Source organism: Gambusia affinis, linkage group LG19 (assembly GCF_019740435.1).
Source record: "Gambusia affinis linkage group LG19, SWU_Gaff_1.0, whole genome shotgun sequence".
Lineage (NCBI taxonomy): Eukaryota > Metazoa > Chordata > Actinopteri > Cyprinodontiformes > Poeciliidae > Gambusia > Gambusia affinis.
The window spans coordinates 3820985-4082451 of record NC_057886.1 but is presented as its reverse complement, the minus strand read 5'-3'; the positions used below and the strand labels follow the sequence as shown (position 1 = coordinate 4082451).

At 40.7% G+C, this 261467-nt stretch overlaps 8 protein-coding genes across 25 annotated transcripts; 3 read left to right on the top strand and 5 right to left on the bottom strand.

The window, feature by feature from the left end:
* Positions 1-4627: 4627 nt before the first annotated feature.
* LOC122822059 (glutaryl-CoA dehydrogenase, mitochondrial-like) lies at positions 4628-11821 on the bottom strand. The gene is made up of 12 exons (XM_044100422.1): positions 11543-11821; positions 11044-11159; positions 10578-10610; positions 10328-10468; positions 9877-9939; positions 9610-9780; positions 8944-9073; positions 6404-6620; positions 6224-6327; positions 5992-6117; positions 5730-5890; positions 4628-5363 (listed from the first exon to the last, which is right to left on the bottom strand). Exons 2-12 carry the CDS (start codon positions 11144-11146, stop codon positions 5290-5292), a joined length of 1323 nt encoding a protein of 440 aa, XP_043956357.1. The 5' UTR covers positions 11147-11159; positions 11543-11821; the 3' UTR covers positions 4628-5289.
* A 1337-nt stretch (positions 11822-13158) lies between these two features.
* LOC122821877 (choline transporter-like protein 2) lies at positions 13159-35878 on the top strand. Of its 4 annotated transcripts, none has more exons than XM_044100170.1 (23): positions 13159-13365; positions 20942-21187; positions 23916-23964; positions 24043-24116; positions 24223-24307; positions 24548-24632; positions 24727-24840; positions 24941-25001; positions 25630-25753; positions 25847-25930; positions 26649-26761; positions 27242-27373; positions 27448-27547; positions 27796-27888; positions 29161-29245; positions 29362-29624; positions 30492-30586; positions 30701-30804; positions 31717-31790; positions 31868-31938; positions 32072-32160; positions 32333-32417; positions 35188-35878. In XM_044100170.1, exons 2-23 carry the CDS (start codon positions 21154-21156, stop codon positions 35292-35294), a joined length of 2121 nt encoding a protein of 706 aa, XP_043956105.1. In that variant the 5' UTR covers positions 13159-13365; positions 20942-21153; the 3' UTR covers positions 35295-35878. The 4 variants fall into 4 exon arrangements, with proteins under 4 accessions (XP_043956105.1, XP_043956103.1, XP_043956104.1 ...); XM_044100168.1 differs by lacking the exon at positions 35188-35878 and adding an exon at positions 32825-33241; XM_044100169.1 differs by lacking the exons at positions 20942-21187; positions 35188-35878 and adding an exon at positions 32825-33240.
* Positions 35879-40445: 4567 nt separating this feature from the next.
* LOC122821432 (ral guanine nucleotide dissociation stimulator-like 1) lies at positions 40446-55611 on the top strand. Its single transcript, XM_044099357.1, has 18 exons — positions 40446-40688; positions 40790-40882; positions 43656-43948; positions 45125-45169; positions 45308-45510; positions 45644-45792; positions 45886-46128; positions 46493-46596; positions 46965-47049; positions 48589-48660; positions 49140-49226; positions 50434-50466; positions 50756-50877; positions 51129-51218; positions 52096-52225; positions 52544-52861; positions 53772-53886; positions 53973-55611. Exons 2-18 carry the CDS (start codon positions 40859-40861, stop codon positions 54110-54112), a joined length of 2253 nt encoding a protein of 750 aa, XP_043955292.1. The 5' UTR covers positions 40446-40688; positions 40790-40858; the 3' UTR covers positions 54113-55611.
* A 41030-nt stretch (positions 55612-96641) lies between these two features.
* On the bottom strand, positions 96642-111448 carry LOC122821427. Of its 5 annotated transcripts, none has more exons than XM_044099338.1 (2): positions 111067-111448; positions 96642-101824 (listed from the first exon to the last, which is right to left on the bottom strand). In XM_044099338.1, exon 2 carries the CDS (start codon positions 101424-101426, stop codon positions 99648-99650), a length of 1779 nt encoding a protein of 592 aa, XP_043955273.1. In that variant the 5' UTR covers positions 101427-101824; positions 111067-111448; the 3' UTR covers positions 96642-99647. The 5 variants fall into 5 exon arrangements, with proteins under 5 accessions (XP_043955273.1, XP_043955276.1, XP_043955274.1 ...); XM_044099341.1 differs by having other exon boundaries at positions 111189-111448; XM_044099339.1 differs by having other exon boundaries at positions 111193-111448.
* A 5150-nt stretch (positions 111449-116598) lies between these two features.
* On the bottom strand, positions 116599-120944 carry nfil3-6 (nuclear factor, interleukin 3 regulated, member 6). Its single transcript, XM_044099343.1, has 2 exons — positions 120244-120944; positions 116599-119458 (listed from the first exon to the last, which is right to left on the bottom strand). The coding sequence occupies exon 2, from the start codon at positions 119358-119360 to the stop codon at positions 118176-118178; it is 1185 nt and encodes a 394-aa protein (XP_043955278.1). The 5' UTR covers positions 119361-119458; positions 120244-120944; the 3' UTR covers positions 116599-118175.
* A 10197-nt stretch (positions 120945-131141) lies between these two features.
* Positions 131142-241043, top strand: plppr2a (phospholipid phosphatase related 2a). 10 transcript variants are annotated; one of them, XM_044099352.1, is made up of 9 exons: positions 172619-172737; positions 173082-173317; positions 183119-183227; positions 195458-195646; positions 210217-210337; positions 211671-211921; positions 212134-212310; positions 213078-213221; positions 240903-241043. In XM_044099352.1, exons 2-9 carry the CDS (start codon positions 173301-173303, stop codon positions 240921-240923), a joined length of 1029 nt encoding a protein of 342 aa, XP_043955287.1. In that variant the 5' UTR covers positions 172619-172737; positions 173082-173300; the 3' UTR covers positions 240924-241043. The 10 variants fall into 10 exon arrangements, with proteins under 10 accessions (XP_043955283.1, XP_043955287.1, XP_043955280.1 ...); XM_044099345.1 differs by lacking the exon at positions 240903-241043 and adding an exon at positions 238906-240083; XM_044099349.1 differs by lacking the exon at positions 240903-241043 and adding an exon at positions 224467-224799.
* On the bottom strand, positions 142322-154223 carry LOC122821426. Its single transcript, XM_044099335.1, has 4 exons — positions 153400-154223; positions 148228-150588; positions 145823-145908; positions 142322-145579 (listed from the first exon to the last, which is right to left on the bottom strand). The coding sequence occupies exons 2-4, from the start codon at positions 150449-150451 to the stop codon at positions 145478-145480; spliced, it is 2412 nt and encodes an 803-aa protein (XP_043955270.1). The 5' UTR covers positions 150452-150588; positions 153400-154223; the 3' UTR covers positions 142322-145477.
* Positions 154312-164712, bottom strand: LOC122821431 (paralemmin-2-like). Of its 2 annotated transcripts, XM_044099356.1 has the most exons (4): positions 164449-164712; positions 162598-162742; positions 157329-157412; positions 154312-156616 (listed from the first exon to the last, which is right to left on the bottom strand). In XM_044099356.1, the coding sequence occupies exons 3-4, from the start codon at positions 157375-157377 to the stop codon at positions 155793-155795; spliced, it is 873 nt and encodes a 290-aa protein (XP_043955291.1). In that variant the 5' UTR covers positions 157378-157412; positions 162598-162742; positions 164449-164712; the 3' UTR covers positions 154312-155792. The 2 variants fall into 2 exon arrangements, with proteins under 2 accessions (XP_043955291.1, XP_043955290.1); XM_044099355.1 differs by lacking the exon at positions 162598-162742.
* Positions 241044-261467: the final 20424 nt, after the last annotated feature.

Sequence of the window (261467 nt, the reverse complement as noted above, 5' to 3'; positions counted from 1 at the left end):
TGACCGAACCCCATGGCGTTCTGCTGGTTCCCGTCCGCGTTCTTCTCCTCGTCCCCGGCCGGCCCCAGCAAACAATCTGACCGAGACAGGCAGCGACGGTTAAACTGATGATGACGATGCAGAAATATAAAACAAATAAAATAAATGGATGCTGTTATGAAACGGGATTAATCTTTCAGACTGAATGTCCAGGCATTATGACGGCTGTTATACACCCTGATGGACCGGAGCACCAACCGAATCCCGTCGACGACGTTTCGCTCTTTAGCTCCCGGCGCCTGAACTCGTCACATCGGATATTGGATTTAATGATGCATCTGAACGGCCCTACTGCTGTTAATACACTTTAAAAACAAATATTGTTGATTTTTCCTATCAGGGTATTTTCAGGGTCAGAAAATACAGCATTTCGATGAAGAGGGTAAAACTCAATTTCGTTTTCAGCCATATCAAGATGATAAATGGATTCATCATCGTCAGATTTACATATTTCCATGTACATACTTATTATTTTTTATTTTGTACATTTAGGTCATATTAGAATCACACTTTTAAAAAATTTGTATTTGCAATTTTAAGTGGAATGGAGTAGCTTGTCAGGAAATTAGCTATTTTTCCTTTGGGAACAATAAAGTAGCACAGAGTTTGTGCTAATTTAGAAATATTTGCAATATTTGCACTTATGTATGGCATCAGCTGTAACTTTTTGCTACTGGCCGTGTAGATCATATTTGCACTATACCTTGACATCACATAAGACAGAGGCAACAGTGTCATAATAGAGAACTGTCACCTATAAGTTTGAGTTAACAGTCACTTAAACTTTGTGTTTTTGACCTTTCTTTCACAAATATTGAACAAAAAAAAAAATGCAATTAACTCAGTTTTAAATTAGGGCAAAAATCTCCCAAACTGTGGGGATGTGTTGATTTTTGTGGATTATTTTTCAATGGTGAAAATCTGGACGGATTGATTGATGTAATTCCGGGTCTGGAGGCCCACATACAAGGCCATGGAGGGCCAGATTTGGCCCTCGGCCCACGTGTTTGACACATGTTTTACAGCACGAGTCCATATATTTAAACAGTTTTGAAGTCAACACTGTTCCAGAAGCTTAATTTTTAGTCTGATTTATCCGTTTCAAAGCGTGTTTTGAAGTCCGCTCAGAAACTGAAAGCAGGTTCTGATCATCTGACCCAAACGATCACATCTGATCGGAGGGTATGCATCCTGTTAAAAAACCAAATGTTTGTCAAGTCTTAAAAAACAAGTCAAGATAAATCATTTGAAAATCTTCTCCACATCTAATGTAAAATGTATCCTGTACAATTCAATCAAAAACTATAAATATGTGAGAAGAAAAATGTATAAAAGGTGCAATAACTTAGTTGCTAATTCTTTTCTTGGAGCATCTTACAGGGAACTTTATTAGTGTATCTACACAACGTACCACCAAACATGTTTCACTGTGTTTATGGGATTTTTGTGCTAAACTTGTGTCCCAAAGCTAAGAATTTCGTTTCCAGGTGACTATATTTATTGTTCTATGGTGCATAAATAATACTGCTTAACTTTATGAACCTTTCTCCTTTGTACAAACTACAGCCTTAGTTAATGCAAATGTGGAAAAGTTACCTAAAAATCAACTAGCATGGTGAAACTTTATGCCAACGTAAAGAAGTTACTGGACCCAAATGTATAATATATATATATGTGTGTGTGTGTGTGTGTGTGTGTGTGTGTATTCTGCATGCATTCTGATATGTGATTCCAAATAAAACAGTCAAGAACTATAAGGTTGTGCTGATTTGAGATTTGGTTTTGTTACAAAAAACATAGATTATCTGTCATAGTCTCCTGTCTCATTTTTAACGGGGTGTGTAAACTTTAAAACCCTTTGGATTAAAAAAAAAACCCAACATAATAATTTACAACCGGTGCTCAAAATTTGGGTAAAAAAAAAAGAAAAAAGAAGAAGAAATGTATTGAATTATTAAATCAATCTTCCCTGAAAAAACCCTCAGACTAAATTACCTAAAAACCAAAATCACTAGCACGTTTTAGTCAATAATGAGTTTGAGTTCATGTAAACTTCTGAAAGTAGCAATGTGATTAAAATGGCATCTTGGAAAGACTCAGTACCTGCTATGTCAATGGCCAGGTCCTTGATGAGATGGCCGACGATGGCATAAGCGACCCCAACGACCACCAGGGCCGCCATGATCAGGTACAGCACTCCCTTCGGCAGCGGGATGAGCTCCTTCACGGGGGGTTTGTACTGCTTGTACAGGGGGTCGTCTAAAGTCCCCGAGAACGGGTGGGCTTGGGGGTCATAGGTGGAGTTCAAGATGGTAAAATTATAAGCATTCATATTAAAGATGTCTGAGGAAGTCTCCTTTAAAAGTAAAGCATTTTCCAAATATTTAAAAATCCAGTCCGAGCGAAGATGGATAAATTCAATATTTCTGCAACAAAATTTTATAAAAACAGTCTAAAACACGGCTGGTAGTAGAAGCCTGTTATATTTTCCATCTCTCCACTGAGTTTTAAATGTATCCAAACCATCGGCGTGAGGAAAACGGAACCTCAAAGCAGAACTCACGGCGGTGATTTGTTGCTCTCTAGCGAGTTGTCCGCGCGGGGCTGATGTGAAGCGCCGCTCGCGCTCTGACAAGTAACCTGTTAGCTCCGCCCACTTCTAGCATCCTTCAAGTAGCTGCTTCTCGTCACTCATGTCTGCCTCCGGCTTTTCAGAGCATGTTACCCAGGCGTCAGCCATGGCTAGAGGGTTTCTCCAAGCTGTTTTCGATGGTTTCATTTTAAACAGGGGGAAGCAAGGGCAATTATGAAAAAAATATATTTTTTTTATTTTAGCAATGATTTCTATATGATTATATTAAGAGAAACAAGCAATTTCATTACACAATTGTGCGTTTTTATTGACAATAATATGTAATATATCAGGACCAAAACTGACATAAGAAATAAAAGCATAAATATATTTTTAGTTTGTTGTCATCAAGAAATGTATATGTTATGTTTTTTCTTTCCTTTAGTAGATATGCTGTCATCAAAAAATATATATTAATTTTAATTTTCCTTACACTTGTGTTTTTGTCAAGAAATGTATGTGTTTTCTTTTTCATTTCCCCTAAACATGTGTTCTCGCAAAAAGGAGCTTATCCTTCAGGGTAGAGACAAGAAATATTAAGAAGTTGGAGAAAAATGTCAAGATAAAGGTATGTTTGCATGTCGCTTGGAAAAGTAATGTTTATCAAAAAGATATGTGGAGATGCTAACAGGAAATTAGCTTGATATCGACCATGTCCAGTTAAACACCCAAACATTTATGCTAGCGTGTTTACATTATTTTTGTGAAACTGGGTCTTAGCTAGAGGAGTTGTTTCTCGTGGTTTATCCTATATATTTAATTTTTCTGGCTTCAAAATGGCATTTTGCTAACATTTGATAATAATCAAAACTTCACAATGTTTGACATTTGCTAGCAATATGTTTTTACATCAGTTACATACATAACTGCAGTGTGTAGCTTTTATAACGAAATTTTTAAAAAATTTTTTTTGCATATTTGTTGAAACTGCAGCTACAGTATGGTGTGAGACAATCTGTGTAAAAATTAAGTTCTTCCAGCTTCTCCCAGTGCTAACTAGAAACAACTAATAAAAGCCAGGAGGCGGGTCTTAGTGCTGTCAATCAGCGTACAAATTATAACTTTGCATCCACCACAATTTGAATTGAAATCTCCAAAAAACGGTGCTATAGCCTGGCACACGCTTTTTACTCTAATGCCACTCACAAATCCTAATGGCGAGTTCTAATCCCTTATTTTGGTTTAAACAGAACATTAGCATATTTGATCCCTATATAAATGGATTTTAAGACTTGCATTTTAGCCCTGTCATATGGAGATCTCATTTTGACAAATGATTCTGAATCACAGAATCATCTGTGATTCTAATCCAGATGAGATTACTTGAGATTATAAACGTAATTATCCTCACATGGCTGCTGTTTGCTGTTAGACTTTTTCCACATCGCTTCCCGCTCGACTGAAATAACACAGAGGACAGAAGTCCGGTTGGGGGTGACATTTCGTCACATCGATGCATTCCCAAAAAGATTTAAAGCTTTTAGTGGAGACAAAAAGAAAAAGGGAAAGTAATTTTCTTACATAAGAAGCGTGTGCTGACAGGGATTTGCTGCTCTTCAGTTCCCCTCAGTGTACACACAAGTCTGCTCTGCACTCAGGACTATGACAGCAATATTTTGGTTTATTTAGCCTGTCAGAGAGATAAAAATGATGGGGGTTCATTTTTCAAACTCATTTTGTCACCATGTTGTTTATACATTTATAGATGTAGTTCTGTATTTAATTCACTAGTTTACAAACAATATATTTAGCTTTCAAATTAAATGTTTAGTTAGGAAGCTAAATGTTTAGTTAGAAAATTATAAAATGCGTCTGGTTAATTAGGTGGAATTTAATTACAAAATTTCTTTGACATTTAAATTTTATAAATTCTCCCTATAGTAAAATCCAAGCCCTTTGGAGAAAAAACAAATCACCATTATAACATCAAAGTAAACTGAAATATAACATGAGCCATTCGTGATAATACATATTTAATACATAATACAGAGCAACACGTCATTAAAAACCCAAAACGTATGGCATTTGTCACTTTGCCGGATTCATTTCAACAGTAAAAGTTTGTTACCTGTATAGCTCTTTATCAAGTCCAGAGGACTCCAAAGCGCTTCACTCGACATCCAGTCAATTCAACTGAACACACACCTGCTATGAAATTGATTTTATTTATGCCTCAGTTATATACAGACATTCTCCACACGTCTAACAGATGCTTGTAAAGTTTATTCATTCATATCATCGCAGGCCGACATTTTAGTGTTACAGTGTTTAAAGTGCATGAAGTCATAATTGCTGTAACGATTTCTGCTCCATTACTGAAACATAAGGAATCACAAACACACGATGGGTATTCACGCTTTGTTGCTTTTATAACTGCAGGACCAAAAGAGCAACAAATCTAAAACTTTTTCAACTCGTTCTCTCACTGCTAAAGACCGAGATCAGTTCTTTAGAAGACGATTTATTCGTTTAAAACACACGAAGAAACTCGTTCTGGTTTTCTACAAATGAGAAGTGAGAGAGAAGTTTATGCTGAATTTTCTTCATTTTTTTTTTTTTTTAAGAAAGATTTGTAATTAGAATTTCATTTCCGTCCACAGAGTTGATTGAGAGCTGGATCAGTTGCCAACAGTGAAGGACTGCAAGCCGGTGATGGCTCTGCCCAGGATCAGGGCGTGGATGTCGTGAGTACCTGATGGGAAAAGGCAGATTTATAAATCTACTAAACAATGGCAGCAACTAAACAGATCTATAATAATATCTAAATTATCGATGACAATGTATTGCATGTTGAAAAAGGGCTGAAACAATCTTAGACTGATTTAATAATCGATTACTGGTTAACGAGAGGACACAGGACTCGAAAAGGAAATACTCCTATTGAACACCTTTTTTCTATCCAATTATTAATCGATTAATGAAACCAGAACAACTAGACTGTATTGATGTGAAGTCAAGCAGAACGGGCTGAACTTTTTAGGTGTTGATGTTAGAACATGTAAATGATCAAGCACATATTAAAGGAATACGACACTTATGAATATTTTAGCATTCTGACCTTCGTACGTGTTGACGGCCTCCAGGTTCATGACGTGGCGGATGACGTGGTATTCGTCAGCGATGCCGTTGCCGCCCAACATGTCTCTGGCCTGCCTGGCGACGTCCAGAGCTTTACCGCAGCTGTTCCTCTTCAGCATGGAGATCATCTCTGGCGCCGCTCTGTCGTTAAAACACCAGCAGGTTTTTAATTCTGCCTAACCTCTCATCGGCATAGTCTTCACGTTAAAGATCACCGACTTAAGTCTCTTCGATGTTCTTACTTTTTTTCATCGATAAGCCTGCCCAGCTGCAGGCAGGACTGCAGACCGATGGTGATCTCCGTCAACATGTCCGCCATTTTCTTCTGCATCAGCTGATTCCGGGCCAGAGGCACACCAAACTGGATTCTGGTGAGGAGAAAAAAATGCAAAAATCATAAAACGATACGAGTTAAATTGATAAAACGCAAAAAAATGTCCGGGTTTCAGTTCCCCGCAGCAGACTCTTTCCGACCTGTCCAGGGTATACTGACGAGCCGCGTGGAAGCAGAACTCTGCCGCTCCCAGAGAACCCCATGCGATACCATAGCGGGCGTTGTTCAGGCAACCGAACGGACCCTGCAGAGGCACGATTACAAACTGAACAGTTCTAAAGATCTGACTTTGAAGGCATTCGTTTTAGCCCTTTACTCACGCCTAGGCCGACGGCTTTGGGAAGCAGGTTCTCCTCAGGAACCTCAACTTCATCCATGAGGATCATCCCAGTGGCCGATGCTCTCAGGGAGAACTTCCCTTCGATCTTTGGGGTGGAGAAGCCCTTCATGCCGCGCTCCAGGATGAAGCCGCGGACCTTCCCGTCGTCGCATTTAGCCCAGACCACGGCCACGTCTGCCACCGGAGAGTTGGTGATCCTAAAAAGGTCGAGAGGCACGTAAATCAGACGCACAACGCGCCGGGAAGAGTCATTCCCAGTGTGCTGATGAGTGTCACAGGAAATATACAATTCAGTGAATTCAACCAGGGTTTCCACAAGTCATCAACTCCAATTTAAGACTTTTTAAGATCATTATTAATGGAATTTAAGACTGCATCACAAAAGAATGGACGAACTTCGTCCATCAAATTGCCGATAAATTTGCACTTCTGCAAAAAAGTCGGGTTGCAAGTGTGAGTGAACAGTAGCCTCAACCATCTTGAGTCACAGAACACAATGAAGATGTCTGCGCCACAAACGTTTGCATGTTTTTTTTTCATTTGATTTAACATTACTTATATGTGGTTGTTGCAACATTTTCATCAGAAAACCAAATAATATATACTGAGTAAAAAAAACAAAACCATCACGCAAGAGGATTTGAACTTTGTCTATGCGTATTATCACTTCCATGACATGATGCCGGCTCCGCCCCCTGCACACGGAGACCAATCTTCCACCAATCATTCCAGGGCATTTGTCAGCAACTGACCAATCGACTGTCGCAATTTGCCAGAAAGTGAACGTCACTTATCTAGATGAACTGACTGTCAACACAATATTGAGAGTGATTATCATAGCAAACTGCCTTATGTTAGTCAGCACAAAGTTAACCCTAACCCAAGGGTCAAAACCAAGCTTGTCGTTTTATTTTAACGAGGAAAGATGCGGCGATGGATAGCAGTCGTCAATCATGACTGGCAGCTGTTGGTGTGACCACGGATTTACAGCGAACACTTTATACAAGGTAAGGAGATTAAGATCATATACTTTATAAGTAAGTATGAACAGAAAGATATCAAATATCGCATTATGGAGAAGATGGCGTCTAACCATCAGTAACCATGGAAACAATGCCACGCTGTCATGTAGTCTAGCATGTATGGAAAAAAAATAATTAGCGTCTCGTCTTCTGTGTGTTTTTAAGGGGAAACACTGTTTATGACACAGTGACATAAATCATGTGGCTTGAATTCAGGCAAAGTCGGTAATTTGATCAACACGGCAGGGGGGAGGAGAGATGGATCGGTTTCTAAGCTAGCTGTTTCAGGCTTCTGTAAATACCGGCGTCTATGAGCCCCAACCAGGTGTGCTACGTTCACAGACAAATTAGCTCAACTTGAACAGCTAACTCTTGAATAAACACAAAAACAACTTGGAAAACAACTTCAGCCGCTCTGTTCAAAACTCCAGATTCTCACTTCCAATGTACATCATGGTGCTTCAAATGATTAAGTGACGTAGTTGGAAAGGGTCAATAATAGGGTATCCCCTTCGTCATAAATGCTGATTTGGCCTAAACAATGTAATATATTATCTGGAAGTCATCTGGCTAATGACTCAAAGCTTCGTGCTGACGTCTAAGAGTCAAATAAACGCAAATCAGTCTGATTAAAATAGCAATACTAATGCTATTGTGTTGATAACTAGGGATAAAAAGATCTGTCATAGCACCCTCAGTAAAATGCTTAGCTCCCCATTTGCACCTGCAGGAAAGAAATTCTGGAGCCGCCACTGGGCTGACAGAAAAGACCCATGAGAAAAAAACATTTGAATATACAAGACCAAATAGTCCTGTCAAAACTAAATTTAAGACCTGGGTTAACATATTAAAGGGCAACTTAATGTTTTACATGAATTTAAGGCATTTTAATACCCATATGAAAGAAATTTAAGACTTATATCTCCACAGAAATTAGCTGCATCTGTAAATACAAAAACAGGCTTCTTATTTGTGAAGAAAAAAATAGAGAAAATGTTAATAATCCCACTGTGTGCCTCCCCTTAATCTTACAGTTTTAATCCAATTAGAAAATTTAGCACACATTAAAATACATAAATGTATCAATGTGTTAAAATACACATGTAAATATTTCAGCATGTCACATAGAGCTTCTGTGGTGAAGAGCGCCGCCGTGTGGACAACTATGATCAGACATCCTTACAGCAGAAACTGGGTTATACTGAATAAACAATTACATAAACAAGGTCAAATCCCTCTAATATTCACACATTCACAGATTACCTTCCAAAATTAGATTACATCTCTTATAACTAGTTATTTTTTCATCAACATTAAGGAATTATTGACTTGAAACAAGCTCTGATTTCTGGCTGAAAAGTTATTTGTAAGTTAGTTTAGTCTTATCTTAAGAGTATTACGATATTTCCACTAGAAACTGGACCAGAACCACTTGGTAAAATGTTCTGTTTTTGCAGTGTGTGTGGCGTCATGGTGCTGCGGGTCAGACTCAACCCACCAGGTCTTGGAGCCGTTCAGGGTGTAGGTGCGGCTGGACGGGTTATATTTAGCTCTGGTCTCCATGCCGCTGGGGTCGCTGCCATGATTGGGCTCCGTCAGGCCGAAGCAGCCCAGGATCTCTCCACGAGCTGCAACACACCAACGTATCACTCACTAAAACATATTATCATCCTAAACTGATTAAAAAAAACATCAGATGTAGAAAATAATTGTTTAGGTTCCACTTAGGACCCCTTAACAGTCTCTTTAGCATAAACCTAAATAAAGTTTGTTTACAGAGACATCATAGTCTATTTTATTTATGCTTTCAGTTGTGTGTGTTTTATATTTCCGTTTTATTTTTTGGAAATGTAAAATGTTCTTCACAAAGTTAAAGTTTATCTGTCTTTGAGGAGGCAAAATTGCATCTTTATGTCGTTATCAATATATTACTTAAATGGTCTCCAAACAACAAGATTATCGTTTATCGTAATAATTACTGGGGCGATGTATCGTCCAGCGATGTGTTATCGTGACAGGTTTAGTTGTACAGATCAGCATAAGTGTAAGGCTGCTGACACATTTTAAACCTCGGCAAGCAGAACAGAAACCTCTAGACGTTTGCTGCTGATCAGTGGGGATGAACACCAGAAACCTGCTGATGGACGAACTCTTTAGTTCTTACCCAGCTTTGGGAGGTACTTCTGTTTCTGCTCCTCTGTGCCGTAAGCATTAATAGGGTGCATGACCAGCGATGACTGCACGCTCATGACAGAGCGATAGCCGCTGTCCACTCTCTCCACTTCCCTGGCGATCAAACCGTACGCCACGTAGCTCGTCCCGGCACAGCCGTACCCTGAGCGGCAAACACAAAACCAGATGTGTCCTTATAAGGTTTCGAAAAGCAAGAAATTTGTGCAAATTTGACCATCCCATAATGTTTTAGACTGACCTTTAATCGTAGCGCCGAGGACTCCCATCTCTCCCATTTCAGACACAATCTCTCTGTGGAACACTGGAAGCAAAACGTAACACAACCCATCAGCTGAAGCTGGAAAATTGGTTTTAAAATATATAATATAAAGCAAACTGTGAACCAAATAAATTATTTTTGATTTGAAATAACTAACAAACAGACAGCAACAATATAAAACTGATTAACTTTGAATTTCTACGTTTTTTTTCTCGCAACTTTTCAAACTCAACTTTTTCTAGAAAATTCCTGGGATCAATCTCAGAATTTCTGAGTTTTTTCATATAAAATGCGTCCTGCGTGTCAACATAATTTTCTACACAAAATCGGCAAATGGTGACGGGACAAGCCCATCCAAAATGTATTTTTGAAATGTGGGAACCAATTTATTCAATGTACACGTAGGAAATCTCGAGGAAAAACATCTGACCTTCGTTTCTGTTTGCCAGCAGGATTCGAGGCATGAGCTTCTCCTGGCAGTACGTCCTGAAGGAATCCCTGATCAGGATCTCCTCCTCCGTCAGCTGGCCCTCCAGGTCCAGGGCGTCCCTCCAGTCAAACTGGACTTTAGCTGCCGGACCCACAAATAGGAAATTATTGTTTTTATTAGTTACGCTAACCTTTAAAGATGTGTTCAGTTTGGAAAGAAAAATATCTGCATAGCGTTTCTCGATATTTACGTTGTTTAGCCCTCTGATCGGACTTTTCTGCATCTGGAACAAAAAATACAAGCAGAAAGGGTTAACATAAGGGTTAACATTATGCGCAACATAACAGGAAACGACAAGAAAGACGAAGATCCTAACTAGCCCCCCTGTAAATAAATAAATAAATAAAGAGTAAAACAAATATGACTAAAAATCCTTCCAGCTGCACATCATTCAAAACCAGAAAACCTGAAGGAATAAGTGTTCAAACATGCTGCAAACAGACCTCAACCAAAGAAAATATGAACAAAAGTCACACAAATTAGAACTATTCCAGAGAATCCACATACACAGTTTCTGGTAGTAATATGGCAAACTGTGATAAGACTCAGTGGCTATGTACACTTTTGCAGCACTCTTTATCTAGTCACCCTTTCTGGTCCAGTTTAAACACCAAAGTAAGACAAGTGCACGACAAGAATAAAGACAAGTTACAAACCAGGTCTGGTAGCTGCAGCGGTCCCCTGGGCTCTGGAGGCTGAGAAGAAGGCGCACCTGTGGGGGCTCACCAACAGGCGACACACGGTGCTCCTCAACGCCATGATAGAAACCAGTCTGTGGATAGTATATGAAACCCAACTCGTTGCATTTATTGACACATTTATTAGAACATTTCTGCCATATTTTATCCAGAGGAGAATTAAAACTGGTAGAAAAACGCGTCATTAATGTCTACTGACGCCACTTTATCGTGATGGCAAACAAATGAATCCGGACACCGCAGGAACCCGGCCAAGTTAGGCTAACTGAGCTAACCTGTGCGGTTGAGTAACTGAGCTAACCTGTAGCTGCTAACAAGCTACACGCGCATGCTCACTGTAGCTTTGTGCTAATTTTGAGCTTTTAAGTTGAAATTATACAAGAGTCATAGGAGAAATGTGAACGTCGCGTTACAAAATAAGCTGCAACACCTCTCGGACGGCTGTACAAGTATTTACCTGTGTAACGTTGGAAAATAGCTCCTCTAGCTTCACCGGTCGGTCTTGAGTTACAGTGCGTTGACACTTTACCGTCAAAACATACGCATACGTCATCACGTAAGGCAAACCTATTCGTTGTAGCGTCACTAAAACGTGTCTATTTTGATGCCATTTTTGTAAAATTAAAAATAATATGTTTGAATTTTGAGTAGAGTGTGGAAAAATTAGCTTTATCCGTGTTTATTACAAAGTATTAAAAATCCGCTTGCATTTTTAAAGAAGAGGGCCAATCTGATTGGTCACTTTTTGGGGGAGTGTCACTTCCTTATATAAAAAAAAAAAAAAAAAGTCTATTATGAACTTTACTATTAGATAAGCCAGATACAAGATACCCCGTTAAGTGACACGTGGAATGTTGTATAGTGACATTTTTTCTCTAGCGTTGTTGTTTTATTGTGGAACCAATAGAAACACATTGGACAGTGCTCGAGCGTCAGAAGAAAAAACATTTCTCAGATTTTTTATGCATTCACTGCACTTTATTTCAGACATTTTGTCAGATGGTTTGTTAATATAAACAGATAATTGGATAATTATACAGGAAGCTGAAGCTACAATTCACACAGACCCACCAACATCAGACAATAACATGATCAAGACTAGATAAATGTTGCACCGATCATTTGCTGGGGTCAGAATTTGGCCAAATAACACAAAACCAAAGATTCATCTTTAACTATTCAAATTGGTGAGGCAAGTGTGAAAGTATAATGGATATTTTTTTTCATACAAAAATCTAATTTTGCTTTTTTCAGGGCTGCATTGTCTCAGCTAAATCTGCATGCTACTCTGGTTTAATCAGTTCTGGTGAAGGTTACTCTAAGTCTCTCTTTTCTCTGTCCAGCAGAATTACAAAATAATCCAGATTCATCCCCTCCCATATGCACTCTGCTGACTTGCGACTCTTTCAGACCTTTTTTTTTACTTTCAAACTCTCTGATATCCACTAACATCATAACTCTGTAGGAGGCACAGGAAACATCTGACCTATGGAATTGTAAACGAAGGCCTCTGTATCAAATACTAAGTTGTTTTTAAAAAAATATTGTATCAAATACGGTTTTCGTTATTTTTTTAAATAAATTCTAAACTATGGTAAAAATTGACAAAGGGGCAACCTTTAGATAAGAACTATAGAGGTGTAATAAAATGTATTCTATGGATTTGTCAAAATATTACGAATCTATTTGTTTTACCGTAAAGCAAAGTGATGATCAAGTGTTTTAATGAATCATTATTATTTATATTCTGCTGAAGTAATAGTTCCTCCCGGTCGCCTTCTTACTGTTGTATCATGAGTCAGAACATAAGTCTTTTACGATAAATTATGAATGAAGAAATTCTGTACATTTCTTATTGTTCTGAAATATTTTCCAGTCTCACAAGTTTTAAAGTAAATCAGTATTTATGTCCAAACCAATCCTGCATTCTTGAAATAAACTAGAGTTGATTATAATAGAATTGTTTTTAATTGAGTAACTTAGTCATTTAACGGTACTAAACATTAACCCTGCCTCAGTCGGTGATTGGTTGGCCGCCGTGTCAATCATAGCGTCCTGCGCTGTCATTGGTCAGCACACTGCAGCTAGGAAAGCCCTCTGAAATGTTTATGGGTCTGGGAAGATTTCTGAGCGGACTTCAACAAAGTAACCAAACGGGGGAAAGCGCTACAAGAACCTGGAGTCCGAGCTGGAAAATATGCGCTAGTCTTCGCCTGTGAGCAGCTGGACTACAGAAGAAGCACCCCGTCATCATGGAGCTGGAGGAGAAGAAGAAATACGGTAAGTGTTTAAAGCTCCGGGCCACGCTACGCTTTATTTGTCCGGTTACCTTATCATTAGTTACATGTTAACCAGTTGTTGGTTGGCTCCACACGACACAGTTTCTCACGGTGACGGAGTGAAACAGTTTTAGAAGCGCTAGCGCTCAGTCTCCTGTTTTCTCCTTTAAAAATTAAAACAAATAATTGTCCTTTGGTAGCTCGTATAAAGACTGCTTTACCTCTCGTGCTTTGTACGTAAATAAATGAACGAGCATAAGGCTTGGAAGATGTTGCGCGTGATGCTTTCGCGTTAAGTTGGGGCAGCACTTCATGCATTGTTAGGATGAAAGGCGTCCAGTCTACGTTGTGCTCGTCCAGTTGCTGCCACATTCCTCAGACTGGTATGAAAGGCAGGCAGGGTCAAACTATCTATAGAGCTAATAAGTCAGCTGCCAGTCTTTCTGTTTTGTTTCATAGTAAAGTGAGCTTCTGGTAATAATGATATGTGTGCTGTTAAAAATAGCGCCCTGGTCTGGGTCAAGTATTCATTCCCCTTAAACGTGTTCACTTTCTGTAAGATTAATAAAACATGACTGACCGAAATAAATCAGATTAAAGGCGTGCATTTTATTTTTAATACTCCTCGCAAATATTTTCTAGAGACAGAAACAGCTGTAAATTCTTCTTTGCAAAAATAACACAGTCTCCGTCAGATTGGATAGAAAGTATCTGTCTTGCTCCTGATTACGAACTGGACTTAGGTCTGAGCTGTGACTTGGCCAATCTGGCACGTGGATGTGCTTTGTTCTGAACCATTTTGTAAGTTTAGTTTCACTGTTTTGTTGGAAGGTAAACATTTTCTGCAGCTGCTAATAAGTTTTCTTTCATTACCTTTCCATCTACCATTCCATCATGTCTGATCAGCTTCCTTCATCTCTAGCTGCGTTTCCATTAAAAATTAATGTCGAAAAAAAACACAATTTCACAATTGCGGTGTTTCAGTTAAATAAATAACAATGCAGCTAAAATCACTTGCGAATAAATTTGTTCATGCGTTATTAAAAAAAACATGTCATCATCCTCCTACCACTTTCTGTTCGTCTTCTGGTAACATCATGTGACTCGTGTGATATGGAATAAAAGTGCTTCCATTGCAGTTTATATATATATCTATTTTGATATGGCCAAAAAAATCGTATCGCAAAAAGTCTTTGTTGAAAACTATGCGCTTTTTTTTTTTTTTTTTTTTATCTAAATTGCCCCATTATTCTTGTAATCCCAATTTGTGGAAATTTAAGGTCAATGGAAACTCGGCTATTGATTGAAAATATCCAACACAGTATGATATGTTTCACAAACTAGTTTTAGTGTTTTTTTGCAAACAACTCAAGTTTGGTCTCTGAGGGTTATTGAAGTAAAGTAAGTGGAATAAAAAAATGCCACTTTATTACTTTTTATTGGTCTAAGAAGTCCAAATAACAACACAGAGCAAAGTGTTACTGAGACGAGTTTGTTTACGCGCAGCTTGGCAAGTCTTTAGCTGATCTTGAGGTATTTATACAGCATAACGTTTTTCTACAGCTCCCCTGCAGAATGTTGACTAGCAGAAATGAGAAACACAACCCTTCCATTTACTGGCATCCATTCTGTTTTCCTCCATTGTGTGCCTGCACACACCCATTTCCACTCCGCCTGCCACATGATGGCTAATTGATTCACTTAGCCTCCAAGAAAGTTTGCTTTCTCTCTTTCCTCTTCCTCTCTCTTTCCCTCTCTCAGTGCTTGCTTGCAGAAACAAGCCAAGTTTCAGTCTAGTATCATAACACAGAGCAAGGAATATGCGTTTGCAGGTTGGCGTGAGGGAAGTAATTGGGGGTGGCTTCTCTCCACAGCTCACTTTTGTAGTAACGGCGGTTTCCCTGAGGAAGCGTACTCGCAACAACAAACAAACAAGCTAACATTTCAAAATGCATTGTCATACCTAAAACTGACTCGGAGAGAAGGAAACGGCAAACAACCTAAAGCTCTCCGGAGCACAGTGGAAGATTTTCAGAGTTATTTCAGGGTCTGGTTTGTGAAGAAACCTCAATGACAGGAACTGAGAGCAGTTATGCAGACATGCCCTGCTGAAGATTAGGGGTAATTATGTGCCATGTGTAGAGAAGTGGCTTTGAAACCTGATCCGTTGAAGTGGTTTCGGCCTACATCTGCAGGTTTCTGTGAGCTCGTTTCTTCTGATATTTCTTGAGGTAACATCTAGCAATCAGTGAAAAGCTGCTCTGCTACTGCAGCCACACGCTTCCACTTTGATGTTCTCGATAGGCCACCCGCAGATTAAAAAGCGTGTGACCAAACTTGTGCAAACCCTAAACCCATCACCAGCATGTTCAGAGCTGGCTGGAGACAGCTTCCATCTTTAAAGAATAATTGTGCACCAAATCGGGGATCTCCAAACCGTAGGCCTCGAGATCTACCGTGTTGTTACCAGGCCTTTGCCAGACTCGATGGCATGCTGAAGACGTAGAGGGATCATTCGATTCAGCTGTGTGGAACAGGAAAAGAGCTGGAGAGACGTGAATCTTGTATTGTGTAGTGATTCGATTTTGACTTTTAGGGCTACGATTCGATTCGGAAACCAGTTTTCCCATTCAAAAGGTCAAGAGATTCTGTTTAAATTATGTGACTGACGAGATGAAAAGATAGTGTAAACAACTAGAACAACTATTTATTTAAAACAAATCCTTGAGGTTCCAGACTGTGTCAGATTGTGTCAGTGTATCAAATCAGCTTATACTGAAACTAGAATAGGTTTGTGCATAAAATTCTGTAACTTAAATGACCAGCATAAGGTTGACTTAGCTACATGGGCTATATAGTAAATAAAAAAATATCAAAGAGTTATTCAAAATGTACACGGGGGCCGAGTGCACGCATAATCCATGATGCGGTATTTTAGCAAAATTGATAATTGAGCATTTTAAATTTATTCAGAATTCCCACGACTACGAATTGAGACTTTTATTTTATTTTTTAAACAGAATAAATTAGTTTTCTGCACCTTTATTGGAGACTACGGCGCAGAATGCCCAGGTGGTCTGCTTCCTGCTTTTGGTTTTTACGTGATAGAAGACAGACTTTGTAAAGGTCTTTACACGTCTCATTATCATGACGGCACACAACAGATGCATTTCTGTGTGTGACGAACGGAGGTGTCAAATCCTGTCGCTAACATGAACACTGTTGTGTCTTTACTCCAACATAGTATATTTAAATAAAGATTCAACTTGGTGGTAAGGAAAAACGAACGTTACTTTGTTTATTCTTATCTCCTAGGTTACACATCAAAGCACTGGCGGATAACTTCTTGGTAACTCTGGAGCTAGGGAGTAGTTCCGCTGAAGTAAATAGATCCACTTTATATACTACAAACACCAAAGCTATAAATGTTGAGAGTTCCTCTATTAAACTGACTGAAGGTGAATACAGAAACGAAAAGCTGGAGTACAGACATTTTTAGTATTTGTGAGCCTCTCTCTTTATTATTAAATTGAATATAACTTCAGATTCTCGTATAACTTTTCTTCAGGTTAACTTGGAAAGTGAACTACTATTGTTGCAGGTTAATTTTCTAAACTTCAGAAAAGTAAATGTTAGGGAAACTCAAATGTGAAAAATTGGACTGATGTTGATATGCGATAGTAACACTGCTGATATGTTAGATTTACCAAAGTTTTTTAAAAATCTTTCTTTTATCAGATTAATCGTAAGAATAACCGATAGATTACTAAAATATTCATTTACAACAGCCGTAGTGAGGAGCAGCTGGGGTGCTGTGGTGGCACAGGGGTTAATCACAGCCCACATATGGAGGCCTTAGTCCTCAACGCAGCTGTCGCAGGTTTGATTCCTGGCCTGGTGACCTTTGCCGCACGTCCTCCCCCTTCTCTCATTACCCACTTTCAAGTCAGTTCAGTGTCAAATAAAGAGCCAATAAAACCTAAAAACAAAAGTAAAAAACTAATTGTGAGTAGCAGCACAGTTCTTGTTCAGAGCTAAAAACAGATATTATTTGTTGCTCTGTAGGTTCCTGGCAGCGGAGAGCGAGCGTCTGTATTAGTTTGTCCTTATCTACCCAGCCGACCCAAAATGCCACCACTACCCCAACAGATATAAACACAGAATTTATCACTTCTGTTCACACAGCAGGCCGAACAGACGAACTGGTCCAATATGCTCTTTTCACCCACCAGAACATCCAATTTGTGCCACTTCCATATGTGATGGTACCAAATTGGAAACTCCTCCAATTGTTTTCAAAGTGTCTGCGGTTTCACTTCGCATTTTATCCAACATTTACGTAAATGCGTCATAATTCTGCACCAGAAGAAGCCAGACGGGATAAATCTGGATGTCAACAATGGCTGAAAGAAGCGGTGCCGACACTTTGGTCAGCCGTGTCACTCTGGAGAAAACAGAGTGCTTTCCTAATTCCCTAGCGAATAGCTGCATAAATAGATCTGAACTTGGACTGAAAAGCGAGGATCGCATCCAGAGGTCCACGCCCTCTGACCCTAATGAAAGACTAACACTGAGGGATGCGACCGTAACCCGGAGTTAAATGTTTCCCAACTGAGCCATCTTGTTAACAAATCCTAGCATATTGTTACTGCAGTAATAGCCAGCACACTTCCCAGGAAAAAGATACACACATCACAGAGCTTTCATGAGACAGAATGGACCAGTCAAAGTCCAGACCTGGATCCATTGGAGAATCCATCCAGTCTGACTGAGCTGTTTTGCAAAGAGGAATGTGCAACAATCTTTAGTCTGAACTTTAGGTTGAATGCAAATAAGCACCATGCATTTTATTATTATTATTATTATTATTATTATTATTATTATTATTATTATTATTATTATTATTATTATTATTATTATTATTATTATTATTATTATTTTCACTTCAGCATTGTGTTTTACTGTGTTCACTGAATCCCCAGTACGTTGAAGTTTGTGGTTGTAAAATGAGAAAAATGTGAACAAGTCCTGGGGTTGCGGATACTTTTGCGAGACGCAGTTGCTGTCGACTGGGAGATGACTCACCACAAGAGACTTGAACATTTCCGTCATTACAGAATATGGAGGGAGGAATCAAGACAATGAGGGGAGGGAAGTCACGGAATGTTGGGAGTCATCAGCTTCAGTGTCTAAAGATAACATCAACTCCTTAGGTTCAGGTTATTCTAATCAAATGTCGTTTTCTTTAGAATCTGGGCAAAAAGTAGATGGGTTTTTTTTTGTTATTTCTTCCCATTTCAGCAATTGTCTTTCTTTCTTTCTTTTTTTTTTTTTAAGGATATTTCATTGGCGATAGCAGCCTAACACCATGGAGAAAGAGTAAAGCTTCTCATTGCTGGCACCAATCATAAAAGTTGCGGTTCTACCTTCGAAGCTCTCTAATTAGACTTCATCCCACATGTCTGACGAAAGGAGCATTTTGAAATCAGAGTGTGGGATCAGTTCCACCACAGGGTTGCTCTGCAGTTTCCCAGAGACGGCCTCGTCCTCTGGTGTGTGTGATGCTGGAACTCAGTCCAGACCCGGAATATCAGCGTCTCAAACGCCGACGGCTCTGCATCTGTGGGGCTGGAATGAGATCACATTCCAGTGGTTGATGACTTTGTTTGTTTGCGGAATTAGATATTTGTTGTAAATATCCGTGACTGCCAATTGAGGCTATCAGGTCTGTTTCATTTAGACGGTTTGAAGAGTCCTTGTCAGGCCAAGTTAAAGGTGTTGGTGGACGATGCAGAAAGGATAACAAAGTGACGAGTAGAAATGGAGAGCAATGTGTTTGTTAGCAGTAGCTGGTCAGATAAGGCGTGTCCAAGATGTTTGAGTTTATTACGTCGACAAGCACAGTGTGCATGAGGATCAAAGCATATTGCCAAATATTCCTCTGATTGCATTCGCTGTTCAAGACATTTTTACCACAACATAATCTCAAGAGTACGTTCAGTTCATCCTAACCCTCTTCTTCTTTTAATATGTGACAAGTAAACACAGGCCTGTCGCAACAGATCAGCTAACCACATAATGAATTAAAACAGACTCAATAATTTCCATTTGCATGATTCGTTGTTTTTCTCTGTTTTTTCTCTCTTTCTACCAAAAACTGCATGATAAAAGTCTTCAGTCTGGTTCTTCTCAACTAACCCTGTTTCTGAAGGACATTTTTGTGTAGAGACAAAATAATTCATTTTATTTGCCATTTCTTTTGTTTTTATTTTGGATACTTCATATAATACTCTTGCATTATTATGCCACTACCATCATGTTACTTGAAAATGGTCTTGAAACAACATTATTACTGTTTGTCGCAGTAACTTCTGGGACAATTTGTCGTCCAACACAATTTGTTCCCATGATGGGCTCAAATAGACGTACTTTCGTACCAAAAATGTACAATGAAACAAATTGCCTTGTTTTTTATTTTTTATTTATTTTTGTCACACTTTGGACAAACTTGTTACAATATTTCAATTGTCCATATCAGACAATCACAACCTGATTAAATACAAAAAGATGCTTTGGAAGGATTATCCAATTTCTAAAACATAATGAAAAAAACCAGCAATTTTTGGAAACATGGCAATGTTCGCTAACAAAGCTGTGTCTGTCACAAAAGAAAATCAGTTTTCAAATGTAACATATTGAAATAAATTTTGATTCACCTTACTGTACATGTAGCAAAACGCATTTGAACAGCAAAGTATCGTTGGAAAGCAAAGTTATCTGTACTGTATATTTGAAATCTTTTGTGGCTGTAGTTGTACTTTTTAACAGCACAAATGCCTAAGTTGTGACCCAGAGGCGTACCGTCCCAAGTGTTTTGCACCCTCTTTACCTGCGCATTTTGATTTCATCTTATGTGTGTTAACCTCCAATTGAATCATTTACATTTAGATGTGATGAGTGGAGTGGAGAAAAACAACCTCTTTAATTTTATTGCAGGGCTTAGTAGAAGTTTAGATTTTGCCTGTCAGCAGAAACACTGGAGGCGCTGCTGTGAGAGCTGCCATACTGGCCATGAAACAGGAGCAGGCCAGATGGAAACTTTCTGCCATCTAATTTTTCCTCTCCTCCTTTTCTTCTCTCCCTTAACATCTGAGGAAAACATTTGCAACACTTTGGTCCGTCTGAGCTTTCGTTGTTTGAGTAACAGATTGATCTAACACGGTGTGAATGCAGAACAGAGGGAGCAGATCAAAACATCCGGTCGCCATTAACGACTTCAAAGATAATAAATAGAGCCTCTGGATTTTTTTCCTCATTGAGTTCCAATGCAGTGTCTGAAGGTCTCCACTAGGGGGAGACCACGCAGCACGTCCTGCTAACCAGCAGGTGATTCCCTCAAAACCTCACACCTAAGACTAGTCAGTTCTAAACACACAGCGCCGGAGTTTTCCATTCTTCCTGAACACATCCCACACATTTTCTCCACTCCCCTCATCCCTATCTGTTCAAAATACTTTTATGGGTGTGTTTTAGTTGTGCTTCTTTTTTTTCTTCTTTTATATATTTTCCCAGCGCAGCATGAGGTCTGTGGGAAAAAGGGTGGAGACTGGTAACATGCAGGCAGGTGGAAGCAGTTGCTTTCACAAGCAACAGAAGAGGAGGAGCGTCACAGGTTATTCAGACAGGTCGGACTGGTTTCGCACTCCGTTTGTGCTTCTCTCATTTATTCACTGGCAGGAGCAGAAGTTGCCTTTTTCTGTACATCTCGGCCCTGAAAGCGAGCTTCAACATGCCTGAGGAGGAAGATAGCTATGGAAAACACGGTAACGACTTCTCAATGTTCATCAGAGTTATGTCTGTTTGTGTTTGTGGGCAGCCAGCTACTCTTGGCAGCTTTTTCCAATGCTCAGGTGTGTTGGAGCAGCAAGCTGGACTTTCAGTCTGTTTCCAACGGAAACCCGACTTCTTCTATTTCTTCAGTTTGTCGTTCTGGAAATGCTCCGATGGGATTTCAAACATTCATCTCATAGCTTGACTTGACGGCATGTCAGACGTGACAATCTCGAATGGCAGCACACATGAGTTATGAGACTGTTGCCCTTTCTGATAGGAAGTGGATGGAGGCTTGCTGTAGCATTTGCCCCAAATAAACACATGCAGACCTATAGGGAGGTACATTAGAAAGTCATGCATTTATCTTCACGGTTTAAACTAGTGATCTATTGCAAGAAATGGCAATAATGTCAATAATCGTCATTTTCATTTTTTTGCCTTTTTTAATCATCTTTCTTTAGATTTTTTCTGAAGAAGGGTCTTTGAATTCTACATTTACTTCTGAAACACAAATGTCTTCATTGTCAGACGGACATCCGCTCAACACAAAGCATGGCTTGTATTATGTAGCCGCGGTTCAAATAAAAGTAGGGCTGCACTGACTGGTTTTCCCTCTGATTACCGATCTCTAAGAGCACCACTTGCCAATTCCAATTTTGGCCGATACCAATGTATTTATTTATTTATTTATCTATACATATGTATATTTTTTTGTCTGAAATGTTGCTAAATATTGCAAGAAAGTTGCTGAGTTGGCACCAGTGGGGTGACTATTGTTAACTGCAAACATGCCGACATGACCTGGTGGGTCCATCAGTCAACCTGCTCTCACAGTGGAGCAGAAGAGGACAGTAGCTGATTTTTTTTAGACCTTTGACAATTCAGAGAAGATGAGCTTCACATTTAAGTATTTTTTTTGTTTTTTTTTAGCTTTAAACTAGATGGGAGAGGGACATGACTTGACTGTTGCTGCTCTTACAGACACTGTTGTAGTGATTCTTCTGAGTACATATCTGTAATGATGTGCCACTTCCTTCCTCTGGGTCACTTCCTCTTTAATTTGGTCCTTTGAGCCTACAGCTTTCCCACTGTAGGCTAACTGTAACTGTTTACTTGCGAGCGAACCGTTCAAGACTCCCGTTTTCTCCCGTTTGGTTTGCACCAGAGTGCAGATGAGCGTTCAAGCCCTAATGAAGCGAAACATTTAACGAAAGAGAGCGTGCTCTGGTTGTAGATCTGTTATATCTGTTGTAGATTTCACAGGAGTATTAGCCGGACCACGAAAGCACTGGTTCAATTTGTTGAAATGATGCCGTTAGACAGACAAAAATATTAAATTCTGCCATTTTAAAGACTGAAATACCTGGTTAATACATTCTTCTCCAAATCCAACATTTTCATAACATGATGTAACCAATCCACACCTGATAGACAAGTTACAGAGGTGCAAAGTGTTTACAGTAAGAACTTCTATCGGGTTTCTGTAGCTTCACTTGACCTCCAAATACCACAGCAGGCTCAGAAGAAGGAAAAATAAAACTAGAGCAAGAAAGCTTGTGTACAAACAATAAGTCTCACTTTCACATAAACTGCAGGTGTGTATCTGTGTGTGGTGCATTGTAGGTTAAAACCATTTAGTGAAGTAAGTCGATGCTTAAAAATGTAGCTTTACTCAAGTATAAATTAAAAGTATAATGCAGTAAAACGACTCGTAGAATAAAATTTTTTCTCCCAAATTATTCAAGTAAATGTAACCAGTTTCTCCATATGCTTGATTCTGGGACATAGTTTGGTGTACATGTCCCCACTGTTTGATGGAAAACAAGTTCTGGCTCAGTACTCCTCATAAACATGACCGGTTTAGTCAAAGTAAAGCACGGGGGCAGATTTCTCATGGTTTTGCTCCGGCTTAGTCACTGGGGAGGAATTCAGGAGGTTGCCGGGCGGGTTGCGCTTGGAGGGAAACATCAGCTGACAGAAGAAAGGCAGGAGGAGAGGAACTGACTGTTCCTCTCCACAGTGACCTGAAATCGGACTGATTCCAGGTCACTGTGTTGACCTGGAATCAGTCCGATCTATACGGAGTTCCACAGGGTGGGAAATGCAAACAGGTTTGTACAGGAATCTGTTTGTTGGCTTAAAGCCCCATGAAAGCAGAAATTGGTCCAATTCTTAGCTCTTCTTAATCTAGAACCACCAAACTACTGGAAAACCCCTGAATAAATGCTGGAGAAGCACTAAACTAATTATTCAGGCGTTTGCTAAAATAAGCTGGTTAACGTTGGTTAGTGAAAGTACGTATATAGGGATTATATCATGTATGCAAGTCTGTCACTATTAATAAATTAATTGCATAAGTTAAAATGAGCTTGATAATTTTGATCCTTTCTTTTGGATGAGACTTGATAATCTATTTTATTTATGGTTTTGGTTGTGTCTGCCTTTATTTTTGTCTTTTTTTGTTTTTGATCTTGAATATCTAAAATATCTTTCACTTCAAGTGTCAATTATTTGCAAAATTGAAATTTTTTGCGGTTTTGTCTGAGATTAATCTCACCATCACAGTAGACCTGGATGCCAGTAACTGTTTTGTTTATTCTTTTTTTTTTTCCCCCCCTTCCATAAATCTGGTGGGATGTTATCTTTCTCACGTTCATGCTTCCAGTTCTAACTGCAGTAAAATACCCTGACGTTCTGGATGGTCTTTGTTTCCTGTAGGCGAGCCCTTCAAGCACGACCCCTCCTTCAAGGGACCCATCCAGAACAGGTGAGTCCAGGACTGCAGGGTTGGATTTCTCATTGTGTCGCTGATGAAAGCTTTCATTCATCGTTTCCTCCTCTCCAGATCCTGCACCGACATCGTCTGCTGCATCCTCTTTGTTGTCGCTATAGTGGGCTACATTGCAGTGGGAGTACTTGGTAAGGAAGGATCCGCAGTCTGGTTTGCCAATAAAAAAACCCCAAAAAAAAACAAACCATCCAATTATAAGTTGTAAATATTTACATTGAATCTTTGTGCTTCCAGCCTGGTCTCAAGGCGATCCAAGGAAGGCGATCTACCCAACAGATAGTAGAGGCGACTTCTGCGGACAGGTCGGGACTCCACTCGAGTGAGTTACTTCTTAAGCAACTCTAGATATAAAACTATGTGTAGAGTATAAAAAAATAATATTTAAAATAAACTAATTATGCTTAGCCTGGAGGTAAGTAAAGTCTAGCCTGTTTAGGCTTGGTAGAATGGCTTTAGAAAAAGAAACCCTTCAAACCAACTTTCAGCCTTGGAAGCTTTTTAAAAAAAAAAAAGTTGCACAAACTATTGTGGACCAGAAAAATGTTCTGTTTTCCCACAGGTCTAAGAGGAAGTTGTTCTACTTCAACATCATGAAGTGTGCCAGCCCCATGGTGCTGCTTTCATTCCAGTGTCCAACCACACAGGTGTGAACTCCGCCATCTTCCGCCTCCTGTGGTTTTAGTGACCTTTTTTTTTGCTATCTGTGCTTGACAAAACTTTTCTAATGTTGATCCTTAGCTGTGTGTGGAGAAGTGTCCAGACAAGTTCATGACCTTAGGCAAAGCCCATTCCAACGACAAAGATTTTGATTACTACAAAAACTTCTGCAAGGAGACTGTGACACGTTCAATGGTGAGATCCCCTCCCTGTAACATTTTTTTAGTTCCTAGATTACTACAGATGAATCTAATCACAGTTTCTTCCTTTGTCTGTTTTTGGTCCTGTATTTCAGAGTATACCAGAGATTCTTCGTGAACGTCTCTGTCCCCCTATGCTGATCCCCAGCAAGTCATGTTAGTGGATTTTATCTTCCTGAAGCTGTCGCATTAAATGCATACAATTGTATGCGTTCAGTTTGCAGTATTAAAAATTATATTAAAAAACTGGTTCTAGAACAGATGGTCAGTCTGAAGCCTATTGCCTGATAACCTCAGGCCCAAAATCAGACTGCTAATCCCAAATTAGCTCCCTTACAGTCCTTGACTGCTTTTATAAAAGATCACTGCAGAAAGGGAATCTAACCACCAGAGTGCTTGCAAAGCAGAAAATTTCTCATTTATTTACAGGAATTTGCAGCATATATATCCATCCATTCATTTTCTATACACCCTTTGTCCGTAATGGGGTCAGGAGGGTTACTGATGTCTGTCTTCCGGGCGAGAGGCGGGGTCACCTGGACAGGTCGCCAGTCTGTCGCAGGGCAACACAGAGACATACAAGACACACAACCATTCACACACACACTCACACCTAGGGAGAATTTAGAGAGACCAATTAAACTGACAGTCATGTTTTTGGACTGTGGGAGGAAGCCGGAGAACCCGGAGAGAACCCAGCATGCACAGGGAGAACATGCAGACTCTGTAGAAATATAAACATATAAATGCATGCCTCAGTGTGGTTCTTTCTTTCTTTCTTTAGTCACCCGTAGGTGCTTTCCGGATTTGGGCCTTAAAGGAGGTGTAGTAACTGTCGGAAACAGCACCACGTTTGATGATGGATCTGGATACATGAGGGATGCTAAAGATCTCGTGGATGGAGTAAAGTGAGTACACAACAGATCCGAAACGCCACAAAAGCGGTTATTAAAATGTGCTGGCAATCAGGTTTCATGGTTGGGAAATCGATCTCTTCTTAGGAATGCCACTGTGGTGATGGAGGCTCGTCAGGTGGTTATGAAAATCTTTGAGGATTACACTCAGTCCTGGTACTGGATCCTTATGTCAGTAACTATTTCTCCTTCTTGTCTCTTTATGTATTTGTTTTCTACTTTTTCTTATTTAAGGGGGAAGTATTATGTCAAATCACAGTTTTTGAGCTTTACATTGTGTTATGTTGTTCCTTCATCAAAAACATAGCTGGAGTTTTGCCTTGATTCTTTCATGCATATTTGAGAAATCCTTTAATCTGCCTTGGCAACCGTTCAGCTGTGCAGAACATCTGAGTGGGCCTAGCTCCGCCTTTGAGGATGAACTTCCTCAGCGGTGCTGTTTACGAGCTTCTGCCTCACAGATCAGCCCTCCCCCGAGATTCTTCCACTCAGCTCCTTCAGACTAGCCGGCAGCAATTAGCAAAGACCTGGTGGAACCTCACATCTACTGAGCTCAGAGGAGCATCTTCTCAGAGCATCGCTGGTAAAAACGTTGCTAAAGGTTTAATTGAGGAGCGATGTTGTGATGACTTCCTGAAGGAGAAGTTTTAGAAAGAGCAGGAGCTTTTAAAGAGACAGAGACCCAATTTCAAGAAGTTAAATCACAAAGTGAAATTTCTTGAAGTCATTTTTGTTCTAAAATGCTATATACATCAACTGAAGCTAACATACTTGATTGGGTTATAAAATGATACTATGTGCCTGGAAAACAAACAATACTTCCCCTTTAACTGTCAGCTGAATTCACTGTGTGTGTTTCTGTGCCTAATGTTTGATTCTTCCTCTGCAGAGGGCTGGTGATCGCCATGCTCCTCAGTCTGCTGTTCATCGTCCTCATGCGCTTCCTGGCCGGCATCATGATCTGGATCATCATCATTGCAGTGATAGCTGTAATAGGATACGGTAAGGACCAAAAGCGCACAGTGGTTTTACTTTCCTCCGTTTTATTCAGATTTTCTGTAGTTCTGCTTTGACATATATTTTTAAAAAGTTGAGCAAAGTGGATTCAGGAACACAGATTGTACAGGAGGCTACCGTACAATCTGTCGGAGAAATTGGCATTGCAGAACCAAGAAAGGAGCGGTGTGGAGTTCCACAGGGCGGATTTTCAGAGCGTTGCTCAGAACATGAATAACATCCCTAACAGTTAAGCTCTTTGGGGGCATGTGATATATTTTCAGTTTTATTCTAATTAACCTAAGTAACACTGATGAAACTTCCTCTGGCTGTAAGATGATATTCTGTCCTGGTAATTTGTACGACGTGGTCTGCTGATGAAATCAGTAAACGATTGAGAGGTTTTTACTTCCCATAGTTATCCCAGTTGGGGAAGCTTCTGCTGTTCCCACTGTCCTACTTGTTTCCATTAATATGCTACTTTAGGAATCTTTCACTGCTACATGGAGTATGCCGACCTGAAGAACGAGCCGGGCGCTAACGTGACTCTGCAGGAACTGGGCCTCCAGACAGACTTCACCGTCTACCTGCACATCAGACAAACATGGCTGGCCTTCAGTGAGTGACTAGAAACCTCCACCTGTTCTCTGTTGTTTAGTTTCAATGAGCTCACACTCTTTGACTTGTTTTAGTGATTATCCTGGCCATCATGGAGGTCATCATCATCCTGCTACTCATCTTCTTGCGGAAGAGGATCCTCATTGCCATTGCTCTCATCAAAGAGGCCAGCAAGTAAGATTTCATCAGGGTACTTTGAAAAACATGATGGCGCGTGCATCACATATTTTTAATGTCTTGATCATTCAGCTTCCACACCATGACTGGAAATCTTTGCAAACAGCTAACATCTGCATTAATAGGTGAAAACACTGCCATAGGAACAGCATGACGGGAACACTTTGGTGCTTTCTGAAACCTTGGCAGACCTCTGCAGCAGAACCTGGACCATGCTAACCTGGAATTCTCTTCTTCTTTTCCAGAGCCATTCGATACATGATGTGTTCCATGTTTTACCCGCTGTTCACCTTCTTGCTCCTGGCAATAGTTGTTGCTTACTGGGCCGTAACTGCTGTGTATCCTTCACTTTGTACTGTTTGTCTGATCTTTTTTACCTCTAGGGGATAAACAGTTGCACATAGTAAACCAGCATGGATCTGAAAGTAAGGAGTAATCCCCAAAATGAACCACTTGCCTTCTGTCGCCTGATCCTGATTAGCCAGCAGAGGGCAGCCTTGCAAAGAAACGGCTTTAGATTTGTTGCCTTGACTTTACACTGGATAACCTGACCTTACATTTTTTTCATTGGAAAAAAAGCTTACTTTCAACAAAGTTCAACAGGAATTGTTCAATAAGTAAATTATAAAAAAAATAAGTAAAGTTTTTTTTTTTTTTTTTTTACAGCAGTAGTATTTCACCAGCCTCCTAAAATAATTAACAAAATTATTTTTGCCAAAAGATAGGAAAGGTTATACTTATGTTATGAGAAGCCAAAAGCCAAAGTACTTTACAAAGAGCACTAAACAAAACAAAGAATAAATGACCCTTTTACCTCTTAACACATTTACACAGAAGCTAGTCTTTATTTACACTGGACATGGAGGTGGGAGGGATCTTCCTCTGAAAAACATACTGAAAACAGAGCATGTTGAGTGCACCAAGTCAAGATAGCTGTATAAAAGTTGTGTATAAAGGAAAGGATAATGTAGACATAAGCTGCGTTTCCATTACAAATGTGCGCATCTGCTAATGATGATAAAACACAATTTCCATTAAATAAGAAATCGATATGTTCAATGAATCATTAAAAAACATGCTGCGTCATCAACCTCCAACTACTTCCTGTTTGCTTCTTCGTGGTTTCTGCCAGTGGTAACATCCGGTTGTTGATCATGTGACTCTTGTGATGCAAAAAGTGTTTCCATTGTAGTTTTGCCAAGTAAACCAATTTCAATATGGCCAAAAAAAGAACCCCTCCTCATCCTAGCGCCAAAACCTTCTATTGAAAATCCAGTTCTTCCACTAAGCCATTTTTTAAAATCTCAATTTGGGCAATTATATGGTCAACAGAAATGCAGCTTTTTTTTTTTAATACTTCCTTAGTTTACCATCAGTCAGTGACTTTGTTCTGTTCTCTGTGGGTGATTCCCACAGGAAGATCATTTATGACCTCTGACCTCTTTTATCCTTGTATACAATAATTATACTCTGTGTGAATATTGGTCCATTGATGGTTTAATGTTTCATAAAGTATCCTTCACATTAAAATGCTGGTGTTTGGAGGTTTGATCCCCCGACAGGCCAGCAGTAAGCTTCGGTCTATCGTTGCATTTACCTTGACAGAGCAGCTTCTTGTCCACTTCCAATGAGGCCATCTACAAAGTGGTCAATCAGTCGGCCTGTGTGCACTCTGGAGAAAATTGTGATCATGCTGTAAGTTTTCCAGTTAATCTCTCTACAGCTCTTTTCCTTTTAGAAGCTGTCCCAGCAGCTTGGTGCTAATTCTGCCAGATCCTATGGATGCAGTCACTGCTACTTCTGTTTTTCAGAACTATTCCACGAGTAAGATGAAAGCAGAGTGCCCGGATTCAGAGTGCAATTTTGCCTTCTACGGCGGAGAAACGGTTTACCACAAGTACCTGATTGCCCTGCAGTTCTACAATGTCTTCCTCTTCTTCTGGTGCGCCAACTTCGTCACCGCTCTGGGCCAGATGTCTTTAGCCGGGGCTTTCGCCTCCTACTATTGGGCCTACTCCAAGCCAGGCGACATCCCCACCTTCCCAGTGTTTTCCTCAATGGGGAGATCTCTAAGGTACGTCAGCCGCTGTGAGCTAATTCATCCTTTTTGAGGGTTACAATATAAATCAGCCCAGATTTGCCATAAACCTTTGAAAATTGGCATCTGTCCGATGCTTAAATGTTAAACCAACCAGAGAACTTCGGTAACTGAAAGAAATGTGACTTTGCTATGAAACATTTCTACTGTTGAGTAAAGTTTCTGTTTCTTTTACCCACTGTGAGTAACTTTATTGAACGAAGAATAAATTTGTTTAAACCGAAATTTCACCAGACACAGACACGTAGTTTTTTTGTTAAAGTTTCAGTAGTTTTATATTGGAATACAATATAAAACTATGTAATGTTGCTCAGCTCTCCAAGTAAGGATTGATTTGGATAAATTTGACTTTTGTCTGATTTTGTTATATTGTAAATGTTTTTCATTGCTTTTGATCTATAAAATACTTTGTTCCATCGGATGCCATGTTTTTGAAATATTAAAAGTTCTTTTGATTAGTTACTCAGTACTTGATTACTCCGTTTTTACCAAACACTTTTTTACTTTTGAATAATTTCACGGTTGTTTATTTTTACTCAGGTAAAATACGTTGAAGTTGTGCTACTCTTACTTGAGTACAATTTTTGGCTACTCTAGCCACTTCTGCCACCAGGTCACATCTACCCCTACACAGTTATCAATAGTTACCCCAACTTGACAACTTTTTTCTCATATTTAGCGACTTTTTGGACACAAGAAAATTTCCCAAAATTAGAAACGGCAGGTCAGGTTTTAAAAAAAAATCTGATTGGCCTGAAAACTGCAATCAGTGCACGCTTACTTTTAAGCATTGATATTTGCTTTATTTTCCTCCTCTGTTTGTGCCCCTTTATTATCCGCCAGGTATCACACAGGGTCTCTGGCGTTTGGTTCTCTAATCTTAGCAGTCGTTCAGATCATCAGAGTTCTGCTGGAATATTTGGACCACAAGCTGAAAGGTGTGTTTCTCTGCGGAGCCCCATGTTTTTTTATCGCTGAGACTGTGACATGTCCTTGAAATGGTTTCTGAATTGCTTGGGTTTAGATTTGTCTCTTGAATCTGTCATTGACAGGAGCCCAAAACAAATTTGCAAAGTTCCTGCTGTGCTGTCTGAAGTGCTGCTTCTGGTGTTTGGAGAAATTCATCAAGTTCCTGAACAGAAACGCCTACATTATGGTGTGTGTTTGGTTAAGATGTGTGTAGAAGGTCATACATTAGAGTGCACTAACCACCTTTTATGCAAACCTCAGTTATATTGTAAAAAATTGTTTCCTAAATGAAGCTAAAATCTTTGATCTGTTGTGCTGTTAATTTTTTTAAAAATCATTTACGAAGCCTTTCTCTTATTGATCCTTAATTAGGACCAGAGGCAATGTCACACTGTGTGTGAGAAAGAGACCGTCCAAAGTTGCTCAGCTCTGCAATTGAGGATTTCACAAATGTCAATGGATAGGATTAGTGGAGATGTTACCAATAGAGGTGGAATAAGATTCTTAATCAGGCTAATTGCAGATTGCGGGTGTGCCAGAAACATGCAAATACAAAGTTTCCAGCTCAGGACTTTTGTGTGTATTTTTTTTGTCAGCATGTTAAAATCAATGTAATTGATCAATCTTAACGAGTTAAAGTCCCAGCTTTCGTTAGTAACTGTGAAATCCATGATGTTCCATGGTGGCATTTTGTGGATTAAACTCAGAAGCTTAAAATTGTTTGATTTTTCTGTGCATCCCTAACCAAAATATTAAATCTTTTCTGAGTAACCCTAAAATACTTTCGGGGTACAAATTCTTCTTATTATTGTTTTGTGATTTTTTATTATTTTTTTTACAAACATTGTCAGGGAACTACCGTTTTAGGATTCAAGAAGCTAGCAAAGCGTTTACCTCTAACTAAACCCAAACATCAGCAAAAGCAAATGTTTGCAAATCTCTTCCATTTTGATGACTTGTCACCCAAAAATCTGACTCCAGACTCAACATTCCTCATCAGCCAAGATTTGTTCTTTGTGTTGCAAACAGCTCTGGCATCATTTACTGAATCCCCCCCCCCACTCACCCTCTGTTGTTTATGTGCATGTTTGGCCTCTAGGTGGCGATCCATGGCAAAAACTTTTGCGCCTCTGCAATGAATGCTCTCAATCTCCTCATGAGAAACTTTCTCAGGTAATTGTAAACGTCATCTCGTGGTGTGAAAGTTTTATTTGATTTCTCTTGTCTTAACAACTTGTTTAATCCTGCAGGGTCGCTGTCGTAGATAAGGTGACGGACTTCCTGTTGTTTTTGGGAAAACTGCTCATCGTTGGGCTTGTGGGTGAGTCGGTGTTACTTTTCAAAGTGATGCACAAAATCAGTCTCTGCAGCGCAAACAGAGCCACTAGTTTTTGCAGCATTAACTTAGGACAACTAGGAACCATAGTTATTGAATTGACTGTTTTTCTTCATAGGGGTCTTTGCCTTCTTTTTCTTCTCTGGAAGAGTGAAAGCCTTTGAGAATACAGCTCCCAACCTGCACTATTACTGGGTGCCAATCCTGGTGAGCAACGCTCTTTTTTAAAAAAAAGAAAAAACGATCAGTTTTCAGTGTTAGGTTGAATCTGTTCAGGAACAAGTGAAGGTTGCTGTTGATTCTGGTTTCATTCCTTGTCTTGAACTTGGCTGTGTTTGTATTGTGAATGACGGCCCATGGCTCGTGTTTCCCCGTCCAGACTGTGGTGATTGGCTCGTTTCTCATCGCCCACGGGTTCTTCAGTGTATACGACATGTGTGTGGACACGCTGTTCCTCTGTTTCTGTAAGTAATTACGGTGTTATGTTGTTCACTCAGTCACTGAGATTGAGCAACTGGCTCCATCAAACTTTCCCCGACTTTGCTCTTGGATTTGATGCTTTCACTAATTCTTATATACTTTTAATATGGTGTACAACAGTCACGTTTCTGCATGACTTCAACATACAAAAGCTTGGCTAATTTGTTCTGCATTACCTGAAAGTTGTGTCTGCTTGGTGATGAACTTTTAATTTTCAAAATCTGCAATATCTTGGGGTGCTATTGCTTGCCATTTGACTTTCTTTCTCTGTTTTTGTCTCTCCTCTCCCCCCTCTCTCACTTCCATTTCTCTTAATCCTGCTATTTCTCAACCTTCTAATCTTCTGCTCCACCATTTTAACGCACACACACACACACACGCATACATCAAGGTGAAGACCTGGAACGCAATGACGGCTCACCTGCGAGGCCTTATTACATGTCAGCAACTATCCGGGAGATTCTGTGGAAGGGCGAGGTGGCAGATCAGAGTGCGCAGGAGGAAGACGGCGCGCTGAAAAAGCCCCAGGAGAAGGACGAACTTTAGAGATGAGGACTTTGTGCTGAATTAAAAGCGCAACAAAAAAGTGTGGTGATCCTCCTTTTTGAGTAGCAGAAACATTGATGAACAATACGACGACAAATTGCCTTCAATGAAACCATTTAGTTACAAATAGCCATTGAAAAGCTTCCTTTTTATTAATATTAGAAAACTTAAGCTGATGATTAAATGTAAAGTGTCCGATACCAATACAGGTATCGCCGTATCAGATTAGTTCTGCCGATACTGATCCGATACAGAAAAATAATGCTGTATTGACTTAATATATATATATATATATATATATATATATATATATATATATATATATATATATATACATATATATGTGTATATATATATATATATATATACATACGTATATATATATACATATATATGTGTATATATATATATATATATATATACATATATATGTATATATATGTGTATATATATATACACACATATATATATATATATATATATATATATATATATATAATGTGCTGGACGAGTACAGCTTACCTAAATACACCGGTAGCTTCACAAGCTTGGTCAAACATGTAAAAACACAACTTTAATTTGTTCAATCAGTGCAGCAAGGACTGTAACAGTCAATGTAAAATAAATCATAAAGAACTGACAAAAAGAGTAGGATCACTACTTTGGTCAAACATGCAAAAATAAACTGTAACTTTCATTAAAATAAATTAGGAATAATTCAGCACCATTTTACTTGCTTGGTTTGGGAAGACTAAACCTCATGAGTGGTTTTCACCGCGCAACAGTTGACGTTTCTATTGCTTATTCATCATTGAGAAATTTGGCCAATCAATCAATCAATCAATCAAATTTCATTTGTATAGCACATTTCAGCAGCAAGGCATTTCAAAGTGCTTTACATCAAATCAAACACAGAAACACAATGCAACATAGAATCAACAATCAAAACACGACATTAAATCAGGTTCCGTCAATAAACTTGTAATTGATTACGTTTCAAATACAACTCTAAACAGGTGGGTTTTTAGTTGAGATTTAAAGGAAGTCAGTGTTTCAGCTGTTTTACAGTTTTCTGTAAGTTTGTTCCAGATTTGTGGAACAATGCATTATCGTTTGAGTACTTTTGTAAAACGTTCAAAAGTCTACGAAGTGAATAGTTTCTGACAGGACGGGATTCTAATCCGAAGCGTTTTTCAACGCGCAGTAGCACAGCAGCGTACTTTTCTTCTTTGGGGATTGTGTTTGTCTCCTCAGTTAAACCAGTGGGAAATCTGGCTGCCATTTTGACACTTTTGCCTTCTTTAAATGGTTGCTTCTGCAACCAGTGGAAACTTGGCGGCCATGTTGTGCCTCTGGTCCTCCATTTCTACTAAAACTGTAAAACATTAGGTAGCTTTAAAACTAATGTCCAAAAAAACGACATCACCCTGCACTTTATTTCAACACTAAGCCATATTTCATTTTACTCTATTTGTAGCTGCGTTCCACTGACCATATAATTACACAATTTAACACTTTGAAATTATAGATGCTTCATGGAAACACTGCAGTTTTGGAAAAATTCTTGTTTTTTGATGAAAAGTTTGTTAGAATGCAGTTTTGGTTTCTTTCCCAAAACTGTAATTGAAACACTTTCTTTGCATCACACAAGTCACATGATTCACAATCGGATGTTGGAATTGGTGCAAACCACAAAGACAGGAAGTGGCAGGAGGATCATGGCATGGCATGTTTTTAATGACTTATGCGAACAAAGGTATTCACATAGGATTTTAATTGCCTTTCTTATTTAACTGAAACACTGCAATTTGCAAAATTTCTGGGGCGTTTTTGACATTAGCAGAATATTGACAGAGTTTTGATAATAAAAACGCAGCTACTGACACTTCCAAGACGAAGCAAGGTTTATGATTCTTATTTTCTAGGTTGTAGATATTTGATAACTCTTCCAAACATATTGTTGGTTGAACAGTTTCCTCATCCACATGAACAGTTCACTGTGATGAAGAATGAATTGAAAATGACTACGACTGCATGTTTCTGTTTGAACCATTAAAGCTGGATGCTTTTTTTTTCCTATTAAACAAACGAGTCTTTGTCTCTGAAACTTCCCCCTACCTATACTTTTTTAACTTTTATGCTTGGTTGAAACGATTCAGCTGCTTGACTAGTTGTTGTTGGGTTTTTTTTTAACTAAATCTTTTTCAGTGGAGGACCTGGAGAGGAATGATGGGAGCTCTGAGAGGCCATACCTGATGCCCGATAGCCTCCTCAAGATCCTAAATAAGAAGAACAAGACCAAAGCAGGGGAGTAGAACCTTTGATCAAACTGTGCAGCCCCATATGAGACCAGTCCATTAACTCAGAGACTGTGGCTTTGAGGAACACTTTGCCGAAGACGAGAACCAAAGTCCCTGAATCATCAGGATTTGCGTGACGTCCTCCTATGTCAGATGTATTTACTTCGTAATGGGTCGGAGCGTCTGTCTGCATCACACACCGTCATGTCCGTGTTTTTCTAGCTTTCAAGGTTTTCCAGTTAAGTGAATTTTTAAAGTCTCTTTAATCAGTTTCTCTTTTTTTATTGCATGTTTTTAAGAGTTTTTTTTTTTAAAATCATGCAAATTTTCTCCAGCATGTTTTATGTTGTTATATGAAGGTACACGGTAACTTCTTGATGTTTAAAGCGCTTTTACAACTTCATGTGTAATCTTATTTTATTTTACTAAAGCCATCACACTGCCAGACAGAGGCCTCCTCTACTTTTACATTATGGGAAGGGTTTTATTAGATACCAAAGCACAGTTTATATAAATGTACAGGTTTGTATTTGGGACATATGCTGTATTTGTTTAAAAATAAAACTGTTTTATATATAAATATATATTTTAAAAAACTACCCCAGAGTCATTGGAGTCATTCACAGCTGTCACAGCATCATTGGCCTTAACCATACAGTCCATATATTCTGTCTCTGTGCCAGTAGCACGTTTGTGCTGCATTAAATAAATGTCACCAAAGTTTTACAGCGTGTTCACGCATCCTTGGTCATAAATTCGCACACCTAAAATTAAAGCCTGGCAAGGTCTTAATTTTATTTTATTTATTTAAACTTGGCCTTAAATTTGTTAATTACAAGTCTTAAATTTTGTCATGGCAGGGCCATTTAGTTTAGAATATTTTTTGTTTTCTCTCTGGACTTTTCTGCAAAGGTTTTGGTCGCGTAGAGGTCTTCAGTGCTTTCTGTACCTCAAGTCAGCGATAACAAGCTGCTAATATACCCCTGCTAACCAGCTGAAGTTTTTTTTGTGTCATAAGAGTAAATTCATTGTCAGGTGACTGGAAGATGTTTGTCGTCGCCATTGTATAAACTGTACAGATTTTCTTCTGTACATTTCTGTTGTAATTCTTAGCTGTAAAAGGTCTTAAATTAGAAGAAATCCTATTTTAGAAGGTAAAGAGAAGACGGTGAAGTCAATAAGAAACCATAACTAGGCTGTTTTAATGCCAAAATGGTAAGAGATGGGCCAATAAAAACATATCTAAAACAAGCAAAAGAAAACCTTCATGGAAATGCTCTTTACAATTTAGGTCCTTTTAACATAGCGAAAGTGTATAAGCTGCTATATAACCAAGCCAACTTTCAGATAAGAGTTAAATCAATGCTAAACTTTTTTTTAAAAGTCGTAATAGTTGAAATCATGAGTAGTGATGGAATAAGTACTTTCAAATTAAGGAGCTGTCCGTTTTTACAGCGTAATAGCTGGGTAGGATAGACTTATCTATTTCTGCTATAAACCCAAAGCAAGAAGACATTTACACTTTTAATTAATTACCAGAAGTCATTATTGTGACATTCACAAATGTTTTGTCATGTTTTGCTAAAATCGATCCGTTCCAACCTCATGACGGTGAGTCGACGACTGTAAGTCGGGCGATACATATCCGGTCTTTGTGAAAGAGTGGCTGGAAGAAAGTCGTAAGAAGTGTTCGAGCTCCCATGTTTTCTTTTAACTCCAAATTGTTTTTTCAAATACAAGAGTCAAAAAATCTACATTGGGAGCTACATTGCATGTAGTGCCATGCGTCTGCCACCTGGGGGCAGTAGTCTAGTGCCAAATGGACGGAGCTAGATGAGAACTGAGCTCGGAGTTTTGACCAAACCCTTTCTCAACTCACACTTTCTCTTCTCTTGTTAATTGTTTTTAGGAATTATCTTGCTTTATTGTCCAAACAGTGAAAAAGTCTTTGAAACAGCTTGGAGTGTTGAACAAAAAGCTGTCAGCTGCTTCAGAGCCGCTCCAGTGAAGCTAGCTGCTGACATTTAGTGAAGTAGCTTTCTAAGCACATAGCTAATGACAAGAAGTGCTTGTCATTAGGCTGATGAACGTGGAGACTTTCAACAGGTATTTGGGTCTCGTGCTCTAGTGATAAGGAACCGTCTGTCTGCATTCCTCAGTGCTGTCACCTGTTGTTTGTCAGCGTTCCTAACAAGTCTTTGAATTCCTGAGTCCAAAAGTCCAAATATCTGTGACTTTTACTTTGCAATAATTCACAAGGACACATAAAATGCTCAGATAAAAGACCTTAGATGTAATTTTCAAGGCTCTCTCTCAAATGCATTGCGCAGTAGCTGTTCCCTACAGATGTTATTCAAAGGTTGGACTTGAAGTTAGAATACCTCAACTGTGAATCTTTCTAGTCAAGCATGAAGTTTACATTCCATTGCCATGAAAAGATTGTGGTGTAAAATAGAGAAATAGTTTGCAACATACCAAGCCAATTCATTTCAGGAGCGAGAAGTGAGCAATATCTGTGAAGAAGAAACCCCAGAAAACGTTGCAACCACCACTGTCTGGTAGGGCGAACGGCTCATGGGCACTTAGACCAAGGTTGAGATTATTAGAGTGAAAACTGAACAAGCAAGGATCTCATGGGCTACAAAACTTGTTAAGCAACCTCACTGACCAAAAGAAATTGATCTTTATTTGCCAGAAACTAAGATTTTGTTTTATTACTTAGTTCAATATCCAACATGGTTGTATGTGGAACACACAGTAATCACTGAAGGTACAACATAACTCAGGTGTTGCGTCATTCCCACATCTGCATTCATAGCCAGCAGAAAGCACCACATCCATTTGTGGACATGTTCCTCTAGTGTTTAAATGTATAAAAAACAAAAGTATGCATTGACGCCAGCTGGCATTGCTAGCAGTTGTTCTATTTATTTTACTTAGCGTGCCACTTGGTTTTCTGACTTCTTTGTACTTTTTGGATGATTGGTATGTAACTTTGTTACCACAGTATTTATAACCAGCTGGTTAGCATCTCCAAAAGCTAACATTATACCTGGACTGCCCTGGCAATGGTTGTCATGAGACTGTCAACATTTAACTTCCCTTTGGGATAAATAACATATTTTTGAATAAAATCAGTTTTTTCAATTGAACTGATCCTAAAACAATAAACTGCATGGACAAATAACTTGGATTCTTTACTTTAAAGTAAAAGTGTGTGTAGAGGACTTTTTCACTAGCTCTTTCATTATTATTATTATTATTATTATTATTATTATTATTATTATTATTATTGGAATCATTTAAAGCAAAAGATTACATAACAGGTCTATAGACTATAATTATTTTAGGATTATGTGATTATAATCACAATAGAATGATGTAAATACCAAAGTTATACCAAATTTTACCCATTTTAACTTTGATGCTTGTTCACTAGTGGACTCTGTTTACCAATGAGGAGATTTCTAAAGGTAATCACTAGATTTTATTTACTGTTGAATACCATACTAATATGTGTTTTACATTTGTAACACCTGGGGATAGCTATAAATCCTTTTCCTTCCAATTCAAAAATTACATGCCACTTTGTGCTTCTGTGTTTTTGCATAAAATCCCATGGAAACACATTGAAGTTCATGACTGGAACGAGGCAAAAATATCAAAAGAGTATAACATATAATAGACATGTACTGCGTCACACACACACAGAGCCTGGGAAACGAAGCGATAATAATAGAAATGCAAAATGAAACCTTAGTGGGCCCCACCCAGCATCAGCATCAGTGTCTTCACTTCGGTGACGATGCTGCGAGGTTGTTAGCCGTAACCCGAGCTGCATTATGAGGCACGAAGAGGATCGGAATGTCGCATTAACTGTGTCAAGGCTCTTGTTACCACAAAAGACATGCGCATCATCATACGCATGAGGGCCGAACCAAATCATATTCATTCACTTAATGCCCTAAATGTACTGTTGTTAGTGGATTTTCTATTAGAACGAGATAAACAAAGCAGATAGCTGTCGCCCAGAAAAATGCCAAAAGCATGAAAGAAAAATAACCTTTCACAGAACAGAGGAGTGTGTTTCTTTCCTGGTAGGGCGGACATGATGGTGGCCACACTGAGGGAATCTGGCTTGGAACAATAAACACATTCGATCATGAACAAAGTGACCTATCAGTTAAATTATTGAACTCTAATTTAGCTGAAGGAACTAGCACGATTTCTTCAGGAGAAACCTACAGTTCCTCTGACCTCGAATGTGAGACATCAACTTTATCTGACAGTCATATGCATTTTCTCCTCTCATGAGGGCTTTTCGTGCTCTTTGTGTTTAGTCGTCACGAGGCTGGAAGTTAAACATTTGGCTATGTGAGCGACCTTCTACTGACTCGGTCATCCGGTGGCATATAAAAAAACAAATAAACCACAACAATTAGAGAGACATTACACAGTGTTTCTTTTCTGCTTGTTCTTTGATTTTAGTTTTTTTTTTTTGTATGTCACTGTGTTTCAAGTGATTGTGTTAATGTTTGTGCTGCTTCACTGAGCTTTTACATTGCCCCTTATGGACAAATAAAGTTTTGTTGGATTGAACTTAATTGAACTTAATTGAACTGAATTGAATTGGATTGAACTAGGTAATACTGCTGGACCTACAGTATCATATAAAAAGCGATGGCACTCCTGGAGGAAAATAGCTATTAAAGTCATGTTTAAGGTCACACCACACCATTCTTATAGGATTTAAGTAAGACTTTAAATAGGCCACTGCTATGTGCTTTTTTTGTTGTTGTTTTAGCTTTAATGTCACAAACTGATGATCAGACTTTCTCTTTCAGTAGTTTCCATTAAAGAACACAACTGAGTGTTATGGGTTTAATATGTGAGAAGAAAAATCTATTCGGTATTTAACAACGAGGCAATAGAGAGAAACTGCCAGGGGGAGAAAGAACAACGTTTTAATCTTTCCTAGCTGCAGCGCTCTGGACAAGCTGAAAACAAATAGAATAAAAGAAAGCTAATTTATTCTAAAATAACGCAACAGAATAATTAAAACTTAAATAGTAACTAGGTCCATAAAATAAGAGTGGTTGACTAGAAGCGAAAGGATTTTTGACGCACACACCAGACGCAGACAGGCATGACGGGGACACACCTCCTCCCCTCAGGCCCGGGAGAGCCGCCGCCTCCCACATTAAGACGGACGGGTTTCTTCCCCGTCTCCTGTCACAGAGGGAGAGCCTCTGAGCCGGTGTCGGTGCTGTCGGACAGGCTGGGACAGCTCAAAAACACCCAGGCACCAACCGCAGGCAAAAGCCAAGAGAACCAGTCCGACTCTTTAAAATATCCAGCAGCAAAAATGTAGCAAAAACCTCTTCAACATTTCAAGACGAGCGCGTGAAGGTAGCTCGCGACCGGACCAATGTTTTTTATTTTTTGGTTTTAAATTTGTTGGAAAAAGGCAAACTCACACGGACTTTTTGTTTGTTTGTTTGTTTCGCTAGTTGGATGTTAACGTTACCTGAAGTTGCTGTCGAGATGAAAAGCCGCACTTCGTAAGCCGAGCGGACAAGATGGGCAAGTGGGAGCTGACCATGGTGAGTTAGGATGGAAACGTCACATATCAGGTGTCACGGCAAGATGCCTGCTGTTTGCGGGGAGTCTACATATTTTAGTTAGGGGAGGAAAATTGTTCTTTGAATGGTAATAATGTTATTTTCTCACCATTCAAAAGGGCTTTGTGTAGAATTTGATTTAGTGGACCACATTTAGTTAAGTTCGTAACCTAGCAACCTATGGGTGGTTGCTAAGTTCATAGCAACCACCCAAAGGACCATTAATGTGTTTTTCTTAATATTTTTCATGCTTTCTTTAGCATGTTTGTTGATTTCTAGCAGATATTATTTTGTTGTTAACTTCAGTCAATGCTATATGGGATGCAATATTTTATTAGTAAATAAAAAATGATAAAATAACTGTACATATAGTAGAACTTGGGAGAAGAGGTTGTGTTTTCAATCAATACTGCCGTTTTTATCATGGACATTGTGGCTCACCGCTCCGGGTGAAATGTTGTCAGGGGCGGCACAAGCGCTGAAAGTTTGTTGAAACCTTAATTCTAATCGCAGAGACAATAAGACAATTTCTTTTCTTTTGGGTTCACGTTTGGCATTTCAAATTGAGACGAGCCTGAAAAGTGAACCGTATTAAGAGGTCATTGTTTTTGTCTCAAATCTTTCTGTGAGCTCAGGATTTCAAATGAAATGTGATCCTAGCAAAGATGTGAGCAGCAGACAGGATCTGTCCTACTCAGACCTACTATGGAAATTAAACTATAAATATTCCTATGACGCTGTTCATTGGTTTGCACACCACTAATTTGTAGTTTGGTATCTGCAGATTCAATTATTCTGAATTTTAAAAAAAATTTAACTATTCTTTGAATTATATGTGAAAGGTTTGCCTATTCACAAATTTTTGTTTTACAGTTCAGCTTAAAAACCCCCCAGATTTTTAAAAATTGAATGAAGATATTCAACAAAAAAAAAAAACTGCTTGGGAAGCTGGACTACTTAGCTGCATTGTTGCCACTCTTTTGGTTGGTATTTGGAATACGGGCAATTAATGAGGACTGTTCATTTTCCTTGCTGCTGATTGGCTGTATCCATAGAAATAAGGACAACTGTAGATATTAGCTTCTGCGGCTGTGCTGAGATGGTTTCCACAGTGCATTTTAATGCGTGTGGCGATGTTTTTGGTGTTTTGAAGTTTTAAAATAGGCAATTCTAATCGATTGTAGAAGAAGTCTGAGGCAGATTTCAGCGGTTTGTGGGCAGCTACATTTAAATTAGCAAATTAGCGCCAATCTTTGGGTATTTTGGGAGAAAAAGGTACAACCTAGTACTGGCCTGTAAAACTTACTTTGAGTTAAATGTAATATCAACATATAGATGACACCAACTCATGTAGACCAAGTCATACCTTCTGATTTCTGCAGCAATACGCAGTGCCTAATAATAGATTATTTGAATACTGTATTGTTTTTGTGAAACTGGATTTCAGATGCTGCAGCTTGACTTATTTTTTTGTTTATGTTTTAGCTACTTAGTGCTATCGCTAAACTAGCTAAAACTGTTTAGCGATGAACAATTTTAGCTGTTTATTGCTCAAACGATAGACAGCTAAAACCAGTTTAGCTAGGCAGCCTGACTAATTTAGCTATCTAGATAAATTAGTTTATCAGCTCAAGTTACCTATATAAACTAGCTTGCTTAAGCTAAGTCAATGTTTCTTGAGATAAAATATACTTTAAATTTATTAGCTAGGTAATAATAAATGGTTAACACTTATTATCTGTAGTTAAACTAGCTAGCTAGGCAAATTTTGTTAATTAGAACAAATTTTTAATATATAAATATATTTTTATTTTAGGTTGTATTTGTTACCTAAATCAAGTAGCTAATGTTGACATTTTTAATTGAACATTAAAAATTCTAAATTGGTTCCTATAGTTTATGGAGAAGTAGCTTATTTGTTTTCATGTTAAAGTGTGATAAACTGGTGGCCTGACTCAGGCGCACATATCTGATAAAACCGGTTCTCCAGTGTCATTCCAGGCGCGCTTCTAAAAACTTTGCTGTGGCTTTGGCCCTAAAGCCAAACTGAAAGCTCTAACAGAAAACAAAGTCCCACTGCTCGTTTAGATTTTATGAAAATCGGATTTAAATGCAAGAGCAACGTCTCCTGCTGTTGTCAACACCTGCAGAGCTATAGTGTGCTCTCTTTTTTTTTTTGTTTTTTTCAATAAGACTGAATACACTGGAATTTTTTTTCCCCCCTCCACAAAAGTTGCTGTGCCAACCTCTTGATTTTCCTTTATTTATCCATAAACACTGATGTTTACCTGTAAGATTCTTGGAAAGATCAGAGCTGCAAGGAAGTGGTTTAGAAAAGAAAAACAAAACAAAAAAACCAGACACAACATTATGTTATTATTCTACATCTGTTCCATCTATCTGAATCAGCTAGATCTGAAATAATTGTTGTCATCATCACACGCCAACCTGTTTGTGCCGTCGCTGGAGATGATGACTGTTAGCAGACGTAAATATTACCTAGTTGCTGCGGCTTTGCGAGGGATCAATGTTGAGTCTCAGTGGGCTGCTGTGTCACCTGTTTGTGTGGCCAGGATTGCTTGTGACTATTTCTGTTTGCTGAGCTCGCCCTCTGACCCTTCTGTTGTAACTGCAAACATAACTCGATCTATATTTGAACATGTGACTCTGTAGCTTTTAATTTTTGAGTTCTTGACAGTCATTCCCCAGCACCCCAACTTGATTTTTTTTTTCTTCTTCTTTTTTTTCCCTCCAGAATCCAGTGCAGGAGTGGGGTGAGGAGAAGGAGGACGGCGTCGTGTACGGGGTGACGCTGCGCCGGGAGCCGGACCCGTCCTCGCCCGGCCCCGGCGAGACGAGCTCCTGCTGCGGTTTCGTCCAGTACAGGACCTGCAAGGTGCGGCGTCTGAAGGCCGCCACCCTGGACTTGCTCATAAGTCACCTCCTGGACAGCAGCAGCAGCCAGGACCCGGACTACAGCCGGATCTTCCTGTCCACCTACCGGACCTACACCAGCACCACGGCGCTCATAGAGCTGCTCTTCCAGAGGTACAGCTGCCTCCTTTGACCCACTCCGAGCTGGCCATTGTCTGTTTTCTCCTGATTCTGTACCATCCACATCGGAGGTGTAAATAGTGCGGCCCATTCAGAGCATTTTGCACGGACGGTGGTAGAAAGACGGCAAAAACTTGGTTTTCCATCTCAAGTTTGGAGATTGATTTAGTTTAAAAGAAAACTTTTACAGTGATATTTTTTTTCCTGCCTTAAATTGAACTAAATTAGCAAAACAAACTTAAAGTTCTGCAAACACACACACACACACACACACACACTGGAAAAACTAAATGTTACCAAGTATTTTTCCACCAGTACAACAACACCAATACAGTGGTGAAAAAAAGAATGGAATGATTTAGAGTGATGGTTTTCGTGTCAAAATGGCCTAGTCAAAGTTTCAATCCATTCCAGGACCTGAGACAGGACTTGTAAAATAATGTTCACAGATGTTCTGACTGAGTTTCAGCTAATTTTCATCAAAAAATGGGTGAAACCTTCTGGTTGGGGGCGCACCCATTCTGTATTCTGGCTGATCACAGATAGTTTTTTTTTTAATTTAAGAAAAAAAAAAATATTATTATTACTTATTGTTTTATTTTGTATTTATTTATTTTTGATAAATGTAGCGAAAGAGTCACAAAGTTGGCAAGTATTCACACACTAGTATCCGTCCATTATCCAAAATTAAGGAAGTCGGTGCCAATCGATCGGCTGGTTAAACAAAATCACTGCACCTCTACTTCAGGTTCTAACTGTACAAAATCTAATAGAGACAAAACCCCAAAAGGAAACCTTTCAAAGGGTCTGAATGCTCCTAGGAACCAATATTTCAGTTTATTTTCCAGGACAAAAGAAAGCATCAGTCAGTCTTGGAAACACAAAACCTCTGTGTTGTGTTTATTCATTCTCGGTCCCCAGGTTTTGAAGGGAGCCTTGTGTTTGATGTTCCCACCCATTAAGCGAGCCTCTCGTCCGGCTTTGATGTGATCGGTGCTGAGCAGGTGCTCATTAGCTGGAAGCTCCCAACAACAGCCATTATGCGTCTTCTGGGTTTAACGTTAGGGAGTAGGCGGGTGCAAATAATAATCAAAAGATTTTAGAAGACAGAAAGAAAGAGGCTGACTTTTTATTTTTTTAACTTTCTTTTTTTTTATTATTTGCTTACAGAGACAGCGCTTCTTCAGATGTGGACAACGAGGGTTACTGCAGGAGGTGGGTGCAAAATGTCCCAGTTTGAGATTTGTTGTGGTTTTTCACGGTTGGTAAAGTTTCCCTCCATGTGCTCTCTCTCTCTCTCTCTCTCTCTCTCTCTCTCTCTCTCTCTCTCTCTCTCTCTCCTTCTCTCTCCAGCCTTCTGTTGACGTTCATCCAGACGTGGTTGGATGAGTACAGCGAGGACTTCAGGGACCCTCCGCTGCACCCGGCTCTCTGCCTGCTGCTGGATCGCCTGAGGATCAGCTCCGCCGTGCACGCCGACATGCGCAGCCAGCCGAACTTCTGCTCACTGGCCGGACAAGCTGAGGAGATGCTCAGGAAGTTCCAGAAAGACGAAGGTGACCCTTTATTCCACAACTTTTCCTTTGGCCACGATGGCACAGTTGGTCTTCTTGACAGTAAATTGTGGTAGGAAACACGTAAAGTTCCCACTAGTAACAGTGTTTTTTACATTTTTTTTTTTTGTTTCAGGAGCATTGTCGAATGTTGCTGCTGGTCTTGATCAAGGGGAGGAAGAGTCTGCCAGTGAGGATTCAGGATGTGAAACCTCTCTGGATCAGGGCAGCATCATGGATTTCTCCGCCTCATCCATCGCTGAGCAGCTCACTCAAATGGACTCCGTGCGTCACTGGATATTTTTCATGTCTCCTTATTAAATGTTCCCTATATCTGGCTATATAAAGGCTGATGGTGGGCTTCCTTGACCTTTCCAGGCCCTGTTTGTCAAAGTGGTGCCCTACCAGTGTCTGGGCTGCGTGTGGTCCCAGAGAGACAAGAAGGAAAACATGTCTCCCACGATCCGAGCCACCATCACGCAGTTCAACGCGTTGACCAACAGGGTTATCGTGTCGCTGCTCTCCCAGTCTGCAGAACCAGCTAACGGCTCCTCTGGGTCGCCTCCTACAACTCCAGCCCAGAGAGCTCGCATCATTGAGAAGTGGATCAAAGTGGCACAGGTGTGTTATAGTAGCCAGGTGACTCGGGAGCTTTATTTAGTCGTTATGTATAGGTGGTAAGCTTGGTATATGCTTGACACATGAAAATAGACTCTTGGAATCAGGCCAACACTAATTTATACTGCGTTTGTATAGGATGGTTGGACCTATTTGCTTTAATTGTTAAGGCTGGGAATCTTGGACGTTTTTCTGCATAGATGTTTTATGTTTTGCTTGTTGTTTTTCTTAATCATAACCCATACTCCCCTAGGCTGTAGGGGGCATTGTAGGGTGCCTACACCAAGTGTACAAGGCTACAAATAATGCTAAGTTAGCATAGAGTTGGAGAAACATTGAAATGATGGGGGTCGGTTTTGTTTGGCAGGAATGTCGCCGCTTGAAGAACTTCTCCTCCCTCAAGGCCATCCTTTCTGCCCTGCACTCGAATGCCGTTTACAGACTGAGGAAGACCTGGGCAGCTGTCAGCAGGTGGGGTTTTTGGATCATCTATCTATTTTATTTCATTTCAAATGCGGCACTCTTTGGCCCATCTCCAAGGTCGAGAATAGGTTTTGTCTACATAACAGACGCTTAACAAGGAGATCAACCTGCCAATGGGTGCAATTCTGTGAAACTTGATTGGCCGAGTCAGCAAACGTGTCCTTTGGTTGATGACCCATATTTTAGCTCGGGTCGTGAACTGAGTTAAAAGTTCACTAGTTTGGTGCTAAGCGCCACCTAAACTGCTTACCGTGCAAGCAAGTTAAACTTTGGAAAACTTTAAAAATGCTTACTGCGGACAATGTTAGAACAACCTGCAGCTGTCGTCTTCATGTTGTCTTGGTCCGTGTTTGCAGAGACAGCATGGCCACGTTCGATAATCTCTGGGAGACGTTCCCGGACGAGAACTGTGTTCTGACCAACAGAGAGCTCCTGGTGGAGGTGAGAAAAGCACGTCACGTTTGCGGAGTTAATCCTCACATACACAACTCATGAAGATCAGCACTGCTGGTGTACCAATAAATCGCCCCAGAGTTCCTTAATCTTGGTAGATCGGTTATTGGCCATGAGTAACTGATCTTATCAACATCCACAAAGGAATGAAAATTAGCTATTGTCCCTTTAAATGTCAGCATGTGGGTAGTTAACAATAATTAACCCCCTATTGCCAACGCAGCAACTTTGACTTTTCAGACCAAAGAAAAATTGGTATTGGCCAAAAACGGACCCCAATCTAAACCTTCCCTTTAGTGGACAGACCTCGTTTAATAATGGGCTGGTATGAGATTCTCAATTGTATTAACCATGATTGAAACAAAATATGACATTTTATCATTTTTACTCAAACACTTTAATCAAAAAAATGCTAAGTATGATATAAAACACTGGAGGACTGTGTAATAATGACAGAAAAGTCACAATTATTCCTTCTTAATGCTGGTGCTATCTTAGTTCCCCCCATCATGAATCTACATGAATTATTCCCAATTTCTTGTTAGCCTGTGATAAACTGGAGTAACCTTCTTTCAGCCATCTGATCGGCAGTGTTGTGCCACTTTCTGGCTATTACAGTATTCAAAATTCAAGGTCCAGACGTTAAACTGTTCAATTTATAACAGTATCAATTTTAAAACATGAACGTTTTAAAACATTAGCATGCCTTAATACCAGTAACCAGTATATGGTGATTGTTAAGTAAGGTAAAAATCCTTAATATTTGGGGTGCAGCAACTGCAGTTTTCTGGTCGCTCTTTAAAAATCATGACCTGCCGATTACAATTTGCCCCATACAGAATTTTGATAAAATATTAATTGGTTGCATATAAAATAAACGAACCCAGAGTTACAGATTTGGATCTCGAACAGGCGAAATAATAATAAAAAACTGTTGCAAAGAAATCAGAACGTTAGCTCATGAACGAGTGCAAAGATTGTCTCCTTGAACACAAATGCCACTCTTTTAATATTTAAAAAGAACAATACCTTTTGAGTTAATGTTTGCAGAAACGGTTATGAATAGGAAACAAGGGCCTTTGAGCACATCATGTTCCCGTCTCACTCTTCTCTCCGTGATTTTTCTTTAGGGAACTGCGTCACAGACGTCTTTTGTCCAGCTCCAATAAAGAACCCTAAAGTCACCAGATCCCTTGCTCTTTCTGTACCCAGCAGCTAAACAGCCAGCGTTTGTTGCCCCACAATACCTTCTCCTGATTGCCTTACATTTTTTCAGGCAGTCCTCTTATCTATGTAAACACTGGTATTCATATGTATTCCAAATCTAAGCCTATTTGTTTATGGATAAAAGCTCTCGGGTACATTGGAAATGGACTTCAATCCTTTTGGAGAAAAAAAACAAAAACCCAACCTAACGATTAACTGTTAAGCAGGATGTTCAGGCTAATGTGTGGTAAAAGCTCTTCCTTTTGCCAGTGGAACTGTCTCCAACCTTAAACTGAGCACAGCTTTGATTGTCATCAACAGGACGGAAGCCAGGCCAATGTGGATAATGTTTCTCCAAAGTTAAGCAAGAAGTGTCAACTCCCCCGGCAGATGGTAAGCTATATCTAAATACGAATAAAGTTAAAAAAAGAGAGAGAGAGAGAGAGAGCCCGATCAAGCCGGTGCTTGGCTTAACACTTGGCCTTTCATCTTTGAGTCATTTTCATATGAGGCAGAAGATTCATGCAAATCCCCCTCATACTCCACGCCTCTGAAAGAACCCGAAACTATTTTTAGCTCCGCTGGGCTCTGAGCGGGTTTCAAATGGCGTCAGGTCAATAGGATTATAGGTCAGTAATAATAGACCAGACGGGGGTTTTCATGGGGTCCTGTCCACATTCTTCTGGGTGGTAATATGAGCGGTTCTGCTGACTGCCTTCAGTCCTGGTGTGAACATTGTCATGTTTAGATCTGTCAGAGTTAAACAAGCCAATGGAAAAAAAAAAAAAAAAAAGAACAAAACAGATTTTAGAGTAAAAGTAAAGGGGGGATAAACCTGCTGCTGTGACTTTAATGGGTTTCTACACATACAGAGTACCTCATGTGGAGTGGTTCCTTACCTGGGCACCTTTCTGACCGTCCTCACCATGTTGGACACGGCTCTACCCGACACCACAGAGGTAAACGGTGCTACGTTTATGCTGGAATACTTGAACATTTTATTGGCAGTTCTAGATCAAATTTGCCAGGAAGGCCAGTGAATTTCAGTAGAGCACAGAACAAAAGAATGAAACGACGTTTCATTATTTAATATATGAAGTGAGCCAAAGTGCCACTTGTGGCTCTAGAACTGGACTAATGAAAACTGGGATCTTGTGTCAACATGGGATGAAACTAAAAGAGCAATATCTTATTTTTTATTACATTTTTAAAGTAAAACGGTGTCGATTAAAAGCGGACCAATTACCGTAGTTGCACATTTTCTTCCAGCTCATCAGTTTCTTTTTTTTTTTTTTTTGGCTAGGCAACATATGTATACCAAACGTTAGCCTACTAGCTTATCAATTAAAAAACAAACCAATAAACCGCTGAGCAGCATATTCACTGAAAGATGTTTTAAAAAATTGGGCTTTACTTTAGTTATTTAAAAGCAAAAATTATTTTAAAAAAATCTACATTTTAGGCTGGCTTTAGCATCTTTTTGTTACCGCTACCATGGTTAGCATTAGTAGCTGTAAGAATCGGCGCTCTTAACTTTCTTTAGGACTCCTTTTTCAAGCAGTATGCTCAATAACAGACAGAATAAACTTGAAAGCAAATGAAACTGACATATTCACTGTAATATAGTCATTCTTGTTGTCTGCTGAAGTCTCGATCTTTGCTACATCAGCTGAGGGTTTGTTAGCATTAGCATGAGCTGCTAGCGGTTAAAAATGTCGCTTTTGCCCATCAGGAAAAAGACTTTTGAGTTTCTTGTAACTGTCAGTGTTTTGTTGCTCGTAGATCATTAACAACTAATATTCTTAGAGAAGATGAATGATGGTGGTTTTTACTGATAATAAAAGATTAGTTTGACTGTTAAAGAAATTGCTGCCTTTTTAGAATGAAATAAAAAATAATGTCGCTAATTCGATTTTTTAAATTATGCTTTTATACACTATTGAAGTTTTGTGCTTGTAAAATCATTTGTGTGTCAGTTACAATAATTCACTTAGAAAAAAAAAGACGCCAAAGACGTGTGAAAAAATTGCAGAGTTGTTCACGAAAGCTATTTGTTGTACTTTTACCACCACGGTTAATATTTAGAAAAAAACAACTTAGCCTGTACCAAATGAATCATTGATCTATGTAATAAATGAAAGTACTTATAATCCACTCTCCTAACAGGATGGACTTATAAACTTTGAGAAGAGGAGGAGGGTAAGTAGTTCCTGTTATTTAATGGCTTCTTCTTTATGTGACATTTTCCTACATGCTGGATGAGTGTATAGTAGATAGTAGAGTAGTACATACGTTGTCAGAGCTAACAGAAAGTTAAACATAAACCTGAATTCATATTCGAAGCTGGAGTTCTCATGTGACTTTCTTGAGTGCAACTGTAACCTTGTTGCTCCGGGTCAGATTACGCAACCTGACGTCCTGACATCCAGCGGCGCGTTTCGCCCTGCTTTCACCGTCTCACTGTCAACATTTCTCGTTTCCCACGCAGGAGTTTGATGTCCTGTCGCAGATCCGCGTGCTGCAGGCGTCCTGTTCCCAGTACAACCTCCCCAAACATCCCCAAATCTCCGCCTGGCTGCACGGACACAGACTTCTCACAGATCAGGAGAGGTGAGCCGAAAATATTTATTTGCTTCCCCCTTCGTCATGTGACAAAATCACACGCATCCCTGCTTGAGTGTAATAAATATTTGGTTGCTGTGGACTACAGAAGTTGCTTTTCAAAACCTTTTTTCTGCATAAAAGAATAAAAGAAATACAGGATGTTTGATTTGGAGATTCACATTTAGGGGAATAAGCAGTTTGCATGAAAATTCAATACTGTTTTGTGTTTTCTAATTTAATTTTTTTTCCTATTACAGCTATGAAATGTCAAAGCAGCTGGAGCCTCCGGTGGACGCTTGTTCACCGAATTCCTGGAGCAACCGCTCTATCACAAAGAAACTCTCCTTGTGAGTGTCACACTTGCATAAGTCTCGAAAAGTAGCCTCTTTAAACTTGGTCACAATACAACCACAACCTACTACAAATTTTAATTCTATTTTATGCAACAGGGCAATAAAAAGGAGTAGAGGACTGAGAAGCGATGGGGCTAGTTTGTTTCTACTACCTTCCCACACATGGAGGTTAAAACTTCTTCCCCTCCTTGCTAGCAACCTAGCTCAAGTTCGTTTGGATTTTAGCTCTGGCTGTTTGTTCAGAGTTGTCCTGCTGCGACCTGTTGAGCATTGAGATGCTGTCTTAGGCTTGAAAAGCTTCGGCGCTAGGCTAACTCCTTTTAACACAACTTGAACATAACAGGAGTGTTTTTCAGCGTCCCATCAGATCTGTTTTTTAGATTCAAAAAGCAACCCCAACTGGGCCAAGGAAATCAGCTCGCGCGCCAGATTTACAGCTGTACCAGAAACGTGAATGCAAAGGTTCCAGCTCAGGATGTTTGGAGATTAAAAAAAATAAATAAAAAAAAGCATTGAAATATTTAAAATCGATGTAATTATTTGAAATTAGCGCTCTAATTATGTTCCTTCCATTTCACAATTATGTTCCACTTTGTCTTGATCTGACGTCCTAATAAAATACGTTGGACTTTGTGGTGGTTACGTAATCACATGTGGAGCTGTTGCAGGGGTGTGAATACTTTTCCGCAGTGCTTTAGCTTATGTTTGCGTATTCAAACCAGACGTCGATGCTCAGAATTTACAGCGCTCATCAGGTTTATTTACATTTAGATGATAAGAATTAAATGTTGATTAACGGTTTGTGAAATATTGCTATTCGTCTGGTTCAGTTGGTTTGCTGCAGGATCCTTAATGAGATTTTCCCCCTCAGCTTCAGGTCGGTGAGTGAGACCGCTAGGAAACTCCCAGCTGACCAGATCAGCGTTTCATCCTCTGGATCCAGTGGATCTGAGATGGAAGATCTTTCTTCCCCAAACTCAACATGTTCTATTAAACTACAGGTAACCATCTCTCTCTCTCTCTCTCTCTCTCTTTCTCTCTCTCTCTCTCTCTGTGTGTGTGTGTGTGTCTTTGTTCTCAGATGAAAGCCCATTGTCTCTGTCTTGTATCTATTGTCTCTAATGTTAACAGCGATGGTCTTTGTTGAAAGCTAAGTCCTTCTGTGTCTCCAACAAAATGCCCTCTGTTGCTCAAACAGTCGTCCTCTTGAAGCAAACACAACATTTATGCATTTCTAATTAGTAGAGCAAAGGGGTGTTTAATATTTAAACACCATTCAAGAAGGTTTATTTCATTTTCTCTCTGCTTTTCCTTTCTAGTCCTTCCACAGCTCCTACAACAACGTATCCGAGGCCTTCTCTTCCTCCTCCTCCTCTTCGTCATCCTTCCCTTTCCCCTCGGCGGCTTCCTGTCTAGAGTCGCCGTCTGGTTCCTCGCCAGACTGCAGCGCCGACCTCTGCGGTACAAACCCGGCCACCGCCGCCGCCCGGCCCAGTGCTCACCCGTCCCCCCACCACAAGCGCTCCATTTCCATGACGTCCCTGCCCATGTACAACCGGCAGGTCTGCGACTCCTGCATCATCCGCGTCAGCGTGGACCTGGGACTCAACAACGGCAACATGTACAAAAGCATCCTGGTGAGTTTGGTTCAGTTTGGAGGGCGGCTTCCAGATGTGGCTTTAAAAAAAAAAAACACGTTTTTTTTTCCTACCATCAGATTTTATCACTTTATTTTCTAAAAAATAGAGACTTCAAATGACTGAAAATATTTTCAAAAAGTGGTTGGTATCACCCTGTCTGCAAGTTGTATGACAGAGTATTAGAAGCAGGCTAAAATAATACTAACAAACAAAGTTTAACAGTGATAATATTAGCAGAATAAAGATGCAACTTCACCAGAAGAACGATTTAAAATGACAAGAAAAATGTTGCTTTAATTAGAAAGAAGCTCAGACAGTTATTGAGATCTATATGGTTCTTTCTTCATCATAATTCTGCATCAGAAGAACGTGCTATATAAATTGCCTTACCTTACCCTGTTAGGGTTCATTGAAGAACATGAAGACTCTGTAGAGTCTATTTAACCTTTCTGGGACCACATTAAAATAGAGAGTACTGCATTCCTGATGTTCCTGCAGGATAATCAAGTTAAATTTTTCCTCTTTTGATTTTTAAAAATATGTATATTCTGTCCTTCTTGCTCTTTATTTCACTTTGGGGCCACATCTTTGCTTAAATTCTTGAGTATGTAGGCTTTGGTTTGGTTTTGCATTGTTCAGTCAGGTGTTTTTATCAATAAATATCTGTCTGGTGTGGTTCCTTATGTCAACACCAGAACAAGAATCACTCAGGAAGCCTTACCTACAAAGCAAAATGGAAAACCCAATCAAAACAGAAGCAGTTTCTCATAATATCAAGATAAAATGCTGTCGTGTGGGAACGGGCCGTCACCAGCGCATGCTAAAACACGTCACACACCGTGACTCAACGGTATGTTGCCACTCACTGAGGTGTGTGTGTGTGTGTGTTTTTTTTGTGTCTCTGCAGTTGACCAGTCAGGATAAAACGGCCCAGGTGATCCAGAGGGCTTTGGAGAAGCATCACCTGGAGCACATGAACCCGCAGGACTTCACCCTGTCGCAGATCATGTCGCAGCAGAAAGGTCCGACCGCACCCAGCCGGTCTGCGTAAACGGCGCCGTCAGGAGAGTAACACGACGATAACCAGCGTATGTTTCTCTGTCCTCAGAGTTGCTTGTGCCGGACAAAGCCAACGTCTTCTACGCCATGTCCACGACCGCTAACTTCGACTTCGTCCTGCGCTTGTACCACAAAAGCCAGAAGCAGCCGCTGAGAAAAACCGCCAGTCTCAGCCGTTTCACCAGGTGAGGCCAGCAGGCCGAGCCGATTGGATCGATCGGTTCCTGGGAAAACGGGCTTCGACTCATAAAAGGTGGCTTCCCAAACTCTACGGTTCGTTGCTTTGCACCAAAAGGGATGAAAACAGAATGCGTTTAAGGAAGCTTACGAGATTCTGACAAGAAAAAAAAAAAAGCACTTTAGTGATGGAACCTAAAACTCCTTCATCAGATTACTTCCTGGTTGGAACGCTGCTGGGTGTGAAGTGGCTTTTCCCACAGAGATTTCATGTGTTTCAACTTGACTTGCTATTCATCACAATGACGTGCAGGAACACACCCTTGTACGGGAAGCACGTGCCAACGTATTCACACAGAAAGAGGAAAAAGAAATAACAGTGACAACTGTACGTTTCTCGACTGAGTTGGAGTCAATCAAAGGGATTAAGGCTGAACCCAATGAAAGGTTAAAACATCTGCCTTTGTCCGACGTCGCTGAGTTGGAAGGCATCTGAAAGGCGTGTGGAGGATGAGCCCTCCGGTTCATGGTGCACCTGTGATGGTTGCCACGAGCGACTGGCAGCTCTGACTGGACGGAGGGCATTCTTGTGGCAGGGATGATGACGGCAGCGGCGAAACGTTGACGTTTCTAGATCTGTACTCCCAATATACAAAATGAAAGGAAGCCTTAAATGTCTGATTTTCTTTTTTTTGTGTTAGTTTGTGTTAGACTTTTAAAAGTTCAAAATTTTATAACGTTTTGTATTTATTTTGCCTCCACTATGACTGACTCACCTTAACTGCACCTTTGTTCGACGAGCACGTCTCGATGACTCATCACTTAGCTAGCTTATCTCTTAAATGGCAAAAACATTGCTTATTTAAAAAAAAAAATCTGACAGTTTAAAATGCTCCTGTTAATCCCTTTGTGATTCTTTTTTTTTTTTTTTTTTTACATATATATATGTTTGAATATCTAACACTATAAAGAGTCTGTATTTAGTTAAGCTGTAACTAAACAAACTGACCCACGATTGACGTTGTCCTAAAACCAGCTAACCGTTTGATTACTTTAACGGAATTTTCCAGAAAGTCACGTCGGTCGAGGTGACGTCAAGATCTTTGGTTTTTATAGAAGGGCAGCAAAGACGAACCGGATACCGTAAACACACATGTATTAAATCACGAGTTTCTTTCCTTTGAAAGCCTGCAAGTTGAGAGGGTTTCAGCCCTGAGGGGAGAAACGGCTGCTGTGGGAAGATAATGAACAGGCTTTTCCCTGATTTCCACTTCCCACAGAAGCTGTTCTTAGAAAACACACTTCAGTGTAACGTGTTCCTGCACATGACACCTGAAGCCACAGAGTTTTTTTTTTTCTTTCTGTAAAACTGGTTGTCATATCATTCTTTTTATTACCAAAGATGTTCCAAACGACAACAAAAGAATTTACTGTTTTTAATTCAGAATTTGTAATGCATTACCAGGATGTATTAAAAGCCATTAAATAAAAATAAAAAGTTCCCAACCTGCCCTGGTGAAAAATTAATATTCTAAGTATGCTAAATTTTAATATAGTTGAGCATACTTTAAGACAGACTAATCATGGGTTTACTTCATGATTAGTCTTCAAGTTCACTTAGGATTAGTTGACTTAAAGTGTGAAACAACAAATTTTGTGCCTAGTGTATTTTAATAGTACTTAAATTGTATTAAAGCACAATTCAAAGTGTACTAAGTGTACTTCAACTTCCTTTTTTGGACAACTTAAGTTATACTTTGCATACTTTAAGTATATTGCTTGATATGCAATATAAACGTGCTTGATTAGTATATTTTGAGTGTACTATTTTTGTGATTGAATTACATTTAAAATATACTTAGAATGTATTTTAAGTGTTACATATTTTATAGATTACTAATGAAGTACACTTTTTAGTTAATGTATTTTATTATTCTGCTATGCCACTTTGTACATTACATGTTTCATACACACTACAGTACTGCAAACACATCAGGCTACCAGAACACAGAAGGCGGTAATGCGCCATTTTTGTTCTCTGCCAACCGCCCATAAACATCATAGAAGAAGAAGAACCGGCAGCGGGGGCGGGGCGGGAGGGGTGTCATAGACTTCCGGGTAATCAGTTTTGTGAATCCGCCATTTTTCTTTTCCTCGACCAATTTTTGTAGTCCCAAGTTCAGCTATGCCGAAGTTACAAATAGCCAAGTCAAAATGTTCGGTTCCAGCGTGTATTTCTTATTACCCATCATCGGAGCCTCTTCGAAGTCTCAGGTTAAATGTTAATGTTTTCAGAAAAGTGCACACATTAGTGAAGATCGAAAAGTAGGCGTACTTGAGTACTTCAGCAACCTCCGGAAATATAGTGATTTTCCGAAAGACCTCCTCTGATTGAGACGTCGGTTCCTTCTCTATTGAAACAGCAAAGCGGTAAGCTCCAAAATACATTAAAATGACAACAGAGTTTGTTTTATTTTTTATTCTTTTGATCATGACGTTTTTGACCTTTGGTTTGATAGCAGCATTGAGCACTCCTCTTCTGTTAGCGTTGTGTGTTAGCTTTTAGCAACGTCCTTAATATATTATTATTTGGCTTTATTTTTAACATTTTTGCTTAGGAGAAACCCATCGCCATGCCTTCAAAGAAGTTCTTGACGCTCCCATTAACTACGTCTTTAATTATGTCGAGGCTTTGTATACTTCAGTCATATTGTGATAGCATTAATCTTTTAATAGGTATCTGACATGTATGAACACTATGGTTGAGTTACCAAGATAATTAATTATAGCTAATTGTAGTTTGAGAAGATGGAGAGGATGTAAACACAGAAATAACACAATTGCTAGCCATTAAAAATTGTCTTCATTCTCCTGCCCTGGGTCAAACTCTGACTTTGGCTCCAACATGTATGGATGCTGGACGGCGACATCTTGGATAAAATATTTCCCTGCCGGTACATAATCGTATCGTTTCTATCAAGCTACAGAACTGGCCGGATGGCGTGGAGTAGAACGATCTGCGACCTGGAGCGGGGCGGGGCGTGAAACGTCTCATTCACATTTAAAAAGACTGCAGGGGCACATGCGGGCTCTGTGGAGCTACAATAACGAAGCATTCAGACCAAAGCATTACATTTCTACTGTATGTGGACCATAAGTTAATGATTTACATATGAAAAGATGTAAACGCATGATACATTATATTATAGTCATTTGCTTAATTATGTTACTGTTGTTTGACATACAAAAAATTACTACAGCAATTAGTGTTAATAAATCCAGAGGTTTCCAATTTTGCTAAATTGATAGCCAAAAGTGCTGCTTTTCTGTCTTTGCACACGTAGCAGCACTGCCCCCTGCTGGTGCTCATTTGTAATCACACCACCTACTTATTCTATAGGGGAAAAAAATTAGTCAAAGTTTATTAATAAAGTTAGCCTCGTCAAGTTTGTTTATTATAAACTAAAATCATTCAAGAGAGAATGTGCTCAGGCAATATGGTCCCTCTTTCAATCCATAATCTAATCACAAAACACAGAAGTGATGTCGGACACAGCTTACTTCAGGACTATACTACAAACAGGAATTTGGAATTAAATTACGTTTCATTTAATTTAACAAACTTATCTAAATATAACCTTGTCCTGTAGCTTGTAATTTCTTAATAATGGCTAAATTCTAAAAATAATAATATAAAGAAAAAGCTATGAAATTTTGAGCTCAGACGTAGGTCATCTGTATATATGTATACAGTGTGTGTAAGAATATGTATGAATAAGCACATATAAATAGGAATAAGTGTGTATTTATAAGTATAATCCTAAAACACACAAGCATACTTTATGAGGATCATTGGCAGAGATAGAATAAGACCAATCATGGTGGAGCAAAAATGCTCTGGCCAAATTTCTGAGAAGGACCTGAAATGTATGTCCTGGTCCAGTCCATTCATAACTCTGGTTGTGTTATGAATAAATATATTACCTCAGTAAAAAGTTACAAACTTTCCTATGACTTGTAGTTGAGAAAGTTTCAGTGTTGGGGAGGATTTTAAATTTATATCCAGCCGTAATTAGCAAAGTGACAGTGCTAATTTAAAAGTCAAACTTGCTAGCAGTCGTTGCACGTCTTAGCTGTGGTTGTCAGGTAAAAAAGGCTGACATGCTAATTTGTTAAAATAGACATTAAATTTTGTGTTTAGCCGATCTGCTGATGTTTTGTGCCTTAATCATACTTTAATTTTCTTTCTTCTTTTGACATGATAGGGTGAAGCAAAAATAGATTTAGACATGGACTTACTTTGTCATTGCACAAAGACACAGTGAATTTGGCAACAAAATAGCGTTGCTTGGCGACCGGAGTACACAGAAAAAAATACTGAATACTTGTAGTTAGTCGCAATTAAACAAATTTTGTTAAGTACAGTAAAATCTTTAGAAGTTCTTCTGCCTTTTTTGTCGCTAAATTCTAACAAGTCGTCAATATCAGTGGACACATTTCTCTACAATTCCACGTAACGGCGCTGAGGAGCCGCTAAGAGGAGAAAGATTTCACTACCGAGCTGCAATGACATTGATACACCGCATGGGGTCAGTAGTGGCCAACCTTTTATTTATTTATTTATTTTTTTTTTAGCAGATTTAGTTCTTACAAGTGCAGCTGTCACCCTAGCTACCGTAGAGGTCTTTTTACTGCTGTGGACATATTTTGAGGAGGTGATAGCTTTAACCTACAAAAAAAACAAAAAACTAGCTAAGCTTTGTTAGACTTTATATTTAAATTAGGATTCAGTCCGACTTTAGTGGATTTTTTTGTGACAGAACTGAAAAGAACCTGACTCGCCCTGCTGGTCCAGCCAAGCACTTGGCTGCAGCATATGCACACTCAGCAAAGGGGATATGGGTCTGGATGCATTAGATGAGGATTTGCCTCACATTGTGTGTTGAGGGTTTGTTGCATAGGTCAGCAGTTGTAGAGGAGAACCAGGACATTGCCCCTCGTCTCTTGCTACCTCATGTATTATGCATGCCTGCGAGGTCTGGCTCGCTCTTTCTCTCTCTTTGTGTTCTTACTGTGAGTAGCTACAAAAAAAAGAAGAAAAAACAAACAAACTGCTAAATAGTACTTATTTGCCTACTATCCAGTAGTTGAGTGATTACTAGTAAATGTAGCCCGACAAAAATAAAGCAGCATAGATTTTCATTAGGGAAGGCCACAAAGTAAGTTTAAAAAAAAAAAAAGTACATTAAAGAGAAAAAAAAAGACCCTTGCTGAATAAATTTGACTTGGTGAGATCGCAACAGGTGCAAAAATGTAGCGTGGCCATTTTGTCCCATTCGTATCAGTTGTCTGGTACAAAACTTTACACTGATGAAGCATGAGTTTGTTCCTGCCCAGTACGTAAGGTATCTTTAAAAAAAGAAAAGAAAATGGTGATAGCTCTAATAATCTGTTCACAGAAGCTAACTTAGTTATTTTACTCAATCTTTCATATTCTACAAAAGTCCCAAATGGGGATCAAAACCGAACTAGATAGAAATAGGGTGCAGTGCAAATCTGATAAATCTGATTTACCGTTTAATTAAATTATAATATTTGCACAAAATAGGTAAGATTTGAAAATGTTTTATGACTGTTTATTCCCAACATTCATGAAAACGCGAAAGCAAAAACAGCTTAATTTCCCCATGTTTTAATGTCACCTTCCTCATCAAAAACATGCTCAGACAAACGTCCGCCTCACAGAACAACCCCTCACTCAGCTCCTCCAGACTAGCGGCAGCAGCAATTAGCAAACTACCTGGTGAACTCAACATACGCACTACTTCTTATTGCAGGGCTCCTAAGAACCTGAAAATGAAGAAGCCTTGTGACGACTTCCTGAAGGCGGAGTTTCAGAAGGAGCAGAAGCTTCTTAAAGAGACAAAGGCCCAATTTCAAGGCATCAAATTGCAAAGTCAAATTTCTTTTAAGTCATATTTGATTTTTTACAGTGTTTTCATAGCAACAAAGGTAACATAGTTGCTGGATTGTGAAATGAAATGCTAGTATGTGGCTGGAAAACGCATAATGTTAATATCAGTACGGTCAATTAGGGAGTCCAGTTGGTTTCTGAAGTGTTGGAGTTCTATCATCGTCTCTGTGTTGTACTGTTGCCACAATGAAATGAAATCCATGACTTTGAAGGAGACATTATAACTAAAACATGCAAAATGAAGAGGAAAAACAAATACAATTAGAAACTCTTTACAGTTGCCTTACAACTTTCGTGATGTCACTAGAGGCAGTGGAAAGAGGAAGCCATTTTTTTTTTTTTTTTTTTTTTTTTTTGGGAGGTAGATTTTACAACTACATTGTGAAACAAACAGAAATGAGAGTGAACTTTGTGTGAACTCTGCTCTTCAGATTGAAGGTCATGCCCTGATTTGTCCAGGAGCCGCAGGTCTATAGCTGGGCTCAACGAGGTGCGGACTGTAACCGTGGACACAAATTGACCGTCTTCACCTCTTGACCTCGGACTGTTAGAGGAAACGAGAGTCTTTACATGGCGGGATTTGAAACTAGTGGCTGATATCACACCACAGGTATACACTCCTTGTAGTCCTTTTATTTGGCAACTTCGAGTGTAGAGCGCCAAATCCAATCACGACACAAAGCTTCCAATCCCAGCGGTTCAGATTCGACATGCCGCCATCGCTTTCAAAACTTCTGCGTCATTAGCAACGGCCCGAAGAATGATGACCCCACATCCTGTTTACCCGGAAAGACAGAAGCGCGTCGCCGGAACGGCGAAGCAGAAGCGAGACGAGGACGCTTCGGTTTCGTTATTATTAGCGGCGCCCCTGTTTTGGCCTTGCTTATTTTTGGTTTCACCAGCACGCCGCGCAGATCGGGTTCGTCGTGTGAAAGCAGAATACCCGACGTTCTGATGAGAGAACAGGCTGCTGCTCACTCTGGTTGTGTCATAACAGCCGCCGACGGCAGCGGCATGCTGGCGGCGCGTAAAGCTGTTGAAGTACAATCAGTGCTGGAGTTTAGATTTACAGCCCGGTGCCAGACCCCGAAATCCGAGCCTGGTGGTGCCAGAATTATTTGCTTGATTGGCCGGGTCGGGGTTCTGCGGTGCGTCTTAATAAGCCTGAAATGCATAGAGGAATAAATAAAATAAATGAGAACGCACAATTTAAAGTTGTGTTAATTTGACTTTATTCGTATAATATTATTTCACATTTCCTTTTACTTCCTCATTGTGTTGCTGTATTACAGATCAATAGAGGAATCTGTTGAGGAAATAAAGAAGCTATGCTGGGAACTTACCTGCATTTGATCCTGAGTATCTGCTGGCGCTGCAGTAATTGTATTGTTTAGGCGGCTGCGAGTGGCTGTATGCATGTCTTATTCTAAGCAGCGCCATCTGCTAACCTTGTTTGCGTGGGGCAGTGCCGCGTACAGCCGGCAACATCCTGGACTATTTTCTTTGCGGGGGGGGGGGGAGCTCAGGTTGAAGCTGTTGACAACCCACGCATGCAGTGAGATAGCGCATACATTTGTTGCTTCTGTATTTATAGAGGAGCTGAATATGAATCCCCATGTGGTTCCATATCATTTTCTCCTGATGTTATTTCCACCCACAGCTCGCGCACTTCCACGTTTTAACTCTCAAAGGAGCGCGGGCATGTTGTTGCTCCGTATCGTTGGTATTTTTCCTCACTATGGCTACTGTTGCCTATGTGCGACTCCCACGGGGCTGCTGGATGGAGTTGGTATAGTTACGGCGCTCCATTCGGAGACAAATGTAATGGCGTTTCTTGGTCTTCCTGGTCTGTCCGCCACTTGCACCTTCGAAACCTCAAAGTGTCGTTTTTGTCCGTCACTCTGAACAGCAGAGGTCAGGGGAAGGTTGAGAAAGGGACAAGGCTGGAAATCAAATCAAGTTTATTTGAAGTTCAAAATGCTTTACGCCGTAAAAAAAAAACAAAACAAAACACAACACAGTCAACAAGCACTAAACATTGCTTTTTGTCAAACGCCTTCATCAAAATCGTTTATAGCAAATATGTTGATTAATGTTCTACGTCTTGTTAATCAAAAGCAACTCTAACTTGAAATAAGTTAGAAATACGATAAAACTAACTTACAAATAACTTTTTTTTAAAAGTCAATAATTCCTTAATATTAGTGGGAAAAGTACTAGTTTTGTTGGCAGATTATTTCACTTATAACAAGACATTTTTTTTCTGTTATAAAAGAAATCATCTGCCGGTGGAACCAGAACGTTTTCACTAATATTAAGGAATCGTTTACTCAAAACGAGCGCCTGTATCTTGGTGTAAAGTTATTTCTACTTATTGAATTTATGTGTTTTTGCAGTGTAGCAAACAGAAGTCATGTAGGTAATTGTAACAGACCTAAAACAAGAGAAGTTTGGACTAATTTAACTTCAAACAACGAGGAAAAAAAAAAGGATATTTGTCTTTTTATTTGGTGTATGTAAACTTCTGGTTCCGAAAGGTCTGACTGTCTGACACAAATCAAGTCTTTTTTTTTTTTGGTTGATTGGTGACGGTCTCCTGGAGTCTTAAAAACGCTGCTGGCCCTTTAAATGGTTCCCATGGATGAATGATAACAACTTGAAAATGTCTTAATCCTTAAAGTAAGTTTGTTTGCTCGGCTTGCAAATTCACCAAGGAGGTCGCGTCACGTTGCGTGTTTGTCTGGCTCCATCTGAGTCGTGTTGACATTTTACCAATATGTGGATATGGCTTAAATTAGAAGTGACTAACCATTGACGGCATTTTTCTAATCCTTCTTGGCAGCTCTGTGCAGTGTTGGGCTTTTTTTTTTTTTTGTTGTTTTTTTTGTAATCTCATTCTCTCACAGTTATGGGTGTTATGGTTTCAAGATAGATGATGATCGTTTAGCTTTTCAGACCGGCATTCGAGACCTTGAAGCTCTGGAGCCTGGTTGATCATGAGACGTCGTCTTTTCTGCATCGTCACTGTGAGCATTACAAAAAATGTCAACAAGAGGGATTTTTGTCATTTCTGTGGATCTTAACGCATTTAAAATGCAAGAACAGAACAGTTCTTTACTGAATTATACTCGTGTGTAGATGAGTCTCTCTTGTGTAAGATTTCTAGGACTGAAACGATTAATCGTGATTAAACGATCATTGAAACAACTGTCACCTAATTTAGTAACCGATTAATCGGTAACGGGGGTGTACAGACTCAAAAACAGGCCATTTGCTGAAAGAACGACATATTTCGAGCAGTAATTAAGATTCTCAAGACTGAAACATTTAATATGATAAATTTTAATTAATCAATCACTCAAATAATCGTCAACTAATTTTGTAAGTGATTAATTGTTAACAGGAGTGTACAGACTCAAGAACAGACCAGCTGCTCAAAGAACAACATAATCAGAGCAGTAGTCGAGCTAAAACTGCACAAATAATATATACATTTAGCAAAAACTCAAGTGAACTAGCCTTAGCTTCACCCAGTTAAAAAAAGTCCCATTAAGCATCTTTTTATATCCTTTTGTCAATCAGTTAATCCAAAATAAAGTCACCAGATCATCTTTACACTGCAGTATAAGCTTCTAATATCAAATGGTTGATATTAGAAGTATTTTTTAGTTTCAGATGAATCCTTCGTTACAAATGGTCAAATGTTCACTGACGCAATGATGTTTAGCATTTTATGCAATATAATGTTTCAATGTATTTCTAACAAAGTATAAAACAAGGCCTGTGTGGTTACATGTGATTAATCGAATAACCAATAAAATGATCGAGAATCAAACCATGTAACCAGTTTAAACTCTGAAAATTAAAAATACAGCTAGCTAAAATAATTCTATTAGTCTGTTGAATATTGTAACATTTTAAGCAGTCCAGGGTTTTATCAGGATTTATGTGACAGACCAAACGACAGATTTGTAAATGTTCTCCCCCACTCCCAAAAATAGATATCTGAAAAGTGCGGTGTGTGTTTACAATCACGATGAATGAATAAAATTTGGCCATTTTTTTTTCTGTACTAAGTTAGCTCTGCTCTTTGACTGAATTCTCTTTGAAAAGCCTTAGCATAACCACAGTGCGATGCAGCCGAGCGCATGGTATTGCTGCTGGTCGCAAAGTGACAAAATGTAAAAAAGAAAAAAAAAATCCAAAGGATGTGATTATTTTGTGTGATTGGCTGTAGCTAATATTACCTAAATAGAAAAGTTTCCACTTCGTCTCCAGCGTGAATCCAACCTGACTCCTTTCATGATTATCCACTCATTCGGTTTTGTTTTCTCTGGTTTACGGTGTCAAGTGCGTTTTTAGTCTTGCTTTATTGAGTTTTTTTTTTCTTTTCTTTTTTTAGACATTAAACACGCTTCTGCTCTTTACCTCAATGGCTGGATCTACGTATGTGTGTGTGTGTGTGTGCGGGTAGCAGTGTGTACATGAAGCCTCCTCCTGAGTGAGTCATGCATTGACGTGAACAGCTTCAGTCACTCACACGCCCGGCCCGAGCACATGGCTCCCAGACAACACACTCTCTGCCTTCACGTGCCGTCCTCCTCTTCCTCCTCCTCCTCCCCCATCACTTCTCCTCTTTTTTTCCAAGATTCCATCAATTTCCTCCTCAGTTTCCGCCTGTTGCTTCGCAGACAATGGCGAACGTTATCTCTCCACGTCGACTTCGGTACGCAGTCACATTTACATTTTGCATCCGCTTATTGGTTTTGGTTTTATTTTTCGTGCGTCACTTTTACTTCGCGTTTCTTTTCTGAATCCGGTACACAGGAGAGGCTTAAAAACACAGCCTGAGGGGTTTTCTGAGTGGGGCGAAAATAACTTCTTTTTTTTTTTTCCTGCTGAGAAACGCACACAGAAAGGCGCCTCTTCTGCGTGCTCGGCGGCTCAAACAAAGCCCAGTCTGGGTTTGCGTTTCTGTCATTTATTTGCACATAGCTGAGGCAGAAGGTCACCTCGCACCGAAAGTGTTTGAACCAACGCAGCTGGCTTTTTTTTTTTTTCAAGCAGTTATTTCCAGCTTCCCTCTCCGGTCAATAAAACCTAATGCTCCAGGTTCAGTGACCCACATACTGAGGGAGAAATTCCAGCTTAACCCGCCAGTCTTTCTTGCTGAAGCTTCATGGAAATGCAGCTTGCGCGCGTTTATATGCGTGTGTGTGTGTGTGTGTGTGTGTGTTAAATTTGGCACACTCTCTTTCCTGTTTGTCTGACTCCATGAACTCCACAGCTCCAGACACGTCTGTCATGGCCAGACAAAATGTTTGCGGGGACGACAAGTTAGAGCCTGCTTAATGAAACTTTCTGGAAGACTTATTTGACTCGTCGCGCTCTGATCTCTGCAGTCTTGAGATTTGTCGCTTTCTAATTTTTCCGGCAAACCTGCCGAATGGAAGCAGTCTCCAATGTTTCCTTGGCGGGCCAGCCCAGTGCGGAAAGCCTTTTCTGCAGCTTATGGTGCCACACTGAAACATGCCATGTAAGCAGTGAAACGGCATACACAAACAACAGCTGGTGCTGTGACTGTTGGGGTCGTCCCGCGTCCAGCCCGTGAACCCCAGTCCGCCCGTTCCACCTTCCTTCGCTGCGGTGGGCCTGCGTCCGTCTCGGCTTGACGTAACACCTTGGCCCGTCCTGAGGAAAAGGTGTTACTGTAACACGTTGAGTCCTGGCTGCATGTGAGCAGGCTCTCACATGGGGCCCACGGTGCTCCCTCCCCTCCCCTCCAGGTGTTTGGATTAGAGGAGGAAGGGTTTAGTGGCGGGGAGGACCTTACTGTAAGCCGACTCCTGTTCTGTCACTATGTGTACTTCAGCTACTTAATCACTTCAAGGAAATAGGAGTCTTACTCAAGAGTCATTCACAGTTCTTTGCTAAGCTAGTTATAGCCCTTCAACATTTAGATCACAACCTTTAAAAAAAAATGAAACTGTCTTGATTTTTAAACCCTCTTTTAAAATCTGTTGCAACCGATTATCTTCAGAACTCATCCGGCTGTGAAACAAAACTGACCTGGAGGCTTCAGAGGTTCATAAAGAAAAGACCGTAGACACTGAAAGGCTCTGCCATCCAAAATCAGCTCTCATAAGCTGAGTGTTCTTTAGCCACAAAATTGCGTAAATAAATTTGCTCATTCTAACAGCAATTTAAAATAAAATGAATATTTTTCAATAAAGTTGCAACTTCATTGACTTGAATGATCACACTTCATTCAAGTCAATGAAGTGTGATCATGTGACTTGATCATGTGACTCACAAGTCACATGATCAACAGACAGATGTTACTGCTGACGAAAACGATGAAGACGAAAGCAGGAAGTGGTAGGAGGATGTCGTCTGTTTGTTTTTTTTCCAGACGACATCCTTGCAGCTTTGTCTAAAATAGTTCAACTCAGGCCTGGTGACGAGGAAGGAAGCAGGACACGTCCCAGTGAACGAGGTGACGCCATTTTCATCAAGCGACCACGTCAGCAATTATATAACAGAAACCCAGGTTTCGAATGAAGTCTGAAGAGTGTGACGTAATTGCTAGCATACCAAGCGACATCTGTCCACCTAAACCAGTGATGCCCAAAGTTGGTCCTCGAGGGCCGGCATCCTATGTGTTAGTTCTCTCCCTGGTTTATCACACCTGGATCAAATAATGTCTCATTAGAAGGCCTAAGAAAAAAAAGTTGTTGCTACAGTCAAGTACCGACTTTGGGCATCCCTGACCTAAACCATCAAACCTGGCATAGTCAAGAGAAACCCATTATGTCTCTGGAGGAACTTCAGAGATCTACAGAACATGCAGGGCAATCTGTAGAAAAGACAATTATTAGTAATGGATTCCACAAATCCGGCTCTTATTAAACAATAAGAAGAACAGTGACATTGCTGAAAGAAAGCCATAGAAAGTGCCATTTGCAGCAAGTTGAGAGGAAGACTCAACGGACATGGAAGAAGGTGCTCTGGCTGTATTTCATCGGCGTGCACTAAAAATGGCAGAGTCAAAGTCCGGACGTAAAACCTAAGTGAGATTGTACGGTGATTCTTGAAAAGTGATGTTTAACGATTGGATCATGAAGCGGCTTACTGTAACTGATCGTTCAAAAGTTTCCATTTCTAAGGTCTTATCAGTGTAAACCCTCAATTATTTTCAATGAAGCATTTACGATGGGAGTTATAGTAAAACTGGTGTCATACGTGGGACTCGTAAATGTATCACAGAGGAGGAAAAGTTAATTTTGTTTTTTACAGTCATGTCTTATGGGTTCATGTCCAGTAGATTTTGAAAGCGTCATAGCCTAGCGTGTTGTCTTATTTAGAGTTATTACAGGGTGGTATATGATCTTTAATGCCTATAATCATCTATTTCCAGAAGATAAAAAGGACGATTATCTGGAGCTCATCATACCATAAAGTTTTTGTTCTTTTTAAAAATATTTTTTGTTCTTGTACACTGCAAAAACACAAAATCTTACCAGGTATTTTGGTCTAGATTCTAGTGGAAACATTTCAGTAAACTTCAAATAAGACAAAACTAAGTTCTCAGTAACCTTTCAGCAAGATAAAGGAGGTTGCTTAGAGTTAATAATTATTGACTTGAAAGAAGCCAATAATTAAGAAGCTCTTACATCTTATTGAAAAGTTACGTGTAAGTTAGCTTTTGTCTTATTTCAAGTACTTTAAGATATTTGCACAAGAAGCTAGACATAAAATCCTAATATTTTGTGTTTTTGCAGTGCAGTCCACAATTTATTGGTTGTGTTTCACTGTAATCACTTTGATCAGCAACTTTTTAACTTGGCAGGAAACGGTTTCAGCGAGAAAACATTACAGTTGGTAGTTGTTCAGGCACCAGATTGATTTTATTTATTTATTTATTTTAAGATTACCTCCAGGAACATTGAGTCGTCATAAACTTGTGTGTCTGTAAGCTGCAAAGCAGAGAGTCATTATCTCTGTCCTCCCTGCCTGTTTACAATGGGCCAAAGCTTCTCCATTGTGCTCAGGCATCTTCCCTGGACGCCCATGAACGCGATGTTGAAATTGACAGATCTCTGACATCTTTGGTATGACCAGCAAGCATGTGTAGGTGTTGTGACTCGGCCTGGTTCCGCGACGACGACGACTTCCTGTGGGGCCAGCCTAAATTCTTTCGTATGTTACCAAACAGGAACGGTGGATGTTTCAAATAAACGTCGGCGTTTAATCTGCTCAAACCCCGAGGCGACGGGTCAACAATCAGCTTTTCTTTGCTGCCACATTTCCCCTCCTGTGAAGTGCTAAACACATTCCTTTGGTTTCCATCTTGTGAATGCACACTTATTTGTAATGTTTTGACGGCGCAGAGCACTTTGTGTTGCTTGAAAGCGTGCAATGCAAATAAACTCGATTGGTCGATTGGAAGCATTTAAACGGTTTGATTCACATCACTGACTGAGCCTTTAGTGCTTCCTCAGAAGACGGCATCAGAGCCCCTCCGAGACAGAGGATTTGACTGGGACACTTTCTGTTTCACGATTCTCTTCTAACTCACTGCAAAACCACAAACTGCTACTGAATGTTTTTGGTCAAATTTCTAGTGCAAGTATCTTATTATGCGTGAAATAAGAATAAATAATATTACTTTCTTCCTTTCCTTCTTGAAGAAAAAATCTGCATAAACCTCTTAAAACTAGCTCCTATATCTGGAAGAAAAGTTACTTTGGTGTTTAAGTGCACTAGCATGTTTTCGCCAGAAACTGGACAAAAACTTTGGTGTTTTTGCAGTGCAACTAAAACCCTGAAGAGTTGTAGACAAGGCTCGCTTCATCCTTCGACAAACAAATCCAGAAACAGGAAGTTCTTCTTCTTCCCTTCCCCCACCATTCCTTCATGCTAAGTCCTCCTCAGCGGCCCCGTTGCCGTGCCGTTGACCTCTTGTTTTGCATGGCTCGGCGTGTCGAGCGGCTCCAGGTTCACGTCCACGCTTCGGGGTTGTTTATGTGTTTGCCTGGGTTTTCGTGGCTCAACGGCAGAGCGGGAACACAAATCTCACAAGTCACTTGAACCGGGATGGCTGCTGCCAGATGGATGGGCTTGTTGACATTAATCCCTTGTATGAGGTAATGGAGTTAGCCGCTGTTTGTGCACTTTTTCCCTGCCACTCCTGACTTACTGACTGACCTACTTAACCAGCAATTCACGTGGCATCAAAGCAAGCATTCTTTTTTCTCTCTCTCTCTCTTCCCAGAAGTTCAGTGGACTTAGCAGTAAAATAGCATGTTGATGTTGGATAAACTGCTGCTGACACTAAAGATTTATACCAAGATAAGAGTCTAAATCGATCATTAATAAATTCCAGGTTTGTGCCGGTACTTTTTTTTTTAAATTTAACTTTCTGTTCGTTTGTGTGTGTGTGTGTGTGTGTGTAGGCGTGGACAGACAGGCATTCCTCTCCTCAAAACAAAGAAGAATGAGAAACGAACTTAAAACCTTACAACAATGACAACCTCGTGCTCTGATAAAACACTTCCTTATGAGTTACATTACACATTCAATGAATTAGAATATATATTTTTTTTAACAGTTCATTTGTGTCAGTCGCTCGATTCACTCGGCAAAACACACACGGTCGACTAATTCCACACAGATTTGTGTTTTCAAGCCTTTAATCCTGTTAATTATGACTGGTTTCCACTTACAGCTAATGAAAACGACACTTAAGAAGAGAACGTTGCATCAGACCAACCAAACAAATCCCCCAACATTTTTAATATAGACATGTGGGCTTAGTGAAAATATGTTTAAAACCTGTTTAAAGGTTATTTTCAAAAGGTACTTTGCGTCATTGAAACGTGTACTCTAATTTATTGAATACGATTGTATACTTATTATAAATAACAAAAAATAAATAAATCAACATCATACCATGTGTTAACATGTCTGCATTTAGCAAAACGACAACTACAAAAACCTCAAGTGAAGTTTAAGTTTAGTTTTTTTTCTTCTTGGGTTTATTCCAGAGTTGTGTCCTTGTGACCCGTTGTCATGGTGATGGCGCCAAAGATAACTGTTACAGTTGATGTCTGTAGAGTTGAATTTAGAATGAAGTGTGAATTTTCTCAGTTTATTTCATAGTTCCTGCAGCTGAAATGGACTCTTGAGGCTCCCAAAGGTAAACTGAAGCTACTCTTTCCATGTACTTGAAATCTAAAAGTTATGCTTGTTGCTGCCCAAAAAAATAAAAAGAGATCTCAAAGTGTCTGCGTGGTGGTGGGTCGAAAGAAAACAATATGCCGTCACGATGTTCCCCTGGCTCTCCGTTAGCGTCGGCGTTCACCTCCGTACGATCCCGTTTTAACGTCTTAATTTGTCGTCCAGGTCTCAACTTCTTTTAGCTCCCAGTTAGCGTTTTATTTAAAAAAGTGACTCACTGCTTCGCTATATAAAGATGCTTTTTTTTGGGGGGGCTGCAAAGCTGAAACATGGGCCAAAGTTTTCTTCTTTTTTTTTTTACACAGTTGTCTTAAAAGACCTCGGTGTAAAAGTGAGACAGTGATTCAGGTCCCGCGGAGACGAAGTGGTAAGTGAGTCACTCTGTGTGGTAAGAAACCGCCGGCTCTCTTTCTCCGATTTTAGCTGTTGTTGACAAAAAAAGAAATCTCATCCGTTTATCCTTAACGCTGGTTTAAAAACGAGATAATGACGTCTCACTTTCAGCTGGACCCACACGCTGGGGAAATAATGGCAGCGATCTCATGACTGGCACGGAAAAACATGCAGTGAAGAGGCCGGCTGAAGCTCTTCAGAGCACAAAGTCCATCTGTCGGGACTATTGTCCAAACATTTGACCGTATAAACAGACAGATGAAGCCAATATAAATAGTCTTGGTAAGGTGTTGGGTGTCACCACGTGCCGCCGGATCACGTGCAGCCGCAGTTCTCCCTGGAGCTGACTCTGAATCTTTGAAACTCTGCCAGAGTTTGTACAACTTTCATTTCAATTCATCCCTTTATTAGCAATTTGTACCGTCTTGTGTGTTTTCAAGACGCACAGTGCCACTTTATAGCACAATGAAGTGACTATGTTACCCTTCAGCTGTTATAAAACCGCTATCCATCAAACATGACTCAAAGGAAAATTTGACTTTGCAATTTGATACCTCAAAATTGGGCCTCTGTCTCTTTAAGAAGCTCCTGCTCTTTCTGAAACTCCGCCTTCAGGAAGTCATCATAAAACCGCTCATCTATTAATCCCGTTAGCAGCGTTTTTTCCAGCATTGCACTGAGAAGCATCTCCTTAACGAGCTCAGAAAGTGCACAGTTCTACCAGGTGTTTAATTGCTGCTGCCGCTAGTCTGCAGGAGCTGAGTGGGAGAGTCGCATGGGAAGCATGCTCTGTGAGGTGGAAGCTCGGCTGGGGACTGGTACTCAAAGGAGGAGCTCTGTATGAGCAGGTATTTAGGAGCCCCTGAATGGTTGCCACGGGAGATTCAAGGATTCATAAAACCTGCATTTAAAAAAATCAGAGTGACATTCGCGGTATGCTTTTGATACATGAATGACTTTATGTCATGGCGTAAAGCTCAAAAAAGGTCATTGAACGTAATATTGCCTCTTTAATATCTCACAGGCAGACAATCGGAAAGAGCTGGAGCTTCTTAAAGAGACAGTAGCCAGATTTCCAGGCGTCAGATTGCGAAGTCAACTCTCTTAAGTCATGTTTGGTGTATATACAGCGTTACTGGACATGAAGCTTTTTGTGCTACAAATGGCACCATGTTGCTTTAAAAAGTGTTTGTACAATTTCAAAATAAAAGTTTTCTTTCCACTTTTCTTTGTCCTGCGTTTATCAAAATTCAGCACATTAAAGCTTGTTGAGTAATCTGCTTCAGACCCATAAAATACTCGCATTTTGAGCCGCTGTCTTCCACAAAGGTCACATTATGACGTGTGTACACAATCTCTATTAATGCCGCAATGCTGTGATTAAATATGCAATATTTGTATTATGCAATATTGCAGTTCAGCCAACCTTTGAATAATGATTTGTCTTTTCTTATGGCTTCCATTCACTCCAGAAGGAGGTCATTTTCATAACAGCATAAAGGTCAAAAGGAGGGGCTGCACTGGGGAGGAGGGGGTCTAACCCAGCACACTAACTTCATCTTAGCCTGCAAACAAAGAGCTTCTTTGAGACTGACACATCAGTGCCCTTTACAATACTCTCACTCATACACACACACGCACACTGGCTTGCAAACACATCCACATTCCTACATGGGTGCATGCACAAACAAAAAAAAAAGAATGCAAGCAAAATGCTGCTGAGATTTTTTCAATTTTATTATTTTTTATTTTTAGGAAACCCCGACCTCTTGCAGCCACAGCAGAGCTCAGGCCGCAGTTCGTCACGCTCCTTGTTTTCCTGATTTAACTCGCTGCTCCGCCGCTTGCATAAACGGGTCACGAGGAAAGTAGGTCGCCGTGCGCGAGACGGGAGCGAAAGGAGAAACCGATACGAGGCAGAGGTGCAGGGAGGGAGGGTGGGTTTCATCTGGTTTGTCTCTGGCAACAACCACCGTTTTTTTGTTGTTTTTTTTTTTAAAATGGTTCCTGTGTCACCTGGTTCCACCTCTCAGACGGGGCGAAGGGTTAGCTGGGTCGGGCGAGAATGGGGAATTATTTGACCTTGCGTACGAAGTGCCGTTTGGGAAGTTACACAATAGAAAAATGAACAGCAATATTCTGGGTTTATTTAGCCGGTCACAGAGAAAGAAAAATGTGGCTGTTCATTTCTCGGTCATATTTTCATCATATTACTCATACATTAAGTTCCAAACTAAATATTTAATTGACAAATTAAATACTTAGTTCAAAACGAAATGTCTCTACCAACCTAAACGTTGAGCTTGCTAACTAAATATTTAGTTAGTTTGCTAGATTTTTGCAAACTGTTTCGCTGGCAAGCTAGCTAGTTAGCTAGAAAGCTATTTTGTTAGCTTGCCAACTAAATATTTATTTAGCAGGCTGAAAATGTAGGTTGAGATGTTTAGTTCAGACTTAAACATTTAGTTTGGAACTAAATATAAAGTCTGTAAACTAGATATTTAGCCAGTGAATTAAATGTTTAGCTTGAAAGTCTTGCAACACAAATATATATGAATAACAAGGTGTAAATATAACATTTAATAACGAACACCCACATGTTTTTTTCTATTTGACAGTCTAAATAAACCAAACTTATGCTGTTAATTTTTTTACTGCGTAACTTTACAAACAGCACTCGGTAGATCTTGGGATTATCAAACCAGTTTTTTTTTTTATGCAGAATAAAATCCAAGGCATCTCTAGCTGATGTTTTGTTGCTGTGGTCAGATTCAGGTGAGACAGACAGACATGTAAACTAGAGATGGATAACAAATCCTGAATGTTTGAACAAGGATTTACATGTATAGTTGATCCAGCCGTTGTTTTGATGAAGGCTCATCCGTGCCAAGAACACTTACCACAAAGCCGTGGTAATAAAAAAAACATCCCATGCCAACTTCCTGTCATCACAAGTCGAAGAAATGAAAAGTAATTCCTTTTAACATACTTTTTATTTGGAAAGGAGAGCTAAAGGGAATGTTGTTGGTAATTTGTGCAACTACTCTGTAAAAATACATGTTAAGAACAATAAAGTTTTCACATTGTAGCTCTCTGGGCTGGACTTGCAAGGATGAGGGTCCTGGGCTGAACCCGTTTTGGTGCCCTCTCCACTACAGAATGATTCTTCAACTAATGCAAATGTATTAATACATAAGCGAGTATGACTTGATGCTTTGTAAGTTTAATGAATTCCTTGAACACATAGCTTCATAATTTTCAAGTATTAGGTTGATAAAAATCCCTGATATGGACCTCTGAGTTTTACGTAAAGTACAATGCAAAACACACATTCATAAAAAAGAATGGAAAAAAAAGGAGAGGTCTTTATGCCATCCCCAATCAAGTGGACCCTGGGTAACCACCCCTGAGACTATTCTAAAGTTTGGCCCAGATAACATGATATAGTTCAGCTTTTTCTTTTCCTTGTATGAGTGGCAGTTTTCTCTCCATAAAATTACCAGTGTTTTTTTTTCAGGCGCAAGACTTAGCATATTGTGCAGCGCTCTTACACGCTGTTATAAAGTCACCAGCTAATGACAGAACACTATTAGTCACTTGTAATTTTAGTAGTTTTACAGGAAATTCTCATGTGTTTGTGCTGCCATTTTGCTCTAGTGTCTGCTCATGCTCAGTGCAGACCAAATGGGGAAGAAAAAACACATTGGTCAGGTATGTGGGAAAAAAAGTTGTTGGCCCTAACGATGTTGCCTGACCAGGTTATTATAACAGGACCTATCGAATGACTGGTCCCTGAAACAGAACAGTTACATAGAAAGAACAGCAGCCTCTTTAATAAAACAAAAACAAAACCTGCCTTGGAAATGAACGCCATTACGCTGAGCCTGTTAAACCAGTAAGTGGAGCTAGCTTTTAGCTTGCTGAACAGCTATATGTAAGCTAGTTGTTTCTTATTTCAAGTGTACTAATATATTTGCATTAGAAACTAGACAAAAAATACTTGGGATTTTGTGTATTTGTGCTGTATTGTGGTCAGAAAGAAAAATAAAACCATTAAACTCCTCAATTTTCTTTTTATAGCTGCTAAAAACTTCCCCCTCTCAAAAAAAAAAAAAAATCCACATATAACGTCTTGGTACCCACCCACACCTGCAGTGCAGTGGGATCCCCCAGCTTCCCCTCAGCAAAGCAGAATGGTAATGCAGCAGAGAGTCTGCTGCTGACTGGCAGGGTCTGCCAGCTCGTATTAGTAAGAAGAAGAAGAAAACAATTCAGAGGGGGCGAGAACAAAGGTAGACGAACGCACAAAGATCTGGGGAGAAACCGTTTGTAGACGAATGAGGATAAACGACGACGGAGGCCCTCTGAGGTGTCAAAGAGGGAGTTAAAAAAACAACAACAAAAAAAGAAGGAAAACATTTAAAGAGCTGGCTGGGTCATTTGCCCCACAGGCTTCCTTCCTGTCAGGACACAAAGCCAGCAGCTAACTGCAGCAGAAGAGGGAAGGAAACGTGGAAAGAAAAAAAAAATCTGCAAACTACGGCCAGACCCAGAAAACAAACACCTGGACATCTCCAGCTAAAGCAGCAGCTCTGCTCACATGAGTTATGCAAAAGGCGAGACGAGGGTCCCAGAAAAAAACGTAATGCGTTTCAGAGTTCAACATTTTTCAACGCTGAACCGCATTCAGTCGGGAAGACCTTCCTCTGATGGAGACGGATGAGCTCTCGTTGGGCAGTGGAGCAAACAACAACAACAAAAAAAAAACCCTCTTGGATGAATCAAATCATCCAGTCGCGTTGAAAGACCCCACTGTGGTGCAACGCAAGCGACTTACTGTCTGATTACACCAGAACAGAAGCCATCAGAATATGTCGCTTTAAAAAGGCCAAGACAATAAATCAATGAGCGCAGCAAGAAGCAGAGGAGATTTCACAACTGCTCTCCAAACCCTTAAAGTTGCCTAATATTAAATAGTTTGGAACCGCAATATATCCAAACAATCAAGACAGCATATGTGTGTGTGTGTGTGTGTGTACGTACAATGTCTTGCAACCTCTTTTAGCGTTTTGTCACGTTGCAGCCACAGCCTGTACCAAACCGCGAGCAGCCAACCACTAAATCTGTTTTACTAAGGACTTTATGTGATAAATAACACAAAGCAGTGCACAGCTGTAAGGTGGAATGGTTCCAAATAAAAATGGTAGAAGGTGTACGGGTTTTTAATTTCTTTTTTTTTTTCAGGAGTACGAATTTTAATTAATCCGCATTGTGTGAAGAGAAATACTAGTGGTTCTTCTGGTTCTGCCTGTGACATTTTGGATTTTTCTAGAACTCATGGACGAACCCTAACGATGTGCACTGCAGTGTATATGTTGCACGCTTTTCTGCAAGTTCACATTTCAGACATATCACACGATAGTTGTTGGATACCACAGAAGAAAGGGGGGGAATTTCTCTTTTGTGGTTGGTTAAAAAAAAAAAACTAAACATGAGTCATTTCTCCTGCTAGCGCTAGGAGAAATGCGCTAGCAAATCCATTCTGGGTTGTATTTACCCAGAATGCCCTGCGCTGTAGTCCGCTTCCTCCTTTTAGAGCGGCCTCCGGAGTTCGTGACATTCACATGGCCGTTTCGAACCGCACCAGGGTTCACTTCTACCAAACAGAGACCAAGGCTTTTGGGCCGATCAGAGTTCACTTTTTTCGGTCCGCATGAGTCCAACTGCGCATTCACATTTTATTATGTGCTGCTCTGTTTTGCTCCATTATAGGACAGCTAAAAGTTAGTTGTGTGTGAACGTTAATCTTTATTACACTTTACATCATTTTTTTATGAGACAAGGAAGACCTGAGCACTAACAGTGAGCTGATAAATCTCAGGATACTTTTTATTTAAAATTTTATTTTTTTTGCTAAATCACGTTGAAAGGCCATTCGCGCGGCCTCAGGTGAACGTGCTGCCGCCCGGCGGAGGCCAGATCTATAAGACATCGGTCATAAACAGCCGCCTTAATCTCCTCCAAATATTGATGCGATGGCTGTCAAAGGTTTTACGGCACGATGACGGAGCGTTTACGGGTAGCGGGCAACGTCCAGTGCGGAAGTTGTCCGCAAACATTATCGGGTCTGGATCTTCATGAGAAACAGAGCCGTTGTGGAAGAATGTACTCTCCAACCTTCGACGAATTTGAAAAGAGAACACACACACACATACACACACACACACGCAAACACAGCAGTTGCAATAAAATCTGTCACAGCCTCTGTTGTGGCATTTGTCTTTTGCTTTGACGTTCTGTCCACACGTCTTTTCAATTTGCTCATGAACTCTGGGTTCATGAAGGTAGCAGTGAAGTGTTACAAGTCAGAGAGGTTGGAAGTATGTGTGCGCGGGTGTGCGTGTGTGTGTGTGTGTTTGTTACACAACACTGGAGTTATTCGCAGCTGCCAGTGTTACTTAAAATCCTGGCAGGGTGAGTGTGGAAGCCTCAGTGAAGACTAGCATGTATAGAAGTGTGTGTGTGTGTGTGTGTGTGTGTGCGCCGGCAGGTCAGTAACGGAGGGGGGGGTCAACCTCACCAAATTCCCCTCAGCTTGCCGTTGTCAGAGCTGAGAATCGGGTCAACAGTCGCATGCAGCGGAGCAACACCGATCTATTAAAAAACATTCTTGCGCTCTTTTGGATTCCTGCAATAACTCAAGCACTTTAAGACCCACTGGCTAATTTTAGATGTTTTTAATCATGAGCTCATGTAGGAGGAGGAGGGATTAAAAAAAAAAAAAAAAAAACGGGGGTCGCCTGTTTTGACCAAGCGGGACAGAAATGGCAGCTCAGTGTTGACTTTGGAAGAGCTCCAGCCACGGTGACCTTCAGGAGAGACACAGGTGCTGCAGTCAGTGTGTGTGTGTGTGTGTGTGTGGCTCAATGTTTGACATGTTTACTGGGAGTGGCGGGAACAAGGAAGCAAAGGGGATAACAATTGTCAGACTGATATATTCTCCAGCTTGAGTTACGGTAGGTTGTATTGTGACGCCGTTTTGAACTTGACAGCCAAAAGAACAACGTATATTTTGAAACAAGTCCGCGCCTTTCCTGAAAAGAACATGAAAGAACTCACAGTCATGTTGTACTGTACCAGCAACAATCATAAAAATAATGTGTCTGTTTTGGGGAGTGGGTGTTGGTGGTTGACTGTGTACACTCTGGAAACAAGCAGGCGTAATGTAGGTCAGCCACTCCCACTTCTTATAATTCAGCCCCACCTTGAAGTTACCCTGCCATGCAAACAGCGCAGCCTCAAATAAACCCGTGGCAGAGCAGATAAAGATGAGAGGAGAAGTGACAGTTCAAGATTGGGATCAGGAAGAATTGTTTATGCATTTTTATTAGGCTCTTACACATCCCTCCCCGCACCACGGTTTCCTGAAAACATTATTTATTTTTTTTTTTACGACAGGATTATTTTAATAGCTCTAGAAAAGTCCTCACAAACCACGGGACTGAACTGAAGTCATGTGTTTTGCTCTTTGGTCGCGCTTCGCTGGCCAACGGCCCGAATGCCACGTTTCCCCTGGAGACCCCCTCATCGCATCATCACGTCCAACCAAACATCAGCAAGCTGAGCTCTCCCAAAGTGCCGTGACCAGTTAGCAGTCGAGACACATTCAGATGCCTTTTAAGGAAGAAATTAAGCCAATGTCGTGTCTACAAAGGAGGGGGACTATGTTCAGAGAGAGAGAAGAAAAAAAAAGGTTGAGGGGAAAAAGGGTATTTTTTTATTTCTCAGGAGACAGGAATGCAGTATGGACTCACTATGGGGGCTTTTTGCAGCAGCTGACAGCAGAGCCGTGGACTGTTGACCATGATGTTCCTTTATGAGTCTGCTGTCCAGGGCAGTGTGTCATACACCACCAATAGCGCAGACCGAGAGGGAGAGTCCACTTCACAAGGAGTCCAAACATTATGAGAGGAGGGCATGTTTCTACAGCTTAGCAATAGCTGCGTTTCCATTGACCGTATAATTATGCTGTTTGACATTTGAGAAATACATTTGGTTAATGGAAACACTCCGATTTCGAAAACATTTTCTGATATAAGTTCGGACGAGGTGGTCTTTCGCCCGTATTGATTTTTCTGCGTTTCGCACCAGTCGCACGATCGACAACAGGATGTTGTCGCTGGTGCAAACCACGAAGAAGAAGATGACAGGAAGTACTTGGAGAATGATGAGGCGGCATATTTTCTAATGACTCATTGCGTGAATAAACTTATTGTGTGATTTAAAGTCTGCTCTTTATTTAGTGGAAATGACACAATTGTGAAATAATGTTTTGTTTTTGTTTTTTTCATATTAGCGGAATATTGACAGTTTTTTCTCACATTTGTAATGGTAACTCATTGTCATTACAAATGTTTGTAACGGTTCGTGGTGATATGACGAATAATAAAAATGAGAGAAAAGCGAAGTTAATTTAACCTCCTCTGACCTTCAGAGACAGTTGGGGGCTTGACTTGCATATTAGGTGCACAGGCAGCATTTCTGCATCTCTGCAGTTTTCCACAGGAAAGCAGATAAGGTGAGGTAACCAACATATGATCTGAAAACAGAAAAGCTGTGGCCTGGTACACAACTCAGCACAAAGGAGGAGGCGGAGGAGGGATTTCATATTGGACTGACGGCACAGTGGCGTTTGCAGAAAAGGTCAGAGAAAAACTGAAAGATCCTCTTTTGGGTGGAACTGAAAGAGGCCTCGTAAAATCTAGGATTGTGGTTGAACGGCACAAACAGGCCAATAGTTTCCAGCGTGCCGTTTGTTTTTTCTTGTTGTTTCCAGAGACGTATTGGTTTCTTGTGCAAAGGTAACAGATGCACCTCCATCCAGTTGCATCGCATTCTCACGGCTTACATTTCTCTCGCTCGTCTCGCCTGTTTGCTTTCAGGTGTTCTGTTGATGCTTTGTTTTCTTTCTTTATTTTTTTTTTTTTGGACATCCAAACCCGCTGAGCCTACATTCTTATCCAGTTAGATCTCGTTTGTCAGAAAAACAGCAGGCGTCAGGAGAGTGAGACCTGAGAGGATTGAGCAAACACATTCCAGCGAGTCTGGTTGAAGGATTGTTTTTTTATTTTTATTTTTATTTTTCAGGTGTCAGAAAAAAGAGACCTGGAAGTTTTCAGGAGGAAAAGATCAACTAAAACATGTCATTATGGGGCGATTATGGAGTTTTTGTTTTTTTTTCCCCACGATATTTTCAAAACTGTTGATTACTTCCTTTTTCAGTAACTGCATGGTGCAGCATTAACACCCCCACAAACACAAATGCTGCTCTTGGAAAAACATTCCATTCGTTTCTTTAGGACAGCAGTCGTCGCATATAAAAGTGGGATTTGTATCACTCAACTGCCCAGGGCAGCTGCATTTACTCATACTTTTCAAAACCACAGATATTCATTGGTGCTCCCATTGAACAAACAGTGGATAGAAACTGTTGGAATAATCCATTAATTGGAATTTATTGTGACAAAAAAAATGTCTTGTCACGATAAGAAGTTCATCACAGTAAGTGATAAACCGCTAGCTCACATATTTTCATTCTATGTTCTAACAAACAAATTCCAGTGAATTCAAGCCCAGCCATTCTAACCAACCAGCATGTTTCAGGACGTCACCGTGGCTTCTCGCCTGACACAGGACTGACCGCCAGCCTGGGTTACCACGCCCTCGGCCAATGACCAGCCTTGTATCTCCCTCCTCAAACACCCCGATGCCTTCCCTCACCGACGGCACCGCATGCGAGCGGCAGCAGCAGCAGGCGAGTCCACAAAGCATGAATGAGGGACCCATCGAGGAAACTTTCAGAGGAAATTAAAAGGGTATTAAGTGAAACCGCTGCTGGGGGACATGAATGACGCGTCTCGGAGCAATCAGTTTACTCAGTGGAGCTGTAACTCCAATCGTCGGGGCATGGAAGGGAAAATGAGCTCTGCTTCGCTATCTCACTGAAACACTTAGACTTCCAGGTAAAGTTGTTTTCGCGTATTTAATTAAGCCGAACCCAAATGAGTCCCTTGGATCTCTCTGGTTGATTGACCGGGAATTGTGGGAGTTCATTGTTTGGTGCAATTAATTTGAATATGAAAGAAAAGGAAAAAAAAAACCCTGTGCAGATTACTGATCAGAGCTGATTGAGTTAAAATTAGTACAATTATCAATCAATCCGTTTTCCAGTATAAGGAAGCCGGTGCCTATTATCGGACCGTTTATCATTTATTGTGATAAATTTCTTATCACGATAGGAGTTATTTAATAATAAATTCCAGTTAGTGACGTTTCATACCCCACAAAACTGTTGTTGGATCGTTATTTTTACTATTTTTATCTGCTGTTTGTTCAATGAGAGCATCAATAAATATAAATAGATGTGAAAATATGATTAACTGCAGTTACATCGGGCAGTGTAGTGATACAGATCACAGTTTTGTATGTGACATATGGGCTAAGAAAGGGATTACAAACGAAATCTTTTTGGGACTGTTTGTGTGTTTGTGGGGATGTTACTTCTGTGTCAAGCAGTTTCCTAAAAGTGGAGTAATAAAGAGTTTTCATTGCCACTTTTATGCTACTTGAAGATATAAACTTTAAGTCTGTCATCTCCAGCAGTGGGATGCATCCTGGTCAGGTCACCAAGGCAACATGGAGACCCACGGGGTGATATTAGAGAACCCAATTAACCCGACAGTCATGTTTTTGTACCAGGAAGCTGGAGTACCCGGCAAGAACCCACACATGCACACAGGAAGAACATGCTAACTCCATGCAAACGTCTTTCCAATCATCTCTACATTACACTCCTCACAGAAATAATGCTGTAGTACCGGTTCTCTGGGTTTGGCACGGCCTCGAGACAATGACTCGTACTGGTTCAGTAGGAGCAACAACAGCTAAAAGTGAGGCTCTAGGCTCTGTTCTGTGCTCTTCAGGTCTGACTTTCTCTTTAACTGTCAGTCACCTGCTCATGTACGCAACGGTGCCAGGAAGGATTTCTGACAGAAAAATATATAATACACGTCCACTGATGGGGCTGCACCTGGCAAAACTGCTAACCCCTTTCAACTTTTTTTAAAAATACTTTGGTCTAACCTTACACCCAACCTCAATGGGTTTTGTTGGGATTTGATGAGAGAAGTCAACACAAAGTTCTGCAGAGTTGTGAAGTGGAAGAAAATTATACACAATTTTCGTTTTGTTTTTTTTTAAAGTGTGGCAATGTCGGGACTGATACAGATATTAGTATCGGATCTGTGCATCTCTAGTTTTGATGTGTCAAATGAAAATGTATGAAAAGCACTATGTAATTTAGATCATTTAAACTCATTTTCCTGCTCATTTAGTACTTATTTTGAAGTCCTTTAGGCATGTGACTGCATTAATTTGTGGTTTTGGGAGCCATATTGACCCACTCGCATGACTTGAGAAGAATAATTCCCCTGACTTCATGGGAAAGTACCTCAAAGCAGGACCAAACCGATTTGTTTTTCTTCCATCTTTGCTCCGCCTCACATTTAATCACAAGTATAAAATCACAAGTGTAACGAGGAGAGTTTATGCCCCGCTGCCTCTTCTCTGCTGATGCGAGTGTGTGTGATTTAATGTCAGCGAGCTTGTAGCAGCAGACGTAAACTTTGAGCTGTTTTCTCCAAAACAGCTCTTTTCTGAGAAAAAAGGCCAAAAAAAAAAAAAACAATCTAATAAAATAAATAATGGCAAACCGCAAAGAAACTTGAGAAAGAAGCAATGTCCTCATGGGAACACCGTGAGTTTGGGAAACTGTTTTAAAGAAAATCAGGACAAATTACGAGAACATGGTATGCTTCTGATTAGAGATGCACTGATTACACTTTTTCTTGCCAACGCTGAGCCTACCGATTCCAGCCTCTCCTCCCTAAGGACGAACAAAAGAGGAAAAATGTGTTCCTGCATTTTATTTTGTGGTTTCAGAAACGACGCACTAAAATGTTGTTTTAGATTATCTCCGTTTAACCTAAACTTTTTTCTGGTTTTTATTAATCTCAAATAGGCCTGTCACGATAAACGATAAATCAATCAATCGTACGATAAATTAAAACTATCGACGTCTTTATCGTCTCTTCAGGCCTTTTTCTCTTTCTGTTGATGACACTGAATAAAAAAAGGATCAACTCCACTGCTCTCCACTGACCCTCCCTACTAATTTCCTTAGTGTAATGCCCAGCGCACAATACACAATCATAGAGTTGTCGGCCGATTGTCGGCCCATTTTCAAAACCTGAGAAACCAAACATTAGCCGACAGACATCCTAGGTATAACGGTTCGATCGGGTTCCATCGTGCCGTGTGGTGTCCAACAACGGGGAAAAAATAATGGCTACAAGTTCATTTCACTCATTTTAAAACCAGACATTAATCAATGCTTTTCTAAAATCTACCTGCAATGCATGTGGCTCTAGAGTCAACATAACGAAAATTATTATAACCTATTTATGTCACGTTAACGAAGAACAGCTGAAAAGTTACCGTGTTCATCAACTGCATAGCAATTTCGGTCCAACTCTTCCCCTCGTCATTTCTATGTGCTTTGCACGAAATGTTTTATAAACATTAATGTTGTTTCCACATATCATCTCCAATGTCCGCTGGACTTCGGAGGAGAATCCGAGCTTTCTGATTGGCCACCTGTCACATTCAACAGGCTGCGTTAACGCTCCCAGTCGGGAAAACCCCTGATTTAGACCGGAGGGGCCACAACGATCTACCATAACACACCACACACTACAGGATGATCAGTTACGAAATCGCAAGCAACAGCGACCAACGTTCTAAGATTGTTGTAAAGGAAAAATGTAGGTGTGAACTAACGTGTAGTGTGAACTATTGGCTCAGGTAGTCGATGTGCCCATCTTCTCTATTTAAATGGTACATCAGAAAATAGAGAGTAGAACAAAAAGGTCTTCAAACAAAATTATCGTTTATCGAAATAATTTTCGAGACAATTAATTGCTCTGCAAAATTTGTTATCGTGACAGGCCTACTACAACTAATAATAATTATTAATATAAACCAGTTAAATCATCCATTAATCATCCATTTATTATCTAGTGTGTACAAAATCTTTTTTTACTTTGGGAGAAAGCCGGAGTACCCGGAGAGAACCCATTCATTAACATGGAGAACTAAACCTGCCGTATTAAAAATCAGCAGCGTGACAGAAGGAACAGGCTGTGACTTAAAATAAGTTATCCTGACGTCTGCGCTGACTTTTTTGTCTTTTGTCTTTTTTTTTTCATTACGAAGGTCACAGCCTGGTAAAATTGAATGTCCTGGGGCATTAGTGTATCTGTAATTTTTCGCCAGACGTTGAAGTTCAGCAGTGGTTACATTTTTGTGCTGAACTGTCTCCTTTTCAGTAAAACTAGCAGAATCCTCAGAATCCTCACTATAAATTACTGCTGCATCTTCTCCAGCTGAAGAATCCAGGGAATCCTCCTCTGGATTCCCAGCTGGAGGAGAGACGGTGCACTTCTTCTCAGAGCTGATGTTATCCTCAGAGCAAACTTCTCCAGCTGGAGAAGGTCTGAAAAGATATTCATCAAACTCATCGTATTCGGTGCACTAGTCCCAATAATTATCTGTCTCAAATTTTACGTGAGGAAGCAGATGGTTAACTACCTTCCTCACTCCGGTGGTGATCAAATAACCAGTGGCAAAACTTAGTGGGAAGAAAAAGGTAGCTAAAAGTCTCTCCATGCTGAAGTCGTTCTAAAACACTGCCAACTGTAAAAGAGCTGCTAGTCTAATACCTGATGTTTAGAGATGAAAGCATTTATAACTCTAGATGTTCTTTGATCTATGACATAGATCTATGAAAAATAGATCTGTCATAGAATAGATAAAAATAAAACACGGCTACTTTGGTAGAAAATAGATAATAAAAACCTTAACATTTTTTACATCAAATAATTGCTATTTTGGGTTTATGTGACTGGTTTAAACAAACCACTGTTAGACATTGGATTAATGTGGCCATTTAATATGAAGCTTACGGTTTTTAAAAAATAAAAGCCTCAATATCCCCTTAAGGTTAGTGGTGGTGCAATATTAGCTTGTATTATCTTTTTCTCTCAGGTTAGGGAACAGTTCATTAGCATTAGCCTGTTACCTTAAATAAGCTTTTAGCTATTTTATTACTTACTAGCCATGTTTAGTAAACTGAATGGACTAAGTAAAATACAAACAACATGCTAGCAAGGCCCCACATGCTACTGACATCATTCATGCTAACATTAGTATTTTGGTTAATTTCAGCTGATACACTTACTTTAAAATACTCAATGGCAGTGTTGGAGAAAGTACTAAATAAATATACTTAAGTAAAAGTACAAATACACACACAAAAAAGTAACCTCTAGTAGAAATAAAAGTGCCACATTAACGTTGTTACTTGAGTAAAAGTAAAAAAGTACTGGCTTTTAAAAATACTTAAGTATTAAAAGTAAAAGTACTTTCTGAATGTATTACTTAATCTCTAATACAATATCATTAAGTGGACCTATCGTATTTAATTTTAATACATGAAATATGTTCCATTTTAATGAACAATGCAACAGATAAAGCATGTTTTTATTGTGTTTACTCTCTGTGACAGTTTTGATTTAGATTTGTGATTCTATGCATCATAATTTCAGGGATGGAAACATCTTGTCTCCTGTCCTCACATAGCATGAACTTCATCTTTTTGCCACTAATGGCATTTATTTTGAAAGAAATCCAACAGAAAGGGGATGGAAAGAAGGTGGATGAGGGAGAACATGCAACCAAGGAGCCACGTAGCAGTTTTGTAGTCAAGACCATCTAACCTGAGACCAAGACCAGCACCCTGCGCTACATGACACAATAAAATTAAATGCACCTTTCTAAATTGTTTCTCAAATTGATTTGAAAAATCCACATTCCCATAAAAACACCTAGATATTAAATACTTGGAGCTAAATAAATGTAACCAGTATCATTATCAATTCAAACTCTTCTTCATTCTGCTTTGCTTCCATCTCTGTGGCACAATCTGCAGTCGTTTCCTACCAACCCTAAAAGATACCGCCCTGGACATTCGCCCATATCACCCATGTCAGAAACCACAACTGTCTGCTCCATTAAACAGAGAAATTAAGGCAAAGCACCAATGGTAAACAACGCTCAACTATGAATACTGTCCAAGGTGCAATAAGCAAGAAGTAACCAAGCAGAAGGAGCACCGTGACTGTTCTCACCTTGTTCTTAACTCCTTCACTTTTTAACAAAAACAAAATGCAATGCGACTTGGATGTAACGACTAACGCGACGGTTTTGTAGAAATATAATGAAGTACAAAGTACAGATACTTACAGTAAAATGTAGTGGAGTAAAAGTCGAAAGTATCCATCATTAAATATACTTAAGTAAAGTACAGATCCATGAAGATTGTACTAAAGTACAGTAACGAAGTAACAAAGAACTTGTACTTTGTTTCTTCCCACCACTGATCTAATGTGCACAAAATCTTTTTTTTACTTTGGGAGGAAGCCGGAGTACCCGGAGAGAACCCATTCAATAACACGGAGAACTAAACCTGCCATGTTAAAAATCTGCAGCATGACAAAAGTAAAGGCTGTGACCTAAAATAAAATGCAGCATCTTTTCTTATCCAGACGTCTGCGCTGACTTTTTGTCATTTGTGCGCGACGTCTTTTCTCCTCATTACAGAGGTCACAGCGTGGTGACGTTTCACCACCGGTATATTTTTTGCAAGCCGTTGCAGTTCAGCCGTTGTTAAATGATGGTGCTGAACTGTCGGCCTATGAGAGCAAACTTCCCCAGCCGGGGAAGTTTGCTCTTCACTACTACTAGACGAATATTCGGAAACCTCTCTGTAAATTACTTCTGCATCTTCTCCAGCTGGAGAATGCAGGGAATCCTCCTCTGGATTCCCAGCTGGAGGAGAGACGGTGCACTTCTTCCCGGAGCTGATGTTATCCTCAGAGCAAACTTCTCCAGCCGGAGAAGTTTGCTCTTCACTACAACTAGTAGAAACCTCAGAAACCTCACTACAAACTACTGCTGCATCTTCTCCAGCTGGACTATCCAGGGAATCCTCCTCTGGATTCCCAGCTGGAGGAGAGACGGTGCACTCGTTCTCAGAGTTGACGTTATCAGAGTGACCTTCTCCAGCCGGAGAAGGTCTGAAAAGATAGTCATCAAACTCGTCGTAGTCTGTGCACTCGTCCCTATAACTATTTGTTTCAAATTTTATGTGAGGAAGGAGATGGTTAACAACCTTCCTCACTCCGGTGGTGATCAAATATCCCGTGGCAAAACCTAGCGGGAAGAAAACCGTAGCTAAAACACTCTCCATGGTAAAAATCACACTATGCTGACAGTCAAGGAGCTTCTAGTCAAATGCCTGAAGTTTAGAGATGAAAGCATTCAAAACTCTAGATGTTCCTTGATCTATGACATAGATCTATGTCATAGATGATGTCATAGCAACAATGACCTCACTGTAGTTCTGGGGGAATGTCCCGCTTCTGGTCGTTGCTATGGAAACGGTCAGGTCAGTCCTGCATGACTCAAACTATTAACCCTTTGCAACTGAGTCACTTAATCATTGGAGGCGAATCATTAATCATGACGGATGTTGGAAGTTTATATTTCAGGAGGCTGGAGATTAAAACATATTTAATAGTTAAATATTAAGTTTAGATTGACAATGGTTTATTAAAACCATTAAGTTAAGTAGGTTTTTCATCATTCAATCAGGCTTAAAACTTTGAATCATACTTGACTTAAAAAGATCTTAAAAGTCAAATTAAATGTTTGGGTTATTTTCATAACACTATTTCTGGGTAGAAGCTGTTGGGTCAGAGGTCGGGTTAGTTTCATCAAATACTGCAGTGGTCCCCAACCTTTTTATTGGACCGGTCAAGACTTTGCAATTCTGCTGCGGCCTGGGACCGTCAGATAATGCTTCTGCATGTTGGTGTTCCAGCTAAAAAATAGATAAAGCCTTTTTTTTTCTTTTTTTTTTTCCTTTTTTGCCCTGTTTTTTCCTTTACCTGGTTTTCTTCTGGAATCAGGTTGTTGGTGAGTGGAATCGGTTCGTGTGTGGCTGAACAAACAAACCGACCGAACCCGTTGGACTTTTGCATCAGGTCGTCGATGTGTCCATCTTCTCTATTTAGATCTAATGATTACTGAAGGGCGATATGGTATACAGACTTCATAACTGAATGCAGTATTTATTTACACTTTGGTGTTTTTATTCAAGTACATTTTGATCAGTTCCAGTGTAAAGTGTTCTTCTGAAAATAAAGTGCATCTATCTTTGGCAGGAAATCACATGTATTATTACATCATTTCCATTAAATCAGTGTAAAAAGGTCTTCAAACAATATTATCGTTTGTCGCAATAATTTTTGAGACAATTAATTGCTCAGCAAAATTTGTTATCGCGACAGGCCTAATCTCAAAGCAGTGCATCGAAGTGCAGGATTTTGTCTTGAAAATGGTGGGAATTCTAAACTTTGAAGCATTAAGTGGATAGACAGAGGAAAACGTGTCAGTCTTGGGTCAAAGCCAATCCTGGGAGATTTGGATGATTCTAATCGATGGTTGTTTGATTAATGAATCTCAACTTCCATAACAGTGTTCAGTAAAGTGATAAAATGACAGATTTGTCAGGTTAGGGAACAGTTCATTAGCATTAGCCTGTTACCTTAAATAAGCTTTTAGCTATTTTATTACTTACTAGCCATGTTTAGTAAACTGAATGGACTAAGTAAAGTACAAACAACATGCTAGCAAGGCCCCACATGCTACTGACATCATTCATGCTAACATTAGTATTTTGGTTAATTTCAGCTGATACACTTACTTTAAAATACTCAATGGCAGTGTTGGAGAAAGTACTAAATAAATATACTTAAGTAAAAGTACAAATACACAGACAAAAATGTACTCTAGTAGAAATAAAAGTGCCACATTAACGTTGTTACTTGAGTAAAAGTAAAAAAGTACTGGCTTTTAAAAATACTTAAGTATTAAAAGTAAAAGTACTTTCTGAATGTATTACTCAATCTCTAATACAATATCATTAAGTGGACCTATCGTATTTAATTTTAATACATGAAATATGTTCCATTTTAATGAACAATGCAACAGATAAAGCATGTTTTTATTGTGTTTACTCTCTGTGACAGTTTAGATTTAGATTTGTGATTCTATGCATCATAATTTCAGGATGGAAACATCTGTCTCCTGTCCTCACATAGCATGAACTTCATTTTTTGCCACTAATGGCCTTTATTTTGAAAGAAATCCAACAGAAAGGGGATGAAAGAAGCTGGATGAGGGAGAACATGTAACCAAGGAGCCACGTAGCAGTTTTGTAGTCAAGACCATCTAACCTGAGACCAAGACCAGCACCCCGCGCTACATGACACAATAAAATTAAATGCACCTTTCTAAATTGTTTCTCAAATTGATTTGAAAAATCCACATTCCCATAAAAACACCTAGATATTAAATACTTAGAGCTAAATAAATGTAACCAGTATCATTATCAATTCAAACTCTTCTTCATTCTGCTTTGCTTCCATCTCTGTGGCACAATCTGCAGTCGTTTCCTACCAACCCTAAAAGATACCGCCCTGGACATTCGCCCATATCACCCATGTCAGAAACCACAACTGTCTGCTCCATTAAACATAGAAATTAAGGCAAAGCACCAATGGTAAACAACACTCAACTATGAATACTGTCCAAGGTGCAATAAGCAAGAAGTAACCAAGCAGAAGGAGCACCATGACTGTTCTTAACTCCTTCACTTTTTAACAAAAACAAAATGCAATGCGACTTGGATGTAACTTCAACTAACGCGACGGTTTTGTAGAAATATAATGAAGTACAAAGTACAGATACTTACAGTAAAATGTAGTGGAGTAAAAGTCGAAAGTATCCATCATTAAATATACTTAAGTAAAGTACAGATCCATGAAGATTGTACTAGTATAGTAAGTAACAAAGAACTTGTACTTTGTTTCTTCCCACCACTGATCTAATGTGCACAAAATCTTTTTTTTACTTTGGGAGGAAGCCGGAGTACCCGGAGAGAACCCATTCATTAACATGGAGAACTAAACCTGCCATGTTAAAAATCTGCAGCATGACAAAAGTAAAGGCTGTGACCTAAAATAAAATGCAGCATCTTTTCTTATCCTGACGTCTGCGCTGACTTTTTGTCATTTGTGCGCGACGTCTTTTCTCCTCATTACAGAGGTCACAGCGTGGTGAAGTTTCACCACCGGTATATTTCAAATTTTTTGCAAGCCGTTGCAGTTCAGCCGTTGTTAAATGATGGTGCTGAACTGTCGGCCTATGAGAGCAAACTTCCCCAGCCGGGGAAGTTTGCTCTTCACTACTACTAGACGAATATTCGGAAACCTCTCTGTAAATTACTTCTGCATCTTCTCCAGCTGGAGAATGCAGGGAATCCTCCTCTGGATTCCCAGCTGGAGGAGAGACGGTGCACTTCTTACCAGAGCTGATGTTATCCTCAGAGCAAACTTCTCCAGCCGGAGAAGTTTGCTCTTCACTACAACTAGTAGAAACCTCAGAAACCTCACTACAAACTACTGCTGCATCTTCTCCAGCAGGACAATCCAGGGAATCCTCCTCTGGATTCCCAGCTGGAGGAGAGACGGTGCACTTCTTACCAGAGTTGACGTCCTCAGAGTGACCTTCTCCAGCCGGAGAAGGTCTGAAAAGATAGTCGTCAAACTCGTCGTAGACTGTGCACTCGTCCCTATAACTATTTGTTTCAAATTTTATGTGAGGAAGGAGATGGTTAACAACCTTCCTCACTCCGGTGGTGATCAAATATCCCGTGGCAAAACCTAGCGGGAAGAAAACCGTAGCTAAAACACCCTCCATGGTAAAAATCACACTATGCTGACAGTCAAGGATCTTCTAGTCAAATGCCTGAAGTTTAGAGATGAAAGCATTGAAAACTCTAGATGTTCCTTGATCTATGACATAGATCTATGTCATAGATGATGTCATAGCAACAATGACCTCACTGTAGTTCTGGGGGAATGTCCCGCTTCTGGTCGTTGCTATGGAAACGGTCAGGTCAGTCCTGCATGACTCAAACTATTAACCCTTTGCAACTGAGTCACTTAATCATTGGAGGCGAACGATTAATCATGACGGATGTTGGAAGTTTATATTTCATGAGTCTGGAGATTAAAACGAATTTAATAGTTAAATATTAAGTTTAGATTGACAATGGTTTATTAAAACCATTAAGTTAAGTAGGTTTTTCATCATTCAATCAGGCTTAAAACTTTGAATCATACTTGACTTAAAAAGATCTTAAAAGTCAAATTAAATGTTTGGGTTATTTTCATAACACTATTTCTGGGTAGAAGCTGTTGGGTCAGAGGTCGGGTTAGTTTCATCAAATACTGCAGTGGTCCCCAACCTTTTTATTGGACCGGTCAAGACTTTGCAATTCTGCTGCGGCCTGGGACCGTCAGATAATGCTTCTGCATGTTGGTGTTCCAGCTAAAAAATAGATAAAGCCTTTTTTTTTCTTTTTTTTTTTCCTTTTTTTGCCTGTTTTTTCCTTTACCTGGTTTTCTTCTGGAATCAGGTTGTTGGTGAGTGGAATCGGTTCGTGTGTGGCTGAACAAACAAACCGACCGAACCCGTTGGACTTTTGCATCAGGTCGTCGATGTGTCCATCTTCTCTATTTAGATCTAATGATTACTGAAGGGTATACAGGTGTGTTACAATATGGTATACAGACTTCATAACTGAATGCAGTATTTATTTACACTTTGGTGTTTTTATTCAAGTACATTTTGATCAGTTCCAGTGTAAAGTGTTCTTCTGAAAATAAAGTGCATCTATCTTTGGCAGGAAATCACATGTATTATTACATCATTTCCATTAAATCAGTGTAAAAAGGTCTTCAAACAATATTATCGTTTGTCGCAATAATTTTTGAGACAATTAATTGCTCAGCAAAATTTGTTATCGCGACAGGCCTAATCTCAAAGCAGTGCATCGAAGTGCAGGATTTTGTCTTGAAAATGGTGGGAATTCTAAACTTTGAAGCATTAAGTGGATAGACAGAGGAAAACGTGTCAGTCTTGGGTCAAAGCCAATCCTGGGAGATTTGGATGATTCTAATCGATGGTTTTTTGATTAATGAATCTCAACTTCCATAACAGTGTTCAGTAAAGTGATAAAATGACAGATTTGTCAGGTTAGGGAACAGTTCATTAGCATTAGCCTGTTACCTTAAATAAGCTTTTAGCTATTTTATTACTTACTAGCCATGTTTAGTAAACTGAATGGACTAAGTAAAGTACAAACAACATGCTAGCAAGGCCCCACATGCTACTGACATCATTCATGCTATTAGTATTTTGGTTAATTTCAGCTGATACACTTACTTTAACATACTCAATGGCAGTGTTGGAGAAAGTACTATATAAATATACTTAATTAAAAGTACAAATACACACAGATAAAAGTATCCTCTAGTAGAAATTAAAGTGCCACATTAACGTTGTTACTTGAGTAAAAGTAAAAAGTACTGGCTTTTAAAATACGTAAGTATTAAAAGTAAAAGTACTTTCTGAATGCATTATCTAATCTTTAATACAATATCATTAAGTGGACCTATCGTATTTAATTTTAATACATGAAATATGTTCCATTTTAATGAACAATGCCACAGATGAAGCATGTTTTTATTGTGTTTACTCTCTGTGACAGTTTAGGTTTAGATTTGTGATTCTATGCATCATAATTTCAGGGATGGAAACATCTGTCTCCTGTCCTCACATAGCATGAACTTCATTTTTTGCCACTAATGGCCTTTATTTTGAAAGAAATCCAACAGAAAGGGGATGAAAGAAGCTGGATGAGGGAGAACATGCAACCAAGGAGCCACGTAGCAGTTTTGTAGTCAAGACCATCTAACCTGAGACCAAGACCAGCATCCCGCGCTACATGACACAATAAAATTAAATGCACCTTTCTAAATTGTTTCTCAAATTGATTTGAAAAATCCACATTCCCATAAAAACACCTAGATATTAAATACTTAGAGCTAAATAAATGTAACCAGTATCATTATCAATTCAAACTCTTCTTCATTCTGTTTTGCTTCCATCTCTGTGGCACAATCTGCAGTCGTTTCCTACCAACCCTAAAAGATACCGCCCTGGACATTCGCCCATATCACCCATGTCAGAAACCACAACTGTCTGCTCCATTAAACATAGAAATTAAGGCAAAGCCCCAATGGTAAACAACGCTCAACTATGAATACTGTCCAAGGTGCAATAAGCAAGAAGTAACCAAGTGGAAGGAGCACCGTGACTGTTCTCACCCTGTTCTTAACTCCTTCACTTTTTAACCAAAACAAAATGCAATGCGACTTGGATGTAACGACTAACGCGACGGTTTTGTAGAAATATAATGAAGTACAAAGTACAGATACTTACAGTAAAATGTAGTGGAGTAAAAGTCGAAAGTATCCATCATTAAATATACTTAAGTAAAGTACAGATCCATGAAGATTGTACTAAAGTACAGTAACGAAGTAACGAAGAACTTGTACTTTGTTACTTCCCCACCACTGATCTAATGTGCACAAAATCTTTTTTTTACTTTGGGAGGAAGCCGGAGTACCCGGAGAGAACCCATTCAATAACACGGAGAACTAAACCTGCCATGTTAAAAATCTGCACATCACAAAAGTAAAGGCTGTGACCTAAAATAAAATGCAGCATTTTTTCTTATCCAGACGTCTGCGCTGACTTTTTGTCATTTGTGCGCGACGTCTTTTCTCCTCATTACAGAGGTCACAGCGTGGTGAAGTTTCACCACCGGTATATTTAAAATTTTTTGCAAGCCGTTGCAGTTCAGCCGTTGTTAAATGATGGTGCTGAACTGTCGGCCTATGAGAGCAAACTTCCCCAGCTGGGGAAGTTTGCTCTTCACTACTACTAGACGAATATTCGGAAACCTCTCTGTAAATTACTTCTGCATCTTCTCCAGCTGGAGAATGCAGGGAATCCTCCTCTGGACTCCCAGCTGGAGGAGAGACGGTGCACTTCTTACCAGAGCTGATGTTATCCTCAGAGCAAACTTCTCCAGCCGGAGAAGTTTGCTCTTCACTACAACTAGTATAATCCTCAGAAACCTCACTACAAACTACTGCTGCATCTTCTCCAGCAGGACAATCCAGGGAATCCTCCTCTGGATTCCCAGCTGGAGGAGAGACGGTGCACTTCTTCTCAGAGTTGATGCAATCCTCAGAGTGACCTTCTCCAGCCGGAGAAGGTCTGAAAAGATAGTCGTCAAACTCGTCGTAGACTGTGCACTCGTCCCTATAACTATTTGTTTCAAATTTTATGTGAGGAAGGAGATGGTTAACAACCTTCCTCACTCCGGTGGTGATCAAATATCCCGTGGCAAAACCTAGCGGGAAGAAAACCGTAGCTAAAACACCCTCCATGGTAAAAATCACACTATGCTGACAGTCAAGGATCTTCTAGTCAAATGCCTGATGTGTAAAGATGAAAGCATTCAAAACTCTAGATGTTCCTTGATCTATGACATAGATCTATGTCATAGATGATGTCATAGCAACAATGACCTCACTGTAGTTCTGGGGGAATGTCCCGCTTCTGGTCGTTGCTATGGAAACGGTCAGGTCAGTCCTGCATGACTCAAACTATTAACCCTTTGCAACTGAGTCACTTAATCATTGGAGGCGAATGATTAATCATGACGGATGTTGGAAGTTTATATTTCAGGAGGCTGGAGATTAAAACGAATTTAATAGTTAAATATTAAGTTTAGATTGACAATGGTTTATTAAAACCATTAAGTTAAGTAGGTTTTTCATCATTCAATCAGGCTTAAAACTTTGAATCATACTTGACTTAAAAAGATCTTAAAAGTCAAATTAAATGTTTGGGTTATTTTCATAACACTATTTCTGGGTAGAAGCTGTTGGGTCAGAGGTCGGGTTAGTTTCATCAAATACTGCAGTGGTCCCCAACCTTTTTATTGGACCGGTCAAGACTTTGCAATTCTGCTGCGGCCTGGGACCGTCAGATAATGCTTCTGCATGTTGGTGTTCCAGCTAAAAAATAGATAAAGCCTTTTTTTTTCTTTTTCTTTGTTTTTTTCCTTTTTTGCCCTGTTTTTTCCTTTACCTGGTTTTCTTCTGGAATCAGGTTGTTGGTGAGTGGAATCGGTTCGTGTGTGGCTGAACAAACAAACCGACCGAACCCGTTGGACTTTTGCATCAGGTCGTCGATGTGTCCATCTTCTCTATTTAGATCTAATGATTACTGAAGGGCGATATGGTATACAGACTTCATAACTGAATGCAGTATTTATTTACACTTTGGTGTTTTTATTCAAGTACATTTTGATCAGTTCCAGTGTAAAGTGTTCTTCTGAAAATAAAGTGCATCTATCTTTGGCAGGAAATCACATGTATTATTACATCATTTCCATTAAATCAGTGTAAAAAGGTCTTCAAACAATATTATCGTTTGTCGCAATAATTTTTGAGACAATTAATTGCTCAGTAAAATTTGTTATCGCGACAGGCCTAATCTCAAAGCAGTGCATCGAAGTGCAGGATTTTGTCTTGAAAATGGTGGGAATTCTAAACTTTGAAGCATTAAGTGGATAGACAGAGGAAAACGTGTCAGTCTTGGGTCAAAGCCAATCCTGGGAGATTTGGATGATTCTAATCGATGGTTGTTTGATTAATGAATCTCAACTTCCATAACAGTGTTCAGTAAAGTGATAAAATGACAGATTTGTCCAGGCTCAACTTTACAGACTACTCAGTCTTTTAGAGTAAAATATAAATATTCGCTGTATTTTAGGCCCAATACATGAACAATTGGCAGGGTCTGCTATTGGCTGCCAGCAGAAATAATGGAAGATAGGACACAAGGAAAAAAAAAAACAAAAAACAAAGGACTGAAGGTACTGAGGTAGAACACAAGGAAATAAGGAAGAAAAACACAAGGACACAAGCACAGAAGGAAGGAGGAAACGAGGAAAGAAAGGCGTGACACAAGACAGGAATCAGAGAAGTAAAGGATGCAAGACACTGGAAGTTAGTAACGACAGAAGAAAAGAAAGAAAAAAGGGGATACATAGGGTAAAAGGTAGAAGAAAGGACAAGAAATGGGAATAGGACACAAGGAAAGAAGGAAGCAAGGATGGGAAGAAAGTAATGGCACAAGAAAGGATTGAAATAAGGACACAAGGGGAAGGAAGGCAGGGCATAAGGAGAAAAGAGTAAACAAAAGGAAAAAATGCAATGGAGACGAGGAGGAAGGATGGACAGAAGAGAGACAAATTGACAGAAGGAAGGAAGGACACAAAGTGGGGAAGAGTTCCTCCATCTGCATGGAATCAGCTGCTCAATGTCTTCCATGTCGCTTCAGGCACTTTGAAAAAGTCCATCTAGATGTAGATGAGTTATAAAGTTGTGCTGACTTTCATTTTAGACACGAGAGTTTTGAAACGGTGTGTTCATCCACATTACGCAGACCTGGAGAAAACGCCGTTCGAACCCCACTGTGTGAGACCGCTAAGGAGTGTACTGTGCAGATGTTTCCCGTTTTCTTAATAACAGTGATTCATTTCCTGTCGCAAGTCAGTGAGTACGAGATGATCTGTTAATTCTGGTAAAATGGTAACAGTTCACGAGTTTTTCCTGGTTTTTATTTATCTCGAAGCTGATTACTTCGAGGCACACACACACACACACACACACACACACACACAAAAAAAGACTCAGAAAAAGGAAATTCATTGATATGTCGACAGGGCAACATCACTTTTTATTTTTCTCAAAACGCTCCCATCTTTCAACAATGAACTTTAGTGTCTTTACATTGTAATGACCAGCCGGACCAACCACCACCCGTCTCTGAACACCACACCAAAGTAGCCGTGTTTTATTTTTTATTTTTTTTTGTTTGTTTTTTTTTTTTTTCATAAAAACTATCAGCAAAAAACCACAAACATTACCGTTTTAATACACACTTTAAAAGTGAGGGGGACGAAGAGGAATGAGGCAAACACATGTCATCACAGTCGCTAGGAGCAAAGACACGGCATAGAGGATAACGGAACGTCACCTGGACTAGAAAACAGGATACAAAACCCAATGAAACAAACGTTACAGTGTTTGTGAAAGCTTTACATTTATACACAAGCACCAAAAAGAAAAAGGAAAAAACAAACAAAACAAAAAAACAGAAGCCAAACATGGTACATAGACATTAAACTAGAATCCAGTGAAGGCATTTTGTCACAATCCAGTTGCAGAGCTACCATGAAAGTTAGGGGGTTTACAACCCCTAGAAATGCATAATAGAGGCAGGAAACGAGGATGGAGCCCTCTTTTTAGTTAAAGCTCAAGATAAGAAATTTAGTCCAGTTTAATTGTAAGCAGAATTTGCCTTTGGAACTAAGTTATTTAGCCTAATTTTAAGAGGGGCTGTATTATGTGTTTTCCAGGCACATAGTATCATTTTATAGCATAATCATGTAACTATGTTACCTGCAGTTGTTAAAAAACATGCCATATATGTCAAATATGACTTAAAAGAAATTTAATTTTGTAACTCAACGCCTTGAATTTAAAAAGCTCTTTAAAAGCTCATGCTCTTTAAGAAACTCCGCCTTCAAGTAGCAGCTGCGTCCCGAAGGCGGGGCTTGGTCCACCCAGGCATTTTCTGCACAGCTGAATGGTTGCCAAGGGAGATTAAAGGATTTCTCAAATCAAGACAACACTCTAGGTGTGTTTTTGGCAAGGGAATAATTCAACAAGATGCAAAATTCAAAAAAGTCAGTTTAACATAATACTTGCCCCTTAAAGAAATAATTTTCAATGTGTGTCATGGGCCTTGATAATCATATTTGGTCACATTACAGAACCATAGTCCATGACATAAGTAAACAGTAGGTATTCAGGGTTTACGTTAAGTCTCAGTGCACTGCAGTGTTTCTACATGAATCTTTCTAAACTCCTCTTGCTTTTGTCTCCTTTGCCAGAATGTAACGTTCTACTTTTAAGCTATGATATGTATCTGAAGGGGTCTGTACACATTCTCCGTCTACGTTCCTGTGCTTTTCTTTTGTTTGTACAGTGAATGGCATGTTGACGGGCAAAGGAAATAAATACATCGGGCCAGTGAATAGTAACAACAAGATATGGTCGATAAAGCTCAAAGAAACTAAAAAAAGGCTTACAGCCTGCAGCCGGTGATTTCCACCAAATATTTAAAGGCTGGTTAAAGGTTCATTAATCCAAACATTTTAATGAGGCCTTCGCCTCGGGGAGAAACAAATTCTCCTTTCAGTGCTCCTGGCTCTCCGCAACGGATGGCCATTTCTGTGTAAACACGACATTTACCAATGATTAATGCCAAAGCTCAACAACCAGAAGAGAAAGGTTTAATATAAATGCATCCTGCTGCAACCAAAACCAACATGTCTGTACAGTAGGGGTGTAACAACACAGATTATGAGACAACATGACACACGATAACGAATTTTCATGGCCCTGATAGGAGGCATGAAAGCAGATGCTAACTTTAGCTTTGTTGGCGGTGTGTCCATTAGACGGGTCTGTCCGTGGACAGACAGAAGCATAAACAGGTACCAGCTTTAGCGTTGTCGGCAGCTAGCTAGTCGCAATTGAATCATTTTTATGTGGAATGTCACTGTAATTGTAACCAAAATGCTGTCAGACCAATGATTTAAAAGTTGTGGAGTCTTCCATGTAAACTTAAAACTTGTTAGGAAGCCTACAAGCAGTCTTTATTAGCAGATTCCGTCAATACAAAAGGCTAATCTGGAACTACTTCCTTTCATACTTCAAAATACAAATCTCAAACATAGAAGCTCTCAAACCGAAAGCACAAATCGTCATACCCAGGGCTCATACTAATAGATTACAAACTTCACTAGACGCAGTGACATGATGTCGGCAAATGGTTATCGCTGCAATATCTTTGCTACAAGTTCTCATTACACCCCTACTGTGCGATAGTTGTGATTTGTCAGAGGACTGTCATTTTTAGATGTATCTCTCCTGTTGCATTTTTATTGGATGTGTATTTTTTTTCTTCCTAAAATAGATGCTTAAAATAGATACATATATTCATTTATATCACATTTATGTACAAAAGAAGTGCTTCAAAAATAATTGTGACATGATCTCTTATGAAATAATGCAGATGGTTTGTAGGGAAAGAGTGAGGGATGAGTTAGTGAGACATGAAAACTAGTAGTTGTAGTGTTGGTGCTTCTTTGGTCGAGGGGATATCCCAGGTGTACATTTGCATCTGATTATAGTTAAGGCATAGACCCATACATTTGTATGTTTATCTACAGCTGGATATGTATCAAATTTGTTGTGAATTGATTTTTTTTGTTGTTGTTTTTGTTTACATTCCTTTTTTGTATAATATCAAAAGTGTGCTTTCGCCGGTGTATTCTACTGGATACTGTTGAATGAGAAGAGTAGAAAAAAACAGGGAGTTCCATTTCTCCTCACCCCATAAACAAACATGCTTCAGTAAGTATGGAGAGGATGTAAGAAATAAATCTGTACAACATATACAAATATGATACACAGCCTATAATATGTCCGTTCTTTTCTTGAATCTGGGAGTTGGTGGGCAATATAGCCCAGAATTAGGTCCTCAGAGATTCAGAAGGGCATTTCATAGTAGGGCAAAGGCATGATGGCAGAGTAGTCTTAGGGGAGAACTTTAAATCTTCAAGTTGTAAAGTGACACCTCCTAATCTCGCCTCTTGTTTCGTTGCCCTCCGCTTTCCTTTTTGTCACTCTCCTTTGGACCTTCTCCTGACGCCACCAGTTGGCAAGCTCCACTTGAGCTCTCTCGCTTAATGTTCTGCAACGGCGAGAGGGAAAGATAGGGGTGCTGAGGGAGAGGAGGTGGAGTAGCAGAGGGAGGAGTGGTTGGGGACTCCTGTCCGGAGCAGTTGCCGCCGCTACTTCCGGTGCTCATGGCCCGGTGTTTGAGTCTAAGTTTGTGGGGAAGTGCCGTTCCCCGAACCTCTCCTTGAGGATCCCATCCCTGCATCTGGGAGCAGCCTGGGTACTGGGGAAGAGGTGAACCAGATTGGAGGATCCCAGAAAGATGTTGGTTGTGGATGCTGCTCATGTCCGAACAGGACAAAGATAGGGATTCTTCATCGTCTGTTGACGCCTCTTTGTCAGACGGATCGCCGTCACTTAACGACGTTGATTGGCTTTGAAGGTAACCATCGGCTCTGGGTCCACCCTCGTAGCTAAGCACTGGTGGCTCCTCATCTTGTGCACTGCGGTAGGAATGGTGAGGTTGTTGAAGATGGTGGTACAACTGGGTGTGCCTAACCCCTTCCACCTGTTCAGTGAGGAGCTCTTTGGGTGATCCACCCTCCTGCTGTTGAGTAGGTTGACAGACTCTGTACACCTCTCTCTCTATAGCCTCATTAAAGCTCTCTGATGGCTCATACTGAGGAGAGTCCAATGTCTTTCTCTCCAGCTGCTTTGTTACCTCAGCTAGAGTCTCAATGGAGGTCTCTGTGATGGGCTTCTGCAGTTGAATACTATTGTGCTTTAAGGCTACCTGCAGATCTACATCCTGGGGCCTGGTCACAACATCAACAGGATAGGAGGCACTGCTGGCGCCGTACAGGATGACACTTCTTTGGGCAGCAGGTGGGTGAGGGACAGTCTGGCTGGTGGTTTTGACAGCAGCGACTGTCACCTGATGGGGCTGCGATTGCTGTTGCAGGAGGTGCGGGTGGTGGTGATACGCAGCATCCATCTCCTGATGTTGCTTAATCCGGTGGCTTGTGGACGTAGATGCCGGACCCCTGTGGATGTTGAACATAATCTGAGTTGTGGTGTCACTTGAGATGTCCATCTCCAGCCTGTCTCCCTCCTGTTTGATTTCAAATGGCATCGGTTCAGGGCTGTCCCTCGAGGAGCCATCGGACATATCAGAGAGGGAGCCACGCGGAGAGTACTTCACCAGCTGCCTGTGGTTATCGCTGTGTCCCGACTGCTCTGTTTCCGAGGAGTCTGAGTTAATCATCACCTGAGAACCACTTGAGTAACCGCTGGAGTAGTACTGATTAGAGGAGGAGGACGAGGAAGAGCCTCCGTTTCCGCCATCATTTGCCACGCTGATCTGTTGGCTCTTTTCAATGTACGAAGCTGTGCTGATGAGGCCAAAACGCAGCTTTAGCTGGAGCAGTTCGGTCTTGAGTCTCACATTCTCGTCATTCAGTGCAATGACACGGTTTTCCAAAACCATGTCGTTGAGACGGCGCTTCTCCCGAGAGCGCTTGGCGGCTTCATTGTTCTTGCGCCTTTTCTCCCAGTAGGACGCATCCTTTTTCTCGTCAGAAATAAACTGACGCTTCCGTCTGCAGGTAACATTGGGCTTGGGTTTGATGAGACGCCCCAAGCGAGCCGGTGTCCCCTGAAGAGTCTCGTCGTAACCGTCGAAGGTCTCGATGCTGTTGAGGTTGTTCCCTGAGGGTTTATTCAACGTCAAATTTTCCATTCTTGCAACTGATAGCAGCCACTTTGAAATGATGAGGTTGTAATGAAAACGCCTTGCAGCCTGTTTATCGTTTGGGACTCAAGTGTCCAGAGGTCTCAAAAAGATGAAGAACAAGTGAAGTTTAACATTGGCAACCCTCATTTATCCACTTTCGGGGTTCTCCTTTCAGCGTCCAAAAGAACAGAGGTGAATTAGATCAGTCTCCAGTCTCGACTGTTATATGTTTTAACAGCAGAACAGCAGTATGCTGAGCTGAAGACGAAGCGTCCTAAATCTCCACACCGGCTGCAGGATGTAGGCCGTTCTGTCTACCTCAGCATGTTAGTCTCTTGGGGAGCCTTGGTCTCAGCTTCCTTTCCTCGCTCTGTTCTCTTTGCAGCTGACTGCAAGATGAAAGGCTGCAGACATTCAAAGAAAGAAGAAAAGAAATGTTAATCCACATAGACTGCTGGTACTGTGTTATATACATTTGTTTTAGTTTATCTTTTATAAGACTTTAAAAATAAATTATTTTTTAACATTGTAACATCCATGTACATCAAAGATTTATGTCTATAACCACGAAGCCGTTGTCTAATGTTTTGGCATATCTGGTCGTTGTCGCCTCTGTAACCCCTGGCAACCACTGAATGGTTGCTAGACCTTAGCGTCTGACCTTTTAGACGTGCTATTGATGCGATCCGTCTGCAAACTGTGACCTTTGACCCATTTCCTGGCATGTTGATGTTGGCTTTTGTGATGCAACGGGGGACAAAGAGTTCATCAGAAGAAGGATGGGCCAGTTTTAAAGGACTTGAAAATCTCATGTTTTTAAGGCTAACCGGATGCTAAACCAAGAAGTGGTCATTATGGCTTGCTTACACGTTGCAGCCAAGACAAGCACATGCATAACAAATTGTGCACCGCTGAAATTACATGAGTTGCAGACATGCTGAGAGCATGAAAACTGGATTGTGTAAGGATTAGCTCTTTTGTTTTGTCTGATGAGTGTTCGAAAAAGACGGAGCAAAGGCTGAGTCAGCCAGTTTCCTGGATCAGCTTCAGAGCATTTTAAAGAAATATAGAAGAAAAAAAAAAACTTAAAAATGGGACTAATTTGTGTGTGTGTGTGTGTGTGTGTGTGTGTGAACTGCCATCTATGAGCACTCTTGAATCCCCAACCCCCCAATCCAATGTGCTCATCCACAAAGGAATGTGGCAGCATTCTTGGCCAAAACAAGTCAATGCCACATCAATGTTACAGGGCGAGCAGATAAGGCAGACAAAGGCATCTGCTAACGCAGGTCAAGGATAAAGAAGCCGAGACTCTAGTGAGACTTGGAGGTGTGGGAAAAGCTGGGAGGAGGGGCACTGATAAATATAGGTCAAGAGCCCCCGGAAAGAAAAGAGCCAAAAGGTGGGACATGGCATGGGTTAACGTAAAGCGTGAAAATTGACCGACTACAAGGTGCTACCTGTATCTTAATCTGACCACTTGTGTCTATAAAACCTTGAAAATATCATAAAAGAGGCAGGTTATTTTTTCTGTAATTCTGCCTTATGTCTTTCAAGCCTTGTTAGTCTGGAGTTCTTCTAGAGCAGTGTTGGGTGATCTACCACTTTTTTTTTATAGCTGATAAAATAAACTGAATGACATTCTCAAGACAAAGTCAGAAAAATTACAAAATTCTCTACATTAAATTTTTGAGATGCACATTTACAGGTAAATGTGTTCGGTTTTCCTAAAGACTAAAGAATAATAACTGATGCCTTAGTGTTCACGGTTACATCCTGCTCATGAGACAAAGCAAAGTGATACATTTTATTGGGCTCACGAGACTTGATGCCAATGAGAAACTTTAGCATCGTTAGCAGCTAATGGCTAGCTAGTTGCTGCATTAACTCTAAATTGTTTCGAATTTGGTCTTTGACTATATCACACGTTTTTTTCTACAAATATCCAGACTGCATCAACACAACGGGGCGACTCAAGAACCTCAAAATAAGAAACTTCAACACTGATACAACAGGGGGAAAAAATCACACATCCTCATATCATAGCCTCATATTTCTCTTTGTGAGACAGACTTCCCTTGATGTTATCCCACAAGATATCGCAAGATCTTGTGGGATAACATCTCTTTTTTACTAAGAATTCCTTAATTTTTCTTAAAACACAATTTTTGATCTATGTTTAGTGTTTTGACTGGAAAGTAAAAACAAACACTCCGACTTAGATCTACAGGTAGATTTACAGTCTATAAAATTGTACCGTCATTACAGTATCAACGTGTGCAATAATGCAACGGCAACCAACTGCATGAATTCAATATTTGGTAGGTTTTATATTCAATAAGTGATCTGCATTCATAATCTGGTTGCATTTAGCCAACTGTTTTTGTTTTGTTTGGGTTTTTTTCGCTGCCCTTGCTGCCCTCGTCTGACATGATATAAGTGTGAAATGATTAAGGTCAAAAAAACGGGTTGGGATGATGTGATGTGTTCCAATGTCAAACAATAATGTTTTTGATATAATTTTCCGAATGTGACTTTGCGAATGAGAAACACATTACAATTCAGTATTTATGTACACATCCCTTGGACTCACCTACAGATATCAGCGAAATTCACCTCACCAGCTTTGTTACAGAGGAAGCGGCTGGAATTCTTGCACAGAAGTGTAAAAAATATCTATATGAGAATGAAGCTTATTGTCTTCCTAACCTTCGGAGTTGACCTAAATTGAGACAGTTGTGTTTGGTTTGCTTTTCAGGATATACAAAAAAAAAAGGAAATAGTACTTCTGTACCGCATGTAAATAAATAAAAGATCCCTTTCTGCATTCAAATGTGTGCTTAGACTGCATGAAGGGACACTGTTATATCAAATGTGCCCTTTCATATATTTACAGTATTGCTAATTTTCCCTCCCCCCTCCTCAGATGCTGTTATGTAAAGATTCCCCGTTTTAATTCTGGGAAAACAAAAAAAGCTTTGTTGAGGTTTTTTTTTAGTTTTTTTTTAGCATGCCACACAGTTCAAATACAGCATAACTGGATCTTATTTGCGTCAACTCGTTGCCGGCCACCGCTGGAAGAAGCTTTCCTTGACTTAACCGTTTCAGGTCATCGTCGCGAAAGACTGACATGTGCCTCCGCGGCACGGGGGAGGAAGACGGAGCAGATAGAGGCGTTTTTAATTTGCGTGTCCCACTGACCCAGAAACTGGGAACGAGCCGCACTCCGTAAACAAGAGCCTGGCTTTCTCTACCGTATTTTTTCGCTGGAATATAGGTCAGCCGACCGGCAGAAAGAGAAAATGGAGAAGTCCAAAAAAAGATAAGAGAAGCAACAAAGAAGAAGAAGGAAGTGTGGCAAATTTAGTGCGTTTTGTGAATATCAACAAATATGACAGCAAGTGGAGTGGAAACAAAGAAGCAGAAGAAACACATAAGAGAAAGAGAGAGAGAGTTAAAACAAAGAGATTATGCTGGTTGCCTGGTAGGGGGAGAAGCAGTAGCAGTTGGAACACTGTCGGTATTGCATCATTACAAGGAATTTGTCACCCATAGCAACAAAAAATAAATAAATAAAAATGGGGAAAAAGAGGGCACAGCCAGTCATATCAGACGCTCTTTTCTTTTCCCTGAAACCAGCGGCTTCACATGCTCAATTTTAGATTTTATTAAGAAACGCAGGGCTGACCGACGTCACAGGCTGCGCATGTTCCACATCCTGATCCTCAGAAAGAGCAAAGACATGAATGACCTTAACAATCTACCGCCGCTTTCTTTATCGAATTGTATTTAATTGTGTAAATTGACTACTTCTTCAATGACGGTAATTCTACTGGACTTGCACAGGGGCTAAATCCAGAAAAAAAAACCCGCTCTGAAGCTTTCCAGACCCAGTATGCAAATACAAGCACTGAGGCAGCAAACCTGCTTTGTGTCCCACTTATTTCCCTCAGAAGCGTTCCCTTGACCTGGATTAGTCTTTCCGTTCATCATAAATACTTCACGTGTCATTGCTCGGTTTCTGTGGCACGCTGGAAATGACGGCACAGGAAAAGAATCCGGAGTTGAACTCCCTCACACGACCGCAGTGCCCACACCGCAAGGAGTCCAAATGGGGCAGCGAGCCTTGGAAACAGTGGTTCAAAAACTCCAGTACGTGTTTCAGGGGGCTGTTTCAGGAATTGAGGACAGGTCCGACATTTAAAAGAAAAAAGAAGAAAAAGAAAGAGGCTCCTTTAAAACCGTGGGACTCCAACACCCTGCTCACAGTAGGGCAAATTAAATATAGGGCAAGTGCTGGGTTAGAGGTCATGGACAAGGAAGACTTGAAATCCAAGGCTAGTTGTTGATTTGGTTTTACAGAGGCAAAAAAATGTCAAGGAGATGATGAAAATGGGGGTGGAGCGGAGGTAAAGGTCTGGGCAGCAGACCAACAAGGCGAGGCAGAGTCCTTTCCACGAACACAAGCCGTATCATTTCTTTCTCAAAAAGGAAAATAAAAAATAAAAGGAGGGTGACTCAGTCCATGTGGTGTACCAGTCACATGTGCTCTCCTGGCCTACTAACTGCTGTAATTTGCCTTTCTCTTGGCTCCAAACCACAGAACGATAACAAAGCCAGGCCCTCATCTTTCATCACAGTCCATGTGCCAGGAAACTCCAAGAAAGCCCACAGGCCAAAAAAGTAGGCCAGGATGAAAACCACACAGAGCTCCTAACTATAACTTCTTGTTTAGCAAAGGTAGACACCCCCAGAACTTTAATTATAGAGACAGCACAGATTTTTTTTTTTTTAAGTGACGTTCTGTGAAGCTATTACCAGTAAAAGAGTAAATGATAGTTTGTAGAAAAGTGAAGAAATCCTGGAAGCAGGAGCAAGCTAACAGCTAATCAGATGGCACACCATTTTAGCTAACTTTAACAATTCAAAACAACTTTAAGGGAATACGAAGCTATTATTACTAAATAATCTTGACTTTAACAAGAGTCAATTATTAGTTTTCCTCAGCTGAACAACACTGGTGTTAAGTTAGCAGCTATAGACAATAAACTGTATGAATTTGCAGCCCATTCTGAGTTTGCCTTGGATGGAGTACACTGTTGGATTTTGCATCATTTGCTCAACTGCATTGATGAATGCACTTTTTCTGGTCTCGTAGTATTTTGAATATTATCCAGAGGGATTCCCAATCAGGTGACTACGAGAACTGATATACGCTGGTCATTTAGGAACGCGACAATCTAACAGTCTTTTATGAAAGCCGTTTGACATTTTCAAGTGTCACATTAGCTGCAATCATGCATCTTACAACAGGTTAGGCAACTATTGCTGATCACGGCTCAACAAATATACATAAAAGCTCCAAACTATCCCTTTTAATATTTTAATTGTCAAGACGTCTTCAGGTAGTACAAATCCAGATTAGCTGGTGCCTCAGGCTAAAGCTAACGGCTAGTCCAAGAGGTGCCGGAGATCAAAGTGGACTTCAGTCGTCTTAACCTAACTCCGATTTCAAACATTTCAGAGTGGTTCATGAAAATGCTACTTAATACACCATGAAACCGTCTTCATGTTTTGCATTTGGTGCTTATTAAACAGAGAAGCCAAAGTTTACATCAGAACCTGAGAACGGAGGCGGTGTGCCGCTAATGACCGTCCCGTGTGAAACACAACCTGCAAAGCATTACCAGTCAAGGGATCCTGCCAAGCACTTGACATTTATCGACATTAACTTAATGGCTACTTAGGATCAGTCAGTCCTTGTGAGTTTTTAGCAAAAATAACAACAATCAACATTTAACTTGAACAAAGATTTTGAAAGTAAAGTTTGGTTAGCGCTCTTTTAAGCACCTTTTGACATTTGTAGTTTTCTTTCGCTGGATGCCTTTTCATGTTCTCTTTCTCAACCACTGTTTCAAATTTAGACCGGAGGTGACGTTCTAGGTATTTTAAAAAAGAAATGATCAGTGGGCTATATATATGATATGAAAGTAAAGAGGTGTTAAAAAATCTAAAGAATTACAGCAGTTTAAGTAAATGCTGTTTCTTTTTTCTTTTTAAACTGCTGTACTCCTCAGTTGAGAAGTTACTCTAAAAGAATAAACTTATGCCTTTATTTCTAGTATAAATAACTTCCCAATGCAAATATGACAATCATTTTAAAGTTTTACAATAAAGCAATCAAGTAAAGTGACAGGAAGTTGTTTTACTGCACTAAAAGTTCACTGTTACCTTGTTTCTACAAACCTCTACGTTTGGTACGCTATTCTATCATGGCTAGAAAGCCGTTTCCACCGCCAGTTGGACTCTCACTGGACAGTCGGGGTTAAATCCAAACATCCAACATGGCGACAACAAACGTGAGGAACTAGTTTGTCTTGCGCTTTGTTCCAAGCGCAGGGACGTTTTTCTGTCCCCCAATCAGTGGACTGTGTTCTGTGACACCACTAGCACCATGCTAACTGTACCGTTGTGCTACTACAACTGGAGGGGTCCAGAAGTGGTGCATTATGGGTCAGTTATACATTAACGGTTTACTATGGAAACGGGTAAAATAGCCTACCGAACCGTATCGCTCAGTGGAAACGAGGCATTTGGTTCGGATTAGCGGTGACCTTCGCCTTTCAAGGCTATCTGGATTTATGTTAAATGATAAAGCCAAGAAAGTAATCTGAGCGTTCTGCGATTTCGACAGAACCTCCCACTGCAAATACCACTCTAACCTCTGAAATCACGAGTCTCTGTTGTTCTGTCCTACTTTAAACGAAAGTTCCTAGATATCTCCTCCCTGGAGTTGTTGTTTGTTTTTTTTTAATATATGCTTTGTTATTAAAATTGCATGGGGCTACACCTAAAAATGAATGTTATCTGTTCAGTTGCTGCTCCACTTTTATGCTTCTGCTCAGCTCTTTGTTATGGCTCGGGTTTATTTTGGTGGGGTTCTGATTCTGCCTTTCCAGTTAGCTGCGGTCGCGCGCCTTCCTCTGCTCCCGTCCCCATCCCGCGGGACCGCTGTGACCTACATTCGTTGCTGGCACACAGAAACCCAACTCGCACGCCGACCAATTGGCAGAGACCAGGTCCGCTGCAAAAGAAGCGCGGCTCTGCGTATCGCCGCAGACTATGGGGTTTCCGAGGATTGCATAATCTGCTCCATTCTCTGATCTATTTACATTATATAATTCATTTATTATGCAACCTCCTCCCTCGACCTATATCTTCCTACAGCCACGGTGTGTATAAAAGTCACGGTTCTGTCACTTTCACAACAAATTCTGCAACGACATATCTCAAATCTCTCATATTTATTCGCACCAAACTATGTTATCTATTTCGTTTTTACCTCGGCTTGACCAATGGCATTTCTGAAAAGCTGTAATAATACCCACGTGCAGCTTACTATAAAGCCTGCGCAGGGATCCTATATCGGAGGCGTGTTCCCAGCGATCAGCTTGTTCCTATAAAACGTCCTTAGCGCCTGCGACTCGTGACGCAACAGATCAGCAGCCTTTTAAAGGGCTGGTTGTTGTGGGTTCAAGTTCGGCGTGCACCTGAACTTGAACCCACAAGAAAGCACAAATAAATAAAAATAATAATAATAATAATATTAATAATAATTTGTGCATTTTTTTTAAATGCACAAATACATCTCGCAGAGCCAGCAACACCTTGTGAACAATATGTCACCCCGCACGCCTCCTTTGTTGCACTGTCTGACAAATCGTGTCCATGCATATTTAATCGGATCCTCAGTCATGCGAGGCGATTCCAACTGTGCCGTGAAATTCATCTACGACCTCCAAAAAACCCAAAACAAACAACAAAAAAACCCCACCAAACAAACACGTTCTCCTACAACATCCATTTGAACACATTTAAAGTAAAAACCCACCTCCCTCAGTTCTTTTTTTTTTTTTTTAAGAGACAGACCCGCACCTCCTCTAACCCCAACATTTGATCCAGATGTTCTCGAACCCACGCAGGACCTCACCCTTCATCTGCAGCGTGGGGGCTGTCCGCGCGTGGCTTACATTAGTCCGAGTGTAAGTTGTAAACAAGAAAAGCAGGGGGGGAAAAAAGAAGAAGAAGGGATGAAAAAGACACATCCAAGCTCCAGATGTGTTGAAATGTTTAACGGCACGGTCGCGGCGCAGGGATCCAAGGGGTTAAAGGCAGCCGCTGTAACCTTTTACAAAGAGCTGCTACACGTGACGGAGAGAAGTGTGTCCTCTCAGCCTGCATAGGATTTTTTTTCCACTCCTCTCCCTCCCCTCTCTCCCCGCCTGTCCACATGAGTTAGCCTACTAACCTAAAACAAAGCTGGTGGACATGCAGGACAAGTCGAGGCTCAGAGCCTCTGTGGCAGGAAGAGTTCTATTTATGAGGCTGATAAATTATTCATGCGACAGAAATAGCTGCTTGTACAACCGCTACTGTTAAGCCAAGAAAAATCTGTACACAAAAAAAAGCACATTATTATTATTATTGTTGTTGTAGTGTAACTTCAATATGCCACTGAAGTTACTCCAAGTCACGAAATATTCAGGTTAAATTTTATAGATACTTATGGTTTAGTTCATCTTTATTTTATACTGGCTTTATTGTAAGACACCTAGGTTAACCATTGCAGTAAAATTAGTAAATCGTTATTTACCGAAGTTGAGAGAGGATTTTGACAAGACCACTAATGTCTTCCTCTCGCAAGTTGAGATCCCTACACTACAACCTAAAAATTAATTTGGAATATTAATTTTAGCCATTAAAATTCACATTATAACCAAGCATATGTGTTGTACATGTAATGTTTAATAGCTATTAAATTTTAATGTCTACTTTAGTTTGGCAACACATATTAGTCAAATATTTACCATAAGTGGAAATCTCCCTGAAGAATGTGAGCGATTCTCACTCGTCCTGTTGAGTCTCAATTAGTGAATTGTTACCAAATGTTCTCACCAAGTGAATATGAACAGTCACCACTACTGTGGTGGAAAAAGTTTGGATATTGGAGCAAGAATTTTGATCTTATTGTATCCAGTTTCGGCTAGTTTTCCGACAAAGCTAATGCTAAAGTAAAATTTGCTACTAGCTAATTTTTATTACTATTTCAGCATTACTTTAATTGATGTTTTCTTTATTATATTTTAGTTTATTTTAAACTAATTGAGTATTATTATCATTAGTATTAGTAGTAGTAGTAGTAGTATTTAACACAGTTAGCTTACTTAGTAGAAATGGGACGGAAATGTAGGTCATTTTGAAATAAGCTGTTAAACTGCCATGCAAAATTGAGTCGTTTGCATTCACTACATTCTACCAGCTTGATTTATCGGTGTAGCGTACTTGCACATGGTTTTTACGAAGTGAACAGACTTTATGTTACAACTTAACAGATACCTAAGTTCGGGTTCTGGAGCCCCCTCCCCGCCTCCATCTCAACCCCTGACCTGGGGCTACGACACCTCCGCCGCTGCCCCCACATGCAGCCCCGGCGGAGGCTGACCGAGCTGGAAGCAGCCTCGCCTTGACATTGAGTCAGGCGCGCCCAGGTGGCACCAAAACAAACCCCCACACCGGAGGCAAACAGAGCGGAGACGAACCCGCACAACGGGTACTTGGTAACGCCATATGTCCAGTGATGTCTTACCTTTAAAATGCGTTAAAAATAAATAATGAAATAAAAAAAAATCCACGCGGTTCTCTAGTCCAACAATCCGCCTTTTCCCCCCGACCGGATCTCTGGTGTTCTGCGTCTCTCTCAAAACTCACTCACGCTTCCAGAAACGGCAGCGCTCTCCTGCTGTGTTACCGGCGGTAGACGTGCGACCACAGTGCCTTGTTTTGGTGCGCTGCTCCCGTCATGATCGCTTCTGTTCCTCCCGCCCTCCCTTTCTTTATTTTGCCTCTCTTTATTTCCTCCTTTCGCTCTCTCCTTTTCGCTGTCGAGTCTCTAATGTATGTTAGTAGGTCAGTTGTTGCATAACAGGAGGCTTTGGGTGCCTAGTCACGTTTTTTGTTTCTCTCTTGGCTCTGCCTCCCTCCCCTCTCCTCTTTCGCCTTCAAATCCTGTTGCAGGAGAGGGAGCTGCAGGGAGCGGGGAGGGGCGGGGACTGGGCCGGAGAGGGCCGGGTCAGTCAAATCAAGGTCTTTGAAACAAGGTTAGTAGACGTCTTAAAAAAATAAATAAATGGTGCGACACAGAGTAGAAACGCAAACACAGAAACAAAGCATTGAAAAAAAAAGAAGTTATTTTTTGGAGCCATGCTGTTTCATGGACATTTGGTTTTGATGCCTCATTGTAACCATGCGACTACAGGGAGACGGATGCGTTTAGAATCATTGTGAATATCATCTTAAAATCTAGAATTCTTCAATTTGAAGAGCTGGAGGAATTTAAAATTGCTAAAATTATGCTTAAGGCATCTAATAAACTGCTACCTGCGCTCATGCAGAGCATGTTTTCTGAAAGAGACGGGGGATAGAACTTAAGGGATTACTCAAACTTAAGGATTTATAGTTTACCGACAACAAGAAAGAGCTTTTGTATTTCAATTCATGTGGTAAAATTATGGAACAGGTTAAAGTCAAATTCAATTTAAAAGGAAATATAAGGAGTTAAATAGAAGGATTTTCACTAGATATAGAAATATGGGTGAGAGATGACACTAATGTTTATATGTAAATTTAGGCTAAAGCATGTGAGTGTGTGGGTATGGATGTATATACTTAGACATATGTAAACCCAGACAAAATGGAACATTAACCTTTTTATTTTTGATTTGATTTATTAATGAGGGTCCATTTGAAATACTGTGTGAGTTTATGGGGTTGGACTTCATAAATCTCTCACTTCTTCCTACTCCTTTGCGAGCATGTCAAGATTACTGTGGTACAAAAATATATCTTTTGCATTCCTTGTTCTTGTGCATGATTTTATACTACTGTCATGTTTGAAATAAATAAATTAATTAAATAAACGATACCAACTTTTGGGGTGTTTAACGATTTATCTGATCTTTTCTTGATTAGGTGGCCTAAATCCAAAGTCAGGAAAATTATTTCAAATGTTGCTGTTTCCGTCAAGTGTTTCTGTTGCGACACGTCAAAATGCGTGTTAAAAAACCCCCAAAACAACAACAACCGTGCGAGAGCACGCTCATTCCCAAAGAACAACTGAGGGTGTTTTCACACTTCAACGGCTGGTTTTCTTGGTTCGGTCGGGGGACCAAAATTGCAACATTTGCTGCATTTCCAGCCGGCTCACTTTCACACTGCATTGTGTCAAAGCGAGCCAAACCCCTTGAGCAACCTGTTTACCCTGTGGTGGTCAGTCTATGTGTGGAAATGAACTCTCGTGCTTCGTGAACAACTCTCGCGCAATTGGAGCCGGATGACATTGACAGTTTGGAAAGTACCAATCAGGAAAGAGTGATTTCACTGGCGTCGTGAGCGAATCTCCGTATTCCCAGCTTGTCAGCTGACTTGGTTCTTTGGGCCGAACCGAGGCCTGACCAACAGCAGCAACCTCACATCATGGCACTGCCCCCACAGGCTGGACCAGTAGAAACTTCACTTTGTCTCCATGGAACAGGGTAAATCTGGACTCATCTGTCCTTCTTTCATTGGTCCAGAGTCACAAGCTTTATTCTCTCCATCGCAGATTGAACCTTTACCTCCTGGATAAGCCTCCCTTGTCAGCGGTTTTCTTAAGGCTGCACGGCCTTTTTGGTCTGGCTGCTCTTCCTTTCACTTTTTCTGTTTTTTGTTTTGTTTTGTTTTTTAATGCAATCAAAGGAAATCACTGTCAGCACTTTGGCCTATATATAAACCAAAATAAATACTCAAAAAAGGATGAACACACCGTTAGCAGCTGTGAAACACAATTTCACACTTTTATAGGGACACAACAAACGAGATGCGCTGCGTTTACGATGATGAGCCCTAGAGGAAGTAGAGGTAGCAGGTTTCTCAAAATATGCTCACTATGATCACATTAGAGAAGTTGAAGTGGTCTTGTTGTCTCTAAGCACTACTCTGTGTCCCCTGATAGCAGGTTTCTTATGGATTTCCTCATGCACAGTTTGAAATAATAAAGACAGTCACAGCCATCTTGTTGGTATATAGTATATATAGTATATAGGTATATATAGTTCTCTTATTGCTCTTTTTCTTTGCAGGAAGAACAAATTGTGGTCGCTAGCATATAAGAAAAAGCTTAATAAACTGCCTAAATGAACTTAGCCGAACTTTTAAAGTGACACAAAAATCTTGATATTTCCTTTTTTTTCCCCCTACAAAATTGATGTTTACAATCCAATGTTATCTGGCAAACATATCTATCACTTTTTACACCTTTGTAAAAAAAAAAAAAAAGATTCTAAACCTCACGGAGATCATGGCGTACGTTCTGACGATGGAAAAGAAGGAGTTTAACAAGGAAATCGTGGGTTACATTTCGTTATTCAGCAGGAGTATTGCAATTATTTTCTGAAACTGTTTTAAACACTATCTTTTTTTTTGTTGTTTTTTTGCGGTTATCCCTCACAGTGATGACCAAGGGGATGGAATCAGAGAAAGACACTCCCTCCTGGAGAGGCAACAAATGTACAGCACGAGACTAATCTGCTCACTGATTGTTCGGGATCTACGAGCCGCCGCCACGCAGCCGCAGGAAGTAAAGAAGCGCAGCGGCTTCACATTTCTGGCAACGATTTAGTGGTTATCCAGTTTGGTTTCTTGTTCATGGAACAACTTCCATGCATCCTCAGACAGCAGCGAAGTGTTGGAATGTATAGTGAACTGTATCCTGCATCTTGAACGGAGGAATTGGAAGCTATAAGAGTTCACACAATTAATTTTTTTTGATAACTGCATTATTGGTGGAAGTGTTATACAGAGTCAACTTTTTAAAATTATTCCTATGTTATTCCCTCATCAAAAACACACTGGGAGTGTTGCTTTGATTCTTTCCTGCGTGTTTGAGAAATCTTCTCCATGGCAACCCTTCGGCTGCGCAAAACACTTGGGTAGACCCAGCTCCGCCTTTGAGGACGAAGCTCCTCCTCTGAGCTGAAGTTTCCAAGCAACCACTCCTCCTCTAAGCTCCTTCAGACTAGCCAGCAGCAATTAGCATACTTCTGGTAAAACTTTGCATCTAAATGTTGTTAAAGGATTAACAGAGGAGCCGTGTTGTGATGACTTCCAGAAGGCCGTGTTTCAAAAGTAGCAGGAGTTTCTTAAAGAGACAGAGGCCCAACTTCAAGGTGTTCAATTACAAAGTCAGATTTGTTTTAAGTCACAGTTGATACAGCTGAATGTATCACAATTACTTGACTGTGTTGTAAAATGGCACTATGTGCTTGGAAAACACATAATACTGCTTCTTTAAAAGTGAATACATCGTACATTTTTTGACAAATATTTGAATGAATACTAAAGAAACATGTACCAGCTGTGTACTTGCTTTGTTAGTGCATTTTTTTTATTATTATTATTTCAGTACTTTTTCTGTTTCTAATCGAAACAAACCAGTCGTTTTCATGTCCGAGGTGCGTTTTATTGAATTTTTTTTACGCTCCATAATCTAAAGGGCAACCTCATCTTCCAGAATTAAATATTGATCCCAATTCCTTTGCACCTCTTTGTCTCCTTCTGTAGGAAGGGAGGTGTGGGAGGGGGGCAGACGGTGCAGAAGGAGCACACCCATTGGCTGTGAACTTGGGTCCCCCTCCCACACTCACCCCTCTCTGTCTCTCCTCCTCTGCATCAGTCCCTCTCTTTTGGCTATCCATCCTTACCCCACCCTAACCCGACGATCACACACCCCCTTCCCCGCTTCTAGCTATGTCTGCAAGCGTTCCTATGGCAACTGTCGCACTGCCTGCCTAGCAACAAGCTTTATCCTTTCATTGGGAAAAAAAATGAGGGGGGAACAGAATAAGCATAAGAGGGGGATGTTGGGGTTGCAGCTTTTTTTTTTTTTTTGCTTTGGGTGTGTGAGGATGGTAGCACACCAGCAGCGTGTTGCAGTGGATCCACTGAATCACTCCCTTCTACACCTGCAGCAATAATCATGCTTAAAACCCTCTGATAGAAATTCTCTTCTATTATTAACCATATAACAGTGCATATTAAACTGATTAAATTGTTACAAAATGTATCAAAATAACCAAAGAAGACCCCAGATAAAAGCAGCTTATTAGACTGAATATTCTGCATTTTTATTATATAGTTGCATCCTATTTATAGAAAGGAATCTGTTTTTCCTGCATCTATATTTGTTGGCTCTGTAGATTATCCTGAATAGAAATTCCTCACAAATAATGCCACCTTCCCAAAAATAATGGGCAATGTCAATTTTTCCCAAAAGTGATTTTTAAAATTTCTTTTCCCCCCAAATCATATTTTGGCAAAAATTGACTTAGGCCATTATGTTAGGGAGGTGGTGCTATATTTAATATATATTTATATATATTACTTCTTATTTGTCTGTATATGTTTATACTTGAAGCAGGACTTCTTTTTTCAGTCTTATTTTGATTAATGAGGTTGAAAATGGTAATTAAAAAATAAACAAAATTATCTTTTTGCCACTCAGATGTAGCAACGCTAAAGGGAACATCATTGCTGCCCTCTGCTGATTGCCTTGAGACATTTTCTTCTTCACCTTCGAGGTTAGGGTGGTATGCAATCTGGAATTTCCTGTTTAAGAGTCAATACTGTTTAAAGAACAACAACAAACAGATCAGATTTGTGTGGCAGTAGGCCAAAATGATAATTGATACTTTGAGAAACTTTCCCAGAAGTCATTGTTCACACCATCCACTCAAACTCTCCTCCAGCTGGTGAAAAATCAATGTCTTCTGTTCTGAGGGTCTGTAACCGGGACGGTTGAGTAACAGCAGACACTCATTTCTGTCTTTGTCTGGTTGGCAGTCGGCCCGCATCGCCTCCTGCAGAGACTGTAAACCTGCCAAGTGTGCAACCTCTCCTCACTTCCTGCGCCCGTCAGCACGTATCAGCCAAAATCTTTACCTTTACCCAGCATCAGAGACTCTCGATCTGGTTCATTATTTTTGGGGTCGCTGATGCCTATCGAAAGGGGTCAGAAGGCGAGGCTGGATAGAAATACAATACCGCGGTGTGATCCTTGTGATTAATTCACCCTCACGACACAGAATATGTCAAATCCATTTATTGGTTATAAATATGAAAATGCACAGAAACACAGTGGAGACTGGATCAAATGGTAACAAAGAAATGGGATAAAAAACAAAACAGTCACAAACAAAAACTGTACAAGCTGCGGTGTTTGTCCTGAAGCGAATGTTTTAACGCGTAACAAGTCGGAGCAAACCTGAATAGAAATGTTTCAGAAAGCCTGAGGGACATGTGAGTTGTGTTTTGCTTTCTGCTAGTTAATGAGTTAATCTCATGGTGCATTCACTGTTTATGTCTGATTGTGCTTCATTGAGTGTCAAATAAAATTACTTCATCTACCTTCGGCGGTGTCAGGCAATAGTGTGCTTCAAAAGCTTCAAAGCTGTCATTGACTGCCTTTCCATTGACCTTATAATTGCACAGATCGAAATTCTGAAAATAAATTTGCTTACAGAAAACAAGCCAATTTAGGAGAGACAAAAAGCTAACTTTTAATGGTAAAATGTTTTACCGTTATGATTAGGCGGTTTTTCAATTTGTATATTTCGCAGAACTGCAGTGGAAAGACTTTTTTTCGACATCGCACGAGTCGCGTGATCAACAGCCAGATGTTGCTACTGCCGGGAAAGATGAAGAAGACGACAGGAAGTGGTAGGAGGATGATGTTTTTGAATGGCTTGTTGCTCAAACAAACATATCCACCGCGTTTCTTATTTGATGGAAACGGCGCGATTGCAAAATTGTGTTCTTTCGACATTAGCGGAATGTCGACAAAGTTTGGCCCACATTTGTAATGGAAATGCGTCTCGCTTTGTGATATGTTTGAGTGTGTGTTGTTGGCCGTGACAGTGTTTTACTTTGCATACATCAACAGACAAGACTCACATTTATGAGCAACGGAGATCACAGCAGGTTGTTGTTAAACAGCAGATAATACGAGTGTTAAAAAGACGTAATCTATCAGACTCTGGGTCAGTTCACCAGCTCACCACTTCGCACCCATACTGTAGCACATGTGGTCATTATTTCATACCCATAGAAAAAAAACAGCAATCGGTGCTCAGTTAATTCAAGAAAGTTAGATCATTTTGTTTGTAGTTTCATAACTTATGAAAAGAAAGTCATAAAATGCAAAAATTTCACATCTAATTTACTTTATTTAACTTTACATTATTTCCTGAACTCAGATTAAGACATACAGTTCAGGCAAAATAACCCTAATCAACTTTCTGTTGATAGATAACCTCATTTTCTTTTTGTAAAAGTCTAGCTAGAATTAAAAATAACTTTAAATGTCAAATCTTGTGCAAAATAACCCCCTGGTGGGTACAAATAAACAAAACATCCTGCCATAGATGACACCATTTTGTACCTGATTTTTCTTTTTTTGTCAGGTATGAAATGATCCAAAACACAATGGCACGAAATGGCTGTGAGGCCAAATGACGCAACACTCTGCGTTTGAGAACAACGGAGAACTATTTAAACATGAAAGTCTTTCTGAATGCCGGGTCAAGCCCTGTATTGCTGTTTTTCTCTCCTAAATGTTCTTACAAGTCCGTGCATTAGCAAACAACATCTAACCCCCTCGGTCCGTCAGTTGATTTTTGACATGAGCTGCTCTGTGAAAAGCTTCTTCAGCTGAGCCACCTCCTCAGAGAGGGAGCTGAGCTGAGATTTCAGGTAAGTGTTCTCATGCTGATACTGGACGTCACTTTGTCCGGGCGTGGGAGGAGAATGGAGGTTACAGCCGCCAGTAGAAGTACTGTAATGAAGAGTCTGTCTCTCCTTCCGGCATTCCTCCCTTTCCAGTTGCTGGACCCAGGAGCCGGGACAATGCCCCGCTCCTACTTCGCCTCCGCTCGACCCTTTCCTGGTCTCCCGAGGGCTGCGTCTTACGCTGGCATTGTCGCAACCGATGTCGAGGCCCTCCCCATTCCCGGGGGTCTTGAAACGTAGCTTGTGTGGAAGGTTTTTCATCCCCTCTGCTTGGTCCGGCTTCCCGATGGCGAGTGCCGCAGAGTGGTGGACATCGCCCGGTGACTGCTGGAGGTCATAACCCATCTCTTCCACTTGGTGCGGTGAAAATTTCCCATGGTCGCCGAAGCGTTCGTCAAAAAAGATGGGGCTGCCCACACTCGACCCTCCTGGCGTAGAAAACCCAGAGTCCTCTGAGATGTTGCCAGCCTCTCTCAAGCTCCTGGTGCCTGACTGGCCTAAGTGGTTGTTGGGATTTGAGCTTTGAGGGCCTCCATCACCTCTGTGGGGATAATATTGGGGAGTCGGGTTTGGAAGATTATGTTGAGGAGCTCCAGCGAGCGGTAGAATCTGTGTGTTGGACGGATCTTTAATCAAGCCGAAGCGGAACTTCAGAGCCAGGAGCTCTGCCCTAAGTCGGGCATTCTCCTCCAGCAAAGCGAGCACCCGGCTCTCCAGGACCATGTCGTTCACTCTCCGCTTCTCTCGAGAACGTTTGGCTGCCTCGTTGTTCTTCCTCCTTTTGTCCCAGTAGCTTTCGTCCTTTTTGTCCTGGGGGATGAACTCGCGCTTGCGCCGGGCGGTGGTGGCAGCTGGACTCTCTTTGCGCTTGACTGCAGAAGTGCGACCCAGCAGGGAGCGGGCAAGCAGGTTGCCGGAGGTCAGTATGGACACGGCTTCATCCGTGAAGGACAGAGGACCCTCAGGTCCGCTGGAAGGCGCCGCAGCGGCCGAATCCAATGTCTGGAGAATGGGCAACTCCTGCTGGCCCCTCACACCCTGGGACTCCTCCTCCAACATCATACCAGGAACTGAGAACAGTGGAGAACAGCTGAGGGCGGAATGGACTTCACTCAACTCTCAGGAACTCTTATAGCTGGAAAATGCTGCAGCACTGCCACCTAGCGGGAAAAGAGGAGAATTGTACTTGTTATGCAAGAGTCATTACAACACAATATTATGTAACCCTATCACATCTCTGGAACAAAATAGGAGCAGCTTGTACCACCTCCTTAAAAGCTTTATTACCTGTCCAATATGAGGTAACACTCAGATATAGCCATCACATTTATTATTTTTTAGGGGGAGGGTGGAATTCACACAACCCTGATCTCCACACAATAAAATAAAATCTATCTATATATTTTGCTTTTTAAAATATTATTATATATTTTTTTGTTGTTGTTTGTTTTCACAATTGTAAAAACATCTATCATCTCGAGCCTTTACTGTAAACCAGCTTAATTATTATCGCTAATGAGCCAGAATCACGTAATTGCTGAGCGGCTTCCGGTCGGTGTGAGCTCATCATGCCTCTCCGTCCGGCACTGCTGACCCACATGTCTCAGTAACAGGAACATACCGATCTTACGTCGCGCCACTGCTAACTATACCTGAACTGTTTTCGCGCCTCATCACTGAAATCTGACACATTTCATCCGCAGATTCGCTCCGCTCAAACCGGTTAAAGGGAGAGAGAAACGAAAACAAACAAACAAACGAACAAAAAACAATAAAGTAAGGCGTTTCAACTTTTTGAAATAGCGCAGAAAAATAAATAAAAATACTTTTTTTACGCTTGGATTTAACGTTTACGGAATGTCAACGAACCATCAAGTTAAAAGTGAAGGTTGTTGAACAGAAGATGTCTGAGTGAGTCAAAGGGTAAAAACAAGAAACAACCTACCTGACTTCAATGTGTCCAGTCCTCTCGGAATAACCTCCTCTTAAAAATCATATATTTCCCCTCCCCACTCAGAAAGAAACTGCTTCCTCTTGCCTTCCACTCCGGTTAAATAAAGCAGACTGCCTCACCGCAGTAACTTAATATTATTATTCATCGGCGTGGAGCCGGAGCGCCTCCACTCTGCTCTACGTGGAATGCCGCAGCTCCTATTTGTAACGAGGAGTTCACCTCGGGTCGGAGCCTATCCTCGCCTGAACCAGCGGGACCCTGTGTGTGTGTGTGCGTGTGTGTATGTGTGTGTGTGTGTGTTTCTGAGTCCGCCTCCATCCCGGACCCCTCGCTCCCTTTCCTTCCCCCCTATCTTCCCCATCCGTCCTATCCACGCGCACATATCATATCCCTCATCGTCGCCATCATCACCGTCGTCATCCGACCTCACACGCCACGCCCACTCTGATAATCCTGTCGTAACAGTTAGATAATTTAGGGCCTTTCTCTCTCTCCCCCCTCCCTAGAAACGTCGACCGGAGAGGGAGAAAGTGGAGCCGCAGTCTTAACTTTTTAAAATTTATTCTGTTATTTTTTTGAGCCTTTCTTATCTCATGGCTGAATCCATCCGACTCAGCAGGTCACCCGAAGGAACCAAATTGTCTAATTTGTTGTCTAAACAGAAGCGTTTGACCCTCAGGGGAAACGTACTCATCAAATCTGGTCGGCAAAAACAGGTGAAGTCTGGAACTTCCGGAAAGACGATGATGTTTTCGGAAGTGACTTCAATAAATGGGAAATGTGACGGAGGTTATTAAAATGGCTTTATTAGGCCTGATATACTTGGAGCAGCAGTTACCATATTAAAATAAGTTAATCTTTTGTTGCAGTTGAGTAGTAGATGAGGCGCAAAGTGTAAAAATGGAGTCCCAAGCTGCACAGTAAAAAAAGAAAAAGAACATCAATATTTTTGGTTTATTTATTATGTCACGGAGAACAAAAATGTGGGTCATCACCCTGTTATTCATACATTTCAAAACATTCCAAATTAAATATTTAATTCACAGGGTTTAAAATTAGTTTAAACAATCTAAACATTTAGCTTTCAAATCAAATATTTAATTAGGAAACTAAATATTTAGCATGCAAACCAAATATTTAGTTACAAACTAAATATTTAATTCCCAAGCTAATCATTTAGTTTGTAAAAAAATACATATATATATTTAGCTGCCTGACTAAATGTTTAATTTGAAAGCTAATTATTTAGTTTGCAATCTAAATGTTTGGTTTGCAAATTAAATATTTATTTAGGAAGCTAAATGTTTAATTTTCAGAATAAATATTCAATTTAGGAAGCTAAATATCTAGGTTGCAAACTAAATATTTAGTTCCCAACTAAGTCTGAGATAAATATTTAGTTTACAGACTAATATAGAGGAGCCATGTTGTGACGGCTTCCTAAAGATGGAGCTTCAGTAAGAGCAGGAGTTTTTAAAGAGACAGAGGACAGAGGCCCAATTTCAGGACGTTAAATTTCAAAGATAAGCTTCTTTTAAGCCACATTTGATACATACAGCATTTTCATAACGGTTGAAGTTAATATAGTTACTTGATTGTGCTATAAAATGTGGTTGGACAGCACATAATACTGTCTCTTTAAAACCTCTAAGGTTTTTTTTTTATGGCTTCTTCCCACTGGAACCTTTTTACTGAATGAGAAATGCTTCCTGCCTGGCCGAGCGATTATTCATAAGCACATAGTTTCAGTTAAAAAAAACCCCAAAACAAGATAAATAAAAAATTGGGTTGCCCAAATTTGTATTGATCAATCATTAACTTGTATGTAGTAAGAGTATAAATGTCATTTTTAAATGAGTGCATAAAGCACAGATTCACTATTAATGTAAAACAAAGTGTGCATTTGTCAGTCGGTTGGTTTATCTGTGGCTCCCTGTGGTTCCGGTGGCTGACCGGTTCAGACTCGGAGCAGCAGCTGACCGTACCTCAGTCAGGTAACTCTTCCTTTAGGACAGACGGACGGCGGCGACACGTGAGTCGGAGCAGGTCGAGAGTTTTGACCGTAAACCTTAACTGACCTCTCTCTCTCTTTGTTTTTTTTTTTCTCCTGTAAACATTTGTGCAGCATCTCTGTGTGTGCAAGAGACGGTGAACTGAAGGGACTTTATTATATCATACATGTAAACTCGCTGAGCAAACATGCTCAACTTGATACACTTTGAGCCCCTCGGCCCCTGACTGTTTGGTCACCTATGTTTTCTGATAGAGACTGAGGCCACTGCCTACCGTCATAGTGAGCCTGAAGCCAGACTCTAATGTGGAATTTTCCACCTAAAATCTGCAGCAAAACTTTAACAACATGGCTTAATTTAGGTGAATTATCTTGGTTAAGAAAGTACAATAATGAAGATTAGTGTCGTGAAAAAAAAGACGATTAAAGGAGTGGTTATTTTATATATATATTTTTTCCGGCTTCGACTGGATGGCGCTGCAGTCGTAGCCCTAAAAAAACCCCAAAAAACAAATACCGCTCCTGAAAAAAAATAAAATGAAATTTGCATTACCAGTCATGTAAAAAAGAGTGATTTGTGTCACTAAACTGCACGTAGTAAACGCATTTAATCAAATTTTCAAATGTATTGATATTTATTGATGCTCTCAATGGAAAAAAAACAAAACAAAGGAAAACATTTTAAAAACTAACAATAACTTTGGAGAACTTTGGAGGTTCTGAACATTATTTTAAACATTATATAATGGAAGTCAAAATTCTTATGATAAGAAATGTATCACGATAAATTATAAACAATGCAATAAATTCCCACTCCTTGTAGAAATGCGTTCACTGGCAGGGACATTGGCAGACAACCTAAACAGGAAAATAACGGCGTTACCATGTCTGTCTCTGCAGTTGTCATTTATCAGCCGCCATTTTAGATGGTGGCTGAAGAGAAATATCCAACTTTTTCAAGTCAACGGCTGCTCCTGTTGACTTTTTTGAATTGCACAAGTAGAAGAATCCTTGTGAATTTTGGAAGCAACAAAATTCCATTCAGTTCAATTCAGTTTAATTAAACTAATGTCAATCCAATTCTGTTCAATACAGTTCAGTTAAACCCAGTTCAGTTCAGTCAATTCAATTAAATTCTGTTCTGATCAATTCCGTTAAGTTCAAGTGAACATTCAGTTCTGCTCAATTGAATTTAGTCAGTTCAATTCAGTTCAGTTTAATTAAACTAACTTCAATCCAATATCTGTTCAGTACAGTTCGGTTCCCCAGTTTAGACATGTAGTATACATTTACCGTATTGTGAAAGTGTTATTCAATTGAGTTCAAATGAGTTCAGAGCAGTTCGGTTCAGTGCGGAACAATTCAGCTGAATCGCAGTTCAATTGAATCAGTTCAGTTCAGTTTAGTTCCCCAGTTTAGACATGAAACATAACTTTCTTTTGTGAAAGTGTCATGTGAGCTTTCCTAACGCCATTTACGATTGCAAATAAATAGATGACCCCTGAAGGACTTGTTGTTACAGACCGATGCTGGAGACAGACAAAGTTGCGGCCTGACAAAGAGGAGGGACCCTAAACCTGGAACATACCGAACCAAATTCCCCCATTAGCTGAGAACATGAAATCCTGCAGAAGCGCTGCCTTACTATTCACATCAGCAGTCCTTTATCTGCAGTGCCATAATTTGTGAAACTCGCGTTGTACCTTTAAACTTGAGTAACTGGAACAAGCTGTTCTTGCGTGGCCTGTACCTGTCTTCAGAAATGATTCACAAATGATAGATTGGGAAATAACATAGGCAGAGTGTTTGCTTTAGGAGCCAGCAGCACTTGTGGATGTCATAATTCATTGTGTCTGGAAGACTCAAAAATGCTTATACTAAAAAGTGAAAGGAAGAAAAAAAGTCAGTTGTATCCGTGAAAAGGAAGGGCTTGTTCACTGAACAAAGAGTCTAGTTGTGCCCATTAAGCTCTGAGTATTAAACCGGCAATTAGCCAACTTGATGTATAGACACCTTACAACAAATTCCAGTTACTGCAGCAGAATCTTCTGACAAAATGAAAAAATCTAACTTTAAGTTAGAAAACTTTACTGCAAGGGACGAAAAAATGAAGAAGTAATTCTAAAATAATACCCCTGCTGTCAGCACAGCAGCATGACGGCACTTAGTCTGGTGCTTCAATATTTCTCAAGACTGGAGCATTCAGAGAATGATCTTTGACCATTCCTCGTTGCACAATCTCCAGAGTCCACTGCTTTCCTCTTCTCCTCAGCTCACCTCGAAGGATTTCTGTTGGTCTGTGTCTGTAGCATTTCTGCCTAGGGTTAGTCATGTCTTGAATCCTTTTCCTAAATGTTCAGATAAAGACCAGTCCCTCCTTGTTTTTGCCTCTTACAGAGGGGCTGGACCCTCAGATATTGGGAAACAATTGCTTTCCGGAGGCATGGACCCTGTTGAAGTTTGAAATTTTACCAAATCGCTAACGTTTGGCCTTGACATATGTAATGCACCAGTTTAACGCTCTGAAGGTTACCAGAAATTGCCTGTGCTTTATATAAAAATAATAATAATAAAAAATCCCCATCCTTCACTCTGAAGAGAGAAGTGCCGAGCCAAACAGATGGCTATTGGTGTTAATTCAATGTTTCAAAGTGTGGCTGACACAGACCACACTTTGCTGGTCGCTGCCATTGTTAAAACTGTAATTCTAAAGCATAGCAAAAAAAGATGTCATCATTCACAACTTCTCCTGTTTGCTAATTGGCCCAGTTGAAATTCTACCAGAGGCATCTCAACAAATAAAAGATCCTATTTTGCAACCCTCCCTAACAACTAGAAGTGTAATGTTGCCTAAAACTCACAAGACGAGATGAGACTCAATGTGGGGTTTACGAGTACAAGATCTTGTGCTGCATAAAGGCCTTTATTTGGCATTTCTTGCAGATTATGCCGCAAATTCAACAAACATCTCTTTCTTGTTTTAATTTCAGTGTTTTTACTAACCATGGTCTAACATTTCCTGTTTCCCAGCGGCTATTGATAGCTTGGCGTAGCTCAACGTACTCCTAGTCGTTATCGGTTGTTTCAGCACCGTCTGAACAAATTGCAGCGCTTCTGTGTTGAAGAACAATTCAAAACCACACCCCTTCGCCCTTTTTTCTTGCTCCTATTGGCTATGCTGCACACAGACCATAGCCATAGCGACTGACAGACAACAGCTCCACCAGTGTATCTGGCGTTAACGGCAAAACAACACACATACATTTCCCACTCAGAGAGCAATATTATGTTTCCAAGCTTGTTGTATACTTTGTGATTATTAGAAAGTGATCGTCTGAACACAGCAGTGGTTGATCAGCTGATTAAACACAGTCATTGGTTGTCATCGGTTTTTGGGTCGGCTGCTTTTTTCTTTTTTTTTTTAAACTGAACCGAAACACACCAAATTCTGCAGCACATCTACATGTAAGATAGTCAAAGTCAAGTTAGCATAACTGACCTACTTCCCTCTCCCTCGCTATTGTTTTAAAATTAAAACTTTTTCCTGTCGTCGTTATCTAGTTGTCGTAGTTTTGACAATTAGTAGTAAAGCACTGTGTCCCTTTTTCTTGAATTAACAGCCACTGTTTTTTTTTTTTTTACCTCAGCTAGCTCTGAAGGCACAGGTCATGAGCAAGATCTCCTTAAGTTACAGAGGTTTATGCAACAGGAAGCGAGTTACGCCACGCTGTTTTGAAACTATTTCTTGAAAAAACTGGGCTTGCTTCAGTAGTCTTTGGAAATACTTACATAAAAGACCAACCGTTGCACAAATACTGATCTAATCTGTACAGCAGGAAGATAAAACACAGTAAAACATGCCTCAATATGACCCAGGGCTTCTCTCGTGTTATGTTGAGAGCGACAGGAGACGCTGGATGTGAGCGTGAACGCCGAACGTCTTGTTTTCTCAGGGTGACGTATGGAAAAGCAGCAGCTAAGGATAAAAACAACTTAAAGAGGGGAGGAAGTACAAGAGTTCAACCGGTTCAAGCTGAATTCTTCACATAGTAGCAGGAGGCTAACATGGAGCCGCTCACCTTCTGTCCTTGACCTGCAGGGCGAAGAGGGCAGATAGCTGAGCAAACAGAGCGTGTTGTCTCAACCGACAAACATCTCGCATCTCAGCAGAACGTGACGCTTCCACGAAGGCGTTCAGTCCCAACCAGAAACTATAAAAAAGAACTCATAAAACAATAACATCTTTTGAAATATTAGGATTCAGATAATTTCAAGTCAAGAGGTTGATCATGTTCATGAATGTACAGTAGATGGACTTAAATTGTCACTTGAAACAACTTTAATTCAAGTTGTTTCAGCCAAATCACACAGTGACTGAAGGCGCCAGCTCTTTGACGTGACCTCTGAGGTCCATGCTTATTCTTTACATCTGAATTAATATTTCTGAAGCGAGCTTCTGTTTGAAGATCATAAAAAGTTAATATCTTATCTGGGTTAGATAACTCACATGCTTTCTTTCTATAGTGTGACTTCAGATTACTTGGTCGCAAGACTCTGAACAGCTAAGTGGACTTCTAAAGTAGGTTTTGAAAAACGACTCTACTTTTCAGTTCCCATGAACTCTACGTAAAGAAAAGTTAAATAAGTCAGTGAAATCCGACTGGCTGTATTTAATATTTAGAAACACTTTTATCATCAGATTTAGGTGGGATAACACTTTGAAAAAAAAACGGGCTGAATATATTTGCACAGCCTTCGGAGCTCCACGGAGGAAAGGGGGTTCTAAGCCCCGCCCCCTTTGGTTCCGCGGCCCGGCTGCGTGCTATGAAACATCAGCAGCTAAAGGGGTTTGAATTTCTGCTGCGGTTTGGTGGCGAGAGACCGATGCTGCTCCCTTTCTAACGCCTACATGTTTAGAAAGACTAATCCGTTGTACAAGAAAAACAGAATTTCTATCCATCATATATATATTTTTTATATAAAGTATTTAAAGTGTTGCTGTTACTTTGCCAACCACAGAACCACCTGTGTGCCCCTTAGCAATATTGCTGCTGTCGTCATGATGCAGATCTCAGTGCAGCTTCTCTGGGGAAGATAAACTCGGCTCCTCCGGCCAGCAGTCTGTTTATTTAATCCTGTGAAAAATTACACACACATGATTTCAATAAGGAGATTTTCAAAAGTGGTTTGTTGTTTCCTTAATCCCTCCAGAGCTGTGCTCATCTGAGTTTCGAAAGGCTTGCGCAGAATTTATTTCCATAGCTTAGAGTCACATCACTCGGTGCAGAAAGCTAGCTGCTGAATCACAGTTTATTGTTTCATTGTGTAATGTACAGTATTTATTTTACCTACCGTGTCGACGTCCAGCAGCGTTTCATCCAGGACTTTATTGGTTTTCAATACAATAAATACTTCAGCAGACGGCTTGTCTCTGAATTTATTGTATTGGTAAACAACAGTGAGGTATTTCTGGGAAACCGGAGGAAATCGTTGGGATGCAGCGTCTTCACGAGCGACCGGCCATTTTTACGACACAAACCTCTCAAGGGTTGGACGTTTACTGATGTCCTTGTATCAAACGCAACACGATCCAATGATTGCGAAAACCTAACAGTTAATACGTGGTAGATTTAAATGAAGTCGATGTACACATAGAGTATGCATAAAACACGGATCTAATAATGTGATAAGATATTATTTTACTTTATTAGAAGGTACCATTTCTAATAAAACCTCAAATTTAATGTTTTCATATTTCTTGTGCTGCTGTCCATTATAGCACACTTTCAACTCTTACTATGTTTTCTCAAATAGACTTTAAATAAATGGATGATTACAGTGCACAGCGGTTTGTTGAACTGCAGAATAGCCACTGTCATGTTTTTGCCTTTTTATTAATAATTTATTAGGAGAGGAGAAAAAAAAATCCAAACAGACCTGACTGTGTGAAAACATAATCGCCTCGTTCTTACGTTCAGCTTTCTGAAATGAGAGACTATAATAACTGAACTTTCTCCCACAATACTCTAATTTTCTTAACTCTGTTTATGCATGTTTCAGCCTATAATGATTACATCTATTGAAGCCATGCATTTTCATTCCTCTTCAAACAATCAAATATGTAAATATTTTGAAGGGCAAAGGGGCAGTTTCTTTTTTTAAAAAAAACAACTTTTTTTAAAATAAAATTTCCCGCTGGCCCGTCATCACCATTCATCTTCTCTGGGTGGGTTCTATGTGGGCAGCAGGAAGGATGGAAATATCTGCGCAGCGTTCTTGCCAAGCGGGTGGCAGAGACAAGACTCCCAGAGAGTCTGTTTACGCCAGCCGGCCGGTTTACCAAATAAAGCATCTGAGAGTCAGACAGAATCAAGTGAGAGGAGTTGGCACAAGATGATGAGGGAAGACAGATTACATAAAGTGTGGCTTCCCTCGAGGCGCTGCTTTAAAAACCGTCTGATCAGAGGAAGGGGAGGAAACGGGGCAGAACAGACAGAGTCATCCAACCACTCAGGGCTACATAGACACATCCAGGCGCCGTTTAAAGGGCCAGTACGACGTGTTGTGGAAATCGGAATGAGAGTCTGTTCCACTTAGCAGAGATAGATTAATCTTTGTCTTTATTTTCATTCCAAGACCCGTCTCATTGAACACAGTCAGCAGAAGAGTCTATATGATCATGTCACATGATTATATAATCACAGCAAAACAGAACACACCCAAAGTCTGAACCTCTCTCTGTTAGCCAAGTGGACGACAGCGCCACATCTTTATCCACCGTCATGGGACTGTCCCTCACCTCACTGGAGGGAGCGGTTTTTAGTTGAGACTTTTCGTTGGAAACCCACACCCTGCATGTCCAAGAGCTGACAAGGATTCCTACAGAAACTTCCAGCTCGTCTTTATCAGTCACGTGTAGCTGCAGGCTCTCTCCCACTTACACAGAGACAAACATTAAAGAAAAACATTCATACACTCAAAGAACACCATCAATCCTTGTTTAGATTAAATTAAAATGAAATGGTCGAAATGAAGTTTAACATTACAGTGTGTTTTCCAGTCTTTTATAGCACAATCAAGCAACTGCGTCACCTTCAGTTTTTATAAAAATGTTGTATCAAATATGACTGAAAGGAAATTTGACTACAATATTTAACGCCTTCAAATTGGGCGTCTGTGTCTTTAAGAAACTCTTGCTCTTTCTGAATCTCCGCCTCCAGGAAGTCATCACAACATGGCTCCTCTATTAACCCTTTAGTGTCATTTTTCCCAGCGTTGCTCTGAGAAGCAGCTCCTATAATGAGCTGAGCAGATGCTCAGTTCCACCAGGTGTTTGCTAATTGCTGCTGGCTAGTTTGAAGGAGCTGAGTGGAGGAGTCATGGTGAGGTGGAAGCTTGGAAGCTGCTGTTTTGAGGAGGAACTTTGTCCTTGAAGCTGGGGCTAGGTCCAACTAGGTGTTTTTGCACAGCTAAATGGTTGTCATGGGAGGTTATGCAAACATGCATAAAAACGTCAAGGCAACACTCCAGCAGCGGTTACATTTATTTCAGCTCTAGGTATTTAATATTTAATTTTTATGGGAATGTGAATCTTTCAGATCAATTTCAGAAGCAATTTTCATCATATTTCATCAAAAGTTGCGAGCCACTCACTGGTCCCGGGTTCCCTGCTTGAAAATCTTCCCTCGGAGTGAATGAGCTTCACTGTGCGCCGCAGCACTTTGAGAACCGCTGCATGTTTTGTTTTTCTGAAACAATTCTAACTCTAGTTAGCTGCTGTGCAAACGGGCCTCCGAACAGAATCTAAGTAGGGAACATATCACACTACTTTATTTTTATTTTATTTAAAGTTTTTACTGAAAATGTCAGGCTCAATACAAAGCATGTATAGTTATATAATGATGCTTTTTTTTGCTTTCTTTTCATTTTTTCAGGAATCAGAATGACAAATTTCCAGCACCGTAGAACTGTTTTGTTTTGTTTGTTGTTTTTTTTTAATAAGACAAGCCTTCAAAACCCTTTTTATGTTTTATTCCTACAACCATGAGTTATAGATACCCTTTCCTCAAACATGTACAAAAATATTTAAGATTTCTTTAAATGAAAAAAGAAATCACTTTCAACTTGATACTTTTGGCCCAATTGGGAACATTTTTGAACATCTGGGCGTTATGCTCCCAATGGTTTCAATTCTCCTGTCGTTCTTTCTTTCTGTTCTGTACAGGCAAAGAAAGAGGAACTAAAAGGCTCATCGCATTTTTGTCATGTGAATTTGTAAAATAATAAAGAGAAACGTACCGAGAGAAACGTTCCTTCATGTTTGTGTCCTTACGCCATGACACAGTTTCATTGAGCAACATGCAGGCTTGGCCTGATACCACCGGCAACATAACTTTATCTAATGTGACACCGGCACTCAGTGCTAGCCAATTGATGTTATGAAACAGGAGAGCACATGTAGCCTAAATCCTTTAAAATACATAATGCCAGCAAATACTAATTGATTTCCACAGCTGGTGAATCATTTTCCTCATCTTCACATGTACTTGATCTCTGCTCAGATGTTTAGATGTTTAGTCCTGTTCGTTTCTGGTGTTTGTTCTCCCAATCTGTCGCAAAACCACTATTTATACCCGAGTAAGTTCATGTAATCTGAGGGTGCACTGCACTCACACCGGCCTCGATCAGTCCGCTTCAGCTGAACTTTAGTTCATTTGTCTAGAAAGTCCAGTTCGTTTGGGGAGGTGTGAGTGCGCAATTGAACTCTGATGTGGATGAAAAAAAAGGCTAACTCTGGTCTGCCTCCAAACCTGTGTCTCAGTTTGGTTGAAGTTAATTCTGGTGCGGATCAAATGCAAGGGAACGGGAGAGCGGCCCAGAAGCAGGAAGTAGACCACAGAATTCTGGGTAAATACGACCACAACAACTGCGAGAGTGTAGTGCCAGAGGGAGAAATGACTTGTGTTTTTTTGGGGGGGTTTTTACCAGTGACTAAAGGAAAAGCTAACAGCTAGCTAACCAGCTAAGGTGTGATGCCGTTCCACTTTTATTTACATTTCACAAAAGAGGAAGTTGCTCTTCAGAGGTTTTTGTGTCGTGTCTTTCTGTGGATCTTGGTGCGGCGCCTTCACGGGGGGGAACAGGTTTTTTAATTAGTTTGTTTTGTTTGACGCAGTGCAGTGTGAAAGTGAACCGCAGCAGCTAGAAATGTAACAAATGTTGCGATTTTGATCCCCAATCAAACCTCGTCTATCTTGGACTATCATGTGTGAAAACATCCTTCATGTAACTTTTTACCCTGCTGTCATGTTTACCTGAATGTTACAGTGTTGGCTTATAACATTTTAAAATATCAAAATTCATATTAAATTAAATATGTCTGAATATGTTTCCAGATCCCAGATGACCGTTAAGTTGGTCTAACACAAAACTTACTGTACTTTATTCTTGATATTTTCCAGGTTTCTTTTCTTAACTGTTCAAAGGTTTTGTTCTGGGAAACATGATACAATGCATTCAACAGTACAGGATTAATTCCCAAGAAAAGTAAACTTGGTTAAAAAAAGAAATGCCATTAAGGTCATTTTTCTTTTCAGGACCAAAATGCTTTTTTGTTTTATGCTGAATGCATAGACTTGTGCAAACTCCTGTTGACTGCAGCTAAAATTAGATGCTTTGGTAACTGGTTACAGTTTCACTGATGACTAAGAAAAATGCAGTTAAAATGGGAGCTTTAATCACAAACTCCCCCTGAGACCTGCATGCAGAAACTTATTTATGTAACAGTTGGTCTATACCTCTGCTCTTGTCCAAAGCTCTTACACAGGAGAGATATATAGCAGCATATATGTCTAAATATGTAAGCTATGACTCATATTGTTTCACTTGAGGGGTTGTTTCATAATAACAACAGATTGCGGAGGTTTTTGCATTTGGGGGTATGATTATTTTCAACGTTTGACGTCAGGGGCGTTACGTGTCCGTCCCTCCTCATACCCACTGCATCAGACAGAACTTACCTGCAAAACCGCAATCAAGCTTTTTAAATTCTCTCTTTTTCTCAGACATAAACAGTCGGCCACTTATTAGAGGTAAATCATTGCCGAGGCACTCGGACTATACGTCGGGAGCCTTCCACCCGATTCCCTCCTAATGCTTCTATTCTTGGACCATGAACTACGTCACACTGTTTCCAAAGCAACGGTTTTGGGAGTGGGAGTGGGGCACAGGGTGGTCGGGGGGGCTTTAAAGGGAGGATGGGGAACAGGAGTTATAAAAGACTCATAAAGCAAGTGATATATGTCAGTGGAGACGTGCCAGGAGAAGATGGTGACTGAGGAAAATGGCTGAAAGGCTCACACGTCATGCGTTATAGTGATAATGTCATGTTCGGTTCAATTTGTTTTGCCCACATGCAGAACACTAAACAGAGGAGACGAAAAATCAGTGAAGGCAGTTTATTTGTAAACAAAGGATGGATGGAACGGTCCTGATCCAGGGGTATAGGCTCAGGAAACAAGCAGCACACTACAGAAGGATTGCAAGGGAGGTGGTGAGTTCAGGATAATCGGAGAAAGGAATGTTAAGCGCAGTAATGGATCAGTCTTACTTGTGGGGTGGGGAAATTAGTCTGGGATCTTGTCTGTGTTTCCAGATGGTCCGGTGTTTAGACAGAGGATAATCCGGGAGACGACACGGGGAAGCGGTGGAGAGCGGACAGGTAGGCTCGGACGTGCAGGAGGACAGACCAGAAGAACGACTGCCTGCCGGAGGAAAACTGGAGACGCTGGAACAAAGGAAAGACAACGTGGATTAACTCGGAGATCTTTCACGGAAGGAATCTCAGATAGCTCACGTTGAGGCTCAGAGCACCATGGAAGGCTAACACTCCAGCGTTGAAGTATCGGTGGTGCGGCCCTCTTGTACTCCAACACAGATGAGCTGATAGACTGCCGGTGTGGAAGGTGGTGACACACCTTTCCGGGAAAAGGTGGGTCAGGCACCATCTAGTGGACGGAAGGTGAGTAACAAAAAAGTGGAACAAAAAAAAGAGAGACCACAGAAAACGGGGACAAAAACCTAAGTTCCTGACAGTACCCCCCCCTCAATGGTCGCCACCTGGCGGCCGGAAAGAAGAAGAGGTAAGTGAGGAACGATAGTCCCTAACAAGGGAAGGATCTAAAATAAAAGAGCCGGGAACCCAGGAGCGATCCTCCGGACCGTAGCCCTCCCAATCAACCAGGTATTGCCAGCCCCGACCTCGGCGACGGGAGTCCACGATCCGGCGGACAGTGTACGCAGGGTGACCATCGATCTCCCGGGCGGGAGGAGGGGGTTCGGCAGGAGGGCAGAGAGTACTAGTGTGGACAGGCTTTATCTGGGAAACATGGAAAGTGGAGTGAATGCGAAAAGAAGCAGGGAGGCGGAGACGAACTGCAGACGGGCTTATGATGGATTCGACTTCAAAGGGGCCAATAAATCTTGGGGAGAGTTTTCTTGACATAGCCTTAAGTGGGATGTCCCGGGACGACAACCATACTTTCTGACCCGGGGCGTAGGTGGGAGCTGGAACCCGTTTACGATCAGCGAGGCGTTTGTTTTGATTGGCTGTGTTACCGAGATTGTGGATGGTCATTCTCCAGACCCTTTGGCAACGGCGGATGTGATGACGGACAGAGGTTACGGCAATATTGTCTTCCTCGGAAGGGAGTAGAGGTGGTTGATAACCAAGAGAGGTTTCGAACGGGGACAAACCAGTAGCGGCAGAAACATGACTATTGTGGGCATACTCCACCCAAGTGAGGAACTGACACCAGTCAGATGGATTGGCTGAGGTAAAACAGCGGAGGGTGGATTCAAGCTCCTGGTTCATTCTTTCGACTTGACCATTGGTCTGGGGATGGAAACCAGATGTTAATGAAACCTTAGCTTGTAGGGCTACACAAAAATTTTTCCAGACTTGTGATATAAACTGGGGCCCGCGGTCAGACAATATCTCAAGTGGGATGCCATGTAGGCGGAAAACATGTTTAATTAGGAGTTGGGCGGTCTGAAACGCTGTAGGCAGTTTGCGGAGGGGAACCAAATGGCAAGCCTTGGAAAACCGGTCTATAATGGTGAGGATGGTGGTCATACCTTTGGATGGTGGTAATCCAGTGACGAAATCCACAGCAATGTGAGACCATGGGCGTCTGGGTATGGGGAGAGGTTGAAGGAGACCGAACGGAGGTTGGTGGGACGATTTGTTCCTAGAACAGACTGTGCAGGCTAAAACATACTCCTTCACGTCTCTGTGTACAGAGGACCACCAGAATTTGCGTTTAATAAGGGAAATAGTCCGACTGATACCTGGATGTCCTGAGAAGCGGGACGCGTGGATCCACTGAATGAAACGGGCCCGGATGGAGGTCGGAACGTAAATCTTGTTTGGTGGGCAAGAGTCGGGAGGTGGTTCGGTTTGTTGGGCCTGTTTGATGAGGTCCTCGATTTCCCATGTGACAGCTGCCACGGTGCAGCTGGGAGGAAGGATGGGGGCCGGTATCTCCTCTGCGTCGTCTGGAGCATGGAGGCGGGACAGAGCATCTGGCTTGACATTTCTGGTTCCTGGGCGGTAAGAAATGGAGAGATTAAACCGTGAAAAGAACAATGACCACCGAGACTGGCGGGGGTTTAGCCTCTTGGCTGATTGTAAGTATGATAAATTTTTATGATCGGTCCAAACCAGAACCGGATGTTCTGCCCCCTCTAACCAGTGTCGCCACTCCTCCAAGGCCAGCTTAATGGCCAACAGCTCCCGATCTCCGACATCATAATTACGCTCTGGCGGGGTCAATCGGCGAGAAAAAAAGGCACAGGGGTGAGTCTTATTATCACAACTGGATACCTGGGATAGTACGGCCCCCACTCCGGTATCCGAGGCGTCGACCTCTACAATGAACTGCCTGGAGGGGTCAGGTTGGATTAGAACGGGAGCATTAGAGAAGAGGGTCTTAAGTTGAAGGAAAGCAGTGTCTGCTTCGGGAGTCCAACTGAATGGGGTCCTGGTGGATGTTAGAGCAGTTAATGGTTGGGCGGTTTGGCTGTAGTTGCGGATGAACCGGCGGTAAAAGTTGGCAAACCCAAGGAAACGTTGCAATTGTTTCCTTGTCTCCGGAACCGGCCACTCCAACACCGCCCGAATCTTCTCTTCCGTTGGCCTCACCTGCATGGGTTCGGGGTCTGTGGGAGTCGGAGGAGGGGAGACCGAGGGAATAGAGACAGCGGCTGCGTAGGTCCTAGCCGGGGAACCTCTCCGGTTTCTTTCTCTAACCCGGGACCGGACCCTGTTATCAAGACGGATGGATAAGTTTATTAGCTCCTCTAGCGTGTCAGGCTCGTCTAAGGTTGCGAGCTCATCTTTAATAGAGTCGCTCAGGGCGTGAAAATACGCCCCTTTTAGAGCGGTAGCGTTCCAGCCAGATGCCGCGGCTCTTATTCTGAAATCGACAGCGAAATCCGCCACCATACGCTGTCCCTGTTTTATTTTCCAAAGCTCGCGTGAATTGAATGATTTGTCCGCATCCTGACTGAAAACCTGCTTAAATTCCTTTAGGAAAGCCTCAAATGTGCACCCATAGTTTATCGAGGAAGAAAAACGGGCCTCCGCCCACTCTAATGCCCGACCTGACAACAGAGAGAGAACATAAGAGATTTTGGCGCTGTCCTGGGTAAAGCTCTGAGGTGAGTGATTAAATATGATAGAGCATTGCAATATGAAACCTCTGCACTTGCTCAGATCACCGGAGAACCTCTCAGGAGTTGGGGGTCGGATCTCACCAAACACCGGCTGAGCTGACTGGACCGGATCTGGGGCTGATGCAGGCTCCGGAGACGGGGAGGGAGGAACAGAGTCTTGCAGGAAATTAGTGAGCTCCGCTAGCCGTCGATTAGTTTCGGTTTGGCGGGTACTTAGCTCTCGCAAGGCGGCTTCGTGGGATTGAAGGATAGTGTGCTGCTCGGATAGCGATCTCCTGATAGCGTCCGCTGGGCTGCTTTGTTGGCTGGAGTGTTCTGTCATGTTCGGTTCAATTTGTTTTGCCCACATGCAGAACACTAAACAGAGGAGACGAAAAATCAGTGAAGGCAGTTTATTTGTAAACAAAGGATGGATGGAACGGTCCTGATCCAGGGGTATAGGCTCAGGAAACAAGCAGCACACTACAGAAGGATTGCAAGGGAGGTGGTGAGTTCAGGATAATCGGAGAAAGGAATGTTAAGCGCAGTAATGGATCAGTCTTACTTGTGGGGTGGGGAAATTAGTCTGGGATCTTGTCTGTGTTTCCAGATGGTCCGGTGTTTAGACAGAGGATAATCCGGGAGACGACACGGGGAAGCGGTGGAGAGCGGACAGGTAGGCTCGGACGTGCAGGAGGACAGACCAGAAGAACGACTGCCTGCCGGAGGAAAACTGGAGACGCTGGAACAAAGGAAAGACAACGTGGATTAACTCGGAGATCTTTCACGGAAGGAATCTCAGATAGCTCACGTTGAGGCTCAGAGCACCATGGAAGGCTAACACTCCAGCGTTGAAGTATCGGTGGTGCGGCCCTCTTGTACTCCAACACAGATGAGCTGATAGACTGCCGGTGTGGAAGGTGGTGACACACCTTTCCGGGAAAAGGTGGGTCAGGCACCATCTAGTGGACGGAAGGTGAGTAACAAAAAAGTGGAACAAAAAAAAGAGAGACCACAGAAAACGGGGACAAAAACCTAAGTTCCTGACAGATAAGTCTGATAAAAAGTTGGGGAAATGGCTAATTATGTTCTTTTTAAAGGAATATTTTAGATTTCTTTTTGTAGTGAGATTCTGGGAAGTTATTATTATTGTTTCCTACTTACTTGGTGTAGAAAGTTGTTGTATCAGAATTAGTTTTGGCTAACGGCTAGCGTGATGGTCCCTCAGTTTAGCTGCCATTGAAAAGGTTCTAATCCATTCAACACATTGTTATCTACATGCATATCAATCTAAGAGTTGGTTCTGAAGTGTGTTGCTATTTTCTGAGGCAAACAATGTCCATGTTGCTGGTCGTGGCTTCCAGACGTTTAATCCCCCTCAGTGGCTACTACTCTTTAGCTTGGATTTGGCATCAGGCTGCCATTTTGTCAATAGCCTCAATGACCAGATGTTCCTGTCCTGTTGCAGGTCTCTTGTGTTGTTTGGAAATGATGCCAGGAAGACTGGTAGTCTATAAAAATGTAAAAAACCGTGTTTTTGTTGTTTATTTTACATTTTACTTTGACCTGAAGCAACAACCACCTTAATTTGTGGTTGTTGTGAGTTAGCCACAGCTGCTTGTACCCCGCTTGTTTTCTTACAAGCAACTAGGACATGGCTGAAAGGGTGGTTTAGATTTTTCTATGAAAATTCATGCAAATGTATTATTAGTAATAATTCTTTAGATATAGAAAGATTTGAAAGGCTAATAGTTGAGTTGTGTTATGCTAGCAAAGTCTGTCTTGTTGTTAGCCTTCTACATAGCTGTTAGCCTTTGGCCCTTATGAATAAGTCCACTGATTTTTATTTAGAAAAGTCATATTATCCCTTCTAACTCGTCACACGTTACTCACACGATGGTATTAACTATTTTGAGAGAATTCTAAATGCCACCAAAATTAAGCCATACTTCAACGTCGCTTGGGAAGCTGGATATTTTTGTCGATGAATGTGACCTTTGACCTGAAACAAACCACACCGGAATGGAATTTAGAAACCGTATCCTCCCATGGTGTTGTAACCGTGACATTTGAGGTTGAATTGAGAAGTCCAGCAGTGAGTAATTTTGTTGCTGTTTTCAACAAAACAGCTAACATTCATAATGAGTCATTGATGAGTCACACAAAATCCAAACAAGACACTTTTCATTGAAAAAAAAATATTCTCAAGAATCTCCCTCCTCTCCTAGACACACACACACAAGCACATGCCCACGCAGTGCATGTCCTCACACACACACACACACACACACATACTGCATGTCCTCTTGATATGTAATGATGTCTTTTCAGTCTTGCTGTCACAGGACTTGGGGATCTGGGAAGTCACATGTTGTTTTTGTCAGTGAATTCTTTTTCCACGCAACTAATGGCTTTTCATAACTGTAGCCGCGGCGGGACTGTTTCACACACAGTCTATGTCATTCCTTTAAATCGGTGAACTGGAGCATGAACTTTAATTTGGGAGCAAAACCAGCCAGACATTCCAGTACATGCATGAGATTGGGGTTTCAGGGATGGACTGCTCGCTTGTTTCCATGTCAGGTGGGCAGATGGGGCAATTAAACTGTTCGGGTTGGGAACAAAAGCTGCAGAAAAAGAGAGCATGGCTCAAAGCGGTTACGTAAAGCATGATGTGCAGTTGCATAATCCGTTCATAATCAGAGGCAGGCCCATATATAGATGGCCCAGTTTCCTACTGGTTCATTCCAGCACAACAGTGGCACAGTGTCCTTAGCACTGAGGTTCACCTGAGGCAGCCTTGGCAAGGCTTTCATGTTCTTGCACAGCACTTTCTAATTATTTCCAGTCAGGAGAACTGAGTCTGCAGGAGAAACACGGCCAGTTCTTTGGTTTCTAGTTATTTGTGTTTAAAGATTGATTTCTCTCGTTGATGTTAAGAGTTTAACTGACTACAGTGGTGGCCTCGGTGGCCTTGTGATGATCATTTGCTGGGAAATCACAGCTTTATAAATAATCTGCAATGAACTGACAAAGTTAAAATATAAGAAGAATAATAACAATAAACTCTGTATGAAGGCATGGAGATTTAACATCAGTGTTGTGTAGAGCACCATTTTATGTATTTTGTCGTCTACGAATCCTGTAGAGTTTTCTATAATTTTTACCTCCGCATCGAAAGCAACTGTGAACAAAGAACAGCAACGAGTGATAATCCTGTTGATCTCTTGATTGGCCACTATAATCCTAAGAGAGATTCCTATTATCCTGCTTACAGCCGAATCATCAAACCTACCCAGTTATGTCCTAAGTCAGGTTGTGGTGTTGCTGCAGGTAATACCTAGAAATACAAAACTTCTAATCTCTTGTTTGGTCATAGTCGGACAGAAAGTCAATAACAAGAACTTTTTGGCTTAACATTAACCGAGGATGTGATTTCGTACTTTTACAGGGTATAATAATCCAAGTGTTGTTGCATGCAGGGGGTGGGGCCTGGGGGTTTAAAGGGTTTTCTCGAGATCAGAGCAGGAATGGCGTCATTCCTTTAAATCTGAATAACTCGAGAGGCGGTTCAGCTGCCGAGAAGCAAACCGTGCAAATAGGGCTTTGAACAGTTGGTTGCAAGGGCTTAACCCAGACTGAACTGCTCCCATGATGCTCATAGCCAGCCTCCCAGGCCATTAGCCAAGAGGAAAGAAAAAAAGACATTTCAAAGCTCAGAGTGTGTAGCAGGGAAATGATTCGACTCAGAGTGAATGTAGAAGTTTCTGTAACCTTAGATAACCCTACTTATCTACTTACTCGACTTTACGTATCCTTAAAAATCCTACTAACCTTATATTTGATGAATGATGAAGAAATACTTACGCAGATCTAAGCGTATGGTCCAAGCATTTGCATATTTAGTTGGATTCAGACCCTGAAACTGATGTTATAACTGTGGAATTGCAGCAGGATGGCAAAGTAACTCATTATATGTAAGAGGGGTATCTTCAGCGTTTGTGTCATAATCCTTTGAAGTGCATGCATATGCAGTTGTTTGTCCTGTGTTTCTCTGTTTCCTTGTGATTGACCTGTAACCTTTTCAGGATGTACTCTGCCCTCACCTCTCACCTAATGACCTCTGGATGAATGGATGGATGGATTGTGATTGCTAGATCCCACAATTGTTAGTTCTGTTCTCTTTAAGCAAGAAGTTCTTGGTCTCAAATCTCAGCTTGAGTTCTTTCTCGTTAGGGTTAGCATGTTCTCCCGGTGCATGGTGGGCTCTCTTTGGGTATTCCAACTTCCTCCCACAGTCCAAAAGAACATAAGTATTAGGTTAATTAGTGTCTCTAAAGAGTCCTGTGCGGTCGGGCCTCAGTGCTGAAGTTGGTTTTCATTGTCGCAGTTGCGTGATGAAAATCGTATCGTTTTGTTCTCAGCTTGATTCCACCCACTGCTTCTTGCCACAACCCTCCTGGTGATCTTCCTGCCTCCGTCATGCAAAATGATTGTTTGATTGGTCAGAATTTTGTAGGTGTGTCTGTTTATGTGCAACTGCCCCACCTATTCAGCCTTTTCAGCCAGAGAGAAGGATGACTGGTTTTGAGGCACAATTGTCAACATTTGTCCCACTGATACCATGGAAGATGACATCAGACTTTTCTGGTCATCAATAATTGCTGCCTCATCCTCTGAACTTGTGAATGCATAATAGTCGTCCCTCTTTGCCAATTCTGCTGTCATTACTATATTGTTGTAAACCACACATACGACAAAACACCACAATGTTACTGCAGCAGGAGAGGCTTCTGTGTTCTGTGCACCTTGAAGGGTGTGTGCAAAACCAAATGTCCTGCAACCACCTGACCGCATTGTTTGGTCAGGTGGTTCCGTACCCAAGCAGACTGCAGAGTTGGAACACTACTACAGTAGAAAACGTAAAGCTTTATTTTTCCCATTCTGGGCCCTTAGGTAGTCATTTGGTGTTTGAGTGTGTGGTTGCTTATCCGGTGTGTCTCTGTGTTGCCCTTGATATTCTAGCAGCTCATCCAGGGTGTACCTCGTCTCTTTCTGAATTGCCACTAGAGATAAAGTATCTTTCTTCATGTAAAGTCCCAATAAGTTGTTGACAGGCATTTAGCAAAATGACAATAAAATAAAGACAATTAAGTCGTTCTGCTTCTCAGAAAACAACTCTATGCATCTAACCAATTAGCTTATGGAACGTACTCCAAGAAAAACATTATTACCAAGGGACTTTTAACAAAAAAAAAAAAAAAGTACGGTACCCACATTAATGTGTGTGGCTTCTTTGTGTCATTGTTCACTGTTGTAATGTGGGATAATGGAATTAGACAATTGAGTTTTCATAGTGTAAGAATGGGAGGTGGGAGTGGAGGACGGGGGAAGGGCGAGAAAGCAAATGGATGGGTTTGTTGAGGACAATGGCTCAACTCAGCGAGGCTATCTGAGGTCTGTTTATTCTGTCCTTACCTCATGCTCTCACTGCCCACTGTTTGTTCAGACTTTTTTTCTTTTTTACTTCAGCAATTCAAGGAGAAGCCCAGGCAAGTCAAGTGCTCAGAACATGTATATTTGTGGAAAATGTGAAGAAAATGCATAGACTCTCTCAATGCCTTCTCTAGGTAGTTGGTTAAACATTGATGACTACAGCCAAATGAGCAACCATGTTCCACTTCACTATGTCACAGTGCAGTTGCCCTCTGTGTGTGTAATGCGGTATGGGCTCTTTGCACGTCAGCTTCCGCGTTCGGGGAAAAGGGGCTCGATCGTTTCAGATCTATTGACATTGGGTGTTTGTAGGGCTTGTCCAAGGTAACAATTAATGATGTACATCGATCCGAAGCCCCAACAAGTAAGCTGGAGAAAGGTTTTAAGATGCACGTCAATATTCTCGGACATTTTTCTTGTAAAAATGTGCTATTTGTGTATGTAAACATTTTTCATCCATTTTAGTGGACAATGTTTTTACCTTATTTTCAAATATATTACTTACGTTTATTGTCGTTAGTGTCAAAGACCAAGTAATGGGGGACTTTACGGTTCGGGCTTTTAGATTAACAGTAGAGCAGCACTGGTGTCAGAGTTCTAGTTCAGCTGACTGTTCAGGTTCAAAGTTCTTGCTTTTAAAAAAATATGGCCGTGTTCATTAAGGTCTCCGTGTTATTTCGTTGTGTTAGTTTTGCATGCTTCTTGTGAAGCAGGACGGTGTTTACAGCAGTGTGTAAACACCGTTGTAAACACCGTGTTTACACACCGTGTTTACACACCGTGTTTACAACGGTGCTCGGTTGTCTGGCTCTGGTCTGCTCTGTCGTTCCCATAAACTCGCTCTTTCAGGCTGAATACAGAAGTGATCCCATGGAAATAACTCAGGGACGGCTCCTTTACCTTCGTCTTTAGGCTGAAGAAGCTGCTCCAGAGTGAAGTGAAGGCTACAAACTTTGCAGTGCAGCGTTAGCTTTAACTGGTAGCGACGAATATTTACAAGCCACCATTTTCTTAATTCAGGACCACTTAGAAATTCATGAAAATTTAAAAGCCCATTATATTAGGAAGAGAACAAAGTGCATAGTATTGCCTTATTTGTGTCTGAAATACGACTTTGTCTTTTCTAGCTGTCACGGTAACTCAAAGCGGAATAAAGAGAGCCGCATTTGCGCATGCGGTTGTGACGGTCAGCGCCAGTGCTCCACACCTTAATGATGAGTCGACAGTAATAATCAACCTCAGCTTATTTGTGTCAAAGAGGTACTTTTCGGTGTATATTTAGATTTCTCAGGTCCATTCTTTTACTATCCTTTACATCAGAGGATGTAACTTATCCAAACTTATCCATGCAAGGCTCCCCCCACGCCCACATATGTACAGAAACACCCGCAGAAATTTGCCCCTTTAAAATGTTTGTGGCACTGGTAGCCTTTATTTTTAGGCAAAAAAAACCCCCACAAAAATTGCAAAGAAAGAAGGTGCAAGAAATCCAGCAAAGTTTAGCTGATTTCATGCAGAGCTAATGATTCATTTAGCTTCATGGCACTTCTGCCTTCTTGATGGAGAGAAGGAATGAGTCACCTGTCATGTCCATTAACTTGCCGACATTGGCGGAGATGTGATTCTGATCCCTTCTCTCGCCGTTGATGTCACAGCAGTCACTGTCCCACTCTCTCATCTGCAGCCCCTCACAAAGCTATTTATACTCTCTAATGGTGGCACAACTCAACAATCCAGAAGGGGGCTTCACTCATCCCCGTCGTGTCAGCACAACTTTTTACAACCGTTTTAGAGATAGAAACTTGTCTTATCAGTTCATATCCCTGGTTTCATCTGTGCTTCTTGTCCAGATTATGTGAAAAATGCCATCTTTATGGTAAGAGTCATCTAATGAGTGAGTTCCCACCAGAAGCCCGGTTCATGTTCCGCCGACCCTCACAAATGACTCAGCGTGAAGAAGTCGCCGCCCACATTCTGCTGCAGAGAGTGATGCAGCCGCTCAGACTTAGCAACCTTTTTCCCGTCTTACGTATAGACGTGACATAACACGAACCTGGTGGCTATAGATTCGTGAAATGACTCATCACTGAGGCAATTCCAGCAGTTATGTAACTCTGGTAGTTTCTCGGCATATGAAGAGTCTTCCTGTGAAGCAGACATCTGGACCGCCCCATGAAAATAAGCTGTTGTCATTCATCCGTTCATCTGCAGACCTCAACATTTCAACAGTGTTGCTTGTATAAGTTTACATCCAGAAGCCTCAAGTCTTGGTTGTTGTGAATTTTTGAAAAACCTTCTGCTCTGTTAATGAGACTACACTGACCTCTTGTGGATGTTAATAGTAATGCCTTTCTGTTTTTAAAAATGTTTTTTTATTTTTTTTATTTATGGCTCTGATGTTGTAATTGCGGTTGTCTTGTTTTTATTAGCTGTAAGTGAAAAATTATCATAATGAAATGAAAATATAGACTTTCAAACATCCATTTGTGTGTAATTAACCTATATAATGTCTTTCACTTAGTGATAAAGTTCCTAAAATGATGCAAACAAATGTGAAAAAGTTCTGATGAAGTAATGCTAAAATATGAATATATGTTGGAGAATAATTAGGATCCAGCTAATAGTTTGTAGACAGTACTTTAAATCAAGCTGGGCTTTGAGTGTCTTGCAAAACTTGGATCTCTTTTGCATTTTGTCATATTATAGCCACAAATCTGTGTGTTTTATTAAATATGAATTTAAAGGACCAACACAAAGTGCCCTTAGTGCAAATATTTAAGTGAATGGGGGAGGAATGTGTATATAGTGCGACAAAGTTTAAGGAGTATCATTCCTTTTCACAGCACCACAGAAGCTGTGTTTCCATTACAAAAAACTTTGTCAATATTCTGCTAATCTAAAAAAAAAAGAAAAAAGGAAAAAAAAAAAAACAGGTTTGTTTGCATAAGTCATTAAAAACATGCCGCACTGTCGTCCTCCAACTTCTTCCTGTCGTCGTCTTCTTCATGGTTTGCGCCAGTGGTAACATCCTGGTGGTTGATCATGTGACTCTAGATACCAAAAATGCAGTTTCCATTGCAGTTTTGTGAATATGGCAAACAAAACAACAACAACAAAAAGAAAACCACCTCATCCCAGCAACAAGACTTCATATTGAGAAACAAGAGGTTTTTCTAAATTGCCCTGTGTCCAATTAAGCAAATTTATTTCTTGGAAAAGTCTTATTGTGGGATTATATGGTCAATGGAAACGCAGCGACTAGTCTTTTGGTAAGCCTTTCATCTGACCTCATAGATAAAGATTATTTAGCCGGATCTCACTGAACTTTGAGCTGAAGTCTGTTAATGCTGGTTTTAACCCAAGAGAGTGTGTGTTAAATGAGCAATGTTGTGTGCTTCTGTCTGTAGCGTTAACTTGACTGGACATCTTCATTATGGCTCAAAAAAATACAAGTATAAGCTTATTTTAATAAAGCCAACACACCATTGAAGCTGAAAACAATCCAGATGTTCCCTGATGGGGACCAGATTCGATCCAAGACTCACTAGGACCAAAATGATCGACTTTTACAATACTGTAAATGCAACACAGCCTAAGCGATAAAAGATTAAATACTCCCGACTGTACAGTGATGTTGGTCTATAATTGGCTATGTTGTAAAGAAACCCCCCCCCCTAAAAAAAAAAAGAAAAACAGGATTTTTCAAAGAATATCTGTTGGTCCTGAATAAATACATGATGATAAAGAATCATAAGTATGAAAAAGATAAATAAATACGTGCTCTGCCTACTTGCCATGTAAGACTACTTTATGTCAAAGTAAAAATCAAAAGCATGTTTTGATACAAACACAAAGCGGAGCCCGAAAAGTCGGAAAGTGGCGAAGTTGGAACTAACACAAATATTTCTGTTGTTCTAATTTTCCCTGATTTGTTTGTGCTTGGACGGCGGCTCCGTCGCTAATCAGGATTCTGTTTGAGGTCTTCCACCACGAAGGCGTCCGCCATCACTCCTTATCCTCCGACAGCTGTCCGTTGATCAGGCCGGACTCCCAGAGATGCCACAGAGGAGCCTTCTGACCTCCGGCTCTGTGAACTTTCGCCTCCTGCTGTGAGATAAGGCAGAGAAAAGACGAGGCTTTAGAGCCGCAGATAAGCTACCGCAGCTTGATCCTCTCGATTTCAGCTCTGGCTCTCAGCTAAGCATTTGGAAAACATTCGGATATAATCGTTTTCTGTCCTTGTATGTGGAAGAAACACAGAATGGTGGAGCTAAGAACAAGAAATTGAGATCAAAGTTCATCTTTACTTTCAGATATCGTCGTGATTTTATTATTATTCTTTTTTTTTACCTGCACCTCCCCAGATTTCTTCTGATCCGTTTTAGAGGGAGGTGGCCAAAGTCTCTCCAACTTTCCCCTGGACTGTAACTTAACATCTGAAGGAACGAAAAAAGAAGACAAAAACAATTAAAGTTTGAAACTAATCCAAGGTTTTTGGCTCCTGTTCATATTACAAATGTTTTTTAGGCCTCTGTATGTTCAGCAGCACCTGAATTCCTGGATAGTTTTGTTAGAAAACGTGCTAAATTGAAATATTTACAACCAGCACAACCATTTTGAAGAATGGCATTATTTTTGGAGAGAATCTCACCGTAGACTAAAGGTTTGTTGGGAAAATGTTTACCTCCTATATCCCTGTATTATAGAAGAAAGGAAAATGATGCAATTCATTTGCTCATCGTGAGAATAGCAGTCATTTTAGAACAAGGCTACGTGAAGTCAAATTGTGGAAAATGTGAAGAAGCTAACCTCACCGTAAGCTTGTTTTGGGTTAAACATTCTGCTAACTGTCAAATGTTTAAATCTTATTTAGTTTCAACAAAAGAATAGGACACATTTGTCCTTTCATCTTCCACAATTCAATCAAAATTGTGGAAGATGTGAAAAAGCTAACCTTAGCCTAAGCTTGTTTTAGGTTGAACATCTTGCTGACTGACAAATATTTGAGTTTTATTTAGTTCAAACATAACATTTTTGTAATTAACTTGCTTATCCTTGGTACAGTTTTCATTTCAGAATAAGAATGTTTGGAATATTAAATGGAAATTGGTGAAATATGTGAAGCCGCTGACGCTAGTTTAAACTTTTAGCTAGCTCACAAAAATAGCATGGTTTGAAGGTTTTCTGTATGTTTAGAAGTACTGAAACCAAATATGGAAAACTGTGTATGCGCTGTCTGTACAGCTATGAAGAGATGCTCATTGATCTTCAGAAATTCTTCTTACAATTGACTAAGATTCCTCCAGATTCGTGCAGAGATCTGTCGTTTTTCAAGTTAGCCTGGTCAAAATAAAATCCTTCTTTATTCAACTAAGTCCATGTCAACACAGTCTTCTCCCTGAAGCTTTCTAACATGGGCAAACCCCAGTGCACAACAATAGCATAAAGATATTTACTTGTGTGATTAAAATCTGTTCTTACTATATTGCTATATTAAGTTGAAAGTAATAAACCTAATTTCTCCAAAATATTATCCTAATTACCTGAGTATCAAAGGAATTCTGGATTTTAAGAACCTATTACACATATGTATTTATTGGAGAGCTTCACTCATTTTAAACACAAGCATGGGAATGATTATATTCTAAACACAAAGTTATTAACCACAGAAATTGTAATGTCATTTGTTTTTTTTTTTGGAGCGCAGCAGTGGTGGTCAACTTTCATTAAGTTTAAACATTATGGTAGGATATTGTTAATGCAGTCTCACTTGTTGAGCAAACAGTTCCTACTTTAGAACAAGGTTGCCTGAGGTTACGCCACCATTTAGGAAGAAGCTGATTTTGACCTAAATAGAGATAATAGAGGCCATAGTCCTCGACACACCCATCCATAGTCTTCTTTCTTCCTCTCTCTGTTTTATTTCCTGTATTGGTAACTCTCAATAAAAGCATCTAATGACAAGAAAACATCTTAAGCTACATCAAATTTCTGTTTTCATAATCTCTGCGATGGACTGGCGACCTGTCCAGGGTGACGACGCCTCTCACCCGTTGACCGATGGAGATAGGCACCAGCTCCCCTCCCGACCCCAATGGGATAACGGTGTAAGAAAAATGGATGGATGGATTTTTATAACTTCCATAAAACATATCTTGCCAATTAAAAATATGTCCTCCAAAATATCTAAAGTATTATTGCATATTTGAACTCATCATTAGAGCAATTTAGTAGAACTCCTGCTACAACTTGGTGAGTTGTCAAGATTCGTTTGGTGTTTAGAAACTAGGATTCAAAGCACCTAATGCTTAAAATTCACAAATATCCCTACCTTGTCACACTTTTCCTGGGTAGCTATGCTGTCCATTAAAATGTAAATGTAAAGTAAAGACAGATAAAAGGCCTCCTGTTGTCACTCAGCCTGCTGGCAACCATAGACTCAGATCAAGCTTGTTGCTAAAATAACCGCCCTTGACCACAAGTGACAAGGAAGACGCCAAGTTTGCGATAAGACTCATTAGATAACACTATTTGATGTTAATGTAGAGAGGCATACATTGAAGAGCCAAAAGGCCTGGGAGGTTGGGATGAATACAAATCCCTGTGATTCTTAAACTAGAACCAGTCGACTGATTGTTGAAGCATTAAAGAAGGAAAAGTCCTGCTGTATAAACGATTATTTTTCTCAATTTAATCTGTGTATGTGCTCAGTTGATGAATGTTTTATCAAACACGTCACGCTGATGCAGACTGACCTGATTTAAGCGTCATTGTACACCGATGCTTTCCTTCATCTTCATTTTTGTGTCTGTCCTCCCCATACAGAGTGCACCGCTGTCTGCGCAGTTCTTCTTCTCTTTCCTCAGCCTCCCGAATGTCCTTCTCCACCTCTGGCTGCAGGGCCATGGCTGGGCGCAGCTTGAAGAAAGGGTTTTGGCTCAGGATGGGGGATCCTTGCCTTTCCTTTGTTTTACCCCTAGACTCCGCAGCAGAAGCAGAGGATTCGCTATTTATTGAGTCCATGCTCCTGTGCAGTCGTAGGTGCTTGTCGTGTTTTGAGTAAGGAGATAAGCGCGTTTTGTCATGAGAACCCCCAGTTGGGCTCTTCGATTTGAGGGTTTCTGGACTTTTGTCTCCTTTGAGGGTTGTAGAGTTGCACAGCCTCAGAGAGTGTGCCCTTGAGACAAGACAGGTCTTGAGGGAAAACGTCTCAAGGCTTCGTGTGCGCTCCAGAACAGAGGGGTAAACGGGACCCTTCATTGCTGTGGTAGGGAGCTTCCCATGCCTTGTAGTTCCCTCCATGCTGCCCTGCTGAAAAGCCTCAAACAGCAGTTTTGTCTCCTTTAGCTGACGGGCCTCCCCTTTGCAGTACTCCCCAGGAATCTTGCCCTGGTTGACCAGCACCAGCTCCCTTTGAATTTCCTGGCTTATCTCTTTCTGCATCTTTTTTTCAGAAAACTGCCACTGGCTTTGCTGGACGGTACACGCCTTTGTAAGGAGTGACTCAAGAGAAACATCTGTCTTGAATGGAATTTCCAACACATCCGGATTATCTGCAAGGTTGAAAACACCCCCAGCCCTCTGCAAGTTCTGCCTGGCCCGGGCCGCCTCCTGGATCTGTTTCTCCATTGAAGTTTCAGCAGCTGAAAATCGATGCCCGGCAGAAATGAATGGTATTTCATCGGGCATTTCATGAGGGCTGGGAAGTGGCAAAGTTGAAGATGGCAAGATTTCACTGTAGTCGTCCAAAGACTCGTCTGCATCTTTTGTGTCGATCTGCTTCTGCTGTGCCCTTCCTGGTGGCGTTGACAAAGTGGTCCTTGCTTCTGTGCCATTGTCCTCATTGTTTTTGTTCTCTGTCACATTTGTCCCCAGTTCCTTCTCCTTTGATGCACCCTCCTCTTCATATTCGTCACTTGTTACACTCTTTCCTCTAATTCCCCCGTTGCCAACCTCAGACCTAAACCTATCTTCCTCCTCAGCTTTTGCCACTTTGATAATCTCCTGGGCTATATTTGGAATGTCATCATGTCGTAGCTGGACCATTTGCAGACGCTGAAGCAGCTGCTCTCCCTGCTGGATGTCAGATGCTATTCTCCGGTTCCCATCGACCTGCTCAATCATTTCTTCAGATTCCTGTTCAGATCTCGTCAGAATGTTGTGCGAAGATCTGGTTCCGACATACTCTTCCTTGGTACCGCACTTGGTTCTTTCTTCTGTTCCATCATTGGTAAATTCTGATGGCTCTGAAGATGTGAAATCATTGATTTTATTGAGATCAGACATTGTCCGTGATAACTCCAAGTCTCTCTCATCAAGGCAAGAAATACCTTTGTAATTTTTGTCACATTCTTTCTCTTGATTAGTTGTATCCCCCGGGTTTTCATCCACGTCTGAAAATATTTGTTTGTAGTTTTCTTCTTCTTTCCATGGCTTTGGGCCATCTTCAGGCTCCTCATTTGATTCTTCATCCCCTGATGTGTTATTCCTCTCTGCTTCTCCGGTTTTGTCATGGCGTCGCTCCACCAGACAAGCTGAGTCATCCGTGGATTTTTGGTCTTGATAATCCATTGGTGTGGAGTTCATGTCATTGGAAAGCAATGTGTCATCCATAGACTCCATTGAGGGCTGCATTGTACTGGTTATCTCTTCATCCAGCTCGTTTCGTGCTGCCATTAACTGCTTCTCACCATGGTGCCTGTCTAAGCTGCAGGGATTAGCTCTTGTTGCGTCAGCTGCTTTGGTTGGTAGGGTCACACCAGAATCAGCTGGTGTTGCGCTTGTGCTTCCCTCTGTTGGTGACAAAACAACCCTGCAGGGTGGAGGAGAAGGGGGCTGGATGAACACATCGTCTGGCCCTTCGTCGTCGTCCATCAAGCTGTAATACCGCTTGACCTGCGCAGGAGCATCAGAATAAACTTCGGCATCATCTTGTGAATTTTTAAAGATTTCGGATGAATTTGTTGTATTTTGGCTCATGTCTTTGCAGTCCTGATTTATGCACCTACATCCATGGTTCTGGGAGAGAAAGCTTTATGAGCTGAGATATATTGTTGAAGGACAACTTTTAAAAACACTCAGAGGTTTATTGGTATTTCCCTTTTGGATCCAAGAGGCTGCAATAAAAAACAACATAAATTGTTATTGAGGTAGACAATTTAATTGTGCCAATAACTGGATTATTCTGCTGATATACAAAAGTTGGAAAACATTTTTGACCGTTCCTATAATAATGGTCATTGTTTCCTAAAAGTGGAAAACGACATCTTTAGGCAAAAAAAAAAAAAAAAATGACTTGGGCAAATATTTTTAGTAAAGTGATGATTTTGAACAGTTGAAACTTTGCCAGGTATGGTTTATTTCACGCATCTAGACGTCTACAATCCAAAGACAGTGTACAACATTTCTTTTAAATTACTTTCCCTTTAGCAAAGACCACAAACCACCAGTCAAGAGTTGAGATGCACGAGGTAGCGTTGTACCTGACGCCCTATGAAAGTTGTCACTAAACTTAAGACATTCATCTGTAACCAGACATTTACGTAAACATTCTATCTGATGTTAAATCAGAGCAAACTTTTCCTGTTTTAGGTTCAGCTAGGATTACTTAGTGTGTCCATATGGTAATGCAAGAATAATAGTTTTTTTTAATTTTTTTTATGACATTCTTCAAATGTAAAAGTTTGCATTTACTAAAGTGACTAAACCTCTAGGTAATGTGAGTAAGCCCAGATGATGATGCCGTGGCTTCGTAAGCTTCTTGAAGACTTAAAAGCAGGCAGAGCTGTGAATGTATTTTAAGGCAACACCTCACACACACACACACACACACACGCACACACACACACACACGCCCACACACACATTGCTTCCCTGTGTGACCTCATGGACAAATCAAAGGAAACCAACTAAGCTAGCTGGAGAAAAACTTTGGACCTTTGAAGATGTCTGAAGGTAACGAGAGTTTACCTGCAATGAAATTAAACCTGTACTGGAAGGCCAAACAGCCAGGAAGAGGCCATTTGATTAAAAAGCAGCATAAATGTCAGATTAGAGATTATAAATTAACTCAAACCATGATTTTTGGAGAAATATCCAGTGACATTATAAAACTACAGTAAAAGTGTTTGGTCATAATCACCTATTGCTACAAAACGGAGGAAAAGCGGAGACACTTGCTAGTTGAAGAGCTGTAAAGTACAGTGGTGGCAGTAGCATGTTATATGAGTTCTGCATTTCACAAAAAATACATTATAGGTGGAAATACTGAAGCAATCTCTCAATTCATCAACCGGGAAGTTGAGGCTTAGACACAAACATGTCTTCCAAATAGTCAGTGAGCATAAGCATGCCACCAAATGGGTAACAAAATGACTTAAGGGCAAGAAAATCAATGTTTTGGAGTGGCTCTCATAAAGTCCTGATCTCAGGTCCTTAGAACCAGCAGCACCTCAGATCAGGCCAGTAGAAAAGTTGATTTGGCCATGCCTCAAACACCTTTGGTAGGAATATCTGAAGACAGATTTCAAGAGGTGTGTGTGAGCAAGCTGACCAACAACCCAACACAGTTACTCTTGTTCTTTTAGGAGAAAGGGGCCAAATTTCAAGTAAATGGGTGTGAGGAGCCTGTGTGAGCAAACCCAAAATGTTTGACGCAACTCATACAGACAAAAAAAACAACAACAAAAATAAACAAAACAAAGAAAAACAAAAACACAACTAGAAATAATTTTACCTGAACTAAAACAGAAAAAAATGTTTAATTATTGTCTGGCATTGAGAAATCAAAAGGTTTTTATTATTATTATTATTATTATTTTTACATAATGTATGTAAATATGGTTTTATGGATTAATGAAGCATCAAAGCAACTAAGAATTCAATTAACGTTCTGTATTTATCTTGGTGCACAGCTGCGGTGTTGCCCGGGTGACATTACTCTGCCACCGTGTCCGAGTCCTCTCAGTTGTGCTGATAAAGGGAAAGAGTAATCGGCTTTCCTCCGTCTGTCTAAACAGAGGAAAGCTGTGTGGACATTGTCTGCCTGACTGGCTGGCCACTCAGAGTCCAATACTCTATTTGGTGATTCATGTAGGTCCAGTAAATAAACTGATGTGGGACATGGCAGTGCTTTAACAGCTCTAATCGATCTACTCTGCTTGGACTAGACAGAATTTTATTTTCATGCTATTAATCAGTATACATTGAATCCGATTACCTTTTCTGAATTTTTTTTCTTTAAACTGAACTTGTTCTAGGCTAATTATGATTTACAACAATGCAGATTTGAAGCAGCTGGTCTATATTTACACCTGCACTGAAGGATTTAAAGCCAGTTACACCGCACCTTTGGATTATCAACAGTAGTTCACCGAGCTCTTCCAACCAGACATTAATGCACTTTAATGAGCTTAACCTGTTTACATTTTATTTTTACAGAACATTTTGTTTTACTGCATGAAACCAGTCATTTAAGATATCATATTTGAAGTACTTTTGTGATTTCAGCATTTACCATCGTGGACAGCTCTCATGTTTGTTTGTTTCCCTATGTGGAAGTGTATTTTCTGAACCTTTGCATCGATCTTAACTACACATAATCTAAGCTTTACTCTAAACCGACCTAAAGCTAGATTCTTAAAATGCGACTCGATTTTCCCCATTAGTCGCTTCATATTCGTGGTGGATCAAACTGCAGCTCCTTTCCTTTGGGGTCCCGTCCGGTTTTGGACCTGGTCATGATCAAATCGAAAACCCACACAATTAATCTGTCAGTACTCATTTTGGGAAAAGCAATGCCTTAAGACTTGATAAAAAAATGTTGCTACTACTTTTCACATTATTACAAAAACAGTGCTGTTCAAACCTAGACAACAAACGCATTTAAAAATTCATACTTTGTGTAGATTTTAAAGGAAGAGACCCACCTGACAGAGCTGTTGTCGTTGCCCGTGTGTGGTAGCACCTCGATGGAAATATGAATGATCAAGGTGATCTGCTTAGCAGCTGTGTCCTCCTGTCCTCTGTGTCATGCACAAACGAAATCCTCCTCTTTGAGCAGCAGCTTGGTTAAAAATAATCCAGAGCAGGAGCAAAGTTTATGGTCTACAATTCTAGTGATGTCAAATCTGATTAAAACGTACCAGAAGGTACGTTTTAATGCAACTCCTTCACAGAAAACAACTCAAATACTTCAATATTTAAATAATGCAGTCAACATGTGGAGCACTTTTCTGCCTCAGATTGTGTGCTGGAAGAAAAAGTTGCATCCAGAAACTCATGCTGGGATATGCGACTTCTCAGTTTGCAAGCACAATTTCATGAGAGTTTCATTGGGGTCGTACACAACTGATCCACACAGGGTGTAGAACTGTGAGTCAAATGGAAAAAATCATCGATGGCTTCTATTGTATTTTACAAGTTTAAGATTCAAAGTGCAGTGTTTAGCTGAAAAAGTGTGAAATGCTTATGTGGTCAACCGCTTTTGATATGGCCAACCCTACATATAAGCCGGGTCAGGTCATAACAGCTTTATTAATCCCTTAAGGGGCAAGTTGTTGCCAGCCAACTAGTCTGTATAAATGAAATAATTATAACTATACGTAAGTCTGAACCAGGCCTCCACAACTGCAGTTTACAAAACTCAAATTTACCATAAACGACATAACAACAAAAGGAGGAGTCAAATAAAGGAACTTCTGCAGTTACTTAAGACAATCATTCACAAGTCTAATAACTAATGCGACGTGCAGTTTGGAAGGACTTGGTTATGCCACATTGGTGAATAATTTTTGTGCATGGCACCCAGTTACACAGCAAAAAAAGAGAAAAAAACACAAGTAAATGAAAGGAAAAAAAAGAAAAAGCTGTTTTATTTATTTGTCCATATTTACATTTTTTAGGAGGGGGCCTAAAAAATGTTAGAGTTTCTCTAACCGAAACTGGTTAGAGAACAAGCAGCATTATAAAGACCATTAAGTAACACAGTGATAATGTCATGGAGCCGTTTAAAGCAGGGTTACAAAACATGGAGCACCATTCAGTTCATCACCTGAAAATGAGAAGGCTATGCCACCATAACAACGACTTTCTAAAAACTGTTCATGGGTTTGAGATATAAGGATGGATAAAAACCTGTTTCATGATCAGTAATATATAACTAATAATATCCTGCCAGCATTCTCAGCTTACATCTGAAAATTAGACGATCAAATATACAATTCATGCACTATAAGCATGGAAAATGACACCTCAGTGTCAAACTGAATTATTATTATTATTATTATTTTTTACCTCAGTTTTATTAAAAGGTAGATGACAAAGCAGCTAAATTTGCTGGTTATGTATAATCAGAGTCCGTTTATTTGGGTCATCCTCCATTCTTTGAAGCTTTAGCTATGATTTAAGTCATCCTGATAGAGGCAAAAGGTTGATATTCTCATGTTTTAATCGGCATTTCCTCTGGAATATAGCATTATGAAATATAGGAATGATGTGGACAATTTCTTTGAGAGGATTCAGGGGTTTTGATATCCATTCCTTGTCAGAATGTGAGTAGAGAGTCACTGTCAGATGTTTTTATTTGTTAGCTCTATTTAGCATAAAAGATTAGTACAAGGTCATACGTTTTTGTACGCGTAGGTTTAAGAGGGTTCAAACCACGCCTACGTTAGCACTGCAGTTTAGTAGCAGACATCTAGTTAAGAGATGTCACATTCAACTTTACATCAAGATTATTTATTCGTTCTGTATTTATTTAAAAAAGGCACAGACGTTAGGAGTTGGGTAGGCACCAGGTGTTCTTTTTCTACAACGAACATAAGAAGCGTAATATATAAAATTATTAAATGGTTTCAACAAAAAAATCTAAATTTAATCCAGTAATGCAGCCTGATTTGAAGTCAATTCAACATATTAAAATCTCCTTATTTTCTTCAGCAATCCCTCCTACATGAGCAGACCTAGACCAAAGTATCCATAGCAACATAACAATGTTTTTGTTCTCTGTGGCGACTGCACTCTTGAAGCATCTAGTCAAGAGATGTCACAGTGTTTATACCCAACAAGAACGTCAAACTTTGCCTGGATTTACACGTTAATCCAGGCAAAACCATGAAAAACGATACAGACAGCAATCCCCAAACATACATCATTGAACTTACTTGGCTGATATATGACCAAAGTTTTTGCTTGAGTCCTGAAAAAGAAATCCTGTGCTCTGTCCACTAGGAGGGGGAAGCAGACTTTAACTTTGATAAAGACTGAGCTTAAGGGAAATATGTGTCCAAACATACACCTATTGTCTTCCATTAGTTATCTTCTACATGACAGAGCAACACCGACATTTCTTCTGCCTGCCATCATTCCCAACACTGCCTTCTCTCTGAGTTTCGGGTTCTACGTCGTCATCACTCAGTGGAACATCCTGAAGGGTCGTGTCTTGACTCTTTTTCTGAGTCTCTTGCTCTCTTTTGCTTGCCGAGGGCGATTGAAGTGAAGCAGTGGTTCCTGGCTCCACTAGGTGTTCTTCACCGTCCTCAGTAATAATGACCCGCTCTGCAGTGAGCATACCTTCGTAGTCCTCTTCATTGTGATCCTCCTCAGGCGATGCGTCAGTGTAACCCAGGAACACAAGAGTGACTGGATCTTCCTCCAGGCTTTGACCCTCTATGTTCTCCAGAATTTCTGCAGTGTCTTTGGTGGCGATCTTGGTTTCTTTATCTGGGATGCTAACACTTGCACACTCTTTTATCCTCTCAGCTTCCCTTTTATACCCAGAGCTGTCCAACTGTGTAAAGTCTTCCTTTGATGTGCCATTAGGAGTGATGAAACTCAGGACTTGATCTTGACTTTTGTTTCTTTCTCCATTCCCAGTGGTAATCTCTGCCTTGTTTAGCGTTACTGCTACATCATCCAGCAGCACCGTCATCCCGACATCATTAATGACGGTCAATATCTCACCAAGCTCTTCGGTCGAAGGTTCACCTACCGAACTGCCAACGGTGTGGATGCTCTTCCTCCCATCGTCAAAGATGGTTGTAGATGTCGGAGCACCAGGAGGTGAGGAGATGGGGGCCACTGATTTGATGACGGTGGCACCCGTCTTTGGATCTCTCTCCACCTGCACAGCCAACATCCCAAGGACTGCAAAGACAAAGTAAAAGTATTTGACAACAAGAAATTAGATGGAATTAGTACACATGCAGATAAGCAATGTAAGCCACTTGATTTGATTTGCATTAAGAGTCGCGCATCTCCCAAAGGGCGAAACTGGTACAATCACATGTAAAGTAAAAGTACTACAGGCAATTGAAGTCACTGAGGTAGGAACAATGGGTCAAGGCAGTGGTCTCAAACTCCAGTCCTCAAGGTCCTGCAACTTTTAGAGGTCTCTGCTTCAGCACACCTGGCTCCAATATTAGCTCATTAGCAGAGCTCTGTAAAGCTTGACTGCATGCTGGTGAGACACTTTCACCATTTAATTAAAGTGTGTAGGACACGGGACGCATCTAAAAGTTTCAGGACTCAACATGCCAAGTCTAAAGTTTGAAGCCAAGTGGTTTCAAACTGCAGTTTCACAAACGACCCAGTTTAGGAAATCTAACTCACTCCCCCCCCTTCCACTCAGGCCTCCAGTGGCCATAAAAAATTAACATAAAGAAACAACAAAAGGCTAAAAATAACGTAGTTCACATGCTGCTCACTGCAGTTGTACCCTTGGGGCAGAACTTGGACACAACGATATTGAATAAAGACGACATATTTAGTTGGAGAACAGAAGAACAACAAAAATAAAACATGAATATTAGCAATGATTAATTCAATCATTTAGAAAGAGGACTGTTTTTTTCCTCACCCGATCGGCCATCTTGTCCACCAGCTTCATGAGACATTCGCTGTGCCATTTAACTGGATTAAAGATTGATCCTTTCTTTAGTAACTGCAAAGACAATAGGGAAAGTTTAGTCCTTAAGCAAAAATTAATAGCACAAATTCTACACAGGATGTGCGATTGTTAAAAAAAAAAACCTCCACATGTGCAGAGGTTGTGGAGATGGGACTTTTCACACACTCAATCAACCACATACTTAATGAAAGACACCCTTACGTATTCTCAGGCTAGTTTTGATGTTTGATTGCTTTCAATATCCTGCAGGAAAATCCTACGATGTCAAATTTCCAATGATTTAGCTGATGATTTGGGCCAAAGTTTACATAACCAAATGTAGTATTATTTTTTTCATTATTTACATCCATTTGTCCAATGCAGCTGTACAATTTACAATTGGATAAACAAGAAAAAAAAAATAGAAATAGTTGTTTTAACTCAATAATTCTTTAACATTGATGAAAAAGTGTTGGATCCACTGGGAGATTACTTCACTTACAACATGAACTTATGCACTCACTTTGAGTTTTTAGATATCAGTAACGTTATTTTTAAACCATCACACCCTCAAAGCAGATCAACTGCATCTAAAGAGCTCAAAATTAATGTGATATTCGTGCTCACCATGAGTGTATGTAAAACTATTATTACTAACCTTGTTGTGTTCCCTGACTGCTGAAAACAATGTGGCCACTAGATGTCCTCGTTAAACAGTTTTAATGGGATGCAATATGGAATCACTACAAAACTGCCAACGCATAAAGCAAAAATACTCAACCACATTTTTGTGCTTCTTTCTTTCTATTGTTCCCATGGTGATGTATTAGCTGCTCAGCCTTCAGTTTCACGTCTTCACTTTTTGTGTTTCCACTTCAACCTTTCTGTAACTTTGTTCACAGTGTTGACATGTGATGAGGATGGGTTCACATAAGTCCCAGTGACAGCCCCGATCCCGCACTGTGGAGAGACGGTTACAGACAAGGGCGCCGTTGTCTCAAAGCCGAGCTGTTTTCCTTCCGTGGCTCCGCTCTGTCACTTTGTTTTAAATTCTTTTTCTTCAGCTAAGGCCTTGGCTACGGTTAATCATCCTCTGGAAAATCTAGACAGGCATCGCAAACAGACCGATAGAGTGGAGAAATAAGCTAACGTGAAGCTAACGACCCGTACTTCCAACTCTTGACCTTGTTCGACCTTGTTGATGTCCGTCTCCGGGCGAGGAAATAGAAGTTTTTAGGGGCTAATTACGCTCACGTCCTCATACTGACCTTTTAATGTGACCCCTCTCGACCCCCCATCTCCCTTTTCTGAGCCCACGAACATTTCAGTCATAGTGAGACAAATAGGGAGACAAGATTATGGCAGCAGGCGTTGTGGTTGTGTTTTAGCCCAGCACTGGGTGCCGTAGAGGATTGGAAGATATATCGACTGTACTCCTAAAGTTTGACTACAGGGCCTTACAAAAGTATCCTAACTTCTTCACACTTTGCCTCACTGCAACCAGAGTCAGTCTTATTGGCCACAATGTATTCAAAAACACAAGATTTGACTTTTGCTTCATGCGCTAACAGCTTGATGTTATCATTTAGCCCTTAGAGGACGCAGAAGAAAACATAAAAGGAGCAATGTGTACATCAATATTGATGTTCAGCTAATCAAAGTATTATGTTTTCCCATCCACATAGTGAAAATTCATGGCACATTCAAGTAACTATCTAACCTTCAGTCATTATAAAAATGATTTTGAAATATGACTTGAAAGAAATTCATAATTTGCAATTTTGCCAGGAAGTTTTTATTTTGCATAGAAATTTAAATAAAACAGGTTTCAATCCATGACCAGGTGTTTGAATGATTTTAATAAGTAAGCTAATAAATAAATAAGCATTTTAATAAAAACCGAAGGTAACATAGGTAACAATAAGTCACCATTTGACTGGTAAATACATATTTCTGCCTCTATAACAGATTAGAAGACAATGAACTGAAATGTCCCGTCTAGATAAATTTAGCACTGAGCTTCAGTCTGTGAGAGAAATCTCCATGTTGCCTTTTGTGTATTTGGTCGTACCCAGTAGTTGCTGTGTGTTTGTGACTGCAGTAGAGTTGATAGAGTCTGTCTTTTCTTGCTAACAGACCTCTTTTCTGGCAGCAGCTGCCTTTTTAGTGTCCTCCTCAGGCGTCTTTTGACTTTTGGTTTGTTTCTTGACAAACACACACACGCACGCACGCATGCACATGCACATGCACCCAATGCCAAAGACAAAACATGTTTCAGCACAAATAAAAACACAATATAGCTCCTAACCAGTGATTCACAGCAGTGAATCAGGGAGAAGAGCCAGATGTCTGTGTGTCCCAAATGTTCCCACTTTGTATAGAACATGGAACAAGCATTTCATAAATGTTGATAACTCACATTTTTCTGGACCAAGAGTGGCATATTTCATTGGCTTCTGCTTATCTACCTGCTTTAAGGATGTCAGAATGCTTCCCCTTATTTATTGGCTCATACAGGGAGGCCTCTAGTCTCCATTCCATTCGACTGGAGAAAACTCTGCATTGTTTTTCACACAGCTGGAAAATGTTCACATTTAAAACATCTGGAAGAACTACAGATCTTCAGATCTGTGTTACACAGACAAGGAGCTACTTGTCTGTGTAACACAGGTAAAACTGTTGTTAAAGGGTTAATAGAGAAGCCATGTTGAGGTGACTTCTTGAAGGCGGAGATTCAGAAAAAGCAGGAGTTTCTTAAAGAGACAGAGGTGCAACTTCAGGGTGTCATAGGGAAGTCAAGTTATTTGATATATGACTTTAAAAAAGTCATATTATAACAAGGGAAGGTAACAGTTACTTGATCGTGCTTTAAAACAGGCACGTTGTTCTTGGAAACCCATAATACTGCCTTGTTAAAATCACAAATACTTTTTCTCCTTCTTCATAATTGTGTACAACTTTGTGTTGTTGCTTAAAATACCAATAAAATATGTAGCATTTTAATAACAATAATAATACATTACATTTTCCTAGTGCTTTCCAGACACTTCAAGACGCTTAGATGTTACTGTAAAGAGGCAAAACGTGAGAAAGTCCAAGACTACTACTTTTGGAAGGGAACGTACCTTGAAACTTGAAAGGAGTGTTTCCAGTACGACAAGCTGTCTAAAAATGACAACACCACGCTGCTTCATTTGCTGAAAAACTACACAGCCTGGCAGATCCTTTTCTCTACATTTACGTTTTTGAATCATCTAGAGCCACGGAAACGCGCTCTGAGACACGACGAGACATATTGCACAACGGGCGCTTTCCGCATGTCTTAAGCGTTCGTTCCAGAGATCAGGAGGAACAGCTTGCCATCTGGCTGCGCTCGTCTGTCATTTTATCTCCACTACAACGAGCTGAACCAAAGCTTGTGGTGCTGCCATCTTGGATCTCATTTGGGAGGACGTAAGCAAACAGGCTGCTGATGCCAGACGGAGACTGAAACAAAAAAAGTGAGGCAGATTGGTGCTAAGCGGTAACAAAATCACCTGTCTCAGATGCTAATCCACGACAAGATAACTTGAAACCCGTTTTTGTGATTGAAGCCCAGTTTATTTGTAAAGCGCATTTCAGAATTCAAAGTGCTTTGCGTCATGAAAACAACCAATCGAGAAACAAGCGACAAACACTACATTTTGTCAAATGCCACCATCAAAATAATCAGTGCACACCACATCTGTCAATCAGTGTCAAAGGTCGTTTTGAACAGGTGTGGGTTTAACTTTGATTTCAAGGAACTCGGTGTTTTGGCTGTTTAGGAGTTTGCTAGTAGCTTGTTCCAGATTCAACCGTTCAACCATGTGAACAAATGGCAGTGCGTAACCACTGATGCCTGAACTGGTAAAAGAACTCCAGATCCCAGCATTCACAGCACTTCACCTTCAAAGGGGAAAGGTCAAACCCTTCAGCTGGATAGATCCCTAAATGGCAGAGTTGGGGGCTGACATCCCAAAAGGCCACGAGAAACCAAAACACAGAGACAACCTGAGGTTTTTCCTCAACATAAGGAAGCACAACGCCATACTGTGCAAAGATAATTATCCTGAACTTTCTGTCCTAGTCAAAGACCTCCCTGTCTTCAAAGAACATTGGATCTGAAGCAATGCAATGTGAATCTGGTGATGCTGTAAACCACATCACAATAGATCAAAGACGTTCTGAGACTTTGAATGCTTGAATCTCAATACATTGAAGCATTCAGGAACTTCACATTAATTTAGTGAATTAGACGCTTGGACAGTGGCTCAGTGGGGAGCAACAAAGCCCTGGGTTTGAATCCCCTCTCTCATGACCCGCTTCCCTGTCTACTACTATTAAAAAGAGGCCACTAGAGCCTTTATTTCACAATAAAGACTTAGAAACAATTAAATGTATTTCGGACATTTAATTACAAAATGTCAGAAACACATTTTGTAATTACATTTCATAAATAAAATATCAAAAAGAAATTTGCAGGTTTCTCTCTGGACGCTCCGGCTTCCTGTTACACTTTAAAATCATGACTGTAAACATATTATATATATATATACTCTTAGAAAGTTTATTTAAAAAGATATCATTATTAAGTGGGCAGTGGTGTACAGATTAAGACACTTTATCAGGGTTTCCACATTGAGGTCGTTGATGAGGTCATAGATGACATCATGCAAAAGCTTGCAATATGTGTGTATCTTGTGTGTGTAGTTCTATTATGTTAATTGGAACAACCAATGCTTTGACTGGTGCACCTTATAAACTTTCACATTTTAAAGAATTGAAAAAATGTTACTACTGATATCATGGTGATATTTTTTTATTTTTTATTTACTTGAGTATTTTAAGTCTTGAGTTGGGACATTTAATATTTAACTCTGATTTGATTTAAAGATAAGCTGTCTGTGACTTTGGCGTTGATTTGGTGATTAAGACTGCAGGTTCTTGGATTCATTTCTCTGTTCTGCATCGCATCCAGGCTGGTTCTTGCAGAACAACAACTGATGCAGACAAAGTGCGAAGCTATTGATTTCTGACTATCAGGTTGTGCCAAGACTAAAGATTTAAATCACACATCTCTCAGTTTTATCAATAAAGTAAAGCCAATTTCTCCCCCTCCCCAACACTAAGTTTTAACTTCAAGAGTAATACATGCAGCTGCCAGGACATTATCTTCCTGGGAGGGTTTTCCTCCATCTTCACATTCCACCAAATTCACCTGCACTACAAACCGTCTGTGGCTGAGGAAGCCTCTGGCTGGGAAATGGAGTTTGTGTTGCACTGTGTGGGAGGATGTTCCAGTGTGCATGAGCAGCCACTGGGGAGACACAGTGTAGTGTTGTTTATCCTCAAATATGCGTGGCCTGCAGGAAACACGCAAATAGTTAATGGAGAGCCTTTTCATCCCACATCAAATAAACGCTACATCCCATTCATTGACTTATTAATGACTATATTTCTTTTCTTTCATCCGATATTGTTAGGTTGCTATTTTTGATGCGTCTTTTATCGCCTTGATTCCGGAGGATCCTAGAAGTAATGTTCAGACTAGGCGAGGATTGTTAAAACTTTACGTTTATGTAGCTTAGGTTGGCAAAAATGTTTTTCAAATGCCAGAATAATGAGAGCTGGATATTATTATTATTATTATTATTATTATTATTATTATTATTATTATTATTATTATTATTATTATTATTATTATTATTATTTATATATATATTTTTTTTTTCAAAAAAGAATTTTGGATTCTTCAAAGTTGTATTTAACAAAGGGGATACTGATGATGTCATGGCTTTTGAGTTAATTCAGAGGCACACCTGAAGATTTATTTTAAGGTACGCCTGCTTCCTTGAGTGACATCGTAAAACAATGAAACAGAATCGGGTAAGACATCAGGAAGAAAATTCCAAAAGTCCAAACGTCTCGGTCATCCTTGGGTTCAAAATCCACAAACTCAAATGTCCCAAGTTCACCTGTTCAAAGAGTTAATGTATTCTGTTGTAAAATATGTTTATGAGCCTGATACGCCGCCTTAAACTAGTAAAAAACGTATCACAATCCAAAGAGAAACTAGTGTTATTGTGACATGTGGAAAAGCCGCTCAGGAATGAGGAAGCCATTACTCTCTGATAAAGACGTTTGGTCTGGTGACCAAAATTTGGCCAGATTTAATGTTAGGCAACGAGGGGGAAAAAAAAGAGTTTTTTTTCTATATCTATAATTTTGACCTGGCGAACTCAAGAACAGTTGTTTTTTTCCAAAGCATCACATGCTGTACATATCTAAAAAAAAAAAATGAATCTACGAAGTTAAAAATGGTTCCAAAACATCCCTTCTGTTGATCTAGATGTAAACTTTTCACAGAAACTGCCTGTTGTCTGTTATCAGTTCCCACGTCTCTCAGGAGATCCGTTTCGTTTGAAAGCTGCTGGTGAGCTTGAGGAGCGAATCCAAAACCGTAACCGAGTCCAAGCGGCCGCGCCCGGAACGCTACATCAGAGCGCGACCTCAACTCGCAAGCATCTCGGTTTGGCAGTGACAAGGCATGACATGTTGTGAGAGTCATGGGACACACCAATGGTCAGACTTTAACATGGGAGGACACTAAAAAAAATCAGACTGCCTATACCTTCAATGACTGAATGTAGTGTGAGGTAGTTAGAGGTACTTTGGACTTAATAGAGGGCTGCACAAGAACAGATTATTTACCATTTTCTACCATTTCATCTGTTTCTACTCCGAAGTCACTCCACCTGACTTTGTGTCGTTAAATCAGACTTCTATCCAACAGGTTTTCCTCTCTGTCTTCTTCCTCTGTGGTAATTCCCTCCTACTTGCAAACCATCAGTACCAAGACCATCGAGGTCTAGTCAGTTGCACAAAAGGCCTTGTTCACTATTTTGCGCCGCCCAAACTCTGAGAACTTTCTTGCCACGGCTGTCTCTGAAACTCTGAACTCTGAACTCTGAAACTCTGAAACTCTGAACTCTGAAACTCTGCGACCAGCAGAGGAGCGTCGTTTTGATTCGACTACATCCCATGTAATTCTGAATCTAAAGGTGCTTACCGTGCAGTTGGAGCGGTCAAATGAGGCAACTCAATCGGTCGCGTCTCCGTCCAGTGAAAGCGATCTGGTCTCGGTTGTGAAAACACCAGTATGTGTCGTGGAAGACAACCTGGTTTTGATATTATACTTCGGCAACTCCCTTTTTGCTGTCATGCTCGCTAAAGACAAGGCGTTCTCTGTATGTTACAAGCAGAGAGAGAGAGAGAGAGAGAGGGAAGGGGGGATATTTTTAGTAGAGACTAACGAAGGGAGATACAGCTGGCCCGGAGAGCAGGGGTACGAGAACGGATAGTTCAGTGACTCAGCAGATTGTCTGCATGCTGAGGGATATCTGTGCTCTTACTGGGAGATGTAAACAAGCTGGACCACTCCGTTCGATGGCTGCTGCTGCTCTGGCTTTGATTTGTAGAGCAAACTCCAGTCAGGCCTTCAGAGGATTACCGATGGAGAATTCGGGCTCAAATGTTAGGCTGTTGTTCTGATGGGAAGTGAAATTTAAAGACAGAATGAATCCAGCATGGAGAGGAATTAAGGAGTGAGCTCTGCTTTTTGGGTGCTTTGCTGTCTATGTAACCATAGTAACCATGTGCAAAACTACAAAGCTAAACAGTAGACGTCTTCGGTATGTCAGTAAGTCATACCGAAAGTGAATACTTTTTAAAATATTTCAGATTTTTCTTTCTTTCTTATTTTTATGTCATGCCCAGCTGTGTGGCACTAAAAAATTGATGTTCTAGTGTGAAGATGAGGCCCAACAGATTCACTTTCACAAGCGGAGCATTGCGGCTCTCACCATCACGCTCCACTTGATACATATATATGAACCTTATACTAGAGATCTCTCTGCGTGTATTTCAAATGTAATGGAGAGAGACATGAAAAAGAAAGGAGAAGAGGAAAAGGTTTGCCTCTAAACCCGCAGAAACAAAACCTGAAAACCATGACAACAATCAACATACACTGAAATCTTAGTAACACTTCTAACAACATTGGAAAGTACGCAGTACAAGGATATACACTGACATGCATCTACACACTTTGTGCTTAACAATTTAAGCTTATAATGCCCCAACTCTTCCTTTTCCATTTCAAATGGTGAATATAAACACAACCAGATGAGTGGGTGGGACAGTCTGTTTATCAGCAAACACTGTTTAATGCTGATAAGTCTCAGACCTCCCACAGCATGCGAAGCATCGGTAGTTTCCTAAAACCAAAACAGAAGTTAATGGTGTGAGTTACAGAGAACTACAACTCTTGGCAACAAAACAGAATCGGCACAAATACATCAATTTGCAAAAAAAAAATAAAAAATAAAAAAGAAAACCCCATTATAGTACCTTCAGTTCAAATGTTCGGGGAAACAAATGAGTTTTTTTAGAACAAAATTCCTGCCCAAGTCAAAGAGACAATGTGTCTGTTGTTAAGAGAGAATCTTGAATTGCAGAAATATCACTTAAGGAAGTCAACGTCTCAGTTCAAATACACTGAGAGGTCAACGTGTGAATACAGTCCAAATGTGGACTGGGTCCATTTTGCATTCGATTCAATCAGATTTTGAATATAACTGGAATAAAAAGGTGTGGGGTTGAGACAAAACCAAATGTGATTGGTGTTCAGGTCCTGGTAGTTGTTGTTTCACACTTAGAAGCTGACATATATATATATATATATACATATATATATATATATATATATATATATATATATATATATATATATATATATATATATATATATATATATATATATATATATATATATATATATATATATATATATATCAATTGTTTTCTTGACTGAACCATTGAGAAATGGAAAATAAATCATACTTTTGTTTTTTTTTACTATGTGATGGTGTTCATGGACAAAGCGTACATCTACATTCCAACAAATCCTTGTTTCCTGTCAGTATGATGGATCCGGTCATGATGCCAGGTTCAGAACGCTGCCTTTGACTGACAGTGGAATGAAAATGGTTCCCTTTGCTTAAACCTCTGGAAGAGAAACTTTACAAAAGAGACTCAACTTTACACTGAGGGTCTTAGTTTAAAGGCGGTAAGAGAGGGCTTGAATCAGGGTTATGTTTTAGTGCCTTTTTTCAGTTTTACTATAACAATTTAAAATACAACTATGGAGAAAATTTACATTAAAAAAACACTGGAATTTTGAGATTAAAATTTGAAATTTCAAAATAACACGGACATTTCTGAGTCAAAAATCAAATTTTTATTTAATTTTTATTTTTTTACTTTTGGACAAAAGTTGAAAATCAAAACTTTTTAGACATTTTTAGCTTTTCAAACTCAGAAATGTTCTTGTTTTTTTTTTTCTAGAAGATTTCTGAGACTAATCGCAAAATTTCTGAATTTTTTGGCAGAAATGTGCTTCTCTAGTTTCCCTATCTACAATGTCCCCAAGTTGTCATACATTTAAATTATTCACCTAAGCAGAGTGGCACTAGATGAAAAGGCAATCAATCAATCAATCAATCAATCAAACTTTATTTGTATAGCACATTTCAGCAGCAAGGCATTTCAAAGTGCTTTGCATCAAATCAAACACAAAAATACAATGCAACATAGAATCAACAATAAAAACACAACATAGTCAGATTCCATCAATAAATCTGCAATAGATTACGTTTTGAATACAACTCTAAACAAGTGGGTTTTTAGTTGAGATTTAAAGGAAGTCAGTGTTTCAGCTGTTTTACAGTTTTCTGGAAGTTTGTTCCAGATTTTTGGTGCATAGATGCTAAATGAGTGATTACAAAATGGGCAAAGTGACAAACTAATCCGCAGGCTGTCAAAAATCCTATTTTTCAAATTAAATTTCGAAACATATTAATTGGACCTTCTGAGGCACGAAGCTAAAATTGCGTACAGAGAAAAAAATGTCCGTGAGGTTCTTATCCGACTCCTCTCAGGTGAAGGACAGCCATTATCTGAAAATAGCCGTGAAAAGACGACACAGACCCAGATTTCGAACCATGTTGAACTTCCAGCAGAGTCTTCTCTTCCTCTGCCTTCTCTTTTCTGGTCCAACATGGCCTTTTGGTGCTGTCACCTCCTGTTAGCGTGTCGCTGCTTTCTCAGGTTTTGTGAGAAGTGACACCGAAGCGTTGGGAGAGGCTGTGATCACTTCACACATCAGTGTGACTGTATGCACAGATAAGACTCTAGGTTTAAAAATTGAGGTGAAAGACATAGAACGACCAGATTCTGAAAGTATGGTAATGGTTGGTATGGTATGGTTCTATGTTCTGGTTTTAAACCAAGAAAAGCTGAAATGTCCGACATCATTGGTTTAGGTATGATGGGTATAATACAATATTAAAGGGGAAATTTTTTGTAAAATCAACTCTTTTGAGGTCTACATCCTGTCATATTATTATTCCCCTCATCAGTGTTGCCTTCTTCATGTTTGAGAAATCCTTTAATCTCCCATGGCAACCATTCTGCCTGGGTGGACCTAGCCCCGCCTTCGACACACAGCTCCTCCTCTTAGCTGCCGTTTCCAACCTTCTGAGCTTCCGCCTCACAGACCAGCCCTCCCCTGTGACGACCCCACTCTGCTCCTTCAGACTAGCCTGCAGTAATTAGCAAACACTCATCTGCAACGCAGATAGAGGAGCCATTTTGTGACGACTTCCCGAAGGCAGAGTTTTCAAAGCAGCAGGAGTTTTTAAAGAGACAGCGACCCAATGTTCAAGGCATTAAATTACAAAGTCAAATTTCTTTTAAGTCATATTTGATATACTGAAGTTGGTTACTTGACAGTGCTAATAACTGGAATCAAATGCTATTTGACTCTACTTATGTTAGAGAGGATTTTATTTAGGGGCGTCCTTCTCGGTCCTCGATACTGAACTCTGGCAGTGTGTCTTCCTTCAGAGGCCTGCGTGTGGCCTGATGTCAGCGTGACTTACTTCATCATTGGCTCAAATCAGCATCAAAGTCGCGGCTGCTGCAGACGGATGCTGTGGGCCCTGTCGCCTCGGCTCGTCTGAGTGGCACTGTAAACTGCTCGTTAATTAGGCAGAGCCATGTTTCCCATCAGGCCGAGCTCTGCCCTGTGCTGCCGTCAGTGTTTAACCCTTTCCCTCCGCTCAGACGACAGATTGGTGAGATCTGATGTTACTCACTGTTGCACACCACGCACTTTCCACATATCTGTGTTTCCCTCGCTCCACGTTGGACGCTACGACTCTCAATCACCTGTTGGCATGCATTTTTCTATCATCTGATCAACATCTGAGTGGAAAGTGATGCTCTGTTACTTATAGTGAGCAGACTGGAAGTATGGTGGAAGAAAGTCTTTTCTTTCATCTACCAACAACCTATATTAAACATGAACCTTCCTTTATTTATTTACTACTTTCAGCACATTCTTAAAGGGACGGTATTATGTATTTCTAAGCCCAAAGTACCGTTTTATAGCACAGTCAAGTAACTATGCTACCTTCACTTGATAAAAGAAAATGCTCTATATTTCAAATATGACTGAAAAGAAATTTGACTTTGTACCATGAAAATGGGCCTCTGTCTCTTTAAGAAGCTTGTGCTCTTTCTGACACGCTGCCTTCAGGAAGTCATTGCCACTTTACTCCTCTATAAACCCTTTAGCAGCACTTTTTTTGTACCGCCATTGTACTGAGAAGTAGCTCCCATAATGCCCAGTTCCACCACTTGTTTGCTAATTGCTGCTGGCTAGTCTGAAGGAGCTGAGAGGGGGAGTGGCGATGCTGTTGTAACTCGGAGAAGCTTGGAAACTGCAGCTCAGAGGAGGAGCTTCGTCCTCGAAGGCGGGACTAGGTACAACCAGGCGTTTTGCAGAGCTGAATGGTTGCCATGGAAATTAAAGGATCTCTCAAACATGCATGAAAGAATCAAGGCAACACTCCAGGTATGTTTTTGATGACATTATAACAGGATGTTTTTACATAATACTGCCCCTTTAAAAAACTGAAAGATGAGATCTGAAAACACTCCTTTATCTCCACCCAGCCAGTCTTGTCTGAAAAACCATAACCATGAAGCTAAAACTGACGAATATTACCACAGCCAGATGTGATTTGGCAAACTGTTAACGGCCCAAAGTAAGAACAATTTCAATACTGCTAGATCAAAAACTCTTTGAGTCTTGGATCTTCTCTTGCCGTTAAGAGTTCGTGAATCTCCATTGGACACTTCTCTCCAGCTAAAGGAAATCCAGGAACTGCTTCAGTCTACACATCATCATCACATGCAAACACCCACAATCACCCAGAGGTAGCATATGATCCACCCAATAAACACACACTGACTCACTCACAAAGTGGCCTGAAGGACGTGTAGCATACTGTCTGCACAACCTGCTCAGAGCCACAACACTCAGCATGCATACGTACAGATGAACCGTCTCTCTGTCCTGTGACCTAAATAACTCTATTTAAAGTCTCTGTTCTCCATAATTTTCATGCCTATTATGATCCGCCGCCCTTCCTCCATCCTTCTGCTCTTCACAGCGACTCCATCCTCCCATGAGGGTGAGGGATGAGAAAAGAGAACCGGGACGTTCGGTTTGTCTCACCGAAGGTCGATTAAACCAAGACGATCCCTTTGAAACCCAGTCTGCTGTGACGCTGTCGAGAGTTGACCTTTGTAACGCGCCTAGATTTCCCTACACCATTTTGTTAGAGTAGAGCCGTGGTGACGTTCTTTCTTATTCATGATCCATCAAAGTCAGGAAGCGGGATTCAGCTTCAGGACGTCCGTTCAGCCTGTCCATCAGGCCGACGCTGCCGAGTGAAAACAGCTCATGTTCTGGGTGCCAAACAAAACTTTCATCGTTCAGCTCAGCTACACGTCTTCTGTGAATATTAGTGTTTGTTACAAGAAGAAAAAAGTTGCGATTGAATATTTTCACTATTATGCTCCCCTAAAGATTTCACAACGGAATTGCTTGAAGCCAGGATTGTCCAATGATGTACTAACCAATTAGAGTCTTCATAAAAAGGAGATTTTAGGTTCATTTTAGTAACGTAAGGTAATATAAAGTATTAATCTTTTAATAATAACAATTTTGGCTTTCTTTTAATTTCATAGTAAATAGGATATGCACTGCAGTCACATTCAGTAAAATGTACGTCACAATGTGTCTTCTGTACTTTTTGAAGATAAAAGCCTTTAAGGAGGTATTGAGCATACTCTTCATTTTATGTTTATTATTTTCATTAGCTGTAAGTGTAAAATCATCATAATGAACATCATCATCATCAAAAACAAAAATCACGTTTTCAAACATCCATCTGCATTAGAAGTTTCACTTCCTGATAAATGTTCTTTCTAATAATATACTAATTTATTGCATTTTTTTTTATGCATAGAAGAAATTTATATTTGGTTCCAGCAGTTTGAATATTTTTGGTCATAAGTTGTTATGGAAACATGCTTAATCTTGTGCATGAGATGGGTTCAATTTGCCACGTAGGACAGGTTTTCGTTGCTCCGCGATGATCGCGAGTTTTGGGTGCAAATATAAGAAACTGCGACACATGGGTTTGTTAAAAAAAACAAAAGACTTTGACTGAGCCGTCTGCGGCAGCAATTATGTTGTTCTATTCTGAAAATCTATAATTTATAGAGGTCTAATTATGTTATATGTTAAACTAGAATGCTTTATTATTATCCTGTGAGGTTAAAGGGGCAAGCGGCCATAAGGTAACCTTTAGTTAAAGTATGTGTTACATGTAACTCACTGAAGGGTTTGTGTTTTATGTCTGTAGTTTTCACACCAACAAATCCAGTTTCTCCTCATAAAAACTTTTGAAAACTACATAGTTTTCCTTCCACTTATACAATTTAAACCCCCTTTTTACTGATCTGTTACATAGATTTCTAATAAACTCCACTGACGTTTGGGTTGTAACTTGACTAAATACATAAAGGTTTAAGGGGTGTACATTCTTTTGCAATATAATAACTCTGTGGAGTCGAAAATAGATCTGAAATATATTTTCAGGGATATTTAAAGTGTAAAATGTATGAATCATATCTAATAGAAATAGCTGTTATTGTCCTGCAGACGGCAAATGCAATTGATTACTACTACTTGTACTGTTGTGCAGTGTTTTAAATTGCCAACCTCTTTAAGCCTTAAAGTAAGAATAGTTTTCAAGATGGGAAGAAGAACTATTTTTGGATAGAGATATTTCTGGCCTCTGCTGATCCGTCCTCTAAAAATATGTCTGTTACTCCATGTCGTTTCTTTCATTTGATTTATTTCTATTTTTTTTAAAAACACAGTTGATAAGACAAAGAAACACTAAAAAGACAATAATACTTTTTCTTCTTCTTAAAATATAGAAATGAATGTCATAATGTCTGATCTCTTGAAACAGAGAATAGTTTTTGTTTTATAGTTAGACCAACTTTACCTAGATGTGACAGGTGAAGTCACATCTAGGTAAAGTCACATCATGTAAACTCAACTTTTTTCAGCTTTATGTCTTAGAGTTATTCCCTCATTAAAGACATACCTGGAGACTGCTTTCATTCTTTCAAGCTTGCTTAACAAATCCTTAAATCTCCCACGGCAACCATTCAGTTGTGCAAAACGCTTAATTGGACCTAGCTTCTCCTTCGAGGACGAAGCTCCTCCTCAGAGCTGCAGTTTCCGAACTTCCACCTCACAAAGCAACCCTCTCCTTCCACTCCCCCACTTGACTCCTTCAGACTAGCCGGCAGCAATTAGCAAACAGCTGGTGGATCTCTGCGTCTGCTGAGCTCATTGTATTATCTCCTCCTCAGTGAAATGCTGGCATAAATGTTGTTAAAAGTTTAACAGAAGAGCCATGATGACTTCCAGGAGGCGGAGTTTCAGAAAGAGCAGGAGCTTCTTAAAGAGACAGAGGCCCAATTTGAAGCTGTTAAACTATGAAGGAACATTTAAGTCGTGTACGATATATACAGAATTTTGCAACAACTGAAGGTATCATTTGATTGTGATATATGATTGCACTATGTGCCTGAAAATACATAATACTGTCCCATTTGTACCTGTACTGTTAATTTTCCCCTTCCGGTAATGTTTCTTCTTCTGATTTTGTGTTTAAATATTTTTACTCTTGTAAAGAGTCTGATTTGGCCCTACAGAGGAACAATACAACATGTTTCTGTTCTGTTGAAGCAGGTCCAGTGGTGAGTCTGTGGTGTTGAAGTCGATGCCGGTGGACAGGCGGCGTAAAGATACGTTCCATTTGTAGGAGTATCGACCAGCATCAACTGCCAGCGCAGCATATTGAACGTGAGGAAGAAACCTTTCTAAGACGTGAAACTTTTTCGTCTCATCCTCCCACCCTTCCTCTGCCTCCGCTGCCGATCGTCCCACCAGAGGAGGCTTTCTGCCTCACCGTGTGGGAGTCTGAACGCGGCGCCTCAGCGGCTCTGGGCTCTGATCCCGGATCTGCCGAACGCAGAAACTGTTTTCCCCACCTCTCCGCCTCCTGGCAGCAGCTGCATACCAAATATCTGTGCCTTGCTGTGCTACTTTGCCAATCGTTCACCATCTCTGTTGGTTATGTCTCTGTAAATGCTTATGTAAAATCTTCGTTTTCTTCATCTGTTCTGAATTTTCCTTGTGCTTTTCAGATGTTCTTTACTCAGGCTGGTCATCACAACATGGCTCCTGTATTCACCCTTTAATAACATTCCTCTGAGAGGCAGCTCATACAACCAGCTTAGCAGACGTGCAGTTCCATCAGGTGATTGCTAATTGCTGCTGGCTAGTCTGCAGGAGCTGAGTGAGGACTGAGCGTTTTGCACAGCTGAACGGTTGCCATGGGAAATTAAAGGACGTCTCAAGCATGCATGAATCAAATCTCCAGGTATGTTTTGGATGAGATAATAACATTATGATGTAATGTAAAGCTCAAAAAAGTCTATTTATTTTACACAATGCTGTCCCTTTAAAGCAGAAATGTTGTTCTTTGGGGCCTTTTTTATACTCCTGAACTTGTTTCATTTGGTTTACAGCTCTGACTAGTTGAAATTTGCAGAGATCAAATGTACTTTACATTTACATAGCTAAGATGTAGAGTAAATCATCTGATAAATACACAATTATGTCATTAAAACGCGTCTTCAAACACTTTTTTACTTGGATAATCAGTTAATAATCAGCCAAAACGCGCAAAACATCTCAACATTTTCTCATTGACTTTAGTTATTAGACAAAAAAAAAAATGAATGCAGTACAAACACTGTAGTCCCAAATAACATTTACCATCTCAGCGTTTGCAGTGCTATATTTCAGAGCTAGCTTGCGCTAGGCGTGGTTTCGCCAATGCAGTCGATTTCCGAGCAGGTCTTCAACCTGTCACTCACATCGCTTTGCTCTGCCATCCACTATTAGGAGTTCACCTCCTCGATGGGCGTCGCCTTCATTTACATCTAATCATAGAGAGATTGTAGTTTTACCTCTTATGCTCCTCGGCCCCCATCTGATCGCAATAACACGCATCATTTCCCTTTGTGGCTTGGAGGGTTTATTGTTATAAAACAAGGGACCACTCCACTGGATCCTGAGTAAGTGGGTGGGGTGGGGTGAGGTCGGTGGGCGCAGCCAATCTCAGCTTGAGAAATCCGAATACATGAGAAGGAATTCATTTTTTCAATCGCCATAAAACAGGAGCAGACCAGCTGGAGCCATCTCTTGGTATTTGTAGACCCGTTGCTTTGATGCGTTTATGGTAATTATTTGGCTTTTTTCTTTTTTTTTTTTGAATGGCTGTGCGGGAAATCATAAAGTAAATATGCAAGGCTCTCTATAAAACCTTGCAAAATCTCTTTTCTGTTGACACTTTGCAGAGGAGGAAGAGCAGCTTAATCTGGTTTAATCAACAGCAAGCATAAAATAGGAGGTCATTTTGAGCAATACTCTCTTAATCGTCTCAGTCAAATTACAAACCACTAAAAGTACTGATGATAACCAGATTTTCTCACCAGGTCTCTAAGTATCTTCTTCCGAAACTTGATATTATGGAAAGTCAGCAACAGCATATTCCTTCAAATTTGGATGATGAGACGTCAACAAAATCAACTTCGTTCACGACAGTTTTCTTTAACGTTTCTGCCTCCCAAGAGTCAGATTGCCAGGTTTGGTTCCAACAGGATGTGATGTTCATCTTTTTCCAAACAAGGTTAGCCTGTTTTTACGTTAAAGAAATGGCACTGTGTTCCCAGAAACACACATAAAACTGCCCCTTTAAAATCCTTAACCCCAACCTCCTGTAATGGACATTCCTCACTCCAGACATCAGGTATGGAGCATGGAGGGATTTCCTCCTGAGCGTCTGGAGACTGAGTGGGGGTGGGTGAGGGGGGGGGGGATCACATCACCATGAGGCTGGGTCCACTACCAGGTGGAGATTAGACCCCTGGGACAGCCATCCGCTGTGCTGTAAGCCATAATGGCTTGATAACTGGCAGATTTCTCATTTTGGCCCTGCTCAGGCCATATCTCATCTACCACTATGACAATCCCGCTGAGACCCACACTGGGCAGGAAAGCCGACTCAGCACTGGAGGAGGGAGGAAGGGTCCAGTTAGGCGGTAATTAGGAGGGAGTAACAGAGAAGTGCATCGGATTTCACTGACAGATTATTTAGGGAAATAAATATTCCTGGACGTGACCCGTTTCTTGTTTTGCTATTTACTCGATCATCTAAAAATATTGATCAGGGAATGTCTGTGTGACATAGGAGAGGCTTCTACTTCCTCCAAAATGATGCTGTATTTATGAAGCGTGTGTATTGCCAGGCAACAGACACACCCAAGATGAACCTTGTTTTAACACCCCTGTAGAGGTCCATGTTACAGATCAAGTGGATGGCTTCTGAGCAAAGCTTTTTAAAATTCTATTTAGGTCATTTGATTTTTTTATTTTAATTTTCTTAAGAAAAAAAGAACATAAAATTAAGAACCTTTCTTGTAAGCGGAAAATTTGAAATGATAAATAATTCAATAAAAACATGTTGACAGATAAGCCGTTACACCATCTCTGATCACTGAAATTCTTCCGCTAGCAAAAGTCTGGGAGTCTAGTGTGTGCTACAATGATGGTGAGAAGTTAACAGACGATTCATGAGTACTGGTGCTTTAAAACACTGAAAAGATTTAAAACATCCAGTTGGAATGGAAGCGATACAGAATGACTCTCCTCCTTGGGGTTTATCTCCATTAATGTAGCTGGACATTTAAAAATGGAGCAATTTGATGAAGACATTCATGGAGAAGGAGATCCAAATAAATGCAACATCGAACAGAACAATTGTGACGATGGCGGGATTCTGTGGTTTGAGCCCCCTGTCTGTCCGTTTCCGTCATTGTGTCCTTGGACTAGTCACCTGCTCCTTACATTATTTGATTGGTCCTTGACCATGTTCCCACATCCCCAAGCCCTAACACCAGTCACTGGTTGGGGACTGAAGTCTGTGGTTATAATTAATTTTCCTCGCTCCTCTCTTCTCCAACTGTGCTTCCAACTCTCTGTGGACTTTAGCGTGTTGGGAACTGCTGCAGTGAGTCTCCATGCAACCGGCTGAATAACAAAGTGTGAACTCATTATACTTGGAATATATTAGCAAACCTTGTTGTGTGCTAACTTGTCCATCGTGCTACTAAAGTTGGATACAGCAATGTTGTAACGATGACCGCAATATCTTTTGGGGCGACGGTGGTGACAGTGGGTTGCCAGTTCGATTCCCACACTGTCTGCCTCTGTCGTTCTGTCTTTGTGGAAGATGCTTCACCTGCCTGGCCTGTTGGTGTTGGTCAGAAGGGCCGACATGATAGCCAGACCGTCCCAGTAGGTTGCCATCTTTGGTGTGTGAATGGAATTTTCTTGCAAAGCCTCTTTGAGGGTCCTGGAAAGCGCGATACAAGTCTGATGTCATTTCATCTTCCAAGCAGATCAAGGCTGTGGAAACTGCAGCAACAGAATGCATCTCACGTCGGAACATTCTGTTTTCCTCCAGATCATCTTGGTAAACTTTGATTTACCATCGTAGGGATTTTTGCAGTTAAAACAACAGATGTGTGTATTGGCCATCTGCTGTGGCCAGCCTCCGTCTTTGTCTTTGCTCCTGCACCTCTGTATCAGTAGCCATGTGTCATTAACTTGCTTCCTTTCCTCTCGGCACCTCTGCCCCTTAGTTTGCAGAATTCTTTCATCACTCTTGTCTCTCCCCCCGCCTGGGTCGGGGTTCACGGCCGAGAAAGGCAAAGGAATGGAGGGACGAAGTGTAGATAAAGGAGGGAAGACGGATAGAGGGATGGAAAAAGGCAGGGATGAAGAGGCAAAACAAGCACTGAATACAAATGAGCTGACACACATAATGCTCTCCCTCCCTCCGTTTCCCTCTCTCTCTCTTTCTGCTCTCGATCACTGTCTCCCTCACACCGTTTCTTCCCTCTTGCACACGTTCTTGCGCTCTCCGGCTCCGCTCGGCGTCCTCTCTGCTGGATCAATGGAGGTGATTTCAGCCCCTTGATTTATTAGTCACCCCTGCTTGCTGGAAAAAGCCAATTAAAGAGGATTCCGAGTGTGTGCATGCGTGCGCGGTCGATCCTGAGACGGAGACGATACTCTTCGGCTGCTCCCTCACGCTTTTACTGTGGACCAGGAAGCAGCGAGGAGAAGAGGGCTGCAGGGTGGTGGTGGGTTTCTTGGACGAGGAAGAGAAGAAGGAAGTAACAAGGGACAATTTCACGCCACTTTAGCATCATTTGTTCTGTCATGGCCAGGACATAGGACTCCACAGCAAACATCAGCTTGGCGGCAAGGTACTCAAGGTAGGAATGATGTGTGTAATGACAGACGGCAAGTTTTCCTTCTCCTTTCACCGTTGATGTGATGTGTTGAGGAACCTACCTGACTGGGGAGCTGTTAGAAAGCAGCTACTATATTTGGTCTTTGAAAATTTTCCCTCTTTCCATAAAGAATTTCCTTCTACACAGTAAAAGGTTTGCTTGCTTGTTTTTTCCTAGAGGCTGCTAGCGTGCCTCTTGGGTTTCCTCCCGAGGGTGTCCTGAGGTATTCCCCAAACTGAAACCCCAATTGTACAATGCAGCTTTAGTCCTGTTATGGGTTCTAATCCCCGCTCTGTTCTTTTCATTAGAAAAGCTGTTTGTCACATAGCCAGAGGACTGCTGTGTGTGTGTGTGTTTTTGTTTGTGGGTCAGGATAGCCTTGTTGCACATGTTTCTAGCTCCTATGTGCACAATTGACCAATGGTACGGTCAACCACTGGCAAGTGAGAGGCTACAATAACCACAGTGTATGGGAACTTTGGAGTTTGGGTCTGTTGCTCTTCAGTAGACAAGGCAAACTAACAGAGCAGCTAACCCTTCAGGGCTAGCAGAAAAATTACATTTTACATCACAGAGTGATACATCCTAGGATCGTCCTTTGAAAATGATTTTTCTTCAGGATGGATTGGGAAGCTGGTCGGTTTGTATGTTTGCTTGTGATCAGAAATTGACGCTGCATATCATCCATGGAACATGGGTTGAACTTAAGGGAACTTAAGGTTCAGATAAAAGATTTTTTTTTAAAAACTAATTTTCTATTGCTTCAATGCATGTGCAGTCAACGGTGAGAGCCCCAGGGGAATTGTGGGAGAAAACTTGTTGAGATTGTAAAACATTTGAGATTAAAAATCCTACACCAAGTGATATTCGTGTTCTGGAATGGCCTAGTCCAGAATTAAAACTATCTTGAAGTAGAGATGCACCCATCTAATATCAATATCTATATCTGTCCAATATTGAAAAAGAAATCTAGATTGGATATCGATGACTATGCGTCCAATCCATAAGGGCGGATTTAGTTAGTATAATTCTTTGCTTTGCTATTTGTTTTACATTATATTTAGAGTTGCACTTTCTGAACCATCTGAAAAGTTTGTTGTAGTTTATTTTTACATATTTGTCTAAGATAGTCAACTTACTGTTTTTGCCACTTTCAGTGTCTTTGTCATTTTTTCCCCCCATTGGCTGTTCTGCTCCTAATTACACTGACCGAATAAATTATGGTTGTGTTACTTATACATGTTTGACCAAGCTTGTGAAGCTATTGGTGTATTTAAGTTAATCAAATACATTTATGTTCATGTTTTTTTTTTTTGTTTTTTTTTTTTTTAAATAAACACTTTAAGTCTATTCAGCACGTTTTTTTCCTTATCAGATCGGTATCGGCCGATACTAATCCTCAGATATCGGTATCGGAATCTGAAGTGGAAAAATGTGGATCGTTGCGTCCCTGCTGTGAAGTTTGTGGCGAGACTTGAAAATTATTGTTCACAGATGCTCTCCATCCAGCCTGACTGAACTATCTGACACATAGTGGAATAAATGCTCCCAAATTATGCGGTTAACCCCGTTACAATTTTTTAAATCTACTGACTGTTGCACAGCAAAAACATAACTCCAGTCCAAAAACAGAAAATTGTTCATAGGCATTTAAAAGGAAGAGATTGCTGGTGATAAAACCCGGTACCTGAAATGGTAAAAATTCAAATGACATTTGAACACTGCTGCGTCTTTGTGAATGCTACTGCAGCACAAAATGCATATTGAAGCAGAAAACGGCACAGAATATGCAAGGCCATTTGCTCTGCAAGGACAAACCTGAGCTGGACCCAAACCGTTGTGTCCAATTATTCAATGTATCTGCATTTTGCCCCCCCTCCTCCCCCTGCACACATGCACAGCTCTGTGTTTTGTCTGTCCTGGAGCGTGGTGGCAAAAGAGAGGACAGCCGGCTGCCCGGGTCTCTACGCTTTGACCAGAGTCCTTGGAGCTGCAGGGCATTCAAATGTCCTGCTGACCCTGATGTTTGGGTTTGAGCGTGAGACAGTCAGCGTCCTCTCTGTCGCTCCTTTTCTCTTCTCGCCACCACCATTTTGATTTCAGTTCTTTCATGGATTTGTGATGCTGTGGTTTGTGGAGAGTCTTTGGTTGGAGTCCATTTAATCTCTGAATCCTCAGACAGATAAACTTCAGTTTCCCTGAGCGATAGATGGATTATTAGGAAATATTCATTTTTACGTGATCCCTGAGAGTCAGATCAGATCAAATCCTGCTGGACTGTTTTAGTCCACATGCTGTTGTTTTTACCAGTTTCAATATCTTTCTGTTTACATTTTGTCCCTATGCCTGCCACAATAAAAAATAAATCAATTAGTCACATGATAAATTAAAAGAAACTCAATCATTTTTATTTGCTTCATTTATCCTTTTTCTCTTTTCTCTCCCTCTTTTTTTTTTTTTTTTTTACCAAATACTGGATGATAAAAGTCTTCAATCTGATGCTTTGGTCTCAGCTACACTGTAAAAATTACAGTAACTTTATTGTAACCTTACTGTAATTTTATTGCAGGTCTACTGTAATTTGTATTACTATCTCACTGTAATTTGATTAGTGTTACTGTAATTTCTTTAAAATAGCATGGTAATTATATAATACGGTTACTGTGATTTCATCACATTTTTATCCTAATAAAATTACAGTAGTCCTGAAGTGGAATTACAAAAAAATTGTCATTTTACAGTAGTTCATGAAACTGCTTACTTTGCCAGCTTTTAAAAATTTAAATGTGAACTTGCAACTTCATTTACCAAACTCTCAAAATATGTTTTACTTTTCTATAAAAAATAAAAAAAAATAAAAATCCATATATATTTTAAAATCACTTTATTTAATTGTCAATTTAAATCTGACAAACTGAAGCAAAACAAAATATAGTGTTTTGCAACGGCAATGTTTGCTTGTTACACAGAAGTCAAAGTATTGCAACCAAAGTGATAAATACTCTGATCTAAAAACATAACTGATACATTTACCCTCATGGTAATGTTACATTGAATACAATGAATTAAATAATCTTTACTAAAACCAAAGTGCCCAAACATCAAAGTTTCCAAGCAAACTGCATGTCAGTCATAAAAACAATGATTTACCAGCTTTTCATGTAAAACTTGCAGACAAAATTCTAAATGCCTGTCGTCTCCTTCCAGCAATGTAAAATATTGAAGTTACATATTATTCAGAACTTTATTGGGAGCCCAACAGTACATCTTAAACAAGTTTAAGACTTGGTGAACAGCCAAACAAACCCAACATGGATGAGCTCTGAGTTAATCCTGAACTTCTCCAGAAATTATGTCTGTCTGTCTGTCTGTCTGTCTGTCTGTCTGTCTGTCTGTCTGTCTGTCTGTCTGTCTGTCTGTCTGTCTGTCTGTCTGTCTGTCTGTCTGTCTACTAGCTACCCATAGATAGCTTTCCAGATGAACGGACAGATTGATTGTTGGGGAAGTTGGTCTATTAAGGAAACCCAGACCTTCCTAAGTGGGGGACTCCAAGGCATTCCCGGGTCACAAGTGATACATCTATAGTCCCTCATATGAGTTCTGGGTCTGGTGAAGAGTCTTCTACCTTTAGTTTGTGCTGCAAAATCGTCCTAAAGGAGACGTCCAAAAAACATCCTGATCAGATGCCCTAAACACCTCAACTGACTCCTTTCAAAGAGAAGAAGCAGCAAGTCAGAGTTGAACTTTGACTGTGCCCTCTCTGTAAGGATGTGCCCAAAGCGTTTCATTTGTAACGGACCGGTGCTTGTATCACTGCTGTACCACTCCACCCGGCCATCGCCTGTGAACAAGAGGCTGACATACTTTGAACTCTCCCGCTTGGGGCAGACACTGACCCCCTGACCCGAATCATAATCTTCCGAGCTAATTATTCAAACGCGACATGATGATGGAGGGTCTGTGTCAGCCTCCAGTGCCCTTCGCATGCATTTCGAGAGCAGCGAACAGATTTTTTTTCACACGCTAATCAAAATCTGTCATTACTTTACCTGTACTAACCGAGTCAGCGGGCTGCATATACCTCAAAGGAGTCTAACTTAAACTTTAATGATCCTGTTCCTTTGAAGGAATCATCTGCTTATCAGATATTAATCATCCGCTTCATCTTAGGCCCATCGAGCCTTTTCCTCAAAACATAAGCGCACCTTTGGGGAACCTGCCAACGCCAAACCCTCTGACGGGCCGAAGTGTGGGAGAGTTCCCCCGTGACGCCTCACACCGAGCCAATGAAACACAAAGTCACATCTCAATTGTTCTACTGAGCTGATGAGACAGCAGCCATTTTCCCTCTGTTGGTTTCCTTCGTTTCTTCTTTGGAAAGGGACAAGTATCACACACACACACACATGCACACACACCAGTTAACCATAAAAGGAGCCGTGGTTGGCACGTTGTGATGTCCTGAAGGCTGCTAAGAGCCTGGTTTTATGTTTTATTTATCCCGCAGGCTCGTTTTTCTTTTTCCTCCAGCGGAGAGGGATTTTTGAAGAAAAGCTCTCCAACACGAAGCACTTGTAGCGGTTAGCCTTACAAATTCTGGCAAACAACATTTTTGTAAGTGTGACAGCCACTATCGCGCAGCGCTTGTTGTTGGCAGCTTGCGCTGGTCTTTAAAGTGTTTGCTTGTGGGATCTTCTTCCTTCCTGATGCTGCGAGTATGGGCTGAACACGAAGCACAGAAGCAGAGATATTTGGGAATTATTTCCGGAACATGTGTAGAAGCTCATTAAAGCTGATCTCACATTTGGCACAGAAGCAACTGAATATGTCCGTTGTACATCATAAAAGGCGCCCAGCCACTGTTTCATTTCCGATACCGATACAGATATCTGAGGTCTAATGCGATACAGAAAGACAGTGCTGAATTGACTTAAAATGTTTCGGTTTTTTCTTTATTTAAAATTACACATTTCAAATAAATTACAAATTCATGTGGTAACTCTGCACAAGTGCAGTGCAATTAAATACACAAATAGCTTCACAAACTTGGTCAAACATGTAAATAATAAGGTGCAACAAACCTTTTTTCAAATGGTTCAGAAAGTGAAATCAGGAGTTCCACATATAAAGTCACATAAATAGAGCATGATTGTCGCTCAGAGTGCAAAGCAAGCACAGAATTAGACTGAATAGATCTGCTGTCATAGATCAGACACATTGTCACAGATACCTGATTTAGAAATTTTTGCAACGTCAGGACAGATACTACTATTAATCGGATTGGTGTATCACCACATAAGACTAATTTGAATGTAACAGAGTGGAGATGTTAGATCTTTTAATCTAATATTTAATATTTAAATTAAATTAACTTAGAACCATTTCAATGGTTCAGTGACACTGAGCCCTTTTAGGTAGCATTCACACTGTTCAGTCTGCTTTATTTTAACTCTAGTTCGCTTTCCTAGAAAGTCCGGTTCGTGTGAATCTGCAACCGAATTCTGATGTGGATGAATAAAGCTCACTCTATAAATAAACCTACAAACCTACAGGTTTCTATTCGGCTGATGTGAACTTTGGTGCGGTTTGAATGCATGAATGTCAAGTGGACAGAAGAGAGCTCCAAAAGCAGGAAGTGAACTGTAGCGCAGGGCATTCTGGGTAAATACAACCAAAACAAAATCACTCGGTTTTCTTTTCATTTTTATTTTTTAAGTCAACTCTGTGTCCTGTTTTCATCTTTCATCTAATTTCACTTCAGATAGAGACTTCTGACTGGCTTGTGCGTTCACACGTTTCCCCTGATTTTGTCTCAGGTTAAAGGAAGTGACGGCTGGGCCGGGTCGACAGGGAGGGATGGCGCCGGAGGAGAAGCCTGGTGTGAAGAGCAGCAGCTCTATCGTTCCCTGCTTCCTGTTTGTGGAGGTAAGAGTTACGATGCATTTCACATAAACACGCAGCACGTCCATCATCTCAGAGTGGTAACATCTGTTGTCCATCACCTGTTTCTATATCCGGACTGTTAAAACTTTTTGTCACTTGGGCCAAAATCGTGAACTGAAAAAGAACTCACAGGACAAAAAAAAAAAAAAAGGTTTTGAAAACTAAAAGCGCCAAAAATATTGTGATTTTTAAAAACCTACTCAACGATAAGTTAAGCATGAGCTATTTTAATTTGTAATTTTTTTAAAGTTTTTGCAAAGGCGGAATGGCAAATTTCTTATTAAATGAAACAGATCGCAAAAACATAGAATATTACCAACTATTTTTAGCCTAATTTCTAGTGCCAATGTCTCAGTAAAAATGAAAAAGTCAAAAGTAGCTTACAAGAAACTTTTCAGCAAAATACAGAAGCTTGTTTTAAATCAGTAATTCATTTATACTCTATATAAAAAGAGCTGATATCACCGGCAGATTGCAACATGGAAGAAATGTCTAAGGAAAACAATCTTCCAGTGGAACTAATACTTTTTCATCAATATTAAGTAATTATTGACTTAAATCAAGCTTCTATATCTAGTTGAAGAGTTATTTTTGCGTTAGTTTTGTCTTCTTTTCAAGAACCTAGAAGCCGGACCAGAAATATTTGTTAAGATTTTGCGTCACTGTTTGCTCGTTATTTTGGTCTCGTTTGAAGAAAACTGAAAAAAGTTTGAAGGATGAAACTGAAATTAGCCTTCATTTAAAAAAAACTAAAAAAAAACTTGCTGTATTTAGATGTTTTAATACATCAATTTAAAAGCAGATTTCGGTGCATTCAGAGCAGTGATGTCAGACTCGGTTCCGTTTGGGGCCAAATCAAGATCATGAATGCTCGTACAGGGCCGGTTGTACCAGCATGTATCAATAAAACCTGTTCACCAAACTATTAAAATATCAATGAATTCTTAAAATTAAACAATATTGACCTTCTTTTCAGTCCCTCTAGGATTTTGTGATTTTTTTTGGTGATTTTTTTGCAATAAAAAATCAAAGTGTTTGTGGTTCTAATTTGGAAATATTTGCAATAACTGCGCTTATTTATGATGATAAATGCAACTTGATTTAATTGATAACATAATATTTAAATACAACTAGTGTTTAGTCTAGGATCTAGAGGGCCACATAAAAAGCTACAGTGGGCCAAATTTGGCCCAAGGCCCTTAAGTTTGACACGCGTGAGTTAGTGTGTAAGTCAGTGAGTAGATGTTATCGCAGATTGCATTGAAATAGAAGGAAAAGTTGGAAAAGATGATCACTTTGTGTTTTTTTTTTTTAAGTAGATTTGAATATAAAAGTCGCTGTTTTGTCCTAATTTGCTTAATTTTTGCATTCGGGATGGAAATGCTAAATGGCCGCTGGGCCTCACTTTGAACACCCTTGTTCTGTTCGCTCTCATCCTGTCCCTTCAGCAGACGTTTTCCTCAGGGACAATCTGAGATTTTACACTCTGTCTGACCCTCCAGCTTCTTTCCTCTTTTCACAACTTGCACAACCGTCGTCTCTGGTGAATATTTCAGGACCAAGAGACGAGTTGGCGACAGCCTGGCTGACGTTCTCGCGAGTGCATCACACATCCTACGATGTTCCAACACCAGTGACTTCTCAGCAGGTGTAAACGGGCGACAGCTGCTTTAAAACTTTACGTTTCATTTGCAAACTCCATGATGCATTCAGGTGGTTACGTTGCAGACCAACGGGTTCGGGGTTCTAATTTGGGATTTGGAGTCTTGTTATACAGACGACCCCAGACGTCGGCCTCTGTGGTGGACAGAGAGTTCTCGGACTTGAACGCTGCTGCTTCTCTTCTCTGTTGCTTGTGAGAGCGGTCAGACGGATGACTCAGAGGGCAGAGGAAGTCCCTGAGCGCTCTCGTCTCTCTAAACTAGAACTGAGGTGGAGTGCGGTCGAGATATAATGTCAGAAATACAGAAATAAAGTGCATTGCTATATTTTTTATTTAATTTTTTATTTTTGATCAGAGATTTATGGCCAGTTTTGCTAAAAGCTGCCAAGACAGATTTCAGTTGATTCTCGTTTCTCTTTAAAACCTTCAGCTTGGCGTTGAAACAGGATTTTGCTAGCCTCTGCTTCTATTGTCGTCTAAAGAAATGCACCATTCCCGGTCAAAAACAACCAATCGGAGCCAGGGGGACGGCCTTAGTGCTGTCAGTCGTGCTTGTGTACGCGCTGCTCAATGTGCAATGTCAGAGAAACAACTTACCATTCCAGGGACACTGTTTGTCCACTGTCATCTGTGGCTATGCTAACTAGCGTTAGTATTCACAGTAGGCTTTGTTGTGGTGTAAAGGTTGTAGTGTACCAGAAAGAAAAGAGAAAAGTATGAACAGTGAGTACACAGGCATGATTGACAGCACTAGGACCCTCCTCCTAGTTCTGATTGGTTGTTTTAGAAGGAGATGTGTGTTTCTGAAGTTAGAACTGGAGAAGGAAGAGGAGCTCATTTTAATCTGTTTCATAACATACTGTTGCTTTAGTAAACTCAGAAAATGCAGGAAGATGATACGCTTCTAATAACATACATACACGATGCTTAAAAGTCAAATTATATTTCTAATAAAAAAAATTTCTATTATCTTCTATTTCAGACCAGATTTTGGATCGTTCTAAGAAAAATAATTCAGACGTGGTTTTAAAGTATTTTCTTAGCCGTGGTAGTTTCACTTGTTGGTACCTTCAGAAACAATGCAGTGTAGCGGCCTTTTATTAGACCACTTCGCCAAATGCCTCCCACACGTCGGTGCTCAGGTGTCAGTCGGTTCGTCTTTTCACTCCACATAAATGAGTGTGGAGTGACGGTGTATTTCTGTCTGTTTGTACGGTTTTAAAAAACAAACAAACTTGTGAGAAACCATGGCTAAAGAAAGAAAAGCAGCTGCTAAAGTCTTTATACAGAGCTGTATTAAAGGCAAAAGCAGATAATACTCATTACTGAATAGCATTAATTGAACAGTAATTGAATTTACCATCTAATAATTATTTATCATTGATTTAGTAGTGAAGGATTAGCAACTTATTGTTAAGGATGCAGTGAGATGTGCTTCGTTTGTGAGAATGTAAAAGATTTTTACGTAAATCCCGTTATCTCTTGTTTACTTGAGATAAACAAGTAAACAACCTCGTCGTGGTTCAACGAGGTGTGTCTCTGTAATATTCATCTTTTTCTTTGCTTGTCTCTGCAAAATGGAGTTTGTTGCATCGAGTCAAAGTAAATCCTGGGGTTTGGTAGGCTGCCTCATTACTCACATCCCAGAGGTTCACTGCTGCTGATTGGATGTCAGATTCCATCCTAAGTATCTTCTTCTTTTCTAAGAGAGGATTTTCTAAGCCCTACATCTGAAACACTTCACAAGATAAAGTGTTAAAAAATAAATTGTGCACTTTTCTCTGCCAGCTGCTGCTGCTGCTGCAGTTGTTAAAGTTGTGATGAGTTTGTTCAGACTCTGAAAAGTGGGCATCTGACGTTTAATTGGGTAGGAGAGAAAGTGAAGTTTGTTGGTTACTGAGGATTTTTTCCCCCCCAACATTTGGGGTTTAGATAGAAACCTGACTCTCTCTGTCTTTTACTGTAAACAACAAAAATCAAAACAATTTGATCATGGCTGATGTTTCCTTGAACAGATGTTGCTGCATGAGTAAACCAGTTCACACTAAAGGCGTACCTCACACTACAACTTGCCATACACAGACATGCTGCAACGTGATGTCACGCATGCAAGATCACGCCTTCCAGCAGGAAGCTGGAGGGCAAAGAACTGTTCACTGACCATGATTACTCTTGGTTTTAGCTGCTAAGTTATCGACATATTGCTCTAAATCTTAAAATAAGGCGACCCTCACACTCACTTTCTGACAGATCATTAGAGCAGATGTTTAAATTAGCTAATCACTGTTTCCATCTGGTCACTTAATAATCATGAAATGAACATCAACACTGAAAACATAAAAATGCCACGGACTGAATGTTTTATCCTTTGGGTGGGAAATGTTTGTGTGTGGGGTTTTTTTGTGCATTGAATCCTGATACAATAGCAGAGCTCTTGTCAGTCAGTTGCTATGACAACAGGTCTCTGTGGCCTATGAGGAAAAAGAAGAAGACGAGTAGTTATGAATTTTTCTTCAACGTCAACACTCCAATGAAGTCATTTTGTATGTTTACCTTCAGGCGACCAGTTTCTCCAGTCTATTTGTATATTAGTACGTTGTGGGTTGTCCCGTCCAGCGGACCCTGTAGCCGCTCTTCTATCACAATTGATGAAACGTTTTGTACCACTGATTTATAAAGTCACACCCCGCCGTCTGGCCACGAACTCTGGCCTCGTCACACATTGGTTAAGATGTTGTTGCTCGAGGATGATTCCGCAGGTCAATCAACAAATTCAGTCTCCTGCAAACCAAGTTGTTTTCGTGCAACGGCCGGCTAGGTCCGTTCCAAAAAACAGAGAGAAACCGCGCAGGATCTGATTGAGGAAGAGTCCCGTAAGGCCAGGCCCATGGAGAATGGGTTTGAGATTCCTATCTATTTCCAAATTTCTTCACATTTTGGCACGATGTTTTGCTTCTCAGATCGTTTGGCCTACTCCGTGTTGTCAGACAGGCTCTGCTTAAATAACTTCTTGATTCGGCAGATCCGGAATTGATCAGGCCTGGGTGTGGCCAGAGAAACTGAACTAAAAATACAATTTATATGACTGTTCATGATTGAACAAGGGGGACGACATTTTCAGTCAGAGCCCGGTTGATTTCAACTGGTTTCCCCGACCCCCTTTGAAAAATTAAATCATCGTTTAAAGCTGCTTTTCCCTTTTACTCAGACTGTCTTCGTCTGATAGAAAAAGATGTGCAATGTGAAACAGACCAGCCACTGATTGCGTTAGTGAGGAGCGGAGGTGATTGATGATCGGCCCGCGGAGGGCAAAGGTCCGACTGTCGATTAAACACGTCGCTTGGCGCTCTCGGCGAGCGCGAGGTGACAGGGATCCATAACAACCACGAAGGATGCCGGCTCTTTTATTCAGCCCTGCGCTCCTCATCAGCAGTTACCATGGCAACCAATCAGCCAGACTCCCTCTTTCTTCTGACTCCTTTCATCCTCTCTGCCCTAATCACAAGTCACAACCTTTTCTTGTCAGTTCAACCCACTCAGCCATCTTGCTCTCGTGGTCCGCTCTGTCCTCTCCATTTTGCTGTGTCGGACTCCCTCCCCGAGAGCACTAAATGCTTAATCTGGGATTTTAGCATTTAATCCAGTCATTCAAACCCTAAACCAATGTTCTGTATCAAACTTCTCTTGAAGCATGTACTAGTTTGAATCATATTCCCCGTCACTACAGTCTTCTTACTATGACCTTGTTTTTTTCCCCAATGAAAAAAGTATTTTTGTTTTAATAACTGATTAGAATGTGCTTCATTAAGATGAAGGTCAGGATTGCATGCAAAAAACAAGAATTTGACTTTTTTTTTTTTTCCAACAATGAAACCTCAACGTTATGCTTGAGGCCAAGACTGAGAATAAGTCTTGACTGTAATAAGACAAACTGTAATGTGTTTCACCCTCAACAAAAATCCAACTGACTCATGCATGCAAATACATGCATGTATACTGTGGCCCCATGCATAATAATCTGGCAATAGAAAAACACATGAGCGATAAACAGAAACATTAGCGCAGAAGAGCACGAAGTCAAAAAGGAGCGATACTGGAGACATATTCAGAATGATTAAAATTCATAAACTGTTTATTAGTAAGTTCTAGTAAATTAATAGATTTTCTTTCTTTTTTTTATTCCATACAGACAGAAATGTTCTCCTATTGCAGATTGTTCAGCACTCTTTGCTGGATCAGTGTGGGTGAAAACATGTCCTTTCCTGTTTAAACCACCAGTGGACAATTTTTCCTCCCCCATTTCCCTAGAGTACCTGTCCTTAAAAAAACAAAACAAAAAGAAACCCCAGAAAATTAGAGGCTGTGTGTCTTCTAACACTTCTTAGTGCAGAAACGCTGGTTCTAATAGTAGTCGTAAGACGCTGCTTTTGTTTCCTTTCTCCAGTAATTTACCATCAGTTAGCAGGCATTTACAGTTATTTGTAAAGATTGGATGCATTTCCCTTAACCGTGATATTTTGTCTAATTTAATGTAGAAAAGAATATTGTAAACATCCACTGAGTGGCGCTGTTGTAACATGACTGAAACGCCACTGTACTATGAATTACAGTTGTGTTTTTTTTCCCAAATTGAGCATTCAGCCTGTATGTGTGCATGATTTTGAGGCAAATTTCAAGTATTGGATGATTTGAAGTGAGAGGAAAAGGAATGGTTTCTACTATTTATTTATTTTTACCAATGAAAATCAGATTAGTGTGACGCGTTTGTTTTTCTTTTTGACCCAACATGGTAAAGCCACTTGTGGCTGCAATTACAGCTGAAATGCTTTTGGACTCTGCCTCAACCAGCTGTGTACATAGACTCCTTTGTTTTAGATCATTTGCATTTTGATATGAAAAGATTGATCTCTTACACCTCCTAAGCTGCTGCTTGAAGAAATGTACTACTGCGACCAAAAGCAACCAATCAGAGCCAGGCGGAGGGTATTAGCGCTGTCAATCAATCTCTTGTGCCTGCTGCTAAATATACTAACAACGGAGAAACAATTTACCGTTACAGAAAACGTTTATCTGTTAACTAGCCTTAGCTTTCATGGCAAGAAGCTGTATCGTAGCAGAGAGTAAGGGGCACCAGTGAGCAGCACTAACACAACTCAGAATGACAGCGCTAAGACACGCCTCCTGACTCTGATTGGCTGTTTCTGGTTAGTACTGGGAGACGGCAGAGGAGGTCAAATTTTTTCATATCATCCGTCTCATCCAATACTGTCACAGCATAGTGACAGTTTCAATAAATGCATAAAAACTATATTATTTCTTTATAAAAAGTTACGTTCTGCAGCTTCAGAAGTAAAAAGAGTGCATTACTATTATCACTATTATTTACCAGAACCCAAAGGAAAGTAACACATTCTCTCCTGTAAACACATCTGATTCATCATATTAAGTGTTCAGTCACACATCAGTTGGCAGCAGCACAGTCCCACAGCGCCTCCGCTGCTGCTCTGCGCTCTGCCAGCCTCTCTGTGATATTATTTATTGACGAGGAGGGGAAAAGCGTCACGGACTGCAGACCGCACAAACCGGCAGACAGGGTCTGGAGCTCGGGGCCAGGTAGTGAGCCAGTAATGGCTGCTGCTGCTGCTGCTGCAGTCTGATCTGTGTGATGTGCACACACAGGCTCTCCCCACGGACACGTGAGCTCTTCAGATGTGAGCCTGACCCGGGTTAAAGCATGCAGAGCGCTGAGAATCTCATGCCATCTGTTTTTTTTTTCTTGTTTGTTTTTTTGCTCTTGCTCTTTACACAATGATTGTAACCCCCTCCTTATTCCCTCCTACCCTGCATGAGACAAGTAACAGAGCAGAAAATAACGTTGACTTTGTTTTTTTTTTAAACAAATCTTTTCTTCCAGTCCCTACTCATAAGAAATTCAGCAGAAAAGTTTCCACTCTGTTTTCTGCAGTTGCTTTGTTTCACCTTTTCCACATATTTATTGAAATGCAACCTTTTTCCAAACCAAATAGTTTCTGTTTCCACTGATCATTTTAAATATTGTACTGCTGGAAACCTCCAAATCGATTATGAACTGTAGCAACTATGTATTTATGCATTAAAACCACATCACTCTCATTAAATTAAATACCATACTGTCATCAATATCAAATCTTAAAGGGGCAGCATTATGTCAAATTGATTTCTTTGAGCTTTATATCATTTCATGATGTTATTCTGTCATCAAAAACATGCCTAGAGTGTTGCTTTGATATTTTCATGCATGTTTGAGAAGCCTTTCAATTTTCATGGCAACCACTCTGCTCTGCAAAACACCTTAGTGGTCCTAGCTCCGCCTTTGTTGACGAAGCTCCTCCTCTGAAGTGCACTTTCCAAGCTTTTGAGCTTCCCTCCTCCACACCCAGTTCCACTCAGCTCCTTCAGACTAGCCAGAAGCAATTAGCGATGCTCTCTAGTATCTGCTGAGCTCATTATAGCAGTGACTTCTCAGAGAAATGCTGGTAAAAACGTTGCTAAAGGGTTAATAGAGGAGCCATGTTCGGATCACTTCCTGACAGCAAAATTTCAGAAAGAGCAGGAGTTTTAAAGAGACAGAGGCCCAATTTCAAGTCCTTAAGTTACAATGTCAAATTTCTTCTAAGTCATATTTCATATCTATAGAATTTTATAACAACTGAGGGTAACATACTCACTTGATTGTGTGATAAAATGTCACTACGTGCCTGGAAAGCACATAATTCTGGTCCTTTATAAAGCACAAAAAAAAAAAGAAAAAAAAAAAGCATAGAGCAGCTTTGATGTTTAAAGATTTAAACTAAAAAAAAAATCACAGGTTCTGTCACAACACACGTGGATTTGTATTTATTTTGTAATGAAACCAAGCAGCAAAAAGCAAAGACGTGTGTAGGAGTTTTCTGTGTGGGTGGTGGTGGTGGGAGTTTGTGACTTTAAACCCAGTGAGGCCTTCCACCAAACAATAGAAAATCAAGCAATCTCCCAATATCTGTTGTGTTTTTGTCTGCAGCATGTAGGAGAAGCTCAAAAAGTCAGCTCAATTATTTATTGTGTTCTGCTGAGGCCCTTTCGTCACGTCAGGTAGGACGTCTAGTGTGTCATGGAGGAACACAAATGCCTGTTAATGGAACTTACGGACATTTACGTAAAACTTATATACTTTCGACATTTCTTTTTGAATTACCCTTCAGCATTAACTCTACCGCTTTCCCAACCTTCAGCCCTGTCCCATCAGCTTAGTTTCTTGCAGTACTGCCATGCAGCTCAGGTGCAGTGTGGCATGCGTTGATGGCCGGCTGTCCTTAATGGACAGCCGGTTTCTGATGGAGGACGCCTGAGCTTTCCCGTCCTGCTGCTCCGTACCGTCCGTCCATAAAACACAGAAGCACTCTTTCCTGGTTGTAACAGCACCCTCGGAAATAAACGTAACCAGCGTAGATGCAGGCTGATATTCTCAAGTTTAAGAGTCGGGCGGAGGTTTTATGTCGAAACACTCTAAATCGGCAGAAAGAGGGCGCTGTGGTTCAAACTGAAAAAGTGAAAAACCTTAATATTGACTGGTGGGAAGATTTTTGCTGTTCACATTTTTCTCTGTATCCTTTAGCGCGGCGGCGGCTTTTGAACTTTTTCCTTCTGTCATAAAACAGAGGCTTTCTTTCAACAATGTTTTAGCCATTGTTCCATGTTTGTGGAAACGTAATTGTTTCCATTTTGACATTTTGAAAATAAATTCACCAATTCTGAAAGAAAAAAAAAAAGAAGTCATCTTCTGTTAAAAAGCTTGGGCACTAGGATGGGGTGAGGTTGTTTTTGTCGTGTCAAAATTAACCTATTTCAATAAAAACTGCAACAGAATCACGTCATCGACAACCGGATGTGACTACTGCCAGAAACCACAAAGAAGAAGACAGGAAGTAGTTGGAGGATCTTGGAGCAGCAAGATCCTCCTGTTCACATGATAAGTCATGTGAACCAACTTATTCATGTGTAATTTTAATTTAGTTTCTTATGCACTGGAAATGCCGCATTTGCAAAATGGTGTTTTTCGACAGTAGTGAAATATTGACAAAGACTTATATACACTATTAATGGAAACACATCTAGTGACAATGGATGTTCTTAAGGGTCTCAAAGTAATTTGGGATGGGTACAAATGCATAGCTGCTCTCCAGATTTTAATTAGTAAAAAAAAAAAAAAAAAGACAAAACAAATATTTTGATTCAACTTTTCAGAAATTTGCTGCTTTTTGTTGGTTTATCGCATCAAATCTTACCAAATTTCTTTGAAGTTTGTAAAATATGCAAAAAGAAATGTACAAATGTTCCACTCAACTTTTTGTTGCTTCACAATAGAAAAAGTCACAATTTTAGAGGTCGACTGTAAGAGAAAAGGCTACAGCTCGAGGTAAGAGCTCCACCAGAAACAACTCCTTTACTCTTTATTCTTTGTCGTGAGGATTTGGGGTGTTTTCTTGTTCAAGCAAATCACAACAGTGAGTCAGAGGCCGTCACAATATGCTGGGTGAATGCAGGGGAGGAGCGGCGCTCTGTCACACGGGAAGACGAGGGAACGCTTTATGAGTCACAGGACGAAAACTCCTCGTCTCTCCCGAGCAAAAAGCTTCGAAGCGGCAGAGGAACGCGAACATTTACAGAATAACAGGCGCAAACCGTATGCAGTACCTGGAGAGCATACGGTGAGAACAATAACCCTATTAAATATTCTAGAGGTAGACTTCATCGGATTGCTGCAGCGATGCTAAAAACACAGAAGCTCCTCAGTCATTTCTTCACCATGACAACCGGGGACTTCAAAGTACATCTCTCACAAGGGAGGCAAGGATGAGGGAGGGTTTGATGCAAATATATATATATATATATATATATATATATATATATATATGTGTGTGTAGAGAGTGAGAGAGACAAAAAAACAACAATGAGGCAAAGAAGTAGTAATAAACACAGAAGAGTATCTGTGCATGTGAATACATAAACACTGGTGATATTTTTTCCATACATGCAGGAAATGTGTAACTATCTTAGACAGATGAAGCTAAAGCAACAACTAACCAGGAGTATGTAAAAAAAACAAAACTAAATACACATTAAAATCATAAAATACGCTCACAAGCCAAATGAGAAAGTTCACTTTATTCATACGCTTATTCGAATGTTAGTGAAAGTAAGCATAGATATGATCTTATTAACTGTTTTCTGGTTAAAAACAGTGATAAAGCGTTCACTCATCCGGCTTAGGGAAGTCAAATCAGAGCAAAAAAAAACACAGCTGAAAATATTTTTCTGATTTGAAATTGCAACTCAAGAGAAATTTTGCTATAGTTTGTTGTGACAGAGTGCATGAGAGAACAACTTTATTTAGTTGATTAAATTATAACCAAAATGCTGATCACACAAATTTGATGAGTGACTTTTCACTGAGTGTGGATGGTGACAAATATTTTTTTCTCCTTCTGTTTCACATATTCTCTATGTGCTTAGCAGTATGCGCTTTTGTTTACAAGGATTTCTTAGATTATCTGCCTGACCAATCAGTGAACAGCAGGAAAAGTTATGAACGACGATGATGTCGATTTTTTGGGGGTTGTTTTAGAATCACAGTCCGCCTATAGTTTTTCAATGGTAGAGGAGGAAGTGAATGAAGCCGTTCACTCCGTGTTGGCCACGATTCCAATTACTGAATTAACATTTAATAATTGTTCAGCTTGGACTCTCCTGACACATTAAACGCATCGTGGTCAAATGTTAGCGATTGGGAAAAATTTAAAACTTCAATAGCTTCCAGGAAGCACTTGTTTGTTAACAGCCGAGAAGCAAGTATAGTACAATAAGCTGTTTTTTTGTTTTGTTTGTTTTTTGTTTTTTTTTACCAGGTTAGCTTTGTGTGTTTATATTTTAGATGCGTCGTCGCGAGCTGGTGTCACAAACTGGGTGTTGTGTGCTTTAACACGTTGTTACAACAAAACGTGCCTGGCTCTGCTTGCGCTGCCCAGAAACACAGCCGTGCTGGTGGAAGTATTTTTGGGAGCACTTTAGCAGAGACATCAGCTGACGTGTCTGCAGAAACATACTTCACCACCCGCCGCACATGCTCGCGCGAGTCGCGCCACACATATTTGTGTGTTCCGCACACACACACGCCCGCACACCGTTTCTACAAATACACTCACAGCTCAACAGTAGTAGGTTCCGTGAGTGCCAGCAGCAGAAAGGCTCTCCCCCTCCTGCCTTCCTCACTCTCACATCATTTCCGTCCATCTCTGCCTTGTTTTCTTGCTCGTGCAGTTTCCAGAGCTTCTTTGATGTTTTCTTCAGTCAGTCTATGAAGCGAAAAAGCGTCGCTCTTACCCCTCTTTCTCGGTCGGATATAACCTCTCACTCTGCCTCCTACCGGGTCCGGGTTTCCTATGCGTCTTCTCCCCGTGACTGAGGGGAGCAGGGACTCGGTTCTCCCCTCTTCCTCCCACTTCCTAACGCCGGGATAATGTTCTATTTCCAGCTGGTGATCATGGCTGGGACGGTGCTGCTGGCTTACTACTTCGAGTACACGGACACCTTCCCCGTCCACATCCAGGGCTTCTTCTGCTACGACAAGAGCTTCTCTAAGCCCTACCCCGGTCCGGACGACGCCAGCAAAATCCCGCCGGTGCTCATCTACTCGCTCGTGACAGCCGTCCCCACGGTCACGGTAAGAGTTGGATTGTTTTGGATGCTAAAGTAGGAGCAAAGTATGCCGAAAAATGATTTATTTAAAAGAAAAGTTCAAGTAATGTGATGGGTCTGTTTTTTGTGTTTTCATTGGGAGTTGGGTAGTAACTAGTTACATTTACTCAGATACATTCGAGTTACTTTCTGGAAAAATTGACGTTCAGGTGTTGTTGTTTTTTTTGTTTGTTTGTTTTTTGTTTTTTTACAATAGTGTACTTTTTACTGTTATTTGAGTAACTTTATTACAATGTATCGCTACTTCTATTTGAATAAAAGTCCTGGACCGTGAGTAACTTCATTGAATGAAGTGCAAGCAAGTTTTAACCTAAAATTCACTATAGACACATACCTGCAGTTCTTATTCACGTTTCTTAAGTCTTGGATTTATTTTTATTTTGACTGATTTTGTTGTTTTGTAACTATGTTATTTTTATGAATTATGTTCATTTTAGTCTTTAGCCAAACCCCGAGACATAGAAAAACATAAATAGTTCAACCTTGTAGATGGAGTATTTTGATTTTTCCTGTTTTTATAAGGTTTTATGAAAATGTTTTAGTATTACACTTAATATAAAGGATGCTCTAGTTTGATTTTTTTAAAATTATTATTATTATTGTATTTTACAATGCTAGAAAGGACATGGTCATGTTTTAGACATTGTAATGATCTCCCTATCATTATTTGCAAATATATTTTACTTACTGGATTACTTTGAGTAATCTGGTACAATGAATGACAGCGATCTTATTCAGCCAAAGTTTTTCCAGTTGTGGGAACAAATATACAAATTTCTTATCCTATTGCATCTTATTGCATTAAGAGTTAACAAAACAAACTGAAGGAAAAACATTTGTCAGGTTTTTTGTTTGTTTGTTTGTTTGTTTGTTTGAGAGATTATGTTACATTACAATAGTTAGGTCTTACTTAGTTAAAACATCTACACAGTGTTCCAAATTTTTATGCAAATTGGATTTAAGTGTCATAAAGATTACATTTTTTGTTGTGCTATTAAATTTCTAGATGGTATTGTGTGTCAGGGCTCTTTGAATCACTATAATTAATTTCAGAGAACTGGTTGATTAGTTTGTCTGGTGAGCTCAATTAAAGGAAATCTACTTGAGAAGGATGTTCCACATTATTAATCAAGCCACAGGTTTCAAACATTATGGGAAAGAGAAAGGATCTCTGTGCTGACGAAAATCATCAGATAGTGTAGTGCCGTATGACAAGATATGAAAACTGAAGCGTTATCAAACTGTGAAGAGGCCCGAACCAGAACTCACAAGCAGAAATGGTCGCAGTGGGCCCAGCCGTCCAGGAAGATGGATTTTCAAACAGACTTGTTCCCTGATGACTGCTGTGCAACCCTGGATAGTCCAGATGGACGCAGCAGTGGATCGGTGGTGGATGGTCATCACGTCCCAACACTGCTGTGACGTCAGCAAGGAGGTGGTGGAGTCATGCTTTGGGCCGAAATCATGAGGAGAGAATCATTGGTCGACCCTTCAGAGTCTCTGAAGGTCTGAAAATGACCTCAGCAAAATTGATGGACTTTCTGACTGGTCACTTTCTTTCATGGTTCAAAAAGACGAGCTGAACCTTCAGTAGAAAATCATCTTCATGCTGCAAGGAATACCACTGTGTCATTGGCTGCTATGGGCATAAAATGGGAGAAACTCATGGTGTGGTCACCATCCTCCTCTGACCTCTGACCTCTGACCTCAACCCTATTGAGAACCTTTGGAGTTTCCTCAAGCAGAAGATCTGAGGGTGGAATGCAGTTCATATCAAAACAGCTCTGGGAAGATTTTCTGACATCCTGCAAAGAAATTCAAGCAGAAACTTTCCAGAAACTCACAAGTTCAATGGATCAAGAATTGTTCTGTGATATCAGAGAAGGTTCTATGTTAACATGTAACTCTGTCTGTTGAGATGTTTTTGATTGAAATAGCTTTTTACTTTAGTACATGTGACCACTTAATGCTGCACATTCAAAGAATGACCGTTTGCAGTTCTTTATAATCCATAAAATGTTTAGAAAATCTGCTGTGCATAATAATTTGGAACAGAGCATTTAGAGTTTTTTATTTTTGGAAAAAAAAATACTCCTCTCATTAAAATCAGTCAAATTTGATTTATACTGTAATAGTTCATGACTTGGAAATTTTACTGACCATCGTTTGCATTGACCGTTTAAGAAAATCTGAGAAAATATGACTTGCATAATAATTTGCAACACGGTGTAAATGCCTTTGTAACTTTATATTTTGGTTGTTCTGATAATGTGATTTTCAAATATTGAATGATATTTACTGTTACTCGGTACTTGAGTCGACTTTTTGCCACGTGCTTTTCCACTCGCACTCGAGTCATTTCTTGGATGGCTACTTTTTACTAATACTCCACTTAAAACACATTGAAGTAGTGCTGCTCTTACTTGAGTACAATTTTTGGTACTCTCATCTACCTCTGCTTGTGAGTCACGCAACAAATTACTTCCTGCTCGGAAGATACCGAGAGCAGATCTGCGGGGTGCGAGGAGGTCGTCCGAGTGTGTGTGTATGAGTGTGTGCGGAGATTAAGGAACTAAAACAACAGTCAGCGATGACCGCACAGAGACGTGATGAGAAGAGGCAGACAGGTCATTAGAGGAAGAGCCAACATGAGAGAAAACGAGGGAGAGGAAAAGAGAGAACGAGCGCGGAGGTGTGAGTGAAGACAGAGCGATAGTGACAGCGAGCAGATGCTGTTTGAAGAATCGGACTCGGAAGAAACAGATGCAAAAATAACAAAGGTGCCAAATTACGAAAAGACCCTGTTCATGTTTTTGAGGTTTCGTCACAAACGTCAGGATTTTATCGCCACTTCACTTGACATTTCAGCAAAATAAATACATAAAGTGACAGAAAAGTGATGCATGGTTTTCTAAAATTTTCACAAATCGTAACCTATTTTTCGTTTTTGTCCCTCCTGAGCCGATTGTTCATAAAACCATCTTTTGCTGGAGTTGCTGACCCACAAGCAACATCTTTTGCTCGTTGCTTTTTTTACCAAATAACTCAAACTCAGTCAGATTGGTTAGAGAGCGCCAGTAGAAAGAAGTTTTCAAGCCTTTCCACAAATACTTCACCAAATTCAGGTCTGGACTTTGACTGAGCCATTATATCGCATGCATATGCTTTGATTTAAACACTTTGTTTGGAGTTCTTTCTCTACATTCAGGGCTGTCTTATTGGAACATGAACTTCCAGCCCAATCTAAAGTATTTCCAGGCTTACCCTGTATTTAGCTCCATTCATATTCCCATGAAATGTGACCTATTTCCCTTTTCTTTGTTTATTTCTTTCCCCCCCAACTATCGCTTCTTCTGCACTTTTTCATAAAGGCAAAATTTCGCAAAAGCGACGTGAAAAAAATTTGCTTAGTTAGCTTAGCTTATTTATTTTAAAACGAAAGAAAATCACTTTTATATTTGCTTTGCTGTATTAAAACAAAGAAAAAAATGAAAGTTGTCAAACTTTTTTTTTTTTTATACCAAAGCAATAAACACCACTTTATAACGTAGGACTTTTAATGGAAATAAATTTTTTAAAAAAGAAGCACATCCTTTGCACCCTAGACAAAAAAAAAACTTTAAAAAAGTCAGCTATTTTTATTCTTTGTGTGTAGATTACATGAATACAGCTAGCATTTTTTTTTTTTAAATTAACTTTACATTTTAAAACTAATTCTTTAGCATTTTTAACCAAACCAAACCACTGTGGACGACGCTCTAAAAATCCACATGCGATTCTCTTTTTAGGTGGCCAAGTGTTTTGCCTGTCTCTCATTCTTCTGTTTCTTCACTTCTACCTCGACATCTGAGGCCGTCAGAGAACAGACAGATTTATAGAGCGATGAAATTACAGACAACAAAAACTGTTTCAGTTTTCATCAGTTAGATGCACTGAAGTTAGATTGAGTGCCTCCAAATTGCTATTAGATGCTCTTGAATTTTAATTAAGGCTATCAGAAGAAAGATGTCTGAATGAAAATCCAGACTTTCACATTTACTTTGTGGTTTTCCTTCCACTTCATGTTGGTGTTGCGGTTTTTGACTCTAACTAGGTATAAAGTGGAAGAGTTGAGAGCTCTACCTGTTTGTCTTGTCTGTCTTTCTGCGAGTTCAGCTGCTAAAGCCCCTTGTGAGACGGTAGACAGCGACCCTGATCACCAGACTAACCGCAGAACCCGAGCCGAACCGCTGTGCACTACAAACATCACAAAGCACTGCAAACAGAAGCAGCCTCAACACAAAGCAGACAGATAACCGGATTACACATAACCGCGGCACGGACTTATCGCAAAGGAAACAATACCTTCAAGCTGGATCAAAAAACAAACACTGCTGATGCTTGTAAGCAACGTACTTTAGAGTTTCCTCCCGAGGAACAGCTGCTGTTTGGGATAGAAGAGTCTTTATGAATGTGGATTAAAGAAGAAAAAGAAGTAGAAAAAAGAAGTGATAAATCTTGGAATGTCTTGATCAGAACTGTACGATGACGACCTAGGTCATTTTAGGACGTGAATTGTACAATAAAGTTAATAAAATATATGTGCTTGAATGCTTGGTAACTTTGAAATGGAGGGACTTTTTAAAGCTACATTTAATAAAAATGTAAAAATTAATAATAATAATTTAAAAAAAGTTGCATCTGTTTGTTTTGTTCCACAGCAAAAATATTTAGTCCGAATTGGAATTTCTGCAGGTTAGCTGAGTCACAAATGCTGCCAGCTAAAACTGGCACAGCGTAATCATTGGTTTGCAACCTTTTCTAACCTGACTTGACGTTCTGTTCCTACTCACTACGTTTCCATATGAAGCACTTCGCTGGTGCTACATAAGCTAACGTTGCATCTGTGTTCTGATGCGACTTGTTGACAATCCAGCTTGTACTATTTCAGAGCAGCTCCACTTAATTATGTGTGAAAAAAAAACTCACAGGGAAGTTGTGAATGAAATGGGTTTCAACATTATAAAATCTAATGACTACACATAACAAACACAACTGCATTGCTTACATTAGTTTGTTACCTAGGGGTTTCTGTACAAGTCCAGTTTATTCCAGAGTATTTTAACGGTGTGAAAAACCCCAACAAGACTGTTTTGTTGTCTACTTCCTACAAACTGAGATGAAAAAGAGCCGCGGACTCCATGATGACAAACCCCAGTCATGCATTTTTAATTTCCAGTGTTAGCAATGTATTTTTAATGGCTATGTCTTATTAGTTGTAGAGACGGTGAAACAGAAAAGTGATAAATAAATAAATAAATGTATGGTGTTAAAGCAGGTCTTGTTCATATATTTATGACTTAACTTTTATTTTATAAAAGTACATAAAATAAGGGAGGCATGGACTTAAAGTTTTTTCACAATGTCATGTGAAACTATTGTGATAATCATAAAAGCGATAAGAATTATTTATTGCTTCCTCAACTGTATGTTTGTCACGGCAACCATTGCTGCACAAACACTGCTCTTAAAAAACATTCCCATTTGTAAACGCTTTGTCCCGACACCAGCCACTTAAAGAAGTTTGATTCGTATCACTAAGCTGCACACAGTGCATACTTTTAATCATATTTTCAAATGCATAGATATTTGGCAGTTATTAAACAAAAAGTGGAGAAAATGGTAAAACTAACAATCCTCATAATAGGTACAGAGAGAATGATAAATCAAAATTCTTATCCCGGTAAGAAATTTATCACGATACACGATAAACGATACGATAAATGCCCATCCCTAACATGAAAACTCGATTTTGTGAAGAAAAAAACCAACAAAACAGGGATTTTACTCAATTTCTTTCATTTGGCTTCAAGAAAAGTCATTCCAGGAATCCTGAAGGAAGCAGAAAATGAGTAAATATAGAGGAACCCAGTTAGCGTGGTCTTTTTTTCTCTAGAGTTTCTAGTACTTTGTACTCCTTGCCAAAGGAATTTACATGGCACCACGTTGCTTAAAAACGTGCCGCTGCTGCTTGAGAGTTTAACAGCACAATTTAACTTTGTAGCTCTGAACTACACCCAATAATCCAACGTGAGGAAATCCTTAAATCCGCCTTAACAGAGACTAAATTACTTGGGATGTTGAAGTGGGTCAGAGCACACTGGATGCAGTAGTTTGTCAGCTATTACCTGTGCTGACAGGGACCGTGGTGGGCAACAGCAGCAAAGTACATCGGAGGCGTAACTCCCGGCAACGGGGCAATCTGCTCGGCCATTTGCTGCTGGTTCCAGATGAGTCCTATCTCTGCTCTGCCTTGTGTTTGGGGCTAAAGTGGCTGCAGAAAAAAAATAAAAAAGATAATACAGAGTTTTGACCTTTTATATGAGCTTAGGGTAAGAGGTTTGGGTCTATTTGTAGCCAAGCAACAAGACTACTGCAAATGCACCTTGTGTTGGGGCAGTTTTATAATCATCTGCATATGAATAGCAGTGAATTTAAGACAGAGCAAGAGCAATATCGAAGGAGCATTAACTATTACTTTTTTCAGGAATTAATTAGATATAAGCAAAAATATTCCCCAAACATGAGTTTGCGGAGTCCTCCGGGCCTGACTCGGGTCAGACGGTTGCACTCGGGCTCCAGACATTTAATTAAAACCATCAGTCACATTTTAAAGCTTCATTACACAGAGCCTGCCGCCATGCCACTACTGAAACGCGCGAGGACATTGTCTTGTTTTCGGGTTTGTTAAGGCTCAAGTCGTCTTCTGTTCTGAATGCACGTAAAGAGAAACGGTGGATGTCAGTGGCTGCTCCCATGGTAATAATAATAAAAGCAGTTATAATTTCACAGTATCTTTTCAGCTCACCAGACAAAGATTTTTACTTCTTTTTATGGGTCTTTTTTTTATTGTTAAGACATTTTTAAAGGCGCAACGGGAGTTGGTGATTTTGTTTTGTTTTTCTCATGAAATGAATAAATAAAACATTTTTATCCATTTGTGCTGGATTGAAGTAAAACAATTCAGAGTGTTAAAGGTAATCATGTAGACCCCTTTGAAATTTAAATCTCAATAGGTCGAGGTTTTCCACCAACCAGGTTGGCAAAAATCAATATGGCTGCCGCAGATTTCAACCATTGTGATTAGGGATCCCTCTGAGTCCTTTGATTTCTATACTTCCAAAATATATTTTAAAAAATGAAGAAGAGTGAAGAAATAGATCTCAGATGTCCCTTAATTGTTTTTTTATTGTATTTTTCATAAAGAACACTTCTGTGAGATATCTACAACTGTTTTACTTGCACTTCTGTCAGTGTACGTCACATTGGATCCTTCACACATATAACTGCATCCTGTATTTGTTAGCGTCTTCCGTTCAGAGAGACATACATTATTTTTTTACTTTTTTATTTTTTCCGGGACACATTCACATTCTGCCCACACTATCTGTTGAATATTGGTGAAAGTGTCCGGTATTCGTTGTTTTTATGGCCATGCTCTGTGGCATCCTTTACTGTGCGGCACTGGGACTCTGACCGGTGTCGTCTTTTCACTTCCGCTAATAGCAGAGCTAATCTTTTGATTTGCCCTTTAGCTAATGTCTAACTCACTTATGTTTTCCTTAATCAACTTTTCCATACACATTCTAACAAGCTAATGTACTCGACTTTTGCAAATTTTCAGTTGAATAAGATAAATTTTCAATTGTGGTTTTCGACTGTTAAAAGAATAGTTTTATTTAGTATTTCATTTTTTCCTACCACTACTTCCTCTTGTTTCCTGAACATAGAACTCCCACTGTAGGTCTTTGTGTTGCTGCCCCAGGCTAACCAGGCAGATGGCTTGGTTAGCTTTTTTAGGAGAAGAAGAGTAGGACTAACATCAGCAGCCTTGAAATCACATGATTGGAGGAAACGTTTGCACAGCTTTCTGTGTCAATCTTTTGCAACAATCAGACAATAGAAAGGAGAATAACTTCATGGGAGGATTAATAAGTAGCAAAATTAGCTATACTAAATAAATACGATTCCTGCATCCCTGCCGCATATTAAAGCGCCTCTATCTGTTCTATCTTTGCAGGTAATATCCATAAAATCTAGAAGTTTTTACTGCCTGCTCTGTCTCTGGACCTGTTAAAAGGAAAATGCTCCCATAAAACTGCTCATAAAGATAATCAAGATAGTATTAGATTATGTTTCCAGCATCTCCTTTTTCTTCTACAATGTAGAGAAGGGAGAGACGGTGCCTCATCTTCTGGCGTGTTCTCACAACAACACGCAGTCAAATCTACGGGATTTAAAGCAAGTTCTGTGTAGTTACTTATCCAGTTTGGAAGAAACAAAGAATCACCGCAATAAAGTACTCGAGCTGAACAGTTCTTCTGTAGTTAAAAAGCTCTTTTTTTTTTATTTATTTGTATAGCACATTTCAGGAACATGGCAGTTCTAAACACCTTATATAGTCAACAATTGTGAAAAAGCAGCAGCAGACATTGCATTTGTCAAATACAATCGTTAAAATCAATTCACATCAAATATGTTGTCAAATCTTCCATACATTATGGTCCAAAAGCAAACAGGAGGATTTTTTAGTCTAGATACAAAAGGAACTTATTGTTTCAGTTAAGTTTGGACACAAAAAGGTCTCTCTGTTACTATTTTGATTCATTTTGTTATTCCACCATGACCCAACAGAACCTCCTCTGTCTCTATCTGCTCTGCTTAGCTAGCGGTCTCTTGTTAGCGTAACTGTCTTGGTGAAAGGTCCGAGTGAGTCCAAGGGAGTGATGACGTATTCAGACCAGTGCGTTAGCCCCCTATTTTTACTCATATCCTGCATCGCAGAGGCCGAGGTCGCCGTAGATGATGAAGGATAATGGAACGTTAGTGACAGGGAGGCATCTCTGTGTGCTTTACACATGAATAAGTTCCCCAATCTTGTCAGAAGCATTAAGTCCTAAAGCTTGCAACGTCGCGCTTCGTCGAAATGGCTCTAAAGACAGCGGCGCAGATTAGTTTAATTAGATTAACCGTTCTAAATATGTCACCGAGATGTTTTGCTGCTAAAGGTAGCCGCAGCTCCCGTCTCGACCATTTTTTAACATTTATTTTTGGTTTGTTTGGTTTTCTTTCTGGTTGCATGATTTCCCCAAAAACTGCCAGAAGTAATCAGATGAAGCTCATTGGAGAAATTATCGGGATCACTGGTTAAAGTGTCGGCGTCTGTTGCTGGTGCTGGTGGGCTAAAACGTGATCAAACCGATGACTTCTCTGTAATCAGCCTAAAGGTTCTGGGTCAGCTCGGTCTGTAGCTCAGCTTTAGTTCAATAAATAATGACTCAGGGTACGATGTCATGTGTTGTTGTTGTTCATCCGTAAAACCTTGAAGCTGAAAGCAGCACTTACATCATAACTGTATCCTGTTTTATTTATACAGATACTTGGAAATTATCAAAGACAAACAACAACCTCGCACCCAAAATGGCTGCATTTGCCTCACTACCTACAGGTCTTCAAGAACCCGTAAGCATTCCCCCCAAAGCATCTACAGTGGATGTAAAATGCTAACCAGAATTAAAGGAGGGTCAACACTTGGTGTCCGTAGAGATAATAAATAACCTGAGCAGTCAAACCCATTGTAGCTTAAACTATTTTGTAGTTTTTGAAGTTGAAACACAGAGAAGTGTTTCTTTTTGATGATCTTTTTGTTTTTAGGACTATGGATATGAACTTGGAAATCAAATGAGACTATCAGGATAAGTCCTACCAGCTACTAGCCTGGAAAAACCCGGCCGGCCCCGTGTTCAACATTTTGCTCATACAAACGAAATACAAACGAAAAGCAGCGCCATCGTTTGTCTCCATGTTTTCACTGATTGGTCCGACTGAAATTCTACTGGAAAATCCATCTCAATGGGAGAAATCCCAGACGAAGCAGTGAAGGGAGATGAGAAACAAACAAAATTTTCAGGGCAGTTTTGGTGTGGGGAGGTTTGAGGCAAATTTGCAACAGTAGTCCACAAGGAGTAAAACTTCCTCACGGTTTTTTGACATTGACAGAGCATGTAGAAACTTTTAATCTAAGAGTACAAAACTATTTGTTAAAGTGCATGGTGAGTGTAATGTGATTGGACCGGTATGTTTCTTGCATTAATTTCCATATATGGAGGGATAAGCTGAATGAGCTGAGAAGCGTGGAAACAATACATACAGAAATTAGACATTATTTAGACTCTATATCTTTGTTTTATTTTAGCTTTTATTTATAACCTATGTTTACAATTTCAAAAAACTATAAAAACTGTTAATTAATCAGGTTTTTGGCTTTAATGTACCAAGTAGTCAATTATTCCCATTTAGATATTCAGATATTTTGGCTCCCTAGTGGATTAATAAAGAAGCTTAATGTAAAAGAAAACAAAATAAAAAATGATCACATCACATACATGAACTTGTGGCAAAAAGCATGACAAATTGGAAGTGGTAAATATATTTTTTTTAAATCAGGTTATAGAAGGCAAAATCCAAAGTATTCCAATTGGCTGAAATTGTTATCGATATCCACAAAAACAGAACTCGTCTAGATATTTATCTAATAACACTGTCACGTATCGTCTTCCTTGACATATTTAGATTTTAATTGTTTATTTCATGGCTACGTACAACGAAGTCAGTCGAATATTGGCGGAGGGGAACACAGAAGCAGCCTTTGCTGTGCAGCACTGGGACTCTGACTGGTCTGGTCTTTACAGCTTCATTGACGTATTTCCTGCTATCTGTGACGCACAGCTTCCCAAACACGGGGCAAAAACACTCAATATCGACATCGGGTTCCCAAAACAGCCTGAAACACGTTGACAAAGTAGCATCTTCTTTTATAGCTCCATTATGTGCGGATTTGCAGAAATTCGCACATTTTTGTAATACAGTGACACAAACAGCGACCCAGTTACTCATACGCACCGCTCTCTGTAGCTATAATTGGGTTCTATAGTACTGATGCTATTCTTACATGCATGATGAGTAAATCTTCACTCTTCTCTCCTGTTCTCAATTATTCCATTTCTGTGTGCCTTGATTTGTCCTTATTTGCACCATTCCCAATCTTGCAGTCCTTACATGGTGCAAGTCGTCACATTTTTGACACATCTAACTTGTTGTTCAGGGCTCAGGTGTTGTTTATTTTCTCATGAATTATGGATCTTTTGTCTCTACACGTCGCAAGTGAAAGGGCTCTGGGAGGTCGGCAGAGAGAATCTAACAGCAGCTGAGAGATAATTTCTATCTGCTTCCTCAAATAAAACATGTGAATTATATGAAGCAACAGATGCATGAATTATTCATCCTCCTCCAGTTCTGAAACAGTCCGCCTTTCTCTTCAGCGAGAAAAAAAATAAAATTTTTTCATTCATTATAAAGTTTTACTTAAAGAGTGATTTAGTTTCGTCCACAATGTGGGAAAACTATGGGTGGAAGATTTGTTAACTCCGCTTTATTTTCAAAAACTTGAATCGAATACAGATGGACATAATGTGATGTAAACTCTTTAGTAAAATAAATGTTTTTTGGATTTGTGACTCGATTTTGTTCCTTTTTATTTCTCAAAGTGCTTACCTACCAAGAAATATCCAAAAATACACAATGCTAAGTATGTGGGAGCTGATGTGTTTTCCAGGCATTTTATATCATAATCCAGTAACTACTTTATCTTCAGTTGTTATGAAAAAACTGTATATATCAATGTGACTTAAAAGAAATTTAACTTTGTAATTTAACACCTTAAATCGTGTCTCTTTAAGAAACTCCTGCTCTTTCTGAAACTCAGGAAGTCATCACAACATGGCTCCTCTATTAATCCTTCAACAATGTGTTTCACTGAGAAGTCGCTCGTATAATGAGCTGTTTACATGCAGTGCCACTAGGGGGCGCCCGCGGACCTTCAGTAGTTTGGGAACCACAGTTTGAGAAAGACAGATTTTACTTTAAATAAAAGGGACAGATGCAATCCCTCATGCTAAAGTCTCAATTGTCTATTTTTGGATTTCCACCTTGCTGGCCTTGTACTTTTATTCTGAAAGGGAAGTTCAACGTTTTTATTGTTATTGAGCTGCATTAGTAATGTGTGTGTGTGTAGGGGAGGGGGCAAATACTACTGCATACTTTGTAACACCAGAACATTCAATCCAATGTCTCATATAATCTTTCACAAGGGCATATAAACTGGAGGAATTAGATGACAGACAATGTTAGAGGCTTTGAAATTGTAGAGGTGAAAAGAACGTTTTTCAGATTTTTGGAAGCGTTCACACTCGTCACTATTCTTTGATGAAACATTTTCATTGTTAGGATTCCAACTCTATTAAATAAATAATAATAATAATAAATAGAGTCAAAGATTTTCTGCCTCTATTGTCGTCTAACTGGCTGCAGGATTGTCCTTCTTTCTTGTTCCCATAGCAACCTTCTGGTTATAATCACTGCAGTTTGCACCTTTAAATGCTCTACAGAGCTCTTTGGGTTCATACACTGGCAGTCATTTAGCTCTCAATTTTTTAAATAAAATTAGATAAATGTATTTTAAATCAATAAACTGCAGATTAATCACATGTTTATGTTCTTTTGAAAATTAATTGGACTTCAGAATGATGTTTGTTCTTGATTAAACTAATTAATTTCTTTGTGCTCCTTAATTATGGACAAGCCTAAATCTTTACATGAGTGCCCCCAAATGGTGAAACATTTTCTACCTCAACTATCCAAAAGTAAAGTTGAGTTGTAGCATTTAGCATACTGAGGTGGTGAGTCACATTCAGAGGGTCAAAAATACAAATTCAAATGTGTAGGACGGCAATGTCACAGCGTTATTTACCTGAAATAATGTATCTTTGTTTAGACAGACATGCAACAATTTGAGCAGTATTCATGTTAAAATGGCCAAATGTGTTGCTGTGAACAACAAAGAGTTGTATTTAAAGATTAATTAATTTAAAGAAGTTCTAAGTGTTGGTGTGAGATTCCTAGTAATGCAGATGATCTTCCATAAAGATCTTTTCCTTTCTGCGTCTTCACATTATCCAGGTTAAATGTTCAGTGTGACTTATACATCAGTTAAGGCGCAGTGTTATTTGATGTTTTGTGGGCTTTGTTCAGGCTCAGATACTGCAGCCTTACTTACAGCCGTCCCCATGGAAACGCCACCTATCCTGTCTTTTAATTGCCTCAGAAATGCTCTCAGTGTGATGAGTCCCCTAATATATCTGATTAACCCCACCACACTTTCCCCCTCAGCTTTGGTTTCATGCTTGTGTTAGTTCTTGAGAGTGTTGCCATGGAGCACCCAATGGGGCGTTGTTGTTTTAATGGGAGAAACCACTCGGCTGGGCATGCACTTCACAGGACTGGCTTTGGCCAGGTGCCTGCGTGCTGCTAACACTTTTAACTTGGCTGGACCCAGATGATAAAGCTGAGAAGGCGCAGGACTTTGATTGCAAAACCGGTCGTTCCCCTCATTTCGCTCTAACCGTCCTTGTTCTTCCTTCATTTCCGTCTGCAATCACTACACGGGCGATTTTAGTGGCTCACTCGCTGCCAGAGTCAGGCACAAATGGAGCAGAATGTTAAGTGTGCAGACAGAGAGAGGCTGATGGAACACCATCACTGATAAAATGGGTGCCACTACACTCACGGCAGGGCGAGCGTATTGTCGGAGTTAATTTACAGGTGAGGCGTCTATATATTGTAGAAAACTATTCATTACTGAGTCCTGGGATTTGGTATAAGCTCGTGTATTTGAGGGCTGTAGGCCCCCATGCTTGCGAGCCTCACAAGCTGCATTTCCATTGCAAATGTGCGCAAAACTGTGTCAATATTCTGATAATGTCGAAGAAACACAATTTTGCAAAAAGTGTTTCCATTAAGTAAGAAACATAACTAAAATTACACGTGAATAAGTTTGTCCACGAGATAAGTCATTAAAAAACAAGTCGTGCCATCAAACTCCTACCCTGTCGTCGTCTTCGTCTTTTCCGCCAGTAGTAACATCTGGTTGTTGGTCACGTGACTCGTCTGACGCAAAAAAAGTGTTTCTGCTGCAGTTTTGTGAAATAAAACTCAGCTGTATTTTGATGCATCTGAAAACACACCTCACACTAGTGCAAAGAAATGTCATTGAAAAACGTGAGGCTTTCGAAATTTCAAAACTGTTTTCGTAATTCCAATATGCGCAACTTTAAGTTGGGTTTCCACTGACGTAAAAAAATGTGAAGATTGGAATTATGAAAACAGCAAAACTGTCCTTCAAACGGTTGAAAGAAGGAAAAAGAAGTACAGTACTACTATAAAGAGGACTAAAGATGTAAGTTTTGACCAAAATAGCCTTGTTTCATTTAAAGAAGTTATATGTTATATTTGCGACGTAACGCATTGCACATCTTATCCAACATTAATGTTTCACTCCAAATAACTGGACCACAATAATGCCCAAACTCCAACACAGCTCCAACAAACAACAACGTGATGAATGTTACACTTTTCTTTGTTTCTCCTTGTGTTGCCCAGATCCTTGTTGGGGAACTTTGTGCGTTCTTCACCAAGGCAGAGGGAACCCAGGAAAAGACCATAGTCACCGCAGACTGCTGCTACTTCAACCCCCTGCTCAGGCGCATCGTACGCTTCTTAGGTGAGGATGCAGCAAACACAACATAAGACATTGTACCTGCGAGTGCTGCTTTTCTCAGAGGTCCATGAAAATACCCTTGCTGAACCATTGCAACCTAATAAAATATTTCATGTAAGTGGCATCCAGGAAGTTTTAAAAAAAATTAAAATTTTTATGTTAATCTGTCAGTAAATGCCACAATCTTTCTTCTTCATTGCCAGTGATGTTATTCTGCTAACTTAAAAATTACAAAGTAATTGCCATATTCTCAGTTATTATTTAATGTAACACACCTTGAATGTGAATTAAAAATATATATTTTTCATTTATTAATATGAAAACAGTCCGTGTTGTAAGATTTTGTGGGCAGTATGTTTTTGATTGTTGTAAAGCTGTCATAGAGATTTGTTTTGGTTTGTTCAGACAGTTAGTATTTTGTAACTCAAATATTGCATCAATGACCCAATAGTATTCTTCAATCTCACTCTGTTAAGCTGCTTACACTGGAGAAGATTCTCTCACCTCGGCATGCTTGATGCTTGAAACTCGAAGTGAAACTGACAGCAAGACCTACTTTCTGAAATGGTCTTCTAAAAGTGATTTTACCACACGCAAGGCACGCATAAAACATTTTAATTTTATGGCTGTTTATCCTTTATGAATTCAAAGAAATTAAACAAGAGAATTGTGTTACAATAAAAGTAACGTACCCTGTCTTGTTGGAGCAGGACACTGAGTCCCATACTCTGCCACAAAATCCCTGGAATTTCCTCACATTTGCACTGCATAAACAACATTTTTCAAGCTGTTAGTATACATGGAAATACAGGAACCAGTCTTACACTGAGCTTATCTTCTTGCGAAAGCTGTTCTGTGTCTCATTGAGGCTTGAGGATGAATGAAAAACATCAGGAAACAAGTCAGGCCGTCATGAAAGACATCGCCGCAACACTTCAGTTTGTCATCCAGTCCTGGAACATGAAGCTGTTAATTGGACGATTAAATGGGTTGTGATGTTGAAGGTAGACCATTCGGAATCCCTGCAGGGAGACGTTCATGAATATTAAGCAGCTTGCAAGTTTGCATCTTGAAATGAATCAGCTGAGGTGAAGACTCCTCTGAAGATTTCACACCTTGGCTGATAATAAAGTGTTAGCGCTATTTTGAGGAGACGGGACGAGGGGAGGGGGGGAGTATCCTGTTTTTTCTCAAGGCATGTATACAAGATTTGATACTAATCTCCAATATTTATTATGCTTTCATTTCATCTCCCATGTGCAAAGATAAAATCTTTAACTTCTTATCACCGCATCCACTAACGTTCCCCATTCCCCACTGCTCCTCTTGCACCCAGGAGTGTACGCCTTCGGCTTGTTCACCACTGCCATTTTCGCCAACGCCGGCCAGGTGGTGACAGGAAACCAGACACCTCATTTCCTGTCCGCCTGCCGACCAAACTACACAGCGTTGGGCTGCCAGTCGACCATGCAGTACATCACCGAGCGCCGCGCCTGCACGGGCAACCCGCTGATTGTCATGTCTGCGCGTAAATCCTTCCCGTCTAAGGACGCGGCGCTCAGCGTGTACTCTGCCTTGTACACAGTGGTAAGTCGGAGCTTGCTGCTGGTCGTAATAACCACTAGTTATGAATTTGTTCCATGTGAGGTTCCCTGGAATGCCTTTCTTATTTAAAAAGAAACACGTCCTTGTTATTTGAAATATCTGTCAAAATCTCGAAAATTAGCCATAGAACATGCAATTTTGGTCACTGCCTTGTGCTTTTGTATACTGTATCCCTTTTGACCGGCTCTCTGCAGATGTACGTGACACTGGTGTTTAAAACCAAAGGCACCCGGCTCACCAAGCCCACCATCAGCCTCACTCTGCTGTGCCTGGCTGTGCTGGTGGGAGTGGTGAGGGTCACAGAGTACCGCAACCACTGGGCTGATGTGTTGGCTGGATTCTTCACCGGTGGCGCCATCGCTGTGTTCTTGGTGAGTCTAAAAGCATGAATGCATTTTTTTTTTTTTTTTACCCCTACAACCTTGTCTTATTTTCTCGTGGAATACTCACAAGGTAGGTTTTTCAATGTTTTCAATTTGACTGGAAGTTTATGTGATACGACTAACACAACAGTGTGGTAATTGTAATGATAATTAAATGATAAGAAATACTTTAAATTTGAATCTATCTAGTTATCTTTCTAGCTACCTTAATAGCCGTCTTGTTAGCTAACTATCCATCTAGCTTGCTCCCTGGTTATCTTCATTGCTAGCTAGCTGCTCAGCATCAGTGTTTTCACTGCTAGCATAATCTTTGCTGGGATCAAAGTAAAAATTAGTCTTAGGTTGCCTTTTTATGGTGGAATTTGACATATAGGTTGCTCCAAATAAGCCACAGTTACCAGCTCCACATAATACAGTATATTTATCCACTTTTGTTTGTTGAGAAGCATTTACTGTAGCTGTATTCTGTGTTTTCTACCACTGATCGTTGCTTGTGTTGCTTGTGTTGCTTGTGTTACATAGCTTTATCAAGCTCTGAATAAATAACAGAGTTATTCTTTGGTTTTAAAACACAACCTCATCTCTCATTGTGATATAAACACAAACAGATTTTGCATGCTGAAAAGTTCATTTTTCAGCATAGCCTTTTAAAGATAACTAATCAAAGATAATCTCCAAGACTGCAGCTTCATTGTATTTTGGGTCGAGCCTTTAGCCGTATTTCCCCCCCTCATAATTTTTCTCTCCCTTTCCAGGTAACTTGTGTCATTAACAACTTCCAACAGTTTCAGCCAAGCCCGCCTCCGCTGCGACCCCAACGTCCTGAATCCATGCTGGGCATGCCCATGGTGACACTGCCTTGTGTGGAAAGTCCACTTGAAAAGTTAAGTGGCCCTCAGGTAAGGGGTGGGGGATGGGTGTAAAGCACTGTGCCCACCAAATGGCTGAGCTAAACACCCCTTGTCTCTTAACTGGATCTGTTATCCTCCTTTTTTTTCCCTGCCCTGTAACAAAATGAGTGTGCATGCGGCCCATGTTCCCAGCTGAAACTCCCGACTGAATCCTTTAAATCTGTGCACACTTAAGCAGGCAGCTGAAAAAGGCATAGAGGGGTTCCTCCTTAAGACAGAGAATGGATCATTATCTTAGCATAAGTAACTATATAACCAGGGGTTTTCAGAGTGTGGGAGAGTTAGCTTCCCTTAGCAAATTTGACAACTGTGCCACCAACTGCATCACTGCTATTATTTCTGTAAACTTCTTCTGTTTTGTTCTTGTCTTCAGTCAAGTTTTTAGCAAAAACAACAAAAAGCCACTCTTAGCATCAGTTCTGGAGTTCAGAGACACACACACACACACACACAAAAGAACTGACCTATGAATAAGGTTAGCAAAAAATGCAGTTATCGATTAGCAGTTAACAAATACAGTACATAGTTACTACTTTTCAAACGTCCATCCATACAGCATATGGTAAAATAATTATATTAACTGCGAATAAGCTTGTTCAATAATTCATTAATCATATGTTGTGCAAAAAATATTAAGTCATCCATTAAAAATACAGTTAATACTCTGTTAGCATAAACAGAAAATAATCACATTTCATTAGCAGTGCTTACAACCCCGGTCGAGCCTCTAGATGTGCAAAACTAGTAAAGATTTACCCTGAGTTGCAATCCAACAACAACAAAAAAAGACAGAAAACTTTTCAGATATTTATTAGTGAAACTTTCAAAACTAAAAAAAGCTCAATGGAAACACACCAATTTCGGAAAACAGTCACTAAGACGGTTTGCGCTAGAGTGAGGTGGTGTTTCAGTCGTATTGAAATAGTTTTTTGCTAAACTGCAAAACAATTTTTATTTTAATTTTTTAATTTTTTTTTACGCCAGTGTGTCTTCAGCTCAAAGAGCTTCTTTGTAGGCATCCGCCTCTTTGGACAGCTGGCAAAGATTGTGCGCATTTTTCTTTTGCGCCCAAATGTGCGGAAAAGTTTTCACACAGTTAGTTTCAGGTTGGACCTGGAGAACTCCTCAGCGCGAGTCATCAGATTGTTTAACACATAGAGACAGAGCGACGGCAGCAGTCCTGACTGCCCCATAAAGTTTCATCCGCTCCTAAAAAAGTGCTGCATGTCCTAAAGCGATTCTCAGTGGGGGTGCTGTCCGAGTAGCCGTGTTGATGTCTTTCGTCCTCTGTTGGTCCGTCTCCGTCACTAACCCTCGCCTGACCGGTTCTCTTTCCTCTGTCTCCCCACTTTGTCTTCCTCCTCTCGATCTTTCACTCCCCTCCAGCACCCTGCACTCTCTGCCTCGCCGCCACCTTTCAACGCCTACATCCAGCCATTCTAACCAAACCTGAACCCCCTTTTTGTTACGGTCATCCCTCCACTATCTCTGTCTTATTTCTGTTTGCACATCCTCTCTTTCTCTCCATTACCCCCGACCTTAAACAATCACTTCATCCGACACATTGCACTGGATTATTCTTCTCTCCACCCCGTCCTTCTGTCCCCTTCTCCTTCTTCTTCTTTTCCTTCTTCTCCCCCCCAATTTCCCTACCTCTCTCTCCTTCTCACTCCTCTCTCTACCCCTGCAGACTCCGCGGGAATCTCCATTCACAGAGATCACATGACCATCAGCCCTATCGGTTCCCCGCCACCCCCGATGTCCTCGTACCGTCTCGCTCCATTTCCAGCGAAGTCTAGACCAGTCGGAGCAGCAGCACTCGCCACACTGCGCGGCCCACGGGTCGGGTCGGAGCACCATGCTGCATCGCTCCTATTCCACGCAGGTCTAGGCCCAGCGGACATTAACCTCTCCCCTTCCACGCCCCATAGACTTCCTTAAATGCCGGGGAACCGATAGGCAAACTATTTCAGACTTCTTTCTTCTTAAAATACTGTGAACAATCAGCGGAGAGTCACCCATCTCTCTTGAGTGATTCATTTTTACGTTCTTTTGTATCGGATCAGTCGCAATGGGTTTCTCCTGCTTTGACTTAAGAGATTTTTGTAAGTTCACACCTGTGGAACAAGAGGCGGGATCTGACAACCAGTGGGAGGCTGACCTCTGCCACATTGGACCAAAGACACTCGAACTCTGTTAAAAACACCTTTTTACCAAACCACACACTCAAAATAATCATAAGCTGCGTTTCCATTAACCATATAATTGCTCAATTTGACATTTCTGAAAAGCAAATTTTTCGATGAAAGCGGCGCTACATGCTATTGAATCATGGGGTGTACTTAGATTTGTCTATGACTAGGTTAGCAATCAATGCATTTTCTTTTTTTCATAAGTGTATACCGCAAATGTTTTTGATTTTAAAGTCCCATTTTAGGTTCTTAACTGTTTAACAATTTAACAAGTGTCGGTATTTCATCACTTTAACTTTTTTTTTTTTTTTTTTCTCCCCTCCAGGGGGTCTTTTTGTGGCTCTAGTGTCCCTTATATGACAGTAGGCTGACAGGAAGGGGGGAAGAAAAAGGGGGAAGTCATAAGGCAAACGTCGGCCGGGTCCGGGAATCGAACCCACGACGGCTGCGTCGAGGACTGAAGGCCTCCAAATGTGGGTCGCGCTATCCCCTACACCACCACAGCATTGAGATATCTGCGTAATACCGACCTCCTGACCTTGCTATGTCAAAATACATTTGCTTAATGGAAACGTGCTAATTTTGAAAAAAAAAAACGTTTTTTCAAAATGTTTTGCCGCTAAAATGAGGTGGGTTTTTGGGGGGGGATTTATTAAAACTAGTTTAATTCACAAAACTGTTAAGTACTTTTTTTCATATCATACAAGTCATGATCAACAACAGGATGTTATCTTTGGCTCAAACCATGACAAAGACAACGGGACGTATTTGGAACTGAAACGTTGCAACATTTGTGGGGATTTTCTTGACATTAGTGGAACACTGACAAAGTTTTGTGCACATTTGCAATGGAAACGCAGCTGTAAGCACACATTTTTTTAGGCCCGAGCAGCAAAGCGCTGCGAAGGCCTATTGTTTTTGTACTGTTTATTATTTTTTTTATTTTTCTGCCCCCCCAAAGAGGGGCCTTTTTGGAGGCTTTATCATATTCAAAAACTCACCAAACTTGGCGGACGCATAGAGACTGTTTAAAATTTACGTATTTTAAGGTCGCCGCAAAAATCGCCAAAAAAAACGCTCAACGGCGCCACCTAGAAATTTTCAAAAGACCCAAACCAATCACTTTACTTTATCGTAGAGACTTGAAATTTGGTACAGTTGTAGAGCTCCCCAAGACGCTCAGAATTTACAATTATAGTCATAGTGCAAGTATCACAGGAAGTCGGCCATTTTGGATCGAAGGTCACATTTTGACCCGATTTTTGCCGTTTACAGCCTTCGTATTTGATCGAACTCCTCCTAGGGATTTCGATTGATCGGCTTCAAACTCGGTCAGTCTGATCATAAGGCATGGCCGATTAAAAGTTATCAAAACGGTGACTTTTTGAGTATGCTGAAGGGGGGTTAGGAGGGGTCAAAGTTCACCTACTCGCCACCAAATTCAAAACAGTTATAACTCCTACACTAAAACTCTCAGAGGAACCAAACTTTCAGTGATTGAGCATCATGGGTTGACCTAAAATACCCTGGGGTCAAATGATGACATCACTAAGGCCACGCCCCCTGAGAACAGGAAGTGTCATATTTTACTGGGAACGGTCCCTATATTACACCTTTGACCTAATCAACATGAAACTGTGTTAACAGACAGGAAACATGTTGCTGTATTGAAGATTCCAGCCCCGACCGGCTTTGATGGAGCAGGTGGGCGTGGCGGCGTGGCGAAGTGACCTCTAACGCCGCTGTCATCGCTTGGCTCTGAATTCCACAGTTTTGGGCCAAACTTCTCCAAACTCACTAGGATGGATCTTTATCCACCCCAAGACAGGAATCCATAATAAAATTTGGGCGTGGCCTAATTTCTCTATAGCGCCCCTAGAAAATTTTAAATGATCAGCCCCAAGCTATGGTTTAACCTAGAATTATGAAACTTGGCACACATTTGTATCTTGTCAGGACGTACAAAAAAGTCTCTTGGAGCCATGGTCTCAACCCAACAGGAAGTCGGCCATTTTGGAATAAAGTTCCAAAATTGACCCCATTTTTGATGTTTACAGCCTTCGTATTTGATCGAACTCCTCCTACAGTTTTTCAGATACAGACTTCAAAATCGCTCAGCACACACTTGAGGCATCAAAGGTGAAAAGTTATCAAAGGAATTGTCGTACTTCAAAGTATGTGGGCGTGGCTATGTGTCAAACTTTGACTATTCGCCATGAAACATAAAACTCTTATAACTCCTACAGTAAAACTCTCAGAGGAACCAAACTTTCAGTGATTGATCATCATAGTTTGACATAAAAGACCCTGTGGTCAAATGATGACATCACTCAGGCCACGCCCCCTGAGAACAGGAAGTGTCATGTTTTACTGGGAACGGTCGCTATCTTACACCTTTGACCTAATCAACTTGAAAGTTTTTCCAGAAACAGAAGACATGCTGGTGTATTTTGGATTCCAGCCCCGACCGGCTTTGATGGAGCAGGTGGGCGTGGCGGCGTGCCGAAGTGACCTCTAACGCCGCTGTCATTCGTTTGGCTCTGAATTCCACAGTTTTGGGCAAAGCTGTTCCAAACTCACTAGGATGGATCCTTATCCACCTCCTGAAAGAAATCCATAATAAAATTTGGTGGGCGTGGCCTAATGTATTTATGGCGCCGGCTAGAAAATTTTAAATGATCAGCCCCAAGACATGCTTTAACCTAGAATTACCAAACTTGGTACATATGTGTATCTTTTCAGGACGAACAAAAAAGTCTCTTGGAGCCATATTCTAAATTCAACGGATTTTCTGTAATTTTAGATTTTTAGATGTTATTCCCATTAAGTCCTCTTGGTGTCACTGTTACTCCACACATGAATAAGGCGAAATTACACAGTATGAGAGAGGTGCTGTAATGGCGATATTAACCACTTGGTGTCACTATCACGCCATACATGACTATGTGTACATTTTTACCACTGCAATTCCCAAAGATGCATCTGTGTATTTTGTAGTTCCACAGTTACGTTGTTTTCGATACTTCTGCTGGCTCGTTGGGATAAAAATAGCCTCCACGGATAACATTAACGATCAATCCTTCCTTAATCCCATCTGCATGTGCGTTTTTTATTATGTAAGTATACATTTCCATCTCCTATATTTGCTTATATCACTTATTAGCACTAGAGAACAGAATATGAATATGACGGTTCACAGTCAAGCTAACGCAGCTAAGCTATCTACGTGCACAGAAGCATGCAGGATTTTATCGGAGAGAGCAGCGCCTGCAGCTGCACTCTGCTTATTAATTTTCCCTGAAGTAAGAAAAGAAGAATTTCTGATATTTTTATTATTGAATCATCTTTATAATTAACAAAATTGTGGAGAAAAAAAAAAGATTCTCTGTCAAAACATCTTGTACGTAGCGCACGCCAAAGCTTAAATCTTATTTCTCAGTTCGCTTTTTTTATTTGAACCTCCGGTACTTCTAAGAGCGGTTTGCATCCCAGCGAAAACATCTTGTACGTAGCGCACGCCAAAGCTTAAATCTTATTTCTCAGTTCGGTTTTGTTTATTTGGTGCTTTTTCTGTAAGCTAAAATGAATAAGCAGAATTTGAACCTCCGTAGTTCTAAGAGCGGTTTGGATCCCAGCAGAGATTTTTACTGTGTGCGGTTCTGGCTCGATCTTTTAGCACACACGCACACGCACGCCCATCCCCCACCCTCAAGGGTTGAATATGACGGTTGACAGTCAAGCTAACGCAGCTCCCTTGTTTTGACTTATGATGTTTTTTCAAAATTGCATAGAAACTAATGAAGAGAATTGCCTTAATTTTCATGCTAATAATGTTGTAAAACTGTTGTTTGCAATATTTTTACATCAGTTTAAGAAATTTACAGTATATATTGTAATTCTAAATTATAAAAAATATTTTTGTAAATATTTGACATTTTCACAGTGAATTTTTCATTTATTTTTCAAATCATTTTGTTTGAAATCAAAACAAAATTTGTTTTGATTTTGATCAAATCAAATAAAATCAATGATTTGAATGAACATTAACCTCATTCTTAGAGTTTAAATTAGAGTTTAAATTAATTTTAATTTTAATGCCATGGCTCTTCAGCATTTATGTGAGCTTTAAGGGATTAATTTTTGCTTTGAGATCTGTTTACTTTCTTCCTAGTTAAAGAAAGCACATTTCAGCAGCAAGGCATTTAAAAGTGCTTTACACCAAATCAAAGACAAAAACACAATGCAACATAGAATCAACAATCAAAACAAAACATCAAGTCAGGTTTTGTCAATACATTTTGCAATTTATTACATTTCAAATACAACTCTAAACAAGTGGGTTTTAATTTAGATTTAAAGGAAGTCAGTGTTTCAGCTCTTTTACAATTTTCTGGAAGTTTGTTCCAGATTTGTGGTGCATAGATGCTAAATGCTGCTTCTCCTCATTTGGTTCTGGGGATGTAGAGCAGACCAGAACCAGAAGACCTGAGAGGTCTGGAAGGTTGATACAAGCAGCAAATCTTTAATGTATTGTGGTGCTAAACCATTCAGTGATTTATAAACTAACAACAGTATTTTAAAGTCTATTGTTTGAGCTACAGGGAGCCAGTGGAGGGACTTTAAAACTGGTGTTATGTGCTCTATCTTCCTGGTTTTAGTGAGAACACGAGCAGCAGCATTATGGATCAGCTGCAGCTGTTTGATTGGTTGGACAGACCTGTGAAGACGCAGTTGTAATAATCAATGTGGCTGAAGATAAGCATGGATGAGTTTCTCTAGATCTGGCTGAGACATTAGTCCTTTAATCCTGGAAATGTTCTTCAGGTTATAGTAGGCCATCTTTGTGACTGTCTTTATGTGGCTATGAAGGTTCAGGTCAGTGTCCATCACTACTCCCAGGATTCGGGCCTGATTGCTGATTTTTAGTTGTAATAACTGAAGCTTTGCACTGACTCTAGATTGTTCCTCTTTAGGTCCAAAGATAATAACTTCAGTTTTGTTTCTGTTCAGCTGGAGAAAGTTTGGCACATTATCTGTTCTAAGCATCTGTTCTGTGTTTGGATGGGTTCTGAGTAACCTGGTGACTTTAGATGTGCGCTGCTGCTGCCTGGATAGAATGATTAGTTCATTAGCCCCACCACTACCCACAGAAAGTCACCATTTTTCCTGCAGTATGTCTAACTTTTCTCTGTTTTTATATGGATTTAATCCAGTGCAAACCCACTTAAAATGATAAGGTGATGACATCTGAACAGTGTGGGCGTGGCCAGATGGCGAATGTCAGACCCTCGCCATATTCATACGATTGTCTTTAAATCACACATGGATGATCCGATTGGAACCAAACTTGAAATGTAAGACCTGTGGTAACCTTTAAAGAGCTCAAATGTTTTGAAATGTAATTTGACTCCACTGCGCCCCCTAGGTCAATCCATCCGCTATATCTCCGCCGTAAATGGACCGATCTGCGCCAGATTTTTTGTGAGTCGTCGGGAAGCGCTGCCGAACGCATTCGCGTGTGTCGTGTGGCGGGCGATCGGGCGGGAAAGGTTCGCGACGGCTCCCGCTGCGAGCGGAGCCTCTGAACGGTGCGAGAGCTTCCGCGGCTGCTGTAACTCCGCGGTGGCCGGCGAGCCGGAGCAGCGCTTGCTGCGAGGGCCGCACGAGGCTGCTTGCAGCTTTAATTCTTTTTCTTTCTTTCTTCCTGCTCATCTCATAGAACATGCTGCTGACATTTGGGTGTACTGCGTGCGGTCCATCTCGAGCAAAGCACACTCGGCAGAAACAACCGAGAAAAACAGACCGGAGGGAAAAAGCACAGAACCTTTCAGACGCCTGTCTTCTTTAGAGCTTCTTTTTTCCACACTTAGATGGGTGAAATTTTACCAAATTCTAATGGAAAAAGTATCAGAGTTGCTGACCGCAGCTAAATTAATGTTGTTGTTTTTTTTGTTATTGTTGTTCCTACATGCTGTATGAGATTCTTGTTTGTTTGGTGTTCCTCTGGATTTGGGAACATTGTTTTTGCCAGGGGGAAAAAAAGTATATTTTTTTTTCTACGGATCGCCCCTGCAGCGTAGCTCTTCTGACTGATTCTGAAGACTTTATGTTCACTGATCTGTATATAAGACGTAGATGCCATAAGCGCCACTTGCGGTGAGACAGTTTTGCTGAATTTGATTTGCACACTCTGCCCCTTCATCTCCATTCAGCTCCCGTCCTAGACACGGTGCCATCATTGTTCTGTGAAAGGGTTCCCCCTGCTGGATGGCCCGTGCAAAAGCACACTAAGGAACAAAGGGGAAAAACAACAACAACTTCTCAACATGTTGTCATATTACAGCGTTAAATGTATTTTACTAGGATTTTATTGATGATAGACCAACACAATGCATCGGAAAGAAAATACTTATCAAAATTTTCCTGAAAAAAATAATTAAAACCTAAATTTATACCCTTTATTGCACCCCCTTTATTCTGACTGATTCAAAATAAATCCAGTTTAATCAGTTTCTTTAATGAGATTATTAGTGATTGAACAGAATTGAAGGAGGTTGACTTGATATCTGGCAATGATTTATATCAAAGCATATTCACATTTAAAAATGGCCTAGTCAAAGTCTAGGCCAAAATCCTCTTCATAATTCCAAGCTGTTCAGAGCTGGTGGACTGCGTTGTAAAACCCTCGACATGAAAGGTGGTTCTAGAAAGTTCTGCCTCGGGAAGGCAAGAAGGAGAATGAAAATCAATGCCCTACACACTTTTAAGATTCTCATTCAAGTATCATTTTCCCTCCACAAATATGCACAACATAGTTTTGGTCCATCATGTAAACTAACCAATAATATGCATCTGCATTGGGAGGTTTGATAAAATGTTGAGAAGTTTTAAGGCACGTTTTGGAACGTCACTGCACTCTAAAGCACACAAATGCATAACGAGGTGTTGCCATGCCCGCGCTTCTCTAGTCTACACCCACTTTCTAACCCTGGATCTTCTGTGTATGATACTGTAAATAGAGACATTTTTGTACTTGGCAGCAGAATTTTTACTAATTTCACTTCATGTTGATATTGGGTTGAATTGTGTGGATTTTTAAAATTTATTTTGATGGGGAACGTGGATTCTGACTTTGCAACGCCGAACAGGTTGAGAAATGTTTAAATGCCTCGCCCTTCGTATCCGGCTGTAACTAACCAATGGGAGAGTCTCCTGGGAGTTTCTGTGGGATCACACTGTTTTATTGTTCTGGCTAAATCAAAGTACACGAGATCTAAAGTTTACTAAAAAAAAAAAAAAAATGCAATAATAATTGGAAAGAAAATGTTTTGAAACTGAAAATAAAGATTTGAAAAAAAAAAAAAAAGAAGAAGACTTTGAATCTGAAAAGTAGATACGAACGTTTTTCGGTTTGTTTCAAATATTTTATTTTGGTTTTAAAATAGGTTTTCAGCTTCAAATCTTTTTGTTTCTGCCGTTTCAATTAGTCATTCTTTTGAACAAACTTCATGGGAAGTTTTCCTCTGGGATAATATGACATATAACGAAGCCCTGTAAACACGTCGGGAGAGATTTTGATGCTAAAAGCGGTGATACATGCTAGTGAATCCTGAGGCTGTACTTAGATTTGTCTATGACTGTGTTAGCAAACAAATTTGGATTTTTCATGACCGTAAACTGCAAAGTTTTTCAGTTGTAAAGTCCCATTTTAGGCTACTGATCGAACACGTGGTTTTATTTCACCACTAACAAATGCATGATGTCGGCCTCATACTATAACTGCCTGAAGTTATATTTAGGCCAAATTGAGATATCTGTGTAATATTGTTCTCCTCACACTGCTGCATCACCTCAGCCTATCAGAACACTTGTTACCGTCCAAAACTCCTGTTTTTTCAGTTCCAACATTCATTCATTCATCTCTCTCCCGTTTTCCAAAAACACTCAAATATGGCTTTGACAATTATGCTACGAGGTTAGCGGTGAGTATCATGAACATTTCAACTTCTCACATGGTTTATTGTGAATGTAAAGCTCTTCAGTATAAAAGGAATTTCTCAGAAGCAAAACATGCATCATTAGCTGTTTTTCCATTGGCCAAATACCCGACATATCAAAAATAAATTTGCTCAACAGAAACATGCCAATTTTAACCAACTGTGGTTTTTGTGGCCAGTTTTTTTTTTTTTTCAATTGTGATATAATGTTTTTATGTTACCATTTATGACAGAAACTGCATATGCGTTAACCTTAAAATTTTGTGAATTGGAGTCACAAAAATAAACTAGCTTAATGGAAACACAACAATTTCGAAAAAAACCTTTTTCTTGTATTAGAAGTTTTGAAGTTAGGATGAGGCGGGGGGGTTTTGGCCATATCGAAATTGGTTTATTTTGCAAAACTGTGATGGAAACACCTTTTTCACATCATATGAGTCACTGGATCAACAACCAGATGTTGCCACTGGCACAAACCACAAAGAAGACGACGACAGGAAGTAGTTGGAGGATGGTGGCGCAGGAGTTTTTCAAATCACTTATTGGTTGAACAGTTTTATTCACATGTGATTTTAACTGCATTTTCTATTTAATGAAAACATTGCAATTGAGAAATTGTGGAGGGGTTTACATTAGAGGAGTATTGATAAAGTTATGCGCACATTTGTAATGGAAAAGCAGCAATTTCCTGGGATTCACAAGCTTACGCTCATAGAAAACAAAAGCTTTCCAAATCAGTGTTCTCTCTTTTCAGTCTTTGAACGGACAACCATCCACAAGACAAACTTTCTGGACTCTTTCCCTCTGCTGATATTTACCTGTTTGTCTGAGCCGAAATGAAAAAATAATCCTCCAAAGTCCAGATGAGAAGTTTGGTCAGATGTGTTCTCCCTCCGCCGTGTCTGTATTTTCTGTCCTTATTTTTCCTCTGCCAAGCCCCACTGAAGCAGAAATAATCTCCATGGAGACGTGTAATAACTCTGGTGGGTATACGTTCCCCGCTTCGAGTTCAGCGCGTGAGCAGCTTCTCTTGTCGATCTTCAGATGTGCCGTCGGCGACGCGGTGCTCCACGTCTGTGCCCCTAAAGAGGTTCAAACGGCGGCACCCCAGAAGTCAAACGACCCTCATGAAGATGCAGATTTCTCTTTTTGTTCAGCTTGTCAGCCGCATCGCTTCGCTTCCCCTGTAAACTCTTCGGCGAACTCGTTGGAAATCAAAGAACAAAACACGCCGAGGTTGACTGATATGTGAACAAAACAAAACAAAAAAACCCCACTCGTCTCCTTCAGATCCGCAGCTCTGAGGAACGGCCACGTTCCCTTTGATCCCGTTGCTGCAAACCTTCTGTTTTTGTAATGATTTGTGTGAAGAGAACAATAAACGGATATTGCAATAAGAAACGGGGCCTGAGTCAGTCTGCGGAGTCTGTTAGTGATTTATGGACGGAGCTGTCTGTCTCTCTCCACGCCATGGTGTGGGGTCATTATGTCTGCATCGGTTTGTAATGAGTGGAGACGTCGACGTCTATATTTGCTCTTTCTTCTTCTTTTGTGTTTATTGTCGCATTTAAATGGTTTTGATTTGAAATATTTCAGCTTCTGACCCCGAAAATAACAGAAGAGACTCGTGCTGTTGGATGAGTTCACAACCAAGTCGATTAAACAACAGACACTTCGCGAACCAAATGCCTTTATCTTCTGGTAAGGATTGTTTGTCTTTTATCTCTTCTAGCAACGCTAGCATTAACATGTGCTAGCATTATAATCTTGGTTATATAATTTGATCAAAACAAACCTTTATCACAATATGGAAAGCGATTAAAAAAAGACATTTGTACGGCTTTGAGATTGCAAACGAAGAAACGTGACGACGTGGTGAGGCTTCTCAGTAATGGCCGACCCAACAAAGTTACTAAAACAAAGAACAGCATGCATGGCTCTACGGGTCTCAGTTAAAGTCAGAATCCATGAGTCAACAAGAAGAAGCACAAAGGGTCAAAATGGCCTCCATTGGGAGAGTTCAAAGGTGAAAAATACTCAAGTGTAGCATGTCATATTTGATACAAACGGCATTTTTATAACTGAAGGTGGCAGTTACTTGATCGCTTGAAAATGCCACTATGTGCTTGAAAAACACCTTTAAGTTCTAATACTGACTTCTCTAATTCCTGTCAGGCGGTTCCGGTTCTCTGTCTTTCAGTTCTAAAAGTGTCTTTAAAACCAAACCGTGAGACGTGAACTGCCATAGAATCGCTGCTCCCTACTTTCAACTTGCTCATGTTAGAAAGATTCAACACGTGGCAGCGTTGCGCATTTACTGAAGAAATCCACAAGATGGCGATTGCACGTCACATACAGGAAGTAGGCAGAGGCAATTTCCAGCTCCCCTTTCAACCTCCTGAAGCGGGAGGAACAATCAGATGGCGGCTGATGAGGCCTGCACCTGGGTATGCAAATTGGCGAGGAGAAGATTCATCCTCTTAATGTCACAGACTGTTGGAGGCATTACACGTGCATAAGTGGCTTTACAACCTTTATTCCTCATGCCTAATTTGCACGCAGCACCTCTCTGACTGATTTTAGGGATTTACGTCCGTGAAACGACTTAAAGGTGTAAGTAAATGCGAAGAGTACAGCTGTCTTAATTGCGGCCAACTCAATTATTCGAGTTTTGAGCGTGATGCACTTGCAGTGTTGACCAAAAGAGATTTTTAAAAAAAAACAAAAACAACTCGTTTTTGGTTTTAATTCCACCTTCTTCCTCATCTCTGCGTCCCACTTGTATCTGCGTGAGAGATTTGTGTTCGCTTCATTGTCAAACAGAACGCTCTTGTATCATTTTAGTCTAAATGTGAGAAGTTTGACCATCACGCAGCTTTGCAGTGTTTTTATGTGTTCATTTTTATGACAGAAACAGTCCATTTTAGTGGAATTTTGTGAGACAGAACAGAGTGGTGCATAATTTTAAAGTAGTAGAGAGGAAGTGAGTCATGGAATACGAGCCTAACTTTTGGTTTTGGAAACAACTTTAGGTTTTTGTTCACTTTTTTTCAGTAAAAGTAATAAAAATACATTCCACATTTATTTACTGTATGATCAGACTTCATGCGTATGGATATGAAACATTTTTCTCATTCTTTGAGCAGACACTGATGTTCTCAAACCATTAGTCAGTGGATAATAAAGGGGCAGTATAAATGGCACAGTGCCATTTTATAGTACAGTTAAGTCACTGTGTTTACTTCATCAGTTTGTAAAAATGCTGCAGGTATCAAATATGACTTAAAATAAAATTTACTTTGTAAATAATTATCGCCTTAAAATTGAGCTTCTGTCTCTTTAAGAAACTCCTGCTCTTTCTGAAACTGCCCTTTCAGGAAATAATCAAAACATGGCTCTTCTATTAACCTATCTATTAACAATGTTTTTACCAGCGTTTCACTGAGAAGCAGCTCCTATAATGAGCTCAGTTGACGTTCAGTTGCACCAGATGTTTGCTAATTGCTGCTGGCTAGTCTGAAGGAGCAGATGAGCAAAGTGAGGGAGCCGAGGGGAAGGGCCGCTCTGTAAGGCAGGATTTCGTAGTATCTTCATCAATCACAGCAGAAAGCCAACGACTGTGTTGTCTTTTACTCAATCAAAATTGAGTATAATTCTCTGTATAATGTCCATTTTGACCATCTGCCTTGGTGTTTGTCTTCTTGTAACCTAAGGCGATGTGTCATCTCTTCCATAATTTGAATTTCTCCTGCAGTCTGTATCAGCTGGTCAATAGTAGGGGGGTCTTCTTCCCACATTTCCTTGTTTTTCCTTTTTCCTTAGCTACTGTAGTATTTTAACCAAATATTTGTCCATTTTATGTCAACGCAACACAGGTGTTGTATTGTACAAGTCATAGGAATGGTTAGCCAGTCTTCATCTGTTATTTTATGTTAAGCCATTGTCTTGTTACTACAAAGTAAAACAGAGAAGCTACTATGTAGTCTTGTCACAATAACAAATTTTGCTGACCAATTAATTGTCTCAAAAATTATTGCGATAGACGATAGTATTGTTTGAAGACCTTTTTACATCGATTTAATGGAAATGACGTAATAATGCATGCGATTTCCTGCCAAAGATAGATACACTTTATTTTCATAAGAACATTTAATACTGGAACTGATAAAATAAACAAAACAACCAAAAACAAAAATAAAATGGATTCTCAGTCTCCATTAACAAAAATGTACTTGAATAAAAACACCAAAGTGTAAATAAATACTGCATTCAACCAAAAGAGTGCAGATTATGAAGTCTGTTTACCATATTGCCCTTCAGTAATCATTAGATTTAAATAGAGAAGATGGAACAGCGACTACCTGATGCAATAGTTCACACTACAGTTAGTTCACACCTACATTTTCCCCTTAAGACAATCTTAGAACTTTGATCGTACTAAGATTGTCGCTTGTGATTTCATAACCGATCATCCTGTAGTGTGTGGTGTGTTATGGTAGATCGTCGTTGTGCTCCGATCTAAATCAGGGTTTTTTCCCACTGGGATCGTTACCGCAGCCTGTTGAATGTGACAGGCAGCCAATCAGAAAGCGCGGATTCTCCTCCTGCTTTCTGATTGGAAATTACAGAGGGGAATCCCAAACAGCTGATACGGTGCAACCCGAAGTCCAGCGGACATTGGAGATGATATGTGGAAACAACATTAATGTTTATAAAACATTTCGTGCAAAGAATATAGTAATTACGAGAAGAGAAGTTGGAGCGAAATTGCTATGCAGTTGATGAACCCGGTAACTTTTCAGCTGTTCTTCGTTAACGTGACATAAATAGTTTATAATGATTTTCATTCAGTCAGGACGTTACGCTGACACTAGAGCCACATGCATTGCAGGTAGATTGTAGTAAAGCATTGATTAATGCCTGGTTTTAAAATTAGTTAGCTGGACTTGTAGCCATTATTTTGTGCCCATTGTTGGACATCACACGATGGAACCCGATCGAACCGTTATACCTAGGATGTCTGTCGGCTAATGTGTGATCTCTCAGGTTTTGAAAATGGGCCGACAATTTGCCGACAACTCTAAGATGGTGTAGTGTGAACTAGACATTACACTAAGGAAATTAGTAGGGAGGGTCAGTGGAGAGCAGCGGAGTTGAGCCTTTTTTCATTCATTGTCATCAGCAGAAAGAGAAACGGGCCGGAAGACACGATAAAGGCGATAATTGAAATGACGTAGATAGTTTTAATTTATCGTACGATTGATTTATCGTTTATCGCGACAGGCCTACTACTATGTTTTGTTTTACTTCTGTTTTTTTTTCCAAAATTGATGTTGCTACTAATCGTTTTTCTTGCAGAGCCTTTTTAAGCTGTTTTTATGAATAAAATTTACTTTGACACCCCCTCTAATGCCTTCATAGGTTGTCTAATCAGCCACCCTACTCCATGCGTCATTTAATCTCAGTATGAATCCAGGTGTTCTGCGAAGGTCCCAGAGGTTTATCAGAGGTCACTAGAGAACAAACAGCGTCATGGAGGAACTTGGCACAGATAAAGGTTTTGAGAAATTTGAACATCTGGTCAAGACTGAGACAGTAGCTTCCATTACAAATGTGCTCCAATCTTTGTCTATATTCCGCTAATGTCGAAAAATCACAATTTTGCGATTACAATGTTTCCACTAAATAAGATACATAATCAAAATCACACAGGAATACACTTAACCCTATGTATTTGTACAGTTTTATCTCGTTTGAAATTATGCAACATTTTTACCTATGAGTTATTATTTTCAGAGATACTTTGACGTAGAATGTATCATTAAATTTTCTATCACATCTAAAGCTTTCTGGTCTGGAGGGTTTTGCTGCATAGGCTTGACGACGTTCGTCTTTCTGGGGGCTTTTTTTCCTCACCTGTTCCCCTCCTCGCCTGTGGAGGCGCTGCACCAAGAACAACTGAAGGAAACAACACATAAACCTCTGAAAACACACCGAGTGCAACTTCCTTCATCACAAAACGATTAGCTTTTAGTGGTTGTAGGATTTCTCTTTTGTCTTTGGCTAAGGAACACAAGACATTCCTCCCGCTAGTGCTGGCAACACAGGGGTTTGTTTTGGTTGTATTAACCCAGAATGCCCGGCGCTACAGTCCACTTGGCATTCACATATGCATTCTAACCGCACCAGAGTTCACTATTAGCCGAGCCCATACCTAGGATTTGTCTTTGGCAGGAGACCACCAGCCACTTCTTCCGCTAGCGCTAGACTAGCACTAGACTAGCACATTTGTTATTGCTGGGCATCCAGGGTTGTATTTACCCCGAATGCCCAGCACCATATTATGCTTCCTGCTTTTGAAGCGGTCTCCGGTCCAGTTAGCATTCAAACCGCCCCAGATTTCACCTTAACAGAACCAAAACCAAGATTTTTGGGTGAACCAGAGATCGTTTTATTGGTCCGCATCAGAGTACAGACCTTCCCAAACGAACTAGAGTTTGATTAAAGCGGACTAAAGAGGCCTGGTGTGAATGGCTCCCTAGAAAACAACCTTTAACGCAATCAATCAAACTACAAAACATTTGCAGCTCCAAATGTACACCTGACTTGTCAGAAGAAAAAAAACATTAATGCCACATCTTTCAGACTCTTATTTGCGAAACAAAACGTTGAAAACTCCCGTATCATTTTCCTTCCACTTCCCAGCTACATTCACTGTTTGCGTTTTTGTCACAAGATACGAATTCACTGGGTGTGAATAGTTTTGCCAGGCATTGTGTGCCGCCATTTTGCTGCAGCCAGATTCAGCTGCGTTTTTCTGAGTGCGGAGCTACCAGGAAAAAGAGACATCTGCTTTGTCTGCAGCCAAGGACACATCCCTTGAAAAAGAAAAAGAAAAAAAAAATCACAAGTTTAATGAGCTGAAAATTTCCCATTACTGTCACTTAAAATTACGAAGAAGCTCCAACCAATAAAAGAAGAGATTTCTGCCTTTGGTTATTTTTTTTTTATATCACTTCTCTGCATGTAGAAATAATTGCGCTGTCGTCCAGCTAAAGCGCTGTATGTCTCCTCTTGGTTGTGTCACAGTGTCAGATATCTCCTTCTAAAACTCACACAACAAGGCATGAAACGTCTTCCCTCCGAGCGCCGGCGTGATTTTTATGGGAAAGAAATGAAGCGGCGTTGTTCTGAATCTGAATCAGGTGAATATGGAGAGAGGGATTAAAGCACTGCGAGGCATTTTTCATTTTGAAATTGCTTCAGAGAGAGGGGCTGAGTGTGCCTCCACAAGCTGTTTCTAATACTCATATAATGAAGGGGAAAGAAACTGAAATGTCATTTTCTTCATTAAAATTGAACTACAGAATGAGTTTCATTATTTAATAGCCGGGCTGTCTGCCGCGCGCCGCGCCAGCACCAAAACTACAATTGCATCTCTTTTTACAATAATTATTTCAGGAGGATATTGATTTCCTTTGTGGTCGGTTCATTTTGCATCTTACATTATCTTAACCATGATATATGTGCTTGTTCCTGAGCGAGCGAGCTTTCGTATTCCTTCCCTTTTTTCTTTTTTCTTTTTTTTTTTGGTCTCGAAGAAAGCAAATACAAGAAGACCAAACAACAACAACAAAAAACCCGTTGGATCTCAGGCTCAGTCCTGCCCTCCGCTTGCATGCAGGAGCCCCGGTTTTCCCTCGATGGGTCAAAGGTGAGGCGGAGCCGGCTGAGGGGCTCCACTGAGGAAGGTACACATGTCATCATCGCGGTTAAGTGGGCCGAAGGCGGAGAGGCGAGCCGGATGAGTCATGGTGAAACAGGCAGAGGAAGAGATGTGCACCTGTGTGTGTATGTGTGTGTGTGTGAAGCAGAAAGATGCTGGTATTGAATTAGTATACAGTGCACTATAAGCTACAGAGCAGATGCAGAGAAAACTTATTAGTTCTCTTGCTCCTGTTGTTGTTCTGGGTTTTCCTTTCATAATGAAACTAATGCACAGAGGCACCCAGGCTGCCACACATACAGAGTCCTGCCAAAGTATTCAGACCCCTCGTACTTTTTCACATCTCGTCACCTTACAATTGTGACCTGCAGCGTATTTCATTGGAACATATTATAACTTATGGTCATACTTCTTTTATTTATTCTTTTTTTTTTTTACCCAGCCTGTCTTCTCACTCACTGTAGCTTTATGTTCCAAAAATCTATCCTCTGGATCATCTTGTTGCAGACGTTTTAGTAAGTTGGCTATATGTCTGCATTTACTTTTTCTGTTTTTTGTTTTTTTTCTTTGCTCGTGAGAAACCTGTTCACCTTCCTCGCCTGTGGTGGCGCTCCAGCAAGAACCACTGAAGGAAAAACAGATAAACATCTGAAGAAGACACTGAGCGCAACTTCCTTCTTCGAAGACGTGGAACTAAAAATAGAGTGGCGTCAAATTTTAGCCGTTGTAGGATTTCTTGTTTTTTTGAGAAGAGATTGAGCCTTTTATTCCTACAGTGGTAGATTAGCACGTTTGCTTCAGTTGTACTTTCCGCTTCCTGCATTTGGAGTCGTCTCAAGTCCGCTTGGCGTTCACATATGCATTCGAGCCGCACCAGAGCTCATGTCAATCAAGCCGGGACCGAGGTTTGTAGGCGGAGCAGAGTTAGCTTTTTAGGTCGAAATAAACCGGACATTCTAGGCAAGCAAACTAGAGTTTGATTAACTCAGACTAAGCAGGTGGGGATGAACCCTAACAAACCTCTGCTGTCCACACAGAACAGCTGGATTTATATGTGCTAGAAGACGTCTGAAGGCAAATAGTTGCACTGAGTTTATTTAGGTGTATCAGGCTAAAGGCAGCTAATCACAAAGACTCTTTTTTTTTTTTACATTTTTAATTGTAAGCACAAATCTAAATTTAACTTTTATGCCTAATTAGAAACTGCTTTGAGTTGGTCCATTATTTTGGCTATAGCGTGAAAAAATATGCTGCCAGCCCTTTATTAATGTAGTTAAATCATAATTGTTCAGGCAGAACAACAGACCTCACACAATGAAATTAGACAAAAAAAAACAACAAAAAAACAAAAAAAACTGTGAGGTATTGATTTCATGTTCTGTGCAGAAGGTGTGAAATAAATTGAAAGCGTTGCTACGGCCGCCGGACACGGACAAGAACCCCAACTTACACTCTTCAACCCACCTCCCACCCCACATCCCGCCGTCCACTTCCACCCTCCACCCCGACCAACACGACTAGCGATTACCGATGCCGTCTGAAAACTCGGGAGGATTCAATCAGGCAAAAGTTGAGCCTCATATCCAGCGGTGAGCAGAGGTTAATTAGTCTACTTGGCTTTAACCAAGCGTGCCGGATGCTGAAAGGTTGAGGGATAATGTTTGTTTAGATACATGGCTGCAGTGGCCGCAGATAACGTCTTCATTAAGTATTGATGCGCTCACACACCAGGCTGATAGCCCCTCCACATCTGCAGCCGTTTCTTTCCCCCCCGCCGCTCATTCTGCCTTCTGCTTTTACACTCCTCCTCTACTTTCCCCTCCTCTCTGTGTGCTTTCTCCAGATTCTTCTCTCTTTCTTCTTCTTCTCTTTTGCTTGAACATAAGCACTATGTACACACCAAACACCCATGCCTCCGCCCCCATCTTTCTCCGTCCACATACACACCACCAGCCCTTACACTACTTGCATTATCTTTCCCGGAAATTGCATTTCCAGCACAGCCAGGGCCCCATTATGAAGAGGGAGCAACATGCTGTAACCTTTTTAAAAAGCCATTAGTGATGCACCTGCCCCGCCCCCCTGCCTCTCCCACAACCACCCTCTCTCCCCCACACACACACCAAAACCTCCACAAACCCCTTGCAGTTCATACGCCTCACCACCCTCCCCATTCGCCTTTGCTTCACCCTTCCTGACCCCTCCCCGCTCTCATGGCAGCTGTAATGTTATTAGGCCGTTTGTGCCGGCTATTACTCGGCCGCCGCCCCCAACTAGCAGATGCAGAGGGAACAGCACAGGGCAAATGGGTGCAGCGATAAGTGTGCAGAGGGTGAGGTGTAAAGGAGGGTCCAGATTGAGGGGACGGACGGATGAAGAGCAGGATACAGACAGGAGCAGCCAGAGACGCAGCAGAGAAACAGAGAGGGAGACGGAGAGCCCAATCAATAATGGTAAACAATGAACAGTCCGTCTCTCTATCCACCGCCCCTCCACTCCCCACTCTTCTTCTACCTCCGCTGGCCCTCTTATCCAAACACAAACTGTAAGGAAAACCCAAGAATGGCATATACGCATAAAAAACAGAAAAAGAAAAATGCAAACAGACCGCCAATACGCGGCCAGGAGCTAGCCGGAAGGGCTCTATTGTCGCCGCGCGCGCACGTTGTAGATGTGAGCCACACCGGCTGCATTATCGCGCTATTAGGATGCGGAGAAGAGCCAAGGAGGGCCGTAAAAAAGAGAGAGAGAGAGAGAGGAGCAAAAGTGCCAGGGAGCTCTGAGAGAAGCCAGGCACACACAGACAAACACAAAATCCAATTGCATTGGCAAGTTCCAGGAAGTGGATAGAAGGAGAGATAGAGGAGGGGGAGGAGGAGGGCGGAGGAAGGAAGGAAAGCTTCCGCTCTCGTATTCTTCTTCCTCCGCGCGGCTCAGAGTGGAGTCTGCGGCGGCTGAAGCTTAACTGTACGGAAAAAGGCTGAAACAATAGAAGCTGATGCTGTCAGCGTGATGGAGGTGCCGCACTAACACCGAGGCACCGCCTAGAAATCCATAAAAACAGGAGCCCACGTATATATATATATATATATATGTATATATGTATATATGTATGTATATATGTATATGTATATATATATGTATATGTATATATATATATATATATATATATATATATATATATATATATATATATATATATGTATGTATATATATATATATATGTATATATATATATATATATATATATATATATATATATATATATATAATCCCTCACACACACACAGGGGATGTTCATTAAAGCAATTACCAGCAGCGTGATGGTGCTTTCGCTCACTCCTCCGTAATGTCTCCTAAGTCTTTATAGTGTCCCTTCGTAATGCGATCGCATGCTTGGCAACGTTTGGACCGAACCTCACGAGACGCTGAAGTGGGGTTTAAATGATGGCCGGAGGTGGGAGGAAGGTTTGTAATCTGCCTCCTGTACACGTCCCCCGTGTTTTACTGGCAGCAACACGGCTTGGTCCGCTCCACTGTAAGTCACCGAGGGCTGCTTCCTTCGCTGCCCATAAAGCTTATATTAACAACTGTAATCCCAAAGCTACTTGTGCGGCTGCTACTTTTATTTTCTCCCTATTTATTATGGGATCTTTTTTTTTTCCTTGAAGGTCTGCCAGTTTAATGTTTTATTCTCACCTCGTTCATATCCACAGCCGATCCTGTAAGCCAAGAGACATTTATAGCCCAAACAAGAGGATCTCTCACTGATACACTGAGTGCTACCAGTGTAACATGTAAGAACAGCCAGAATGGAAACGAAAAGCGAAGCTTAAGCAGATGGAAGAGGAAGTTGGATCAACATAAAAAAAGAAACCATGCTGGTCAGAGCAACCAGTTGCAAACACCTCATCAGTGAGCACTGGGTTGCAGCATCATGAAGACCAAGCAATGCTGTGAAAAAAAAAAGATTGTCGAATGACAGCAACAACAAGCTTCATTTTCTAGTTTGCCTCAAGAACTGATAGGAATGCAACAAACGTGGAAGAAGGTGATCCAAAATTTTGCTTGATGCAAAACAAAACCATTGTGTCAATAAAAAAAATAAATAACACTACCCATCACCCTGAAGATGAGGAGTTCAGGGGCCGAAAAGACGAAAGTCGGCCCTGGTGGTAGAGTAGACCTTGAGGTTCCCTGTTCAAACCCCGCAGGACTCACTTCAGGCTTTGCTTCGTCTGAAATTTCTCCAGCAGAAAGAAGAGTTGTAAAGGATGACATCAGTGTTCTCTGTGCTGCTCCAGAACTGTAATCTGTCTGTTGCTGTAGTTTGGCAATGGCAGTGAAGGAGGTGAATGACGTCATTCAGTCCATGCTGGCCACGCTTCCAAATATTGATCGATTCAAAGTCATAGCCAGAGAAATGTTTAGGATATTTTATTGCTGGAAAAGATGTCCAGCTTGGCGCACAGTGGGGAAAAGTTGTCTACCATGCCCACAACTTCACAGTGTAGCTTCCTTCATGGTCAATTTAGCGCATTACATACGTGACGGCCAAAGGTTACAGATTGGGTACAATCAGATCCAATCATTTAAAACTTTCACAGGATCCACACCTCCAGAAAGCAATTGTTTGCCTCATTTGCCTAGTGTCATATGACGATGCGTCAAACAAGGAGCTGGTATTTACCAGGTTGTCTTTGGTCATCTGGTGCTAGAAAACAACGGCAAGGTGCACTGAGTGGAGGAGGCTTCTGTGCAGCAAATCCTGTGGTGGGAGGGAGATGCAATAAGGACTTGCTAGAGACATTTATAGCCCATATATAGAGGCAGGAACAGACTTTGGTGGAGGTTCATTTTCCAACAGGACAACAACCGTAAACCTCTTGCCAGAGCGACATTGGAGCAATTTAGATAAAAGCACATTGATGCGTTACAGTGACTCCAAAGTCAAGACCTAATTCCAGTTAAAAATCTTTTGGAACACATGAAAATTATTGTGCATAAGCACTTTCTCCTCCTCTGACTGTGGTTCTACAGAGGAAGGGTTTGAATAAAAATGTATGCTTGACTTTTGTAATATTTGTAAAAACACATTGAAAACCATACTGCATTTTCCTTCCACTTTAAAATTATGTCATTTTATTGTTCTCCCTGTGGCTTTTAGTCTTTAGGAGTCAACTTATCGAGGGATGATTGGTTTCTTTAACACTCTGTGAGACGATTGATAATGCAATCAACTTGAAGAATCAAGAGTGTTTGAGCAGAGTCAAGCAGGAGCAGCTGCAATCAGGTAAGTGGTAAATGTAGGTGGTAATAGTTTGCAAGTAACCAAAAAGAAATGATGCTTTTATGTGTGTTTGGTCCGTCGGGAGCTTTTATGAGCTTTGAACCTCTACCAGTTAGTTGTAACCTTTTGGTGGGGTTTATAGTTCTTTAATGCCTGAGGTAGGGTACCAGTCAGTGTGGTAAGAGAATATTTTGTCTGTTCCATCATCAAAGTGGCCCATACAGCCAACCTGTATCTCACCATTCCTCAGCTCCCGTAAAGTTGTAGGTCCATAGCACAATGGTACGGTTATGGTGGAACTACTGGTGTCGCACAACACAGTTCGTTGACTGGGGTACAGAAAATCGTCACTGCTTGCGGCAAGCACAAGATATACAGTGCGTTATGTTTGTTTTGCCCGGTGAAAGACTAACTGCTGGTGGAAACACTCCCCTCAATACACAAGACCAGAAAAGAGTGTACCAAACCACACTGACCTCTCCTAGTCAAGTTTATTGGTGTATGTTTTACAAGATCTTAGAGACAGCTCATAAAATCTCAAACGTCCATTTTCTCTGCAGAATTAAGTGGTCACTACCAGCAAGCAGCTGTAGCCTGGCTGTCTAGTCTCCTCTGTTTCTGTGTGACGAACAAGCAACCCATGTCTCTTTGGATTGGTTGTGCTAAGTCAGCAGGATAGCAGCTATTGAAGTCAAGAAGTTTAGTACACCAACGAAGATGAGTCCTCATCAGTCTATATATTTACAAACCTCTCTTATCCTAAGCCTAGGTAGATGACCACTGTAATAAAAGCAATGCAGTGATTCGCAGCTGAGAAAAGGTGGACAGATTCGTCCAGTCTGGTGTCAGTCTTAGTGTTAAGAGAACCATTCAAGTATTTTCTTCATTAGTGTTAGAGACAGAACAGGGACCTGTGAACAATAATTACGGTTCTGTGCCCGTGTTTTAGTTAAGATATAGATTAGCAGAAAGGCAAAGCACCTGATATACCAATCTGTCTATAGTTCAAACTTTACCTTGGCGCCTGATTTCGAAAGTTCTCCCTTGCATATGCCAGAGAGAGGAGAAGACCATATGGCCAGAACAGGAAGCTATACAGTATATCCTGTCTGGCCTAAGGATGCTTTGGTATCTTCAAGATTGAGCATAAAACACTTCTGCCATAAACCCACCCGTCTCTAGGCTGCTTTAGGCTATTCATAAATCTCTAATCGACCCAGCCATGTCTCGCACACAAGCTTTCTAAAATCAAGGGCCCAAAGCTGCCCTACAGTGGAACACATTGTTAATGTAGAGTTTAATTCATAAAATGTGTCCTACAGGGCTTCACACATCAGGGGTGTGTGATGCCTTATCCAGTATGTTCTGTTTTCAGGCGTTGCTACAGAAGAAACTACCCATGGCTGAAATTCAGTAAGCAGTTCTGTTTCACCACATTTCACAGCAACCCATCCAATGTGTGTTAGTGGCAAGAAATGACATCCATCAAATAAAGCACCATCCCAGTTTTTGCCTTAATTCTATCAGGTAGTTGTTTCTCATTGCTACATCATACCCTCAAGCCACAAGGCCGGCTAAACTTTACATAGGTCAGAGGTTACTTGGCTGGGTCTACCCTGCTTGGCTGCTCAGAGGCATAATGGTAGCCAGTTGACTTCAAACCTCCAAGTCAACTTAATACAAGAAGATAAATGTCCTGATATCAATGTCCTGACTTTTGCTGTTTAGGGGAAAAATACTTGGGTTTCCATCTGCAACCCAATCTTAAAGAGGCAGGAGATAAAGGATGGATGATAGAAGACGGATCCAGAATTTGTTGTATAGATCTGTAGCCTGTGCCACGGATCCCTCAAGCTTCCACTTTCCTCCCTGAGGGTTGAGATACGGGGGCTTCTCTGGAACAAGGATGTACATTTTAACATGCTCTGACTTCAGCAGGTTTTGCCATGATTCCAGTTTGCAAACCTCTCTTAGCTCAAGCAAAGGCCTAACCAGTCTTCATGCTTTGGCCCAATCATTTATTCAATATGTTTCTTTCTATACGGGATCCAGTTGTAAAAAGAGGGCACCTCTGGGTCCTCATTTAGGATCTTTTTTTTGGTCCAAGACAATATCACATACACCTCGACTAGCTCTCTGCAAGAAAGTGAAAAGTGCGTAGCAGAAGCTGGTAAGGCGCTCTGAGATAATGTATACAGTGGAACACAGTAAATCCACAGCCTGGGGTGATTTTTTTTCTTTCTGCTCTCGATTCCATACAGGCTCTCCATACAGACCTTTTCCTAAAACTAACTTTCAACAGACAAAGACGTGTCTGTTCTCTCTCGATTTTCCTTGAGTTATTAATGATATTTAAATCACGCCTCCGTCTTTTATGCCGAACCCTCCTCTTCCCCTTCTCCACTTTGCTCACAATCTAACACTAACCTCATTCTCTCCTCTGCTCTCTCCCCTCTCTTCTCTCCAGACACCGACACCAAATCCCACAACAGACGCCCTGCTGATCGATACCATGACATCATCAGGCATGGACATCATCAGTGGGGCTGTGGGCGAGGTGCTGACCTGAAGCACACACACACACACACGCACACACACATGCACATTCTCACAAATAACACTTGTACCGGAGGGACTCAGCCAGGCTGAGCTACCTCACATCTTTTCTCATCATGTATAATCCATGCCTGCCTGCCTGCCAAAGCCACACTGCCTCTGCTGTAGTAAATCTGACCAATGACAGGCTCAGGACCTTTTTCACACTCGCACATCAACATGTGGACACAATGCCCATAAGACAATGGAGACATTTCTCTTGAGTGAGCCGTTGAGAGAGAGGGCCAGGCCGACAGGTGTAAGCACCGTCGAGACAAGACAAAGCGTCGCAGTCTGAGACTCCAGCTGTCATATTTGCTCATTCCGACTTACCAGGATGAATGAAATGCAGGTAGCATAATCTAATTGTGTTTAATCATGCTTCGAATGCCGCTGTATGCTCGGCCCATCTGTGAACAAAGGCCTTTCAGCCCACCCGACTGACTGGACTGACTGGCAGACCTGCATATTGTCCGACCAGGCCTGAACAATACTCGTACCACACTTTTATGTCAGCGCTGCTTGTCTGGAGCTGTCAGCGGCCCCACAGGCATCCGCGAGGCTCCGGTCTGAAGGCGGACGGCTGGGATCAAAGAGCCGAGGAGGAGTCAATATCCATAAAACTGCAAAACACCTCCCAGTCTGCTGAAGACAGCTGCAAATGGAAAAATCGCTCAGTGTTTACGGCTGTTGCCTCCGCGGCGCAGTTTGGCCACGATAGACAGACAGACGTACTGATAAAGGCAGACAGGAAGGATTGTGGGTGGGATAAAAGATGACGCGGTTCAACCTGTGAATCTCCCGTCGCAGAGAAACATCTGGAAAATCTTGTCAATGCCGGTGAAAATGTCTGTCACCTCTAGTCCCCTCTGGTTGTGTATTGAACGATGGATTGTAAAGAATTTAGAAAATGAGGCAACATTCCCTAAATTGTGACACCTGACCAATAACATCAGATCAACGCATCTCTGGTCGAAAGAAAGACTTCATGTCACGTCAGCAGCCACACTGGCTACGAAAAAACTGCTTGGTCTGACCGCCAGCTTTCCAACCCAGTAATAAAAGACCTATTAGCAAACACATTTTAAAGGCTGCAGAAGCATTTAAAGGATGTTTCAAATACAGATTAAAAATACAAAAGCCAGTTTGGTGATTTTTATTTTTTTATCATTAATAAAAGAATCTTTCTACAACTGCTTGTCGTCTTTGCTCTGGTTATTTTATTGTTTTTTTGGGGGGGTTTTTATGATATTTGGGATAAGAAATAAAAAGAGGATTATGTAAAAGACTGTGGCGAGCCAAACACAACACAACAATGTTCGCTGTGTTCGTATGTATGGAATGTTTGATGAATTATGTAACAAATTTGGAGCTCCAAAGAGACACTTCTTTCCTCCTTTTCAAAGAGAACATTTCAAAGTCGTTCACAATGTCATTTTCCAAAGACGTATCCAGACATGCGATGTAGCATAAAAAAAGGCAATGACGAAGAAATTACGCCACACGTTAAATCACAGCGATGATTACCTTCTCGTCACTTTTTTTTTTTCATCCCCCTTCGAGTAGTTCCTGCTTCCTTAACAATGTAATCTTAAAATAGTCACAGTAAAGTAATTTGAATATACTTGGACTATAATTTATTTCTACAGCTACCCCGAACAAAATGTCATACTGTGTTTTTAAAAGCCCTTTCACCACTTGCAGGGAAAAAGGAATTGCTTGATGTAATATTCATTCATTTTCAAAGCTATTTACAGTGAACAAAATATAGAGTGTGCCGCGGCTCGTTTGAAATTGGATTCAAATACGTTTCTGGCGACCGGGAATGTACATATTCATTACATTTCTGTGTCTGTCCTGTTTTTCCAGACCACATTTTGGCTCGTCTGAGAGCCAGGTGTCACTCGGACTTGGCGGACTTGGCCGACGCGGCTGTGTCAAGTGTTTACTTGTCACATCTTTGGTTTTGAGTGGGTAAGTTTCCATGTCAGCGCTGATGGACACCGACTGGATTCCAAACACCAACAATGTGGCAATAAATGATTGGCTTTACTATGGTGAGTAAATAAAATGTGAGTATTCAGGAAAAAAGGTCAGTAAAAAAAGACTTGTTTATGCCTGTTTGTTTTTTTTTTCTTGAAAAACTTTATTAAAAGTTTTGGGTTTATGAGTTCAACTCCAAAAAAAACAAAAAAGAACACTGATTCTGTAAAATGTTTCTTATACTCCAATTTTGTTATTTTACAATTGTGTTACTTAGTTGTATTTATTATTTTTTTTACCTTAATGTTTGGAGTTGGCAAAGTAGCTACTTTGCCAGTCTGTACAAAAAAAATAAAAAATCTCTCTTGTGTTTTCAGAAAATGGGACAAGAGTTTTTATTGCAGATTTGAAAAGATCAAATCAAGTCCAGAGTTTTTGGTATAACTGACCCACTTTGTGGTTAAAAGAACTCAGATACCAACTTCAAAGTCAGCATCCTCCATGTATGAGTGAACCTGCTGCCCCCTAATGCACTGTTGCCCTGGCAGTGAGCCATGTGACCCCCGTATAAAAACCCACTGCTGCCTCTGTTCGCATGAATTCAGTCCTTAATTTTAGAAACAAGCTTTCAACAAAGCTTCAAGCTGAGCAGTTTGACAGACGATGTCTAGGTGTTACATGCTTACTAGGAAGCATCATGACCCGTCAACGACGTAATTACTTGACGAAAACGGGAAATGTGTTCGATTTACATGTCGGTACCGAGAATAGAAGTAACCATCAGCTCCACGGACTCGGTTACTAAGATAGCGACCTTCGCCTCTGGAAATGGAGACAATGTCACTTCAGTTAAAAAAAATAATTAAAAAATAGAAATATTCCAGTAAAAAGACGTAAAACAACAACTATAATCAGAAGTAATTTTAATTGTGCTTCTTCATTTACAATTTCAATGTCCCATGTGAGAATGGAAAGTCCTGACCGTCAGTCGGCGGTAACACTGATTCGGACGAGCGTTCCTTAGCTTCGGCTGCTCCGGTGTGTGGGACAAGTCGTGCTCAGAGCTCCCGGTCAGACTGAACCAACCTCTCACCCGCTGCCTGCTGCCATTCCAGATGAGGCCAAGCATCACCAGCGCAGGAACGAGCAGCAGGGGAGTATCGCACCTCTCTACAAAGTCAACTCCGAGAGCTCCCCATGTGTCTCAGCATCTACAGTAGGGTGTAATGTATGTTGTCTTTGATTTAATCTCCCGTGTCACTTAAGGCCAGGGGCAGATTTCTATTCTGATGCTTCTTCTCCATTTTCCTATCCTGCTCCTGCTTCCTGCCATCCCGTAGTCTGGCTGTTGAGAGAGGGAAGACACAGCCTTATTACTTTCCTATGTTTTTGCTTAGAGGTCACATATTCAGCCCGTGTGATGTGTAGCAACACCAGGCTTAATCAGAGGTGAACTACTTTACGTGTCTTTCCTCCGTTTCAGCCCAAGCAGCCTCGAAGGGACACCGGGTCAGTCAATGGAAATTCTCAGTCTGGAAATGTGTTGTGTGTCAATACATGTTAAAGGTCTTCTCACATGAAAAATTGTATTTTGCTAATTCGGATATTCAGTGATTGGTGCTAACTTTGGAAATTGATTATTGGCTGCGTGAAATTGTGCAAATTAGATTTCAATTTGCTTAATGGAAACACTCCAATTTTGAACTCACATTTTTTGATAAAAACGTTTTTGCTCTAGGACGATGTGGTTACTTCGGCCATATTGAAATTTATGTATTTTGCAAGACAGAATTGGAAACTCTGTTTTCGCATCGCATGAGTCATGATCAACAACTGGATGCCTCCAATGGATGAAACTATGGAGAAGGGGAAAACGCACCCACCTTTCTCATTTGAACATATAATAGAGAACACTCCCCGCAGTGTTATGTGTTTTCCACCCATATGTTATCATTTTATAGCACAATCAAGTAACTATGTTACCTCAAGTTGTTGTTGTGGAATTCATAATTAAGCGTCTTAAAGTTGGGCCTCTGTCTCTTTAAGAATCTCCTGCTCTTTCTGAAACTCCGCCTTCAAGCAGTAATCCCAACATGGCTCCTCTATTAACCCTTTAACAACGTTTTTAACCAGCATTTCACTGAGAAGCAGCTCCTATTATGAGCTCAGCAGAGGCCCAGTTTCACCTGGTGTTTGCTAATTGCTGTTGGCTAGTCTGAAGGAACTGAGGGAGGAGTGGCAGAGGAGGGCCACTCTGCCAGGTGGAATCTTGGAATCTTGGAAAATGCAGCTCTGAGGAGGAACTACCAGGCGTTTTGCACAACTGAGTGGTTGCCATGGAAATTAAAGGATTCCTCAAACATGCATGAAAGAATCAAGGCAACACTCCAGGTATGTTTTTGATGTGGGAAGAACATTATACCATGACGTAACGCTCCAAAAACGTCAATTTTACATAATAATGCCCTTTTAAAATCCAGTGTTAGGAAAAACCTGTCAAGAAACCTTTCCTTCAGAGCTCTTGGAAAACCTTACTGTAAATTTCCGAGTTGTATAAACATCCCCTTTTTAAAATGTAAGTGTATTGATTAATCTTTCACTTAGATTTTTGTTTGTTAGCGCAATCAGATTCCGGGTGTCTTTTCACTTGAAATATGACGCACAACATCATATTTATATTCCTTTTAAATACATTTTGAATCCCAAGCACAAAATCTCCACCTTTCTCATTTGAAAATATATTAGGGAACTGATCAATATGTGAAGAGTGCAGCACAGGTTGGTGGCTACAGGTGCAGCTCATTGCATGAATGCGTGTATTTGGAGCCAACTGAGCCTGGCTTTCCGTCCCTGTGACCCCCCACCCACTAACCCACCACTGTGGTGCAACCAAACCCACCCCCAAACTCCCTTTTCCCTAGCAGGTGGCGCCACTGGCAGAGGGGCAGAGAGAGGGGGCTTTGATTGCTAAGCCACTGGGCTCAGTGCATATTCAAACTGGGGCCTTTTGTTTGTGTTGCTGCGAGGCCCAAGTCAGACTTACATGCAGAGAATACAAATCAGACCTTTGACAGGAGCAGTTAACCTGCCGCTAAATATAGCTGCCCTGGGTCAGAGAGAGGGATGGAGGGAGCACTGGGGAGAGGATGGTGGGGTTGGGTGGGGGTGGGGGCACTGGGTGCAGGCAAACAAAGGAGATGAGATATACCATATTCTGCACTAGAGCGAATGCAGTGGCTAAAAGTACACACACACACGTCTGAAAAGAAGTGTGATATATACATATATATATATATATGTATATATATATATATATATATATATATATATATATATGTATATATATATATATATATATAGATAGATAGATGTGGAGAGATTTACAGTGGGTATCACAGTGGGGAGAGTGGCAAATGAAAGATAGGGAGAGTCTGTTTAATAAAGCAGCAATCTTGAGGGAGCCTGGGCGAGGGAGAAAGAGGAGAGGGAATGAGAAATGTGCTCATACCGCGGGGATCTGAGCAGACTGCAAAACAGGGAGGGAGGGAGAGACAGAGGCAAGACAGAGAGGAGAAATTAGGAAAGCAAAGAGCAAAAAAAAAAAAAAAGTAAAGCAAAGAAAAAGAAGAAGAAAATGAGAGACAGCAGCGGCAGGACAGAGGAAGGTTTTACAACTTGGCTGTCCTGTCCGAGTTCTTCCAACGGTTCTGTCACGACTTCAGGTAGAGACGCCAAAAAGATACCTCAGAACCTGGGAGTTGACAAAAGTAGCCCCCAATTCCACTTGGCCTGCCCACACTGTGTGCATAATGACACTTTTTTCTCAAAGTGATTGACAGACATCTTGCAGCAGCGTTATGTAATACTGAAGCTGCAGAGGTAAAGACAGTCAGGTTTAAGAGTGTGTATCGGTATGTGTGTGTGTGTGTTTTCCACTCGGTCCTTACGAAGCAGTTGTGAAAATCCTGCATCCTCATACTCTGTGACAAATAATAAAAGCGTGATAAATGGCGGTGCAGTCCCGCGGTGCGGCTACGCTGAGACTTTAAGGCAGGAAAGTTTTCGTACCCTATAAACGTTGGAAACCCTAAACATCGATGCTTTTTAGAGGGATTTTATGTGACCGGCTGACACAAAAGTAGCTCATAACTGTAAAGAGTGGGGAAAATGATATATGGGGAGTGTTTTGGGTTTTTCTTTCTTTTTCAAATAGAAATCTGAAAAGTGCAGAATAAATTTGTTTCCAGCCTCTTTAAGGAATAACTGCACCATGTTCAGGGTCATTGTCCAGGTGGAAGGGAGCCTCTACCACAATCATAAAGGAACAGCATTGTGTATTTTCAGGCACGAGCGGCATTTTATAGCACAGTCCAATAACTATATTATACCTTCAGTAAACATGACATGCGGGCAATTTAATGGCTTAAATTGGACTTCTGTCTCTTTAAGAAACTCCTGCTCTTTCCAACACTCCATCTTCAGGAAGTCATCACGGCATCGCTACTATCCCTTCAACAACATTTAACAACATTATACGAGCTGCTTCTTAGCTCGTATAACGAGCTCAGCAGATGTGCAGCTCCACCTGGTGTTTGCTAATTGGTGCTGGCTAGTCTGAAGGAGCTGAGTGGGGGCGTGGCAGAGGAGGGGCGCTCTGCGAGGCGGAAGCTTGGCTTGGAGACTCCAACTCCAAGGAGGAACAGCTGCTGCAGTATGGAAAAGGCAGCACTCGGTGAAAGCAAATGTTTAGGCACCCCTGACTGGTTGCCATGGGAGATAAAAGGATTTCTGAAACATGCAAGGAAAAATTAAAGCAACATTCCAGGGATGTTTATGATGAGGGAATAAGATAATAGCACAATGTAAAGGTCGATTTTATATGATACCGCCCATTTAAGCAGCTCCATTTTTGTAACGCATCACATTAATCCCAGTGTAGAAGTAAGGAATACTGACACCTGCAGGTGGTAGTTAGCAGCAGCAGTCACTTAAGCCCAACAATTTTAACCCTTTTTGCAGAAATACTGACAATAAACTGACAGTTGTGCATTACTGTGAAATAACATGCAAATTTTTTTGTGTGGGGATTATTGCGTGAATTAATTTTATCTAGCATAGCAAGAATTAAACACAAATACAGGCCACACTTTTAAGATTTTAATTCTTATTAAATGTAACATTACGCTGCAATTACACACTGCCTTGTGCTTGGTCTGTTGCATAAAGCCCCAGTAATCGTTCTGAAGCTCGCGGTTGAAGGTCTGAACATTTCTGCAAGGCGCCGCGCTTACAGCAGCACAGCAGCACTTCTCCTCCCTCCCGTCTCACTTCCACTCCCACTTCCACTCCTCTGGAAGTACACTACACCTCTGCTCTTGCGGCTGCCCTGGGAGCTGAGCTGTGTAATCCCTCTGCGGATAAGGCGAGGTTTGGTGGAGATTTGGGAAGCGCAGATCCCGCTGAAGCTGCCGGTCCGCTTGCTGGGGGGAAAATTCAATGGCTGGAAATCCCATGGGATTGGATTAGGACGGATACGGAGCCAGTCACCGAGAAGTCGCTGTCAGGGAGCCGCAATGCACACTGTGGGCCACTGTACACACACACACACACACACACGCACACGCACACACACGCACACACACACACACACACACACACACACACACGCACGCACACCCACACACACACACACACACATCTACCCACGCCCACCCACGTACATTGACAAACTAAAACAATCAGCCTTGTCATATCATCATCATAGTCAGTACTCTCACTTGATGTCCTTCATAACAAACTACTTGTAATAATTTGCTGGATGAACTTTGGAACGCACACTTCCAAACAGAGCAGAAAACTAACGCTGTCTGTATTCTTTGAAAAACATTTTGATGGAGAAACATGGCAGTGGCGGTATCATGCTATGATTTTTGAGCAAACCTTTAAAATGTCACTAAAAAAGGAGAGAAAATGGGGAATTAGGCGGGTTTCCATCAACCAGGCTACGCAAAGCTTAATTTCATTGGACGTTCAACGCTACGCATGGCTGGAATAAACAGGAAGTAGAGGTTTCAGAGTTTCATACCTCTGGTAAGGCACAGACCCGCGTCAGGATATGTTTCCATTTTCCATTTAGTGCATTAATTTGTGTATTAAGATGATGATATCTGCTAAAACTGTCACCATGTTGTGGCAGTTTGTCTCTGCTCCAGCAGTAGGGTCTTAGTGCTGTCAGTCATCCTCAAGTACTGGCTGCTAAGTGTGCTAATGTCAGACAAACAACTTACCGTTGTCGGTGGCTAAGCAACTAGCCTCAGCATTCACAACAGGCTCTACTAGCTGCAGCATTTCAGACAGTAAGGGGTGGAAACAGCGCCATACAGAGGGTGATTGAGAACGCTAAGACCCGCCTCCTGGCTCTGATTGGTTGTTTCTAGTTAGTGCTGTGAGAAGGCGGAGAAGCTCAAGCTTTTCACAGATTATCTGTTTCATACGACTTGCTAAAGATTCATCAAACAAGGAAAAACTTGATCCTTCAAAATGCATATGAAAAAAAATGCTGATGGAAACACAGATAGTGTGAGATCCTGAAGGAAAACTTGTAAGAGGTTGCAAAAGACTTTGGATGTTGACCTTCCAGTGGGACTGAGCCTGTACACAGCCAGAGCTACAGTGTTCAAAGCACATTCATGTGCCAAAAATGCCTCAGTCCACACCTAACTCCATTTATTTCATTTTAAATTTGCGAACCTTGTGTTCGCAACACCACAGAATATGCGGCGCGTGAACACTGCAAGGCCCTCCGTCTGAAATAAAACGCAGCAGGAATCAAGCCGCAACTCACAAAGAGCAGCTAGAAATTTGTGGAATTTATCATTTCACCTCCTACAAACTCAAACACAAAGGAGAGAAAGAGAAAGACCTTCACCTGCGCAACAGCTGCTCCCACCGTGTGCTTCTGATGAAAAAGACTTTTTTGGAGGAGTAAAATGAAATAAAATATATATATAAAAAAAGACAGGAGGAAAGATGAGAGAGACGAAACCTCCAAAATTAGGATTTCTATTCTTTTCTCTCTAATTTTATTTTTTTTTATCCAGAGGAGGCGGCCTCCAGAGTTAATCAGAGAGAATGTCGATCATCCAGGGCTAGAATTTAAATGCGGGACCATCTGTAATTGTGAAAAGTTAATTAGCCCGACGCGCAACGCGGTCATGTCCGGGGCAAGCGGCTCCAAAGCGGAGCCCTCCGCGCAGGCAGCCTGCCACCGCCTAATGAGTGTCTCCCGGTGCGCAGGTTTATCATCTGAGCACTTTTGGTGAAGGTTACATTTGAATAATTTCCAAGCCTCGGTTAGAGATATTGTTTAATGTGCGCATTGTATCCTAATGGAATTAAGACCAGACGACAAAAAAGGGAGGAACACTGACGATGCACACATCCTGGTTGTGGTGGAAACGTCAAGTCCATTGAAGCTTTATTTAATGTCAGTAGCTACACCATATATATATATATATAAAACACATTTAAAAAGAGTATAGCAGCTACATTAAACTATTCTAATGTGCATAATAAATCAGTGTCCTAATAAATGTATCAAAATCTCTCTCTAATGGATAAATTATTTCCCTTCCCATTGAATTAAGATTTATTTACTATTACTTTGTTGATTAAACCATCCAGATCTACTAATCAACATAATTAAGGAATTTATTTAAATCACACTATGGTCTACTTCCTAATAATTTAATTTAGAAAGAAAGAAGAAAGACAACGAGATGAACAGAGAGAGAGAACAAAAATGGGGAGAGAAGAATTTGATTCACCGGTTTTTCATACTAGAACAGCCATTATAGAGCTGGGGGGGGGAAACTGTGGTGTGATCCAGAATATTCTCTTAAAGAAACATGGCAGGAACGTTGCAGAGAAACCAGACAACTGGGGCGAAGCAAAGACAGGCTGCTGCATCCTGGGCGCACAAAGGAGCGTTTTCCGCAGATCCTTCCCCCCCAGCAGCCGTCAGACTCTGAATCCAACTCGTTGTTTACATCCCTGCTGGTATTTACACAGTTTCACTCATTTTAAACAACTTTTGCTGCTGGTGATCCATGTCTCTGTTTGTTTGGACTTATTTTTATTTTCACTTATTTTAAATATTGTGTTTTGTTTTGGGTTTTTTTTTAAATTCACAAATAAAAAAAACAACAACAATTTATGACTAGCAGATTCCTTTGGATTGGAGAAGGCTATTTTTGATAACCGTATTTATGTTGTCCTTTTTCCTCTTACTGGACTGTGCTATTTTCTTTTAGTTTTATTTATGGTTTTATACTGTTATTTTTTGTTTGTTTGTTTGTTTGTTTTTTTGTATTTGCTGCTTTTGTAGCTGAATGTCTCCATTGTGGGCCAACAAAGATTATTTCTATTCTATTCCAGAAGAAAACAATGTTTATGAATCTGGCGAAACGATCATTCTTGGTTCTGACATATCTGGGAAAGACTTTTCCACGGCTTTTGTTCCTCTCTGTTTGTTTCTCGGGACGACCCTGCCAAGGACAGAGTCGTCATGAGGGCCCCATCAGCCAATGGGAGTCGAAGAGCCAAGCAGTCACGCAAAGAAAGATGTTTTCTGACATTTTTTCTTCACATTCTTTAAGAGAAACGTAGAAAATGAAACACTAAATATAAAGTGTAGAAAGGGAGGGAGGAAACACTAAATCCTTATATATATATATATATATATATATATATATATATATATATATATATATATATATATATAATGTCTCAGCTGTCTCACATTCAATGTTTCAGTCATGTATTCATTCCTTTCCTTGCCTATCCTCTTTTTATCCTTCCTTCCTTGTGACCTAACTCCAGTCCTTCTTTGTCCCATGGCTTCCTCTCATTCTTCCTTTTTTGCTTCCTATCTTCTTTCCTTTTCTTGTCTCCTTCCTTCTTGTCCTCTTGATGCCTATGCTTGCTTCCTTCCTTCCTGCCTTCTTCCTGACCTTCCATCCTTGTTATCAGGCTCCTTTGTTTCCGTTCTTGATTTCTTTTGTTCTGTCTTTATTCATCCCTTGTGTGTTTGAAATGTCTTTCTTTATTCCTTCTTTTCTTCTTTCTTTCTTGCCCTTTTTTCTTTCATTCTTTCAACATCGCTTGTGTGCGTCCTTCCTCTCCCCTTTCCTTTCTTCACTCATTGTGCAAGTTCTTCCTTCCTCCCTCCCTTTTACACTCTACAAATCTTATCTGATTCATTTGTGTCTTTAGAATCAACAGAAATGTATCGAAATGGAACCAAACAGGGTTTTGCTGATTCTCCCTCTGATTCCCCCGGATGTTTTTGTTTTTTTGCTTTTTTTTTTTTTCCTTTTGTCAGCGCGTGTCACGAGCAAAGGTCTTCACTTATCTACTATTATTACTACTATTACTCATATAATATCAGACCAACGCCCAGAAGCTGAGCCAGTGTCTGGACTGTCTCCACATCCTGATCAGTGCGCATCCCCTCCACCGGCACCGAGTGAGCGAGTGAGTGAGTGAGTGAGTGAGTGAGTGAGTGAGTGAGTGAGGGGAGGGAGGGAAGGAGGGAAGCTTCATCCATTTCTCCTCCGTGCCGCCGCCGCGCCCCTTTGACCACGCTTGATTCGCAACAATGGGAGGACAGAGGCAGAAAGAGAGAGAGAGAGAGAGAAGTGATCGCAGTAGCAGAGCCAGAGATTCCAGGATCTAAAAGGGTGGAGTGTATATCTAACCTCCCTGATTTTATTTTTTTTAAACTGTTCCTATTGTTATCCCTTCACTTTCTTTTTAAGCGCAAGGGAAAAGAGGAGGCTCTTTTTTCTTTTCTTTTCTCTCTTTTTTTCTGAGGATGGGAGAGAGGCGTTTCCCCTTTTTTCCTCTCTCTCTTCCTCTCTCTCTTCCTCTCTCTCTCTCTCTCTCTCTCTCTCTTTCTCTGTTCAGTGTGATTTCCAGATATTGCCAACACGCAGCCGTCGACTTGAGTTGCGCGGAGAGGAACTGACAGACGTCCACCAACAATGGGGGGTGAGTATGGACCCAGTCCTCCAGAGATGAAGATGCTGCTGCTGAGGATGAGGATGTTGGTGATGAGGATGATGATGATGAGGATGATGATGATGATGCTCCACGCTGCCGTTCTGACCGCAGTCCGTTTGACTTGACTGCTGTGGAACAAAATTAATCCACAGGCACTAAGCGTGGGGCCAATATGGCTCCAGCGTAGCGCGCAGCGGTTAGCTGTCAGTCCTGTCACGCGGATGGCTTTATTCAAATGCTGGATCATCGTTGGTGGAGAAAAAAAAAATCCACACAGAGACGCTAGAAGGAAGAAAACAGCGCCAGAGTCGAGTCAGATGACCGGTGTCATGGCGAAGCCTTCTTCTTCTTCTTCTTCTTCCTTTTTCTTCTTCTCCATTCTCTTTACCCGTTCATTCATTGCTTCTTCTTCGTTTTTTTTCTCCCGTACTATTTTCCAACTTGTCCCCGCTCTCAGCCGCCCTCCGTTAAGACTTTCTGCCGGGTAAAAAGAGTTGGACGCTTGTTGCTGCTTGACGTTTTCGCAGCGGCTCGTGCGCTCGCGCTGCGGATGGGAGTGACTTTAGAGTTTCGCTTTCAATACATGATTTCCAACGAATTAGAAAATAAAATAAAATAAAATAAAAAATAGAAGTTGCACTGTGACGCTTTGGACGGTGTTGAATTTGCTTCTAAATTTATTCGAGGTGTTATCGTCACCTGTAAATTCGGGGGCGGGGGGAACGACTTTGTTTTTTTAAAATACCTGAACATTTTGATTCCGGTTCTGTTAACCGTATTGTCAGTCGGTGTCCAGCTGTGGACGGTAAGGCTGATAAAACACATTAAAATCCCCCGGTTAAAACGTCCACGTTTGGTTCGGAATCTTTTACATTTAACAGAGAAAAGCATATGCAGTAGATAATGTACATTTCCAATAATTTTTTTTGCTCTTTGCTTACTGAACGACATTGATTTTACATAAGAAATACCATTGCGGTGATTTTCTTGAACAAAAGGAAAGGAACAAAAGACGTGATAAAAGCATGTTATAGAATTAATACGCTCTCCCCCCCCCCCCCCTTTCTTTTTTTTTTTTTTTTTACATCTATTCGTACAACGTGGCATGTTAGCGTTTCCTTGACAACGGGAGCTAAGACGTGTCGTTCATTGCCAGTAACCGCTTTATGGTCAAGAAGCTCTGCTTCCTAAAGTGACGTGTTTTTTGTTTTTTTTTTAAGTGAATTTCTATTGTTGTTTTCGCATTGGTCACTAAACATTTGCTATTTATTTCATACAGGCCACACTTTAGAAGAAACCATTTTGGTGGGAATTAAATATTAAAATATTAAATAATATCCACACAAGCAATTTTGTTTTTAATAGTGACTAAATTCCTATTTGAAAGATTTTTATTAGATTTTAACTGAAGAAGAGGTTGGTTCAGTCGGTCTTTAGCTATTAGCTGTTAGCAATAAGCTAGGTCGATGTGCCTATTTGGGTTGTATTACTATAAAACATGTCACCATAGTAACAGTTAAAAAGCATAATAAAAACTTGTGTTTGATTAAGAATTAAAGTGTGTATCCGGGTTTGAATAGCTTAGCAACAGTGCTGGTACTTTATGTTCAACTTGCTAGCTAGCTAGCTGAGCTTCTTACCTCCCAAGGTAGCTGTTGCCATGAGAACGGCACACCTTCGCTGTGGTTGTCATGGAAAAGGTTTTCACATCAAACTAGATCAGTAACGATGAAACCAATGTGTTTAAATTTTACAAACCAAACTGTCAAACTGATAACTACTAAAAAATGTTTCAACTTAAGGTCTGTGGGAACAAACTGTTGCACTAGTTTCAACAGTTTATCAGTGTAGAGTTCCCTAGAGTAAGATAAGAATTTTTTTTTTCTGCTTTGTTTTATTTTTTATAATCAAACATTGATGTTACAACACTGGCACCAGTCCTAGCTGCTTGTGGACGTCCAGTCAGGCTCTCCAGGCTTTCCTTTGGCATTCCCTTTCATGTTTTTAGCAGAAGTTTCAACACTTGCCTTTTTTTCTTCTTCTTCTTTGTTTTTTTGTTGTTTGTTTTCCTCAGAAATTTAAACACAGCTTTTTAACTCGACCCGTTTCTAAAGCAGAAGCCCGGGCAGGAGGGTGTGCTCCTCGAACTTGATGTCCTCTTCGATTGATTGCTGTTTTAGCTTCGCATCAATGAAATATTCAAGCTTTCTCCGGCATCCAGACGCCCCCCCAACCCAACCCCACCTTCCCCTCCAACCCCACCCATATGCCAACCCTCTCTCTCCTTCTTTCTCTCTCTCGCTCTCTCTTTCTGTGTAATTCAATAATCAGTGCATCACGGTTTCAGTCTGTATCAGAGCAAACTCAGCCTGGATCTTATAATCCATTGACTTTACAGCATTTGCAATTCAGCTGGTAGCTTTTTTTTTTTTTTTTGCTTTTTTTTTTTTTCACAGCTTGTGTTTTGTGTGAGAGCATTTGGCAGCATGAGGTGCGCCGGCGTGTTTGCGTGTGTGCCATGGGGAAAGAACATGATATTGAATGAGTGTGTGTATGTGTGTGCGTGTGTGAGCCTCCCTGCTTGCTTCGCAGCGTGCATGTGCTCAGCCCCTCAGGCACGTTGGCAAGCATGAACTCCCTGAACTCAATCCTTGTCCATTAAATTCCTATTGATCAAGCAGCAGAGAGAGAGAGAGACATGAAGTTCTCTATCGCCTCGGTTTCATGTGGGCTTTCTCCCTCTTTTAGGCTCTCTTCTGTCCCCCCCGCTCGTCCTCCTCCCGCCCCTAGTAAGAGGAGGGAGGAGGAAATACACAAAGCTTGGTCGAAGCCTTGGGAATCCATTAGTGGAGATGGATGAAGAGGGGAAATGGGACTGAGCTAATAGCTGATTACTAAATTGTTGTTAGAGCCTGGACAAGAATCATGCTCCTCTCTCTCTCTCTCTGTGTGTGTGTGTGTGTGTGTGTGTGTGTGTGGTTGGATGCATTTGATTGAAACCATTTCTTTTTTGTACATTCACTAAAATGTGCGAGTGAGTGTTTTATGTGTGTGTGTGTGTGTATGCGTGTGCGCGTGTGTGTGTGTGTGTGTTTTGAACAAGAGCAGACTTCCATTTAGCAACGCGGCAAAGCAAGTACACAGACGTCCACCGGGAGCTGTCCTCGGTCCTGATCCGTGGCCTCCTCCTTTTCCTCCTGCTTCTGCTGCCCACCGCTCACACTCACACACACACGCACACACACACACACACCGTTCTCTCCACCCTGTTGATTGACATTGCCACCTCCCCTCTCACCCCTCCCCACCCCCCCAAAGTAAATCTCCATTGCATAGCTACAGAAGAAAGTCATGTTGCCTTTTGTGTAAACAAAGTGAAAAGTGAAAGGTGAAAAAAACAAAACATTTTATTTATTTTTTTAAAGAGTCGGCATGAAGACACGGAAACATGGCCGAGGTTGATCGGGTGGAATGACCGAAAGCGTTTTGTTGATGCTGAACTTGGGCTGAAAACGTCCAGGGTCAAATAAATCAGCGACCTGGTCGAGCTTAAAGGAGGAGCTCTGGATTTTAACAAGAAGTTCTGCTAAAAGGTGTTTATTTTTAATTTTCTTACCTGCAGCAGATGACTCTCTTCACTTCTACATTCAGTTTAAATCCAGATTATTTGCTCTCTGAGGCTGAAGCTGCAGTCTGAGGTGGACTTCTTACACAAAGCTGCCACTGGATTTTCTGCCATTGCTGTGTTTTGTTTTTTTTGTTTTGTTTTGTTTTTCACAAACATATCTTTGCCTGCCTTGGCAAACAATGCTGCAGGTCAGGCTGCCCTGCAGTGTGGGGTTAGACACGCTGCACAAAAGACTGAAGCTTGACCCGGGAGTGAACATATTGACAAAATGGCTTAACAGATCACATCAGCGGAGAGAGACAAAGAATTAGATAAATGACCGTACCTATAGTGACAAAAATGAAAAAAAAAAAAAAAAAAGCTGCTGGTCATCTCGTCTTTTTTTTTTCTTCTTCTTTTTGGTTGTTTCACGTCCAAATTTTGAAACTGAAACGTGACAATGTACTGCGGAACATTTGAGTGGAACGTCCCAGACTGATCCTTCTGATCTGAGGAGTTCTGACTCTTCACGTGTCTTCAGACTCAACCGGAGACAAGAACCAAAGTTATGAAAGTATGGTATGAAAAAAAGTTCAGTTGGATGGCATAATACTGGAAAGGTTGGCTATAAAACTCAATGGCTTAAGTATGTGTTTATAAAGTGACTTTGGTGCGGACACAAAATAGAACTAGGAATGACTCAAGAGACAATTAGGGGCGAAGGCACAGTGGTGGAAATTGGAAAAAGGAGGGAATAAAGGAAGACAAAAAAATGAGGTAGATGTTTGACTGGTGGCGTATTGTCTCCTCCCACACGTTTCCTGTGTAAATAACCACCCAATGCCAACGTGAGAGCAGGTCAAAGGTTCATAAAACACCGTTCACAGAAACAGCCGTGACGTTTTGGGACTGGAGTTGTTTGAGGATGATGGTGGTCGTTTCATTGACTTCATCTCCCAGACACGACCAACCAGGATGAGAGGTCATTTTTACAACTACTGTTGTATTCTGCGAACTGTGCATTCGTTAACTTGTTTGTGTGTTTTGGTGTTTTTATTTTTTCACCGATTGTTGCGGTAAACAATAGCAGCTCAAATATAAGTTAATATTCTCTGAAAACTTTTCTTTTGCCTCCATGTGTTTCTGTTCCGATCCGTGTTTTGACTGCCTATAGCTCCTGTAACATTTGACCTCCTGATCGAACCCTCAGAGCTCTAAGCACCTCTTCAGACCAGACAGAGGTTAGGTTGCAGAAAATTGACTTTGTGCTGTGGTGGTGTAAGGGATAGTGCGACCCACATTTGGAGGCCTTGAGTCCTCGACGTGGCCGTCGTTGGTTCGATTCCCAGACCCGGCGACATTTGCAGCATGTCTTCCCCCCTTCCTGCTAGCCTACTGTCATATAAGGGACACTAGAGCCACAAAAAGACCCCCTGGTGGGGAAAAAAAAAAGATGCTGTATAAATCAAACATGTCATAAAATAGATCTGACTTTGTATTTTAGCACCTTGAAATTGGGCTTCTGTTTCTTTAAGAAGCTCCTGCTCTAAGTAACACTTCCCGCCTTCAGGAAATCCTCACAACAACATTCCTCTGTCGAGTGTTCAACAAGGTTTCTACCAGTGTTTCTCTGAGAAGCAGTTTGCATGATGAGCTCGCCGCGTTTTTGCTAATTGCTGCTGCCGCTAGTCTGGAGGAGAAGCAACATTCCACAATCAAGTTTTTATCAATATATATATTTTTTTATACCGGCGCTTCACTGATTAGTGGCTCACACAGAGGCGCAGTTCCACTAGTTGTACGTTATCTGCTGCTGCCGCTAGTCTGGAGGAGCTGAGCGGGAGGCGCTTTGCGATTGCCAAGAGAGATAAAAGGATTTTCTTTCAAACACGCATGAAAGAATGAAGAAATGTCTTTGATGAGGCAATAACATTATAACATGATGTAAAGCTAAGAAAAGAAAAAGTCGGCTTTACATAATACCTCCCCTTTAAAGGCTACACCTGCTTGAATTGCAAAACAAAAAGAAAAGTTTGTTCACGGATTTTCAGTGGCTGTGTGGGTGTGTGGGTGTGTGTGTGTGTGTGTGTGTGTGTGTGTGTGTGTGTGTGTGTGTGTGTTGGAGCGGGGGCGGTTGGAGGTTCGTCCTTAGAGACGTGGAACAGGGAGGATGTTGGGTGGAAAGAAGAAGGAAAACAAAACATCTGTGTGGTAATTGGGCTCCCCTTAGTATTGTAAGGCATACATTGACATCTGTTTGATAATTGGCTACCCTGGCTCCTCAGTGTGTGTCATGCTAAGTGGCGGTTTGGAGGGAAGAAATTAGGTGTGTGCGCGTGTTGGTGTGTGTGTGTGTGTGTGCCTATGTATATTAATGGGGGGAGGACGGGAAGCTTATTTGGATTTGCTCTGAAAAGCTCCACAGGTCTCCCGCAAAACAGGGCTCGCGCGGCCCCCCCAGACCCCTCAAAAACGGAGGTGTGCGTGAGCTCCCAGCTTCCATTTGGCCCCCACCGAATCAGAAAAAGAGAAGATGCGCAGAAAGTGGCGAGTGTCAAGTGATTGTTTACAGCCTCTTGTGCTCGGCCTCCTGGGTCCGCAGGCGCAGCGATTCGAGCCGCCGAGCCTCGGGCGATATTAGCCGCTTCCGCAATTTGTTCTGAGCTTTGGAAAGGGGGGGGGGGGGGGGGTTCTGGGGGAAAGGTGGTAGTAGTGTGGGGGGAGAGGCCGTCAAATTGCATAGATAAATATGCTGAATAATTGATGCGGTGCGTGGCAGGGAGCTGTTTGGGAGCACAGCAGAGATTGCCGGTGATTCCTGCGCATGTAGACAGTCTGTCTGAATCTGAGGCCCCGGCGTGTGTGATTTCCCCCCCTTCTTCTTCTTCTTCTACTACTCTGTATCCTCACCGGGGTGTTAAAACACACTCGCTCCACTCATCCCAACGCGTGCTCAGATCCGCTCGATCAATCCTCAATATGTCCGGCTCGGCTACGGCGGCTTTATAACGGATCTTTGATCCGAGTCTTTACATCATCCTCCGAGTCTTGCAGCAGCAACAGTTCCGTGCTTTTTGCCAGACTCTCATCAGATGGGAGGGTTTAAGCTCAACTAATTCCGAGTAATGCCTCATAATACCTACCTATTTTATAATCCTGCAGATCTATACAGTGTGTTGTGGGGGCTTACAGTAATGGGTAAAGGATTAGTTTGACACAGGGGAAGTGGTCAGCGGGGGTCTGGTGGGGCCTTCGGGGCGGCTATAAGAGCTGGAAGACGAGATGATCTGTGAGTTGCTCTCTGCCTTAATGCCGTCTAATGTGAGAGCTTAGGTTAAGGAGGAGGAGAGAAAAGGTAGAGAGAGTTGTAAAGACGCAGGGATGTGAGATCCTCGGTGTTCGGCACGTCCACAAAGGGCTCTACCGCAACCTCCATTGAAGAACCGGCTGAACATTTCCGCACTTTTCCATCCCCTTCCTCATTATCAACCCTCCCCCCACCGAGCCCCTCCTCACCTCTCAGCTCCACACATAACTGCACTTCCCTCCACCAAACAGCCTTTGAGAAAGTCTGGTGTTTCACATGCAGAGGTGTTTAGAATAATAGCAGGAATCTCTCCTTTTATGTACGGTAGTCTCTTTTCAGCGTAGACGCCGGCGGTGTTCTCCGTCGTTTGATTCCGGAAGCCTTGAAGATGCGAGGGGCAGAGTGAGGGATGTGAGGGCTGCTTATCTACCCCTGACACAGCCAATCGTGTCGCTGAATGACAGTCCGAACCCAGCCGATACCCCCCTCCCCCCTTTACTATCCATTTCTTCTCTCTCATCTCCTTGTCTTTTGTTGTTCCTTGACATTTTACGTTCTCCGTTCCCTCCTTGCTTTGTTCCCTTCTTTCATATTCCCTTTTCCCCCTCCTTTTCTGCCTTCCTCAAAGCTTACATTTTCTCCTTCCTTTAAGGGCTCCCCTCATTCCCCCTCCACCTCCCCACGGGTTGTTTGCCTGCCGGAAAGCAGCTAGCTACTTTCTGAGGAGCATGCTGACACCTTGTTGTGCGTTTTCAAAGCACAAACAGCTGTTAAATACAAAAATGCCAACTAGAAATCATTCTTCTATTATTGTTTTGGCGCCCCCTCTGCCGCGGCGCCCCGGTGCTTAGCAGATAGCATTCCTACTTTTTGTGGCACTGTGGCTGTGTTCTCATTACAAATGTGCACAAAACTTTGTCGATATTCCGTTAACGTTGAAAAAACACAGTTTCGCAATAGCAGTGTTTCTTTCAATTCCATTAAAACTAAAATCACGTGTAAATCAGCTTGTTTACAAATAAGTTATAAAAAAAAATTATGCTGCGCTGTCCTCCTCCTACCACTTCCTGTTGTCTCCTTCTTCGTCTTTTCCGTCGGTGAGTGACATCCAGTTGTTGATCACGACTGGCGTGATGTGAAAAAAGTGTTTACGTTGCTGTTTTGTGAAATACGCTACATGGCTGGGAACAATTAGAACGAAAACAGCTAAGAACCAGATTTTTCCAGACATTGACTTGTTTCAGTTAAGTGAATTTCTTTTCGTATTTCCAGTTTGACCAGTTACATGGTCAATGAAAACAGCTCGCAGCTCTCGCTTCCTCACTCCCAGCCAGCCAGGGGTCGTGAGGACTGAGTAAAAGGAAGAAGACGAGGAGGGAGGGATAGAGAAAAGTAGCTTTATTGCACCCTGGCGCACAGTGACAAAACCACTATTTGTGTGAGGACGACGGTCCGCCACCCTCTGTCTCTCTCTCTCACACACACATTGTTGCTTGCCTGCTGCTGACTGCAGATCTCCTCGGTGTTGCGGGAGAAAAGATCCAGCAGAGAGAAGTGACTGGGATCTACAGTAAGAGCTGCCAAAATAAAAGAGACGATTGCACCAAATAGGCCCCGCCTTTGATTTAGACGTTCTGGGTTTCCGTAAAGCTGCCAAGATCAATTTCATCCAATTCTGATTTCTGTTTATGAGCCGTGACGTACAGTCAGGAGTTACAGCGACAAACATTGATAGAGCTGACATTTAAACTGCCGTTAGCCTCTTGTATTAGCAGTTAGATCCATAAGTGCAGCTAGCTTTAGCAAAGCAGCAGATCTGCTTCTCTGTACTTTGGGGAATTAAGTTACTTACCTCAACAGTGACATTTCTGAAATGGTTCCAACAGTTTTAAATCCGGAGTTCTCCATCACAGAAAAAGGTTTGAAGCTCAAAAATACTCTTTCTTTAATACATCCAGCCATCCTGTTGCCTGCTGAAAGTTTTGCTCTCTCTCGCTCTCTCGCAGCCTGAATGAAACATATTAACATCTCAACATGTTTGTTTGTTTCTTCTTTATATATGTATAAAAAAATGCTTACATCATGAAGCATAAAGTCAAAACTTTTGTTTTACGTGTTCAAGAGAGTGGGTGGAAGTATAACCTATCAATATTCACCTACATAATCCTACAGTTACTACATGTATGATACGTACTTATAGCAAATAAAGTGTTATTGGACAGTTAGCCAATGTTTAATCAATTTAATTTTAACTGCAGTGGATGAACAACAATCATAGTGATTGGAATGGATAATTTAGATCAAATCTTTTTCTTTTCTTTTTCCTGATTCTTCAGCTTTACGTTACTGCGAAACTGAAGGGATAATTCACTCTGTATTGACCTTTGGGTCAGGTCCAGATTGACCTAAAGACGCTTCAGGTCATTTTTACACTGAGAAAAGATTCTTCGATATACAGACTGAGAAACGGTGAAACCATAATGCTTTTCTTACACTTAGAGGCTGCGGAGGGAGGGTTGTTTTTTTGTTGTTGTTTTTACCAGAACCACCACTTCTAAGTTGGATCCAGATATAGCTGAGCGATGTTTCCATAGTGATGAATTGGTAGTGCTTGACTTTAAAGAGATAAAGCAAGAAAAGAGAGAGAGAGAGAGAAAAAAATGTATAATTTAATCTCTGAAGTCTGAGAATCTTTGCTAATTCCTGCAGTACGATGTCATTTACTTTCCCTGCAGGCTGAAAACATTTGAGAAACGCCCAATTTTTTTCTTTTTATAAATTTCTGCCCTTTTCTCTTTCTCTTTCTTTTTGCTTCCTTATTAGCATTCAATCTGAACAACGATACCTTGAGGCCTAATTAACTGATGAGTCAGTCCCACATGATTTGTCCTCTCTCTGCTTCCTCCTTGCAGAACCCTGGGCGGTCGGAGCGGCTCTGGAAACCTCCGCCCTTTCCCCTCCAGCTCTCTCCTGCCGCGCCGCCGAGCGGCCGGGTGTGTGGGCGCGTTGTGGACGATGGAGGGACGGGAGGCAGGAGAGACGGTGGAGGGGAGTGACCGCTTGCTCCCGTCTCGACCACGGGTATTCTTGGGTTGATAATACAGATGTCGATGTTATTGCTTGAGAATACGCGTAGCTGAGCGGAAGCCATCGTCCTCAGATGTGTTTTCACCCCGATGCGGGCGCCCCTCACCCCACCCCCGATCCTCACCCAAACCTGTCCCCTCTTCTTCCTTCCCCTCCTCAGTCCTTCTACCTCTCTTACAGCATCCTCCTCTCAGCCTCTCAGCGGGAAGTAAGCTCCTTCCAAGCGTGCATCACACACCTTTTTAGCTCTGATTGTTCATCCGCTTGACAGATGCCCTTATCAGAGTGCAAGAGAAGAGGGAGAATCCAATAAGTGCACACGGGGTGGCGGCGGAGGGGAGGGGACGGCAGCGAGACATGACTCCGCACGACAGGACAGAGGGCCCAA

What these genes read in the sequence shown, in the direction of transcription:
- LOC122822059 (XM_044100422.1), bottom strand. Translation starts at nt 11,146, where the DNA reads ATGGCGTTGAGGAGCACCGTGTGTCGCCTGTTGGTGAGCCCCCACAGG. An exon ending in CCAAAGCCGTCGGCCTAGGC is followed by an intron (nt 6,328 to 6,403) that starts GTGAGTAAAGGG and finishes GTGCCTCTGCAG; the next exon opens with GGTCCGTTCGGTTGCCTGAA. An exon ending in AGGCTTATCGATGAAAAAAA is followed by an intron (nt 5,891 to 5,991) that starts GTAAGAACATCG and finishes TTTTAACGACAG; the next exon opens with AGCGGCGCCAGAGATGATCT.
- LOC122821877 (XM_044100168.1), top strand. Translation starts at nt 21,154, where the DNA reads ATGCCTGAGGAGGAAGATAGCTATGGAAAACACG. An exon ending in GCTGATCCCCAGCAAGTCAT is followed by an intron (nt 25,002 to 25,629) that starts GTTAGTGGATTT and finishes TTCTTTCTTTAG; the next exon opens with TCACCCGTAGGTGCTTTCCG. An exon ending in TTTGGACCACAAGCTGAAAG is followed by an intron (nt 30,587 to 30,700) that starts GTGTGTTTCTCT and finishes TGTCATTGACAG; the next exon opens with GAGCCCAAAACAAATTTGCA.
- LOC122821432 (XM_044099357.1), top strand. Translation starts at nt 40,859, where the DNA reads ATGGGCAAGTGGGAGCTGACCATG. An exon ending in GAAGTTCCAGAAAGACGAAG is followed by an intron (nt 45,511 to 45,643) that starts GTGACCCTTTAT and finishes TTTTTGTTTCAG; the next exon opens with GAGCATTGTCGAATGTTGCT. An exon ending in ACCTGGGCAGCTGTCAGCAG is followed by an intron (nt 46,597 to 46,964) that starts GTGGGGTTTTTG and finishes CCGTGTTTGCAG; the next exon opens with AGACAGCATGGCCACGTTCG.
- LOC122821427 (XM_044099338.1), bottom strand. Translation starts at nt 101,426, where the DNA reads ATGGAAAATTTGACGTTGAATAAACCCTCAGGGAACAACCTCAACAGC.
- nfil3-6 (XM_044099343.1), bottom strand. Translation starts at nt 119,360, where the DNA reads ATGATGTTGGAGGAGGAGTCCCAGGGTGTGAGGGGCCAGCAGGAGTTG.
- LOC122821426 (XM_044099335.1), bottom strand. Translation starts at nt 150,451, where the DNA reads ATGAGCCAAAATACAACAAATTCATCCGAAATCTTTAAAAATTCACAA. An exon ending in TACAATGACGCTTAAATCAG is followed by an intron (nt 145,909 to 148,227) that starts GTCAGTCTGCAT and finishes TCGTTCCTTCAG; the next exon opens with ATGTTAAGTTACAGTCCAGG. An exon ending in AGAAATCTGGGGAGGTGCAG is followed by an intron (nt 145,580 to 145,822) that starts GTAAAAAAAAAG and finishes CTTATCTCACAG; the next exon opens with CAGGAGGCGAAAGTTCACAG.
- LOC122821431 (XM_044099356.1), bottom strand. Translation starts at nt 157,377, where the DNA reads ATGGCACAGCGAATGTCTCATGAAGCTGGTGGACAAGATGGCCGATCG. An exon ending in TGGACAAGATGGCCGATCGG is followed by an intron (nt 156,617 to 157,328) that starts GTGAGGAAAAAA and finishes TTGTCTTTGCAG; the next exon opens with TCCTTGGGATGTTGGCTGTG.
- plppr2a (XM_044099344.1), top strand. An exon ending in CCTGCTTCCTGTTTGTGGAG is followed by an intron (nt 183,228 to 195,457) that starts GTAAGAGTTACG and finishes TTCTATTTCCAG; the next exon opens with CTGGTGATCATGGCTGGGAC. An exon ending in CAGCCGTCCCCACGGTCACG is followed by an intron (nt 195,647 to 210,216) that starts GTAAGAGTTGGA and finishes TGTGTTGCCCAG; the next exon opens with ATCCTTGTTGGGGAACTTTG.